Source organism: Podarcis liolepis (assembly GCF_965112155.1).
Source record: "Podarcis liolepis genome assembly, chromosome: 16".
Classification (NCBI taxonomy): Eukaryota; Metazoa; Chordata; class Lepidosauria; order Squamata; family Lacertidae; genus Podarcis; species Podarcis liolepis.
In genome coordinates, this window is record NC_139567.1 from 158,587 (window position 1) to 402,379 (window position 243,793).

Genomic DNA, 243,793 nt, shown 5'->3' on the forward strand with positions numbered 1-243,793 from the left:
TCACACCGTTCTTCGCCAACAACGGGAGGCACCCCAGAACCTTCCCGGGACTGGAAAGAATGGGGGAGGGGGAGCCGCAGACAGCAGATGCGTTCGCGTCGGAGCTGCAGGAAGTCCACGATCAGCTGAGGCGCCACCTGGAGCTGGCCAAGCACGCATACAAGGTACAAGCGGACAAACACAGAAGGGTTGGCGAAGAGCTCCACGTGGGAGACTGGGTCTGGTTAGCAGCCCACGCAGTGCCGGCCAGGTCGTTGGCCAAGAAGAAACTAGGGCATAAACAACTGGGGCCCTACCAAGTCGAAGAGCAGGTCAACCCGGTAGCTTTCAGACTGGCACTTCCGGAGGGTTCCAGAATGCATCCGGTATTCCACAGATCGGTGCTCATTCCCTACAAGGCACCGCACAGGTTCCAGGAACCCGGAACGGCGCCGAGTCCGGTCAGAGACAGAACAGGGCACGCGGGAGTGGCACAGGAGGAGCGCATCAACGAAGTCACGGAGATTTTGGACTCCAGATGGGGGGAAGAGGGGGTAGAATACTTTCTCGCCAAGGAGGGCACGCCGGCCAGTGCGAACAGCTGGGTGCCGGGCTACGCCTTGGACGAACCTCTGCTCAAAGACGAGTTTCATGCCCTCTTCCCACATAGACCTATGCCAGCAGACTTTTTCGACGACTGGCTTTTCACGCCCACGCTTTCGGCCAGCACGTTCCGGGGGTTCGACTCGGACGAGGACCCGACACGAGACGTCCGTTCCCCGGAGGGGTCACCCTCGGGATCTGCATCAGAACCCTCGTATTGGTGGGACGATAGGCCAGAGGAGCAGTTCCGCAGAAAGTGGCTGGAATGCTCAGGACGAGCATCGCCGCCAGGAGGAAGTGAGGGAGAGACGGACATGGACATTTTCGGGGACGACCCTGGTTTCGAGCACGGCGGCACAGAGATGGAAGCGGAGGTGACCGTCGTCAACGAGAGCAGGGAGGAAGAACCGGGAGACTTCAGATGGAGACCCGCCACGGGAAGCGAACGATATCCGACGTTCGTCCCTTTGCAACAGCTGCACCCAGCTCCAGCACCGGAAGGAGGGGAGGGGGAATGGGGGGCTTCGAGGGGGGGATGGATGTCAGGGGTTTAGGAGCAGAGGCACGGGCAAGGGAGGAAACAGAGAGCGAAGGGGAGGAGGCAGAAGAAAAGATGAGTGATGACGACGACCCGAGATCTCCGAGTCTTTCCAGTGAATCAGAGGATTCACAGAAAGGAGCACCAGTGGCCAGGGCAAGGGGGGAGTCTAGGGGGGCACCCCAGGAAGATAGAGCCAGAGGGGACTCAGAGGAGAGCAGTTGGAAATCGGGACCAGCGTCACCGCCAGAGAGCAGGGAAGAGGAGAGGAGCCAGGGGGCAAGCGCTGGCAGCTCACCACAGGAGGGAGGGCACGAGTCAGGAGTGGCCACACCTCCATCGGGGAGCGAAGAAACGGTTAAGCGGAAAGTGGAAGGTTGGGCGCGCGCGCCAATTTCAAATGCAGATGAAGGTGGCGCAGTAAGCAGCCCGGAAAGGGAGCCAGGTCCTAAAGCCCGGCGCAAGGAGACAGGAGGGTCCGGGGGGTCAGCGTCAGAAGAATCCCGGAAGGAAGAGACCCCGGGGGGTAGAGGGACCCAGAGGAGGACAGTCAGGCGGAAAAGGTGGAGCCGGGCTAGGATATTAAGTTGGTGCACACGGGGCGGAGACTCAGACGGAGCCTCGCCGATCTAGCTACTAGACGTAGAGTTGCGCGCAGCAGCGTGAGAATGGAAACTGTAACTCAATAAAGACTTTTACTTAATGATCGCTGGCTAGCGTGATCCTCTGTGAGCTAGGATCTTCAAGCAGCTCTGACAGTTTGTTATCAGCCCAAATCAGCATTGGTGTTTCGGTTCGATCTCAATAGAAAGATAAATGAGCTAGGATTGCATTTCGGTGTTCATTCACCCACAAACTGCAAAGCGAAGTGTCATAAGCATAAACAAAGCAAAACAGATTGTTTTGGGTTCCATCTACATAGAATCTTAGATTTCGCTTATTTCAAAGTCGTGTTCTTTGGAGTTAATGCACATTTACCCAGAAATCGCAAAGTGTATGTAATGAGGCCAAAATAACAAAACACCCTATTTTAGCTTCCATATGCGTAGAAAAAAGACGAATAAGCTTCGATTGGGCTTATTTCAATTCGTATGGTGTATTTTGGGTTTGCACCAGAATCACGCCAACCAAAGCAAACGGTGTTTTGGCTTCCATCTACATAAGAAGAAGATGATAACGCTCTGATTGGGCTTATTTCAAATTGTTGTTTTTGGGGTTAGAATGCACATTCAACACAAAACCGCAGAGTGAAATGTTTGTTATCAGCCCAAATCAAGCATACGTGTTTTCGTTCGATCTCAACAGAAAGAGAACCAATAAGCTTGGATTGCATTTCGGTGTTCATTCACCCACAAACTGCAAAGCGAAGTGTCATAAGCATAAATAAAGCAAAACAGATTGTTTTCGGTTCTATCTACATAGAAAGAAGAATCTTGGATTTCGTTTATTTCAAAGTGTTCTTTGGAGTTAATGCACATTTACCCAGAAATCGCAAAGTGTATGTAATGAGGCCAAAATAACAAAACACCCTATTTCCGCTTCCATATGCGTAGAAAGAAGACAAATAAGCTTCGATTGGGCTTATTTCAATTCGGATGGTGTATTTTGGGTGTGCACCGGAATCACGCCAACCAAAGCAAAAAGGTGTTTTGGCTTCCATCTACATAAAAAGATAACGCTCTGATTGGGCTTATTTCAAATTGTTGTTTTTGTGGTTAAAATGCACATTCAACCCAAAACCGCAAGCATTGGTTTTCGGTTCGATCTCAATAGAAAGATAAATGAGCTTGGATTGCATTTCGGTGTTCATTCACCCACAAACTGCAAAGCGAAGTGTCATAAGCATAAACAAAGCAAAACAGATTGTTTTGGGTTCCATCTACATAGAAATAGAATCTTAGATTTCCCTTATTTCAAAGTCGTGTTCTTTGGAGTTAATGCACATTTAACCAGAAATCGCAAAGTGTATGTAAGGAGGCCAAAATAACAAAACACCCTATTTCCGCTTCCATATGCGTAGAAAGAAGATGAATAAGCTTTGATTGGGCTTATTTCAATTCGCATGGTGTATTTTGGGTGTGCACCAGAATCATGCCAACCAAAGCAAAAAGGTGTTTTGGCTTCCATCTACATAAGAAGAAGATGATAACGCTCTGATTGGGCTTATTTCAAATTGTTATTTTTGGGGTTAAAATGCACATTCAACCGATAACCGCAGAATGAAATGTTTCTTATCAGCCCAAATCAGCATTGATGTTTCGGTTCGATCTCAATAGAAAGATAAATGAGCTTGGATTGCATTTCGGTGTTCATTCACCCACAAACTGCAAAGCGAAGTGTCATAAGCATAAACAAAGCAAAACAGATTGTTTTGGGTTCCATCTACATAGAATCTTAGATTTCGCTTATTTCAAAGTCGTGTTCTTTGGAGTTAATGCACATTTACCCAGAAATCGCAAAGTGTATGTAATGAGGCCAAAATAACAAAACACCCTATTTCAGCTTCCATATGCGTAGAAAGAAGACGAATAAGCTTCGATTGGGCTTATTTCAATTCGCATGGTGTATTTTGGGTGTGCACCAGAATCACGCCAACCAAAGCAAAAAGGTGTTTTGGCTTCCATCTACATAAAAAGAAGATGATAACGCTCTGATTGGGCTTATTTCAAATTGTTGTTTTTGGGGTTAAAATGCACATTCAACCCAAAACCGCAAGCATTGGTGTTTCGGTTCGATCTCAATAGAAAGATAAATGAGCTTGGATTGCATTTCGGTGTTCATTCACCCACAAACTGCAAAGCGAAGTGTCATAAGCATAAAAAAGCAAAACAGATTGTTTTGGGTTCCATCAACATAGAAATAGAATCTTAGATTTTGCTTATTTCAAAGTCGTGTTCTTTGGAGTTAATGCACATTTACCCAGAAATCGCAAAGTGTATGCAATGAGGCCAAAATAACAAAACACCCTATTTCAGCTTCCATATGTGTCAGAGCTGCTCCCCGATCCTAGCTCACAGAGGATCACGCTAGCCAGCGATCATTAAGTAAAAGTCTTTATTGAGTTACAGTTTCCATTCTCAAGCTGCTGCGTGCAACTCTACGTCTTATGCGTTAGATCGGCGAAGCTCCGTCTGAGTCTCCGCCCCTTGTACACCAACTTAATATCCTAGCCCTGCTCCTCCTTTTCCGCCTGACTGTTCTTCTCTGGGTCCCTCTGCCCCCCGGGGTCTCTTCCTTCCGGGATTCTTCTGACGCCGACCCCCCAGACCCTCCTGTCTCCTTGCGCCGGGCTTTAGGACCTGGCTCCCTTTCTGGGCTGCCTACTGTGCCACTTTCCTGTGCATTTGAACTTGGCGCACGCGCCCAACCTTCCACTTTCTGTCTGACCGTTTCTTCGCTCCCCGATGGAGGTGTGGCCACTCCTGACTCGTGCCCTCCCTCCTGTTGTGAGCTGCTAGCGCTTGATCCCTGGCGCCCTTCCTCTTCCCTGCTCTCTGGCGGTGACGCTGGTCCCGATTTCCAACTGCTCCCCTCTGAGTCCCCTATGGCTCTATCTTCCTGGGGTGTCCCCCTAGGCTCCCCCCTTGCCCTGGCCACTGGTCCTCCTTTCTGTGAATCTTCTGATTCACTGGAAAGACTCGGAGATCTCGGGTCGTCGTCATCACTCATCTTTTCTTCTGCCTCCTCCCCCTCGCTCTCTGTTTCCTCCCTTGCCCTTGCCTCTGCTCCTGAACCCCTGACATCCATCCCCCCCTCGAAGTCCCCTCTTCCCCCCTCCCCTCCTTCCGGTGCGGGAGCTGGGTGCTGCCATGTCAGGGGGACGAATGTCGGATACAGTTCGCTTCCCGTGGCGGGCCTCCATCTGAAGTCTTCCGGTTCTTCCTCCCTGCTCTCGTCGACGACGGTCACCTCCGCTTCCATCTCTGTGCCGCCGTGCTCGAAACCCGGGTCGTCCCCGAAAACGTCCATGTCCGTCTCTCCCTCGCTTCCTTCTGGAGACGTTGCTCGTCCTGGACCCTCCAGCCACTTTCTGCGGAACTGCTCCTCTGGTCGATCATCCCACCAATACGAGGGTTCTGAAGCAGATCCCGAGGGTGACCCCTCCGGGGAACGGGCGTCTCGTGTCGGTTCCTCGTCCGAGACGAACCCCCGGAACGTGCTGGCTGAAAGCGTGGGCGTGAAAAGCCAGTCGTCGAAAAAGTCTGCTGGCATTGGCCTATGTGGGAAGAGGGCATGAAACTCTTCTATGAGCAGAGGTTCGTCTAAAGCGTAGCCCGGCACCCAGCTGTTGGCACTGGCCGGCGTGCCCTCCTTGGCGAGAAGGTATTCTACCCCCTCTTCCCCCCATCTGGAGTCCAAAATCTCTGTGACTTCGTTGATGCGCTCCTCCTGTGCCACTCCCGCTTGCCCGGTTCTCTCTCGGAGCGGACTCGGTGCCGTTCCTGGTTCCTGAAACCTGTGAGGTGCCTTGTAGGGAGTGAGCACCGATCTGTGGAACACCGGATGCATCCTGGAACCCTCCGGAAGCGCCAGCCTGAAAGCCACCGGGTTGACCTGCTCTTCGACTTGGTAGGGCCCCAGTTGTTTATGCCCTAGTTTCTTCTTCGCCAACGACCTTGCCGGCACTGCGTGGGCTGCTAACCAGACCCAGTCTCCCACATGGATCTCTTCGCCAACCCTTCTGTGTTTGTCCGCTTGTACCTTGTATGCGTGTTTAGCCAGCTCCAGGTGCCGCCGCAGCTGATTGTGGACCTCCTGCAACTCCGACGCGAACTCATCTGCTGTCTGCGGCTCCCCCTCCCCCATTCTTTCCAGTCCCGGGAAGGTTCTGGGGTGCCTTCCGTTGTTGGCGAAGAACGGCGTGACCCCCGTGGACACGTGCTTCGTGTTGTTGTAGGCGAACTCGGCGAGAGGCAGGTAATCCACCCACGTCGCAGGCTGTTGATTCGCATAACATCTCAGGTACTGCTGCATGATGGCATTGACCCACTCCGCTTGCCCGTTGGTCTGCGGGTGTCTAGCCGACGCCAGGTTGATCTTGACGTTCAGGAAGCCCATCAGCTTCTGCCAGAAGTTCGAGATGAACTGTCGCCCTCGGTCGGACAGAATAGACCGCGGCAGACCGTGAACCTTGAACACGTGGTCTATGAACAGTTTGGCGGTTTGTTCCGCCGTGGCCGCCTTCACACATGGAATGAAATGTGCCATCTTGGAGAACAAGTCCACCACCAGCAGCACAGCCGTCTTGCCCCTTGAGCTGTGCAGATCCGTGACAAAGTCCAGGGCCACTCTCTCCCATGGTTCGACCGGAGTTTGCAGCGGTTCCAACAGTCCGGCCGGCGGTCTGTGCACTGGTTTGGCCCTCTGGCAGGTGTCACACCTCGCCACGTAGTCCGCGACTTCCCCTCTCATTCCGGGCCACCAGAAGTCTCTGGCGACTAATTCCACCGTCTTCTCCTTGCCAAAGTGCCCGGCAGTGGGCGCGTCGTGCAGCTGCTGCAGTACCTTGGCGCGAAGTTCGTCTCCCGGCACGTAGATGGCTCCTTTACGGATGAGCAATCCATCTCGCAGCTGAAACTCGTTGGTCGCTGCCGTGCCCCTGTGTACCTCTGCCATCTTTGCTTGCGCGAAGGAGTCATCCTGCAACGCTCGTCGCACCGCCTCCAGGTCAACTGTTGCCGCAGCGCACGCCCACACTGTCGGTGCGAAGATGTGCATGGCGGCCGCTGGCGTTGCCTCCTCCAGATACTGTGGCTTACGGGAGAGAGCATCCGCCATGATGTTGGTGTCCCCCGGGACATACTCTATTCGGAAGTCGAAGTTCGCAAAGAACTCAGCCCAACGTATCTGCCTCTGGTTCAGGAACTGTGCCGTGCGCCAGTGCTCCAGATTCTTGTGGTCCGTGCAGACCTGCACCGTGTGCTTGGCGCCGATCAGGAAGTGCCTCCACGCTGTGAATGCTGCATGAATGGCCAGCAACTCCCTGTCCCAGATGGTGTAGTTCTGTTCGGACTTGCTGAGCTTCCTGGAGTAAAACGCTCCCGGCCTCCAAACCCCCTGCGGGTCTTTCTGCAGCAGGACTGCTCCCACGGCTCTGTCCGAAGCGTCTGTCTCCACCCTCATCGGCCTGCTGGGGTTGACATGCAGCAGCTGCTCTTCCGACGCGAAGAGACGCTTGAGTGCCTGAAAGGACTGCTCCGCCTGCTCCGTCCAGATGAACTTCTTTTTCTTGGAGCTGAGCGTGTCCGTGATGGCCGCTGTCTGCATAGCAAAGCCTTTGATAAACTTGCGATAGAAGTTCGCGAAGCCGACAAACCGTTGGACCTCCTTCCGGTTGCGTGGGCTTTTCCAATCCAACACTGCTCGAACCTTGGCGCTGTCCATGGCGAGCCCCTTGTCAGACAACTTGTAGCCCAGGAAATCCACCTCCGTCACGTCGAATTGGCACTTCTCCAGCTTGGCGTAAAGCCTATGCTGCTGTAGCCTGCTCAGCACTTCCTTGACGTGTCTGTCATGCTCCTGCTGCGATTCCGAAAAGATCAGGATGTCATCCAAGAAACAGACGCACGTCTTGTAGAGGAGCCCCGCCAACACGTGATGCATGAAAGCTTGAAAAACGTGGGAGCCATTTTGCAATCCAAAAGGCATAACTCTATATTCGTAGGTGCCCAGGGGCGTGAACATGGCTGTCTTCCACTCATCTCCTTCCCGCATGCGAATGAGGTTGTACGCCCCTCGCAGGTCCAACTTGGTGAACACGCTGCCCTTCCGTACCTTTGCGAGGAGGTCGTCGATTCGGGGCATGGGGAAGTCCGATGGCTTGGTCACACTGTTCAAGGTGCGATAGTCCACTACAAGTCTTTTTTGGGGCGTGTCCCGCTTCTTAACAAAGAATACAGGACTGCCCCCCGCTGCCTTGGACTCTCGGATGAAACCACGCTCCAAATTATGATCTATGAACTCTTTGAGTTCCTGCAGTTCGTCCTCAGACATGGAATACAGCTTCCCTTTGGGCAGCGCCGCCCCCGGCAGCAGGTCAATTTTGCAGTCATATGGTCTGTGGGGGGGTAGCCTGTCTGCCTCCTTCTCGCAGAAAACCTCCAAAAATTCTGCGTACTTGTGGGGAACCGCTTGCAGCGTGCCTAGCTGCAGCTGTGACTCCTCTTCCTCTCCTTCCTGCCGGGGCACGATGCAGTGTTCAGCACAAAAGGAAGAGACGAAGGTCAGCTGCCTCTGGTACCAAGCCAGCGTCGGGCTGTGCTTGTCCAGCCAACTCATACCCAATACAATGGGCGTGTCCGATAGTTGAGTGACGTTGAAGCTGATGACTTCCCTGTGATTCCCAAGTCGCATCACCATTGGTGGCGTCTGCTTCACCACTTGCCCCCCTAGCAGCTCCCTGCCATCCACCGTGACAACCTGCAGGGGCAGCGTGGCAGGCAGCAACTGTATAGCGTGCCGGTCGACAAAGTCCTGCCCTATAAAGTCCGCATTGCTTCCTGAGTCAATGGTGATTGGCACGTCCATGGTGATTCCATTGGGCAGCTGGAGCGATGCGGTGAGTCTCACTACTGGTTTGGGCGGGAGGGGGTCCATGGGCTGTAAAATCTCTGGGGACTGCTTCACTGACACGTCTGGCTGGGCCCCAGTGCCTCTTTCTCCAGCCAGACTCCATCGTTTCCCTGCTGTGGTTCACCTTGCTGCGCTGCTGCAGTTACCATTGCTGAGGCTGCAGTGTGCTTGTGGAGCCTCTGGGGACACTCTTTCGCCATATGCTGTGGATCATCGCAGATGTAACACTTCCTGTTCCCTCTAGGAGGCTTCGCTTTCACTTCTGCCGGTGCTAGGGCTCTGGCTGCTGACTGAGCCCTTGCACCTCCAACCTCCATAGGTTCCGCTCCTCCTCCTGGCGGAGGCGTGGATTGCGCACGCGCTGCTTCTCTGGGAAGGAAGGAGTAGCCCCTGGCTGGTTCGCCCCCTCCACGCCCTTTGTCCCTGCTCCACGGACGTTCTTCCAGCCGCACCCCCACCGCCAGCGCCCTCTGAACGATCTCCTGCGTGGTCCGGGGTCTCTCCCCCCTCGCAATTTCATCTTTAACCGCGCTTGCAATCCCTCCCAAAACAGGTCTCTTACTGGAGCCGAATCTCTGTCCCATTCCAGGGCACTGACCAAAGCGAAAAAGCGGGCATGGTACTGCCTTACGCTGGCCCTCCCTTGCTTCAGTCCATGTATCTGCTTCCGAGCAAGATCCACGTCTATGCTTGATAAAAAGCACCCATCCATCGCTTTAATAAAGGCATCCGCATTTTGGAGCGCCGGATCCTTATCTCTCCACAAATTGCGCAGCCATGCTTTAGCATCTCCATGCAAATGGGACATGATGAATCCCACTTTCTCTTGCTCATCTCTAAAGTCTTTGTTCAGCAGTTGCAGTGCACACATTACATCTGCTCTAAAGTTGGGGTACTGTTGCAAATTCCCATCGAAGTGAGAGACCAGACCGCCTGTTCGTCTCCCCAACCCAATCCCCTCCGGTTTGGGTGTCAGTTGCCCTTGCTCTGTAGGCGGCAGCTGCGTCCTCCTCTCTCTTCCTGGATGCAAGAGCCTCGGTATTCAGTCGTGTCACTGCTTCTCTGAGTTCCGCTATCTGCTGTTCGGCCGTCATGTTGTCTGCCGTTCGTGAGCTCGCTAGTAGGCACCCGCTTTCTCTCCTCTCCGTGAGGCCGTAGATGCCCACAATTTAGAGACGGAGCTTACTGTCAGAGCTGCTCCCAGATCCCAGCTCACAGAGGATCACACTAGCCAGCGATCATTAAGTAAAAGTCTTTATTGAGTTACAGTTTCCATTCTCAAGCTGCTGCGTGCAACTCTACGTCTTATGCGTTAGATCGGCGAAGCTCCGTCTGAGTCTCCGCCCCGTGTGCACCAACTTGTGCGCAGCAGCTTGAGAATGGAAACTGTAACTCAATAAAAGACTTTTACAAGTGACCGCTGGCTAGCGTGATCCTCTGTGAGCTAGGATCTGGAAGCAGCTCTGACAGTAAGCTCCGTCTCACGTTGTGGGCATCTACAGCCTCGCGGACAGAGGAGAAGGAGGGTGCCTATGACTCAGCTCACGGACGGCAGACAAGATGACAGCCGAACAGCAGATAGGAGAACTCAGAGAAGCAGTGACATGTCTGAATGCCGAAATACTTGCATCCAGGAAGAGAGAGGAGGACGCAGCTGCCGCCTACAGGGATCTCCAAGTCAGGTTGGAAGTGCTTACGAAGCAAGGGCAACTGACACCCAAACCGGAGGGGATTGGGTTGGGGAGAAGAACAGGCGGTCTAGTCTCTCACTTCGATGGGAATTTACAACAGTACCCCAACTTTAGAGCAGATGTACAGTGTGCACTGCAACTGCTGGACAAAGACTTTAGAGATGAGCAAGAGAAGGTGGGATTTATCATGTCCCATTTGCATGGAGATGCTAAAGCATGGCTGCGCAATTTGTGGAGAGATAAGGATCCAGCGCTCCAAACCGCGGATGCCTTTATTAAAGCGATGGATGGCTGCTTTCTATCTAGCATAGACGCCTTGGAATGGGACAGAGATTCAGCTCCAGTCAGAGATCTTTTTTGGGAAGGCTTGACCCTGTGCCCCCCGGGGTCTCTTCCTTCCCGGATTCTTCTGACGCTGACCCCCCGGACCCTCCTGTCTCCTTGCGCCAGGCTTTAGGACCTGGCTCCCTTTCCGGGCTGCTTACTGCGCCACCTTCCTGTGCATTTGAACTTGGCGCGCGCGCCCAACCTTCCACTTTCCGTCTGACCGTTTCTTCGCTCCCCGATGGAGGTGTGGCCACTCCTGACTCGTGCCCTCCCTCCTGTTGTGAGCTTCCAGCACTTGATCCCTGACGCCCTTCCTCTCCCCTGCTCTCTGTTGGTGACGCTGGTCCCGATTTCCAACTGCTCCCCTCTGAGCCCCCTCTGGCCCTTTCTTCCTGGGGTGTCCCCCTAGGCTCCCCCCTTGCCCTGGCCACTGGTGCTCCTTCCTGTGAATCTTCTGATTCACTGGAAAGACTCGGAGATCTCGGGTCGTCGTCATCACTCATCTTTTCTTCTGCCTCCTCCCCCTCGCTCTCTGTTTCCTCCCTTGCCCTTGCCTCTGCTCCTGAACCCCTGACAGACATGTTTGTTATCAGCCCAAATCAAGCGTAGGTGTTTTGGTTAGATCTCAATAGAAAGGGGATGAATAAACTTGGATTGTTCTTTCAGTGGTCATTCACCCTAACCCTAACCCTAACCCTAACCCTAACCGAAACGCTAAACCTAACCCTAACCCTAACCCTAACCCTAACCCCAACCCGAACCCGAACCCAAACCCTAACCAAAATGCTAACCCTAACCCTAACCCTAACCCCAATTCTAACCCTAAGTTTAACCCTAACCCTAACCCTAACGCTAACGCTAACCCTAACCCCAACCCTAACCTTAACCCTAACCCTAACCCTAACCCTAACCGTAACCGTAACCGTAACCCTAACCCTAACCCTAACCCTAACCACAATCCTAAGCCTAACCCTAACCCTAACCCCAACCCTAACACTAACCCTAACCCTAACCCTAACCGAAACGCTAACCCTAACCCTAACCCTAACCCTAACCCTAACCCCAATCCTAACCCTAACTCTAACCGTAACCCCAATCCTAACCCTAACCCTATCCCTAACACTAACCGTAACACTTACCCTAACCCTAACCCTAACCCTAACCCTAACCCTAACCCTAACCCTAACCCTAAACCTAACGATAACCCTAACCGAAACGCTAACCCTAACCCTAACCCTAACCCTAACCCTAACCCAAACCCTAACCTTAACCCGAACCCCAACCCTAACCGTAACTGTAACCGTAACCGTAACCCTAACCGCAACACTAACCGCAACACTAACTGTAACCCTAACCCTAACCCTAACCCCAATCCTAACCCTAACCCTAACCCTATCCCTAACCCTAACCCTAACCCCAACACGAACCCTAACCCAAACCCTAACCAAAATGCTAACCCTAACCCTAACCCTAACCCCAATTCTAACCCTAAGTTTAACCCTAACCCTAACCCTATCCCTAACCCTAACCCTAACCGAAACGGTAACCCTAACCCTAACCCTAACCATAACCCCAACCCTAACCTTAACCCTAACCCTAACCGTAACCGTAACCCTAACCCTAACCCTAACCACAATCCTAAACCTAACCCTAACCCTAACCCCAACCCTAACACTAACCCTAACCCTAACCAAAACGCTAACCCTAACCCTAACCCTGACCCCAATCCTAACCCTAACTCTAACCGTAACCCCAATCCTAACCCTAACCCTATCCCTAACACTAACCGTAACACTTACCCTAACCCTAACCCTAACCCTTACCCTAACCGAAACGCTAACCCTAACCCTAATCCTAACCCCAATTCTAATGCTAACCCTAACCCTAACCCTAACCCTAAACCTAACGATAACCCTAACCGAAACGCTAACCCTAACCCTAACCCTAACCCTAACCCTAACCCTAACCCTAACCCTAACCCTAACCTTAACCCGAACCCCAACCCTAACCGTAACTGTAACCGTAACCGTAACCCTAACCGCAACACTAACCGCAACACTAACTGTAACCCTAACCCTAACCCTAACCCTAACCCTAACCCTAACCCCAATCCTAACCCTAACCCTAACCCTAACCCTAACCCTAACCCTAACCCTAACCCTAACCCCAATCCCAATCCCAATCCCAATCCCAATCCCAATCCCAATCCTAACCCTAACCCTAACCCTAACCCTAACCCCAATCCTAACCCTAACCCTAGCCCTAGCCCTAACCCTAACCGTAACACTAACCCTTAACCTAACCCTAACCCTAACCCTAGCAAAGCGAAGTGTAATAAGCCTAAACAAAGCCAAACATGTTGTTTTGTGTTCCAGCTACATAGAAAGAAGAATCTTGGAATTCACTTATTTCATGTTAATGCACTTTGACCCAGAAATCGCAGTGAGTGTAATGAGACCAAAATAACGCAACACCGTATTTTCGCTTCCATATGCGTAGAAAGAAGATGAATAAGTTTGATTGGTCTTATTTCAATTCGCATGGTGTTTTTTGGGAATCACCCCCGACCAATGCAAAAAGGTGTTTTGGGTTCCATCTACAAAAAAAGAAGATGATAAAGGGCTGTTTGGGATTATTTCAAATTGGTATTTTTGGGGTTAGAATGCACATTCAGTGAAAAATAGCAGAGTGACATGTTTGTTATCAGCCCAAATCAAGCGTAGGTGTTTTGGTTAGATCTCAATAGAAAGGGGATGAATAAACTTGGATTGTTCTTTCAGTGGTCATTCACCCTAACCCTAACCCAAACCCTAACCGAAACGCTAAACCTAACCCTAACCCAAACCCCAACCCTAACCCTAGCCCTAAACCTAACCCTAACCCTAACCAAAATGCTAACCCTAACCCTAACCCTAACCCCAATTCTAACCCTAAGTGTCAGGGGCTGCCTCAGGTCTCAGCTCACAAAAGACCAACGCCAAGCTCTTCTTATATACAAGGATGTTTATTGCAGTTCATTATTGGTTCCACAACCGAGGCGTGCAGCCCCGCGTCTCTTAGCCCTAGACGTTTGAAGTCCCCTCTGAATCGGTCCCGCCTCTACACCAGCTTAAGAGGCTTGTGCTAGTCCACCTCTTCCTGTCGTTCCTTTTCCGCAGGGTCTTTCTGCCCCCCTGGGTTCCTTCCCTCCTGCTTTCCCCTGACGCGGATTCCTCAGATGCCTGCTCCCCCCTCCTTCGTGCTTTGGGACCAGGCTCCTCCTCCGGGCTCTCTGCATTTCCGCGCGCCTCCACATTTGAACTTGGCGCGCGTTCGCTACCCCTGACCTTCCTCTTGACACTTACACTACTCCCTGTACTACTCTCCGCCCCTTCCGGCAGGACGTCCTGCCCCGATCTCCTTCCCCTGTCTCCTTCCTGCTCTGCTCCGTGTGTCACACTGGGAACTCCACCCTCTTCACTCCGTTCCTGCTGGGAAGCCGGTCCCGATCTCCCACTCCCACTCGGGGTTTCCCTGCTGCTTCCCTGCTCCTGGCAAGTCCCCCCTGTGACCCCCCTTGGCCTGACCAGGGGCGCCCCCTTCTGGGAATCCTCCGATTCACTTGAGAGACTCATGGAAGACCTCAAGTCATTGTCATCCTCTTCCTCACTGTCCTGGGATTCTTCCCCATCATTCTCCATCTCCCCCCTCACCTGTGCCTCTGTCCCTGAACCCCTGACACTAAGTTTAACCCTAACCCTAACCCTAACCCTAACGCTAACCCTAACGCTAACCCTAACCGAAACGGTAACCCTAACCCTAACCCTAACCCTAACCCCAACCCCAACCCTAACCTTAACCCCAACCCTAACCGTAACCCTAACCCTAACCCTAACCCTAACCACAATCCTAAGCCTAACCCTAACCCCAACCCTAACACTAACCCTAACCCTAACCGAAACGCTAACCCTAACCCTAACCCTAACCCTAACCCTAACCCCAATCCTAACCCTAACCCTAACCCTAACCCCAATCCTAACCCTAACCCTATCCCTAACACTAACCGTAACACTTACCCTAACCCTAACCGTAACCCTAACCCTTACCCTAACCGAAACGCTAACCCTAACCCTAATCCTAACCCCAATTCTAACGCTAACCCTAACCCTAACCCTAACCTAAACCTAACCCTAACCCTAACCCTAACCCTAACCCTAACCCTAACCCTAACCCTAACCCTAAACCTAAACCTAAACCTAACGATAACCCTAACCGAAACGCTAACCCTAACCCTAACCCTAACCCTATCCCCAACCCTAACCTTAACCCGAACCCCAACCCTAACCGTAACCGTAACTGTAACCGTAACCCTAACCCTAACCGCAACACTAACCGCAACACTAACTCTAACCCTAACCCTAACCCTAACCCTATCCCTAACCCCAATACTAACCCTAACCCTATCCCTAACCCCAATCCCAATCCCAATCCCAATCCTAACCCGAACCCTGACCCCAATCCTAGCCCTAGCCCTAGCCCTAGCCCTAGCCCTAGCCCTAGCCCTAACACTAACCGTAACCGTAACACTAACCCTTAACCTAACCCTAACCCTAACCCTAACCCTAGCAAAGCGAAGTGTAATAAGCCTAAACAAAGCCAAACATGTTGTTTTGTGTTCCAGCTACATAGAAAGAAGAATCTTGGACTTCACTTATTTCATGTTAATGCACTTTGACCCAGAAATCGCAGTGAGTGTAATGAGACCAAAATAACGCAACACCATATTTTCGCTTCCATATGCGTAGAAAGAAGATGAATAAGTTTGATTGGTCTTATTTCAATTCGCATGGTGTTTTTTGGGAATCACCCCCGACCAATGCAAAAAGGTGTTTTGGGTTCCATCTACAAAAAAAGAAGATGATAAAGGGCTGATTGGGATTATTTCAAATTGGTATTTTTGGGGTTAGAATGCACATTCAGTGAAAAATAGCAGAGTGACATGTTTGTTATCAGCCCAAATCAAGCGTAGGTGTTTTGGTTAGATCTCAATAGAAAGGGGATGAATAAACTTGGATTGTTCTTACGGTGGTCATTCACCCTAACCCTAACCCTAACCCTAACCCTAACCCTAACCGAAACGCTAAACCTAACCCTAATCCTAAGCCAAACCCTAACCCTAACCCTAACCCTAACCCCAACCCCAACCCTAACCCTAACCCCAATACTAACCCTAACACTAACACTAAGCGTAACACTAACTGTAACCCTAACCCTAACCCTAACCGCAATCCTAACCCTAACCCTAACCCTAACCCTAACCCTAACCCTAACCCTAACCCTAACCCTAACCGCTAACCCTAACCCTAACCCTATCCCTATCCCTAGCCCCAGCCCCAATCCCAACCCTAACCCCTAACCCCTAACCCTAACCCCTAATCCTAACCCCTGACCCTAACCCTTGACCCTGACCCTGACCCTGACCTTGACCCTGACCCTAACCCCTAACCCCTAACCCCTAACCCCTAACCCTAACCCTAACCCTAACCCTAACCCTAACCCTAACCCTAACCCTAACTCCTTAACCCTAACCCCTAACACATAACCCCTAACACATAACCCCTAACCCTAACCCCAACCCCTAACCCCAACCCCTAACCCCATACCCTAACCCGAACCCGAACCCGAACCCGAACCCGAACCCTAACCCTAAACCCTAACCCCTAGCCCCTAACCCCTAACCCCTAACCCCTAAACCTTAACCCTAACCCTAACCCTAACCCTCACCCTTAACCCTAACCCCATCCCAACCCCAACCCTAACCCTAACCCCAACCCCAACCCCTAACCCTAACCCAAACCCAAACCAAACCCTAACCCTAACCCTAACCCTAACCCCAACCCCTAACCCTAACCCTCGAACCCGAACCCGAACCCGAACCCTAAACCCTAACCCCTAGCCCCTAGCCCCTAGCCCCTAGCCCCTAACCCCTAACCCCTAACCCCTAAACCCTAAACCTTAACCCTAACCCTAATCCTAACCCTAACCCTGACCAGAGCAGAATACAGTGGCACTATTACTTCCCTTGATCTAGATGATATACTCCTATTGATGCAGCCCAGAATTGCATTGGCTTTTTTAGCTGCCGCGTCACACTGTTGGCTCATGTCAAGTTTGTGGTCAACCAAGACTCCTAGATCCTTTTCACATGTACTGCTCTCAAGCCAGGTGTCACCCATCTTGTATTTGCGCCTCTCATTTTTTTTTGCCCAAGTGCAATACTTTACATTTCTCCCTGTTAAAGTTCATCTTGTTTGTTTTGGCCCAGTTCTCTAATCTGTCAAGGTCGTTTTGAAGTGTGATCCTGTCCTCTGGGGTGTTAGCCACCCCTCCCAGTTTGGTGTCATCTGCAAATTTGATCAGGATGCCCTTGAGTCCATCATCCAAGTCATTGATAAAGATGTTGAATAAGACTGGGCCCAAGACAGAACCCTGTGGCACCCCACTAGTCACTCTTCTCCAGGATGAAGAGGAACCATTGATGAGCACCCTTTGGGTTCGGTCAGTCAGCCAGTTACAAATCCACTGAGTGGTAGCATAGTCAAGACCGCATTTTACCAGCTTCTTTACAAGAATATCATGGGCACCTTGTCGAATGCCTTGCTGAAATCAAGGTAGGCTACATCCACTGCGTTCCCTTCATCTACCAGGCTTGTAATTCTGTCAAAAAATGAGATCAGGTTTACCTAGGGGTTTACTTAACATCTAAGAATGTGAATTTGTATAAGGATAACTATGAAAAATGTTGGTCAGAAATTAAAAAAGATCTAGAAATATGGTCAAATTTGAAATTGTCAATGTTAGGCCGAATTGCAGTAATTAAAATGAATGTATTGCCTAGAATGTTATTTTTGTTTCAGACCTTGCAGATTCTCGACAAGATGGAATGTTTTAAGAGGTGGCACAAAGACATTTCGAAATTTGTCTGGCAGGGCAGAAAGCCCCGAATTAAATTTAAGATATTGACAGATGCTAAAGAAAGAGGGGGTTTTGCCCTGCCGGACCTAAAACTGTATTATGAGGCTGCAGCTTTTTGCTGGCTGAAAGAATGGATGCTCCTCGAGAACACGGACATTTTGGATCTGGAAGGTTTCAATAATGCCTTTGGTTGGCATGCATATCTTTGGTATGACAAAGTCAATAGTGCCTTTAAAAACCACATTGTCAGGAAAGCATTGATTAATGTTTGGATAAGATACAAAGATCTATTGGAAAATAAAACCCCTAGATGGGTGTCACCAGTGGAGGCTAAAGCAGTGAAGAAACTCAATATGGAGGTTGGATGGCCGAAGTATTGGGAAATCTTAGAACAGGATGGAGATAAGTTCAAACTACAAAGTCAGGAGAAATTGAAGCACAAAGTAGAAAATTGGTTCCAATATCGCCAAATAATGGAATTTTTTAAACAGGACAGGAAAATTGGCTTCCAGGTGGAAAAATCAAAATTAGAAACCGAACTGTTAGAACCCAATACTAAGAACTTATCTAGAATGTACAACTTGCTGTTGAAATGGAACACACAGGAAGAAACAGTTAAATCGGCTATGATTAAGTGGGCTCAGGATGTTGGACATAACATTATGTCAGCTGACTGGGAGTGGTTATGGAACACCGGTATTAAATTTACGGCATGCAATGCCTTAAAGGAAAATATTATGAAAATGGTATACAGGTGGTACATGACCCCAGTCAAGCTGGCAAAAATCTATCATTTGCCTGATAATAAATGTTGGAAGTGTAAAGAGACTGAAGGTACCTTTTATCACCTTTGGTGGACATGCCCGAAGATTAAGGCCTTCTGGGAAATGATCTATAATGAAATGAAAAAGGTACTTAAATGTACCTTCCCTAAAAAGCCAGAGGCCTTCCTTTTGGGCATTGTCGGCCAACTGGTGACAAAGAAGGATAGAACTTTCTTTATGTACGCCACAACAGCAGCAAGAATACTTATCGCAAAGTACTGGAAGACACAAGATTTACCCACTCTGGAAGAATGGCAGATGAAAGTGATGGACTATATGACATTGGCCGAGATGACAGGCAGAATCCGTGATCAACGAAAAGAGACGGTGGAAGAAGATTGGAGAAAATTTAAAAGTTACCTTAAGGACCACTATAAACTTAATGAATGTTAAAAATGTTGTGGTTTTCAGAAATAAAGGGGTACAGGGATATAAGGTTAGAATATAAAAAAAAAGGACTAAGATGACAGAGATTTGAAAGCAACAATTGGGAGTTGCTAGTTGAAGTATGGACATTGGGATGCAGAGAGGGGGGGGTATGGGGAAGTCCAAGAAAAGAGGTTTACATGAAAATATGTTTGAAACTATGCGTGTTTGTTTGTCTCTTTTAGTGTTTGTTTGTCTTTTTAAAATTTTGTAAAACCAATAAAAATTTTATAAAAAAAAAACAACAAAAAATGAGATCAGGTTAGTCTGACATGACTTATTTTTCAGAAATCCATGCTGACTATTGGTGATCACAGCATTCCTTTCTAGGTGCTCACAGATTGTTTGCTTAATGATCTGCTCCAGAATCTTCCCTGGTATTGATGTCAGACTGACTGGGCGGTAATTATTTGGGTCCTTTCTTTCCCCCTTTTTGAAAATAGGGACAACATTTGCCCTCCTCCAGTCTGCCGGGACTTCGCCTGCTCTCCAGGAATTCTCAAAGATGACTGCCAGTGTTTCTGAGATCACATCTGCCAGTTCTTTTAATACTCTTGGATGCAGTTCATCTGGCCCTGGAGACTTGAATACATCTAAACTAGCCAAGTATTCTTGTACTATCTCCTTAGTTATTCTGGGCTGTGTTTCCTTTGCTGAATCATTTGCTTCAAATTCTTCAGGTCGGGCATTGTTTTCTTTATCGGAGAAGACTGAGGCAAAGAAGGCATTGAGGAGTTCAGCCCTTTCTGATAATATTTCTTGGAGTTTTATGATAAGATTTCTTGGAGTTTTATGAAGAAGAATCTACAAGGGGTGGGGGTAGTCCAAGGTTTTGCGAATGGTATAGGTGCAGTATACTCTGAGCAAAAGGCAAAGTTGATTGTAAATAATATGGTGACTGAAGAAATTCAGATAGAAAAAGGGACACGACAGGGGTGCCCAATATCCCCATTGCTTTTTATATCAGTTCTGGAGGTTTTGTTAAATATGATTAGAAAAGACCAGCTGGTTAAAGGGGTCCAGGTCGGAGCCAAACAATATAAATTGAAGGCTTTTGCAGATGACTTAGTGCTTACTTTGCAAGAGCCAGACACTAGTACGAAAAGGGTTTTGGAATTAATTCAAAAATTTGGTCAAGTCGCAGGATTTAAGTTAAATAAACAAAAAACTAAAGTGCTGGAGAAAAATCTAACAGTCACGGAAAGGGAGCAGTTTCAGAATGAAACAGGATTAACTGTGGTTAAAAAAGTGAAATATTTGGGGATTAACATGACATCTAAGAATGTGAATTTATTTAAAGACAATTATGAGAAATGTTGGATAGAAGTAAAGAAAGACCTAGAAATATGGTCCAAATTGAAGCTTTCCTTGTTAGGCCGAATTGCTGTCATCAAGATGAATGTTTTGCCTAGATTGTTGTTTTTATTCCAGGCTTTGCAGATTGTGGATAAAATGGACTGTTTCAAGAAGTGGTAGAAAGATATATCTAAATTTGTCTGGCAGGGCAAAAAGCCCAGAATAAAATTTAAGATACTAAAGGATGCAAAAGAAAGAGGGGGGTTTGCCCTGCCGGACTTAAAATTGTATTACGAATCAGCAGCTTTCTGCTGGTTGAAAGATTGGCTACTTCTTGAGAATACAGACATTCTAGATTTGGAAGGATTCAATAATGCGTTTGGTTGGCATGCATATTTATGGTATGACAAGGTAAAAGTTCACAAAGGTTTTAAAAATCATATTGTCAGAAAAGCATTATATAGTGTTTGGATTCATTATAAAGACTTGTTGGAAAACAAAACTCCAAGATGGCTGTCGCCAATGGAAGCTAAGGAGGTGAAAAAACTTAATATGCAATCCAAATGGCCAAAATACTGGGAAATTTTAGAAAAAGAGGGCGAGAAAGTGAAATTACAGAGCTATGAGAAATTGAAGTCTAAAGTTCGAGATTGGCTCCATTATTATCAAATAATGGAGATGTACAAACAAGACAGGAAAATTGGCTTCCAGGTGGAGAGATCCAAACTAGAAACTGAATTGTTAGAACCCAATACTAAAACTTTGTCAAGAATGTATAATTTGTTGCTGAAGTGGAATACACAGGATAAAACTGTTAAATCAGCTATGATTAAATGGGCACAAGACATTGGTTATAATATTATGTTTGCTGACTGGGAACAGTTATGGACCACTGGTATAAAGTTTATGGCATGTAATGCCTTAAGAGAGAATATTATGAAAATGATCTACAGGTGGTACATGACACCAGTCAAGCTTGCAAAAATCTATCATTTTCTGATAATAAATGTTGGAAGTGTAAAGAAACTGAGGGTACATTCTTTCACCTTTGGTGGACTTGCCCAAGGATTAAGGCCTTTTGGGAGATGATTTATAATGAAATGAAAAAGGTATTTAAGTATACCTTTCTTAAGAAACCAGAGGCTTTTCTCCTGGGCGTGGTGGGCCAATTGGTGCCAAGGAAAGACAGAATATTCTTTATGTGCGCCACAACAGCAGCAAGAGTTCTTATAGCAAAGTATTGGAAGACACAAGAACTACCCACACTGGAAGAATGGCAGACGAAGGTGATCGACTACATGGGACTGGCCGAGATGACTGGCAGAATCCGAGACCAAGGAAAAGAGACGGTGGAGGAAGATTGGAAGAAATTTAAAGTTTATCTTAAGAACTTTTATAAATTAAATGAGTGCTAAAATGTCAAGGTCAAAGAAAGTAAGAGGTTACAGCTGTATTGATTAGGTAAAAGACAGGGGGAGAAAAAGGTTAATTAATTAAATTATGAAGTGAGGATTTGCTGAAAGAAATTTGAAAACAGGGATGCAGAAAGGGAAGGTATGGGGAAGTCGGAGAAACAGGGTTTAAGAAAAGAAGGTTTTGAAATTATACTTGTTTATGTGTTTGTTTGTTTTTGTATTGTGTATTGTTTGTGTTGAATATGTGTTAAAAAACCAATAAAAATTATTATAAAAAAAGCCTTTTTTGTTGCTTTTAACCTCTCTAGCAAGCCTGAGTTCATTCTGTGCTTTAGTTTTTCTGACTTTGTGTCTACACGTGCTGGCTATTTGTTTGAATTCCTCTTCGGTGGTTCCCCCCTTTTCCATTTTTTGTACACATCCTTTTTTAATCTTAATTCAGTTAAAAGTTCTTTAGATAGCCACCCTGGCTTCATTAGGCACCTTCCATGTTTCTGTCTCATTGGTATTGCCTGAAGTTGTGCTTTTACTATCTCCCTCTTAACAAACTCCCAGCCATCATGAATTCCCTTTCCTTTTAGTATTACTGTCCATGGGATCTCACCCAGCACTTCCCTAAGTTTTATGAAGTCGGCTTTCTTAAAGTCAAGAAATTGAGTCCTAGTATGCTTGGCTGCTCCTTTCCGCTGTATAGTAAACTTCAGAAGAGCATGATCACTTGCGCCTAATGATCCTTCCACTTCTACCCCACTAACCAGGTCATCAACATTGGTTAGGACCAGATATAAAATGGCTGTTCCTCTTGTTGCTTCTCCCACTTTCTGGACAATGAAGTTGTCTGCAAGGCCAGTGAGGAATCTGTTTGACCTTATGCTCTTGGCTGAGTTTGACATCCAACAAATATCCGGGTAATTGAAGTCCCCCATTACTACTATCTCCCTTCCAATTGCATGCTTGGCCATCTGTTCCAGGAAGGCATCTATGTCCTCCGTTTGGCTTGGGGATCTATAGGTCTATAGTAGGTCCTCCCTGGTAAAATCACTTCAGTCTCAGTCAGCTTTTCAATTACCAATAAAGAAGAGTGTATTTTATTTCAGAGATAAAACAAAACTTTTGCAGCATTCCAAACGGTGTTCCTCTTTACTTTCTTAGTCTTATGTTCCTCTCTCTATCTCTGCTACCTCCCCACACTCAAGGACCAACTGCCCTAACTGTCTCTCTATTACCAACTGCCTTTCCCAACCAGCCAACCCATGGAATCCAACCAACAACTCCCAACGAACTCCTCCCAGAACTAGTTTTATATACCCACTGACTCCATCCCCCTGGGTCCTGTCTGTGCAACCTATTTAACTATTTCCCCTCCAGCACTCTCTCATATATGTTAATGTCACACCGTCCCCCCTTAGCACTACCTATGTAGAAGAGGAGCCCCAATTTGACACTTGATTTGGGGGGGTAAAAACCTCATCTTATACACGAGAAAAGACGGCAAGTTCTTTCTCAGGGGGCTTCTCGCCAGTTGCAATGAGCGGGTGTATGCCATAATTGAACAGGGATCATAGAACTGTAGCGTCTGAAGGGACCTGCGGGGTCACCTAGTCCAACCCCCAGCAATGCAGAACATGGGCAGCCACCTGGAAGTCCCTGCTCCATGTTATACGCCTCCTAACAAGGGGGGGGGGGCTTGCACCCAGACATCAAGGAAACCAGGAGAGACCCCGGCCTTGTATAATAATAATAATAATAATAATAATAATAATAATAATAATAATAATTTATTTATACCCCGCCCATCTGGCTGAGTTTCCCCAGCCACTCTGGGCGGCTCCCAATCAAGTATTAAAAACAATACAGCGGTAAATGTTAAAAACTTCCCCAAACAGGGCTGCCTTTAGATGTCTTTTAAAGATAGGATAGCTACTTATTTCCTTCACATCTGAAGGGAGGGCGTTCCACAGGGTGGGCGGCACTACCGAGAAGGCCCTCTGTCTGGTTCCCTGTAACCTTACTTCTTGCAATGAGGGAACCGCCAGAAGGCCCTCGGTGCTGGATCTCAGTGTCCGGGCTGAACGATGGGGGTGGAGACGCTCCTTCAGGTATACAGGACCGAGGCCGTTTAAGGCTTTCAAGGTCAGCACCAACACTTTGAATTGTGCTCAGAAACATACTGGGAGCCAGTGCAGATCTCTCAGAACCGGTTTCATGTGGTGCCGGCGGCTGCTCCCAGTCATCAGTCTAGCTGCCGCATCCTGGATTAATTGCAGTTTCCGGGTCACATTCAAAGGTAGCCCCACGTAGAGCGCATTGCAGTAGTCCAAGCGGGAGATAACTAGAGCATGCACCACTCTAGTGAGACAGTCCGCAGGCAGGTAGGGTAGACAGCTGCCCTGGACACAGAATTAACCTGTGCCTCCATGGACAGCTGTGAGTCCAAAGTGACTCCCAGGCTGCGCACCTGGTCCTTCAGGGGCGCAGTTACCCCATTCAGGACCAGGGAATTCCCCACACCCGCCAGCCCCCTGTCCCCCCAAAACAGGACTTCTGTCTTGTCAGGATTCAACCTCAATCTGTTAGCCACCATCCATCCTCCAACCGCCTCCAGGCACTCACACAGGACCTTCACCGCCTTCACTGCTTCTGATTTAAAGGAGAGGTAGAGCTGGGTGTCATCTGCATACTGATGAACACCCAGCCCAACCCCCCTGATGATCTCTCCCAGCGTCTTCATATAGATATTAAAAAGCATGGGGGAGAGGACGGAACCCTGAGGTGCCCCACAAGTGAGAGCCCAGGGGTCTGAACACTCATCCCCCACCACTTTCTGGACACGGCCCAGGAGAAATGAGTGGAACCACCGTATAACAGTGCCCCCAGCTCCCAGCCCCTCTAGACGGTCCAGAAGGATGTTATGGTCGATGGTGTCAAAGGCCGCTGAGAGATCCAGCAGAACTAGGAAACAGCTCTCACCTTTGTCCCTAGCCCGCCGGAGATCATCGACCAGTTTGACCAAGGCAATTTCACTCCCATGGTGAGGCCTGAATCCCGATTGGAAGGGATCCAAATGGTCCGCATCCTCCAGGCATGCTTGGAGATGTTCGGCAACCACCCGCTCAATCACCTTGCCCAAGAATGGTAAATTTGAGACTGGGCGATAGTTGGCCAAATTGGCTGGGCCTAAAGATGCTTTTTTAAGAAGCGGTTTAATGACCACCTCTTTCAGTGGGTCTGGGAAGGCTCCCTCACAGAGAGAAGCATTCACCACCCCGCAGAGCCCATCACCCAGCCCTTCCCGGCTCGCTTTTATCAGCCAGGATGGGCAAGGATCAAGGAGACAGGTAGTCGGTTTCACTTGTCCAAGCAGACTGTTCACATCCTCGGAGGTAACAGATTGGAATTGACCCCATGTAACAGGACTAGACAGAACTCTAGCACTCTCCCGCCCTGGCCCTGCTCCCACGGTGGAGTCTACCTCCTTCTGAATCTGAGCGACTTTATCTGCAAAAAAACTTTGCAAAAGCATTGCAGGAGATCTTGGGGTCCCTACCAGGCCCCGGTGGTGCAAGTGGTTCTGATAGATTGCAAACCACCTGAAAAAGTCTCCTGCTGCTGTTTTCTGCAGATGCCGTCACCATTGCCACTTGGTAGGCTCGACGTTGAGCTCTAGCCCATGTCCAGTCTGATTCGGATGAGTTTTCCGCCACCGGCGCTCTAGCCGTCTCAATGATTCGCCCTCAGCTCCAGGGAAAACCACGGGGCTGCCCAGGCTCCATGTAATTGAAGAGGGCGCTTCAGAGCCAGACAGTCAATAGCCCTGGTTAACTCCGCATTCCAACGGGCCACCAGGGAATCAGCCGAGAGGCCATCAACTTGGGATAAAACATCCCCTACCACTCTCTGGAAACCAGTTGGAACCATTAAGTAGCGGGCGCGGACCATCCAAATCGGTCCCACCTCCCTGCAGAGGGGAATTACGTTGCTCATAGCTCAAATCCTGCTTATGAGTTCAGCGTACTATAATCCGAAAAAGGCCTATTTGTCCACAAAACTGCTAATTTTGCTAGTTCTGCATAGTCCATTATCTTACTTATCCCTTCTTTGGAACTTCTTTTTCCTTCCATTTCTGCGCATATAGAATCCTAGCTGCTGTTGTTACATATAGAACCAACTTTAACTAATTATAACGAATAGCAGGTCACCACAACCAAAAACTGCAGTATCTAGCTCACCATTGCAATGATAAACTCTAAAAATATAATTGAGACAAGACATTTTAAGGAAAATTCATCAGAAACTATTCACTTTGGTTAATGTTAGTAGCCGTGGACATGCCATAACATTACAGCACATGACTCCTTCCCCCCCCCCGATAAAAAATTAAAAAATTGTACAGTAGCCCCTTAGAGGTAGGTAGTTGGTCTACCTACCTGAATCTGGGGGGAAACAAGAGAGAAGAACGCAGGAACAAGTGAAAGAAACTTTCTCCCGACAGCCAGAACATGGAAAGGCCTCCCCAAAATTTTTAGTTTGGAATGTATAATTGGCTTTATTGTTTGTATTATGATGTGGCAAGATTTGATTTGATTTGATTTGTTATTAATTGGAATGTTACCCTAAAAACTGTTTGTGAATTCCCCCCCCCCAACCAGGCCTCAAAGCCTCAAGCACTTTTCAAACTGCATTTTTCAAAGTTTTTTTCTCTCTAAGGCTAAAAGCTTTTAGCTCAGCATCTTTCTATGTAACAAAGGTAGAGAACAGTGTCTTTTGCTTCTCAGGATAGCTGACCTTGTCCAAGCACATTTAGCTTGCTGCAAACTGAAAGGGAAAAAGGGGGTTTGGAAAAAAGGATAAAAACCTGCTGTAATTTTTTTTTTTCTGTGGCCTGTTTTGTGAACCCATCACACAGGTGCCTCTGCCCCCCCCCCCCGCCCCCCGGAATGGCAGAATAAAGCTCTTTCTCTGGATTTAACCCCTTGGTGTCGTTTGACTCTTTTCGTCTCTGCCCGGGTGCAACGCTTTCCTACCCATGGTTAAAAAGGCCTGGAAAGGCTACAATAGTGCTGTGACCTCATGTCTGCAGGGGCTTGGGGGCCCTTAGCAATGCTGGTACACAGCGACCTTCAAAAAGAGTGAGTGTGTTTTCTCCCCCCCCCCCCAGTCAGTGTGATATATTTAGTTTTAATTTGGCATTTGTGTTCCCTTTTAATAAGAATAAGAATAAGAATAAAAATGAGAATGAGAATGAGAATGAGAATTTTTTATTTGTATCCTGCCCTCCCCGGCTGAGGCCAGGCTCAGAGCGGCTAATATCATAAAAAAAAAACACAGGAAGGACCTTTTAGGCAGAATTTTGTTCCAAAGCCAGAACCATTCAGCTCTTTCAGGAGCTGGCCAGGGTAAAATGGAGAAATTGGAGACAGAGGCCTGTTCAGAGCTATTTGTGATGGTGTCATTACAACCCATGTAATTCCTTACTAATTAAACGTCTCCCTGATTTCACAAGAGGAATAACCATTCTCTATATAGCTCATGTCTGGGAAAAGGTGGCATTTTCCGAACGTCTTACCATGAGGGTGCAGTAAATGAGAATTAGCACCTAACAGCTTGTTTGGTTCCCTCCCCTGTATGTTTTAGGCTCACACACTCTTTTCCTCTGGGATGCGGTGCAGGCTGTGATTTGGGCTGACTTTCTAGAGAGCCATCACATGAGCGGTGTGAGTTGCTCAACCACATTCTAAATGACACACAGCATTACCAAACCAATAAACAGAATATTCAGTCAATCTTCAGTACCTATAAAAGAACTTCAGGGATAGGACCAGAAGCATTGGCCTCATCCTTGGGATCAGAAGCTGAGGCTCCCACAGATGAGTTGTTGTTTCCAACACAACCAAAGGTATGGCGTTTCACTCCTGCATCTGCTAGAGAACCCCCCCCCCCTTTTCCAACTAACTGAAAGTACAACCTGGGAATATACACAGAAGTCCAAATGATTATTTGGAGGCAGAACAGGTACTGCTCGCAGCTGATGGGGTGCAGCTCTTCCCATGCGCCGGCTTCTTTAGAGCGGATCGGTGTCGTGAAGTGACTGTCTGTTGTCTGCATCCTGTTGTCCATGACTTCCCCTTTCTCCAAGTGGGAGGAAGAAGCCAGGGAGTTGTGGCGTCCTCAGGCACAGAGGTTTTCCAGGTAGCTAGTCCCAGTGTCAACTTCTGCAGGCAGCGCGCCTCCACCCGCACACAAGACAAGCTGCCTGCAGGAGTCGACTCCTGCAAAGTGGCACAGCAATGGGAGATCCTTCCAGCAAGGTTTCAGGGCAGACCTTAAGCCAGACCTAGTCTGTCCTGGGATCCACCCATAATGAGAAGACTAAAACAAAACTATTCACACAAAAGGCAGGCCTTACATCCAGGCTTTTACTGAACGTACATTAAAAGACCTTTTCACAAGAGATATTGAAGATAATAAAACACAGCACCCAGAATTAGGAAGAGATAACCAGTCTGGAATACTAGATCATGTCAGGTCATTTCCCACAAATTTTACAATATTCTTCCGCGGTATCCACTTCCTCCCCCCTTTGATCTACATGAGCTTGCTATTTCCAGGTCTGTCAAATATTTGGTCATCCTTCTCACTCTGAGTAAAAAGACTTCCTCATTTCAATGTTTACAAATAAAAATACAATACCAAATACAGTACTTTGAATCATTCCCAGATTCTGTCAATATCCAGGATAATATTTCTCAATTGCTAAATTTCCAGCAATCAAAACTGGAATATCATATTCCAGTCTTAATAGATTACCTAAAAATGACAATTTCTTATCCAGAGATTCTATTTATTTTTTTAAAATATTTTTTAATTGATTTTTCCATGGATTCTACTTCTAACAATATATCTTTAACAATATTTCATATTTTGACCCTCCTCCCCTGGACTTCTCTCGTACTCACATTTTGTTTTATTTCCCTATTGTTCACCTTGCGTATTTGATGTTTCCCCAAAATTTCCTCAATACATATAGTCTTATTTTTTGTTGTAGACAGTTGTGATTGTTCACTCAAACCCTGCCAATGAGTCCATTTCTTTATGTTGCCTCTTCATATATGTTGTAAATGGTTCCCATTCTCTTTTAAAGTCTTTGTTGTCTTTTTCATGTAATTTTTCTGTTAGTTTTGCCGGTTCTGCATATTCCATAAGTTTCCCTTGCCATTGTTCTTTTGCTGGTATTTCTTCTGTCTTCCAAGTTTGTGCTAATAAAATTCTTGCCGCTGTTGTTGCATACATAAATAATTTCCAATTTTCTTTTTTTACATCTTGGTCTAAAATTCCTAGAAGGAATGCTTAACAAAAGTTTTTTTAAACATTTTTTGAATTCATTATATATCATTCCCCAATAATTCCTAATCTTTTTGCATCTTGCAGGATGGCTTTTTTCTTAAAAAAGAAGAAAAAGAACAAAGTATACCCCTCATATGAGGACGAGGCCCCTGTCCTACTGCCGGCATTGGCGAAGCCTTCAACATCAGCCGCAGAGGGCAGGAAGAAAACGCAGGCTGCACCCCTAGTCTTGCCAGGGCTGGTGCAGCCCCAGACCAGCACTTTTCAGCAGGCAAGCAGGCAAGACAGCAGGCAAGACCCAAGCAGGGAAGACTCAAGACAGCAGCGGCCCTTGTCCCTGCCCAAAAAGAAGAGCCTTGCGGACTCTGGGCCAGCGTTCCCAGGTGAGTAGGCAGAACCAGATCCCTTTTGGGTTCCCCTTAGCCTTAGACTTGGTGTTTACCTCTACGGATGTTGGTGATCTGACACTAACTAAAAGCGAAACAAAAGAAGTGCCATGGTCAGATCACTCCTGGTGCAACTGGACTTCTCCGCGACCTGGACTTTTCACGGACTTCTCCGTGAAACATAGCAGGTGCTGAATTGTATTGATTAAGCTGTGTCAGCATTTGGGTGTAGTATATAAGGAGCAGCACCTAGCTCTCCCATTACCCTGGGGGATGGGTTGGTGGTTGGGTCTGGTTTGTTGTTGGTGTATTTAGTGTATAAGGAGTTTTTGTTTTTGTTATTAAAACCTTGTTTAAGTTATTTTTTAGTCCCTTTTTAACACATGGTCTCCCCAGCAAGCTCTCTGCAGTGCTACTATACTGCAGATAGCTAACACTGGCACCTCTAAGGTGGGCGCTATTGCCATTATAAGAGAATGAGGGAGGTGAGTTCATGCTGAGTCCTGGCACCTCTTTTTCTAGAAAAATAGCACTGGCTGGCACCTTCCCCTGGGATGGCCATGCCATACAGCTTTCATGTAGTTCACACCTGATCTTTCCAACGCTTTGAAATTGCAGCGTTAAGCCTTGGTCACTCACATCAAAGTCCAAATGCTCGGAGACATATTTCAGGAGTGCGTTGGTGGTCTTGACTGCTCTTTGCCGCTCACTGATTTTTGTGGAGTCAATCCAGCCATTTGTGTGCTGCGAGAGAGAAATCATCGTCATCACATGGAAGGACAACCCTTAATCCAGGTTTGCAAATTCACAAAGCTTCATAGAGGGGACAAATTGCAAAAAGGGGTTGTTTTGTAAAGGAGAAAGCTTGCTGCAATTTGTTTATTATTATTATTATTATTAATAATAATAATAATAATACACCACCTTTTTCCCAGACAGGGACTCGAGACAGCTTACAAACAAAACAAGAACAACTAAAGACACAGAAAAAAGAAGCCATTTTAAAAAAAGCATTAGTAGAATTAGATATTAATTGGCTCTTGGGTTGCTTTTGTTTTATTATGCATTTTCTGTTCTGATTTTGTATTTTTATGTTGTGAACCGCCCTGCGACCTGTCATTGGTGTGTTTGTGTGTGTGATAATTACAACAATACAACATACACCTCACCACAGCCATTGCAATGGAATGCAGGAAGCATCCTTAGACCAAGCCCAGCCATTGATCCACAGGTAATGAGGACTGGCAGTTGGCCCTTCGGGCTTTCAGGCAGAGAGCCTTTTCCCAGCCCCACCTGGAGATGCTGAGGACTGAACCGGGGACCTTGGGCATGCAAGACAGATGCTCTGTCCCGAGCCACGGCCCTTCCCCATACGCCATCAGCAGAGGAGATATCTTGTGTGCCTTGCACAAGCATTGCTAGCAGAACAGAGGCCCACTTGACCATCAGCACCCACAACCAGCGAATTGGCCACAGATGCCCCCCGTGCAATCATTTCAAGAGGGTCTGTCCTCCGGCATGGGAGCTGCTGCTTTCCCCTGCTCTGACATCTTGGGGGCACCCTTACCACTAATATCTCCTGCAGCGTCTCCAGAGAGGGGGCCTCCGACAGCAAGCTGGTGAGCATGTTGAGCCAGATGTAGATGGTCTCTTGATAACAGTCCTGGAAGGAGAGAAGCAAAAGCACTTAGAAGCTGAAGACCCCCATGGAAATCCCATATGCTCTGAAGCCTTCTAGTCCAAATTTGTAACAAAGCTTATGCAGGGGTTCAAGCACGGCACACAAAGAGTCATAAACATCAAACGTTTCTTGATGTATGTAAGGTTACAGGTCATGCGATATAAAGATACAGGACTCCACACTGGGCTCAACTTCCTTGGGGTGTTCCAAGGCAGAGGGCCGCCTTGGTGGTGGGGCCCACCCCGTGGAACACCCTCCTATCAGATGTCAGAGAGATACATCATTATACTTCCGTCTGAAGACATCTGAAGGCAGCCCTGCATAGGGAAGTTTTAAATATTTGATGTCTGGCTGTGTTTTAATTTGTTGGAAGCCTCCCAGAGTGGCTAGAGAAACCCAGTCAGATGGGCAGCATATAAACAAACAAGCACACAAATAAAATTAAATGCAGCGTAGGAGGGAGGTATGAGAGTCACAAAATGCAGGCATGCAGGAATCATTCGTGGATGCATTCTAGCCAAAGGTGAAATGCAATAAATATGGAAACATGATTAAAATCAAAAATATACACCCCAAGTCTCTGGCTGTTACATCATTGTGATGGGTCAAGTGTCTCAGGCAGCATTCTTTGCAGCTTACACGGCTCAGACTCTTTGCCCTCAAATCCTTTAACCTGGCAACCCCATTTTCCTCCAGAAGCAGAAGGTCCAGTCACCTGGCTCTGTGTTGCTGGCACGGATCTCCCGGCTTTGACCTTCGTAACCTGCAATGATGGCAATTGGAAGACCTTCCGGGTGGTGTTTTTGATCAGCTGAGCCCGGAGCAGGGGGTGTATGCATGGTCTCAAGGCACTGAGAAGAGAAAGAAGGGGAGAGGAAAGGATCAGCACCCAGCAGTCCATAAACCTGGTGAAGAAATATGTACTGTGTCTGGCCGTACTTACGTCATGCGAATGATGTTTTCCATCACTTGGTGTAGAATGGTGAGCGATGCCATCGGCTCCTCTTTGATAACCTCCTGTGGTGGGGAAACACACAGCATGTCAGGAAACTGGAGGCGCCATCCCTGCCACCACCACACCAAGCCCTGAGGTGTGCTCTCTATCCAGCCCACTTGACAACTTCTTTGCAATTGGCAAGTGGGTCCTCCTAGAGGAGAAGAGTGGGCTTCCTGGATCTGGGAATAAGATCCCTTTTTCTCCTGGGCAGAGCTCTACCGCATAAGAACAGCATAAGATCAGCCTTCTGGACCAGGCCAAGGGCCCATCTAGTCCAGCATCCTCACAGCATTCTCACAGTGGCCAACCAGACGTCTGTGAGAAACCAGGGAGCAGACCATGAGCCCAAGAGCCCTCTCCCCACCTGTGGCTTCCAGCAACTATATTGCTTCCTTCCTTCCTCTGTGGAGGTAGAACATAGTAATCATGGCTGGGAGCCATCAACAGCCCTCTCCTCCTGGGAGAACCTAGCCTCTTTTACTTAGGCGCTGGTGACAGCCTGCTGAGGTTGCCACAATGTAGGGCTGCCTTTCAAGAGGGTTTGGAAACTTGAGCTGGAGCAGAACGTGACCACCCAGAAATGGTTTGGGGCCAGATGGTCAGAACATGCAACCCAGAGCTAGACCCACACAGCTATTTTTAAGAAAAAACGCTCTGAAAAGAAACCCCAGGAGATTCCCCCCCCTTTTTTTCTTTTTCTTTTTACTCACTATGATGCAGAAGGTGAGCTCGTCTTTGTGGGGGAAGGTGACATATCCCACATTCGATTGCACAAGCGCCTTGGTTGTTAGAGTTGCTGCCTTCATAAAGCTCTTCTTCAAAGCCTCGTTCTGAAAGGAGAAGGGATTTTATAAAATTGAGTTTGAATCAAAATCACAAGGAAACATAAAGCCATACTGACCCTAACCCTAATTCTAATCCTTACCCTAACACTAACCCAATCCAAAAATTAACCCTAACCCAGAAATGGTCTTGTTAGATAGTTAAATTCATGTTAAATTGCTGTTTTAGGGTTTCTTTAAAAAAAGTCTGGAAAGAATTAATCCATTTTGCATTACTTTCTATGGGAAAGTGTGCCTTGGTTTGGAACACTTTGGTTTCAGAATGGATTAAGTTTGAGAACCAAGGTACCACTGTAATGCCCCATCTGGTCCTAAGGGTGGAGTCAGTATACACCCCAGTCTACAACCCTTCGGTGGATGAAGCCAAAGACCCTGCCCTAGGGCACAGTCTGAAGGCATGTGGTGCAAGGACCTTGACGGAGCTCAGGAGCCTGGATGGTGACCACGGGGGAAATGGTTGCACACCTCCTGGAGTCGTATGACAGGAGAAAGGCAGGATATACCGTATTTTTTCGTGTATAAGACACCCCCTATTTTGGGGGACTCCAAATTAAGAAAATGGGGGAAGGATTGCCCTGAGTTGCTGAGCTTTTGGGGGGGAGGATTACCCACAGTTGTTCAGCTATTTGGGGGAGGGGATTCCAAAAATTGCTCACCCGCTGGACCTATGCTGCCACTCACACACGTCGCAAAACCCACCTATTGTCTGTCCCTCACCAGCAGAAACCGCCAATTTCCGCAGCGGCAGCCAATCAACACCACCCCTTGCCGCAGCCACCAATAACACGCACAATAGCCACTGACTATCTCCGGCTTGCAGCGGCAACCAAACCCACGTCCCCCCTATGCACTATCTGTGTATAAGATGACCATCATTTTTAAACATCATTTTTTAATAATAATAAAAAACACCTCGTCTTATACACGGAAAAGTATGGTATAGCTGAGAGAACAAACAACAGGAGTCCATGGGATAATCAAAGCCATACCTTCCTGCTGTTCTGGAATTGGAAGAGGAGCTCCTCTGTGATGAGGTCTATAAAAAAGGGGAGCTCATCCTACCGTGCCCCGAATGCCATTTGCCCACAGCAAAGGATGACAGTGATACTGGCATTCATCTCGCTAGTATTCTGGAGGGAAAGGATGGGGAAAGTGAGTTTGGGAACCTTAAGTGCAATTGGAGACAAATCACCATTTAATTGGGACCTTTTAGCAGCTGGGAAAATATTAGTAGTCAGTAAGTTGTTGTGTGAAAGGTGGAGGGCACAAGGAGAAGGGGACAACAGAGGACGAGATGGCTGGACAGTGTTCTCAAAGCTACCAACATGAGTTTGACCAAGCTGCGGGAGGCAGTGGAAGACAGGAGTGCCTGGCGTGCTCTGGTCCAGGGGGTCACGAAGAGTCGGACGTGACTAAACGACTAAGCAACAACAACAAGTTGTTGTGCAGACTTACAAATTTTGAATTTTTTTTCCCTCCAGGAAACTCAAACTGCTGGCAAGCCAGGGCTCCCCCACCCTATATATGTGCATCGGGTTCTTCCTGCCTAAATGTAGAGCCTGACATTTGACCCTATTAAATTTCATTTTGTTAGTTTGGGCCCAGTTCTCCAATCTGTTATCTTGAATCCCGGTTCTGTCTTCTGTGGCATTGGCTACCCTTCCCAGTTTGGTGTCACCTGCATATTTGAGGAGCATCCGCTCAATTCCTTCATCCAAGTCATTTATTTTAAAAAAACGTGGAACAACAACGGGCCCAGGACAGAACCCTGTGACACCCCACTGGTCACTTTTCCCCCAGGATGATGAGGAACCATGAAGGTGTTCTCTTTGGGTTCGGTCAGTCAACCAGGGAGAAAGTGCAGGACAGTGTAGGGTAGACTGACCACTGGTGCTCTTTTCCATGGGAGCTGCTTTTTTAAAATTAAAATGAATCAGGTGGATCTGCTCATCTTCTCCATAGTGAGGGTTGGGAAATTTCCTTGGTCATTTCCCAACTCACAGCAAAAATCCAGGGGTACCACACTCCTGGGTTTCATTTCTCTTGGATGGCAGAGCACAAGAGAGTTCAGGGCTGCGTTCAGATGTAACAATAAACCAGAGGGCATCAACATAGGTTGGCCTCTAGCTCCCATCAGCCTCAGCCAGCATGGCTAGTGGTCAGGAGGGATGGGAGTTGCAGTCTGTAGCATCTGAAGGGCCCCATTTTGGTTACCTCTGTGATAAACTATGGTTTATTATTGTGGGAATGAGCCTTGGACTCATCGGCTCCTGCTCCCTTCTCCTCTAGCACAGTTGCAAAACGGAGACCAGAAGCTTGAGGGAAGTTAACTGAAAGTGGAAGGAAAAGGTTCTGATCTCCTTCCAGCTGGGTTGGAGAAATGGAGAGTCGGGGGCACATGACCCCAAGGCCCCCTCAGGTTATGGAACTGTTAGATCAGCGTGCAGTTACTATGCCTTTGTAATAATTTGCTTAATTGACAAATATATGGAGGTGAACACAGAGAGTGACACTCAACTATGCTTTGCTTCAAGTAGACCTGTTGAAATGAATGGGCCTAACTTAGTCATCTTCATTAAATTCAATGGGTCTACTCTAGAACATAGTTGAATGGGGCCAGCAGGCACTCCCGTATGCAGAAGAACCCTTGCATGAGAGCAACTTGGGCAGCTGCCCTGCCCCGGGATGCAGCTGAAACCTCTTCCCTCTTTCTCTCTGCCTCTCCCAGCCTGCCAACTGCCTTCTCTCTTGTGTTCTGCTCCCTCCCCTCAGTTGGAGAGGTGTCCCCTCTTCCAAACTCTAAGACGTTTTTCATTCAAAGCTTTCTGACAGCAGAACACTCTCCCTTGGGAGGTTGTGGACTCTCCTTCGTTGGAGGTTGGATGGCCATCTCTCAGGGATGCTTGAGCTGAGATTCCTGCATCAGAGGGGATTGGACTAGATGACCCTTGGGAGGGGGTCCCCCATTAGCTTCCACTATTGAAGAAATGCCAACCAACCATCTGACAACCAACCTAAAAACAGGGGTCAGTGTACTTTGGGGGATTACCAATGGTTTCTAACGAATCCGTTTGACTGACTGACTGAGCCAAGGGATCAGATCAGAGCTAGGATCTGGAGCCACAGAGACAGGACTGCTGGAGCCCACTTCAGAAGGATGACTGAGACATACCCACAGAGGAAGTTGTCTGGCTTCCATACTGAGAGGATGAGCAGATCTAATTGCCTTTTTGGAATGGTAAGGATCCCATCCCTTGAAAAAGAGCATATTTGGAAATGGGGCAGGATTTGTTCTTTTCCAACACAGCTCTGTTTTACTAGATCAGAGGAACCCAGAGGCTGCTTCACATGCTTTGGTGTGGATGTAAAGAGCTGCTAAGGATCCAATTTGCCAGGATCTTCGTCTAACCATTGGCCATGCTGTCAGGGGCTGATGGGAGTTCCAATTCAAAACACACGGATGGGGAAGGGGCACCAGGCTGGGGATGGCTGACCTACACTCTTGCTATGCTCCTTCCTCACTTCACACCCTTACCTCAGACGTCTGAGTCTTCCTTGCAATGGCTGCGCGGCCAAAATCCCGCACTGCCATCAGCACCTGTGAAATATGGGTGCTTGAAGCCACACCGATTGCCTCAGAAATTCCCTAGGGAGAATGAGGCACGTCAAACATGTCGTTTTCTTGATTGCAATTAGTGATAATAATAATAATAATAAATTTTATTTATATCCCACCCTCCCCAGCCAAAGCTGGGCTCAGGGCGGCTAACAACAATAAAATAGTACAACATTCTAAAAACATTTCATTATAAAAATTAATTAAAATCAATTAAAATGAAATTGATGGCAACCATTAAGCTAAGCTGATCATGAGGGATGGAGGATAAATGTGATTCTGTAAGCAGATTGCTGCAAAATGTGGGGAACCAAATTTAAGAGTGGAGAAATGAGACACTTAGAGAACCAATTTGAACAGATGCTTTCATCCCGGATGATAATAGGGATGGTTTGAAGAACGATATTTCTGTGGATTCTGATGTGAACTGACCAGACCATACTTCCCAGACTCATGTGCAGCTTGCAATGCAAGGATGCCTTGCATTCTGACATTTTCGAATCTTGTGATACAGTTCTTGGTTTCATTAAACTACATTAAAATGCATCATTTATTCCCTGGAAGTATTTGTAATCCACCCCTCACCCAAAGGCGCCAGAGCAGGAATATGCACCATCTAAACCAGGGTGCTCCAATTTCTCATACCAAGTGGGCCACAAGAGTAGTTCAGCACAGAACCTGTGGGCCACACACTAACTTGTCATGTGGGAGAGGGGAGCAAGGCCAAAATTTGACACACACGCCCTGGCCCGCATGCTGCCTTCCCAAAGGTAGGCAGGTGAGGCGCTGGGTTTTGGGAAGGAGGCACGAGGCTCTGGTGGGACCTAGCACCTTCCCACCTTCTTGCCAAAGGTAGGAAAGAGCTGAGGACTCTAGGACCCTGACAGATCACACCTGCCTCCTTCCCCAAGCCCAGCACCTCCTTACCCAGCTTTGGGAAGGCGGTGCAAGGCCTACAGGTGTGTAGGGGTGCCTCCAAGGTTGCTGAGGGCTGCCAAGAAAGGCATTGAGGGCCACTTGTTGGCTGCTCTGATCTAACCCAAAACTAACCAAATCTGCCCCAGATATGTTGAATGCTGAAAAGCGGTTCCTCCTGTAAGGGGCTTTGAGGGTGTGACTGGGTAGGCATGAAATCCTTGGAGGAACAAAGGTCATGAGCAGAGACCAATCCGGAAATTGGCTGGTGGGGTCTGTGGGGTAATGTCAGGGACTGGCTGGATGAGTAAGAGTGGGGGACCCTGGATTGTGGTGGTGGGACACTGGGGAGCAGCCTGGGGAGGCGCTTGAAGCAGGAGGGTTCAGAAGGAGGAGGCTCTTCCAGGACACGTCTGGAGGTGGAGAGTCTCCGTGTGAGCACAGTCCCAGTCCTGCTGGCTCTCCTCCCCCCTGACATCCCATACATTCACTCACCTCTCTGTCTGCTTCCTCTTCGAGAGGCAACGTCAGGAGTAAGTGCAGGTACTGGTGGACTGTCTCTGCACTCCTGGAATCCCGCAGCTTGAGTCCATAGTATCTATAGAGGGCATTCTAAGGGTTGGGGAAGGTTTGGTCACAGGGAGGAGAACCCACCAGCTACATCAACTGCTTTTGGAAAACCAAAGAATTTCAATTTTACCGTCTGAAAATGTCGGTTAATACTAAATAATAATAATAGATTTGCAAGTACTAGGCAATTGTTTTAATGATTTGTATGCAATTTTACACATCTTCTGAATTCCCAAGTCATGTTACAACTCTTTAAAGGTAAAGGTAAAGGGACCCCTGACAATTAAGTCCAGTCGCAAACGACTCTGGGCTTAAAGCTCATCTCTCTTTAAGGCCGAGGGTGCCGGCATTTGTCCGCTTCCACAGACAGTTTCTCCAGGTCATGTGGCCAGCATGACTAAGCCGCTTCTGGCGAAACCAGAGCAGCACACGGAAATGCCGTTTACCTTCCAGCCGGAGCAGTACTGGCTTCAGCTGGGGAGGGTGGGATATAAATATATTATTATTATTATTATTATTATTATTATTATTATTATTATTATTATTTACTTGCACTGTATGCTTTTGAACTGCTAGGTGGGCAGGAGCTGGGACCGAACAACGGGAGCTCACCCCGTCGCAGGGATTCGAACCGCTGACCTTCCGATCGGCAAGCCCAAGCGGCACAGTGGTTTAACCCACAGCGCCACCCGCGTCCCTATTACAACACTTTAGTACTCCTCATTTGGGGAATTTGAAAGTTGACAAGTTCAGCATGTCCTAATTGCTCTGCCTCCACTGTTGGAGGCAGGAATGCTTCTGAATACCAGTTGCTGGAAACCACAGCAAGGGGAGAGGGCTCTGTGTTCGAATTCTGCTTTCCAGTTTCCCATGGGCATCTGGTTGGCCACTGTGAGATAAGGATGCTGGACTGTGCAGGCTGCTGGTCTAACCCAGCAGCCTCGTCTTTCATTCTCATGACACACTTTTGTCCTAGATACGCTGACCCTAGGCTCTTCCCGCTTTTTAAGAGAACTAATACCTGCACCCGCAGCCTCTTACGGGTTTCCCCACCCTCCCTCCATGACTGAAATTGGGAGAGGGTGTTCTCTTTTGTGGCACCCCACAGCAATGTGATTGGCTGTCACCGGTTTAAAAGGGAAGCCTGTCCAATAGTGGTGGAGTGGTGTAGATGAGTGTGGAGTCTTCTTTTGCCTCAAGGCGCAGGTACTCTGTCTGATGATATGAACTGCTTATGTAGATATTTGTATACATATTTAGCTCACAATAATAAATACTGCACTAAAGAACCTGGGACTCTGAACATTCTGCTAAAAGCGCCGCGAGGAATTCGTGACAGGGTTATGGGCCCAGCACGCTTCCGCTGCGCATGAGTACAGGTGGCAGTTATCTAGCCGTGGGTGCTGGAGGGGAACTGCAGGGATGGAGCAGTCCAGAGCTGGCGTGTTGCTGGAGAAGCTGACCGCCACAAACTACAGGATCTGGTCAGTCCCCATGCAACACTTCCTCAAGCGTGAGGGCCTGTGGAAAGTGGTGGAAGATCCACCGCAGCCCCCTGAGGAGGATGAAAAGGATGAGAAAGCCTTGGCTACGATCATCCTTGGAGTGGACGACAGCCAGCTAATCTATGTAGCTGATAAGGTGACGGCAGGTGAGGCGTGGAATGCGCTCAAGGCTGTCCATGTGCGAGAGACAGCTGGCTCGCTGATAACACTGACCAGGAGAACGTACCGGTGTCGGAAGAATCTTCTTTCTTGTAGTTTGGATCCATTGCTCCATGTCCGCTTCTCTGGAGCAGCAGAAAACAACCTTTCTCCCTCCTCTATATGACATCCTTTTATATATTTGAACATGGCTATCATATCACCCCTTAACCTCCTCTTCTCCAGGCTAAACATGCCCAGCTCCCTTAGCCGTTCCTCATAAGGCATCGTTTCCAGGCCTTTGACCATTTTGGTTGCCACTTTGACCATTTTGAGGTTTTAAATCTTGGATCTCTTCACAGGTATACACATCCCTGACATATAATGCCACTCCTCCTTTCTTGTCTGGTCTGTTTCTCTGAAATAGATTGTATCCTTCCATTATTACATTCCAATCGTGGGACTTATCCCACCAGGTTTCAGTGATGCCTATTATGTCATATTTAGTTTGCTGTACCAAGAGCTCAAGCTCATCTTGTTTATTTCCCATGCTTTGCACATTAGTGTACAGACATTGAAGTCCATTAATCATTCCCCCGTGTCTCTTATTTAAGGATTTTTTCCTCCCACCACTAGGTCTGCGTGCTGTTTGCTCCATTTGGTCTATGACATTTGGATGATCATCTTCATCAATTGATAGACTCCTACCTTCAGGAGCACTGTCTCCCTCCCCCACATTAGTCAGTTTAAATCCCTCCTGATGAGGTTTCTGAGATTTTTGGCAAAAACATTTCTCCCAACCGTTGTGAGGTGCAGCCCATCGCTTGCCAGAAGTCCATCTTCAAGAAACTGCAGTCCGTGATCTAAGAATCCAAACCGTTCCTGTTTACACCATTTGCAAAGCCAGCTGTTCACTTCCACTATTTTCCCCTCTCTCCCTGGGCCACGTCGTTCAACTGGGAGGACAGATGAGATGACAATTTGTGCAATTTGTGCATGGGGCTTTACACAAAGGAAGATGATACATTATGATGAAGTGTTTGCCCCAAGAGCAAAGGCTGAAACAGTAAAATCAGTTTTAGCAATGGCAAGTCTGAGGGGGTTAAAAGTTAATCATTTTGATGTTGCCTCAGCATATCTAAATGCTCCTATTGACGCCGAGGTGTATTTACAGCAAATACCAGGTTATGAGCTGGAAAAAGACAGCATGGCGTTAAAGCTGCAAAGGGCACTATATGGTTTACACCAAAGTGCACGTCTATGGCATGAATGCATAGACACAACTTTGAAAAAGATGGGATTCAAACAAAGCCTGGCTGATTCCTGTTTATATTCAGCAATGGTGCAAGGAAGCGTTTGTTATTTACTTTTGTATGTTGATGATATCTGTCTAATAACAACTGCACAAAAGCAAGTGTCTTGGTTTATAAACAGCCTAGGTAACAAATACTAACTGAAGTATTTGGGAGAGATTCAGAATTACTTAGGAGTAGAGGTTCAGAGAAATGAAGAGGGCGTCTACTCTCTGAGTCAGAAGGAAAAAATCGAAAAGTTACTGAAGACATATGGAATGGAGAGGGCAAATGAGGTTGACACTCCCATAACTAAACAGTACAAAAATGAACCAGAAGGACAAAAATGTGAGAATGCAACTGCGTTTCATTCTTTGTTAGGTTTTCTGTTATATTTAAGTTGCTGGACGAGACCCGACATAACATTGGCAGTGCACATGTTAAGAAAAAGAAGTGCAGACCTGGCTCAGAGAGATTGGGTAGCACTTAAAAGAATCCTAAGGTATCTGAAAGGCACAAAAGATTACAAACTGGTGCTGGATACAGGATATGATCAGCAAGTGTATTCATATACTGATGCCAGCTGGGGAGACAGAGAAAATGGAAAGTCTACCACTGGCTATGCCATATATATTGGAAATGCCCTGGTTCAGTGGAAATCCCAGAAACAAACAATTGTTGCCACAAGTACTTGTGAAGCAGAGTACTCAGCCATAAGCAAATGTGTGTCACAAGTAGAGTGGTTTGCTTGCCTAACAAAAGAGCTTGGAATACCTTCTGAAGTGCCAATCTCTGTGCTCAGTGACAACATGGCTGCACAACAGCTTGCTAACCAACAGAACTTTAAGAGCAAGAGCAAACATATTGCTATAAGATACGGAAATGTGAAAAATGCTTTGGAAAGAAATGTGTTCAAGGTACAGCACTGTAACACAAAATGTAATGTGGCAGATTTGTATACAAAATGTTTGGATGCTCCTAAATTTCGAGACCTAAGAGAATTATTAGGTCTCAAGCCTTTGACTTAAGGAGGAGTGTTGGGATTCACAGGATGCTGTGCAAGTAAGTCTGCAGGCTTCAGTTTGCAACAGGCTGATGTGAAGGAATGGGTTTCCCAAACCCAAAAATGACTGTGAAGTTTGAAAACTGCACCAAAATCCCGATTTTTCCTTAGCTAAAATCCATTAACTTGAGCTCTGAGTTAATGTATAAACAACAACCCGGCTGTGCTGGAAGCTCTCTCCCTTATCAGTCTGTGGTGGCAATGAGTGACCTTGCCAAGTTCCAGTAGAGCAGGGATGATGCGTGTGTGCCTTATCTTATGTGCTGACCACAAAAGACGCACAGACCCAATCTGGGAACAGCACCAGAGCGTGTTCCCGGAGATTATGACCTATTCCTCCCAGATAAGAGTAGGAAGAGGAAGATCCTTTTATGGTCATAACTACAGGAAGGAACACCCTTTTATGGTTAAGAATACCAGAGCAAGAACATATGTGATGTCAACCTGCGTACATAGGCTGATGTGGTTGGAAGGAGGGAGAGGGTGCCTGGAGGATATATATACTGCATGAAACTTGTCATTTCTTTGGACTTGCTGTGGACTTGATCACGCAAGTACCTTCTGCTATCCCGGAGAGCAGAATAAACTCTTTCTTCTTTGAATTAACATCAGTGTCATTTGGCTTCCTTCCTCCTGTCCTGGAGCAACGCAGACCCAATCAGTGAACTCCAATAAGGCTACAGATCCAATACTCTCTGTGGAAGTGCTGGGTCAGAATGATGCAGCAGTAATGTGATTGGCTGTCACCGGTTTAAAAGGGAAGCCTGTCCAATAGTGGTGGAGTGGTGTAGATGAGTGTGGAGTCTTCTTTTGCCTCAAGGTGCAGGTACTCTGTCTGATTAGATGAACTGCTTCTGTAGATATTTGTATATATTTTGAGCTCACAATAATAAATACTGCACTAAAGAACCTGGGACTCTGAGCATTCTGCTAAAAGCGCTGCGAGGAGTTCGCGACAAGGACTTACCTTGTTGTGTCCAGGCTTGGATGTCTTCTGCTGGGAATAAAATGAAGAAAAGTGTCATGTTTCTTGTCTAGAGAACAGTTGCCATCTATCTGCCACTTGTCTTCTCTAAAAAAAACCCCACATGCCTAGAAATAGACGTCTTGCAAAAATCATTTGTAGTAAAATCTATTGCAATCAATTCTTCTTCTTTTTTAAAGTAACACTCCAAAGAAGATTAAATAAATCCTCTGGACTGGGAGACACACCATTCATTTAAAGCACTTTGATTCCTGCCCTGAACAAACAGAATCTAGGCATTGTGTGGCTATTACTATTATTTATTAAATTTCTGTACTGCCCTTTATCCAAAGATCACAGGGCGGTTTACAATATAAAAACTCAAAAATACATACCATAATAACAAACAGACAATAACACTCCCAGTATAATTATTTATTAAATTTTCTGTTGCATAAAGTATTTGCTTGCCTGCTCTGCCAAATGCCCAGGCCTGGCGAATCAACTGCTCTTGAGAGCGAAGAGGAAATATTGGCCATATTTGGCACAATACAGTCGCAAAAACTTTTACTGCACAATATCAGGTTCTGAAATGTTCCCAGATATCAGGAACGATCAGTTGCAAAAGTTAAAGAAAAAAACATGCAACATTTCCTTGGGTCCAAGTCACCCCACCAAATCTAGATCATGGATTGGCTCTTCTTCCGGTCTACAGATCCTGCACTGATCGCCTTCATGGCAGTTCCCCTCAACTTGAACCCTTCTACATGCTCCCACCAGCCCCAGGCAGCATATGGTCCTGAACATTTAGAGGGCACCAGGTTGGGAAATCCTGGTTCACGCTGCGCAACATCAGACCAGGGTGGATAAAAATCAATGACCCGTTTTTAAATTTTTTTATAATGGATTTCTTTGATTTAAATCACATTTTAAAAAAAAATTAAATTGGATTTCTAAAATAAAATGCTTTTGGAGGAAAAATCTTTCGGAATATATTTTTCTATTTAAGTTGCATTATAGTCCAACGGCTATTCACTGGGTTGTAAGAATTTGTTTTAAGTTTTTCATATATGCTAAAATTCAGTCTAAGAATTTTTTTTAAAAAAAATGTTTAACCACATCAGTTAACAAACATGGATATATATGCTATAATGTTATTGTTTTAGTTAAATAAATTGTTTAAATTCTTATTAAGGAAATGATTATTTTTCTCCTTCCAATAAGGTACAGCAGAAAAGTAGTCCAAATATACAGTGGTACCTCAGGTTAAGAACTTAATTCGTTCCGGAGGTCCGTTCTTAACCTGAAACTGTTTTTAACCTGAAGCACCACTGTTAGAGGTATTGGTTGGTTGGTTGGTTGGTTGGTTGGTTGGTTGGTTGGTTGGTTGAGAGCAATCAGGAAATATGGCTCAAGAGTCTGTTTTCAAGCTTTCTTCTTAGTCATAGAATCATAGAATCATAGAGTTGGAAGAGACCACAAGGGCCATCGAGTCCAACCCCCTGCCAAGCAGGAAACACCATCAGAGCACTCCTGACATATGGTTGTCAAGCCTCTGCTTAAAGACCTCCAAAGTGGGAGACTCCACCACACTCCTTGGCAGCAAATTCCACTGTCGAACAGCTCTTACTGTCAGGAAGTTCTTCCTAATGTTTAGGTGGAATCTTCTTTCTTGTAGTTTGGATCCATTGCTCCGTGTCCGCTTGTCTGGAGCAGCAGAAAACAACCTCTCTCCCTCCTCTATGTGACATCCTTTTATATATTTGAACATGGCTATCATATCACCCCTTAACCTCCTCTTCTCCAGGCTAAACATGCCCAGCTCCCTTAACCGTTCCTCATAAGGCATCGTTTCCAGGCCTTTGACCATTTTGGTTGCCCTCCTCTGGACACGTTCCAGTTTGTCAGTGTCCTTCTTGAATTGTGCTGCCCAGAACTGGACACAGTACTCCAGGTGAGGTCGGACCAGAGCAGAATACAGTGGCACTATTACTTCCCTTGATCTAGATGCTATGCTCCTATTGATGCAGCCCAGAATTGCATTGGCTTTTTTAGCTGCCGCGTCACACTGTTGGCTCATGTCAAGTTTGTGGTCAACCAAGACTCCTAGATCCTTTTCACATGTACTGCTCTCAAGCCAGGTGTCACCCATCTTGTATTTGTGCCTCTCATTTTTTTTGCCCAAGTGCAATACTTTACATTTCTCCCTGCTAAAATTCATCTTGTTTGCTTTTGCCCAGTTCTCTAATCTGTCAAGGTCGTTTTGAAGTGTGATCCTGTCCTCTCTGGGGTGTTAGCCACCCCTCCCAGTTTGGTGTCATCTGCAAATTTGATCAGGATGCCCTTGAGTCCATCATCCAAGTCGTTGATAAAGATGTTGAATAAGACCGGGCCCAAGACAGAACCCTGTGGCACCCCACTAGTCACTCTTCTCCAGGATGAAGAGGAACCATTGATGAGCACCCTTTGGGTTCGGTCAGTCAGCCAGTTACAAATCCACTGAGTGGTAGCATAGTCAAGACCGCATTTTACCAGCTTCTTTACAAGAATATCATGGGGCACCTTGTCAAATGCCTTGCTGAAATCAAGGTAGGCTACATCCACTGCGTTCCCTTCATCTACCAGGCTTGTAATTCTGTCAAAAACCGAGATCAGGTTAGTCTGACATGACTTATTTTTCAGAAATCCATGCTGACTGTTGGTGATCACAGCATTCCTTTCTAGGTGCTCACAGACTGTTTGCTTAATGATCTGCTCCAGAATCTTCCCTGGTATTGATGTCAGACTGACTGGGCGGTAATTATTTGGGTCCTCTCTTTTCCCCTTTTTGAAAATAGGGACAACATTTGCCCTCCTCCAGTCTGCCGGGACTTCGCCTGTTCTCCAGGAATTCTCAAAGATGACTGCCAGTGGTTCTGAGATCACATCTGCCAGTTCTTTTAATACTCTTGGATGCAGTTCATCTGGCCCTGGAGACTTGAATACATCTAAACTAGCCAAGTATTCTTGTACTATCTCCTTAGTTATTCTGGGCTGTGTTTCCTTTGCTGAATCATTTGCTCCAAATTCTTCAGGTCGGGCATTGTTTTCTTTATCGGAGAAGACTGAGGCAAAGAAGGCATTGAGGAGTTCAGCCCTTTCTGTGTCCCCTGTTTGCATTTCACCATCTTCTCCTCTGAGTGACCCCACTGTTTCTTTGTTCTTCCTTTTGCTACGGACATACCCATAAAAGCCTTTTTTGTTGCTTTTAACCTCTCTAGCAAGCCTGAGTTCATTCTGTGCTTTAGCTTTTCTGACTTTGTGTCTACACGTGCTGGCTATTTGTTTGAATTCCTCTTTGGTGGTTTTCCCCCTTTTCCATTTTTTGTACACATCCTTTTTTAATCTTAACTCAGTTAAAAGTTCTTTAGATAGCCACCCTGGCTTCTTTAAGCACCTTCCATGTTTCCGTCTCATTGGTATTGCCTGACGTTGTGCTTTTACTATCTCCCTCTTAACAAACTCCCAGCCATCATGAATTCCCTTTCCTTTTAGTATTACTGTCCATGGGATCTCACCCAGCACTTCCCTAAGTTTTATGAAGTCGGCTTTCTTAAAGTCAAGAAATTGAGTCCTAGTATGCTTGGCTGCTCCTTTCCGCTGTATAGTAAACTTCAGAAGAGCATGATCACTTGCGCCTAATGATCCTTCCACTTCTACCCCACTAACCAGGTCATCAACATTGGTTAGGACCAGATATAAAATGGCTGTTCCTCTTGTTGCTTCTCCCACTTTCTGGACAATGAAGTTGTCTGCAAGGCCAGTGAGGAATCTGTTTGACCTTATGCTCTTGGCTGAGTTTGACATCCAACAAATATCCGGGTAATTGAAGTCCCCCATTACTACTATCTATAGTGATCAAAACCTTTTGAATGCAGAGCGCCTCTATTCCGTGTCTTGCTCATTCACGGGCAGAATCAACCTTCCCCAGCAGAGTATTTTCTTGGCGCCCAGTCTGTGCCTCCCCTCTCTGCGCGGAAGCCTACTGCGCAAGGAAGGCTTGGGTCATGGGGGACCCCCCTCCTCCCCGCTTTGCTCAGGCAAGGTGTCCTGGCACCGCCTTGCCTCCTCCGACGCCTGCATCTCCTCTCCTTCCTCCGCTGAGGAACTGCTGCTTCCCACAATCTTTGGGGGCTCTCTGTAATCCACCCAGCTTTTCCCCTCTCACCCCTGAGCCGATGGCAGTTCTTAACCCGAGGTACTATTTCTGGGTTAGCGGAGTCTGTAACCTGAAGCGTATGTAACCTGAAGCGTCTGTACACAGTTAACTTATTATACCCCACAATAATTTCATAATTATCTGTCTATGCATTCCTAACAGTATAACCAAATCAGTAGTAAAAACTACTCTGGAAATTTATTATTCCCAAAATGAAACCTGCATCTGGTTGTAAATATTAAGATTATACAAGCAAGAATGTAAAAATATGTTTTTAATCGATTTGATTTCAATCAAATCCACCCTGCATCACACACACCTGGGGAGGTGGCTGGAGGTGTTGGAGGATGGTGTCCAAAATCTCCCTTTCATCCATCATCTCCAAAGCTTCTCTGACGGTTCTTCTTCCCAGCATTTTCTTACCCACCACCAAGTACTCTAAGTTTTCATCAAAGAGTTCTTCAGAAAGAAAGAGAGAGAGAGAGGTGAGTAAATGAGGCGGATGAGAGGGAAAGGTACCGTATTTTTCCATGTATAACACGCCCCCATGTATAACACGCCCCCTATTTTTGGGCACTCAAAATTTAGAAAACAGGGGCAGATTGCCAAGACGTCAAGCTTTTTTGGGGAGGGGTTGTCCAGAGTTGTTGAGCTGTTTTTAGGGGGGGAGCCATTAATCAACTTGCACAATTGCAGGCATCAACCACCAAGTCACCTATCGTCTGCCAGTCGACAACAGCCCTTTCCACAGCAAAGAAATCATGGCTGGGAATCTCCTCCTGGCGGCTACAACCAAGCACCCGTCTGTGGCGTTCGTACAGAGCACCCGGTTGTCTCACGGATTTTTGACCCGTACACCACTAATCCGCTGCCACCAACCAGGTCCTCCCTGGTAAAATCACTTCAGTCTCAGTCAGCTTTTCAATTACCAATAAAGAAGAGTGTGTTTTATTTCAGAGATAAAACAAAACTTTGGAAGCATTCCAAACGGTGTTCCTATTTACTTTCTTAGTCTTATGTTCCTCTCTCTATCTCTGCTACCTCCCCACACTCAAGGACCAACTGCCCTAACTGTCTCTCTATTACCAACTGCCTTTCCCAACCAGCCAACCCATGGAATCCAACCAACAACTCCCAACGAACTCCTCTCAGAACTCCTCCCAGAACTAGTTTTATATACCCACTGACTCCACCGCCCCCCCTGGGTCCTGTCTGTGCAACCTATTTAACTATTTCCCCTCCAGCACTCTCTCATATATGTTAACGTCACACCGTCCCCCCTCAGCACTACCTATGTAGAAGAGGAGCCCCAATTTGACACTTGATTTGGGGGGTAAAAAACCTCATCTTATACACGAGAAAAGACGGCAAGTTCTTTCTCAGGGGGCTTCTCGCCAGTTGCAATGAGCGGGTGCATGCCATAATTGAACAGGGATCATAGAACTGTAGCGTCTGAAGGGACCTGCGGGCTCACCTAGTCCAACCCCCAGCAATGCAGAACAGGGGGAGCTACCCGGAAGTCCCTACTCCATGTTATACGCCTCTTAACAAGGAGGGGTGGGGTGGGGTGGGACTTGCACCCAGACATCAAGGAAACCAAGAGAGACCCCGGCATTGTATCATAATAATAATAATAATTTATTACTTATACCCCGCCCATCTGGCTGAGTTTCCCCAGCCACTCTGGGCGGCTCCCAATCAAGTATTAAAAACAATACAGCGTTAAATGTTAAAAACTTCCCTAAACAGGGCTGCCTTCAGATGTCTTTTAAAGATAGGGTAGCTACTTATTTCCTTCACATCTGAAGGGAGGGTATTCCACAGGGTGGGCGCCACTACCTAGAAGGCCCTCTGTCTGGTTCCCTGTAACCTTACTTCTTGCAATGAGGGAACCACCAGAAGGCCCTCGGCGCTGGATCTCAGTGTCCAGGCTGAACGATGGGGGTGGAGACGCTCCTTCACGTATACTGGACCAGGGTCGTTTAGGGCTTTAACACTTTGATTTGTGCCCGGAAACGTACTGGGAGCCAATGCAGATCTCTCAGAACCGGTTTCATGTGGTGCCGGCGGCCGCTCCCAGTCACCAGTCTATCTGCCGCATTCTGGATTAATTGCAGTTTCCAGGTCACCGTCAAACGTAGCCCCACATAGAGCGTGTTGCGGTAGTCCAAGCGGGAGATAACTAGAGCATGCACCACTCTGGTGAGACAGTCTGCGGGCAGGGAGGGTCTCAGCCTGCGTACCAGGTGGAGTTGGTAGACAGCTGCCCTGGATACAGAATTAACCTGCGCCTCCATGGACAGTCCAAAGTGACTCCCAGGCTGCGCACCTGGTCCTTCAAGGGCACAGTTACCCCATTCAGGACCAGGGAATCCCCCACACCCGCCAGCCCCCTGTCCCCCCAAAACAGTACTTCACCGCCCTCACTGGTTCTGATTTAAAGGAGAGGTAGAGCTGGGTGTCATCTGCATACTGATGAACACCCAGCCCAAACCCCCTGATGATCTCTCCCAGCGGCTTCATATAGATATTAAAAAGCATGGGGGAGAGGACGGAACCCTGAGGCACCCCACACGTGAGACAGTCCAGAAGGACGGTCCAGAAGGACGGTCCAGAAGGATGTTATGGTCGATGGTGTCAAAGGCTGCTGAGAGATCCAGCAGAACTAGGAAACAGCTCTCACCTTTGTCCCTAGCCCGCCGGAGATCATCGACCAGCACGACCAAGGCAGTTTCAGTCCCATGGTGAGGCCTGAATCCCGATTCGAAGGGATCCAAATGGTCCGCATCCTCCAGGCGTGTTTGGAGTTGTTTGGCAACCACCCGCTCAATCACCTTGCCCAAGAATGGTAAATTTGAGACTGGGCGATAGTTGGCCAAACTGGCTGGGTCAAAAGATGTTTTTTTAAGAAGCGATTTAATGATCGCCTTTTTCAGCGGTTCTGGGAAGGCTCCTTCACAGAGAGAAGCATTCACCACCCCGCAGAGCCCATCACCCAGCCCTTCCTGGCTCGCTTTTATCAGCCAGGATGGGCTCAAGGAGACAGGTGGTTGGTTTCACTTGTCCAAGCAGCCTGTCCACATCCTCGGAGGTAACAGATTGGAATTGATCCCATGTAACAGAACTAGACAGAACTCTAGCACTCTCCTGCCCTGACCCTGCTCCTACGGTGGAGTCTACCTCCTTCTGAATCTGAGCGACTTTATCTGCAAAAAACTTTGCAAAAGCATTGCAGGAGATCTTGGGGTCCCTACCAGGCCCCGGTGGTGCAAGTGGTTCTGATAGATTGCAAACCACCTGAAAAAGTCTCCTGCTGCTGTTTTCTGCAGATGCCGTCGCCATTGCCACTTGGTAAGCTCGACGTTGAGCTCTAGCCCGTGTCCAGTCTGATTCGGAGTGAGTTTTCCGCCACCGGCGCTCTAGCCGTCTCAACAATTGTTTCATCGCCCTCAGCTCCGGGGAAAACCACGGGGCTGTCCAGGCTCCATGCAATCGGAGAGGGCACTTCGGAGCCAGACAGTCAATAGCCCTGGTTAACTCAGCATTCCAACGGGCGACTAGGGAATCAGCCGAGAGGCCATCAACTTGGGATAAAACATCCCCTACCACTCTCTGGAAACCAGTTGGATCCATTAAGTAGCGGGGGCGGACCATCCGAATCGGTCCCACCTCCCTGCAGAGAGGATGGGTCACGGAGAAGTCCAGTTGCACTAGGAGTGATCTGACCATGGCACTTCTTTTGTTTTGCTTTTAGTTAGTGTCAGATCACCAACATCCGTAGAGGTAAACACCAAGTCTAAGGCCAAGGGGAACCCAAGAGGGATCTGGTTCTACCTACTCACCTGGGAACGCTGGCCCAGAGTCCTCAAGGCTCTTCTTTTTTGAGGGCCGCTGCCGGCTTGGGTCTTGCTTGCTGGTCTGGGGCTGTACCAGCCCTGGCAAGACTAGGGGTCTGGCCTCTGCTGCCCTGGCCTCTGCCGCTGATGGTGTAGGCTTTGCCAATGCCGGCAGTAGGGCAGGGGCCTCATCCTCATATGAGGGGTAGATTCTGTTTTTCTTCTTTCGTTTTAGAAAAAAAGCCATCCTGCAAGATGCAAAAAGATTAGGAATTATTGGGAAATGATAGATAATGAATTGAAAAAACTGTTTAAAAATACTTTTGTTAAAACCAGAAGCATTCCTTCTAGGAATTTTAGACCAAGATGTAAAAAAAGGAAATTGGAAATTATTTATGTATACAACAACAGCGGCAAGAATTTTATTAGCACAAACTTGGAAGACAGAAGAAAGAACAATGGCAAGGGAAACTTATGGAATATGCAGAACCGGCAAAACTAACAGAAAAATTACATGAAAAGGACAACAAAGACTTTAAAAGAGAATGGGAACCATTTACAACATATATGAAGAGGCAACATAAAGAAATGGACTCATTGGCAAGGTTTGAGTGAACAATTACAACTAACTGTCTACAACAAATAATAAGACTATATGTATTGAGGAAATTTTGGGGAAACATCAAATACGCAAGGTGAAATTGTCATTTTTAGGTAATCTATTAAGACTGGAATATGATATTCCAGTTTTGATTGCTGGAAATTTAGCAATTGGGAAATATTATCCTGGATATTGACAGAATCAGGGAATGATTCAAAGTATTTGGTATTGTATTTTTATTTGTAAACATTGAAATGAGGAAGTCTTTTTACTCAGAGTGAAAAGGATGACCAAATATTTGACAGACCTGGAAATAGCAAGCTCATGTAGATCAAAGGGGGGAGGAAGTGGATACCGTGGAAGAATATTGTAAAATTTGTGGAGGAAAATGATCTGACATGATCTACTATTCCAGCCTGGTTATCTCTTCCTAATTCTGGGTGCTGTGTTTTATTATCTTCAATATCTCTTGTGAAAAGGTCTTTTAATGTACAGTCAGTAAAAGCCTGGATGTAAGGCCTGCCTTTTGTGTGAATAGTTTTGTTTTAGTTTTCTCATTATGGGTGGATCCCAGGACAGACTAGGTCTGGCTGAAGGTCTGCCCTGAAACCTTTGCTGGAAGGATCTCCCCATGCTGGGCCACTTTGCAGGAGTCAACTTCTGCAGGCGGCTTGTCTTGGGTTGCGGGTTCAGGTGCGCTGCCTGCAGAAGTGGACCCTGGGACTAGCTACCTGGAAAACCTCTGTGCCTGAGGCCTTTTCAGGCTTTGCCCTTGGGTGGGAAGAGCATTGCACCCGGGAGAGGGAAATGGGAGTCAAACAGGCACTCAAGGGATAATTTCAGAGAAAAAGCTTTATTTCTACCATCCGGGATTGGTAGAAGGAGCTAGTGTGATAACTTCACAAACAAGCACAAGTTCACAGCCATTTCCACAGAGCATATATTCCCCTCCAGTTCCCTCCCCCTTATCCCCCTCCTCAGGGGTCCTGCCTCATGAGTTTCCCTGAGCATGAACAGAAAGCTCCTGTCCTGGGACTCTTGGGACTCTTGGCGCCCTTCCCAGGAAAGGGGGATGAGAAGCCAAGGGGGTTGAGAAGCCTTGCGTTCAGCGTGTCCAAGATGTGTTGCAACTGGATGAGATAAGACTCAGTTCCCAGACCTGCTTATTCCTGGCATTGACAGAGCCTATTCATTAGCTTTTTGAAGCCTTCTTGTACTGATAAAAAAACAACCTTTTGCTTATGCAGCAGCATCTTGTGAGAAAGCAGAGAAGAGCAGAGAAAAGCTGTTTTAGACGAGAGAAAGGGGAAATTTGGTTTTGAGGCCTGGGGTGACTTCGGGCCTGGGGGGGGTCACCTGTCCTCACCTCCTTCACTCCCTGGCTTCTCCCCCCCCCCCCCCCCCCGGAGAAAGGGGAAGGCATGAACAACAGACAGTCGCTTCAGGACACCGATCCGCTCTCAAGGAGCCGGCGCATGGGAAGAGCCGCACCCCAACAGCTGTGAGCAGTAGCTGTTCCGCCTCCAAATAATCATTTGGGCTTCTGTGTATATTCCCAGGTTGTACTTTCAGTTAGTTAGAAAAGGGGGGGACGGTTCTCCAGCAGATGCAGGAGTGAAACGCCATCCCTTTTGTTGTGTTGAAAACAACAACTCATCTGTGGGAGCCTCAGCTTCTGATCCTAAGGATGAAGCTAATGCTTCTGGTCCTATCCCTGAAGTTCTTTTATAGGTACTGAAGATTGACTGAATATTCTGTTTATTGGTTTGGTAATGCTGTGTGTCATTTAAAATGTGGTTGAACAACTCACACCACTCATGTAATGGCTCTCTGGGAAGTCAGCCCAAATCACGGCCTGCACTGCATCCCAGAGAAAATCACGGCCTGCACCACATCCCAGAGAAAAAGGTACGTGAGCCTTAAAAACCCTTTTGGATCTCTATCCCAACAGAACAGCTGCATTATTTCTCTGGGAAGGTTTTAGTTTATGTTTTAGGATCCCAGTTGCTCCCCCCCCCCATTCAGGTGACCCACCAAATCAGAAATTATTTAGAGAGATGCCCAAAGTGGCGCGCAAGAAAATACTTAAAGAAATTAAGGCAGGGAGGGTAGCTGGCCCCTTTTCCGTCCCTCCCATAGAGGGTTTGCATCCATTAGGCATCGTCCCCCAAAAGGCACCCGGTAAGTTTCGCATGATTCACAACCTATCCTACCCAAAGGGAGGGTCCGTCAATGATGCGATACCTCAGAAACTTTGCTCTGTGAGGTATGCCTCCTTTGACCAAGCGGTTAAACTTATTCGCAAATTTGGAAAAGGCGCATTGCTGGCGAAATGTGATATAGAGTCTGCTTTCCGACTCCTGCCAGTCCACCTGAAAGATTTCCGGTGGTTGGGTTTTAAATTTGAGGGGGCATACTTTGTAGACAAAGCAATGCCTATGGGGTTGCTCAGTGGCCTGTGCAGCCTTTGAGGCATTTAGTACCTTTTGGGACTGGGCGCTTCGTTTTAGAACAGGCTCTGAGGGTGTGTCGTGCTACTTGGATGACTTTATTCTCGTAGCTGATAGTAGGCATAAGTGCTCGGCCCTTCTCGAAGCCTTCACATCTTTAGCAGGAGAGCTGGGAGTACCTTTGGCTGCAGATAAAATGGAGGGCCCAGCTACAACTATGGTATACCTAGGCATTGAGTTGGACACAGTTGCCCAAACCTCAAAACTTCCTAGTGAAAAATTGGTTGCGCTTAGGGACCTCATTCAGCAACTTCTCCCTGTAAGAAAAGTTACGCTCAGGCAGATTCAGTCGTTGTTAGGCCATTTGAACTTTGCTTGCCGAGTGGTTTCCCCTGGCCGCCCATTTTGCGGCCGCCTCGCGAGGTTGTCAGCAGGCTTGCGGTCACCCCATCACAGGGTTCGCCTATCTAAAGAGGTAAAATCCGATCTGGAAGTCTGGCTGAAGTTCTTGGAAAGGTATAATGGTGAAGAAGCAACCATTGGAACTCAAAGGCAAGTACCAAATGCAAAGGGGTAGCGACAAAGACGTGTCCTTTTAAGCCTCCCTCCTTTTGCTCCACCAAGCCCCCCACAAAAGTTAAAGGTGCCCCACCGCCCTGCGAATGCGGCTAGAAATAAGAACCCCCAGCCAAACCTGATCCATCGGGCAAGCTGTGCGCTTCCAAGAAAAAGGACTAAACGGCGATGGGCTGGCGCTGAACGTGCAAACCGCATTCTGCAAAGCTCCACTGCAGAGAAGCCACCCAGAGAGAAGGGAACACCCGGTCGATGGGGTTTTCCGGCGCGGTTTCAGCCCTGCTGTTCCAGAGCTAAATGGCTCTGGCAGCCGAAGCGGCTGCCTGGAACACGGGCAGGCTTGAGGCAGGCAATCCGATGGGAGGCACAACACCGATGCGCGGGTAATTCCAAGTGAAAATAGATCACAGAAGGCCCAAAGGAATTGAGATACACAGCCTAAAGAAAAGGTAAGCAAGAGACAAAACAACCTTAATACAAACCAAAGCAGGATGGCTGGTGAGGTGAAAAGAGGGCAAGCCCCGGCCGCGCCGGCCCTAAATAGGGCAGGCTACACCCCCCAGCCACCCGATTGGCTGGCTGCGTTGACTAGGTGGCCGGGATTCCCTCGGTCTTGCGGGGGCTGGAACCAGCCCCCGTGCACATGGAGTGGACGTGAAGCCCGCAACCCCAACTCCTCGCCAGGTTCGGAAGTGGCTTTGTTATGTTGAAAACAACAACTCTCATCTGTGGGAGCCTCAGCTTCTGATCCTAAGGATGAGGCTAATGCTTCTGGTCCTATCCCTGAAGTTCTTTTATAGGTACTGAAGATTGACTGGATATTCTGTTTATTGGTTTGGTAATGCTGTATGTAATTTAGAATGCGGTTGAACAACTCACACCGCTCATGTGATGGTGTGATAGACGCACGTTCATAGATCAGCACAGGAAGACCGACCTGAAGCCATTTTGATTCCTAAACTGAGCAAATGTTTTCTCTGCAAGGTCAAACTGGAAAAGCCTCCCCATTGTCTTTTCCTTCACAAATCCTGTCTTAAGGGTATGTCTGTGTTTGAATAGGGTGTGAGCCTGTGACCTGGCCCAGGAACATTACAAAAGACTGGCCAGGCTCCCCAGGCAATCCAATCAAGTAACCTGCCAGACAGGAGATAAACAAGGACAAAAACAACATTAAATTTCTGTTTAGACTGCCTTTTCTGTGATGTAGGTGTGATGTATCTGAGGGGTGGTCTTAGGTTACACCCCTTCTGTGATGTATGTATGATGTTCCAGGGGGTGGTCTTGGTCTACAGGGTGGCAATTTCAAGAGTCCATATAAGGCCTTGCGCACCATTGTTCTGGGTTCCTCGTCTCTCCTGCGGGTGAGGGGAGCACCCTGTTGCAACAGATCAATAAAGATCAAGCTTACTAGCTGCCTTGCTTCTCAATATTCTCTGGTTGGCCTCTGTTATCTTCTCCTACCAATAGGGAACCCATGTAAGGACTCTATATGGGCTCTTGGATACCCCATAAGGGAAAAGGGCAATTTTTATTTACAACAGAGGCTCTCTGGGAAGTCAGCCCAAATCACGGCCTGCACCGCATCCCAGAGGAAAAGGGTGAGTCTAAAACGTACAGGGGAGGGAACCAAGCAAGCTGTTAGGTGCTAATTCTCATTTACTGCACCCTCATGGTAAGACCTTGGGAAAATGCCACCTTTTCCCAGACATGAGCTATATAGAGCATGGTTATTCCTCTTGTGAAATCAGGGAGACGTTTAATTAGTAAGGAATTCCATGGGTTGTAATGACACCATCACAAATAGCTCTGAACAGGCCTCTGTCTCCAATTTCTACATTTTACCCTGGCCAGCCCCTGAAAGAGCTGAATGGTTCTGGCTTTGGAACAAAATTCTGCCTAAAAGGTCCTTCCTGGGTTTTTTTTATGATGTTAGCCGCTCTGAGCCCGGCCTCAGCCGGGGAGGGCAGGATACAAATAAAAAATTCTCATTCTTATTCTTATTCTTATTAAAAGGGAACACAAATGCCAAATTAAAACTAAATATACCACACTGACTTTGGGGAGAAAAAGAAAACACACTCACTCTCTATGGAGGTCGCTGTGTACCAGCGTTGCTAAGGGCCCCCAAGCCCTTGGAGACATGAGGTCACAGCACTATGACAACATGATGGAATGATGATGTCAGTGGAAAGGAGACCTCTTGCTCATCTCTTTTTCTATTTACATTCTATTTGCTGATTTATGATCCGGCAAACCTTCACTGAAGATGAACTAAGAACTTCTTAATGGATTGAATATTTTTAAAATTAATTCTCCATTAGTAACATTCTAATGATAACAAATCTAATCAATTCTTGCCACATCATAATACAAACAATAAAGCCAATTATACATTCCAAACTAAAAATTTTGGGGAGGCCTTTCCATGTTCTCGCTGTCGGGAGAAAGCTTCTTTCACTTGTCCCTGCGTTTTTCTCTCTTGTTTCCCCCCAGATTCAGGTAGGTAGACCAACTACCTACCTCTAAGGGGCTACTGTACAATTTTTTAATTTTTTGGAAAGGATTCTTTTAAATACTTTTTAAGGACTTTTTTTTTTAAAAAAGACTTGATTCTTTTTAAGGGATTTTTGGAAGAGTTTTTAAAATATTTTTTCAAGTTTTTTTTCAAGTTTTTCCCCAATTTCATAATTCTGACCTTCCAGCTGAGTCCAGGGTGTCGTACATTGTCCTGGGCAAAGGTGGTTGGCATTGCAGGGTAAATATTAGGCTCAAGTGGCTTCACGAATTTTGCACACAGTGATCTCTAGTATAAGCCAGGCATGTGTTGCACTGGGACCTATAGCACTGTGTTTAGAGGTCAACTACAGTTCCCATGATTCTTGGGAATCATGTGCTGTAATGTTATGGCATGTCCACAGCCACTAACAACAACCAAAGTGAATAGTTTCTGATGAATTTCCCTTAAAATGTCTTGTCTCAATTATATTTTTAGAGTTTATCATTGCAATGGTGAGCTAGATACTGCAGTTTTTGGTTATGGTGACCTGCTAGTCGTTATAATTAGTTAAAGTTGGTTCTATATGTAACAACAGCAGCTAGGATTCTATATGCGCAGAAATGGAAGGAAAAAGAAGTTCCAAAGAAGGGATAAGTAAGATAATGGACTATGCAGAACTAGCAAAATTAGGAGTTTTGTGGACAAATAGGCCTTTTTCGGATTATAGTATGCTGAACCCGTAAGCAGGATTTGAGCTATGAGCAACGTAAGTAATTGGATTATAATACTGGGGTTATGATTTGACAAAGAGAAGACGGGGTGCAGCAGGAGAGAAACAACAACTCCATGGAAAACAGGGTGGGAAGTCGACGAAAATTAAGAGAAAAGTCAAAATTGTGTTTTGACTGTATATGATTTTTAAAATCTTGAAACAATAAAATATAACTGTAAAAAAAGAAGAAGTTGTAACTACTTTTGAGCTTCTGGGTAGGTAACCTCAGAATGGCTTGTAAATGTACTTTGAAGAAGCCAGCTTTGGCAGAGGCCACTGTGACTTCAATGCCAGCCCATAATAGGCCTTATGGCAGATGGAAGCTGGGCTCTCTTCTAGCACCTCGGAATTCAAAGAGGTCAGCTGAAGCCCTGCTGTTTCCTAGCTCAGGGCGCCATATCACCAAAGTCTACCCCTGGGGGTTTTGGTGGGGGGGGGGGTATTTTGAGTGCTCTCTTGTTGCCACACCTGCTCCTTGCATTTGCTCCTGACCTGAGCACAAGGAGACCCTTTTGTTTCTGGCGGACCACCCCATGCAAGCGTTTCCTCACATGCGCAAGCAGACAAATACCTCTGCGCATGCGAAATGCTTTGCTCTGCCTATTTGTTTCTGAATCCCAGTTGCTGGAAACCTCAGGAGTGGAGAGGGCTCATGCGCTCGGGTGCTGCTTGCTGGTTTCCCACGGCCATCTGGTTGGTCACTGTGAGAACAGGAGGCTGGACTAGATGGGCCATTGGCCTGACCCAGCACAGCCTTTTCTTCTGTTCTTAAGCAACCATCATGAGATATAAGGCCTGATTGAAGTGGAAGAAGGTTGCGCTCCATAGACAGAGGGGCATGGAGCTGAGCATGGCTGCGAGGCAAAAGGCTGGGGCAAGGTTTTGGAAAATGCTCCATTCAGTTCTGCCAAGCTTCACCTGGAAACCCAGATCCCCTCTATCGTAGGGCAGCAGTATTCTGAGGGCATCTTCCATGGGCCATGGGCCTGATCCAGCAGCCTCTTCTTGTGTTCTTAATGTAGAACGGTAGCAGAGGAGGGGAATCAGGGTTTCCAAGTGAAGCTGACCTTCTGATCGGCAAGTCCTAGACTCTGTGGTTTAACCCACAGCGCCACCCGCGTCCCTTTGTAGCAATATAGCAAGTGGGAAAATGAAGAAGGGAGAATCAACAAAAGATCCATGAAATTGTCAATGAATATCAAGCAATATTCATTGGTTAAAATCATGATGCCTGTTTAAGCAAACCAACAAAGCTTTCCAAAGATCTCTGAAGGAAGGGAGGACTGCTCCTTGACAATATCCGCCCTCCCTTCCCCACAGGTGGGCAGGGTTTGTGGCACCGAGCGAGGCTTATCTGGGCGGGGCCACCCACCTGCTTGAGCTGGCCTTTGACCTGCCCTCGGCCAGGGAGGACAATGGACGGCTGGCCGGGGGCGGGCCTAAGGCCAAAAGAAAAGAGGCTGACTCCTGGGCTCAAGCCTCTTTTGCTGTTCTTACGCAAAGCCTTATCTGCTTGCGGTGTTAGTCCCCAGGAATATTCCGGGCACTCGTTCCGTATTGGGGCTGCCACTTCAGTGGCGATACAGGGGTGGGACCCCGCACACATCAAGACACTGGGGCGCTGGCACTCAACAGCCTACAAAAGTCACATTCGTCCCGGCTCCTCCTCCTTATCACTTGCAATTTAATTGTCTTACAGGTTTGCCCACCATGAAGATCTGGGTTATAGGCCACAGCATTGCCCCATATCACTACTCAGTGTGGATTACAAAATTTTTGCAGACATTTTGGCCAAGAGATTGAAAAAAGTGTTGATGGAAGAGATTCATAAAGACCAAGCGGGCTTTCTCCCGGGAAGACACTTGTCTGACAATTTGAGGAATATAATTGATATTTTGGAAAAACTAGAAGTGAACATAAATACTAAAGCAGTTTTGATATTTGTGGACGTGGAGAAAGCTTTTGACAACATTTCTTGGACTTTTATGAAAAAAAACTTACAGGGTATGGGGGTAGGCCAAGGTTTAGAAAATGGTATAAGTGCAATATATTCTGAACAAAAGGCTAAATTAATTGTAAATAATGTGGTGACGGAAGAATTTAAGATAGAAAAAGGGACACAACAAGGTTGCCCAATCTCCCCATTGCTTTTTATATCGGTCCTGGAGGTTCTGCTGAATATGATAAGAAGGGACCAGTCGGTTAAAGGTATACAGGTCGGAGCCAAACAGTACAAATTGAGAGCATTTGCAGATGACTTAGTATTGACGTTACAGGAGCCAGAATCTAGTACCAAAAGGGTTTTAGAACTGATTCAAGAATTTGGTCAAGTTGCAGGATTTAAATTGAATAAGTTAAAGACCAAGGTTTTAGAGAAAAATTTAACACCAATGGAGAGAGAGAGGTTTCAGAATGAGACAGGTTTAACAGTGGTTAAGAAAGTTAAATACCTGGGGATTAACATGACAGCAAAAAATGGGAATTTATTTAAAGATAACTATGAAAAATGCTGGGCTGAAGTGAAAAAAGATTTAGAAATTTGGTCAAATTTGAAGCTTTCACTGCTGGGTCGTATTGCTGCGGTAAAAATGAATGTATTGCCTAGAATGTTGTTTTTGTTTCAAACATTGCAAATTGTGGACAAAATGGACTGTTTCAAGAGGTGGCAGAGAGATATTTTTAGATTTGTCTGGCAGGGCAAGAAGCCTAGAATAAAATTCAAAATATTAACAGATGCAAAGGAAAGAGGTGGATTTGCCCTGCCAGACTTTAAACTTTACTGTGAATCAGCAGCTTTTTGCTGGTTGAAAGAATGGCTGCTTCTTGAAAACACTGACATTTTGGATTTAGAAGGTTTTAACAACGTATTTGGATGGCATGCATATCTGTTGTTAAAGGTTAAAGCACATAAAGCATTTAAAAACCATATTGTCAGGAAAGAATTGTTTAATGTTTGGATAAGATACAAGGACTTATTGGAAAATAAAACCCCAAGGTGGCTGTCACCGATGGAAGCGAAAGCTCAGAAAAAGCTCAATATGGAGGTCAAATGGCCGAAATATTGGGAAATTTTGGAACAGGATGGAGATAGACTGAAATTGCAGAGTTTTGAAAAACTAAAAAACAAAGTGCGAGACTGGCTTCATTATTATCAGATAATGGAGGCATACAATTTGGATAAGAAAATCGGCTTCCAGGTGGAAAAATCAAAATTAGAAACAGAATTGTTAGAACACAAAACTAAGATTTTGTCAAAGATGTATAACTTGCTGTTGAAATGGAATACTTAGGATGAAACGGTGAAATCTGCTATGATTAAATGGGCACAAGATGTTGGATATAACATAATGATGGCTGACTGGGAACAGTTATGGACCACAGGTATGAAGTTTATGGCATGTAATGTCTTAAGAGAGAATATTATGAAAATGATATACAGGTGGTACATGACCCCAGTCAAGCTTGCAAAAATCTACCATTTGCCCGATAATAAATGTTGGAAATGTAAGGAAACTGAAGGTACATTCTTTTTTTTTATAAAATATTTATTAAAGATTTTAAACAATATAACACCATACACATACACAACCAAAAACAATAAAAAACATCATCACCAAAGTGAGAAAATACATACAAAAAAAAGAAAGGACAACAGACAAAAAATCATACTGAAGGTACATTCTTTCACCTATGGTGGACGTGCCCAAGGATTAAGACTTTCTGGGAGATGATTTATAATTTAAATATACCTTCTTGAAGAAACCAGAGGCCTTTCTCCTGGGCATAGTCAGCCAATCAGTGTTAAAGAAGGACAGAACTTTCTTTATGTATGCTACAACAGCAGCAAGAATACTTATTGCAAAGTATTGGAAGACACAAGAACTACCCACTCTGGAAGAATGGCAGATGAAAATGATGGATTACATGGAATTGGCAGAAATGACTGGCAGAATCCGAGACCAGGGAGAAGAGTCGGTGGAAGAAGATTGGAAGAAATTTAAAGACTATTTACAGAAATATTGCAAAATTAATGAAGGTTAGAATGATGTTGAATTGACGTTAAGTGGTTTCTAGCTGTAATGGTATAAAATATGAAAAAATTGGATTTCTAACAGGTAAAAATTTAATGTTATAATATATTAAGATTAAAGATCAGGATAAAATAAGGAGGGAAAGGAATTGCTGAACTAATAAATTGGACTGGAATACAAAAAAGGGAGGTATGAGGAGGTCCAGGAAACAAGCAAATGAAAGATAAATGACAAAAAGATGGAATTGTTTTTAACTGTTTTTTACTTTGTATTCTTTCTTTTTTCTTTTTCATTATGTAATATTGTGAAAACTTTAATAAATATTTATTTTTTAAAAAAGGCCACAGCATTGTCCATTGGGCAGCGGATTATGCACAGTCTCAAAATCGTGGCCATAACCTTAACATCCACCCCAAGGTACGCTTTTGTTGGATGGCCCAGCGGGGCATGCGTTGGCGGAGCTTGATGCCCATGCTGCGTAGTGCCGCAGCGACCCATGGCCCTCCAAGGGTCTTGATTATACATGCGGGGGAGAACGATCTAGTGGAGCAAAAAGGCATTGCCCTTGCCCTTGCTGCAAGGGCAGATTTAAAAAGCCTGCATGCCTTGTACCCATCAATGACCATCGGCTGGTCCAATCTCCTACCCCGTCTTCACTGGTGGGGGGCTTCCAATCCCTCTCGCCTCAATTATGCAGTGAGTAAAATTAGCAGGGCCATGCGCAACACCATGCGTCAAATTGGTGGGTTCTCTATCCCACATCCCACCATCACAGCAGATAGAGTTGACCTATTCCGGGGGGACGGGGTGCACCTGACCCCACTGGGCAATGACTTCTGGCTCCACGACTTGTGACGAGCCCTTGGGGACTGGATAGATTGCGGGGTTTGATTGGTCCTCGGTTGTGGGACTTGGCGGCAAGGCCCCTTAGGGCCTCGAGTGGCGGTTCTAGGCCTTGGCAAGGTAGCCTTTAGTCTAACATCAAGTTGGGGGGGGGGGTGCATTCATGGTTTCTGGGCCCATAGAAGGGCAAAACCGGGAGTCCCTGGCCCTAGAGCGGCAGCATGTAGGTCAAACTCCCCAGACGAGGTCAGTGGAAGGGCATGCTGTGTAAGTTTGCGCTTTGCAGTCCCCTCTCACTGGGCCTCATCTGCCTGCATATCCTCAGCCAGGCGGGCTGAGAGGGTTGCCTGCCAAGACCTGTGCCAAGTTTCCCACTTCTGAAGCTCAATCAAGTTGTGGCCAATTTGAACCCATACTCTGGTCTCTTGTCTTATCATTTGGGAAAAGGGGTAGGCACCACAGACAGGGTTTAGTGCGTGTGCCCGCAAACGTCTAGTAGCAGGGAGTTCCACAGGGCTCGGCTTGTCACACTAAAGGGTACATCCCTAGTGAAGACTAGATGAAACTCAGGGGTGCTGGGAACCACCAGAGATTCTCCGTGAGGGAGGTGGAATCATTTGAGTCCTAGTCGCTGAGGGCTTTTCTTTGCTTCAAAGAGCCTTCTTCCCCTGGGGGTTCCCCAGCTTGGGCCTCCCCCCAATTCTCTGCATCCAGACAGTCCATGACACCCCTGTCCTGAGACCAAGGTTCTGGTCAGCAGAAGCAGGAAGGCCTAGAAGGCCTGGCAAGGCCTGCACAAATCTTTCCAGCCTAACTGTTAGCAGTGAAATGCTGCATCTCTGGGACATGGGACTCCTTCTCCCTGTGATAGGAATTTTGAGGTCTTAGATATATGTTAAATGTTCATAAGTGTACCAACCAAGCACGTACATAGATCAGCACAGGAAGACTGACCTGGAACCATTTTGATTCCCAAACTGTCCCAAACTGACCAAATGTTTTCTCTGCAAGGTCAAAGGAAAATGGAAAAGCCTCCCCATTGTCTTTTCCTTCACAAATCCTGTCTTTAAGGGTATGTCTGTGTTTGAATAGGGTGAGCCTGTGACCAGCCCAGGAACTAAGTATTTATCATTACGAAAGACTGGCGGGCTCCCCAAGCAATCCAATCAAGTAACCTGCCAGACAGGAGATAAACAAGGACAGGAGAAAAACAACATTCAAATTTCTGTTTTAAACATCCCTCGAAATAGTCGCCAGGTGCTCTGTGGGCCTGAGGGTGTCTCAGCCAGGAGAAGTCTGTGGAATTGGGCTGCTGTTGCTGCTGCTGTGTAAACTATGGCAGAGTGGCTCCAGGACCGCAGTTAATCTGTAAGGAGCCACTCTGAGCTCTCTGTGTATGCTCTTTGGCTGTGCTGTTTAGGAGCAAGTTTATTTTCTCAAGTCAAGTCTCACCTTGCTTCCATCAGCTGCCAATCTCCCAGAGGTCCGGGGGAAGACGGAATTGAAGCACGAGTTTCTTAGCCAATCAAAACGACCAAGGATTTGAGGGAAAGCTGCCCTTGATTAGTTGCAACTAGTCTCCAATCTCAAGAGACTGAAGCGATGTATGCACTTCAGGCCAGACCTTGGACCCATTTCGAAAGGCAAGCCCCTCATGACGTAGGAGCAATGAAAACTGCTGCTCTGACATCATTTATGACACAGGATGGAATTCTATAGCGCCGCTTACTTATCTTCAAAGGGTCTTCCATTCTCCAGAGTTGGCCAGTTTTCTCGCTTCCTGGGTGAATGAGACCTAGGTTGCAAGGATTTACTAAAGAGCAGTCACTTACTGTTCTCTTCTTTCAGTGTTGGGGTCTCCCTATTAGCTTTGGGGGTACATTCTGTCCTTTTGGTCTCTTCCGAGCAATCTTAAATCTTACAAGCTTCTTTTTAAGGCATTTATTCTCTTGTTGCCCTGTATCTTCCTTGAGCTATTTTAACTCCCCTTCATTAGCAAGCTCTTGCCTTCCAAGGTAATATCTGCCTCCTATCTCCTGACAAGGTTCCAGCTGCTAGTTTGCTGTTGTTGTTGTTTAGTTGTGTCCGCCTCTTTGTGACCCCCTGGACCAGAGCACACCAGGCACTCCTGTCTTCCACTGCCTCCCTCATGCTGGTAGCTTCCAGAACACTGTCCCACCATCTCGTCCTCTGGCATCAGGGTCTTTTCTAGGGAGTCTTCTCTTCTCAGGAGGTGGCCAAAGTATTGGAGCCTCAACTTCACGATCTGTCCTTAGTCTTCCTAAAATAGTACTCATTATAAGCAGTTTTCCAAGACTTTTCTATATTTATAGATAATATTGGGGTACACAACAGCCTTCTGTTCAGAGAGACTCTCTACTCAGCTTTTAGGGTGTCCATATAAATAGTACTCTTTGAGGACAGTCTCTTATATGGATTTTGATCACCTTTTAAAATCATTAAACTGTACTGTTTTGCTTTCACATTGTACGCATTCCCTGTACAATTTGCCCCTTGGGAGACCAGAGTTCGAATCCCCACTTGGCCATGGGGTGGGGGGGTCAGTCAATGCCTGTCAGCCTGGTCTACCTCACAGGGCTGTTGTGGGGATTGAATGAGAAGGGAGAGAACCACCTTGGGCTCCTTGGAGGAAAAGGTGGGATAAAAATGCAATAAAAAAGTAGCCCTGAAGCATTTTTGTCCATTACCTTGATATCCCACATTTGCTCTGAGGAGCCCAAGATGGGGCACGTCATTAACTTCTCCCACATTTTGTCATCACAACGACCCTGCAGGCAGGTTAGGCTGGGAGGAAATAACTGGCTGCGGAGATTCTCAAGCCTGGAAGGAAGCTAGGCTGATAGCAGAGAGCCACTTTAGGAGGGGGTTCTATCGCAAGACGCCCCACTGCCCCCACAAAACAGGAAAGGGTTGCCAAGGGAAAACCAGAAGGAAAAGTCTGGGGAGGAAAGGAGGTGGGGGGAAAATGTGCACAATATAAAACTGCAATATAAAAAACACAAAATGCATAATAAAAATAAGAAGAAAAACAAGCATCCCCCCACCCAACATATTTAGAAAGATATCAGGTGTCAATCAGCCAAAGGCTGGGTTGAAGAGGAACATTTTCGCCTGACGCCTACAGATAGGTCGCGAAGGTGCCAGGCGAGCCTCCCTGGAGAGAGCCTTCCACAAACAGGGAGCCACTGCAGAAAAGGCCTGTTCTTGTGTAGCCACCCTCCTCTCGGGGAGGAGGCACCCGAAGAAGAGCCTCAGAGGATGAATTTCCCTTGGAAACGCCTTTATCCTTTGTAGAAAGCACCGAGGCCCAGTTCGTCATCCCTAGGCCCCCTTGAAAGGTGGGGTGGTGTGTTCTTCTCATCCTGCGGTCTCTCTTCTCTCTTCCAGTTGTCACCCCACATTCTGAGATCTGGTTTCTAGACCGAGCTCTCTACTGGCATTTCCTCACCACAACCTTCACCGCTTACTGCCGGCTCCTGATCACGCACCTGGGGCTGCTGCATTGCCAGTATGCCTTCACCAGCTACGGCATCAGCCCCCAGGCTAAAGTGAGAGAACGACAGGCGGCCTGTCCCTTTTCCTAGGCTCTGCCTCTCCTGCTCATTCTGTCTTCACAAAAGCCCTGTGAGGGAGGTCAGGCTGAGAGTGAGTGACTGGCCCAAGGTCACCCAGTGAGCTTCATGGCCAGACAGGAATTTGAACCCCGGCCCCCTGGGCCCTAGACTGACATTCTGACCCACTGTTTCTTCCCAGCTGTTGTCTGGACCCAAGTTTGAGAAACACTGCTCTTACCACTATGCCACACCACCTCTACACTGACTGGCTGCTGCTCTCCAGGGCTTCAGGTGGCATGGTGGGGGTCTCTCCCAGCCCCCCTTGCAGATACCAGTGAGGATTTGCCTGCAACATAAATGCTCTTGCCTCTGAACTTGAACACTGACTCTCCAGGATTTGGGCCCTGGATCTGCACACTAGACTTCTGTGGAGGCAGCCGAGAAGAGCATTCGCCTTTTTTGCTGCTGCTGCTGCGTCACAGCGTTAAGCTTCTGGTCTTTGCTCGCCCCCCTCCCCAGCCTAGCCCATTCCCTGCTAGGTTGCATCTGTCCATGGAGGTCCCCCTGCAAGAACTATGCTTCTCAGCCATACTGGTATCCTGTCCTGCATTTACTCAAGTGAAAATCCCACGTTGCCCCCTGCCCCCCCCCATGCTCACTGCCAAGGATTTTGCTGCGCTTGCCTGTGCTTTTGCTGGTTTTGTAAACTGCTTTGAGGTTTTTTGTTCTACAATCAAGCAACACATACTTTTCATGAAATAGTGAAATGGAAACATGGCCACCTGCCCAACCTGAGGAGGTGTGTGCAGATCTCCAAAAACAGATTGGGTTTTCGTTGGAAGGGTACAACACCTGCTTCTGGTGCTCATGAGCAACACTGAGTGAGTGTCAGTTGCAATCAAAGTGTACTTCCTGTCAGTATATGGAAACATTGCAGCTGCAAACAGCTAGCTTGTTGACATCACAAGATGCGGCTAGTTGTGGGAAAGAATTTCCCAGGAAGTTCACAGGCTTCTCAGAGCTCTGTGAAGAGTGTAATTTGAAACCTTCCATTTGCGCATGTACAGGAAGTTTGTCAGACTTGCTAGAAGAACTGAAAGGACGTGTTTTTCTCTAGTGCTGTAGACAGAAATAAAAGAATGTAAATAGACGTTTCTGTCTGTCTCCTTTCCCTGCTAGGGAAGAAGCAGCAGGGTGGGGGTGTGCATTTACCCACGCTTGGGAAAATGTCGCCTATTAAAATCTCCCTGGTCTGTCTGGATGTCAGCCAGAGGAGGTTACCGGTAAACAAGCTCCAAAAACAGGGAGACTTCCGGTTTAGGTCGCGGACGGCGAGGAAGCGCGGAAAGCCACGTAAAGGGCTTTCTGAGCAACACGGAGGCTTGGGGGAGCCGCAAAGGCACTGCGCCCCCCAAAAATCCCAGGGGGGACCCCTGGGGGATAGGCTTCCCGGCAGCGTGGGAGCGGCTTTCCGTCCTTTTGGGTTTTTTTTTCTTTTTCGGAAGGAAGCCCGGATGGGGCCGCGAGCGCAAAATGGGAGAGCACCGACTCCGTGTTGCGATGCCTCTAGCTTCTGCTGAGAAGGGCGACGAACCTCCACTGGATTAAAAATGGATTTCCCAACGTATGGGGATTCAAGACAGCCCTGAAAATTGGTATCTAAGTTGGGTGAGTCCTGGATGTTCTAAGATTTCTGTGAGGAATCTTCCCGGTGGTGAGCAGAAAATGGCGCAGAGGGCGGTATCGCAGGCAGTTTGAGAAGGAAGTTAATACATGCCGACAGGACTGAGTGAATACGGAACGTTGTGGCAAATTCCTGCCAGGCTAGATTAACTTTAGAGACAAAGTGGTATAGAAGATGCCTGTTTGGGGAAGACTTGTTTGGTTCTGCTTCTTGCTCTTCCCGCTGAGTACATTGTTTCCCTGTACGGTGGATACAGTAACAAACATCAGATGAGACCAGCGGCTGGGGAACCTTGACTGAGAACAGAGCGGAGAGGAAATAATATAAAGAGACAGAGGGGAGACTTTATTATAGAAGTTTTGCGAACCTGAAACACGGTGAAATTAGCAACGACAAAGAACGCTACATAAAGCCACGTTAAGGAGACTTATAATTGCCTATAGCCCCCTTTGTCCTGACCTCCCCCCCTTTTTTTCCTTTTCGGTAGTATTGGTTCCATCCTTTTTCTGCTCCCCCCTTCCCTCTTTTCCTCCTGCTCTTCTCTCTCCTACCTTTTCCTTGTTTCTCCTACTTTCCTCCCTCTAATAACCCAATAACTGCAACTGTTAGACCCAGCCTGGTAACTTTTGATGTTGGAAATTTTGGACGATGAAACAGGATTTGGGAAGTAAGGCTGAGTAAGGGACTCTCTTCTTGAGTAGAAAGAGAAGTTGGCTCTCAGAATCAATTAATCTGTAAAGCAGAACTGACTGTCACTTTAACAGACTTAATTAACGTACCCACTTTCCATAATTGGACTACCTCATTACAATTTCATTTTACGAACGTTTTCATTTTACTACCTCATTACATCTTTTACGAACGTCTCTTAATAAGGACTGCGTCTCTCCTTCCTATATGGGATTAGGCCAACAAGTGGCTGAAGTCTAGAGGACCAAATTGAATTGATTAGGTAACACACGAAACAATCTGGAAGTACTTTCTGGAATCCCCCTTACGTACTTTTAAAAGACGGTTTTGGTCCAGTAAACTGCCAAATATGGAAATGGATATTTTTTAAGGTTGAATGTGGGAGATGATATTTCTAATACTCTGATATATAGTGATGGGATTTAATTTTTGACTTAGGCTGGGCGATATTCTCCTATCACTAATATAGTTATCTTTGCTAGGGTGGTCCAGCATAACTGAGTGAGGAGAAGCAGACTGTGAGCCCTTAAGGGGAGAGATCTAGAGGCAGTATATACAGTGTGAAAATAGAAATAAAATGTCAGGGAAAAATGGGAAAAAGGGGGGAGGGACCCCAGCTGAAAGGAGGATATCCAGACAAGAGGAAATTAAAGATTTAGATTTTTTGTGGTTGAAAATTAAGGAGGAGTTTAAACAAAATGAAATTCATATGGAAAGCAAATTAGAAGAAATGCAGGAGATGATTGATAGAAAGATAGAAGGAGCAGTAGGGGAACTTTCCACTAAAATCCAAGAACTATCTGTTAAGTCAAAAGCATTTGAAGAGACGAACAAAAGAATTCAAAAAGAGACGAGAGAACAGAAAAAAGAGACAGAAAAAATGAAAGAAGAGATGAGAGAGGTGAATAAAATACAGGAGCAAATGTGGGATAACATTGCGATGACAGAAATGCGACAGAGACAACTACACCTAAAATTCAGAGGAGTAGAAGAAGAAGTGAAAGAAAATATAAAGGAAAAATGATTAAGGAATTAACAAAATGGTTAGAATTGAAGGAGGAAGAAGTAGCATTTACGATAGAAAATGCCTTTAGAATAAGGGTGAGAGCACATCAAAATAGGACAAAAAGACCCCTTGGGGACTGTCTGGTAGTCTTTAATTCAACTGAGATGAAGAACTTAATATTAAAAACGAGTTACCATAAAAAATTAATAATAGATGGCAGACCAATAATTGTGCTTAAAGAAATACCAGTTAGACTCTTACGTAAAAGGGAAGGATACAGACAAATTGAGATCGCACCTAGGCGCCCTCTGCGACCCCGCAGAAACCGGGCTCCCTGGTTTACCGAGGAGCTTCGGAAAATGAAGCGGGACCTCAGACGGCTAGAGCGAGTATGGCGGGGTGCCCGTGACGGAGCTTCAAGAACATCTTATAGGGTTTTTATGAAAACCTACGAGATGGCAGTGAAGGCTGCTAAGAAGTCCTACTTCTCGGCCTCCATTGCCTCCGCTAGCTCTCGCCCGGCGCAATTATTTAGTATAATTAGGTCTTTAACATCCCTTGAAGGACAGCCAAATTTAAATAACAATTCGACACACAGCTGCGAGGCATTTGCGAGCTTTTTTGCGGAGAAAGTCCTGTTGCTCCGCCATGACCTCCCTGCCAATTTGGATACAATAAAGGAACTGGAGGCCCCTCGACTGTCCTCGGGTCCAGTATTGGACCACTTTGACCGGGTATCCCCAGCCGATGTGGACAGACTCCTCCAAGCTGGAAAGCCCACCACTTGTCCTCTTGACCCGTGCCCGTCCTGGCTGATTAGAGCGTGTCCAGACGAGGTGCGGGCCCCCCTGGGTGATATCATCAATTTGTCCCTTGGCACTGGGATATTCCCAGGGGAACTGAAGGAGGCAGTGGTGCGCCCGCTCTTAAAGAAAACATCATTAGATCCTTTAGATCTATCCAATTACCGCCCGGTTTCGAATCTTCCATTCCTGGGTAAGGTGATTGAGAGAGCGGTTGCTGAACAGCTTGGTAGGTTTCTGGATGAAACATCTGCTCTCGATCCATTCCAGTCCGGCTTCCGCGCTGGTCATGGGACCGAGACGGCTCTGGTCACCCTAACAGATGATCTCCGTAGGCAGCTGGATCGAGGCGGGTCGGGGCTGCTGATTCTTCTAGACCTGTCAGCAGCCTTCGACATGGTCGATCACGAACTTCTGGACCACCGCCTTGCCGACGTGGGGATCCAGGGCACAGTCCTTCAATGGCTGCGCTCGTTTCTCTCTGGTCGGGGACAGAGGGTGGTGCTTGGGGGGGAATTGTCATCGCGCCACTCCTTGGTGTGTGGAGTGCCTCAGGGTGCGATTCTCTCCCCGATGCTTTTTAAAATCTTTATGCGCCCCCTCGCCCAGCTTGTCCGGAGTTTTGGGCTGGGTTGTCATCAGTATGCCGATGACACCCAACTCTATCTGTTGATGGATGGCCATCCTGACTCGGCCCCAGATACACTGACCAGATGTCTGGAAGCTGTGGCTGGATGGTTACGTGGGAGCCGGTTGAAGTTAAATCCTTCGAAGACAGAGGTCCTCTGGCTGGGACGGAGCGATATGGGATTGAGGGGGCAACTCCCATCTCTTGCAGGGGTGCAATTAGTGCCAGCATCGTCCGTTAAGAGTTTGGGTGTAATCTTCGATACCTCCCTCTCTATGGAGGCGCAGATTACAGCTATAACAAAGGCGGCATTTTTTCATCTCCGCCAAGCTAAGCAGTTGGCTCCTTATCTCTCTCGCCCTGACCTAGCCACTGTGATCCACGCGACGGTCACCTCCAGACTGGATTATTGTAACTCGCTCTACGTGGGGCTGCCCTTGAGACTGACCCAGAAACTCCAGCGGGTGCAGAATGCCGCGGCGAGACTCCTTATGGGGTCTTCGCTGCGAGATCTTATCCATCCGGTATTATACCAGCTGCACTGGCTCCCGGTGGAGTACAGGATCAGGTTTAAGGTGCTGGTTTTAACCTTTAAAGCCCTATACGGCCTAGGACCCTCGTACCTACGGGACCGCCTCTCCTGGTATGTCCCACAGATAAATTTACGGTCTGCAAATAAAAACACCCTAAAGATCCCAGGCCACAGAGAGGTTAGGTTGGCCTCAACTAGAGCCAGGGCTTTCTCGGCCGCGGCTCCAATCTGGTGGAACGCTCTGTCACAAGAGACTAGGGCCCTGCAGGACCTGACATCCTTCCGCAGGGCCTGCAAGACAGAGCTGTTCCACCAGGCCTTTTGTCAGGGCGCAGCCTGACCCCCTCCTCTGGCAATCTGCACAAAATTTTGCTTGATGGTTGCCATTAATTTGATTTTAATTTGGTTGCCATTAATTTGATTTTAATTTGATTTAATTAATTTTATAATGAATGTTTTAGAATGTTGGACTATTTTGATTGTTGTTAGCCGCCCTGAGCCCAGCTTCGGCTGGGGAGGGCGGGATATAAATAAAATTTATTATTATTATTATTGTTATTATTATTATTTATTATAGGTGTTTTGAGAAGAAATGGTATACAATATAGATGGGAATTCCCCGAAGGGATTGCTTTCTTCTTTAAGGGAAAGAGATTTAAATTGACAGACCGGCAAGAGGTGGAAAAATTCCTGAGGAGGTATGAGAAAGAGCTTGGCAAGGCTGAGGACAGACCAAGAGATAGAGAGGGGGGTGGGGACGGGGGGAGAGGAGGGGGGAGGAGAGAGAGACGCGGGAAGGAAGGGGGACAGAGAGCGAAGAAGCAGAGGAAGAAGAAGGAGTAGTGGGAGAGGAGGAGGCAGAGGAGGAAGAATATATAAGGAATTGAAAGTCTACAATACAAGTGTCAGGGGTTCAGGAGCAGAGGCACAGGAAAGGGAGGAAACAGAGAGCGAGGGGGAGGAATCCGAAGGTAATATGAGCGACGGCAGCGGGCCGAGATCTCCGAGTCTTTCCAGTGAGTCGGAAGATTCTCAGAAAGGGGCGCCAGTGGTCAGAGCAAGGGGGCGCCTAGGGGAACACCCCAGGAAGAAGGGACCAGAGGGGGTTCAGAGAGCAGCAGTTGGAAATCGGGACCAGCGTCCCCACCAGAGCGCAGCAGGGGGGAGGAGTCACAGGTATCGGGATCGGGTGGCTCTCCGCAAGAGGGAGGACAGGAGTCAGGATTGGCCACACCTCCATCGGGGAGCGAGGGAACGGTCAAGAGGAAGGTTGAAGGCTGCGTGCACGCGCCAAGTTCAAATGCACAGGAAGGCGGCGCAGTAAGCAGCCCGGATAGAGAGCCAGGTCCTAAAGCCCGCCGCAAAGAGGGAGAAGAGTCGGTGGGGTCAGCGTCAGAAGAGTCCAGGAAGGAAGAGACCACGGGGGGTAGAGGGACCCAGAGGAGAAAGGAAAGAAGGAAGAGGTGGAGCAAGGCAAGAGTATTAAGTTGGTGTACAGGGGGCGGAGACTCAGACGGAGCTTCGCCGGTCTAGCTTCTAAGACGTAGAGCTGCGCGCTGCGGCTTTGAAATGGAAACTGTAACTCAATAAAGACTTTTGTACAGTACTGCTGGCTAGCGTGGTCCTCTGTGAGCTGGGACCTGGAAGCGGCTCTGACAGTATGCCTTCCGTTTCACCTTCCTCCTAGAAGCCAAAGGGGTCACCGATGAAGAAGACGCCAAGAAGAGGGCGATATTCTTCAGCGTCTGCGGAGAGGAGACATTTGAAATCACCTGGGCTCTCCTTGCACCTGAAGACGTTGCTACTGTTCCATACAAAACAATAATGGAACAGCTGAAGGGGCACTTTTTGCCGCAGCCCTCAGTGGTGGCTCATCGAAATGCCTTCTACGCAAAGCGGCAAGCTCCTGGGGAAACCATAACTGGGTTTGTGAGCTCTCTCCGCCACCCGGTTCTGCAACTTCTCAGAGCTGGAGAACATGCTTCGTGACCGCCTCGTCGGTGGCCTGAAGGATGAGAAGCTGCAACGACGCCTCTACGCTAAGAAGGACCTAACGTTCAAGGTCGCTCTGGAGGAGGCCCTGGCAACAGAAGCTGCCGAGAGGTCGACGCAAGACCTGCCGCAAGACGGCCGAGCCTGCTGTCCCAACTGAGGGTCCACCACGAAGACCTCACCGACGACTCAGGATCCGACAGGGAGGAGGTGCACCGAGTACAGCAGCGCACTCAAGCAGCCCACATACCACAGCTGCCTCGACGAGAAGGAGGGAACTGCGCAAGCTGCGGGGAAAGTCACGAGAGGAGGACCTGCCGTTTCTGCAACGCAGAGTGCAGGCAGCGCAGAAAATCAGGGCACATCGCCCAGGTGTGTCGAGCTCGGCCCACCCGACGCCAGGCATCAGATGACCAATCCAAGAGCCCCAGGTCCCGGGGCCCAACGCACCAAGGCAACTCGACGGAGCTCACAGACTTCCAGGTATACCAGTTGCCCCACCCCAACGTAGAGAAAATTTATGTAGAGGTACAGATAGAGGGGGGCCCATGCCGCATGGAGCTTGACATGGGTTCAACTCTATCCATAATCTCGGCAAGGACCTTAAGGAAACTGTGTCCTACTGGGGGTCCCAAACTCAGGCCGGCCCCATTCACCCTCCGGGACTTCCAGAAATGTAAGGTCCCCACAATGGGGGTGGGGACCTTCAGGGTGCAATACCGAGGGCGGACGCGGCAACTGGACTTGCTTGTGGTCAAGGGCCCCTACATTAGCTTACTGGGATTGGCATGGTTTGGACCACTGGGGCTAGCCATCACCAGGGTGAACCACACTAGCTTACAAGTGGACGTGGACGCCATATGCAAGGAATTTCCAGGGGTTTTCGATGGGAAATTGGGACAGTATGCTCTACAGCTTGACCCCGCAGTACGACCGGTCAGGCTCAAGGCCCGCTGGGTCCCGTTCGCCCTGAAACCCCGTATAGACGAGGAATTGGACCAGCTCGTGGAGCAAGGAGTGCTGGAGCCGGTGCCTAATGCCCCCTGGGAAACCCCAATCGTCACACCCGTCAAGCCTAATGGTTCGGTCCACATCTGCGCAGACTACAAATGTACCATAAACAAGGCCCTCACGGCCCATGCATACCCAGTGCCAGTGGTCAGCCATGTCCTTGCCACCCTGGCTGGGTCGAAATTTTTTGGCAAGCTGGACTTGGCCCAAGCATATCAACAGCTGCCAGTAGATGAGGCCACAGCAGAGGCACAGACGATTGTGACGCACAGAGGAGTGTTCAGGGTAAAGCGGCTGCAATTCGGTGTCAGTGTGGCACCAGGCATATTCCAGAATCTAATGGACTCTCTCCTTAAAGGGATTCCTGGCGCCACCCCCTTCTTCAATGATGTGTTGATTGCCGGGCCCACACCAGAGGAGTTTGAGGACCGCCTCCGCACCGTTCTGCACCGTTTCCAGACGGCGGGTCTCAAGGTGAAGCGGGAAAAATGTCTACTAGGAGTGCCTCAGGTGGACTTTCTGGGATTTATGGTGGACGCAGAAGGGGTCCACCCGACTGGGGACAAGGTATAGGCCATTTGCGATGCCCCAGCGCCCAAAAGCAAGACTGAACTTCAGGCCTTCTTGGGACTATTGAACTTTTACCATTCCTTCCTTCCCCACAAGGCGGTGGTAGCGGAGCCCCTACACAGACTCCTGGACAAGCGGGCCCCTTGGGTATGGGGCCAGCGCCAGGAGGCTGCATTCCAGGCAATCAAGGACTTGCTTGTCTCAAACTCGGTCTTGGCACACTTCGACGAGAGGCTGCCGGTGGTGCTAGCATACGACGCCTCGCCCTACGGCATTGGCGCTGTCCTGGGACACCAACTCCCGGATGGAAGAGAGGTACCGGTGGCATACTTTTCCCAGACACTCAACGCAACCGAGCGGAACTACTCGCAAATAGACAAGGAGGGTCTGGCAATCGTGAAGGGAGTAAAAAAATTCCATGATTTCTTGTATGAGCGGCCCTTCACCGTGGTGACTGACCACAAGCCATGCTTGGCTTGTTTGCCCCCGAAAAGCAGACCCCCAAGTGCTGTCTCCTCGCGTCCTCAGGTGGTCAATTTTCCTTGCCAGCTACCAGTATGCACTGATTCACCGCCCGGGGAAGGCGATGGGCCATGCGGACGCCCTCAACAGGCTACCACTACCGGAAACAGGCCCCGACCCAGCACCTGCACAAGAGGTTATGAGCCTGGAGCTGCTTCCCGACCACCCCATTCAGGCACAAGAAGTTGCACACTGTCAGGGCTGCCGCCCAGTCCCAGCTCACATAGGACCAAGTCAGCCAGCGTTCAGTTTCAAAGAGTCTTTATTGGATTACAGGTTCCATTTCCAAACTGCAACGTGCAGCCCTACTTCTTCTAGGTCAGAACGACGAAGACCCGTCTGAGTCTCCGCCTCTAGCGCACCAGCTTAATACCCTAGCCTTGCTCCACCTCCTGCGCCCTTCCTTCCGTCTCTGGGTCCTCCTGCCCCCCTGGGTCTCTCCCTTCCTACTCTCTTCTGACGCGGACCCCCCTGACCCTTCCGCCTCCTTGCGGCGGGCTTTGGGACCCGGTTCGCTCTCTGGGCTGCTGACTGCGCCAGCTTCCGTTACATTTGAACTTGGCGCGCGCGCCCAACTCTCCACTTTCCTCTTGATCGTTTCCTCGCTCCCCGAGGTGGGCGTGACTACTCCTGACTCATGCCCTCCCTCCTTCTGAAAGTCTCCGGAGCCCGATATCTGGTCCCCTTTCTCCCCGCTGCTCCCGGCTGGGAACGTGGGTCCCGATCTCCAACTGCTGCTTTCTGATCCCTCTCTGGACCCTTCTTCCTGGGGTGTCCCCCTGCTCTCCCCCCTTGCTTTGGCTGCTGGCGCTCCCTTCTGGGAATCCTCGGACTCGCTAGACAGGCTCGGTGATCTCGGGTCGTCATCCCCACTCATCCTTCCTTCGTATTCCTCCCCCTCGCTCTCTGTCTCCTCCCTTCTCTGCGTCTCTGCTCCTGAACCCCTGACATCCATCCCCCCCTCGAAGCCCCCCCTTCCCCCCTCCCCGCTTTCAAGGGTGGTTGGTGGGTGCTCCGTCATCACGGGAGTGAATGTCGGATACAGTTCGCTCCCCGTTGCTGGCCGCCAACTGAAGACCTCCGAGTCTTCCTCCCCGCGTTCGTCAACGGTGGTCTCCTCCGCCTCCATTTCGGTGCCGCCGTGCTCGGAACCAAGGTCCTCCCTGCGAACGTCCATGTCCGTCTCTGCGTCTGTCGCTGGACCTGGTGTCTCCTGCCACTTCCGGCGCCACTGCTCCTCTGGCCGATCGTCCCACCAATACGAGTTGTCGGACGCCGAACCCTCCGGTGACCCCTCTGGGGAACGTGTGCGCGGTGCGGGTTCCCCTTCCGAGTCGAAGCCATGGAACGTGCTGGAGGAAAGCGTGGGCGTGAACAACCAGTCGTCGAAGAAGCCCGCTGGCATAGGTCTGTGTGGGAAAAGGGCATGAAACTCATCCTTGAGCAGGGGTTCCTCCAAGGCGTAGTCCGGCACCCAGCTATTAGTACTGGCCCGGGTGCCCTCCCTTGCTAGTAGATATTCTACTCCGTCTTCCCCCCATCTGGAGTCCAAAATCTCCGTGACTTCGTTGATGGGGTCCTGCTGTGGCAATCTCCCCACCTCCGTCCGCTCCGGAGACTGACTCGGTGCCGTTCCTGGTTCCTGGAACCTGTGCGGTGCCCTGTAGGGAGTGAGCACTGACCTGTGGAACACCGGATGCATCCTGGAACCCTCTGGTAGCACCAGCCGGAAAGCCACCGGGTTGATCTGCGCTTCGACTCGGTATGGACCGAGTTGCTTGTGCCCTAGCTTCCTCTTGGCTAACGATCGGGTCGGCACCGCGTGGGCTGCCAACCAGACCCAGTCTCCCACTCGGATCTCCTCGCCAACTCGCCTGTGCTTGTCAGCTTGGACCTTGTATGCGTGCTTCGCCAGCTCCAGCTGCCGTCTGAGTTGATCGTGGACCTCTTGCAACTCAGATGCGAAAGCGTCCGCCGTCTGTGGTTCCCCTTCCCCCACTCTGTCCAGTCCCGGGAAGGTTCTGGGATGCCTCCCATTGTTGGCGAAGAACGGCGTCACCCCTGTGGATACGTGTTTCGTGTTGTTGTAGGCGAATTCGGCGAGCGGCAGGTAATCCACCCACGTCGCAGGCTGTTGATTGGCATAGCATCTCAGGTACTGCTGCATGATGGCATTGACCCTCTCCGCTTGCCCGTTGGTCTGCGGGTGCCTTGCCGATGTCAGGTTGATCTTGACGTTCAGGAAGCCCATCAGCTTTTGCCAGAAATTCGAGATGAACTGGCGTCCGCGGTCGGACAGTATAGACCGCGGCAGCCCGTGCACTTTGAACACGTGATCTATGAACAATTTGGCTGTTTGCTCTGCCGTGGCCACCTTCGCACACGGTATGAAATGTGCCATCTTGGTGAACAAGTCCACCACCACTAGTACAGCTGTCTTGCCTCTCGAGCTGGGCAGATCCGTGACAAAGTCCAGGGCCACTCTCTCCCATGGTTCAAACGGCGTTTGCAGCGGTTCCAGCAGTCCCGCCGGTGGTTTGTGCACCGGCTTGGCCCTCTGGCAGGCGTCGCACCTCGCGAAGTAGTCCGCGACTTCCCCCCTCAGTCTGGGCCACCAAAAGTCTCTTGCGACCAATTCCACCGTTTTTTCTGTGCCAAAGTGCCCGGCCGTGGGTGCGTCGTGCAGCTGCTGCAGTACCCGGGCGCGAAGTTCGTCTCCCGGCACGTAGACGGCCCCTTTACGTAAGAGCAAGCCGTCTCGTATCTGGAACTCGTCGCCCTTCGCCGTGCCCTTGTGCACCTCTGCCATCTTCGCCTGCGCGAATGAGTCGTCCGTCAACGCCCGTCGCACCGCATCCAGGTCTACTGTGGCTGAAGCGCACGCCCACGCTGTTGGCGCGAAGATGTGCATGGCCGCCGCTGGCGTCGCCTCTTCGAGGTACTGCGGTTTTCGGGACAGGGCATCCGCCATGATGTTGGTGTCGCCCGGGACGTACTCAATTCGGAAATTGAAGTCAGCAAAGAACTCCGCCCAACGGATCTGCCTCTGGTTCAGGAACCGAGCCGTGCGCCAGTGCTCCAGATTCTTGTGGTCCGTGCAGACCTGCACCGTGTGCTTGGCGCCGATCAGGAAGTGCCTCCACGCCTTGAAAGCTGCATGAATGGCAAGCAGCTCCCTATCCCAGATGGTGTAGTTCTGCTCCGACTTGCTGAGCTTTCTGGAGTAGAACGCCCCCGGCCTCCAGACCCCCTGCGGGTCCTTCTGCAGCAGTACCGCTCCCACTGCTCTATCGGACGCGTCTGTCTCCACCCTCAGCGGTCTGCCGGGGTCGATATGCAGCAGTTGCTCTTCCGACGCGAAGAGACGCTTGAGTGTCTGAAAGGACCGCTCCGCCTGCTCCGTCCAGATGAATTTCTTTTTCTTGGAGCTTAGCGTGTCCGTAATAGCTGCCGTCTGCATCGCGAACCCCTTGATAAACTTGCGATAGAAATTGGCGAATCCGACAAACCTCTGGACCTCTTTCCGGTTGCGCGGGCTCTTCCAATCCAACACCGCACGAACCTTGGCGCTGTCCATGGCTAGCCCCTTGTCCGACAGCTTGTAACCCAAGAAATCCACCTCCGTCGTGTCGAACTGGCACTTCTCCAGTTTGGCGTACAGTCTATGCTGCTGCAGCCTCTTCAGCACCTCCCGAACGTCCTGGTCGTGTGCTTGCTGCGAGTCAGAGAATATCAGGATTTCATCCAGAAAGCAGACGCACTTCTTGTAGAGGAGTCCCGCCAACACGTGATGCATAAAAGCTTGAAAAACGTGGGAGCCATTTTGCAATCCAAAAGGCATAACTCTATATTCGTAGGTGCCCAGAGGCGTGAACATGGCTGTCTTCCACTCATCGCCCTCCCTCATGCGGATGAGATTGTACGCTCCTCGCAGGTCCAACTTGGTGAACACGCGTCCCTTGCGCACCGTCGCCAGCAGGTCGTCAATCCTGGGCATAGGGAAATCGGAGGGCTTGGTCATTCTGTTTAAGAGGCGGTAATCCACGACCAATCTTTTTTGGGGCGTGTCCTTTTTCTTCACGAAGAAAACAGGACTGCCCCCTACTGCGCTGGACTCCCGGATGAAACCGCGCTGCAAATTGTGATCGATGAACTGTTTGAGTTCCTGTAGTTCGTCCTCAGACATGGAATATAGCTTCCCCTTCGGCAGCGTCGCCCCTGGCAGGAGGTCAATCTTGCAGTCATATTGCCTGTGCGGTGGTAGCTTCTCTGCCTCTTTCTCGCAGAAGACCTCCAGAAAGTCCGCGTATTTGTGGGGAACTGCTTGCAACGTTCCCAACTGCAGTTGTGAGTCCTCCTCCTCCCCCTCCTGCCTGGGCAGGATGCAGTGTTCTGCGCAGTAAGAGGAGCCGAAGATCAGCTGTCTCTGGTACCAAGCCAGCGTTGGACTGTGCCTGTCCAGCCAACTCATGCCCAACACAATGGGCGTGTCCGACAGTCGGGTGACATTAAAACTGATGACTTCCCTGTGGTTACCAAGTTGCATCACCATTGGTGGCGTCTGCTTCACCACCTGCCCCCCTAGCAACTCTCTGCCATCCACTGTGACGACTTGCAGGGGCAGAGTGGCAGGCAGCAGCTTTATAGCGTGCTGCTCCACAAAATCCTGTGCTATAAAGTCTGCGTTGCTTCCAGAATCCACAGAAAGCGGCACTTCGATGGTGACTCCATTGGGTAGCTGGAGAGACGCTGTGAGTTGCACTACTGGTTTGGGTGGGAGGGGGTCCGTGGGTTGCAATATCGCTGGGGACTGCTTCACTGATGCGTCTGGCTGGGCCCCAGTGCCTCTGTCTCCAGCCAGACATCGTCGTTTCCCTGCTGAGCTTCGCTGCATTGCGTGGCCACTTTCACCGTTGCGGAGGCTGCAGTGTGCTTGGAGCTCCTCTGGGGACACTCTTTCGCCAAGTGTTGAGGGCTCTCGCATAAGTAACACTTCCTGGTCCCTCTAGGAGGTTTAGTCTTGACTGCTGTCGGTGCAGAGGCTCTGCTAGCTGACTGAGCCCTGGCGCCTCCCACTTCTATAGGTTCCACTCCCCCTCCTGGCGGAGGTGTGGATTGCGCACGCGCTGCTTCCCTTGGAACGAAAGAGAAACTTCTCGCTGCTTCGCGCCCTCCACGTCCTTCATCTCTGCACCATGGACGTTCCTCCAGCCTCACCCCCACAGTCAGCGCCCTTTGGACCACCTCCTGCGTGCTTCGGGGCCTCTCCCCCCTCGCAATTTCATCCTTCACAGCAGAGCTGAGACCCTCCCAGAACAGGTCCCTGACTGGGGGCGAGTCCCGGTCCCATTCCAATGCACTGACCAGCGCAAAAAAGCGGGCGTGGTACTGCCGGACGCTCGCCCTCCCTTGTTTCAGTCCATGAATCTCCCGTCGGGCAAGATCCACATCAATGGTAGACAAAAAACATGCATCCATCGCTTTGATAAAGGCATCTGCACTCTGAAGCGCCGGATCTTTATCCCTCCACAAATTGCGCAGCCACGCTTTCGCATCCCCATGCAAATGGGACAGTATAAACCCCACTTTCTCTTGCTCATCTCTAAAGTCTTTTGCCAGCAGTTGCAGTGCGCACATCACATCTGCTCGAAAGTTGGGGTACTGTTGTAAATTCCCATCGAAGTGAGCCACCAGCCCTCCTGCTCTCCGTGCCAACCCAACCCCCTCCGGTCTGGGTCCTGGCTGCCCATGCTTAACCCATGCTTCAAACCTGGCGTGGAGATCTCGGTAGGCGGCTGCCGCATCCTCCTCCCTTTTCTTGGATGCCAGTACCTCCGCATTCAATTGGGTAACTGCCTGTTGCAGCGCTGAAACTTTCTCTGCTTCCGTCATCTTTGCCAACCGTCGTGAGCTTGCTCCCACACACCGATCCCCTCCTCCAGCTGCTTCTGTCTCCGCTGCGAGGTATCCGGTGTCAGAAGCTTGTGAGACGGGTCTTACTGTCAGGGCTGCCGCCCAGTCCCAGCTCACATAGGACCAAGTCAGCCAGCGTTCAGTTTCAAAGAGTCTTTATTGGATTACAGGTTCCATTTCCAAACTGCAACGTGCAGCCCTACTTCTTCTAGGTCAGAACGACGAAGACCCGTCTGAGTCTCCGCCTCTAGCGCACCAGCTTAATACCCTAGCCTTGCTCCACCTCCTGCGCCCTTCCTTCCGTCTCTGGGTCCTCCTGCCCCCCTGGGTCTCTCCCTTCCTACTCTCTTCTGACGCGGACCCCCCTGACCCTTCCGCCTCCTTGCGGCGGGCTTTGGGACCCGGTTCGCTCTCTGGGCTGCTGACTGCGCCAGCTTCCGTTACATTTGAACTTGGCGCGCGCGCCCAACTCTCCACTTTCCTCTTGATCGTTTCCTCGCTCCCCGAGGTGGGCGTGACTACTCCTGACTCATGCCCTCCCTCCTTCTGAAAGTCTCCGGAGCCCGATATCTGGTCCCCTTTCTCCCCGCTGCTCCCGGCTGGGAACGTGGGTCCCGATCTCCAACTGCTGCTTTCTGATCCCTCTCTGGACCCTTCTTCCTGGGGTGTCCCCCTGCTCTCCCCCCTTGCTTTGGCTGCTGGCGCTCCCTTCTGGGAATCCTCGGACTCGCTAGACAGGCTCGGTGATCTCGGGTCGTCATCCCCACTCATCCTTCCTTCGTATTCCTCCCCCTCGCTCTCTGTCTCCTCCCTTCTCTGCGTCTCTGCTCCTGAACCCCTGACACACACCATTCCAAGAAAGATAGGGTCATCTCCCGGGTCCTGGACTGGGTGTGGAGGGGATGGCCCAGCAGCAGCCCCGGGCCAGAATTCGCCGGCTACACAACCCGCAAACATGAACTGTCGGCCCACAAGGGGGGGTGCCTGTTATGGGGAAGCAGGGTCGCTGTTCCCCAGCCCCTCCGCAAAAGGGTCCTCACACCCCTACACGAGACACACCCAGGGGTAGTAAGAATGAAGGCCCTTGCCAGGAGTTATGTGTGGTGGCCGGGGATCGACGGAGAGATAGAGGCCTGGGTCAAACACTGCCAGGCCTGCCAAGAATCCCGCCCAGATCCCCCAAGGGCCCCAGTCCAGTCCTGGGAGTCCGCCCGAGCACCATGGTCACGCCTACATGTGGACTTCGCTGGCCCCTTTCAGGGGAAAACATTCTTCATAGTGGTGGACTCCTACACCAAATGGCTGGAAGTCACACTAGTACCGTCCACTTCTACATCCGCAGCCATCCGGGTACTACGCAGGCTGTTTGCAACCCACGGGCTCCCTGACACTCTCATCTCAGACAACGGGACTGCATTTACGTCAGGAGAATTCCAAACCTTCACAGCGCAGAACGCCATCCGCCACATCCGTTCGGCGCCATTCCACCCTGCCACCAATGGCCAAGCAGAACGCATGGTGCGGACCACCAAGGGCACCCTTCGCCGCATGACGCAAGGGGATTGGGAGTACCGCCTTGCCACATTCCTCCTAGCACAGCACAGCACCCCCAGCTCAACGACTGGCCGGAGCCCCGCTGAACTACTAATGGGTCGGCGCCTTGCAATCAGATTGGACTGCCTTCACCCCGATAGAGCTCAGGATGAGGTAGTGGTGGGGGAAGGCAGGAACCCCTGGACCTTCGAGGCCCAGGACCCAGTGTACGCAAAGAATTTTGGGGCAAGCCCAGCATGGGTACCCGCCACAGTCACCAGGGTCACTGGCCCCGTGTTGTACGAGGTGCTAACGGATGGGGGGCAATGCTGGCGCCGCCACTGCGACCAGATATGGCGGCGATTCCCAGGAGGAAACCAGGAGGAGGACAGGTCAGAGGAGTCCCAAGGGAACAGTGGGGCAGTGAGGCCCAAAGAGCAGGAGGGGCCAGCTGGAGAGGCAGAATCAGTAAATACAGAGAGGACCCACGAGGCCGAAAGGACACTGGAACCAGAACCACAACTGAGCGAGCCGGTCACGCCAGACCAAACAGCCCCATCACAGCCAGCATCCTTGGAACACGAGCCAGAACCTGAACCCCGGACCAGGGAACACCCCAGGCCGCAACGCACACGTAGGCCACCGGCGTACCTCGAGGACTATGAATGCGACCTCCCGGGCAGGACTGGAACTTAGAGGGGAGGGGTGTCATGTACTGAGTTGAATAGGATCCAAACTGCAGCAGTCTGATTGGTCCTAGAACAATAGGATACAATCTGGAGGAGGCGCGAACGGCAATGGCGGTATCCTTCGCGTTGTGAAGGGGAAGCTCCGCAGAAATGGGTCGTCCGCTACGGCGAAGCGGAGACCCAAGTCGGAAACCCACAGGCAGCGAGAGCCTGTGGTCGTGGGACTCGGCGGGCACCAGAAGCGCCCCCCCAAAACGAAGAAGGGACCCCGTAAGGGGTTCCAGAACGTGGAAGGGCTGGCGCGGTGCTGTGAGTCGATCGCTCTTTCTGTGGAGTGAAGCCACATAGCTGCTGTCGGTGAGCACTGACCTTTTTTCCTGGGAACATCTGATTAGAAAAGCAACAACCCGTGAGTAAGAGGGACTGAAGGAATTGGAGACCAAATTAATTTAGAATTCGGCCAAAGCGGGAGACGCAACCAGGAAGTCCGTCTCCCGGTTCTGCTTATAGATTTAAAGCAAAGACTGTGATCTGTCTGGAGCCTTTGAAGTGGCGCTAAAAGTCATTTATCCGTGCATTTCTTGAACTGTCTGTACCGATACTAGTGGATTTATTTTTTTTGGTTGTGGACTTTGTCTTACCTCTCCCTTTGGATCTACAAATTTATTAAGAAACCCAGGCAGTCGGACTGCCAGATTGATAGAACTGTCAGATTGTGGACTTTGTTACTTTGCTACTCTGAACTGTTACAATTGAGTGTTACCTGAACTGCTTTACTGAAACACTGTTTCTGGCACTTTTTAGAGACATTGTTTTACTCTAAAGATTAACTCTGCTAACCATAAGAGATCTGAAGGTCTTTTGGAAATTTGAGGCTGTTTGGATATTGTTTTAAAAGTTTTAAAAGTTTTGAAGTTTTGGAACAACTTGAGAACTAGTTGTTTCCCTCAAGACACGTTTGAACTCCCCCTAGAGGACTTTGGATTTACAACTGTCTGGGACTTGTTTTTTTTCCCTTTTCTCCTCTCTTGTTGTTTATTCTCTGGGCTTGTGGATTCCCATGGGACCGTATACAGTTTGACCTTGGCACGTAGACAGAACTGGAATGAGCAGCACTGGGAAAACAAGATTGGCCAAAGCTAAAGCTAGACAAACAACTTTAACTTCACAGCTGCGCAGATCATCTGTTCCTGCTATTTTGGTGACACAAGAGGAAGAAACTGAGCAAACTTTGCTGGAAGGTATGGCTACAGAGGGATCCGCTTCAGTATTAGATAAAATCTTTGAAAAATTGGAAAGTTTGGATAAAAAAGCGGATGAGCAATCGGCTAAGATTGACCAAAATACAGCCAGTGTTAATAAATTGACTGAACAAGTTGCTCAGAATGCACAATCAATTGGGAAACTATTTGAAGCCACCACAGAAAATCGTAAATTGGCTGAGGAAGCTAACCAAAAGGCTGAAGCATTAAAGGAGGAGGTAAAACCATTGCATAAGCAGATTGGTGAACAGCAGGCCTATCTGTCTATGATAGAACTACGTAGCAGGGAAAACAATCTGAGATTGAGGTCAATCTTAGAACTTGAACAAGGGGATTTAACGGAGTATCTGACAAAAGAATTTACTAAGTTTTGGCCTTTGGAAGAAGATAAGGACTTTAAAATTGTGAGTGCTTTTAGACTTGGAAAAGTAGCAAGGAAAGACAGGCCCAGAGATTGTTTGATTACTTTGAGATCCAAGGAGGAAAGAGATAAAATACTGAGTGTACATTTCCAAAAGTCACTTGAAATTCAAGACAGGAGAGCAGAAATCTACAAAGATATCCCGAAACAATTATTGGACCTTAGATCTACCTATACAGAGTTAGCAAGACTGCTGAGGAGCAATTCAATTGTCTTTAGGTGGGAATTTCCCCAAGGACTATCTTTCACATTTAGAGGGAAGAAAGTGAAAATCAAAACAGCCAAGGACAAAGAAAAGTTTTTGAGTGATTACGGAGAAGACCTTCAGAAAGGGATTGCAGGATTTCCAGGGTCTGGGCCTGTACCCACACCTTGGGGCCTGAAGACCAGAAGAAAGAGACGCCTCCACCAAAGGAATAACAGATTTGTCCAGGATGTCTCTGCAGCTCTATAGTTGGAATATTAATGGCTGTAACTCCCCGGAAAAAAGGAGAAGGATATTTCATCTATTAAAGAAAGAACAATTGGACATTATTTGCTTGCAGGAAACACATGTGACTAGGCTCCACAGAAAAGTGCTAATCAATAAGAGACTAGGCCAAGAATTTATTTCATCGGATCAAGTCAAGAAAAGAGGAGTGGTGATATATGCAAAGGAGAGCCTATCACCAAAATTTCTTTTTAAAGATGAGCAAGGAAGAATTTTGGCAATTGAAATACAAACACAAGGGGGAAAGTTTTTGATATTGGGAATTTATGCACCGAACGAGGGGAAATCGGAATTTTACAAGAAACTGCATGAGACAATGCTGGGCTATCTGGACTATAGCAACATCATTATGATGGGGGATATGAATGGGGTGGTATCTACAAACATGGATAAGGCACAAAGTCAAAGTGTGACAAAAGATGGCAGACTACCCAAAACTTTTTTTGAACCAACAGACAATATGGACTTGATTGATATCTGGAGGGGAAAAAAACCCCTAGGAAGAGAAGGAACATTCTTTTCTGAAGCCCAACTGACATGGACAAGAATCGACCAAATATGGATAACTAGAGGACTGGCTCCTAAGACCAGAAAAGTGGAAATCTGCCCAAAAACCTGCTCCGACCATAACGCAATAAAGATGGATTTGAGACTAACTCCAACCGGCTCCTTTAGATGGAAGATGAATGACACCTTGTTAAGAGACGAGGAGATTATTCAGAAGGCCCAAAAGACTTTGAAGGACTACTTTGAAATAAATTTGAACACTACAGTGGAAAAAAGAGTAATCTGGGACGCTAGCAAAGCTGTTATGAGGGGGTTTCTGATACAACAGAATACGATAAAGAAAAGAGTACAGAATGAGAAAAAGGATAAGATTTTGGAGAAAATAAAGGAATGCGAGAAAAAGTTAAGATCGAAACCAAAGTCACAGGAGATTCTGAAAGAAATTAAATTTTATCAAGCACAATATTCTAAACTGATAAACCAGGAAGTTGAGTGGAAAATTAAATTGATGAAACAAAGGACATTTGAATCGGCAAACAAATGTGGGAAACTGCTAGCATGGCAGTTGAAAAAAAGACAAAAATTGAACATGGTTACTAACTTAGAGATTGAAGGGAGAAATATTCAGAATCCTGTGGAGATCAGAAAGTGTTTCCAGAGATACTTTAAACAACTTTACACTCAAGGGCCGCAAAAAGAGACTGAGATAGACCAATTTTTAAGAAGAAATGGATTACCAAAATTATCTCAAGAAAATAGGACAATATTGAACTATAAAATAACACAACAAGAAATTGAAGGTGCCATTCAGAATATGCAATTGGGCAAATCTCCAGGGCCAGATGGGCTTACCTCCAAGTATTATAAGACACTGAAAGACTACTTGACACAACCATTAATGGAGGTTTGCAATGAGATTATGGATGGGAAGAAGGCACCGGAATCGTGGAAAGAAGCTTTCATCACTTTGATACCTAAGTCGGAAACTGAAAAGACACAACTTAAGAACTACCATCCCATCTCTCTCCTAAATGTGGATTACAAAATTTTTGCAGATATTTTGGCAAATAGATTTAAAAGAGTGTTAAATGAAGTGATTCATAAAGATCAGGCAGGTTTTCTCCCAGGTAGACAATACAATGACAATACAAGGAACATCATTGACATTCTGGAACTTTTGCAAACGAACATTAATACAAAAGCAGTGCTGATTTTTATAGAAATTTATGAAGAAAAATCTTGAAGGGATGGGAATGGGACGGGGGTTTGAAAATGGTATAGAGGCAATTTATTCAGAACAAAAAGCTAAATTGATAGTTAACAATGTGGTGACAGAAGAGTTCAAGATTGAGAAAGGAACACGACAAGGTTGCCCTATCTCCCTTTGTTATTTATTTCGGTCCTGGAGGTGCTCTTGAATATGATTAGAGGGGAGCGGTTGGTTGAAGGAATCCAGGTCGGAGCTAAACAGTACAAACTTAAAGCTTTTGCAGATAATCTGGTTTTGACACTACAGGAGCCAGAATCTAGTACGAAAAGGGTCTTAGAATTGATTCATGAGTTTGGTCGGGTGGCGGGATTTAAATTAAACAAGCAAAAAACTAAGGTCTTGGAAAAAAAATTGACAACTTTGGAATCAGAAAGGTTTCAGAAAGAGACAGATCTAAATGTGGTCAAAAAGGTGAAATACTTAGGGGTAAATATGACAGCCAAAAATGTGAACTTATTTAAGGACAATTATGAAAAGTGCTGGTCAGAAATTAAAAAGGATTTAGAAAGTTGGTCAAGATTGAAGCTTTCCTTGTTGGGCCGAATTGCTGCTATAAAGATGAATGTACTGCCAAAAATGCTGTTTTTGTTCCAGACCCTACAGATTGTGGATAAGGTGGAGTGTTTCAGGAAGTGGCAGAGAGACATTTCTAAATTTGTCTGGCAGGGCAAAAAGCCCAGAATAAAATTTAAAATATTAACCGATGCTAAGGAAAGAGGGGGGTTTGCCCTGCCAGACTTAAGGCTGTACTATGAATCAGCAGCTTTCTGTTGGCTGAAAGATTGGCTGCTTCTTGAGAACACTGATGTTTTGGATTTGGAAGGGTTTAATAATGCTTTTGGATGGCATGCATATTTGTGGTACGACAAGGTTAAAGCTCACAGAGCTTTCAAGAACCATATTGTCAGGAAGGCAGTGTTTAATGTCTGGATAAAATACAAAGATCTTCTAGAAAATAAGACCCCAAGGTGGTTGTCACCAATGGAAGCTAAGGCTCAGAAAAGACTTAATATGGAGGCCAAATGGCCGAAATATTGGGAAATATTAGAAAAAGATGGAGATACTTGGAGATTGCAGAGTTTTGAGAAACTAAAGCATAAAGTGCGAGACTGGTTACACTATGCTCAGATTAGGGAGGTTTTTAATTTGGATAAAAAAAACAGGTTTCCAGGTGGAAAAATCGAAACTAGAAACAGAACTGTTAGAAGCTAAGACTAAGGTACTTTCAAAAATGTACAACTTGCTGTTAAGATGGAACACTCAAGATGAAACGGTTAAATCAGCTATGATAAAATGGGCACAGGATATTGGGTACAATATTATGTTTGCTGACTGGGAAAGATTATGGACCACCGGTGTGAGGTTCACGACATTTAATGCCCTGAAAGAAAATATTATGAAAATGATTTATAGGTGGTACATGACCCCAGTCAAGCTTGCAAAAATATATCATTTGCCAGACAATAAGTGTTGGAAATGTAGAGAGACTGAAGGAACATTCTTTCACCTTTGGTGGACGTGCCCAAGGGTTAAGGCTTTCTGGGAAATGATCTATAATGAGATGAAAAAGGTATTTAAGTATACCTTCCCTGAGAAACCAGAGGCCTTCCTTTTGGGCATAGTTGGCCAGAGGGTGTTAAAGTAGGACCGAACTTTCTTTATGTATGCAACAACAGCAGCAAGAATACTTATTGCAAAACACTGGAAGACCCAAGATTTGCCCACTCTGGAAGAATGGCAGATGCAACTGATAGACTACATGGAATTGGCAGAAATGACTGGCAGAATCCGAGACCTGGGAGAAGAGACAGTAGAAGAAGACTGGAAAAAGTTTAAGGACTATCTACAAAAATATTGTAAACTGTATGAATGTTAAGAGGATGCAGGACAGAAAACAACATGGCATCAGCACCTTAGTTGAAAGAAATATGAGAATAAGTGATGTGTAAGAACAAAGATGAAATTTGGACTAATATTATGTCTAAACTAAATACTTAAGTATTTGATAAAATTATTTAAAGTTGGAGACATAATAGTTGAAAATTACAAAATAAGAGCTGAAATAAGGTGATAAATTGCTGCTTATAATTTTATAATTGAGAATGCAGGAAAAGGAGATGTGAGGAAGTCCGAAAGGTTATGGAAATATGGTGTTTGGACACATGATTCTGTTGTATTCTTTTTTCTATTCTGTATTAATCTTTTTGCTTTTTTTCTTCTCTCTTTTTGTTTGTTCTATCTTGGTGATGGTATTTTATGTGTTTGGTGATTTACTGTTTAAAACCTTTAATAAATATTTTTTTAAAAAGGACTGGAACTTAGAGGGGAGGGGCCGCCTCTCCTGGTATGCCCCACAGAGGAACTTACGGTCCTCAAATAAAAACATCTTGAAGCTCCCAGGCCACAGAGAGGTTAGGCTGGCCTCAACCAGAGACCGGGCTTTTTCGGCTGCGGCTCCAACCTGGTGGAACGCTCTGTCACAAGCGACAAGGGCCCTGCAGGACTTGACATCTTTCCGCAGGGCCTGCAAGACAGAGCTGTTCCACCAGGCCTTTGGTTAGGGCACAGCCTGACTCCCTCCTTTGGCAATCTTTATAATACTTTAGTTTATGGTTGCCATCAATTTTGATTTTAATTAATTCTTATGATGTTTTTATAATGTTGCACTATTTTAGTGTTGTTAGCCGCCCTGAGCCCGGCTTCGGCTGGGGAGGGCGGGATATAAATAAAATTTTATTATTATTATTATTATTATTATTATTATTATTATTATTATTATTATGTACTGAGTTGAATAGGATCCAAACTGCAGCAGTCTGATTGGTCCTAGAACAATAGGATACAAAATGCAGCAGTCTGATTGGGTCCTAGAACAATGCAGCAGTATGATTGATTGGTTGGCAGGAACCACCCAATCATGCTCCAAAGATAAGTGAACCTGATTGGCTTACAGTAGAATTCCAGAATTAGACAATCATGTGCAGCCCATTGTGTAAATAATGTATATAAAGCAGATACTTTGAGGGGACATTCATTCATTCCTCCTCACCACTATGAGCTGAATAAAGAGCATGAAATCACTTTGCGACTCTGAGTATATTTCACAATCAATTTTTATTGACTGGAAACAGCAATTGCTGCCCTGGGATCATTTCCCTCTCCTAAAATGGCGCTGGCGGCACTTTGTGCCCTCTTCCAACATGGAGGCACTTCCGCTGGCTATTTCCCTCTCCTAAAATGGTGCTGGCGGTGCTTTGTGCCCTCTTCCAACATGGAGGCACTTCCGCTGGCTATTTCCCTCTCCTAATATGGTGCCCGCGGTGATTTCTGCCTAAGGTCCCATCCCTCGCCGCCGGGGCTCGAGCCTACCCACCGAGCGCGGAGCCCTGGCTGGGCTTCCTTTGATCTCCTCCCTGTCCGCGGGGACTCTCTTCAAAAACCTCTTTCCCCTTGCCCTGCCCCAGCCCCAACGAGGTCCAAAGGCAGGCGCCTGCATTGGCCCTTTAAGGCGCAGGGTCTGCCTTGGGACCCCCTGGAGCTGCCAGGTAGGACTGGCTCCAGGGAACCTTGGCTTCCTTTGAGGGTTTTTTTTTTGGGGGGGGGGGTTCAGTCGTCACCTTCTCTCCTCTCCTCTCCTCTCCCCACCCTGCCCCATGCAGCGCAGAGCAATCCTTTTTGTGTTTCACATCTCCCCAGAAGGTGGTACTTTTGTTGTGATACGATCGTATTTCTAGAGCAGATATTCAAAGTACAAATTCTTGAACCTGAGAAGATGAGTAACGTTATTGTGATAGTTGGCTGGAATGTAATGACACATCCCCCTTCCATATGATTTTATGGTTTTTACATAATTTGGGGAAGGTGTTAATCCTTAGGGGCCAATGCATACTGCACATTACTTCACAAATAGCAATAGTAAATGTCTTCGTGTCATGGTCTCTTCCTGGTAAAGGTAAAGGGACCCCTGACCATTAGGTCCAGTCGTGACCGACTCTGGGGTTGCGGCGCTCATCTCGCTTTATTGGCCGAGGGAGCCGGCGTACAGCTTCTGGGTCATGTGGCCAGCATGACTGAGCCGCTTCTGGTGAAACCAGAGCAACTCACGGAAACTCCGTTTACCTTCCCGCAGGAACGGTACCTATTTATCTACTTGCACTTTGACGTGCTTTCGAACTGCTAGGTGGGCAGGAGCCGGGACCGAGCAACGGGAGCTCACCCCGTCGCGGGGATTCAAACTGCCGACCTTCTGATCGGCAAGTCCTAGGCTTTGTGGTTTAACCCACAGCGCCACCCACGTCCCTGGTACAATGTGTAATTTATTACCTTTATTAAGATAGCTCTCTTACCCACCCTTTCTAGGTCCCAAAATAATCTGCCAGGTGGTCATGGCCAATAGGTATTACAGTGGTACCTCGGGTTAATTACTTAATTTGTTCCGGAGGTCCGTTCACCTGAAACTGTTCTTAACCTGAAGCACCACTTTAGCTAATGGGGCCTCCTGCTGCCGCCACACCACCAGAGCACGATTTCTGTTCTTATCCTGAAGCAAAGTTCTTAACCTGAAGCACTATTTCTGGGTTAGTGGAGTCTGTAACCTGAAGCGTAGGTAACCTGAAGCATATGTAACCCGAGGTACCACTGTACCTAGATGCTGCTAATGACCTACTGTGCTAAATTTTACCAAAGACTAAAGAAAAATGCATTTTAAGAATGGTGGGGCTAATTTGGAAGCTCTTTTGCAAATGGAAAGCTTTCCTTTTCCAGACTTTAGAAGTTTTACACACGCACACATTTAAGAAAAGGTATTTGATGAATTAATGGTCAAAAATATGGAGCTTTAAAAGCATTGTTTTTTAAAAAAGTGAACAGCCCATATTAAGGGTGGGGAAAGGGTAAGGCCAGCAATTGAACCAAACTTTAATTTTAAGGTAATTTTTTTAAAATAAATATTTTATTGCAAGTTTTTAACAAAAGAAAATCACCAAACATATAAAACACCATCACCAGTAAATAACAAACAAAGAACACATGAATAAACAAAAACATAAACATAGAATATACAAAAAGGATCACCACCGTTCATACATTGTTTTTTCATAACTATCTAGACTTCCTCACATCTCCCTTTCCTGCGTTCTCCATAAAAAGTTATAAACCGCAATTTATTACCTTATTTCAGTTCTTATTTTCTAATTCTCATATATTATGCCTCATATTTTAAGTGCTTTCATCAAATACTTAACTGCTTAATTTAGACATAGCATTACTTCAAATTTCATCTTTATCATTCCACTTATTCTCATATATTTCTCATCTAAACTGCTGATGCCATGTTATTTCCTTTCGTGCACTTTCTTAACACTCATACAACTTATAATGTTTTTGTAAATAATCTTTAAACTTCTTCCAGTCCTCTTCCGCCGCCTCTTCTCCCAGGTCTCGGATTCTGCCAGTCATCTCGGCCAACTCCATGTAGTCTATCAGTTGCGTCTGCCATTCTTCCAGTGTGGGCAAATCTTGTGTCTTCCAATATTTTGCGATAAGTATTCTTGCTGCTGTTGTTGCATACATAAAAAAAGTTCTGTCCTAATTTTAAGGTCATTTTAGCAGTCATTCAAATTGCAGAACTAGGATTCTGCAACAACAGTTCACACCACAGTTTTGGAATCCATTGTCAGTTCTCAGAATATAGGAAGCTGCCATATCAGAACTATTAGTCCATCCAAATCATAATTGCCAACACTGATTGCAGGCAAAAAACATTCCCAGTCCTACCTAGAGATGCTGGGTATTGAATCTGGGATCTTTTGCTTGCAAACAGTGAGCGAAAACACTTTCCCCTCTTTTTATATTACATGTGCCTTCAGATCCTCACTATGGTAGGTATCTGAATCCTTCCCCCACTCTTAAAATAAGCAACTTATTAATATTGAACAAAGCTATTAAACTGGTTTGCCTGGTACTCTGGATACATTGTTGTTGTTGTTGTTTTGTCGTTTAGTCGTGTCCGACTCTTCGTGACCCCATGGACCAGAGCACACCAGGCACTTCTGTCTTCCACTGCCTCCCGCAGTTTGGTCAGACTCATTTTGGTAGCTTCAAAAACACTGTCCAACCATCTCGTCCTCTATTGTTCCCTTTTCCTTGTGCCCTCAATCTTTCCCAACATTAGGGTCTTTCCAGGGAGTCTTCTCTTCTCATGAGGTGGCCAAAGTATTGGAGCCTCAGCTTCACAGTCTGTCCTTCCAGTGAGCCTGGATACATTATGTGTTAGTTAGGCACATCATTAATTTCTTTAAACATGAAAATATGGTCTCTTTCATTAACATTTACAGAAATTGTAGCCACCTGTGTTAGAACCTCTCTGTAGAAAAAGGAACTTTGGCCAGTGATTGGACAAACTGAATTAATTTTGTGCCATGTTTCTGTCATACAAGAATATGGTATGTAAACGTTGTTTACCGTATTTTTCGCCCTATAGGGCGCACCGGCCCATAGGGCGCACCTAGGTTTTTGGGGGGGGGGGGGAATAAAGGGAAAAAAATATTTCTCCCCCAGGAGCGGGGCTGGGGCAGGGAAAGCCCAAGCTTCCCCCAACCCCAGCCCCCAGAACAGGCTGCTATCCGCAAGCCTTGGGAGCCCGGCGGGAACTCCCACCGGTCTCCCCAGGCTTGCGGATATTTGCCCAAAGCCCTGGGCGTGCTGCTCAGCGCGCCCCAGGCTTCAGAATGCAGGATGCTATCCGCAAGCCTGGGGAGCTCGGCGGGAACTCCCGCCGGGCTCCCCAGGCTTGCGGAGAGCTGCCCGAAGCTCCAAACCCCCAAACCAAAGTAAAATCTGTTGAAATTGCAATTACACTAAATCTGTGTCGGCACATTCTTGGGTGTTAACTGGCTTCACAGCAAGGGTATAAACAAATTACACGATCCCCACTGTAGCATGGAAGGCACCTCTAGTGAAATTATTGTCCCATTGTTTCCAGAAGCTAAACTGTTCCTGGTAACAAGTCTAAAAAGTACTACCTTGTTTACCTTTCCATTTCTTCAAGTCATGCTTGGTCCCAGACAAAAACAAAACTTTATGGTCCAATACTGTGGTGAAATTTATCAATGTGAATTGTTTTCTTCATTTTTTGGGAACAGATATGGTGAAGCAGTGAGGAAAAATAAGTGCCTGCTTACTGCTGACCAAAGGGAATATCAACAAGAATTGAAAAAGAACTACAAGAAGTTGAAAGAGAACCTCAGACCAATGATCGAGAGGAAGATCCCAGAGCTGTATAAACCTATTGTGAAAGTTAACAGTATTTCAAGGTATAAGAATAACCCTTTCCCCCACACGCCCAATAACCATAGCAAAATACAACATAGGACGGGGGTAAGCAATATGGTTCACTCCAGATGATCAGCCTCAGTTATCATGGCCAATGGTCATTTTCTTCTTATTTATTTTAGGGGCTTATTCTAGTTTTAGGAAATATGAAAATCTGCCTCCACAGAACAGTTAAGAGCAGCTTCATGAAAAGGAGCTATCTACTTGCAGTGGATCAAATACTAGAGGATATGCAAATGTTGTTTGGAGTCGAAAGATTTCCCTTCTTTCTGTACTCAACAATCACATCTCCTAAGGGAGGGAATATTGAAACTACTTGCAGAAAAACAGATATTTTATTATAAATTGACATGGATATTTGCACGCACAGAGAATACAGCTTTGTGTTTTCTCTAAATTCTAAAGGCCAGTTCACAATATTGCATTGTCAACACAATGTTCCCTGTATGCATGTACAGTATGTATGTATGTATGTATGTATGTATGTATGTATGTATGTATGAAACTTCATCTGTGGATGTTTGACCATACCAAGCTCAAGGAAATGTTCCTGAATGCAACCCAAAGCCCCTTCTGCACAATCATGAATTTGCATCAATGTTACATATAAGCACATTCACCAAGCAGCAGATATGAACAGTTAACCAAAACAAATCAACCCATTTTTAAAGCACATTTCTATTGCATTTATTGTGATAAGAAACTTACAGACATTTGTATCTAGATTTCAACTTATATAAAATTATTGTTGTTTGAATGGGAATAATCTTATTGCTTGATGGAAAGCACTGCTATGGATCTGGTAATAACTTTTCTCATGGAAGTGGATGCCATTATGCTTTTTAACAAGTAGGATCAATTTGCATGAGGATAAAACAATGCTCTGTAATATTTAAATCTCATTGGATGGAGGCCACACAAATGCAAAATGGAGACCACTCAAGTGAGAACAATAAAACTCCAGTTACTGCAGAAGTTATATTTCTTCCTATGGGCTACAGAGATTCATTCTGGTTAGAATATTTTATTATTGTAATTATAATTGTTATTTAAAAGTAGCACTATATTTCTTCTAATACTTGAAATACAGTGTTTGTTCCTGACTTTTATTTTTGCTTCATGTTGGGTGGGACTCATTTCCCGTCAGTTCAGTATTCACAAGAGGCAAGGTAAAAACTTTGCAAATTTGTATACATATATGTATATGGTGGGGACGTGGGTGGCGCTGTGGTCTAAGCCACGGAGCCTCTTGGGCTTGCTGATCAGAAGGTCGGTAATTCGAATCCCTGTGACAGGGTGAGCTCCCATTGCTCGGTCCTAGCTCCTGCCAACCGAGCAGTTCGAAAGCATGCCAAAAAGTGCAAGTAGATAAATAGGTACCGCTCCGGCAGGAAGGTAAACGGCGTTTCCCTGAGTTGCTCTGGTTTCGCCAGAAGTGACTTAGTCATGCTGGCCACATGACCTGGAAAAACTGTCTGCAGACAAACACCGGCTCCCTCGGCCTATAAAGCGAGATGAGTTCCACAACCCGAGAGTCGTCTGCGACTAGACATAACGGTCAGGGGTCCTTTACCTTTTTTATCTATATGGTACTGTGAAATGGTACTGTGGGAACTTTTAGCAGTTAGCAGTTCTTTTGTTCTTAAATGGCCTAAAATTAATCTATGAAATAAAAAAATCTAAATAAAATACTGTATTAACAGGGGAAAGAACATTTTATTTAGAGTTCAAACATCACTGCTAGAAAAAGTTAGAATTAAAAATTAATCTGCAAAGCATTGTTTAAGTGATCCTGATTGTACATTATGGAGATTACCCAGTGTTAAAAAGATTTATAATTGTTAGGAAGCTGATATTCCTATTAACATCACGTATATTTAATTGCTTCTTTGGAGTTAGTTGTAAAAATTGATTCTTTATTTTTGTGGTGTGTGCACAGGAAGTTTTAAGAAAAGGCAAGGCTTGGAGGGAGGGCATTGAGGGTTCCAGTTCAATTCTAACCCGGGGAACTGAGACTGAATTATCACCATTTGCTTTAATTGCCTAAGACCTGGGGCCCCCGAGACCTCCATTGGTCTTGGGACAATATAAAGTCTGACATGTCACTCTGCTTCTCCTTCCAAAAATAAAATTGTTAAGTAAGTGATGCCAGTGAGACAGCTGGGAAAGGGGGATAAGTACAGGTAAGATCTGAAACAAGAACAGGAATTGGGGAAGTATGGACATCTTTATGGCTGCTATATAACCTAGCCAGCTTAAGTTTAGGTTAGGGTTGCCATATTTAGAAGAGCAAAAAAAAAGGACAATTTGCTAGTGGGGTGGGTGGGTGGAAAAGTGCATGTGCTGGGCTCACCAAGCGCTGGAGTGACATCGGAGGGAAGAACGCAGCAAAATTTGCATGCAAAAGGGGGGGTATATAGAAAGAAAGAAAGCTGCCAGTTTAATAGAATATTTTCTATTCAATATTAATAAGTTGTTTATTTTAAGAGTGGGGGAAGGATTCAGATACCTACCATAGTGAGGATCTGAAGGCACATGTAAAAGAGGGGGAAATGTTGCAGCTCACTACTTCTGCAAGCAAAAGATCCCAGACTCAATCCCCAGCATCTCTTGGTAGGACTGGTAATGATTTTTGCCTGGAAAGCTTCTGCCAGTAAGTGTTCGTAATTTTGATCTAGATGGACTAATGGTTCTGATATGCTTCCTATATTCTAAGAACCAATAATGGATTCCAAAGCTGTGGCATGTGCTGTTGTTGCAGAATCCTAGTTTTGTAATTTCAATGACTGCTAAAAAATACCAGAAAATTAAAGTTTGGTTCAATTGCTGGCCTTCCCCTTTCCCCTTACTTAAGATGGGCTGTTCACTTTTTTAAAAAATAATGCTTTTAAAGCTCTGTATGTTTATCTTTTAAACCATTAATTCATCAAATACCTTTCTTAAATGTTTGTGTGTGTGAAACTTCTAAAGTCTGCAAAAGAGCTTTCAGATTAGCCCCACTATAAGATTATGCTTTGCCAAAACTGGGTGTGCCTACTTGGGACACCTGTTCTTGCTTCTTCATCAATTTTGTTCAGATTTTATTTTTAGGGTCTCAGACCCACCTCTAACGGGGGGAACAAGTGTATTGGAGGAAAGGCTGTAGCCAGGGTTGCCAGCTTGAATAAACTTTGAGGGGCAGGTCAGCCCCCCCCCCACTTTATCATTTATGACATGACATGGTGCATGCACATACTAGCTGTGGAATCTAGACTGTAATGTTTTAATTCATCTCGCCTCTTGTTCAGATCAGATATGAAACAAAAAGCCCTCTCCATGAGAAGACTTGATTAGTCAAACGAAGCAGGGAGAAATCCTTTATTGGGCAATTAAATTCACTTAAAACCAAGAATTGAGAAGAATGGCCTCTGGTTTCATCTATCAATCTTTCAGGATGATGGAGTTATCATGCAAGGAATGTGCAGTTTTCATTCATTTGTTGACTTTAAAATAGTCAGCATTTAAATGAGCATTTCCCCTAATATAGGTAATTTCTGCAAGCAATTTTCCCTAATATAATGCATTTCTGTAAGTTATTTTCACAAACACCTTTGTTTTCAGAAAATACACATTTGTGTATTTTCACAACTTTGTGAAACACATTTTTGTTTGGAGAGTTGCATCTCAAAATTTTGCATCTCAAAATTTAGAGAAGTGTGAATTTTGAAGGATAGTGACATCTCAGTTCACTTTTTGCTGGCACTTATGGGCTCCCTAGCACCACATGGAGCTTGTTCAGAGCCCTGAAAAATAAAGCAAGGGCTTCTTCTGGTTGCTTGGGAGACATCTATTTTGGAGGGGGAGGGCAGACACTGCTTTGTGGTGGGGGGCATAGGAATTTTGCTAGCTTTTTTTGTGGGGTGGGTGAGAAAGTGGTAAACTGTGGCACCCATAATAGTTTCTTAGTTTTCCTGATGTGCTTCCAGGGCCAAAAAAGTTGTGCTTTATTTTAAGTAGGTAAAGTCAAGCCTATGTCTGGTTTAAAAAGAAACAGTTGCATCCAGTGTAGAGCTAAGTAACTCATGCTATCAGTGCAAGGACTTTCGCTTGCACAATGGAAACTCCCCCCTCTTCTCACTTCCCCTTGAATTTATTCTAGAGCACACACACCCCCCAAGCAGATTTGGAGAGGGCAGGGGTGCACATGGGAGCTGGGAATGGGGGGAAGTGCTGTTGCACAAGCGGAAATCCTTGCACTGCCACCTAAAGGTGGGAGCAGGGGAGGGAGAGAGTTTATATTTGTTCAACTGACAGCAGCCAGGGAGCAGATTGAGCAAGCTCCTAGGTCAGTGTTTCCCAACCACTGTTCCGCGGCACACTAGTGTGCCGCGAGATGTTGCCTGGTGTGCCGCGGGAAAAATTAAAAAATTCGAAAGATAGCTTCATATCCGGAGAGGCGGCCTTCAGGCGAGTTTTAATTTTAATTTTCCTTCTCCCACTTAATGCCCCACGCTCGCCCGAGCAGCTTGCAGTCCTCGGTAACCACGGCGACTCGAGGGAGGGGAGGGAACAGGGAAGTCGAGGGCGGCGGCGAGCCGCGATGACGTCAGCCTCGCCCTGGCACGGTGTGAGAGCCCTGGCTAGTGGCGCGAGCTTCGGAATAAGTGGGATCCGCGTGCGCGAGACCGAGATCGCGGGTAAGGAGCTCAGCCCTGGGCAGGAGGAAGCGGGGCCGCGCGTGCGGGCCACATCCCCACAGAGAGCGAGCCTCCCCCGGCCCACCACTCCAGGCAGGTCCACTCGCATGAGGGGGCGGCGATGGCGACGGCCGGCAACTTGCCTGCAATGCCATCCCTCGAGCAGGCGAGGAGCCCGGAGGCTACCAGATGCGAGTCCTCTTTCCCACCCTGCTCGGGAGTCCAGAGCACTTGGTCGCATTCAGGATCTAGAGTGGGGAAGCGGGGCTTGTGTCTGGGCTGGACACATTGGGCTGCCTGTGCCGCTCGACCTGCGGGGAGAAATCAGGGTGGGAGTCACGACCGTGAGGCAGGGCTGCCAAGTGTGGCAGAAGAGGACACGGCCGTCGCACCTGTCCTTAGGTAGGAGCTTCTTCCGTGTCGACCTGCTGCCCTAAAGTCTTGGCTTTTTGGCGGTTGGCACAGAAGGAAGGCAAGGGGGAGGGGGAAAAATTGAAACTTACACTTTCATGCGTCCCTCCCGGCGTGACGCTGCGCGCTGACGTCACGGGGCTGTAATGGTGGTGTGCCTCGAGATTTTTTTCATGAAACAAGTGTGCCTTTGCCCAAAAAAGGTTGGGAAACACTGTCCTAGGTCAATCTGGGGCTGCTGTGATAAGATGTATCCAGTTTCCATTTATATTATAGTAATTATTTCTACCTTTCCACCGATACATATAAATAAGCACAGAAACATTTTGTGCCAATTTGGTTTTTTTGTTGTTTGTTTTTTTGGGTAGTGCTACGTCATTGGCCATCCTAGCTTAACCCCCAACGCAGAAAAAGCGCAAGCTTTTAAAAAGTTATAATTGCTTCTTTTGTCGTGTTCCGGACACTCTTGAGAAAGCTCAGAACCCCGGAGCCACCTGTCCCTCTCTCTTCCAGGAAAGATGGCGGGTTTGGAGAAGTGGATTCACTTGGCTTCGCTTTGGCGTTGCGAGCTGCTGAAACGATGTACTTGGTGACCATGGCAATGTGGTAGGTCCTCAAGTCAGAAAGGGCTGCCACACACATGTTATATGCAGAACAGAGCTTCTCCTTGCCAGAGGATAGCACATGACTCCTCAGTGGGGGAAGGGACTGGATTTCCTCAATGAAGGCCTGATGGTGAGGGGGCATGTACTCCCTCATTCTGTGCAAAAATGTGGCTAGCAAAAGGACACAGAGAAGATGAGTGAGTAGGATTAATAGTTCAACAGTGTGTGTGTTAATAAATAAATATTGTACTGTTATGAGGGTGTTGCTGGACTCCAGCTCCCATCATCTCTGCCCATTGGCCATGCTGCTTAGGCTCATGGGAGTTGGGAGTCCAACAATGTCTGCAGGCTCAACATTTCCCCCATCCCAGTAATAAATAAAGGTCAGGATGATAAAACCATACCTGGTGAACTATACCATTTCAGACCACAGGTGGATAAATTGTGTGTTTGTCTCCTCTCTTTTCTGTGATCCTTTCCTACATTGGTAGCCAAAGTTGGAGCTTCAACTCCCCTAACCATTGGGCTATGTGAGCTAGGGATGATGGGAGTTGTCTACAGCATCTGAAGGGTGCTTATAAGGTGCATATTGACTGTGCATATTGAAAAGGGAAGTCTGGTCACCTATACGTGTGGGTTTCCATGCAACCAGGGTTCCCGATCATGAATGCATTGCCTGCTGCCATGTGTTGGAGGTTGGAGCCGTTGCTTGCTTGGCAGCCCTTCATCCAGCAGTACCGGCTTGTCCCCACAACTGCAGGTGCCTGGGGCCTCATGCAATCACCAGGTTCTGCACAAATGCTGTGGGGGAAACGCTCCACATCTCCATGAACCCTGGCATTTGCTTGCTATGTTATCAAGTGTGAGCGTGCACATGGTGGGGTGATGTAGCATGTACTGTGTCGCCTCTACAGTGGCCTCTCAGTGAATAGGGTTAGGGTTAGAGTTAGGAAGGAACTGGCAGCGGCTGTCCTCTGGGGTCTTCTGGGTTCTGCACCTGCTAGGCATGATTCAGAGTGGGCCCCTTCCCACGCCACTTCAACTGTCAGGTAAGGCTGATTTGATCCCCCTCCTCTTGTTCTCAATCTATATATTCACTCATTCCTTCTTCCCTGGGGCAGGGGTGCACCATTTTGTGGTTCACTTCAGCTGCCAAAATGTATTGGGACAGCCCTGCCACAGACCATCTACACAAACCACATGCAGTGCATGTATGTCTCCAGTTCATCAAAGCAAGAGACTTACTGCTTTCCCTACAATGCTGGATTCCAAGAAGTTCGTCAAAGGTGTGCAGTGTGGTGCTTTGTGCTGCACTCGCCCCAGAGTACACCAGAGGCTTGTCCGAGATACCCTCATAGATCAGCCCTTCTGGCAGGGCAGGATTGTCCTTCCATCTAAAAGGAAGTAAAGGCAGTGAGAGATTGCGTCTCAAGGAGCTGCATGGTAGATCCAATAAGCAGTAGTAATAATACTAGATTGTAATTATAGTAGTAATAATAATAATAAATTTTATTTGTATCCCTCCCTCCCCAGCCGAGGCCGGGCTCAGAGCGGCTAACATCATAAAAACAACACAATATGCATAAAAATAGACATAAATTAATTAAAATACACCTTAACATCTTGTCAGGCCCACAGATCACTGCTTCTGTTCCCCTCAGTAGGGAATCCCCTATCGCCACTACACGCCTCCTCTTAGGTTTGGTCGGAGTTCTTCCGTGAGCTGTCTGTTCCAAGATCGCCTGCACATTCCCTGCGGACTGACTTTGCTGCTCGTCTTCATATACCTGATCGACTGTAATGAGGGAGAGATCCTCAAATGGAGTCTGCTCTTTGTCTTCCATGCTAGGGGAGAGGACCTCAAAGCGATTGTGTATTTCTAAACAATCAGAGCGAACCCTGGGCCTCCTACTTCTTTGAGTCACGTTTCTCCATATATCTGGCTCCTGTGTTGGTGAACTAGCCTTCTCAGGGGAGTCCCCTGTCTCCTCCTTGGTGGAGACGGTGTGCTCTGTTGCTTCCAAGAAGAGCTCCAGCTCTCTAATTCTTTGGAGCGTAGCTACACGTTCCTCCAGTTGCTGGACTTTGTCTTTTAAGAGGGCAATCAACATGCAATTGCTGCAGGTAAAGCTGCCTGCAACCTTTGGCAAGATGGCAAACATTGCGCAGGAACCGCAGGCGACTGCAGCTGTTCCCTCCCCCTCCATCTTGAGAACGTGTCGTTGGGGGTGGCTACAGCGGTCCTCCGTCATAAAAAGCGTGAAGACAGGACAAATAACCCCCCACAAAACCTAGGTCTCCCTCAACAAACGTTTGAGACTAGCTCCCCTAAATCTAAAAGATGGGTCGAACTGTGCGCGCCATAAGGCACGCGCCGCTGCCCTGCAAACTCTGATAAGCTAATCACCTGCCTCAACAGAAACCCTGCCCCCTCTGACCTTTGCACAGGGAGAGTAGCTAATCAGCCACAAAGAAACACACACACACAAGAAAACCCTTTTTGCTCCTTCTTCAACTGCTGCCCTGCAAGCTCTCTTTTGAACTGCTAGATTGGCAGAAACTGGGAGCCTTCTGATCGGCAAGCCCAAGAGGCTCAGTAGTTTAGACCACAGCGCCGCCTGCTCCCCTTTAACTATAGTAGTAATAGTACTGTTAGTAAAATAGTATTCTTTTATCGAAAGTATTTTTTATTAAACTCCACTCTCGACTCTGAGTATATTTCACTTTGTTTATATAACCCATATCACAATAGAGACCATGAGACCAACACATAAAAACTAAACCAAACCAAACCAAGGGTGGCATGGAATGTTACATTTACAATTGGTACAAGTGGAGAGTACCATCATAAGAAATGAGAGACCCAGAGGTGTGGCACACATGGCTTGCAAGATTTACAGAGGTGTGGCACACATGGCTTGCAAGATTTACAGAAATATAAATCTGTAGCTGAAACCATCAGAGGCACAAGGAGTACCAAGAATAAAAGGTTCTTTCTTACATCAAGAATTTTTTTCAACCAATCAGATGTTGCTTTCCCCAAATTTATTGGGAGACTTGTGGAAGAGACAAATGTAGATTTTCTTTTTAATGTAAAAATAGTATAGTAGTAATTAGCAGTATAGTAGGTTTGTTTATATGTATCTAGTCACCAGACCATTACAAAAAAAAGTTTGCCGCTATGAAAGTATAACATGAAGTTACCCGAGATCCAAACAAACCTTTGCCCCTCCAAATGTTGCTGAACTACGACTCCCATCATCCTATTGGCCATGCTTCCTAGGGCTCACAAGAGTTGTAGTTCAGAGATATCCAGAGGGCCAAGGTTTCCCCAACTACAACCTAAACTAAGTTAAATTTCCAGTTTTCACTGGCAGATCGCGACATGCCCCTTTAAAAGGAGGGGGGATGTTCCTCTTTTAACAAAGTTATGTAATGTTAAAATAAAATAGAACGGAAAAAATGAATGCACAAAACCCAGAATAAAACCTCAATGAGTAAAAGCATAAAATAAACTTTGCGTTCTTGGATCTCCCTGACAAGGCACAGCATTCTGTCTCAATGCAAATAGAAAATGTGCAATCTTCTTCAGAGTTGCATCTTCTCCCATAAATGAAATAACAACAGCAATATTAATAATAACATCCACTATATCTGCAAAGGAGCCAGCCTCTAGTTGCAACCCTGATTAGCAGAGTTTCAGAGCATTCTCTGGCTGCAACAGATGTGAATTGCAAAGCTTTCATAACTCTCTGCTTGGTGACACATTGCAGGAAATCTGCTTTAGATAGAAATGAGGATTGGGCTCACTTAGGACTCAAGCTGTATGCAGGCTCATTAGCCATCCTTTGCCACCTGCCCCTGCCAGATGTTAGGTGCGACTCTGGAGATCAGCAAGGCTCAATTTTTAGGCAGTTGTTTTATTAAAATGATCACACACATACACAAGAAAGAAAAATGCAAGCTGAAAAACCCGCTCTTTTTCAACAGCTTGGAAGACCTTGCAGCATTTTGAGAATTTTTGCCAAGCAATGTGGAACTGTCGCTGGGAGACAGTTCTGTTCCTCTTAAAGGCAGAGGGCTGAGGCCCAATGGTAGAGCACTGGCTGAGTGTGCAAAAGGTCATGGGCTCCATTTCCAGCGAGAGTTGGGAATGTCTCCTTTCTGGAACCCTAGAGAGATGTTGCCAGTTAATGTAGATGATACTGAGCACTATTGGGGAAGAGTAAGAATAAAAGAGCATAGGATCCTTACACAAAGTCAGACCATTGGCACACCATGCTCATTATTTATCTACACTGACTGACAGTGGCTCTCTAAGGTTTCAGACAGAAGTCTTTCTTAGCCCTACCTGGGATTGAACCTGGGACCATCTGCAGGCAAAGTAGAAGCTCTATCACTGAGAAACAGTTCTTCCTCAACAGCTTCCTCTGCTTCTCCACCCTTAGCCAACCCCCTTCTTGGCAGCTGCAGCTATCATTGGATGTGTCATTTTCTCCAGCAGAGAAAACTACATAACCCCATAGGATAATGGGGCACTGTCCCAATAATTTCTGTCAGCCCCCACCTGCCTGCTTTCTGAGTTAGTCCAGAGTAGGGGTTGGCAAACTAAGGCCTGGGGGCTGGATGTGGCCCCCCCAGGCTTGTAAATCTGGCCTGCGGACTCTGCCACATGCTCGGTCAGTCCCTGCGTGCTGCAGATGCCTCGCCACACAGGGACTGACTTCTGTGACGCTGGGACGGCTTCTGGGTGGGCGGCGACACTGGCGTGGCTTCGGATTGGCTGTAGGAAGTTCCTGCAGCCAATCCAGAGCCTCGCTGTCTGCACGCTGAGGTAAACCTAGCGCGGCCATGGACGGAGAGGGCGGGCGGCAGGACATACACATACATAAATTAAACTGGATATATGATTGTTTAACATGATTGAGAATCGATCAGCCAGGGACTGAGGACTTTGAGAGTTTAAGATCGGATTGTGGAAAATATGAAAACAACAAGAGGGCAGAAATATAACTATCTGAGATGAGTTCTTCAGAGGTCCAGAATATGGGAAGTCCGTGTGAAATTTAATAATTAACAATTATTGTAATTTGGTTGTTTTTAAATTTAATTTTAATTTTTGAATTGGATTATGATTTGATTTGTTATAAATTGGAGGATCTTAATGGAAAATTAATAAAAATAAATTAATAAATAAATTCAGTGATTTGGATGTTTGGAGTCACTAAGGCCACTGGTATGTAATTTTCCACTCCCCTTTCTAGCAGCGAAGAGGAAGAATCCAGTGGCATTCGCCAGTCTTTTGGGGCCTGTTAAAGACATTCCTTTCAACAAGCCTTTTAGGTTGAGATTTTTTATCCCAGTTAGTATCTGTAATGGATTAGAATTGATTTTATGTATGTGTTGTTGTTTTAATGTTTTTAATGTTTTAGCCGCTTTTATACAATGCATACAATTGTTTTGCATGTGCTTTTATTGCATTTTAAATAATTTCAAGATGCCTTGTGGGAAGCAATTCATAAATGAAATAAAAAGTTATCCTTGATGTTTTCACTGTGGACTCACCTCAACTTATTTTACAGGAAATGATGCATAAATGGAATCAAATGCATAAAGAAATAAGAGCAGCATGTGTGGCTGTTTCTAGAGTGCGGATTTTCTCAAGAGTGTACCCCTGCTTGTCCTCTACTACTTGGAAAACGTTTGGAGAGCAAAAAGTATACATGCTGTACTTACCCAGAAAAGAAGATCCGTATCACACCGTAGAATATTGCAGGATCCACGTAATCTAGGAAGTGAAGCATAAAAACAAAAACAAAACTGGATCAAAAATAAATTTCACATTTCCAAATCTGGTAAAGTCAGTTTATTTATTTATTTTATTAAATTTATATCACACCCTTTCTCCAAAGGAGCCCATGCAGAAAACACATCAATACCAAAACAAGACTAGTGAGATTTCTTGAAACAGTTGAAAACAATATTCTAAAAACTCCAAAAACCGGTTCCTATTCTCAAATTAATAATTTCAGGGGTGCCAGGGGCAGGACTTTCAGCTCTCAAATGCTTGGGTAAACAGGAGTGTTTTAAAATTTCTCCTGAAAGCTAATAATGAGGGAGACTGACACACCTCACTATGGAGGGCATTCCACAAATGAACGGTTCACCAAGAAAGTCATGTGACAGGTCACTGCCAAGCAGGCAACCCTCAGTGGCTGCATTGGGTTTCCCTTGCTGATCATATCCAGTGCTAGTTCTATGCCGGCCAAGAGGGCCAAACATGGAGTCCAGCACTCTTCCGTTTCGCAGCTTGCAAACTGACCGTGCCGATCCAAACGTCCTTCCTCCTCTTTGGCCGGTAGCAGAGCGATCACAGCAGTTAGAAGCAATTGCAGTGTGTGGGTAATAATTCAAAACAGACACAAGGCGTTCCTTATCTTATCTCTAACAGCCTTTATTCCTGGCGTATAACAGCATAAATCAGACCCGGCGAAACCTCGCACATTCTTCCTCTCGCATAGTTTTCGAGACACAGACAGACTGAGACACTCAGAGCAAACCACTCCCATGTGTGTCTGTGACCACGCCTCAGGAATGTGAGACATCATTTCAGAACGTCACTCAGAACTCCTTAACCCTGTAAGTTCTGAATCCCTTAACAAGTTCTACTCAGAGCAAACCCATTACTAACTTAGGTTCATTCATTTCAATGGAACTCCTTTGAGTAGCTGAATCTGCACTTTCTTTTTCACAGGGCAGTAATATTCTCAGGAAGTTGAATTCTGTTGTCAGGATCACATCATGAGACTTTTCCATATTTCTGCACAATCTTTTAGATAGCCAGCCTGTGGTTCTTCAGGGGTCTTTGGACTCCAATTCCCATCAACCCCACCCAACATGGGCAATAATAGTCAGGGATGATGAGAGTTGTGTCCAACAACATCTGGAGGGCATTTGCTACTCCCATTTGCTACTCCCATTTTAGAGTGCATATCACTTTTATGCTATTTTCTCCAGCTTTCTACCTTTTCTGTCCTTGTGCTATGAATGGCTGAGCAATAGTTTGTGAATGAAAGTGGGAAATATCAAGCTTACCATGCATTTTCTTCAACACCCTGGTCATGTCTCTGAGACTGCTTGCCACATCCTGCAGTGCTTCTTCCAGGATTCTATTGTCAGGCTGAAGCATGCCATTAACCACCTGTGGCACTGCCTGTAATAATAATAATAATAATAATAATAATAATAATAATAATAATAATAATATTTTATTGTCACTACACCACCTGTGTGCAGTGAAATTAAATGAGCCCCCTCCCCCCATACAATGTGGGAGGCAGAGAGGGGTTGGATACAGACTTTTCATTCTAGAATCAAAGTGAACTGAGCACTTGTGCTTTCTATGCAATCCACACACAACTGAGATCCATTGCACATTGTTTTGCCCCTGAAAAGTGTTTCTTGAGAAACTAGCTTCATTCCAAAAACAAAAGCTTATTTGCAGTTTGATTCTGCATTGCCCTGCAGTAAGGCCACATTCACACTCATACATTTGAAGCTCTATGACGCCAAAAGTCATGGCTTCTCCCAAAGATTTCTGAGAGCTCAGACCTCTTAAGAGTGCTGAGAGTCATTAGACAACCCAAGCTTAGTACATAACAGTGTAAAACCATTCTGGGAATTCTAATTCTGAAAGGAGTCTCTCCCAGCAGTCTTAACAAACTAAAGATTGCATAATTCTTCGGGGGAAGCCATGACTATATAAAATTGTATAGTATATGGTGTGAATGCAGCCTGTGTCCATTTGAAAACAGATCAAAATAGACAGGGCATTTCTGGCAATGGAGTGTGTGTATCCACAATGATGTTGTGATTGCAATAATAGCTCCCTTATTCACCTAGGACATGTGCAGGCAAAAAAGGCTTGGGTAATCTAATCAGGGGGAGGGTAAACACACCCACCCTTGTGAATGGCACAACTTTCTGCAGTTTCTCATTTTACCACTCTTAAATTGACTTTACATTTTTGCTGCTGTCAGAGTTGCTTCCAGATCCTAGCTCACAGAGGATCACGCTAGCCAGCGATCATTAAATAAAAGTCTTTATTGAGTTACAGTTTCCATTCTCAAGCTGCTGCGTGCAACTCTACGTCTTATGGTTAGATCGGCGAAGCTCCGTCTGAGTCTCCGCCCCTTGTACACCAACTTAATATCCTAGCCCTGCTCCACCTTTTCCGCCTGACTGTTCTCCTCTGGGTCCCTCTGCCCCCTGGGGTCTCTTCCTTCCCGGATTCTTCTGACGCCGACCCCCCGGACCCTCCTGTCTCCTTGCGCCGGGCTTTAGGACCTGGCTCCCTTTCCGGGCTGCCTACTGCGCCACTTTCCTGTGCATTTGAACTTGGCGCGCGCGCCCAACCTTCCACTTTCCGTCTGACCGTTTCTTCGCTCCCCGATGGAGGTGTGGCCACTCCTGACTCGTGCCCTCCCCCCTGTTGTGAGCTGCCAGCGCTTGATCCCTGGCGCCCTTCCTCTTCCCTGCTCTCTGGCGGTGACGCTGGTCCCGATTTCCAACTGCTCCCCTCTGAGTCCCCTCTGGCTCTATCTTCCTGGGGTGTCCCGCTAGGCTCCCCCCTCGCCCTGGCCACTGGTGCTCCTTTCTGTGAATCTTCTGATTCACTGGAAAGACTCGGAGATCTCGGGTCGTCGTCATCACTCATCTTTTCTTCTGCCTCCTCCCCCTCGCTCTCTGTTTCCTCCCTTGCCCTTGCCTCTGCTCCTGAACCCCTGACATCCATCCCCCCCTCGAAGCCCCCTCTTCCCCCCTCCCCTCCTTCCGGTGCGGGAGCTGGGTGCTGCCGTGTCAGGGGGACGAATGTCGGATACAGTTCGCTTCCCGTGGCGGGCCTCCATCTGAAGTCTTCCGGTTCTTCCTCCCTGCTCTCGTCGACGACGGTCACCTCCGCTTCCATCTCTGTGCCGCCGTGCTCGAAACCCGGGTCGTCCCCGAAAACGTCCATGTCCGTCTCTCCCTCGCTTCCTTCTGGAGACGTTGCTCGTCCTGGACCCTCCAGCCACTTTCTGCGGAACTGCTCCTCTGGTCGATCATCCCACCAATACGAGGGTTCTGAGGCAGATCCCGAGGGTGACCCCTCCGGGGAACGGGCGTCTCGTGTCGGTTCCTCGTCCGAGTCGAACCCCCGGAACGTGCTGGCTGAAAGCGTGGGCGTGAAAAGCAAGTCGTCGAAAAAGTCTGCTGGCATTGGCCTATGTGGGAAGAGGGCATGAAACTCTTCTTTGAGCAGAGGTTCGTCTAAAGCGTAGCCCGGCACCCAGCTGTTGGCACTGGCCGGGGTGCCCTCCTTGGCAAGAAGGTATTCTACCCCCTCTTCCCCCCATCTGGAGTCCAAAATCTCCGTGACTTCGTTGATGCGCTCCTCCTGTGCCACTCCCGCTTGCCCGGTTCTCTCTCGGAGCGGACTCGGTGCCGTTCCTGGTTCCTGAAACCTGTGAGGTGCCTTGTAGGGAGTGAGCACCGATCTGTGGAACACCGGATGCATCCTGGAACCCTCCGGAAGCGCCAGCCTGAAAGCCACCGGGTTGACCTGCTCTTCGACTTGGTAGGGCCCCAGTTGTTTATGCCCTAGTTTCTTCTTCGCCAACGACCTGGCCGGCACTGCGTGGGCTGCTAACCAGACCCAGTCTCCCACATGGATCTCTTCGCCAATCCTTCTGTGTTTGTCCGCTTGTACCTTGTATGCGTGTTTAGCCAGCTCCAGGTGCCGCCGCAGCTGATCGTGGACCTCCTGCAACTCCGACGCGAACGCATCTGCTGTCTGCGGCTCCCCCTCCCCCATTCTTTCCAGTCCCGGGAAGGTTCTGGGGTGCCTCCCGTTGTTGGCGAAGAACGGCGTGACCCCCGTGGACACGTGCTTCGTGTTGTTGTAGGCGAACTCGGCGAGAGGCAGGTAATCCACCCACGTCGCAGGCTGTTGATTCGCATAACATCTCAGGTACTGCTGCATGATGGCATTGACCCGCTCCGCTTGCCCGTTGGTCTGCGGGTGTCTAGCCGACGCCAGGTTAATCTTGACGTTCAGGAAGCCCATCAGCTTCTGCCAGAAGTTCGAGATGAACTGTCGCCCTCGGTCGGACAGAATAGACCGCGGCAGACCGTGAACCTTGAACACGTGGTCTATGAACAGTTTGGCGGTTTGCTCCGCCGTGGCCACCTTCGCACACGGAATGAAATGTGCCATCTTGGAGAACAAGTCCACCACCACCAGCACAGCCGTCTTGCCCCTCGAGCTGGGCAGATCCGTGACAAAGTCCAGGGCCACTCTCTCCCATGGTTCGAACAGAGTTTGCAGCAGTTCCAACAGTTCGGCCGGCGGTCTGTGCACTGGTTTGGCCCTCTGGCAGGTGTCACACCTCGCCACGTAGTCCGCGACTTCCCCTCTCATTCCGGGCCACCAGAAGTCTCTGGCGACTAATTCCACCGTCTTCTCCTTGCCAAAGTGCCCGGCAGTGGGCGCGTCGTGCAGCTGCTGCAGTACCTTGGCGCGAAGTTCGTCTCCCGGCACGTAGATGGCCCCTTTACGGATGAGCAATCCATCTCGCAACTGGAACTCGTCGGTCGCTGCCCTGCCCCTGTGCACCTCTGCCATCTTTGCTTGCGCGAAGGAGTCATCCTGCAACGCTCGTCGCACCGCCTCCAGGTCAACTGTTGCCGCAGCGCACGCCCACACTGTCGGTGCGAAGATGTGCATGGCGGCCGCTGGCGTTGCCTCCTCCAGATACTGTGGCTTACGGGAGAGAGCATCCGCCATGATGTTGGTGTCCCCCGGGACATACTCTATTCGGAAGTCGAAGTTCGCAAAGAACTCAGCCCAACGTATCTGCCTCTGGTTCAGGAACTGTGCCGTGCGCCAGTGCTCCAGATTCTTGTGGTCCGTGCAGACCTGCACCGTGTGCTTGGCGCCGATCAGGAAGTGCCTCCACGCTTTGAATGCTGCATGAATGGCCAGTAACTCCCTGTCCCAGATGGTGTAGTTCTGTTCGGACTTGCTGAGCTTCCTGGAGTAAAACGCTCCCGGCCTCCAAACCCCCTGCGGGTCTTTCTGCAGCAGGACTGCTCCCACGGCTCTGTCCGAAGCGTCTGTCTCCACCCTCATCGGCCTGCTGGGGTTGACATGAAGCAGCTGCTCTTCCGACGCGAAGAGACGCTTGAGTGCCTGAAAGGACTGCTCCGCCTGCTCTGTCCAGATGAACTTCTTTTTCTTGGAGCTGAGCGTGTCCGTGATGGCCGCTGTCTGCATAGCAAAGCCTTTGATAAACTTGCGATAGAAGTTCGCGAAGCCGACAAACCGTTGGACCTCCTTCCGGTTGCGTGGGCTTTTCCAATCCAACACTGCTCGAACCTTGGCGCTGTCCATGGCGAGCCCCTTGTCAGACAACTTGTAGCCCAGGAAATCCACCTCCTTCACGTCGAATTGGCACTTCTCCAGCTTGGCGTAAAGCCTATGTTGCTGTAGCCTGCTCAGCACTTCCTTGACGTGTCTGTCATGCTCCTGCTGCGATTCCGAAAAGATCAGGATGTCATCCAAGAAACAGACGCACGTCTTGTAGAGGAGCCCCGCCAACACGTGATGCATGAAAGCTTGAAAAACGTGGGAGCCATTTTGCAATCCAAAAGGCATAACTCTATATTCGTAGGTGCCCAGGGGCGTGAACATGGCTGTCTTCCACTCATCTCCTTCCCGCATGCGAATGAGGTTGTACGCCCCTCGCAGGTCCAACTTGGTGAACTCGCTGCCCTTCCGCACCTTTGCGAGGAGGTCGTCGATTCGGGGCATGGGGAAGTCCGATGGCTTGGTCACACTGTTCAAGGTGCGATAGTCCACTACAAGTCTTTTTTGGGGCGTGTCCCGCTTCTTAACAAAGAATACAGGACTGCCCCCCGCTGCCTTGGTCTCTCGGATGAAACCGCGCTCCAAATTATGATCTATGAACTCTTTGAGTTCCTGCAGTTCGTCCTCAGACATGGAATACAGCTTCCCTTTGGCCAGCGCCGCCCCTGGCAGCAGGTCAATTTTGCAGTCATATGGTCTGTGGGGGGGTAGCCTGTCTGCCTCCTTCTCGCAGAAAACCTCCAAAAATTCTGCGTACTTGTGGGGAACCGCTTGCAGCGTGCCTAGCTGCAGCTGTGACTCCTCTTCCTCTCCTTCCTGCCGGGGCACGATGCAGTGTTCAGCACAAAAGGAAGAGCCGAAGGTCAGCTGCCTCTGGTACCAAGCCAGCGTCGGGCTGTGCTTGTCCAGCCAACTCATACCCAATACAATGGGCGTGTCCGATAGTTGAGTGACGTTGAAGCTGATGACTTCCCTGTGATTCCCAAGTCGCATCACCATTGGTGGCGTCTGCTTCACCACTTGCCCCCCTAGCAGCTCCCTGCCATCCACCGTGACAACCTGCAGGGGCAGCGTGGCAGGCAGCAACTGTATAGCGTGCCGGTCGACAAAGTCCTGCCCTATAAAGTCCGCATTGCTTCCTGAGTCAATGGTGATTGGCACGTCCATGGTGATTCCATTGGGCAGCTGGAGCGATGCGGTGAGTCTCACTACTGGTTTGGGTGGGAGGTCGTCCATGGGCTGTAAAATCTCTGGGGACTGCTTCACTGACACGTCTGGCTGGGCCCCAGTGCCTCTTTCTCCAGCCAGACTCCGTCGTTTCCCTGCTGTAGTTCTCCTTGCTGCGTTGCTGCAGTTACCATTGCTGAGGCTGCAGTGTGCTTGTGGAGCCTCTGGGGACACGCTTTCGCCATATGCTGTGGATCATCGCAGATGTAACACTTCCTGTTCCCTCTAGGAGGCTTCGCTTTCACTGCTGCCGGTGCTAGGGCTCTGGCTGCTGACTGAGCCCTTGCACCTCCAACCTCCATAGGTTCCGCTCCTCCTCCTGGCGGAGGCGTGGATTGCGCACGTGCTGCTTCTCTGGGAAGGAAGGAGTAGCCCCTGGCTGGTTCGCCCCCTCCACGCCCTTCGTCCCTGCTCCACGGACGTTCTTCCAGCCGCACCCCCACCGCCAGCGCCCTCTGAACGATCTCCTGCGTGGTCCGGGGTCTCTCCCCCCTCGCAATTTCATCTTTAACCGCGCTGTGCAATCCCTCCCAAAACAGGTCTCTTACTGGAGCCGAATCTCTGTCCCATTCCAGGGCACTGACGAAAGCGAAAAAGCGGGCATGGTACTGCCTTACGCTGGCCCTCCCTTGCTTCAGTCCATGTATCTGCTTCCGAGCAAGATCCACGTCTATGCTTGATAAAAAGCACCCATCCATCGCTTTAATGAAGGCATCTGCATTTTGGAGCGCCGGATCCTTATCTCTCCACAAATTGCGCAGCCATGCTTTAGCATCTCCATGCAAATGGGACATGATGAATCCCACCTTCTCTTGCTCATCTCTAAAGTCTTTGTTCAGCAGTTGCAGTGCACACATTACATCTGCTCTAAAGTTGGGGTACTGTTGCAAATTCCCATCGAAGTGAGAGACCAGACCGCCTGTTCGTCTCCCCAACCCAATCCCCTCCAGTTTGGGTGTCAGTTGCCCTTGCTTCGTAAGCACTTCCAACCTGACTTGGAGATCCCTGTAGGCGGCAGCTGCGTCCTCCTCTCTCTTCCTGGATGCAAGAGCCTCGGTATTCAGTCGTGTCACTGCTTCTCTGAGTTCCGCTATCTGCTGTTCGGCCGTCATGTTGTCTGCCGTTCGTGAGCTCGCTAGTAGGCACCCGCTTTCTCTCCTCTCCGTGAGGCCGTAGATGCCCACAATTTAGGGACGGAGCTTACTGTCAGAGCTGCTCCCCGATCCTAGCTCACAGAGGATCACGCTAGCCAGCGATCATTAAGTAAAAGTCTTTATTGAGTTACAGTTTCCATTCTCAAGCTGCTGCGTGCAACTCTACGTCTTATGCGTTAGATCGGCGAAGCTCCGTCTGAGTCTCCGCCCCTTGTACACCAACTTAATATCCTAGCCCTGCTCCACCTTTTCCGCCTGACTGTTCTTCTCTGGATCCCTCTGCCCCCCGGGGTCTCTTCCTTCCGGGATTCTTCTGACGCCGACCCCCCGGACCCTCCTGTCTCCTTGCGCCGGGCTTTAGGACCTGGCTCCCTTTCCGGGCTGCCTACTGTGCCACTTTCCTGTGCATTTGAACTTGGCGCGCGCGCCCAACCTTCCACTTTCTGTCTGACCGTTTCTTCGCTCCCCGATGGAGGTGTGGCCACTCCTGACTCGTGCCCTCCCCCCTGTTGTGAGCTGCCAGCGCTTGATCCCTGGCGCCCTTCCTCTTCCCTGCTCTCTGGCGCTGACGCTGGTCCCGATTTCCAACTGCTCCCCTCTGAGTCCCCTCTGGCTCTATCTTCCTGGGGTGTCCCCCTAGGCTCCCCCCTTGCCCTGGCCACTGGTGCTCCTTTCTGTGAATCTTCTGATTCACTGGAAAGACTCGGAGATCTCGGGTCGTCGTCATCACTCATCTTTTCTTCTGCCTCCTCCCCCTCGCTCTCTGTTTCCTCCCTTGCCCTTGCCTCTGCTCCTGAACCCCTGACAGATGTGTACAAAAAATGGAAAAGGGGGGAAACCACCAAAGAGGAATTCAAACAAATAGCCAGCACGTGTAGACACAAAGTCAGAAAATCTAAAGCACAGAATGAACTCAGGCTTGCTAGAGAGGTTAAAAGCAACAAAAAAGGCTTTTATGGGTATGTTCGTAGCAAAAGGAAGAACAAAGAAACAGTGGGGTCACTCAGAGGAGAAGATGGTGAAATGCAAACAGGGGACACAGAAAGGGCTGAACTCCTCAATGCCTTCTTTGCCTCAGCCTTCTCCGATAAAGAAAACAATGCCCGACCTGAAGAATTTGAAGCAAATGATTCAGCAAAGGAAACACAGCCCAGAATAATTAAGGAGATAGTACAAGAATACTTGGCTAGTTTAGATGTATTCAAGTCTCCAGGGCCAGATGAACTGCATCCAAGAGTATTAAAAGAACTGGCAGATGTGATCTCAGAACCACTGGCAGTCATCTTTGAGAATTCCTGGAGAACAGGCGAAGTCCCGGCAGACTGGAGGAGGGCAAATGTTGTCCCTATTTTCAAAAAGGGGAAAAGAGAGGACCCAAATAATTACCGCCCAGTCAGTCTGACATCAATACCAGGGAAGATTCTGGAGCAGATCATTAAGCAAACAGTCTGTGAGCACCTAGAAAGGAATGCTGTGATCACCAATAGTCAGCATGGATTTCTGAAAAATAAGTCATGTCAGACTAACCTGATCTCGGTTTTTGACAGAATTACAAGCCTGGTAGATGAAGGGAACTCAGTGGATATAGCCTACCTTGATTTCAGTAAGGCATTTGACAAGGTGCCCCATAATATTCTTGTAAAGAAGCTGGTAAAATGTGGTCTTGACTATGCTACCACTCAGTGGATTTGTAACTGGCTGACTGACCGAACCCAAAGGGTGCTCATCAATGGTTCCTCTTCATCCTGGAGAAGAGTGACTAGTGGGGTGCCACAGGGTTCTGTCTTGGGCCCGGTCTTATTCAACATCTTTATCAACGACTTGGATGATGGACTCAAGGGCATCCTGATCAAATTTGCAGATGACACCAAACTGGGAGGGGTGGCTAACACCCTAGAGGACAGGATCACACTTCAAAACGACCTTGACAGATTAGAGAACTGGGCAGAAACAAACAAGATGAACTTTAACAGGGAGAAATGTAAAGTATTGCACTTGGGCAAAAAAAAATGAGAGGCACAAATACAAGATGGGTGACACCTGGCTTGAGAGCAGTACATGTGAAAAGGATCTAGGAGTCTTGGTTGACCACAAACTTGACATGAGCCAACAGTGTGACGCGGCAGCTAAAAAAGCCAATGCAATTCTGGGCCTCATCAATAGGAGTATAGCATCTAGATCAAGGGAAGTAATAGTGCCACTGTATTCTGCTCTGGTCCGACCTCACCTGGAGTACTGTGTCCAGTTCTGGGCACCACAATTCAAGAAGGACACTGACAAACTGGAACGTGTCCAGAGGAGGGCAACCAAAATGGTCAAAGGCCTGGAAACGATGCCTTATGAGGAACGGTTAAGGGAGCTGGGCATGTTTAGCCTGGAGAAGAGGAGGTTAAGGGGTGATATGATAGCCATGTTCAAATATATAAAAGGATGTCACATAGAGGAGGGAGAAAGGTTGTTTTCAGCTGCTCCAGAGAAGCGGACACGGAGCAATGGAGCCAAACTACAAGAAAGAAGATTCCACCTAAACATTAGGAAGAACTTCTGGACAGTAAGAGCTGTTCGGCAGTGGAATTTGCTGCCAAGGAGTGTGGTGGAGTCTCCTACTTTGGAGGTCTTTAAGCAGAGGCTTGACAACCATATGTCAGGAGTGCTCTGATGGTGTTTCCTGCTTGGCAGGGGGTTGGACTCGATGGCCCTTGTGGTCTCTTCCAGCTCTATGATTCTATGATTCTATGATTCTATGATCTAAAGAGGTTTTAGAACTTGTCCATTGTGACGTGATAGGCCCTTTTCCACAGAAGACTGAAGGGGGCGCCAGATATACTTTTCTGGTAATAGATGACAAATCACGTTTTAGTTGGCTGTTTTTGTTAAAGCAGAAATCTGAGTGTTTCCCCACATTCAGAGAATGGGTTGCCCAAGCTGAAAAGCTCTTCGCTCGCCCTGTTGTGCAGTTGCAAACAGATAGGGGCGGAGAATTTCTGAACAAACAATTTGGGGCATGGTTGCGACATAAGGGGATCACTCATCGTTTGACTAACCCTTATAGCCCTGCTGAAAATGGTCTGTGTGAAAGACGTGGGGCTGTGATACAGTCAGTAAAGGACTGCCTGCTAGTGGATGCAGGATTGGGTCACAACCATAGGCTGTGGGGCGAGGCTTTTCTGACTGCGAACTTTTTGATTAATAGAACCTGGTCTAGCTCTATAAAAGATATACCATATCGTGTGTTGTTTGGGAAAGAACCAGAGTGGACAATGCTCCATAACTGGGGTTCTTGGGCACATGTAAATATCCCCAAAGCTCAGCGCCAGAAAGGGGGCGCTAGAGCGCAGAAACTGCAGTTTGTGGGATATCAGTCCTATGGCAAAGGGTGGCGTTTCAATTTACGCCCAGGACATGTGGTTCTGTCACAAAGTGCAGACTTTGCTGACCAGGACAGATGGACTGTGATCCATGCCAACCCTGATTGCCTACTGCCCCTGCAAGTAAGAGAAGAGGCTTCTTCTCAGCCATTGGCAACACAGGAGCAGGATGAGGAGGAGGCACAGATTTCCCCAAAAGATGTGGCAATAGATAATACTTCTCTAGAGGAAGAGGAAAAAGAGCCAGAGATAAGGGGGGGGGGAGAAGAAGTAGTTGTGCCTAGATGCTCCCAGCGTTCAAATAAGGGTGTATCTCCTCAGCGTTTGACCCTAGGAGGAGTGAGAGTATGCAATGTGAGTTGTGTGGAACCACAAAGTTATAATGAAGTCTTAGACTTACCCCCTGGGGAACGTGCTTTGTGGGAACAAGCTATGAAAGAAGAAATGGACTCTTTTAAACGTAACAAAGTGTTTGAGGTTATAATGCCGCCACCTGGTGGCAGAGTGGTGTCATATGCAAGTGGGTTTACAAAAGGAAAACCCTTGCATCTGGGGAACCACGTTTTCGAGCCAGATTGGTAGCCAGAGGGTTCACTCAGATTAAAGGGGAGAGTTATGATGAAGTGTTTTCTCCCACTGTAAAGAGTGAAACTTTTCGTTTAATGCTTTCCATTGCTGCTGTAAGACAACTAGCAGTGCACCATTTTGATGTTGATGCTGCATATCTGCATGCAAATTTAGACCATGAAGTGTTAATGAGACAACCCCCTGGGTTTGAAGGGGAGAATGGTGCAGTCTGGCATTTGAAAAAGGCTGTTTACGGTCTCAAACAAAGTGGAAGGTGTTGGAACCAGTGTTTAAATTAAGCCCTTGTAAAACTTGGTTTTAAAAGGAGTGTGGCTGATCCATGCCTGTACACCAAGGGGACAGGCAACAAATATCTAATGCTCTTAGTCTTTGTTGATGATTTGCTTGTGGCAGGGAGTTCCACAGATGAGATCCAGAAGCTCACAAGTCAACTGGAAAAGAGGTTTAAGCTTAAAGCCTTAGGGCCTGTAAGCAATTACTTGGGAGTAGAAGTAAGGCAGGAAGCTGATGGAAGCTTCCTATTGAGCCAGAAAGAGAAAATTCTTCATTTAATAGAGCAGTTTGGCATGGAAAACTGCAAGCCAGTTCAAACTCCCATGACACCAGATTTCCCAAAGACAGTGTGTGATGATGAATTTGATCAGCCTGAGTTGTATCACTCAAAAATAGGATCACTGTTGTATTTAAGCCAGTGGTCAAGGCCAGACATTGCATGTGCTACAAATGTTCTGAGTCAATGTGTATCTAAACCCAGTACTGCTGATTGGTGTGCTTTGAAAGGGCTTATCAGATATCTAAAGGGGACATTAAATGTATGTTTGAAGATCTCTAGTACACAAGATGAAAAACTAGAAGTATTTGTTGATGCGGACTGGGGAAGCTGTGTAGCTACTAGAAAATCTACAAGTGGTGAAACCTAAAGTACGAGATTGGCTCCATTATTATCAAATAATGGAGGTGTATAAACAAGATAGGAAAATTGGCTTCCAGGTGGAGAAATCAAAATTAGAAATTGAACTGTTAGAACCCAATACTAAGAATTTGTCAAGAATGTATAATTTGCTGCTGAAATGGAATACACAAGATGAAATAGTTAAATCAGCTATGATTAAGTGGGCACAGGACATTGGTCATAACATTATGTTTGCTGACTGGGAATGGTTGTGGAACACTGGGATAAAATTTACGGCATGCAATGCCTTAAAGGAAAATATTATGAAAATGATCTATAGGTGGTACATGACCCCAGTCAAGCTAGCAAAGATTTACCATTTGCCTGATAATAAGTGTTGGAAATGCAAAGAAACTGAAGGTACTTTCTACCACCTTTGGTGGACGTGCCCAAAGATTAAGGCCTTCTGGGAGATGATATATAATGAAATGAAAAAAATACTTAAATGTACCTTTCCTAAGAAACCAGAGGCCTTTCTCTTGGGCATCATCGGCCAATTGGTGTTAAAGAAAGATAGAATTTTCTTTATGTACGCTACGACAGCAGCAATAATACTTATCGCAAAGTATTGGAAGACACAAGATCTACCCACCTTGGAAGAATGGCAGATGAAAGTGATGGACTATATGACACTGGCTGAGATGACTGGCAGAATCCGTGATCAGGGGAAAGAGACAACGGAAGAGGATTGGAAAAAATTCAAAACTTATCTTAAGAACTATTATAAAATTGATGAATGCTAGAATGTCGAGGTGTTGAGAAAGAAAAAGGGATTACAGTGACATAAGATTAAGTTGAAGAAAAGACTAGTAGGACATATATTTGAGAAAATTATTTAGAAGATGCTGAAATAATTTTGGAAATTGGAATGAAATTTGGGATGCAATGGGGGAGTCCGAGAAGTGAGGGATATGAAAAAAAGGTTATGAAATTATACATGTGTCAGGGGTTTAGGAGCAGAGGCACGGGCAAGGGAGGAAACAGAGAGCGAAGGGGAGGAGGCAGAAGAAAAGATGAGTGATGACGACGACCCGAGATCTCCTAGTCTTTCCAGTGAATCAGAGGATTCACAGAAAGGAGCACCAGTGGCCAGGGCAAGGGGGGAGTCTAGGGGGGCACCCCAGGAAGATAGAGCCAGAGGGGACTCAGAGGGGAGCAGCTGGAAATCGGGACCAGCGTCACCGCCAGGAAGCAGGGAAGAGGAAAGGAGCCAGGGGGGAAGCGCTGGCAGCTCACCACAGGAGGGAGGGCATGAGTCAGGAGTGGCCACACCTCCATCGGGGAGCGAAGAAACGGTTAAGAGGAAAGTGGAAGGTTGGGCGCGCGCGCCAAGTTCAAATGCAGAGGAAGGCGGCGCAGTAAGCAGCCCCGAAAGGGAACCAGGTCCTAAAGCCCGGCGCAAGGAGGCAGGAGGGTCCGGGTCAGCGTCAGAAGAATCCCGGAAGGAAGAAGCCCCGGGGGGTAGAGGGACCCAGAGGAGGACAGTCAGGCGGAAAAGGTGGAGCAAGGCTAGGATATTAAGTTGGTGCACACGGGGCGGAGACTCAGACGGAGCTTCGCCGATCTAGCTACTAGACGTAGAGTTGCGCGCAGCAGCGTGAGAATGGAAACTGTAATTCAATAAAGACTTTTACTTAATGATCGCTGGCTAGCGTGATCCTCTGTGAGCTAGGATCTTCAAGCAGCTCTGACAGTAAGCTCCGTCTCCCGATTGTGGGCATCTACAGCCTCGAGGAGGGGAGAGAAACAGGTGCCTACTAGCGAGCTCACGAACGGCAGACGACATGACGGCTGAGCAGCAGATAGAGGAACTCAGAAAAGCAGTGGCACAACTGAATGCCGAGGCTCTCGCATCCAGGAAGAGAGAGGAGGAAGCAGCTGCCGCCTGCAGGGATCTCCAGGTCAGGTTAGACGTGCTGACAAAGCAGACACCCCGGCAGGAGGGAATTGGGTTGGCGAGACGGACAGGCGGGCTGGTCTCTCACTTCGATGGGAACCTGCAACAGTATCCCAACTTTAGAGCCGACGTACTGTGCGCACTGCAACTGCTGCATAAAGACTTTAGAGATGAGCAAGAGAGAGTGGGATTCATCATGTCCCATTTGCATGGGGATGCTAGAGCATGGCTACGCAATTTATGGAGAGATAAGGATCCGGCGCTCCAGAATGCAGATGCCTTTATTAAAGCGATGGATGGGTGTTTTTTATCAAGTATTGACGTGGATCTTGCACGGAAGGAGGTGCATGGGCTGAGACAAGGGAGGGCCAGCGTCAGGCAGTATCATGCCCGCTTTTTCGCCTTGGTCAGTGCCCTGGAATGGGACAGAGATTCGGCTCCTGTAAGAGACCTCTTTTGGGAGGGGCTGCACAACTCGATTAAAGATGAGATTGCGAGGGGGGAGAGACCCCGAACCACCCAGGAGGTCGTTCAGAGGGCACTGGCAGTGGGGGTGAGGCTGGAAGGACGTCCGTGGAGCAGGGACGAAGGGCGTGGAGGGCGCGAACCAGCCAGGGGCCCCTCCTTCCTTCCCAGAGAAGCAGCGCGGGCGCAATCCACGCCTCCGCCAGGAGGAGGAGCCGAACCTATGGAGGTTGGAGGTGCAAGGGCTCAGTCAGCAACCAGAGCCCTAGCACCGGCAGCAGTGAAAGCGAAGCCTCCTAGAGGGAACAGGAAGTGTTACGTCTGTGAGGAGCCAGGGCATATGGCAAAAGAGTGTCCCCAGAGGCTCCACAAGCTTACTGCAGCCTCGGCAATGGTGACTGCAGCAACGCAGCAAGGGGGACCACAGCAGGGAAACGACGCAGTCTGGCTGGAGGAAGAGGCCCTGGGGCCCAGCCAGACGTGTTAGTGACGCAGTCCCCAGAGGTTTTACAGCCCGTGAACCCCCTCCCGCCCAAACCAGTGGTGAGGCTCACCGCATCTCTCCAGCTGCCCAATGGAATCACCACTGACGTGCCAATCACTATTGACTCAGGAAGCAATGCGGACTTTATAGGGCAGGACTTTGTCGACCGGCACGCTATACAGTTGCTGCCTGCCACGCTGCCCCTGCAGGTTGTCACGGTGGATGGCAGGGAGTTGCTAGGGGGGCAAGTGGTGAAGCAGACGCCGCCCATGGCGATGCGACTTGGAAATCACAAAGAAATCATCAGCTTCAATGTCACTCAACTATCGGATACGCCCATTGTATTGGGAATGAGTTGGCTGGACAAGCACAGCCCAACGCTGGCTTGGTACCAGAGGCAGCTGATCTTCGGCTCTTCCTTTTGTGCTGAACACTGCATCGTGCCCCGGCAGGAAGGAGAGGAAGAGGAGTCACAGCTGCTGCTAGGCACGCTGCAAGCGATTCCCCACAAGTACGCAGAATTTTTGGAAGTTTTCTGCGAGAAGGAGGCAGACAGGCTACCCCCTCACAGACCATATGACTGCAAGATTGACCTGCTGCCGGGGGTGGCGCTGCCTAAGGGGAAACTGTATTCCATGTCAGAGGATGAGCTGCAGGAACTCAAACAGTTCATAGATCATAATTTGGAGCGCGGTTTCATCCGAGAGTCCAAGGCAGCGGGGGGCAGTCCAGTATTCTTTGTTAAAAAGCGAGACACGCCCCAAAAAAGACTGGTCGTGGACTATCGCATTTTAAACAATGGGACCAAGCCGTCGGACTTCCCCATGCCCCGAATCGACGACCTCCTGGCGACGGTGCGGAAGGGAAAAGTGTTCACCAAGTTAGACCTGCGAGGGGCATACAACCTCATTCGTATGCGGGAGGGAGATGAGTGGAAGACGGCCATGTTCACGCCACTGGGTACCTACGAATACAGAGTTATGCCCTTTGGATTGCAAAATGGCTCCCACGTTTTTCAAGCTTTCATGCATCACGTGTTGGCGGGACTTCTCTACAAGACGTGCGTCTGTTTCTTAGATGACATCCTGATCTTTTCGGAATCGCAGCAGGAGCATGACAGACACGTCAAGGAAGTGCTGACCAGACTAAAGCAACATAGGCTCTACGCCAAGCTGGAGAAGTGCCAATTTGACGTGACGGAGGTGGATTTTCTGGGCTACAAGTTGTCTGACAAGGGCTTCGCTATGCAGACAGCGGCCATCACAGACACGCTTAGCTCCAAGAAAAAGAAGTTCGTTTGGACAGAGGAGGCGGAGCAGTCCTTTCAGGCACTCAAGCGTCTCTTCGCGTCGGAAGAGCAGCTGCTTCACGTCAACCCCAGCAGGCCGATGAGGGTGGAGACAGACGCCTCGGACAGAGCCGTGGGGGCGGTCCTGCTGCAAAAGGACCAGCAGGGGGTGTGGCGACCGGCAGCGTTTTACTCCAGGAAGCTCAGCAAGTCCGAGCAGAACTACACCATCTGGGACAGGGAGTTGCTGGCCATTCATGCAGCGTTTAAAGCGTGGAGGCACTTCCTGATCGGCGCCAAGCACACGGTGCAGGTTTGCACGGACCACAAGAATCTGGAGCACTGGCGCACGGCACAGTTCCTAAACCAGAGGCAGATACGTTGGGCTGAGTTTTTTGCGAACTTCGACTTCCGCATAGAGTATGTCCCGGGGGACACTAACATCATGGCGGACGCCCTCTCCCGTAAGCCACAGTATCTGGAGGACGCAACGCCAGCGGCCGCCATGCACATCTTCGCACCAACAGTATGGGCGTGCGCCGCGGCCACCGTGGACCTGGAGGCGGTGCGACGAGCGTTGCAGGATGACTCCTTCGCGCAAGCAAAGATGGCAGAGGTGCAAAGGGGCACGGCTGCGGCCGACGGTTTCCAGCTACGAGATGGATTGCTCATCCGTAAAGGGGCCATCTACGTGCCGGGAGACGACCTTCGCGCCAAGGTGCTGCAGCAGCTGCACGACGCGCCCACGGCCGGGCACTTTGGCAAGGAGAAGACGGTGGAATTAGTAGCCAGGGATTTCTGGTGGCCTGGAATGAGAGGGGAGGTCGCAGACTACGTGGCGAGGTGTGACACCTGCCAGAGGGCCAAACCAGTGCACAAACCGCCGGCCGGACTGTTGGAACCGCTGCAAACTCCGGTCGAACCTTGGGAAAGGGTGGCCCTGGACTTTGTCACGGATCTGCCCAGCTCGAGGGGCAAGACGGCAGTGCTGGTGGTGGTAGACCTGTTTTCCAAGATGGCGCATTTCATTCCGTGTGCTAAGGTGGCCACGGCGGAGCAAACTGCCAAACTGTTCATAGACCACGTGTTCAAGGTTCACGGTCTGCCACGGTCTATTCTGTCCGACCGGGGGCGGCAGTTCATCTCGAATTTCTGGCAGAAGCTGATGGGCTTCCTGAACGTCAAGATCAACCTGGCGTCGGCGAGACACCCGCAGACCAACGGGCAAGCGGAGCGGGTCAATGCCATCATGCAGCAGTACCTGAGATGTTATGCAAATCAACAGCCTGCGACGTGGGTGGATTACCTGCCGCTTGCCGAGTTCGCCTACAACAACACGAAGCACGTGTCCACGGGGGTCACGCCGTTCTTCGCCAACAACGGGAGGCACCCCAGAACCTTCCCGGGACTGGAAAGAATGGGAGAGGGGGAGCCGCAGACAGCAGATGCGTTCGCGTCGGAGCTGCAGGAAGTCCACGATCAGCTGAGGCGCCACCTGGAGCTGGCCAAGCACGCATACAAGGTACAAGCGGACAAGCACAGAAGGGTTGGCGAAGAGCTCCACGTGGGAGACTGGGTTTGGTTAGCAGCCCACGCAGTGCCGGCCAGGTCGTTGGCCAAGAAGAAACTAGGGCATAAACAACTGGGGCCCTACCAAGTCGAAGAGCAGGTCAACCCGGTAGCGTTCAGACTGGCACTTCCGGAGGGTTCCAGAATGCATCCGGTATTCCACAGATCGGTGCTCACTCCCCACAAGGCACCGCACAGGTTCCAGGAACCCGGAACGGCGCCGAGTCCGGTCAGAGACAGAACAGGGCACGCGGGAGTGGCACAGAAGGAGCGCATCAACGAAGTCACGGAGATTTTGGACTCCAGATGGGGGGAAGAGGGGGTAGAATACTTTCTCGCCAAGGAGGGCACCCCGGCCAGTGCGAACAGCTGGGTGCCGGGCTACTCCTTGGACGAACCTCTCCTCAAAGACGAGTTTCATGCCCTCTTCCCCCATAGACCTATGCCAGCAGACTTTTTCGACGACTGGCTTTTCACGCCCACGCTTTCGGCCAGCACTTTCCGGGGGTTCGACTCGGACGAGGACCCGACACAAGACGTCCGTTCCCCGGAGGGGTCACCCTCGGGATCTGCATCAGAACCCTCGTATTGGTGGGACGATAGACCAGAGGAGCAGTTCCGCAGACGGTGGCTGGAAGGCCCAGGACGAGCAACACCGCCAGGAGGAAGTGAGGGAGAGACGGACATGGACGTTTTCGGGGACGACCCTGGTTTCGAGCACGGCGGCACAGAGATGGAAGCGGAGGTGACCGTTGTCGACGAGAACAGGGAGGAAGACCCGCGAGACTTCAGATGGAGACCCGCCACGGGAAGCGACCGATATCCGACGTTCGTCCCTTTGCAACAGCTGCCCCCAGCTCCAGCACCGGAAGGAGGGGAGGGGGGAATGGGGGGCTTCGAGGGGGGGATGGATGTCAGGGGTTTAGGAGCAGAGGCACGGGCAAGGGAGGAAACAGAGAGCGAAGGGGAGGAGGCAGAAGAAAAGATGAGTGATGACGACGACCCGAGATCTCCTAGTCTTTCCAGTGAATCAGAGGATTCACAGAAAGGAGCACCAGTGGCCAGGGCAAGGGGGGAGTCTAGGGGGGCACCCCAGGAAGATAGAGCCAGAGGGGACTCAGAGGGGAGCAGCTGGAAATCGGGACCAGCGTCACCGCCAGGAAGCAGGGAAGAGGAAAGGAGCCAGGGGGGAAGCGCTGGCAGCTCACCACAGGAGGGAGGGCATGAGTCAGGAGTGGCCACACCTCCATCGGGGAGCGAAGAAACGGTTAAGAGGAAAGTGGAAGGTTGGGCGCGCGCGCCAAGTTCAAATGCAGAGGAAGGCGGCGCAGTAAGCAGCCCCGAAAGGGAACCAGGTCCTAAAGCCCGGCGCAAGGAGGCAGGAGGGTCCGGGTCAGCGTCAGAAGAATCCCGGAAGGAAGAAGCCCCGGGGGGTAGAGGGACCCAGAGGAGGACAGTCAGGCGGAAAAGGTGGAGCAAGGCTAGGATATTAAGTTGGTGCACACGGGGCGGAGACTCAGACGGAGCTTCGCCGATCTAGCTACTAGACGTAGAGTTGCGCGCAGCAGCGTGAGAATGGAAACTGTAATTCAATAAAGACTTTTACTTAATGATCGCTGGCTAGCGTGATCCTCTGTGAGCTAGGATCTTCAAGCAGCTCTGACAACATGTTTGTTTGTCTCTTTTTTTGTGTGTTGTTTAAAAAAATGTTGTAAAACCAATAAAAAATATATAAAAAAAATAGAAAATCTACAAGTGGAATGGTTATGATGTTTGCCAATTCCATAATTGGATGGAGGTCAAAGAAACAAGGATTTGTTGCAACCTCATCCTGTGAGGCAGAATATGGAAGCCTATCGCTAGCATGCAACGAAATCTTGTGGTTTATACAGATACTAAAAGATCTAGATTGTAAAGTAGATTTGCCTATCCAAGTGTATGAAGATAGTCAATCGTGCATTGCATTAGCAGGCTCGGAAATAATGAAATCCGCATCAAAACATATTGCTATCCGTCATGCGAATGTGAGAGATTGTGTACAGAATGGGGTAATCAAACTGGAGTATTGTCAATCACAAGATAATATTGCTGATTTGTTTACCAAGCCTTTGCCAGCAACATGCCATAATGAATTGATGACAAAACTGGGTTTATGTATATAATGCATGTATGTATTGTTTCTGTTGGGGTTTTTCGCATTTAAGAAACAGAAGGGGTGTCACGGCTAAAATGGCCGCTGTTTCTTTAATGCGAATAAAGCTGGGTCAGCATGACTCAGCGGTCTGCACCAAGTTGTATATATAAGAGAGAAATGTTAGGTTGTGCTGTGGCTGGTGTTTGGGTTGGTTGGTGCTGGTGTGTATAGTTATTCAGTCGTGTTTTGCACAAGGACTTTTAAGAATAAAACTCTGCAAGGACTTTTCTTGTGGACTCTTTTGTGCCGACAAGGGTCCGAGGACCAGGCTGAGGAGACAAAGGGAGGTCAGAACCCTTTCCTTTTTTTTTTTTTTTTTTTTTTGCTTTTTACAAACACTGACATGAAAGGCAGAATATCAAGTCCAAACTCTTCTTCCAAACTCTTTATAATAGTGACATTTCCCATAAATATGCTGAGACACAACCGAATAATGTTATAGATTTCAATGGGTTTCATGGAAGGGCCAAGTTTATTCAGCAGTTTAAATGAATGGGGCACGGAAGTGCTTAACTGGTTCTTGAGCAGGGCCAAAACCTGGGGGAAGGAATCTTCAGTCTCTGCTGCAAACAGCAGGCACAACAACATTTTGTATGGAATGCAGAGCCAGTTCTTCTCATAAGCAAGCAAGGGGAACCCCTGAGGTGCTGGATGCACCACTAGAACTGGCAGCATGGTGTGAGTACCAAGGTTGGTTTTGCTCTCTGCATTTTTCCTGAAGTTGTTGAGCTGTGAAAATCATGTCCACTGTCCCCCTAGGCTGAAAACCATTTTGGGATTCAGGAAGGGTCACCTCGGATAATGTTAAGAGACGGTTTGCAAGAATTTTGCCGGCCACAGCTAATAGAGAGATGCCTTGATAGTTTCCGCAATCAGTTCTGTTACCCTTTTTTAAAAAAAGAGATTGATAATTTTGGCATCCCTGAAGTCTGCTGGGATTGTTTCTCTCTCCCAGATTTTTTTTGATGAGCTTGTGAAGTTGTTGTGTAAATTCAATTCCACCCACTTTGAAGATTTCAGCGGGTATCCCATCAGGTCCACTGGCTTTGTTGTTTTTCACTTGGTTAATAGCTGTACACAACTCTCCCAGATTTGGAGATACAGCAAGCTCATCTCTAATTTGTTTTTGAGGGATTTGTGAGAGGACCTCAGCAGCTATGGAGGAGTTGTGATTAAGGAGATGTTGGTAGTGTCCTTTCCAGCACGGTGCAATACAGTGGTGCCTCGCAAGACGAAAAGAATCCGTTCTGTGATTCTCTTCGTCTAGTGGTTTTTTCGTCTTGCGAAGCAAGCCCATTGACAGATTAGCGGATTAGCGCTATTAGCACTATTAGCGGCTGTCAGAGCTGCTTGAAGATCCTAGCTCACAGAGGATCACGCTAGCCAGCGGTCATTAAGTAAAAGTCTTTATTGAATTACAGTTTCCATTCTCACGCTGCTGCGCGCAACTCTACGCCTAGTGGCTAGGTCGGCGAAGCTCCGTCTGAGTCTCCGCCCTGTGTGCACCAACTTAATATCCTAGCCTTGCTCCACCTTTTCCTCCTGACTGTCCTCCTCTGGGTCCCTCTACCCCCCGGGGCTTCTTCCTTCCGGGATTCTTCTGACGCTGACCCAGACCCTCCTGCCTCCTTGCGCCGGGCTTTAGGACCTGGTTCCCTTTCGGGGCTGCTTACTGCGCCGCCTTCCTCTGCATTTGAACTTGGCGCGCGCGCCCAACCTTCCACTTTCCTCTCAACCGTTTCTTCGCTTCCCGATGGAGGTGTGGCCACTCCCGACTCATGTCCTCCCTCCTGTGGAGGTGTGGCCACTCCTGACTCATGTCCTCCCTCCTGTGGTGAGCTGCCAGCGCTTCCCCCCTGGCTCCCTTCCTCTTCCCTGCTTCCTGGCGGTGACGCTGGTCCCGATTTCCAGCTGCTCCCCCCTGAGTCCTCTCTGGCTCTGTCTTCCTGGGGTGCCCCCCTAGACTCCCCCCTTGCCCTCGCCACTGGTGCTCCTTTCTGTGAATCCTCTGATTCACTGGAAAGACTAGGAGATCTCGGGTCGTCGTCATCACTCATCTTTTCTTCTGCCTCCTCCCCTTCACTCTCTGTTTCCTCCCTTGCCCGTGCTTCTGCTCCTAAACCCCTGACATCCATCCCCCCCTCGAAGCCCCCCATTCCCCCCTCCCCTCCTTCCGGTGCTGGAGCTGGGTGCTGCTGTTGCAAAGGGACGAACGTCGGATATCGGTCGCTTCCCGTGTCAGGCCTCCATCTGAAGTCTCCCGGGTCTTCCTCCCTGCTCTCGTCGACGACAGTCACCTCCGCTTCCATCTCTGTGCCGCCGTGCTCGAAACCAGGGTCGTCCCCGAAAACGTCCATGTCCGTCTCTCCCTCACTTCCTCCTGTCGGTGTTGCTCGTCCTGGGCCTTCCAGCCATCGTCTGCGCCACTGCTCCTCTGGTCTATCGTCCCACCAATACGAGGGTTCTGATGCAGATCCCGAGGGTGACCCCTCCGGGGAACGGACGTCTCGTGTCGGTTCCTCGTCCGAGTCGAACCCCCGGAACGTGCTGGCCGAAAGCGTGGGCGTGAAAAGCCAGTCGTCGAAAAAGTCTGCTGGCATAGGTCTATGTGGGAAGAGGGCATGAAACTCGTCTTTGAGGAGAGGTTCGTCCAAGGCGTAGCCCGGCACCCAGCTGTTCGCACTGGCCGGGGTGCCCTCCTTGGCGAGAAAGTATTCTACCCCCTCTTCCCCCCATCTGGAGTCCAAAATCTCAGTGACTTCGTTGATGCGCTCCTTCTGTGCCACTCCTGCGTGCCCTGTTCTGTCTCTGGCCGGACTCGGCGCCGTTCCGGGTTCCTGGAACCTGTGCGGTGCCTTGTAGGGAGTGAGCACCGATCTGTGGAATACCGGATGCATTCTGGAACCCTCCGGAAGTGCCAGTCTGAAAGCTACCGGGTTGACCTGCTCTTCGACTTGGTAGGGCCCCAGTTGTTTATGCCCTAGTTTCTTCTTGGCCAACGACCTGGCCGGCACTGCGTGGGCTGCTAACCAAACCCAGTCTCCCACGTGGAGCTCTTCTCCAACCCTCCTGTGCTTGTCTGCTTGTACCTTGTATGCGTGCTTGGCCAGCTCCAGGTGGCGCCTCAGCTGATCGTGGACTTCCTGCAGCTCCGACGCGAACGCATCTGCTGTCTGCGGCTCCCCCTCCCCCATTCTTTCCAGTCCCGGGAAGGTTCTGGGGTGCCTCCCGTTGTTGGCGAAGAACGGCGTGACCCCCGTGGACACGTGCTTCGTGTTGTTGTAGGCGAACTCGGCAAGCGGCAGGTAATCCACCCACGTCGCAGGCTGTTGATTTGCATAACATCTCAGGTACTGCTGCATGATGGCATTGACCCGCTCCGCTTGCCCGTTGGTCTGCGGGTGTCTCGCCGACGCCAGGTTGATCTTGACGTTCAGGAAGCCCATCAGCTTCTGCCAGAAATTCGAGATGAACTGCCGCCCCCGGTCGGACAGAATAGACCGTGGCAGACCGTGAACCTTGAACACGTGGTCTATGAACAGTTTGGCGGTGTGCTCCGCCGTGGCCACCTTAGCACACGGAATGAAATGCGCCATCTTGGAAAACAGGTCCACCACCACCAGCACTGCCGTCTTGCCCCTTGAGCTGGGCAGATCCGTGACAAAGTCCAGGGCCACCCTTTCCCAAGGTTCGACCGGAGTTTGCAGCGGTTCCAACAGTCCGGCCGGCGGTCTGTGCACTGGTTTGGCCCTCTGGCAGGTGTCACACCTCGCCACGTAGTCTGCGACCTCCCCTCTCATTCCAGGCCACCAGAAATCCCTGGCTACTAATTCCACCGTCTTCTCCTTGCCAAAGTGCCCGGCCGTGGGCGCGTCGTGCAGCTGCTGCAGCACCTTGGCTCGAAGTTCGTCTCCCGGCACGTAGATGGCCCCTTTACGGATGAGCAATCCATCTCTTAGCTGGAAACCGTCGGCCGCTGCCTTGCCCCTTTGCACCTCTGCCATCTTTGCTTGTGCGAAGGAGTCCCCCTGCAACGCTCGTCGCACCGCCTCCAGGTCCACGGTCGCCGCGGCGCACGCCCACACTGTTGGTGCGAAGATGTGCATGGCGGCCGCTGGTGTTGCGTCCTCCAGATACTGTGGCTTACGGGAGAGAGCGTCTGCCATGATGTTGGTGTCCCCCGGGACATACTCTATTCGGAAGTCGAAGTTTGCAAAGAACTCAGCCCAACGTATCTGCCTCTGGTTCAGGAACTGTGCCGTGCGCCAGTGCTCTAGATTCTTGTGGTCCGTGCAAACCTGCACCGTGTGCTTGGCGCCGATCAGAAAGTGCCTCCACGCCTTGAACGCTGCGTGAATGGCCAGCAACTCCCTGTCCCAGATGGTGTAGTTCTGTTCGGACTTGCTGAGCTTCCTGGAGTAAAACGCTCCCGGTCGCCACACCCCCTGCGGGTCTTTCTGCAGCAGGACCGCCCCCACGGCTCTGTCCGAGGCGTCTGTCTCCACCCTCATCGGCTTGCTGGGGTTGACATGAAGCAGCTGCTCTTCCGACGCGAAGAGACGCTTGAGTGCCTGAAAGGACTGCTCCGCCTGCTCTGTCCAAACGAACTTCTTTTTCTTGGAGCTAAGCGTGTCAGTGATGGCCGCTGTCTGCATAGCGAAGCCCTTGATAAACTTGCGATAGAAGTTCGCAAAGCCGACAAACCGTTGGACCTCCTTCCGGTTGCGCGGACTCTTCCAATCCAACACCGCTCGAACCTTGGCGCTGTCCATGGCGAGCCCCTTGTCAGACAGCTTGTAGCCCAGAAAATCCACCTCCGGCACGTCAAATTGGCACTTCTCCAGCTTGGCGTAGAGCCTATGTTGCTTTAGCCTGCTCAGCACTTCCTTGACGTGTCCGTCATGCTCCTGCCGCGACTCCGAAAAGATCAGGATGTCATCTAAGAAACAGACGCACGTCTTGTAGAGAAGTCCTGCCAACACGTGATGCATAAACGCTTGAAAAACGTGGGAGCCATTTTGCAATCCAAAAGGCATAACTCTATATTCGTAGGTCCCCAGTGGCGTGAACATGGCTGTCTTCCACTCATCTCCTTCCCGCATGCGAATGAGGTTGTACGCCCCCCGCAGGTCCAGCTTGGTGAACACTCTGCCCTTCCGTACCTTTGCGAGGAGGTCGTCAATACGGGGCATGGGGAAGTCCGATGGCCTAGTCAGACTGTTCAAAATCCTGTAATCCACTACCAGTCTTTTTTGGGGCGTGTCCCGCTTCTTAACAAAGAATACGGGACTGCCCCCCACTGCCCTGGACTCCCGGATGAAGCCGCGTTGCAAATTATGATCAATGAACGCCTTGAGTTCTTGCAGTTCGTCCTCTGACATGGAATACAGTTTCCCTTTAGGCAGCGCCGCCCCCGGCAGCAGGTCAATTTTGCAGTCATATGGTCTGTGAGGGGGTAGCCTGTCTGCCTCCTTCTCGCAGAAAACTTCCAAAAATTCAGCGTACTTGTGGGGAATCACTTGCAGCGTGCCTAGCAGCAGCTGTGACTCCTCTTCCTCTCCTTCCTGCCTGGGCACGATGCAGTGTTCAGCACAAAAGGAAGAGCCGAAGGTCAGCTGCCTCTGGTACCAAGCCATCGCTGGGCTGTGCTTGTCCAGCCAACTCATGCCCAATACAATGGGCGTGTCAGATAGTTGAGTGACGTTGAAGCTGATGATTTCTCTGTGATTCCCAAGTCGCATCACCATTGGTGGCGTCTGCTTCACCACTTGCCCCCCGAGCAGCTCCCTGCCATCCACCGTGACAACCTGCAGGGGCAGTGTGGCCGGCAGCAACTGCACAGCGTGCCTGTCGACAAAGTCCTGCCCTATAAAGTCCGCATTGCTGCCTGAGTCAATGGTGATTGGTACGTCCATGGTGATTCCATTGGGCAGCTGGAGAGACGCTGTGAGCCTCACTACTGGTTTGGGCGGGAGGGGGTTCACGGGCTGTAAAATCTCTGGGGACTGCGTCACTAACACGTCTGGCTGGGCCCCAGTGCCTCTTCCTCCAGCCAGACAGCCTCGTTTCCCTGCTGTGGTCCTCCTTGCTGTGTTGCTGCAGTCACCATTGCTGAGGCTGCAGTGAACTTGTGGGGCCTCTGGGGACACTCTTTCGCCATATGCCCTGGCTCCTCACAGACGTAACACTTCCTGTTCCCTCTAGGAGGCTTCGCTTTCACTGCTGCCGGTGCTAGGGCTCTGGCTGCTGACTGAGCCCTTGCACCTCCCACCTCCATAGGTTCGGCTCCTCCTCCTGGCGGAGGCGTGGATTGCGCCCGCGCTGCTTCCCTGGGAAAGAAGGAGGGGCCCCCGGCTGGTTCGCGCCCTCCACGCCCTTCGTCCCTGTTCCACGGACGTCCTTCCAGCCTCACCCCCACTGCCAGTGCCCTCTGCACGACCTCCTGGGTGGTTCGGGGTCTCTCCCCCCTCGCTATCTCATCTTTAATCGAGTTGTGCAGCCCCTCCCAAAAGAGGTCTCTTACAGGAGCCGAATCTCTGTCCCATTCCAGGGCACTGACCAAGGCGAAAAAGCGGGCATGATACTGCCTGACGCTGGCCCTCCCTTGTCTCAGCCCATGCACCTCCTTCCGTGCAAGATCCACGTCAATACTTGATAAAAAACACCCATCCATTGCTTTAATAAAGGCATCTGCATTCTGTAGCGCCGGATCCTTATCTCTCCATAAATTGCGTAGCCATGCTCTCGCATCCCCATGCAGATGGGACATGATGAACCCCACTCTCTCTTGTTCATCTCTAAAGTCTTTATGCAGCAGTTGCAGTGCGCACAGTACGTCGGCTCTAAAGTTGGGATACTGTTGCAGGTTCCCATCGAAGTGAGAGACCAGCCCGCCTGTCCGTCTCGCCAACCCAATTCCCTCCTGCCGGGGTGTCTGCTTTGTCAGCACGTCTAACCTGACCTGGAGATCCCTGCAGGCTGCGGCTGCCTCCTCCTCTCTTTTCCTGGATGCGAGAGCCTCGGCGTTCAGTTGTGCCACCGCGTTTCTGAGTTCCTCTATCTGCTGCTCAGCCGTCATGTCGTCTGCCGTTCGTGAGCTCGCTAGTAGGCACCTGTGTCTCTCCCCTCCTCGAGGCTGTAGATGCCCACAAGTTGAGACGGAGCTTACTGTCAGAGCTGCTTGAAGATCCTAGCTCACAGAGGATCACGCTAGCCAGCGGTCATTAAGTAAAAGTCTTTATTGAATTACAGTTTCCATTCTCACGCTGCTGCGCGCAACTCTACGCCTAGTGGCTAGGTCGGCGAAGCTCCGTCTGAGTCTCCGCCCTGTGTGCACCAACTTAATATCCTAGCCTTGCTCCACCTTTTCCTCCTGACTGTCCTCCTCTGGGTCCCTCTACCCCCCGGGGCTTCTTCCTTCCGGGATTCTTCTGACGCTGACCCAGACCCTCCTGCCTCCTTGCGCCGGGCTTTAGGACCTGGTTCCCTTTCGGGGCTGCTTACTGCGCCGCCTTCCTCTGCATTTGAACTTGGCGCGCGCGCCCAACCTTCCACTTTCCTCTCAACCGTTTCTTCGCTTCCCGATGGAGGTGTGGCCACTCCCGACTCATGTCCTCCCTCCTGTGGAGGTGTGGCCACTCCTGACTCATGTCCTCCCTCCTGTGGTGAGCTGCCAGCGCTTCCCCCCTGGCTCCCTTCCTCTTCCCTGCTTCCTGGCGGTGACGCTGGTCCCGATTTCCAGCTGCTCCCCCCTGAGTCCTCTCTGGCTCTGTCTTCCTGGGGTGCCCCCCTAGACTCCCCCCTTGCCCTCGCCACTGGTGCTCCTTTCTGTGAATCCTCTGATTCACTGGAAAGACTAGGAGATCTCGGGTCGTCGTCATCACTCATCTTTTCTTCTGCCTCCTCCCCTTCACTCTCTGTTTCCTCCCTTGCCCGTGCTTCTGCTCCTAAACCCCTGACAGCGGCTTTTAGCGGCTTATCTGCTGATCGGATCAGCTGATAAGCGGCTTAGCAGCTTAGAAAAAGGGGGGAAAGGGAAAAAAACCAGCAGGAACTCGCAAGACATTGTCGTCTTTCGAAGCAAGCACATAGAAGATTTGTTTTGCGAAGCACCTCCAAAATGGAAAACTCTTTCGTCTAGCGAGTTTTCCGTCTTGCGAGGCATTCGTCTTGCGGGGCACCACTGTAGCTTCTTTATCTTTTACAAGTGTGGTACCATTTGCTGAGCGTAGGGGGCATATGCCATGATTTGTGGCTTTAAAGAAACTCTGTGCATCATGAGTGTCGGCTAAGTGCTGGATCTCTTGAGCTTTTTTTTATCCACCAGGTGTTTTTTTAGTTCTCTGGTTCTTAGCATTGGCATAGGTTTTTTTTCTTAGTGCCACAGTTTCTTTCTCTTTGCCAGATCTGAAATGCCTTCCTTTTCTTGTCAATCATGCATTTAATCTCACTGTCATTCTCATCAAACCAGTCCTGGTGTTTCTTGGATTGGTATCTGTCAGAGCTGCTTGAAGATCCTAGCTCACAGAGGATCACGCTAGCCAGCGATCATTAAGTAAAAGTCTTTATTGAGTTACAGTTTCCATTCTCAAGCTGCTGCGTGCAACTCTACGTCTAGTAGCTAGATCGGCGAAGCTCCGTCTGAGTCTCCGCCCCGTGTGCACCAACTTAATATCCTAGCCCGGCTCCACCTTTTCCGCCTGACTGTCCTCCTCTGGGTCCCTCTACCCCCCGGGGTCTCTTCCTTCCGGGATTCTTCTGACGCTGACCCCCCGGACCCTCCTGTCTCCTTGCACCGGGCTTTAGGACCTGGCTCCCTTTCCGGGCTGCTTACTGCGCCGCCTTCCTCTGCATTTGAACTTGGCGCGCGCGCCCAACCTTCCACTTTCCGCTTAACCGTTTCTTCGCTCCCCGATGGAGGTGTGGCCACTCCTGACTCGTGCCCTCCCTCCTGTGGTGAGCTGCCAGCGCTTGCCCCCTGGCTCCCTTCCTCTTCCCTGCTCTCTGGCGGTGACGCTGGTCCCGATTTCCAACTGCTCTCCTCTGAGTCCCCTCTGGCTCTATCTTCCTGGGGTGCCCCCCTAGACTCCCCCCTTGCCCTGGCCACTGGTGCTCCTTTCTGTGAATCCTCTGATTCACTGGAAAGACTCGGAGATCTCGGGTCGTCGTCATCACTCATCTTTTCTTCTGCCTCCTCCCCTTCGCTCTCTGTTTCCTCCCTTGCCCTTGCCTCTGCTCCTAAACCCCTGACAGTATCCAACAGTTTGTTCACAGACTGCAATAATGGATGTTTTTAGCTTGGTCCAGTGTTCCTTGATGTTATCAGGGAATTCTGAAAGCAGATGGTCCTTAAGAGTCGTTTGGAAGCAATCTCGCTTAATGGGAACTTGAAGGGCTTGAGTGTTCATTTTGCGCCTTGGTTTTCTTCCCTGAAGCCTGCGTTGAGGTATAATCTTGATAGCCATCGTGGTGTGTATTAGTTGGTGATCTGTCCAGCAGTTGTCGGCGCTCGTCATAGCTCTGGTAAGGAGCACATCACGTTGATCTTTAGCATGGACAATAACAGTCTAAGAGGTGCCAGTGGTTTGACCGAGGATGCCTCCTTGAAGTTTTAAATTTATTTTTCTGTCAAACGAGTGTTTTGGTAATAACAAGGTTGTGCGTTGCACATATCGACAAAAGTAAGGTTCCATTCTGGTTGCTGTTGCCAACTCCTTCTTTCCCAATAGTCCCAGGCCACAGATCGAAATCTCACCCAACTCTTGCATTAAAATCACCCAGGAGGATAATTTTATCTTCCTTAGGTGTCTCTGATAGGATTGTATCCAGCTGAGAGTAAACATTTTCTTGGGAGGCCACTAGGGGGCGCATTGGAAGATGGCTGACAATAACATCTCTCCAACCCACACGAGGTAATTTGGAGGCTATGATGGGGGTAATTAGCCTCCTTAACCCCCCCAGGATTGGGGGGGCGGCCCTTGCCTGCTGTGCCCTATACCACCCCCGAATTTGTGGGGGTGGGGGCACTAGGCACAAAGCCCTCCCGTGGGATTTCAGCACTCCTGAACGCCGTCCCTGATTCGCACCACTAGATGCAGAACTTCAAAGGAAACAATTTGGATGAAAGGAATGCATATGTTTCAAGAAAGAAGGGGGAGTAAAGACTGTTAACAGAAGAGATCTCTGACAAAACAAGATAAGAATAAAACATGAGAAGATACGCCAAGACAAGGTACGGCAAATGACTGATGGGGGAGGGGAAAAAAACCTCTTCCTTCTTTCCCTATGTGATTAAACAAGAATCCCTTCCCCTTATGAGTCAGAAATGTCGTTTTAAGGACTTAAGCTGTGGATTTAAGGCTATGTGGAGATAAACTTTTGAACCAAAGCACGTTTTAAGAAGAGCGTGGAATGTGTAAGAGCTTGGGAATGATGCAGTTAAAAATGCCGTCGCCATATTGGGAAGTTCTGTCGGAGGTCTTGAGTCTGGGAGGAGAAAGAGAGAAATAGAGCTGTTTATATATTGTGGGTTAAACTCCTCAGTGGGACTTAAGAGCAACAGCTTTACAAGACTATGATGGAAAGAGTGATGTTATCTATGAAGGAGACGATATATGGAAACCATCTCGATTTGAGGATTGGAAGAACGGAAAATTCACACAGGACTATTATTACTATTGGTGTTTATCGGCTTAAGGAAGAGATCATAAAGAAAAAAGAGAAAATATATGAACAAGATGTGATGTGGAAACAGCAAGATAAGATGGGATAGAACTATGAACTTTGTTTGGACTGATTGGGACTGACTGGGACATTAACGCAGCAGCAAGAAGATGATCAGAATCCCCCTTCGGATCTTGAAATATGGGTCCCCCCAACAAAATTTAAAATTCGGCTTTGTAATTCGGAATTTATGTGATATGATTTAATTTGATGTGATTGGCCAGTTAATACAAATTATTTTTTAAAAAAAGAGAGTAAACATTTTCTTTAATGTCTTCATTGGCATCCAGTGTTGGTGCATAAGTAAGTGCTTATAATAGTAGTCTGTTGGTTTTTTTGTGAACTTTATTCGAAGGGTTGAGAGTTGCTCATTAATGCCAGTAGGGACTTCTGACAGGAGCTTCACAAGGTTGTTTTTCATAGCGAAGCCTACCCATGTATTCAATGTTCTTGTTCAGATAGACCTTTCCAGTAGAATGTGTAGCCTCCTTTTTCTTCCTTCAGTTGTCCCTCGCCTGCTCTTTGAGAGTCTTCAAGCGCTGCAATATCGATGTTAAAACGTTGCAGCTCTCTTGCAATGATGGCAGTTCTGCGTTTAGGACGTTCGCTGCCTGTGTTATCTGACAAAGTCCATATATTCCATGTTCCAAAGTTCAATTGTCTTTTACGACCCCTGGGTGGTGACCCCACTGGGCGCGCTAATCCAGTCAGGGAAAAAGGGAGGCAGACTATGTTTAGGGCACCGTTTCCAGCCCCTTCCCCTTTTCGGGGTGAGCAGAGTGGATCCTAAAAAGGGCTGCTCAGTCATGGATACAGCTGTTGAGCTGCTCAACTGCCTCGTTCCGTGAGTCAGAATGACTGAATCTGTATCCACTGCCCATGTGTCGGTTCATGACTAGGGGCTTCCAGATTTCACATCCCTGCCCCCCGTAGACATTTGCTGATCGCCATGGGGGGAGGGTTTGGGGGGTTGGGGTTTTGGAAGAGTCCTGTGCGTGAATTTGTTTTATGTGTGTAGATCAGTGCACGCTGACCAACGCACAGTCTTCACAGTAGGGCTCTGTTCTGATGGCATGAGTAGTCACAACGAACTGGTGGATCCTATCTGCTGCAGCCTTCATCCACCTTCACAGCTGTTTTAACACACTGCTTGTTATCATGTGGAATGATATTTTTTAAACCAGCAACTGGAGAAATAATTTTTTTATTTGACTATATTACTAATGTAATTATCTGGAAGTAATTGGTGCTTGGGGGGGGGAGGTTAGGGGGGGAACTGTATTTGATTGCTTGTATGTTGTTCTTATATTCAACTAATAAAATATTATTTTTTTAAAAAAAGTAATCAAAAAACAATGGGAGGACTCTGGCTTCTGGCGATGAGATATAGCGGCCTCCCAAGAGATCGGACAGCCAGTTGTGCCAGTAATTCAGGGTTAAATGAGGGCAGGGGGGAGCGGAGGCAGGGACGCTGGGTGTTGTCCAAAGTCAGTCTCATCAGCTAGGAGTCTCTGTTTCCTAAAAATTAAAAAGATTTGGCAAAAAAAAAAGGCGTGTTCTAAATGGAAAGAGTTAAAAGAAAAATCTGCTAAACTACACAGTCGCTGGAGGCCAAGTTTCAGACTTCAAAAAGACTCCTATCTTGTCATCTTGGTGAATGAGGTGAGAGGCTGTCGTGTTTTTGTATTCGTTATATCTGCTATTTCATGATTTGGCGAACCTCACCAAGAAAGTATTAATTATCCAAAGCAAACACAGGAGCCATAACATAATTGGACGTATTGGCATCATCACAGTCTTCGGCGGAGAGCCCTGATCAAAATTGGCAGAGTAAGATCAGATATGTTCAGATTAGCTCAGGCTGAGAAGGGAAGATGGTGACGGGAAACTCTGATGTAGAAAGAAAAAGGACATGATCAGAAAAAGTCTCCTTTAAGGGGAGGTGATTGGAGATTTTTTTTTATTGGAATTACAAAAGGAGTGTACTTTACAGAGGATGCATTTGCTTGCATGGAATATTATCATACAGTTTGAAAAGAGAGTGATGGAAAACTCTGGATGCCTGCCAGCTGTCTGAGGGCCCTGGAACGCTGGGTTTTTATGGGGAAACCGAAACAATCTTTGTGTAACTTACGGATTGCAAAGTCAGTCCTACAGTACATTTGAAATATTGGCTGGTTTGGAAAGATCAAAGACAGTGCAAGGTTCCAAATTACCGTATTTTTCGCTCTATAACACGCACCAGACCATAACACACAAATAGTTTTTAGAGGAGGAAAACAAGAAAAAAAAATTTCTAAACGAAACAGTGGATGTATGATTTTTGTAGTTCATGCTGTGGCCACAGGCATGTGATCTGACAGTGAGTTTGGAGTAGCCCAATGCAAAAATCCTGAGGATCCATGTGGATCCATGCTTTGTAACCACGTTTTAAGTGGGGAGGGAAGGAAAAGCACTCAAGAGACAAGGAGCATGCGTGGGGTGGGTGGAGAATGATGCTGCTAATAATGAAGAAGAGGGGTATAAGGGGAGAAGGCTCCTCTCCTCTCCTGCTTTGCTCCTTTAAAGCAAGCAGGCTCTGCTTTTCTTCCTCCTCCCCGCTCATCCCTGGCTTAGCGAGCTGAAAAATTTTGCTGCTATTTAGCGAGCTGAGTGGGGAGGAGAGGGGGACAGACAGCCTGCTTGCTTTAAAGGAACCAACCTCTCCTGCTTTGCTCCTTTAAAGAAGCAGGCTCTCTGTCCCTCTCTCCTCCCCACTCAGCAGCTCTTCTCCCACTTTGCTGTTTCAAAGAGAGCCACGGAGGAGGGAAGGAAGGGGAACCATGGATCCTCTGCTCACGACTGCAGCAGATCCCCCCCCCGCCACCCGTAGGCATTCCCTCCATAACACGCACAGACATTTCCCCTTACTTTCTAGGAGGAAAAAAGTGAGTGTTATGGTGCAAAAAATACGGTAACTTCAACCTCGGATGGAAGCCCAGAGCCTATTAAAACAACACTAAGCAGAAAAAGGAGGTGTAATCGAAGGAGGACTGTGCTTCAAAATATTAAGACTGAGAACAATGTGGGAAAAGCCCCCTGCGTGATTATAGAAATAGGGAATGGTTAAATAAAACAAGATAGTGAGTTATACCAGTGACCGACTGATTGAGAGCGGAGATTGTCAACATCAGGATTGGAAAATTGTGAAGTAACAAAGAAGATAGTGGAAAGATAAAGGATGAACATGGGAAGTCCGATTGAAATTAATTAATTTGGACTCTATAATTGACTGTATTGTTTATTGTTTTTGAATGTGGTAATATTTGGCCTGATTTGTTATTAATAAGAATTTTTTCCCTCTTTATTGGAAAATGAATAAAAATTATTTACAAAAAATAACACTAACAACATAGACTATGAGATTAACCTCACCTAATGGATCAGAATGTGGTCTAAACCTCCCTTTAAATCCATATCAGTGAAAAGAAAAGAACTCATTCTGAATCTTACTTATAGGTGGTACCTAACACCACGTAAACTAACGCTAATAAGCCCAGGAACCTCACCAAAATGCTGGAGAGGATGCACCTCCACAGGCACATACCTCCACATGTGGTGGGAATGCCCTAAAATCCAACCTTTCTGGAGATCAGTCCTGCAAGAGATATGCAAAATAGCTAAACAGGTATTAGAACTCATCCCTGAACTGGCCGTACAAGATCATAATGACCACTTGCATTATATAGAGCTTATAACACACCTACTCTCAGCAGCCAGAAGTATCATAGCCAGACACTGCATAGACCAATGGTATCAAATAGTATGGGAAACAGCCTTACTAGAAAAACTAACCAACAAACTGAAACTGACATGGGGACAAATAGAAGAAGACACCTTCACCCTGGTTTGGTTCCCCTTTATCACATACACAGCCCAACAAGAGAAGAACAAGAATCCGCCAACAGCATTCAAATCAATCTGGCTAACCTGATCCAAAAACACACACACACCTCACACACAAAAACAAATTTCACTACAACCAACCACACTGTAGGCCAACTCTCTCACCACCAAAGGAATACAAGCAAATAGTAAAGAGAACCCACACAAGTGACGCTGCCACAAAACCCCACACATACACTAAGTAGAACAGAAGCATTGCCACCCCACCCCACCCCACTCACCATTCCCCCTCCCCCTTTTCTTCCTAACACTAATGTTTCAACAAATGAAACTGATCTGTAGAAAACGTAACTTGAAAAAAACCAGACATTGCACATGTGTAAACCAAGAAATTTTTAATAAAAATATACAGTGGTACCTCGGGTTACAGATGCTTCAGGTTACAGCCTCCACTAACCCAGAAATAGTACCTCGGGTTAAGAATATTGCTTCAGGATGAGAACAGAAATCACATGGCGGTGCAGTGGCAGCGGGAAGCCCCATTAGCTTAAGTGGTACCTCAGGTTAAGAACATTTTCAGGTTAAGAATGGATCTCTGGAATGAATTAAGTTCTTAACCTGAGGTACCACTGTATTTTTTAAAAAGAGGCAAGTTTGAGGACAGGCAGGTGACTGACACTCCCAAGACTTTTGCAATTAAGAAGGAATATTAGAATCATAGAATCATATTGCTGCATGGGATACATAGAATATTGCTGCATGGGATACCATAAAGGCCCCAGGAAAGATTTTGCAACAGTTTTGTCTTTGTATCGCAATGAAGATTTCTTGGTTTTTTTAAAAAAAAAGCTCATGAAAATTCTTCAGCATTCTGGTGCTAATATCTCCTAAGAAACATACGTTGGCTTGTAATTTTTACTAATGCACACTTTTTGCAAGCAATAATATAATGCATTTTTATAAACATTGTTTGACTGGAGAAGTGCATTACAAAATTCGAAGAAGTGTGCACAAAGAACACCTATGTTTTGGTTTGCATATTATTTCAAAAAGCGTGTATTTGGTAGATTTGTCTTCAAATGCTAACTTAATCAGATTTCTTTTTCATCTCTGCTCATAAGGCACCCCAAGAAAAAGATGCCAAATAATTTGGGACAGACATTACCTTGATCCCAGGTGCGGCAGCTTTCTCAACTAGAAAAGTGACGAGAATGAAGCCCCTGAGGCTTGCTCCACCAGGAAAGCAAATGATGGGTTCCAGATTCCTGTGGGGAAGGCAGAATTGAAAGCCTAGAAAATACAGTACAATTTAAGATATTAAGTGCTAGGGCATGGGAGACTGTTATGAAGGTCAAAGGTAGAGAGAAATGTCTGTCCAAGACACCCCACCTCACATCAGTTGATTGACTGGTGGGTCATCCCTCGGAGCAAGACTGAACTATATTTTGAAAAAAGAAAAAAGAACAAATTCCCACAAATAACCCAGATATGAATTTTAAATAAAAAGACACAGCATTCTATGCAAGAGCTAAAGGACACGTTCTACTGAGGTAAGCAAAACCCCCCCCTGACTCTTCCCTCCCTTCTCCACAGCACCAGATGAGCCCTCGTGGCTGCTTACCTGTGTTTTGCGAGGGGCAGGGGCTGGCAGTGGTGGGACGATGAGTGGCGTGCGAAAGGGCTCCGGAGAGGAGCTGGCAGCAACAAAGCCCAAATTGAGCCTGCTTACAATGGCGGCCGCTCAAGCGCTAACGCTGCTGCTGCTGGCACCAACAAAGCCCAGCCCCCTTTCTCTCAGCTCTAGGCAGGGCAGGGAGAAGCCAGGAGGAGGGTGGGAGGAGGCACCACTGAATGCATGTGCTGGGGCAGCCTGAATGATCAGATCCATGCCGATCCACACGGTGACCGTCCATGGGCCAGATCCAGAAGGCAACTGGACCAGATCCAGCCCCCCGGGCCTTAGTTTGCCTATCCATGATATATGATGTCAGCTGAGGGGCAGGGGGCATGGTTTTGGGGGAACAGCCCCATGGGCCAAAAGGGGGGCCTGTTGGACTAAGTTTGGCCTGTGGGTTGTGAGTTCCCCACCCTGGGACTAGATATTTTTTACTGCAGAGGTCAGTGTAAGCAATGAGAGGATGAGGTGGCAAAAGGGAACATTGCAGCTATGTAATGTTGTAGATTTCTATTTACCTTATTATAAAAATAAACCCTCCACCCAAGGCTAACACCAGAATGCTGGTGGAGAAACAATACTGCACCACAAAATTATATCTGAGCTGTAGTCTGGTGACAGGTTTTACTTACCGTATTTTTCGCCCTATAGGATGCACTTTCCCCCCTCCAAAAATGAAGGGGAAATGTGTGTGCGGCCTATGGGGCGAATACAGGCTTTTGCTGAAACCTGGAGAGCGAGAGGGGTCGGTGCGCACCGACCCCTCTCGCTCTCCAGGCTTCAGGAAGCTATCCGCAAGCCTAGAGAGCCCGCGGGAGTTCCCGCAGGGCTCTCTAGGCTTGTGGATAGCAGCCTGCATCCCAAAGCCCGAGGCACGCTGAAGCAGCACGCCCCGGGCTTTGGGCAGATATCCACAAGCCTGGGGAGATTGGCACAACTTCCCGCCGGGCTCCCTAGGCTTGCAGATAGCAGCCTGTTCTGGGGGCTGGGGTTGGGGGAAGCTCGGGTTGGGGGGGAAATAATTCCCCCCCTTTATTCCCCCCCCAACTAGGTGTGCCCTATGGGCCGGTGCACCCTATGGGGCGAAAAATACGGTACCTAGAAAATTAAATTTGGCTTACTAAATTAAGCAGAGCATAGTGCCCATAAAACAGCCAAACACAAACTGTTTTCTACCAAAATAAAAAATTCCTTCCAGTAGCACCTTAAAGACCAACTAAGTTAGTTCTTGGTATGAGCTTTCGTGTGCATGCACACTTCTTCAGATACACTGAAATAGAAGTTGCCAGATCCTTCTATATAGTGAGAAGGTGGGGAGGGGTGTTACTCAGAAGGATGGTGGGAATGGGAGATAGGCAGATAGCTGGGAGAGCCTGTTGACGACTCTTAACGACTGTAATAGGTCTTACAGGAAAAGGCAAGGGGTGGGAAGGTGAGAAATGGTTTAGTTATGTATAGTGAGATAAGAATCCAATGTCTTTGTTAAGCCCAGGTCTTTTCATGGTTTTAAGTTTGGTAATGAGTTGTAATTCAGCAGCTTCTCTTTCCATTTCTGAAATTCCTTTGTAGTAAAACAGCTACTTTGAGATCTTGTATAGAACTCCTAACCCACAATAATACTACAACCAGACTTAACACAGACACTGGCACCAGAGCCTGCAATAAACCCAGATGCCAACTTTGCTGCCACATACACCCGGACAACACCATTACTGGCCCCAACAACATCACACATACCATCTCGGGACTATTTAATTGCTCATCGTCTAACATTGTGTATGCCATCAAATGCCAACAGTGTCCTTCAGCTCTCTATATTGGACAAACAGGCCAAACTTTACGCCAAAGAATAAACGGACATAAATCTGACATCAAGAATCACAGAACAGAGAAACCAGTAGGAGAACACTTCAATCTCCCAGGGCATTCTATACAAGATCTCAAAGTAGCTGTTTTACTACAAAGGAATTTCAGAAATAGACTGGAAAGAGAAGCTGCTGAATTACAACTCATTACCAAACTTAAAACCATGAAAAGACCTGGGCTTAACAAAGACATTGGATTCTTATCTCACTATACATAACTAAACCATTTCTCACCTTCCCACCCCTTGCCTTTTCCTGTAAGACCTATTACAGTCGTTAAGAGTCGTCAACAGGCTCTCCCAGCTATCTGCCTATCTCCCATTCCCACCATCCTTCTGAGTAACACCCCTCCCCACCTTCTCACTATATAGAAGGATCTGGCAACTTCTATTTCAGTGTATCTGAAGAAGTGTGCATGCACACGAAAGCTCATACCAAGAACTAACTTAGTTGGTCTTTAAGGTGCTACTGGAAGGAATTTTTTATTTTGACTATGGCAGACCAACACGGCTACCTATCTACTACTGTTTTCTACCAGTGTACTGTAATGTTAAAAAACATTGGGTTGGAACCAAAGAGAGCTGGATTCAGATCACAAAACTCACAAGGTTGTTTTAGGGATATGAATGGGAAAAAACCTCAGCCTGAGCACCTTGGGATTAAAATGTAATAAATCTATACAGACACAAATGCAGAAAGAATATTTCTCAGAAGCATTCAGATATAAACTACTGTTGCAGCTGTTTAACTTCAAGCAGTCTGAAGAGTGACCTCAGCAGACTTTGAACGAGAAAGGCAAACATCATTTCCCGAATACTTACTCAATTTCTAGAGGCCTTTTGACAGATTGGGTTATCAACAGCAAACACACATGGAAAGGAAATAGAAAGATCCAAGTCAGTTGCTGAGCAAAGTCCAGTCCAAATAATAGCACTGGGTTTTTTCCTGAAAACCAAAATCTCCCCAAATGCCCTGTCTTGCTTGCAGCAGTGCACAAAAACAAAGCAGAGACTTCCTCTTTTATTACAGACTTCCCAAGATGTATTCAATGCTAGCCCTACTCAGAGTAGACCCACTGAAGTTACCACAGTGCCGATCTTATACATGTCTACTAAAAAATAAGGCCTATTGAGTTGAATGGGCTAACTCTCAGTTAATTAGCAGTAGGATTGCAGATCCAAATGGTTATTTATTATTTGTTATTGAAAACATTTATAGGCCACCTTTCTGAATTTGAATTCTCTTTGGTGGCTTAGGTAAAGGTAAAGAGACCCCTGACTGTTAGGTCCAGTCGCAGACAACTCTGGGATTGTGGAGCTCATCTTGCTTTACTGGCCGAGGGAGCCGGCGTTTGTCCGCACACAGCTTCCGGGTCTTGTGGCCAGCATGACTACGCCACGTCTGGTGAAACCAGAGCTGCACACAGAAATGCCGTTTACCTTCCCGTCGGAGGGGTACCTATTTATCTGCTTGCACTTTGATGTGCTTTCAAACATGATAACAATTCAAACATCTGAACATCTAAAACCAACAGTTTAAAAATGTAAAATAAAAGAAAAATGTCTACCAAAAACACCCCTGTAAATACACCTGAAAAAAATATTTTTTACACAACCCTACCCAACCCAAAATATAAAAGCACAATTCATCAAAATTGAAAGTACTTTTCTCAACATAGGAGTTGAAAATTTTAAAACTGCCATCCCTCCCAAGGTACTGATCAAAGCTTTGCCATCTCAAAATTTGAATCATTATTGGCTGCACATGGTTAGGGTGATCAGCGGGAGAGAGAGAACCCTCCCAACTATTCCCCTGTACCTTGGATAGACCCTGGTCTGCTCTGGAAAGTATTGCCCATATTAAAAAAAAAAAATTGGGGACAATCACTCACACTACGAATACAAAAAACACGACCAATTACTTGTTTCTCTATCATCATCAAACAAGTGTTTGAAGCTAAATTTTGAAGCTAAATTTTTGAAACTTAAGCAATTAGAAGTGTAGTGATGTGACTGCTAATGTGATGATATTTGTTACAGGCTATTTTTATTTGATTAACAAATGCTATCAAATAGATGTCTCAGATCCATGTTTATATGGTACAATGGTACAAATACAATAACTTAATAACATAATATATTGTTCTGTACTCTGTGGCCCTCATTCTGGACACTTTTCAAACTTGAAGACAAAAACAATATAGTCATATAGGAATCTGTGATGTTGTAATGTGTACTTGACAATGTGAAAAAAAATTAAAATCATACTATTTTTCTGTTTTTTAAAAAAGTTGTGCAGTAGATGGAACATCCAACAGTGTAGTTATGCTAAACCTGCACAAATTCCTTCAATGCATCTATCGAAGGTGCAGGAGCCAGCCTGCATCCTCTGTCCATCTGGTCACCCTTCATCTGATGAAGCCATATTAGTTGTGTGTGTCAGTTGACCTAAGGAGTGTAGCTCAGGCTGACGGCACCAACTTTATATCCATTAAGGCCCAGGTGTCCTCCTTCTTATACTTACCCACAAGGATTCCTTTTCTTCCAGTTTACTAAAACAAAATCTGCATGAACCAGGATTGGAGGTAATCCTAACACCCGAGAAATCTCCACGAAGGGGATGGCAAGGTTTTGTGGCAAGACCTGGAAATCAAAATGGCAGCAAGCCAATTCATGCTCCCCCAAAGATGTAGCTGTTTAGTTAAACCTGTTATCATGAGAATGCTGCACTGTTGTGCTGCCCCTCAAGGCTTTTGCACAGTGTTTTTGGCTAAATGTGCCCTTTGCAATGTTATTGGCGCAATCCTGCAACATGCAGCCAGACATACCTGCTCCAAGTGTTGCACCCTCATCACAGTATGATGTGGCAACAGACTCTGGGGCACAGCTGTTGAATTATTCATTGTTTCATTATTATTACTGCCTCCAAGTGACTAGGTTGCTTGTGCAGCTTAGGCTCACTGTAGCATCTTTCAGACTCTATAAACTGAGCTACACAGTTGCTCGCCATCAAGGCTTGTTGGAAGAAGTGGGAGAATAAAAGCTCTTCGCAAATCCACTCTAATATATGAATGATGTCATATTTCAGGGCAGCTAGAACCTTGAACCCAGGAACAGCTGGGAAAAGGACAGTGCCAGCTCCTTGTGGAGACAAACCTGGGCATTTGCCTGGACTCCAAGACCCAACTCTCTAACATCAACCCTATTTTTCACTTTGTACAAAATATCAGAGATCAGGTGGAGCCTCAAAAATTTCCCAGTTTGCATGTCCCACCTGACCACTTCCAGGTAAAAGAGAGTGTGGGTGAGGACACCATGCTCCTTTGAGCTCTTCCCCAGGTCCTGGAGTCACAGAGTTCACTATGAAGAGGGATTCATTGTTAAACCACCTTGGGAACTGGAAAGGGAACAGGGGTCTCTGAACAGTTTTCTCCACCCTTAACAAACTACAGCTCCCATAATTCTTTGGCGAAAACCATAACTGTTTATCATAGCCTTTTAAATACATGATGTGAATTAGTCCTAACGTCCAATCCACAGATGAGTTTGGGATGTATAGAAGATCAAATTCTTCAACATCCCTAAATGGGTATGGACAGTACCTTTGCAGTCCCTTTTTCACCATCCTGCCAAACATAGCCCATTGTGATGTAGCTAAGGACCAAGTGGGCTAGATACAGTTCTCTGTGTCCTTTGAGATACTGGCTGCTTAGCAGAGGCATCTGTTAAGACAGTTACAGGTTACATAAAGCTTTTTAAAAAAAACATATTGTTATGTAGTTGGTGAAACTGCTGCTTCTTTCCATCATAAGTGCCATAAGCCACTAGCTCAGAATTCATGTACACACATTCATCACTTGATGTCTGCAACACTGAGTGGTGTTTTGCATGTGTAAATTACTGTAGTCCTAACTTAGTCCCCAACTACTGACAGAACCTGCTCGTCACTCCTCTTGCACAATTTTCAATAGAATAAAACCACACATTCATCTAAGAATGAATAACAAAGTTGAAAGAGATGAAGCAATACAGTGGTACCTTGCAAGACGAATGCCTCGCAAGACGGAAAACTCGCAAGACGAAAGGGTTTTTTGTTTTTTGAGCTGCTTCGCAAGATGATTTTCCCTATGGGCTTGCTTCGCAAGACGGAAACGTCTTGCAAGTTTGTTTCCTTTTTCTTAACACCGTTAATACAGTTGCGACTTGACTTTGAGGAACAACTCATAGCACGCGGTGTGGTAGCCTTTTTTGAGGTTTTTGAAGACTTTGGTGATTTTTGAAGCTTTTCCAAAACTTTTCCGACACCGTGCTTCGCAAGACGAAAAAAATCGCAAGATGACAAAACTCGCGGAACGAATTAATTTCGTCTTGCAAGGCACCACTGTATTAGAAGGTTGCTTGAAAGTAGATTGACTTGGTGGGGGAAAGAGGACTAGATTCCTGCACCTTTAATAATTGTGTAAAAAGGGTTGCGGCGCTCATCTTGCTTTATTGACCAAGGGAGCTGGCATACAGCTTCTGGGTCATGTGGCCAGCATGACTAAGCCGCTTCTGGAGAACCAGAGCAGCGCACGGAAACGCCGATTACCTTCCCGCCGGAGCAGTACCTATTTATCTACTTTCACTTTGACGTGCTTTTCAACTGCTAGGTTGGCAGGAGCAGGGACTGAGCAATGGGAGCTCACCCTGTCGCAGGGATTCGAACTGCTGACCTTCTGATCAGCAAGTCCTAGGCAAGTCCTGCATCCCTAATAATTGTGTAGAAAAGGTCATTTCAGCAGGTGCAGCTTGTGCAGGAGCAGCTAGACCTGCTGAAATCAGGGGTGTTCTGGCGGGGGGGCAGGCTGCCCTGGGTACCATTCCAAAGGGGGAATGACAAAATGCCCACCCCCGATCGGTGGCACCCGCTGGGGTGCACGCCATACCCCTGGGATGCACACCATGCCCACTGGGACACACGTTGCTCCGGGTACCGGCGCAGGTAGCTTTGCCTCTGGCTGAAATGTCCCCTTCTATACCACTATGAAGAATGCAGGAGATCTGTTCTCATTTTCAGCTGACCACCTGATGCAGCAGCCTTAAATACCTGTATCATGATATTTTAACACCCCATTCCTAAGAGCAGGCTTCCTCAAACTCAGCCCTCCAGATGTTTTTGGCATACAACTCCCATGATCCTTAGCTAGCAGGACCAGTGGTCAGGGATGATGGGAGTTGTAGTCTCAAAACATCTGGAGGGCTGAGTTTGAGGAAGCATGGTCTGCAGGTTGTTTCTCTGCTAATGCACTAGTGACCTCTAGAGGAATTCACTCTGCATTGCAGATATGGAAGCAATTGGTTCTTTTAATTTGCATCAGACTAAGAAGCACACCTGCATCTATACTTCTTTTTTAAAAAACAACAACAAGGATTAGCACACAAATGTCTATGCATTGCTTTGAGGCTAATAATGAAAAGTGACACTTTGACCTAAAACGTAGAAGGAAGAGTGAAGCTAACCAGAGTTTGATTAGCTGGCATGTTCCTCTTGCATTTCATTCATATCCCTACTACTTCCACCAAGGAACTCAAGGTGGCATGTGGTTCCCCTCCTCACTATTTTATCCTCACACCCTCTATGGGATGGGGAATGCAATACCTTGTTCACCTGTGAGCGAAGTTGGTGGTTCTCAATAAGGTGAGGCAGGCTGTGAGCGATCTCCATCCAAGGGCTATAGAAAGGAGGAAGATCTTTCTGATAAGAAGAAGAAGCAATTATCATTAATCAGGAAAACTAGTTCATTGTGGGTTTTGATATAGGCCAGAAAGATGAAAACAGAGCTGTGTATAGGCCAAGAACTTATGCATTGCTAAAAAAACAGGAGGTAGACTCACACAAAATTTGCATATGCTAAATTATGTATGTAGATGCACATTTAGAAATAACTGCTAAAATAGAAATAGAAATAGAAATACAGTTCATCTCCCCCTAGTGACCAGGTCACTTGTGTACCTGCTCAGTCTGCTGTCCAGGTACTCACTCTTGATGGGCAACTTCAAGGCCCTTTGACTCCCTTCTTATGGCTTTTCAATCTTTAAACCAGACTGGGACCAGTCAACAGAAGACCATTCACTGTGAAGTAAAATACATACCTACCCTACCTGCATACTTTGTGACGGGATGCCGACTTCCCCCCACATTGGGGGGGGTGCATCCCGTGATGCGTCCTGCCCCTGCCTAGCATGTGAACACTGGCACGCTGAGCTGGGCTGGCGTCCCACTCCTGCTGCCACGATGCCAGCACTTGTAGGGAAGGGGGAGAGCAGAGTTGGCCTCCTTCTCCCTGAGCAGCAAGGAGCTGTGCTCTGCGCTCAGCCTCCTTCAGCCTGTGCAACATCAGGCGGAGAGGAGGAGGAGCGGGGCCACAGGATTTGGGCTTCCTTGAATTTTTGGGGGGAGCTGAAGCCCCCTCAGCCCACACTACTCAGCACACCTGCTTTTTAACCCTCTAAGGCAAAGACCACCAGCCACCAGACATATGCAAGCACTCCATTGACGACTTTGGGCACATTCACACCATACATTTAAATCATTCTAACACCACTTTAAACAGGTGTGGGTCCCCCAAAGAATTCTGAGAGTTGTAGTTTGTTAAGGGTGCTGAGAATAGTTTGGAGCCCCTTTTCCCTTACCAAAGCTACAATTCTCCACGAAGAATTGATTGTTAAACAAATGTGGAAAGAATACAACAAACAACTCCTTATAGCTCTTTCAAGGTTTCATTAAGTTTGATGGATTGTAGTGTGTGTGTGTGTGTGTGTGTGTGTGTGTGTAGGGAGGGACTGTTGGTCTGAGACAGCATATTCTCTTATGTAAAGTTTCACTTTCTTTCCTTTCATTTTTATGTGTCTGAGGAGTCTTTTTGTTTGTTTTTAAATCCCCTAACACTGGGCTTTCCTCCCCTCTTTTCAGGCACAGTCCACACTCCAAGCATCCTCCTTTTTTGCTCCAGAGCTTTTCCCACAAAAACTCACTCTTTAAAGCTCAATCAGAGCAAATGGCACACTTTAATTTATGTTTGCTCCAACTGAACACTATAGAGAGGGTTTTCATGCGGAAAGCTTCAGGGAGGAAAAAACAAACCCATGCTCACAAACAGAGCTTTTAAGTATGAACAAGTGCCTGAAAGGAGGGGAGGAAAGGTAAGTGTGATAAGCCCTATGTTATGTATTTCTATGTTTTATACTGTAAACAGTCCTGTGATATAAATAAATAAAATAATAATAATGCCTGCTGAAAAAATTTCTATTCCACCTCGCTTGTGAAGAATATATATTTCAACAATAGTACTTTGGTTTCTGCTCTTAACTTTTTATATGGTTTTTATTGTATTGGTTTTATGTATAATTGAGTTGGCCAAACCCCGGCAGTGCTGGAATCATTTGCCTAATGTGGGTCTTGAACCCACGACCCTGAGATTAAGAGTTTCATTACCAACTATATAAAATCCATATAACTATATAAATAGTTAGTAATAAAGTTATATAAATAGTAATATAAATAGTCTACCAACTATATAAATGGTTTTAAATGTTTTAATTGCTTTTAATTTGCAGCACCTTAAATGGTGGTTGTTGTTTTTTTATAATATTATATTATTTCATTATTTTATTTTTGCTTGGGGTGGGATAAGCATTTAGTCAGCACTATTGTGTCTTGCTTTGTTTTGTTTTGTTCTGTTCTGTTTTGTTGTTGTTGTTATTATTCTGTTAAATTATTATATAGTTTGTATTTTGCTTTTTAAGGGGAAGGGTCATGGCTGCCTGGGAGTAGGCCTCAGCCAATAGATTGGGTGGGGCAGGTTCCACAGGGGGGGATGTATTGGGACACCCGATCTCAGTGATCACGGGCAGGAGGAGAAGTTATGCTAAGACCAGACCATGTCATTACCGAGGAGGCAGGTTTAGTCATTGTTTGAGGACTATCCCTGCCTCTAGGTCTGGACCTGACCGGAAGGATACAGTAATCAGTAAGGGAAACCCACATGACCTGAAAGTGTTGCTGTGCAATGCCAGGTCAATGATGAATAAAACCACTGCCATCCATGACCTGATTGTGGATGGAGGATTTGACCTGGCATGTGTGACAGAGACCTGGTTGGATGAAGCAGATGGGCCTGTCCTTGCCGCTGCTTGCCCACCAGGTTTCTCTTACGCACAGCAACCTAGGCCTTGTGGGCAAGGGGGGGGGGGTTGCAGTGATTTTTAGGCAGTCATTAGTCTGCACCAGGCGTCCTATTGGGAAGTCCTAGTTTTCTGAGTGCATGTTCTGGAAGTTGGGCAATAGGGGCAGTACAGGATTCCTACTGGTGTACCGACCTCTCCTCTACACCACGGATTCCCTGCCCGAGCTGCTTCAGGTCGTGTCAGATATGCTCCTGGAGACACCTAGCTTGGTTGTCCTGGGGGATTTTAACATCAATGCCGACACGACCTTACAAGGGGCCGCTCGGGACTTCGTGGAAAGCATGGCCTCCATGGGGCTGTCCCTGAATAAGTTTGGCCCAACTCATAGCCGTGGACATGCCTTAGACTTGGTGTTCACCTGTATGGATTCACCTCTATGGATGTTGGTGATCTGACACTAACTAAAAGCGAAACAAAAGAAGTGCCATGGTCAGATCACTTCCTGGTGCAACTGGACTTCTCCGCAACCCTGCCCCTCTGCAGGGAGGTGGGACCGATTCGGATGGTCCGCCCCCGCCACTTAATGGATCCAATTGGCTTCCAGAGAGTGGTAGGGGATGCTTTATCCCAAGTTGATGGCCTTTCAGCTGATTCCCTGGTGGCACGCTGGAATGCGGAGTTAACCAGGGCTATTGACTGTCTGGCTCCAAAGCGCCCTCTCTGATTGCATGGAGCCCGGACAGCCCCGTGGTTTCCCCCAGAGCTGAGGGTGATGAAACAATCGTTGAGACGGCTAGAGCGCCGGTGGCGGAAAACTCATTCTGAATCAGACAGGACACGGACTAGAGCTCAACGTCAAGCCTACCAAGTGGCAATGGCGACGGCAAAGAGGGCCTTCTTCGCCGCCTCCATTGCATCTGCAGAAAACAGCAGCAGGAGACTTTTTCAGGTGGTTCGCAATCTATCGGAACCACCTGTACCACCGGGGCCTGGTAGGGACCCCAAGATCTCCTGCAATGCTTTTGCAAAGTTTTTTGCAGATAAAGTCGCTCAGATTCAGATTTAGACCTGGCCAATTTGGCCAACTATCGCCCAGTCTCAAATCTGCCATTCTTGGGCAAGGTGATTGAGCGGGTGGTTGCTGAGGAAGCGCCTGGAGGAAACGGACCATTTGGATCCCTTCCAATCGGGATTCAGGCCTCACCATGGGACTGAAACTGCCTTGGTCGCGCTGGTTGATGATCTCCGGCGGGCTAGGGAGAAAGGTGAGAGCTGTTTCCTAGTTCTGCTGGATCTCTCAGCGGCCTTTGACACCATCGACCATAACATCCTTCTGGACCGTCTAGAGGGGCTGGGAGCTGGGGGCACTGTCATACAGTGGTTCCGCTCCTTCCTCCTGGGCCGTGTCCAGAAAGTGGTGGTGGGCGATGAGTGTTCAGACCCCTGGGCTCTCACATGTGGGGTGCCTCAGGGTTCTGTCCTCTCCCCCATGCTTTTTAATGAAGCTGCTGGGAGAGATCATCAGGGGGTTTGGACTGGGTGTTCATCAGTATGCAGATGACACCCAGCTCTACCTCTCCTTTAAATCAGAACCAGTGAAGGCGGTAAAGGTCCTGTGTGAGTGCCTGGAGGCGGCTGGAGGATGGATGGCAGCTAACAGATTGAGGTTGAATCCTGACAAGACAGAAGTACTGTTTTTGGGGGACAGGGAGCAGGTTGGTGTGGGGGATTCCCTGGTCTTGAATGGGGTAACTGTGCCCCTGAAGGACCAGGTGCGCAGCCTGGGAGTCATTTTGGACTCACAGCTGTCCATGGAGGCGCAGGTTAACTCTGTCCAGGGCAGCTGTCTACCAGCTCCACCTGGTACGCAGGCTAAGACCCTACCTGCCCGCGAACTGTCTCGCCAGAGTGGTGCATGCTCTGGTTATCTCACGTTTGGACTACTGCAACGTGCTCTACGTGGGGCTACCTTTGAAGGTGACCCGGAAATTGCAATTAATCCAGAATGCGGCAGCTAGACTGGTGACTGGGAGTGGCCGCCGGGACCACACAGTACGTTTCCAAGCATGATTCAAAGTGTTGGTGCTGACCTTTAAAGCCCTAAACGGCCTTGGAGCGTCTGCACCCCCATCGTTCAGCCCGGACACTGAGAACCAGCGCCGAGGGCCTTCTGGCAGTTCCCCCATTGCGAGAAGTGAGGCTACAGGGAACCAGACAGAGGGCCTTCTCGGTAGTGGCGCCCGCCCTGTGGAATGCCCTCCCATCAGATGTCAAAAAGATAAATAATTACCTGACATTCAGAAGACATCTTAAGGCAGCCCTGTTCAGGGAAGTTTTTAATATGTAACGCTGTACTGTTTTTCACACTGATTGGGAGCCGCCCAGAGTGGCTGGGGAAACTCAGCCAGATGGGCGGGGTATAAATAATAAATTTATTATTATTATTATTATTATTATTATTATTATTATTATTATCCATATAAATCCATATTTTTTATAAATAAATGAAAAATAAAATCTGAGGTTAGGGGAACAGGGTAACCACACATTTACATTCTCTGCTGCATTTTGTTTCCACTGTTAACCCAACTGAGAATGTCAGCATGCTTAGGCTCCTCCTGAAGTGTTGCTTTCTCCCTTAAAAGCCTTGGTCATTTACTCCAGCCAACCTCCCAGCCTGCCTTTTCTCACAATCCTGTGATGAAACATTAGTGATTGAATTTGGCAAAATGCATGTCAATCCCCTGTAGGTCTCTGATCTCTCCCTACCTGCTACACACACACCGCAACCCCCTCCTGCTCCAAGCATCTCATGCAGCCACCATGTTCCTACCAGTGGATTTGGAAGGAGGAAGCCATAATCTTCAGAAATATGGAATCTCCTCAAAATGAATGGCAGCTGCTCTTTCGTGCACTCAGTGTTCACCTCCATCATTAACAGTGTTCAGCCAGAGTCAGGAGCTTGATCTGGAAATGAAGGGCCTTTGCCGCACTGGGTGCTAGATTCAAATAGGCTACGGATTCAAATCGGTATGTGCTGTGCAGGCAAAACCTTTCCTTTGTGACTCTAGGTATCAAACCTTTGGACTGGGTGGAGCATCCTCAGTGACCAATGGTCAGTAAAGCTTAGTAAACAACATTGAAGGTTGCTGATAAGTAGATCTAGATACAGGGGGGGTGGGGGGAGAGGGCTGGCCACCAGTGGCCTGTTATACAGGGGACCATACAGGGAAGTTAGTTTGGTTGGTAAGGAAAATGGCACGGAGTAATGCAGCTTCTTAGCATCTACTGTATGGACTGGTATCCAGTTCAAAACTTAGAATACCAACAATTAGCTTAGGCACCCACTGTAATAAGATGGGATGTAGCTTACTGGCTAGGGTGGTTTTTTTAAAAAATAGATAAATTGCATCTTTCAATTGGTACTAGCCTCAGTTGCTGGTGCTTGTATCACCAGAGGCAACTTCATGTTTAGACTACTGCAATGTGCTCTATGCTCTCCCTTGCAGCTGATCCAAAGCCTGCTGATGGTGCAGAATGCTGTGGGCCAGCTGGTTAGTGGTGCTGCTTACGGGGCACTTTTCACACCCATGCTAATGGATCTGCACTGACTGCCTCTTAGCCATTGAGCAATGTTTAATGTCTTGTTACTTACATACAAAGCTTTCAAGAATTCTAGAACAGATCACCTGAAAGACTGGCCTGGTAAGGGTAGTAAGATCAACAAGTAGAACTGGGTTGGTCTTGCCATGGCCTAATGATTATTGGCTTCTGGTTATATGAAAGTGTCCGCCCCCCCCCCCCCCCGTGGCACCAGTATTCCAGAAGGCTATAATGTGAGAAGCCCCCTCTGTATGGGCATTTCACTGTCTTTTGTAGATGCATCTGCTTACACAGATATTCCCTTGATCTCTTGGCCAGAGCCTCCTGCTTTAATTACTGCGTTGTTCAACGGGTTTGTTTTTATTGTACAATTCAATTATGGATGCTTGTACTTAATTTTTTTTAAGAGCCCAGGGCAGCAAACAAGTGATAAAGCAATAAAACATTCAAAAATAGTATTTAAAACTATTCCAGTATAGATGCAAACTGGGAAAAATATTGCAGTAAAAAGACTTGTTGGAAGAGATGGCACCTAATATTCCGTGGAGGGTATTCCAAAAAGTAGGTGTGTCAACATTAAAGGTGCAATCGCTACACCATGTAGAATGGACCTCTTGATAAGATGGAATCTGCAGGCCATCATCTGTCGAGCACAGCAAGTGGTTGCGAATATAAGGGGTCAGACAAGTTATATAGGGCTTTATACACCAAAACCATCATCTTGAACTTAGCCCTGTAGCTACTTGTCAGCCAGTGTAATTTTTTCAACAGCAGAGTAATGTGTTGGGGAAATCCTGCCCCAGTGAGTGAAAATTTGCACCACCTGCAACTTCTAGGGCAAGCTATCTCAGTCCAGAAACAGCTGTAGCTACTTCACCAGCTGAAGCTGGTAAAAGGCACTCTTGGGCACTGAGGTCATCTGTAACGAAGTAACGAAGATGGAGCCAGGAGCAGCCCCAGACTACGAACCTGCACTTTCAGGGAGTGTGTAACCCCATCCAAAGCAAAAAAATCACCCATTATCCAGAGTTTGTGACTCAGTCACAGCACCTCCATCTTGCTAGGATTCAAAGTCAATTTGGCCACTGTGGAGGCTGGACTATTGGCGTCACCACATGTGGCAGCGGCAGCGGAGAGTGTGGGGCCTGGAGAGCGGTGGCTCCTTCGTCTTCATCTGTCAGGGAATGGTCTGAAGCAGAGGATTGGAAAATGCATTCTGAGGCAGAGCAGCTTCTCTCAGAAAAGGAGCTGGAGGGGGAAGACCCCTCCCCCCATTTCTAGTGGCTCAGAAGCAGAAAGAGACACATACACAAAGCAGATTAGGCAGGAGATTAGACAAGAGAAACAGAAGGGAGGGGATAGATAGGAGAGACGTCATTAGGGAGTGTGGGGGACCCTCCCTCCCCACAAACTAGGAGATCTGATGTATTAGAGCACAAAGGATGCAGAGAGGAGGAGGGACTTCCTGTTGGAACCTAGGATGTTGCGGAAGATGGAAAGGGGAAGAATTAGAGTAGACAACTCTACAATCCCTCCTTGTGGAGGGAGGTGGCTTTTTGCTTGCAACCTGATGCCTGAATAAAAAGGACTATAAAATATAAATTGCTCGTTAATTCTTATCTGTGAAGTACTGAAGGGGGAGGTGGACTCTCCACACACAACACACTCCCTCCTCAGTGGGCAGCAGCAGCACTGCCCCAACTCCCTCTATCTCGGCCGGGACAGGCAGAGTGTAGGTGGAGGTAGAAAAACATGGGGTGGGGGGGCAAGCTGGCAGGCACCTGTGCTGGGAGAGCTCAGGGCTGCTCTTGCACACCCTGACATTGCCCACTAGCCATGGCCCACCACCACTGTTGCTGTGGAGCATGGAGCATGGCCATTGCATGGCAGCAGGGCATACCCTGGGGAAGAGAGGAGAGCATCTGGCCTGGAACGTGGGCAGGTGGGTGCTGAGTCAGCGACCGGGCGAGCTGGCAGTGGCTTCTGGCACCCTCCCTTCTTCCCTCCCACGAAGCCCCGGCGGGAGGGGGGTGCCTCCCTGCAGCTCTGGAAGGCAGCAGGAGCTCAGCCACATGGCCTGTCATGAGGGCACCTGGTTGCACCCCTCTCAGAATTTTGCACCTGGGCCCCCACCCTTCTGCCTCTCATGCTACGCCACTGACTCCCCCAGTTGTTGATCTCCCTGCCTTCCACCCAAACACATACTTCAAACTAATTTTAAGAGAACAAATACACTTTATTGTAGAAACAAACAGAAGCAAGCAGCAGTCACATTCACAGCAGAAAGAACGATTCTAATTAAAATATTTTCATGCATTGTACTTCATGGAGAGAAGAACAGGAACTTCTGTAACCTTTTGGCAAGCCAGGGCTTCTGCTGTCCTTACCTATACACTGTGGTGCAGAGCATAAAAAACAGAGCAGAGAATTACCAGGAATATACATCAAATATACTGCTTCAGTTGCTGTACCTGCTTCTTGTTACTACTGCTGCTATTACTATGTTATAGATTTTTGTGGGGAAGGGCCTAAACCCTAGAAATTAATGAATGGTAGGATTTTGATTATTTGGGATGTTGAGAAATACAAGCTGCAGAGGAATTCCTGAGCTAGCCTATGCCAAGCTAGGTCCATTAAGAAACAATTCAGGGTCATTGAGAGCCATTGAAAAGACAAGAAACCTTCCCACCTTCTCTCCACCTTCCCACCAGAGAAAAGGATTTGGAAGATTGCCAGGGTAACAGGTGTGAGGAGACAGGAAAAGAGAGTTTTTAGCAGGGTGTTCTGGGAATCCATCTTGGGCAGGATGGCAGGAGGTGCAATAGATTCAAGTTACAAGAAAGGAGATTACTACTGAACATCAGGAAGAACTTTCTGATAGCAACAGCTGTTCGACTGTAGAACGGTCTCCCTCAGGAGGTTGTGGACTCTCCTTCCTTGGAGGTTTTTAAGCAGAGGTTGGATAGCCATCTGTCATGGATGCTTTAGATGAGATTCCTGCCTTGCAGGGGGTAGGGTCCCTTCTAACTCTACAATTCTAGAGACCCCCCCCCCCTAAGACCCTCTTGGGGTGTTAATGCTGGGATCTCCTCCATGGTTTTATATAAAGCATATATCATAGAGAACACCACAGTCTGTGCTGCCCCTCATTCTGAGGAAGCTGAACCCTGGATAAAGGCCTGGGATCCCTGGAATCTTGCACCACTCAGAGATTGGGGTGGTGTTCAATGCTATCAAGTACAAGCTCCACCCTAGAACCCCTTTAAAACAGAGACAACAAGAAATTAGAATACACATATAGGGTTATGTATAAGAAATCTACCTTGCAGTCTGTGGCTGATGAACTTGTTGAGATCTAAATTGAAAAGGGGAGGAAAACACACTGTTCAAAAATAATATTTTAGGGTACATGAAGACATCTCCCAAAGCTTTACTGCCCAGTTCTGCAGCCAGGTCACTGTGGGTTGTCATCAGGAAGCCAAGTGTATGCATTTGGCTGTACCACTTCAGAATAAAAAAAATCCTTCCAGTAGCACCTTAGAGACCAACTAAGTTTGTTATTGGTATCTGAAGAAGTATGAATGCACACGAAAGCTCATAGCAATAACATAGTTGGTCTCTAAGGTGCTACTAGAAGGAATTTTTTTATTTTGTTTTGACTACAGCAGACCAACATGGCTACCTACCTGTAACTTGTACGACTTCAGGTTTTATACCAGGGGTGGAAAACCTCAGGCCCAGGGGCTGGATGTGGCCCTGTGGACCACTCCATCTGGCCCTCAGGACTCTCCTCAGGCCACACTCCTCATTGGTTCTGCTTGAGTGCTTTTGTCTGGCTTGATCCTCCCCCTCCCCCCATTGAACAGTGAAAATACATCTTGCTTCCCTGGATGGAAAGAATGCATGTGATGGTGCTTGCCTTTAAACCTCTGATTTTGTGTGTGTCAGGAATGTGTGACCTGATGTACAAAGATAAGAGTCACAGCTGTTGTTCCACCTACTTTCTGCCTGTGGCTCTGCCCTCCACTAGCATTAGACCCCTGGAAACTGGCCCTTGGCTTCAAAATGGCCCCTCACCCCTGCTTTAGGTAATGGTGGGACTGCATGTTTGCTCCCCCATGTGTGTGTGTGGGAGGGGGAGTTTGAACTTTAGGAAAATTGCTTGTTAGGGAAGGCTTGTCTTCTTCCCCTAATCATAGACTAAAGCGCGAGCTCTCTCCCTGCGAGTCTTGAGATAAACTAAAGCACGCACCAGACTGGATGCATTCACCTCACCACACTGTATCTGTCAGGGTGGGGAGTGTCATGACTAAAGTACTGGTCCCCTCCTGCCAATAGGTGGGCAGAAGAGTAAGGAAGGATGTAAGAAACCAGGGTTCAATGGTGTAAAATGTGCTCCTAGGGAATCTCAGAAGCATCACTCAGCTCAGTCTGATACCTGAATCACAACTGGTTTATTTTATATATTCCTTCCCCTCTTCCCAAAAGAGTCCAGGGTGGCTCCAGGGGTAGCAGCATCAGGGAGTTACCATGCAAGCTATCCCTGGAGGAGGGATCAGTTGCATAGTGTGGGGGGAGTGGGGGGAGGACATTGCCCAGGGAACATTTGTCTGAGACGGCGTGACTAGGCGCCCCCACAACAGGCTCCCTCATCAGAGTCTGGCTCCAGCGCATGGGCGTAGCCAAGATTTTTGTTGGGAGGGCAGGTCTTTTGTTACAGGGCGCAGAACCTCAGTTTGCTATGTCTTTTTATTGATTTTTATTGATTTGGAGGGGCCGCTGCCCCCCCCCCGTCTACACCCATGCAACAGTGAATGGAGGAGTCGCAGCTTCCTCACACAATGGCCCAACAAGTCAAGGGGTCAAGCCAGACCTAGGGGCAGAGAGAGGCTAAGGCATGTGAGGCATCTGGCGGCTCGGAAGCTCCAGCAGAGAGAGGAGAGTGGGCGGCAACACTGCTGCTCATGCTCCTGGACTGTGGTGTGCAAGTGCACCCCCTGCACTGCATTGTGGGCCAAGCCACAGGGCTCTCCCTCGTTCTGCCCCCACCGCCCTCAGGGCTGCCCATGCACTTGTCCCACAAAGCATTTGCATTCACTCCACCACTGGTTGGGATGGTGAGAGGCAACATGCTGTGAGCTGGTCTACTGTGCAGTTGCAAGGAGGACAGCTGTTTATTGCCCTGGCAGGAGACTGAGAAACTGTATTTAGAGGAGAAAATAGGTAAGATAATATGCAGTGATAATATGCAGGGAAAATGATTATTAGTGGACCCCACAAAAGGGAGGATAGAAGTCAGAGAATTTGGAGAAGTCTATGTTTTTGGATTGTATTTTTCTTTTTGTGTGAATGAAAAACTAAATTGTAAAACCAATAAAAATTATATATAAAAAAAGAGAAACTGCATTTACAGGTTACAGAAGTGGCATACACCTCTGTAATGGTTTTAGGGGTTGCTCGTGCGTAAGTTGCCGCCACTCCTGACTAGGTTACCTGGTTAACCCTTTCTGACTGAACAGCCTCCAGCATCGTGACTGTCTCAGTCGCTGGCAGAATCCGTCAGTGGGCATTTCTTAAACCTTTTCCAGCATAAAAGTTGTTTGATGCCAAGTCTCCTCCTACTCTCCCTGCGCGGAAGTCTTCTGCGCAGGGAGGGTGTGGGCAGCGGAGTACCCGTACTCTCTCCGCTGGTCTCCTGCGAAGAGATTCCTCTCCGATTCCCCCATCTGCCCCCCTTCTCCACTGGTGTTACGCTGATTTCCTTCCCCAGCAGATGGGCTGCCTCTCTCCCTACTGGGACCTTCTCCTGCATCGCTTTGGAGCCTTCCCTCTGCCTCTAGCTCCGATGGCAGTTCCCTGACAACCTCTGGGAAAAGGAACAACTGTGTGGGGTCGGGAAAAGTTGGGAAGCACATTTGCACCAAATGCACCAATTTGATCATTAGGCAAACAAAGCCGTTACCTTTTTGTATCATAACCTTTTCCTTCCTCTTCTTCCTCTTCCTCCTCTTCCTCCTCCCCTTTCACATTTGAGAAAAAGTCCCTCAATTTTATGATCAAGATGACCGAGCCAATCAGGACAGGCAGGAAAAGGAAAAAGCTAATCAGGAGCCAGTTTCTTGTAGCTGTACCAACGTTGAGAGTTTCGTCTACAGTTGCAGCTAGCAAGGAAAATAAAAAAATAAAATAAGAATGTTATACACTCCCCATTTCTCTGAGCAGTGTGCCAGAGCAGGAGTCAGAGACTTGGATCTGTCTTTCCTGCAAAAGTTGCAGGGGCAGGGGCCAAAGAACTGCGTTCAACTGATGTTAAGTTTTGGACAGACCAACAAACTTAAAATTAAGAACTCACCAGGCCTAGACAGCATCCATCTTAAGAAAGAAAAATGTGAAGCCCTGACAATCAACTGGGATTGGCTGCACTAAAGCAGCCAAGGGGGCTGACAGAAGCACTTTTTCTGCAGAAGATGATTGTTGATGGCCCCTTTCCTGACTCTCTCCACCTGGCCCAGGGCGGGGCCTGACTGGCCTCATAAGGACTGCTGCTGCGGCTGCTGCTCAGCAAGGACTGGGGTATTTTGGGGAAAGTTTTGCTGTTGTTACTGATATTAACTGATATTACTGATATTAACTTTTTGTATCTTTATTTTTATGTGGAAATTGTTCAGTTTGATTATGAAGCTTTTAATGTGCTTTTTTAAAACTACTTTGCTATATTTGTAACTATGTAAATCTTTCATATGGTAAGCCATCTTGAGCATTGTTTTAACTGTGGAAATGCAGCATACAAATAAAATGATGATGATGGTGATAATGATAATGATGAAAAGGAGCCTCTTTGATGGTATGGTACTGAAACCATGTCTTCCAAAGAGGATGCTGAAACCACTGATCAGCTGATCACCAGATTCATCAACCTCCTTTGCACTTGGACTGATGTCAACTGATACCATTATGACATCAGGTGAATGACTGGTGGGTGGTTAAGCCCACTTGTCAGAGTTGGCCCAGGAGGTGGAGAAGATGAAGATCTGGCCAGATCCAGTTTTCCACTCCTGCAACAGACAGGGAAAATCATTTAATGGTCAGCCAAGACAATCAACAGTTGGGTGTTGGAGAGCTTGGGATGGCCTTACTGAGTCATCAACAGACACTCCTCATGATTGTTGTGGGTTAAACCACAGAGCCTAGGACTTGCCAATCAGAAGGTCGGCGGTTTGAATCCTCGCGACGGGGTGAGCTCCCGTTGCTCGGTCCCTGCTGCTGCCAACCTAGCAGGTTGAAAGCACGTCAAAGTGCAAGTATATAAATAGGTACCGCTCCGGCAGGAAGGTAAATGGCGTTTCCGTGTGCTGCTCTGGTTCGCCAAAAGTGGCTTAGTCATGCTGGCCACATGACCTGGAAGCTGTACGCCAGCTCCCTCGGCCAATAAAGCGAGATGAGCGCCGCAACCCCAGAGTCGGTCACGACTGGACCTTTACCTTTACCTTTATCTGCCAAACAATCCTCCACATGATATATTGTTTAAAACTCATTCTGCTTATGGACAAATATGAACTAAAATTAATAAAGTTATTTTTAAAAACAAACCAAGAAACCAACTCACCACTTCGAAATGTGCTGTCAATGCTTCCACCCAAGCCTCCTCTATCTTCCATCGTGCAGTCAGGGGGGGCCCACCCCATATTGCAGTGGCAATTTCCTTTATTATTGCATACCTGGATTGCATGGGAAGGGGAGGAAGGAAGCCACAATAATTTATTTACCAGAGTTCAGACTTCCCAAGATAGCCCTTTCAATGTTTTGGATTACTGCTTCCAACAGCTGCAGTCAACATGGCCATGCAGAATGGAGCTCAATGGAGTTGGAATAAAAACAAAACAAAACAAAACAAAACCAAACAAAACAAATAAAGCTACTTATTCCAGAGGCATAGCCGGGGGGGGGGTAGCCAAGGGTTTTTTTTTTTTTTGCTTTGTGTGAAGCCTCCAGTGGGGCACTATTGAGACTGTGTGTGTACACAAATGTGTGTGGGTGATTTGTGCCAAACTGGGTCTTTGACCCGGGTGAAATAAAGCCTAGCTTTGCCCCCGCTTATTCAAAGATATAGAAAAATACAAACCCATTACAAAGTATCTTTTTATAATATGCTAAAATAAACAGCTACTTAATCTAAAAAAGAACAAAGGAGAAAACAAAAAGAAAAGTAAAACCTAAAGAAAGAGAAAGAGAAATAAAAGATTAAGGAAAATTTTAAAAAGATAAAAGGACTTCCAGCTCTCTGTCCTGCTGCTATATATAGTATTTACTCATTAAGATCAAACTATTCTATTTTCTGTCTTCTGTAAACTAGTATTTACATAAGAAATTTCCAATGTTTTCGCTAATTAAACATGTTAACAACCCATCTGAACCAAGTCATTCTGCATCTTTCCATCTTTGTGCATACAGCAATCTCCAATAATCCCATTGGAGTAATCTTCCATAATCCTTTTCCAGTTGTGTAACTATTTAGCCTTAAAAAAAGAATTCTGACTTTTGTTGTTGTTTAGTCGTTTAGTCGTGTCCGCCTCTTCATGACCCCATGGACCAGAGCACGCCAGGCACTCCTATTTTCCACTACCTCCCGCAGTTTGGTCAGACTCATGTTTGTAGCTTCGAGAACACTGTCCAACCATCTCATCCTCTGTCGTCCCCTTCTCCTTGTGCCCTCCATCTTTCCCAGCATCAGGGTCCTTTCCAGGGAGTTTTCTCTTCTCATGAGGTGGCCAAAGTATTGGAGCCTCAGCTTCAGGATCTGTCCTTCCAGTGAGCACTCAGGGCTGATTTCCTTAAGAATGGATATGTTTGATCTTCTTGCAGTCCATGGGACTTTCAAGAGTCTCCTCCAGCACCATAATTCAAAAGCATCAATTCTTCGGCGATCAGCCTTCTTTATGGTCCAGCTCTCACTTCCATACATCACTACTGGGAAAACCATGGCTTTTTTTAAAGAAAAGATATTTATTAAAATTTTCAAAATATTACAAAATGAAAAAAGAAAAAAAGAAAAAAACCAAGTTAAAAAACAGTTAAAAACAACTCAATCTTTCCATTACTTCTTTTTCATTAGCTTGTTTCCCGGACCTCCTCACGCCTCCCTTTTTTGTATTCCAGTTCAGTTTGTTAGTTCAGCAAATCCTTCCCCTCTTTATTTATCCTAATCTTTAATCTTAAAATATTGTAACATTAAATTTTTACCTATTAGTAATCCATTTTTCATATTCCCTTATAGTGTTACAGCTAAAAACCACTTCATTTCTATCCAGCATCATTCTAACATTCATTAATTTTACAATATTTCTGTAAATAGTCTTTAAACTTTTTCCAATCTTCTTCCACCAACTCTTCTCCCTGGTCTCGGATTCTGCCAGTCATTTCCGCCAATTCCATATAGTCCATCACCTTCATCTGCCATTCTTCCAGAGTGGGTAAATCTTGTGTCTTTCAGTACTTTGCAATACGTATTCTTGCTGCTGTTGTGGCGTACATAAAAAAGTTCTATCCTTCTTTTAACACCAATTGGCCGACTATGCCCAGGAGAAAGGCCTCTGGTTTCTTCAGGAAGGTATATTTAAATACCTTTTTCATTTCATTATAAATCATCTCCCAGAAAGCCTTAATCCTTGGGCACGTCCACCAAAGGTGAAAGAATGTACCTTCAGTTTCTTTACATTTCCAACATTTATTGTCGGGCAAGTGATAAATTTTTGTAAGCTTGACTGGGGTCATGTACCACCTGTATATCATTTTGATAATATTCTCTCTTAAGGATTACATGCCGTGAACTTCATACCTGTGGTCCATAACTGTTCCTAGTCAGCCATCATAATGTTATGTCCAACATCTTTTGCCCATTTAATCATAGCAGATTTCACAGTTTCATCCTGAGTGTTCCATTTCAACAGCAAGTTATACATCCTTGACAAAATCTTTGTTCTGGGTTCTAACAGTTCTGTTTCCAATTTTGATTTTTCCACCTGGAATCCATTTTTTTTGTTGTCTAAATTGTATGCCTCCATTATTTGATAATAATGAAGCCAGTCTCGCACTTTGTTTTTTAATTTTTCAAAACTCTGCAATTTCAATTTGTCTCCCTCTTGTTCCAAAATTTCCCAATATTTCGGCCATTTGGCCACCATATTGAGCTTTTTCTGAGCCTTCGCTTCCATCGGTGACAACCACTTTGGGATTTTATTTTCAAATAAATCCTTATATCTTATCCAGACATTAAACAATGCTTTCCTGACAATGTGATTTTTGAATGCTTTATGTGCTTTGACCTTGTCATACCATAAATACAGTGGTGCCTCGCAAGACGAAAATAATCCGTTCCGCGAGTCTCTTCATCTAGTGGTTTTTTCGTCTTGCGAAGCAACCCTATTAGCGGCTTAGCGCTATTAGCGGTTTAGCGGCTATTAAAGGCTTAGCGGCTAAAAGGCTATTAGCGGCTTAGAAAAAGGGGAGGGAAGCAAAAAAAATCACATAACTTGCAAGACGTTTTCGTCTTGCGAAGCAATCCCATAGGGAAATTCGTCTTGCGAAGCACATCGAAAAACGGAAAACCCTTTCGTCTAGCGGGTTTTTCGTCTTGCGAGGCATTCGTCTTGCGGGGCACCACTGTATGCATGCCATCCAAATACATTGTTAAAACCTTCTAAGTCCAAGATGTCTGTGTTTTCGAGAAACAGCCATTCTTTCAACCAGCAAAAGGCTGCTGATTCATAATTAAGTTTAAGGTCTGGCAGGGCAAATGATCCTGTCTAGGTTTGCCATCGCCTTTCTCCCAAGGAGCAGGCGTCTTTTAATTTCGTGACTGCTGTCACCATCTGCAGTGATCATGGAGCCCAAGAAAGTAAAATCTCTCACTGCCTCTCCTCTTTCACCCTCATTAAAAGGTTCTTTAATTCCTTCTCACTTTCTGCCATCAAGGTTGTGTCATCTGCATATCTGAGGTTCCAGTTACAGATAGGTAGCCGTGTTGGTCTGCCATAGTCAAAATAAAAAAAAATTTCTTCCAGTAGCACCTTAAAGACCAACTGAGTTAGTTCTAGGTATGAGCTTTCGTGTGCATGCACACTTCTTCAGAAGTGTGATATCTGAGGTTGTTGATATTTCTTCCAGCGATCTTAATTCCGGCTTGGGATTCATCCAGCCCAGCCTTTCACATGACGAATTCTGCATATAAGTTAAATAAGCAGGGGGACAATATACAGCCTTGCCGTACTCCTTTCCCAATTTTGAACCAATCAGTTGTTCCATATCCAGTTCTAACTGTAGCTTCTTGTCCCACATAGAGATTTCTCAGGAGACAGATGAGGTGATCAGGCACTCCCATTACTTTAAGAACTTGCCATAGTTTGCTGTGGTTGACACAGTCAAAGGCTTTTACATAGTCAATGAAGCAGAAGTAGATGTCTTTCTGGAACTCTCTAGCTTTCTTCATAATCCAGCGCATGTTTGTAATTTGGTGTCTGGTTCCTCTGCCTCTTCTAAATCCAGCTTGCACTTCTGGGAGTTCTCGGTCCACATACTGCTTAAGCCTGCCTTGTAGAATTTTAAGCATAACCTTGCTAGCGTGTGAAATGAGTGCAATTCTGCAGTAGTTGGAGCATTCTTTGGCACTTCCCTTCTTCAATCCTCTGGCCACTGCTGAGTTTTCCAAATATGCTGGCATATTGAGTGTAGCACCTTAACAGCATCATCTTTTAAAATTTTAAATATTCCAGCTGGAATATCATCACTTCCACTGGCCTTGTTATTAGCAATGCTTTCTAAGGCCCATTTGACTTCACTCTCCAGGATGTCTGGCTCAAGGTCAGCAACCACACTACCTGGGGTATATGAGACATCCATTTCTTTCTGGTATAGTTCCTCTGTGTATTCTTGCCACCTCTTCTTGATGTCTTCTGCTTCTGCTTTGTACGAAACGTTCCTTTCATATCTCCAATTTTCTTGAACAGATCTCTGGTTTTTCCCATTCTATTCTTTTCCTCTATTTCTTTGCATTGCTCGTTTAAGAAGGCCTTCTTGTCTCTCCTTGCTATTTTTTGGAAATCTGCATTCAATTTCCTGTATCTTTCACTATCTCCCTCGCATTTTGCTTGCCTTCTCTCTCCGGCTATTTGTAAGGCCTCGTTGGACAGCCACTTTGCTTTCTTGCATTTCCTTTTCATTGGGATGGTTTCCGTTGCTGCCTCTTGTATAATGTTACGAGCCTCCATCCATAGTTCTTCAGGCACTCTGTCCACCAAATCTAAATCCTTAAACCTGTTCCTCACTTCCACTGTGTATTCATAAGGGATTTGACTTAGATTGTATCTTACCGGCCCAGTGGTTTTTCCTACTTTCTTCAGTTTAAGCTTGAATTTTGCTATAAGAAGATGATCTGAGCCACAGTCAGCTCCAGGTCTTGTTTTTGCTGACTGTATAGAGCTTCTCCATCTTTGGCTGCAGAGAATATAATCAATCTGATTTCGATGCTGCCCATCTGGTGATGTCCATGTGTAGAGTTGTCTCTTGTGTTGTTGGAAAAGCGTGTTTGTGATGACCAGCTTGTTCTCTTGGCAGAACTCTATTAGCCTTTGCCCTGCTTCGTTTTGAACTCCAAGGCCAAACTTGCCAGTTGTTCCTTTTATCTCTTGACTCCCTACTTTAGCATTCCAATCCCCTATAATGAGAAGAACATCCTTCTTTGGTGTCATTTCTATAAGGTCTTGTAAGTCTTCATAGAACTGGTCAATTTCAGTTTCTTCAGCACCAGTAGTTGGTGCATAAACTTGGATTACTGTGATGTTAAAAGGTCTGCCTTGGATTCGTATCAAGATCATTCTATCATTTTTGAGATTGCATCCCAGTACAGCTTTCGCCACTCTTTGTTGACTATGAGGGCCACTCCATTTCTTTTACGGGATTCTTGCCCACAGTAGTAGATGTGATGGTCATCCAAACTGAATTCGCCCATTCCCGTCCATTTTAGTTCACTGATGCCCAGGATGTCAATATTTATTCTTGCCATCTCATTTTTTACCACATCCAACTTACCAAGGTTCATGGTTCTTACATTCCAGGTTCCTATGCAATATTTTTCTTTACAGCATTGGACTGTCCTTTCGCTTCCAGGCTTATCCGCAACTGAGCGTCCTTTCAGCTTTGGCCCAGCCGCTTCATCAGCTCTGAATCTACTTGTAGTTGTCCTCCGCTCTTCCTCAGTAGCATGTTGGATGCCTTCCGACCTGAGGGGCTCATCTTCCAGCGTCATAACTTTTATATGCCTGATGTCTTTGTCCATGGAGTTTTCTTGGCAGGAATACTGGAGTGGCTTGCCGGTTCCTGCTCCAGGTGGATCACGTTTGGTCAAAACTCTCCACTATGACCTCTCCATCTTGTGTGGCCCTGCACGGCATAGCTCATAGCTTCTCTGAGTTCTTCAAGCCCCTTCGCCACGGCAAGGCAGTGATCCATGAAGGACTTTTAACCTTTATTAAAAGCTGAATATTAAGCTTTAAAATCTGCTGTATCAATGGATGTATTTGTATGCAACATTTTTTAGCCTTTTTACATGTCCACCCAGCATGGAAAAAAAGTCCCTTCATGTTCTTGGCATTTCCAGCAAACATTTAAAACATCTTTATACATTCTGAATAGTTTCTTAGTAGTTAAATACCAATGATACATCATTTTATGGAAATTCTCTTTACAATCGTAACACAATGTAAATTTTAAACCCTTAGTCCATATATGTTCCCACTGTTCCATCTGTATATTCTAACAAAAATTTCTTCCCCATTAAATCATGCATTTTTAAAATTAATTTTATTGATACCATTCATATACCATTCACATTAACACACCATACAGAAAAAGAAAATAAATTTCTATCACCGCCAAAGCAAAAAGAAGAGAATACATCAACTAATAACCTTCAAAACATAAAATAAAAGTGGTCTTTTTCTATCGACCAGACTTCCCGTCTATTCCTTATTACAGATTCTGTATTATTTGTTCAAATGTAATATCCTTTGATCCATTCATAGGTTTTACCACATTCTTAATACTGCTGCTGAAATTATTCAAATGCAGCAAATGACCTTAGACTAACTAGACTAATATATTTTTAAAATTTCCCATTTTGAGATAAATACCTGTTTTGGTTTATTTTTTATTTTTTCTGACATGCTATCTAATTTCGCGTATTCAGCCAATTTTTGACCATTCTAATATTGACGGGACTTTATCACTTTTCCGATTTGTCGCAATGAGAACTCTTGTGCTACCGTAGCATATAAGAAGATCTCTTTAGCCTTTTTAGTAATATCTGAATCTGTGATTCCCAAAAGCAAAGCTTCTGGTTTCCTATTGAAAGATATCTTAAAAAAAAAATTTCCAATTCTACGTGGATGTCCTCCCAAAATACCTTGAGTTCTTTACCTGGCTTTTCTTTTCACCTCCAGCAGTTATTTGGGACATTTTTCATAGAATCATAGAGTTGGAATAGACCACAAGGGCCATCGAGTCCAACCCCCTGCCAAGCAGGAAACACCACCAGAGCACTCCTGACATATGGTTGTCAAGCCTCTGCTTAAAGACCTCCAAAGAAGGAGACTCCACCACACTCCTTGGCAGCAAATTCCACTGTCGAACAGCTCTTACTGTTCTTCTTGTACTATCTCCTTAGTTATTCTGGGCTGTGTTTCCTCTGCTGAATCATTTGCTCCAAATTCTTCAGGTCGGGCATTGTCCCCTCTTTGCATTTCACCATCTTCTCCTCTGAGTGACCCCACTGTTTCTTTGTTCTTCCTTTTGCTACGGACATACCCATGAAAGCCTTTTTTGCTGCTTTTAACCTCTCTAGCAAGCCTGAGTTCATTCTGTGCTTTAGCTTTTCTGACTTTGTGTCCAGGGTGGCTATCTAAAGAACTCTTAACTGAGTTAAGATTAAAAAAGGATGTGTACAAAAAATGGAAAAGGGGGGAAACCACCAAAGAGGAATTCAAACAAATAGCCAGCACGTGTAGACACAAAGTCAGAAAAGCTAAAGCACAGAATGAACTCAGGCTTGCTAGAGAGGTTAAAAGCAACAAAAAAGGCTTTTATGGGTATGTTCGTAGCAAAAGGAAGAACAAAGAAACAGTGGGGTCACTCAGAGGAGAAGATGGTGAAATGCAAACAGGGGACACAGAAAGGGCTGAACTCCTCAATGCCTTCTTTGCCTCAGCCTTCTCCGATAAAGAAAACAATGCCCGACCTGAAGAATTTGAAGCAAATGATTCAGCAAAGGAAACACAGCCCAGAATAACTAAGGAGATAGTACAAGAATACTTGGCTAGTTTAGATGTATTCAAGTCTCCAGGGCCAGATGAACTGCATCCAAGAGAATTAAAAGAACTGGCAGATGTGATCTCAGAACCACTGGCAGTCATTTTGAGAATTCCTGGAGAACACGCGAAGTCCCGGCAGACTGGAGGAGGGCAAATGTTGTCCCTATTTCCAAAAAGGGGAAAAGAGAGGACCCAAATAATTATCGCCCAGTTAGTCTGACATCAATACCAGGGAAGATTCTGGCAAACAGTCTGTGAGCACCTAGAAAGGAATGCTGTGATCACCAATAGTCAGCATGGATTTCTGAAAAATAAGTCATGTCAGACTAACCTGATCTCGTTTTTTGACAGAATTACAAGCCTGGTAGATGAAGGGAACGCAGTGGATGTAGCCTACCTTGATTTCAGCAAGGCATTTGACAAGGTGCCCCATGATCAATGGTTCCTCTTCATCCTGGAGAAGAGTGACTAGTGGGGTGCCACAGGGTTCTGTCTTGGGCCCGGTCTTATTCAACATCATTATCAACGACTTGGATGATGGACTCAAGGGCATCCTGATCAAATTTGCAGATGACACCAAACTGGGAGGGGTGGCTAACACCCCAGAGGACAGGATCACACTTCAAAACAACCTTGACAGATTAGAGAACTGGGCCAAAACAAACAAGATGAATTTTAACAGGGAGATATGTAAAGTATTGCACTTGGGCAAAAAAAATGAGAGGCACAAATACAAGATGGGGGACACCTGGCTTGAGAGCAGTACATGTGAAAAAGATCTAGGAGTCTTGGTTGACCACAAACTTGACATGAGCCAACAGTGTGACGCAGCAGCTAAAAAAGCCAATGCAGTTCTGGGCTGCATCAATAGGAGTATAGCATCTAGATCAAGGGAAGTAATAGTGCCACTGTATTCTGCTCTGGTCAGATCTCACCTGGAATACTGTGTCCAGTTCTGGGCACCACAGTTCAAGAAGGACACTGACAAACTGGAACGTGTCCAGAGGAGGGCAACCAAAATGGTGAAAGGCCTGGAAACGATGCCTTATGAGGAACGGCTAAGGGAGCTGGGCATGTTTAGCCTGGAGAAGAGGAGGTTAAGGGGTGATATGATAGCCATGTTCAAATATATAAAAGGATGTCACATAGAGGAGGGAGAAAGGTTGTTTTCTGCTGCTCCAGAGAAACGGACACGGAGCAATGGATCCAAACTACAAGAAAGAAGATTCCACCTAAACATTAGGAAGAACTTCCTGACAGTAAGAGCTGTTCGACAGTGGAATTTGCTGCCAAGGAGTGTGGTGGAGTCTCCTTCTTTGGAGGTCTTTAAGCAGAGGCTTGACAACCATATGTCAGGAGTGCTCTGGTGGTGTTTCCTGCTTGGCAGGGGGTTGGACTCGATGGCCCTTGTGGTCTCTTCCAACTATGATTCTATGATTCTATAAATTGAATAAAAGGAGCTCCTCCTAAGCTGCTCCTTGAAAAACTGCCTTTCCCACATATCCCTGGAGGGGGGATGACTGCTAAACATATTTGCAAAGCAATATGCCACATATCTGATACTATTAGAAAAATAATGTTGCTTTTACTCACTCCTTTCCTGTTGCACTTTTTCACTGGATCACAAGTTGTTTTTAATACAGACCTATCCACACACTTCTGGGTCATGCAAACCTAAAAAATAAAATTGGGACCACTTCAGGCAAAGACGCAGCCAGATGGAATAATAGCCATGAGAGACCTTTGCCCTTTGAGGCTGGACACACATACATACCTAAGTAACTGACAGCGGAGACTGGAGGGGAGACAGATTGCATGCAGAGGGAAAGAGGGGGATTGTACTCCTTTTCCATATACCCCTCCATATCATCTCAATTTTAACAGGTAATATGCATTTATTATTTCTATTTGTATGCTGCTTTCCTACATAAATGTGCCCAAAGTGGCTCAGAACAGAACAGCATAAATGCATAACAATACAGTGGTACCTCGGTTTACAAACTTAATCTGTTCTGGAAGTCCGTTCTTAAACCAAAGTGTGCTTTCCCATAGTAAGTAATGGAAAATGGATTAATCCGTTCCAGACTATGAAAAGCAAGCTCTAAAACAGCAATTTAACATGAATTTTACTATCTAAGAAGACCACTGATCCATAAAATGAAAGCAGTAATCAATGTTCTGTACTATAAATAAGACAGTATTGTAGATGATAAAAATTAAAATAATTATTTTTTCCTTACCTGCACTGATGGTAGCCATAAAACAAAAAACAAGCCACAGTCACTAAAATGAAAAAGTCATGCAAACACAAACGCAAAAAATAGCAAAAACAAAAGCACCAAGTATCACCTCAGAACACTGCAATCAGAAACAGAAGGCTTTAATTACGACGGGGGGGGGGGACTCAGATGAGCAGCGCAAGAGCAGAAGTGGGAGGGGAAAGGCTTAATTACTATGCGGGGGACTCAGATTTGCTGCGCAACAGGAAAAACGGAAGCTCGGGAGCATGTTCGGCTTCCGGGGCAAAGTTTACAAACCGGAACATCTACTTCCGGGTTTGCAGCATTTGGGTTCTGAGTTGTTCGTGAACCGGGCAGTTCATAAACGGAGGTATATCATTACAATAACAGGTCATATCTGCACTATACAGTATGCTACCACTTTAAACAATTATGGCTTCCCCCAAAGAATTCTGGGAGCTGTAGTTTTATTAAGGGTGCTGAGAGTTGTTAAGAGATCTCTACGCCTCCCACTCCAGAGCTATAATTCCCAGAACAATGTAACAGTCAATCCCTCCTTCCAGAAAACTCTGGGAATTGTAACCCCATGAGGGGTACAGGGGTATATCATATAGTGATAGGTTGGGAAGTCTGTACAATGCATGATAAAAAAGTATGTTGTGTAAATAGAAAACTTGAAAATGTGTGTGTGTGTAGCTTTGATGACTTTAAAAGGGATTGAACAAATTCATGGACAGATCTAGCCAGTGGCAACATGGAGAGACAGCACGCCACTGAATATACCAGACCCTTGCTAATGCACATCCCATTGCCTTGCTGCACCACATCCCAGAGCAGTTGTTTGCTCCAGTTCACTTTTGCAGGATAGAGACCCCAACATTCCTGGCAATTTGTCCACACCAACAGAACTGCACTATCCAGACCAGAAATCAAACCTGCTGGGACTGCTTCAGAATCCATGCTTCAGATCCTTACCTTATTATCCCCACAGATGGAGCCATCACGAACCAAGAATGGGTCCTTCACTCCCGGCCCTTTCATGTAGTCCAAAGTGACACATAAGCGATTCTGCACCTTTGCATAAATTATCGCTGCATTTTCGATAGCATAAGGCTTTTTACCTGGATATTCACACACCAGCTTGCCACACTTGAGGTCCCTGCAAAAGAAGCATGGGTGCGTGGGAGGACTCACAGGTGATATCAGATGCCTAGAAGAATGAATCTCCCATAACACAGCTATTGGAGCACCTAAAGTGTTGGTTCATTGCCAGAATTCCTGAAAAAGGGAATTGCATGAGCATAGCTCAAACCAAGCCTTATTAGGAATGGTTGAAGGAGCTGTGTATGTTTAGCCTGGAACTGAGGAGACTGAGAGCAGATATGATAGCCATCTTCAAACATCTCAAGGCTGTCACATGGAAGAGGGAACAAGCTTGTTTTCTCCTGCTCTGGAGGATAAGATTCAAGTTACAAGAGAGGAGATTCCAACGAAACACCAGGGAAAACCTTCTTACAGTGAGAACTGATAAGACAGTGGAACTTTGGGAGTTCCTTTGGGAGGTTGTGAACTTGGAGGTTTTTAAGCAGAGGTTGGATGGCCATCTGTACAGATGCTTTAGCTGAGATTCTTGCATTGCAGGGGGCTAGATTAACCTTGGGACCCTTCCAACTCCACAATTCCATGACCCTACGATTCTATTAGAATTGACCTGGAAATATGCTGCCAATAAGCAGCACACAGGCCAGCAAAGCCATATGGTGATGCTTTGGACTACAATTCCCATCAGCCCAAGCATCACAGGATTGGCTGGAAATGATAGGAGGTGAAATCCAAAACACATGGAGGACACCAGATTCGGAAAGGCTGTGTAACCATTTGGTATGCTGGTTGTTCTAGTCCAGGTGTGGGGTACATTTGGCTCTCCAGATGTTGCTGAACTACAGCACCAATCAGCTCCAGCCTACATGGTTAATGGCCAATGCTGCTGCATTGTACTGCAGCAGCAACTGGAAGGCCAAATTTTTTTCACACCTGTTCTAATCTGCTCCTCATAAAACTGCTGAGGAGAAGGCTATTTTGGTCCTGGACTGGAACACATCAGATTGCCAGTTATGTTGAACAGAACTCAGGCACTATATAACAGTTATAACAGTAGTTTAACCAAATTTGTGGCTTTTGCATGAAAGAGGGAGCCATATTTCTAGTAGTTTTACCACATCTCTTGTTTGCCTGGACAATGGCCTCTGTATTATGCTGTCAAGTGATGCTGATTCAAATGAGTTTTAGCACACATCAGGTGCAGGTGTGTGACAGAATAAATTGTACCCTGTATATCCACCCTGTAAAACTTCCTGCTGCACAAACACTGCTGCTTTGGGCTGTATTCCATAAATGCTCTTAGTGGTAGGAATGTGACCTTATCATCACACAATTTCCATTTTTGTTCAAAACGTACTGCCACTGACAGTTCTCATATCCTTTGGCAGAGGAACCACAATGTCCCATCCTGTCCTTTTGACTGTTGATTTCCTCATAACACTGAGATGATCCACTTTTTGAATCTGCAATATAGATCAGAATTATTATTTATTCATATGAAGCATTTTCATCCTATTCTTTAGCAGCAGTGGCAGCAGCAACAACAAAAGGTTTCCAGAATGGCACAGAAATATCATTGATAAGATTGTTCCTGCTCTCAGGCTTACAATCTAAAAGACAAAAGGAAAAAGGGATTGAGAGGGAAGTGGAGGGGAAGAAAGCTCAGGTACTAGTTCTTAGAACTTACAACATTCTTCTAATGATTACCGTATTTTTCCGTGTATAAGACTAGGTTTTTCCCCTAAAAAAAAAAGTTCAAAAATTACGGGGCATCTTATACTCTGGGCCATCTCCCCCCATTTTTCTTAAATCTGAGTCCCCAAAAATATACATGGGTGCGTCTTATACATGGGGCCGTCTTATAGATGGCAAAATACGGTAGCTAGAATGGAATGATTCAGTGGGGAGGAACCAAACCTGTTGGGTCTTTCAGATAAGCAGACAGAGAGGCCCCACAATCCCATTGCTCTCTTTCCTGAGGCTGCAGATTGGGGACATAATGCTCTGTAATGGCCTGTCAGACACCTCAGAACACTCTTTGCTACCCCTGCCAGTCCCTGAAAAGGGATGCATGAGTAATGTACACAGCAGCTTCAAGGAGACTGCTGCATCTCTTGAAATCTGCCGGATTAAAAATCAAAATCTACTAGTCTGAATACTGGGTGAGGTGTGGGGAATGAAGGACAGAGAAGGAAAGAGAGAAGGGCTGTTCAGAAAGGAGAGATGAGAGAAAGAACTGCTTTCAGTTACCTTTTCCAAATACTTTGCGGCACCACAAATCTGCACTTTGGCATGTTCCTTCCATGCAAATCCCTGTCTCCCCCTCACAATTCTGTCCATCCTGGACATAAAAATTCTCTGTGCACTCAGCAGAGGTACCATTGCAGTATTCCTTCAGATCACAGTATTCATCTTTAGTGCCTCTGCATAATGTGCCTTTTGCTTTCAACTGGCAGGAAGAAAAGAGAAAGGAAAGCTCTGAGTTGCATTTCAGGCCTCTGAGACATTGATCTCTGCAGGCATTTTGGCACATACTTAGACCTCGAACTCTGCTTTGTGTGGATGCTACCTTCTCCTTGATAATGTGTGGTCAAGACTGGGGGGAGGCTCCTGCCATCACATCAGCATTGTTTCCAGCACTCTATGAAGTGGTGCAGGGGTGGTCAGTGAAAGCACACAAAACGTTTCCTTGCAACTTAGAACAGTTCTCAAGAGCATAAGCACAGGTAAAGGAACACATTAAAACAAAAGCATGCAATTTTGTAAAATCCACAAAACAATCCCTAGAAATAGCAGCGAGCAGTTTGAAAGCATGCAGTGCAAGTAGATAAATAGGTACTGCTCCAGCGGGAAAGTAAATGGTGTTTCCGTGTGCTGCTCTGGTTTTGGTGTTCCTTTTTTTTATAAGATATTTATTAAGATTTTCAAAATATTACAAAAGAAAAATAGAAAAAAGAAAAATACAAAATAAAAATAATTAAAAACAACTCAATCTTTCCATTACTTCTTTTTCATTAGCTTGTTTCCCAGACCTCCTCACGCCTCCCTTTTTTGTATTCCAATTCAGTTTGTTGGTTCAGCAAATCCTTCCCCTCTTTATTTATCCTAATCTTAAATCTTAAAATATTGTAACATTAAGTATTTACCTATTAAATCCATTTTTCATATTCCCTTATAGTACTGCAACTAAAAACCACTTAGTTTCTATCCAACATCATTCTAACATTCATTAATTTTACAATATTTCTGTAAATAGTCTTTAAATTTCTTCCAATCTTCTTCCACCGACTCTTCTCCCTGGTCTCGGATTCTGCAAGTCATTTCCGCCAGTTCCATATAGTCAATCACCTTCATCTGCCATTCTTCCAGAGTGGGTAGATCTTGTGTCTTCCAATACTTTGCAATGAGTATTCTTGCTGCTGTTGTAGCATACATAAAAAAAGCTCTATCCTTCTTTGGCACCAATTGGCCGACTATGCCCAGGAGAAAGGCCTCTGGTTTCTTCAAGTAGGTATATTTAAATACTTTTTTCAATTCCTTATAGATCATCTCCCAGAAAGCCTTAATCCTTGGGCACGTCCACCAAAGGTGAAAGAATGTACCTTCAGTTTCTTTACATTTCCAACATTTGTTATCGGGCAAATGATAGATTTTTGCAAGCTTGACTGGGGTCATGTACCACCTGTATACCATTTTCATAATATTCTCTCTTAAGGCATTACATGCCGCAAACTTCATACCTGTGGTCCATAACTGTTCCCAGTCAGCCACCATTATATTATGTCCAACATCTTGTGCCCATTTAATCATAACAGATTTCACCGTTTCATCCTGAGTATTCCATTTCAGCAGCAGGTTGTACATCCTTGACAAAATCTTAGTTTTGGGTTCTAACAGTTCTGTTTCTAATTTTGATTTTTCCACCTGGAAACCAATTTTCTTGTCCAAATTATATGCCTCCATTATCTGATAATAATGAAGCCAATCTCGCACTTTATTTTTTAGTTTCTCAAAACTCTGCAATTTCAGTCTATCTCCCTCTTGTTCCAGAATTTCCCAATATTTTGGCCATTTGGCCTCCATATTGAGCTTTTTCTGTGCTTTAGCTTCCATCGGTGACAGCCACCTTGGGGTTTTGTTTTCCAAGAAATCCTTATATCTTATCCAAACATTAAACAATGCTTTCCTGACAATACGATTCTTAAATGCTTTATGTGCTTTAACCTTATCATACCACAGATATGCATGCCATCCAAATACGTTGTTAAAACCTTCTAAATCCAAAATGTCTGTGTTTTCAAGAAGCAGCCATTCTTTCAACCAGCAAAAAGTTGCTGATTCATAGTGAAGTTTAAAGTCTGGCAGGGCAAATCCACCTCTTTCCTTTGCATCTGTTAGTATTTTAAATTTTATTCTAGGCTTCTTGCCCTGCCAGACAAATCTTGAAATATCTCTCTGCCACTTCTTGAAACAGTCCATTTTATCCACAATTTGTAATGTTTGAAACAAGAACAACATTCTAGGCAATACATTCATTTTTATCGCAGCAATACGACCCAGCAGTGAAAGCTTCAAATTTGACCAAATTTCTAAATCTTTTTTCACTTCAGCCCAGCATTTTTCATAGTTGTCTTTAAATAAATTCCCATTTTTTGCTGTCATGTTAATCCCCAGGTATTTAACTTTCTTAACCACTGTTAAGCCTGTCTCGTTCTGAAACCTCTCTCTCTCAATCGATGTTAAATTTTTCTCTAAAACCTTGGTTTTTAACTTATTCAGTTTAAATCCTGCAACCTGACCAAATTCTTGAATCAGTTCTAAAACCCTTTTGGTACTAGATTCTGGCTCCTGTAACGTCAATACTAAGTCATCTGCAAATGCTCTCAATTTGTACTGTTTAGCTCCGACTTGTATACCTTTAACCAACTGGTCCCTTCTAATCATATTCAGCAGGACCTCCAGGACCGATATAAAAAGCAATGGGGAGATTGGGCAACTTTGTCATGTCCCTTTTTCTATCTTAAATTCTTCCGTCACCACATTATTTACAATTAGTTTAGCCTTTTGTTCTGAATAAATTGCACTTATACCGTTTTCAAAACCTTGACCTACCCCCATCCCCTGTAGGTTCTTCTTCATAAAACTCCAAGAAATGTTGTCAAAAGCTTTCTCCGCGTCCACAAATATCAAAACTGCTTTAGTGTTTATATTCACTTCTAGCTTTTCCAAAATATTAATTATAGTCCTCAAATTGTCAGACAAATGTCTTCCCGGGAGAAAGCCCGCTTGATCTTTATGAATCTCTTCCATCAACACTTTTTTCAATCTCTTGGCCAAAATATCTGCAAAAATTTTGTAATCCACATTAAGTAATGATATGGGGCGGTAGTTCTTAAGCTGAGTCTTTTCAGTCTCTGTTTTCGGTATAAGTGTAATATACGCTTCTTTCCACGACTCTGGTGCCCTTTTCCCTTCCAGTATTTCATTACAGACTTCCTTTAAAGGTTGTACTAACCCCTCTTTCAAGGATCTATAGTATCTAGAAGTCAGCCCATCCGGTCCTGGAGATTTGCCTAGTTGCATATTTTGAATGGCACCTTCTACTTCCTGTTCAGATATTTTATAGTTCAACATTAATTTACTTTCTTGAGAAATTTTTTGTAGTCCATTTATCTTCAGAAATCGATCTATGTCCATTTCTTTCTGTGGCCCTTGTGTGTATAATTGTTTAAAGTACCTCTGGAAACAGTTTCTAATCTCAGCTGGATTATGTATGTTCTTTCCTTCCACTTCTAAACTTGTAATAGTGTTTAATTTTCGTCTTTTTTTCATTTGCCAAGCCAACAATTTCCCACATTTATTAGCTGATTCAAATGTTTTTTGTCTGATTTGTTTAATTTTCCATTCTATTTCCTGATTCATCATTTCCATATATTGTACTTGATATAACTTTATTTCTCTCAAAATCTCCTGCGATTTTGGTTTTGCTCTCAATTTCTTCTCAATTTCTTTTATTTTCTCCAAAATTCTATCTTTCTTCTCATTTTGACTTCTCTTCTTTATTGCATTCTGTTGTATCAGGAACCCTCTCATAACTGCTTTGCTTGCGTCCCAGATTACTCTTTTTTCAACATTAGTGTTCATATTTATCTCAAAATAGTCTCTCAAAGTTTTTTGTGCCTTCTTAATCACATCTTCATCTCTGAATAAGGTGTCAATCATCCTCCTTCTGAAGGAGCCAGTTGATATTAGTTTCATCTCCATCCTTACAGCATTATGGTCAGAGCAAGTTTTTGGACAAATTTCCGCTTTCTTTATCTTTGGTGCCATTCCTCTAGTTACCCATATTTGGTCAATTCTAGTCCATGTCATCTTGGCTTCAGAGAAGAAAGTTCCCTCTCTTCCCAAGGGATTCTTCGTTCTCCAAATGTCAACTAAGTCCAAGTTGTCTGTCATCTCAAAAAATGTTTTCAGTAGTCTACCATCCTTGGTGGCTCTTTGTGCCTTATCCATGTTTGTAGATACCACTCCGTTCATATCCCCCATCAAAATCAAATTGTTATCCAAATAGTCCAGTAAGGTCTCATGCAACTTTTTAAAGAATTCAGATTTCCCCTCATTCGGTGCATAAATTCCTACTATCAAAAATTTCTCTCCTTGAACTTGAATTTCAATTGCCACAAATCTTCCTTGATCATCTTTAAAAATAAATTTCGGTGATAGTCTCTCCTTTGCATAAATCACCACTCCTCTTTTTTTAACTTTGTCAGATGAAATAAACTCTTGTCCCAATCTCTTATTAATCAATACTTTCCTATGTAGCCTTACCACGTGTGTTTCTTGTAAGCAAATCAAGTCCAATTGTTCCTTTTTTAACAAATGAAAAACAATTTTCCTCTTCTGAGGGGAATTAAGGCCATTACAATTCCAGCTTAATAGTTGCAGAGCCATGATGTTATTACTTTACTTTACCTCCAACTGCACCAAGTGTTTGTTCTTGTTCTGTCGGTGGTGTCACTTTCTCTGAACCATGCAATCCAAAAGATAAATTTGCTATATCTAATATTCCTCTTTCCAGTGCTCTTGGCTCTTCTCCAGATTCCACTTCTTTCTGTAAGTCTTCTCTGTGGTCTTTCAAGAATCTATCTTTGTCGTCGACTGATCTTATTTTTATCTTTCTTCCTTTATATTTAAAGGACAGGCCTTGGGGAAATTCCCACCTAAAGATGATTCTGTTGCTTCTCAGCAGGGCAACCAAGTCTCCGTAGTTAGATCTTAAATCCAAAAGATGTTTTGGAATGTCCTTAAATATCTCCACACTTGAGTCATGTATTTCCAAAGTCTTTCGGAAGTGCAGATTCAAGATTTTGTCTCTCTCCTCTTTTGTTCGAAGGGTAATCAAACAGTCTCTCACCTTGTTCTTCTTTCCTCCTCTTCCAAGCCTGAATGCACTCACTATCTTAAATTCTTCCTTTCCCAAATCCTGTTGCCAGAAATCTGCAAATTCCTGCGTAAGAAAGTCAGTCAAGTTATCTTTCTCAAGTTGTGGTGCACTTAATCAGTTACTTTAAAACCAGGAGAAGTCCAGAAACACTGTATCTCTCTTGCAGAGTTAGCTGTCTAAAATACTCTGTTTACTGATAGTGCTTTTCACAGAGCGGCATTCCTTGTCTCAAGGCAGACCATTCCCAGGTTTTAAGCTGTGGATTTTAGCTTCCTTTTCCTCTTTTTTGCAGATAAATGCATTCAAACCTTTCCCCCCTCCTCTCCTGCAAATCGGAGGTGAGATCGCTTTTCTGATGTTAGGATTTATGTCCCTTTTCAAACGTCTTACAAAGTTTCCGCTTACAGTCTCTTTGCTTTGATCTGTTTACAAGAAACGGAAGGCGGACTTCCTGTTTATGCCTCCCCACTTCGGTGCCGAATTAGTTATTTTCTCCATTTAAATCCAATTTTATCCTACTCACGGGTAGTTACTTTTGAAGTCAAATTGTCCCAGGAAAAAGTCAGCGCTCTCTGATAACGGCTGTGCGACTTCACTCCGCGGAAGAAGCCGTCGACTCTCAGCACCGCGCCGCTCACCCCGTTTTGCTCCGGAGCCCAAAAAAGGGTTCCTTCGCAGATTGGGGGGACGCAAAAGGTGCCCGCCGAGTCCCACGTTCACAGGCTTCACCCGCCTGTGATTTTTGAAGGGTCCCCACATCGCCACAGCGGTGCAGACCCGATCCCGCGGAGCTGGTCCCTCGGAGAATCAGAGGGAATCCGCCATTACCGATGGTGCCAACCCGGAAGTCCTGGTTTTGGTGTTCCATTGCACCAGAAGCAGCTTAGTCATGCTGGCCACATGACCCGGAAAAACTGTCTGTGGACAAACACCAGCTCCCTCAGCCAGTAAAGCGAGATGAGCGCCACAACCCCAGAGTCGTTCGTGACTGGACTTAATTGTCAGGGGTCCTTTACCTTTACCTTTATATTTGGCTAATGAAATAGTGTCACACCCCAGCTTCACATTCACATTGAGGAGCTTATCAGACCTAGCAGGGCAGCAGTTGAAGAAGGAGCAAAAAGGGTTTTCTTGTGTGTTTCTTTGTGGCTGATTAGCTGTTTTCCCTGTGCAAAGGTCAGAGGGGGCAGGGTTTCTGTTGAGGCAGGGGATTAGCTGTGGGAGGAGCTTATCAGAGCTAGCAGGGCAGCGGCGCGCGCCTAGTGGCGCACGCAGATTGATCCATCTTTTAGATTTAAGGGAGCTAGTCTCAAACATTTGTTGGGGGAGACCTAGGTGTTTTTCTTGTGGGGGGAGTTATTTGTCCTGTCTTCACGCTTTTTATGATGGAGGACCGCTGTAGCCACCCCCAATGACACGTTCTCAAGATGGAGGGGGAGGGAACAGCTGCAGTCGCCTGCGGTTCCTGCGCAATGTTTGCCATCTTGCCAAAGGTTGCAGGCAGCTTTGCCTGCAGCAATTGCATGTTGATTGCCCTCTTAAAAGACAAAGTCCAGCAACTGGAGGAGCGTGTAGCTACGCTCCAAAGAATTAGAGAGCTGGAGCTCTTCTTGGAAGCAACAGAGCACACCGTCTCCACCAAGGAGGAGACAGGGGACTCCCCTGAGAAGGAGGCTAGTTCACCAACACAGGAGCCAGATATATGGAGAAACGTGACTCAAAGAAGTAGGAGGCCCAGGGTTCGCTCTGATTGTTTAGAAATACACAATCGCTTTGAGGTCCTCTCCCCTAACATGGAAGACGAAGAGCAGACTCCATTTGAGGATCTCTCCCTCATTACAGTCGATCAGGTATATGAAGACGAGCAGCAAAGTCAGTCCTCAGGGAATGTGCAGGCGATCTTGGAACGGACAGCTCATGGAAGAACCCCGACCAAACCTAAGAGGAGGCGTGTAGTGGTGATAGGGGATTCCCTACTGAGGGGAACAGAAGCAGTGATCTGTGGGCCTGACAAGATGTCTCGGGAAGTGTGCTGTCTCCCCGGGGCTAAGATCCAAGATGTAACTGAACGACTGCAAGGAATCATAAAACCCACTGACAAATACCCCTTCCTCTTGGTTCATGTGGGAACCAATGACACTGCAAGCAATAGCCTCCAGAAGATCAAAAGAGACTACGAGGCTCTCGGCAGGAAATTGAAGCAACTAAATGCACAAATTGTCATCTCATCTGTCCTCCCAGTTGAACGACGTGGCCCAGGGAGAGAGGGAAAAATAGTTGAAGTGAACAGCTAGCTTCGCAAATGGTGTAAACAGGAACGGTTTGGATTCTTAGATCACGGACTGCAGTTTCTTGAAGATGGACTTCTGGCAAGCGATGGGCTGCACCTCACAACGGTTGGGAGAAATGTTTTTGCCAAAAATCTCAGAAACCTCATCAGGAGGGCTTTAAACTGACTAATGTGGGGGAGGGAGACAGTGCTCCTGAAGGTAGGAGTCTATCAATTGATGAAGATGATCATCCAAATGTCATAGACCAAATGGAGCAAACAGCACGCAGACCTAGTGGTGGGAGGAAAAAATCCTTAAATAAGAGACACGGGGGAATGATTAATGGACTTCAATGTCTGTACACTAATGCGCAAAGCATGGGAAATAAACAAGATGAGCTTGAGCTCTTGGTACAGAAAACTAAATATGACATAATAGGCATCACTGAAACCTGGTGGGATAAGTCCCACGATTGGAATGTAATAATGGGGGGATGCAATCTATTTCAGAGAAACAGACCAGACAAGAAAGGAGGAGGAGTGGCGTTATATGTCAGGGATGTGTATACCTGTGAAGAAATCCAAGATTTAGAACCTCAAAGCCAAAGTGAGAGCATTTGGGTCAAAATTAAGGGAAAGAAGAATAACAGAGACCTCATTGTGGGAGTTTACTATAGATCCCCAAGCCAAACGGAGGACATAGATGATGCCTTCCTGGAACAGATGGCCAAGCATGCAAAAGGAAGGGAGATAGTAGTAATGGGGGACTTCAATTACCCGGATATTTGTTGGATGTCAAACTCAGCCAAGAGCATAAGGTCAAATAGATTCCTCACTGGCCTTGCAGACAACTTCATTGTCCAGAAAGTGGGAGAAGCAACAAGAGGAACAGCCATTTTAGATCTGGTCCTAACCAATGTAGATGTCCTGGTTAGTGGGGTAGAAGTGGAAGGATCATTAGGCGCGAGTGATCATGCTCTTCTGAAGTTTACTATACAGCGGAAAGGAGCAGCCAAGCATACTAGGACTCAATTTCTTGACTTTAAGAAAGCCGACTTCATAAAACTTAGGGAAGTGCTGGGTGAGATCCCATGGACAGTAATACTAAAAGGAAAGGGAGTTCATGATGGCTGGGAGTTTGTTAAGAGGGAGATAGTAAAAGCACAACGTCAGGCAATACCAATGAGACGGAAACATGGAAGGTGCTTTAGCTTTTCTGACTTTGTGTCCAGGGTGGCTATCTAAAGAACTTTTAACTGAGTTAAGATTAAAAAAGGATGTGTACAAAAAATGGAAAAGGGGGGAAACCACCAAAGAGGAATTCAAACAAATAGCCAGCACGTGTAGACACAAAGTCAGAAAAGCTAAAGCACAGAATGAACTCAGGCTTGCTAGAGAGGTTAAAAGCAACAAAAAAGGCTTTTATGGGTATGTTCGTAGCAAAAGGAAGAACAAAGAAACAGTGGGGTCACTCAGAGGAGAAGATGGTGAAATGCAAACAGGGGACACAGAAAGGGCTGAACTCCTCAATGCCTTCTTTGCCTCAGTTACAGATAGGTAGCCGTGTTGGTCTGCCCTAGTCAAAATAAAAAAATTCCTTCCAGTAGCACCTTAAAGACCAACTAAGTTAGTTCTTGGTATGAGCTTTCGTGTGCATGCACACTTCTTCAGATACACTGAAACAGAAGTTGCCAGATCCTTCTATATAGTGAGAAGGTGGGGAGGGGTATTACTCAGAAGGGTGGTGGGAATGGGTGATTGGCAGATAGCTGAGATGAGCCTGTTGACGACTCTTAACGACTGCAATAGGTCTTACAGGAAAAGGCAAGGGGTGAGAAGGTGAAAAATAGCTAGTCATGTATAATGAGATAAGAATCCAATGTCCAACAGTGAATCCAACAGTGTCCTTCAGCTCTCTATATTGGACAAACAGGCCAAACCTTACGCCAAAGAATAAACGGACATAAATCAGACATCAAGAATCACAAAACAGAGAAACCAGTAGGAGAACACTTCAATCTCCCAGGACATTCTATACAAGATCTCAAAGTAGCTGTTTTACTACAAAGGAGTTTCAGAAATAGACTGGAAAGAGAAGCTGCTGAATTGCAACTCATTACCAAACTTAAAACCATGGAGAGACCTGGTCTCAACAGAGACATTGGATTCCTGGAAGGAATTTCTTTGCCTCAGTCTTCTCCGATAAAGAAAACAATGCCCGACCTGAAGAATTTGGAGCAAATGATTCAGCAAAGGAAACACAGCCCAGAATAACTAAGGAGATAGTACAAGAATACTTGGCTAGTTTAGATGTATTCAAGTCTCCAGGGCCAGATGAACTGCATCCAAGAGTATTAAAAGAACTGGCAGATGTGATCTCAGAACCACTGGCAGTCACCTGATCTCGTTTTTTGACAGAATTACAAGCCTGGTAGATGAAGGGAACGCAGTGGATGTAGCCTACCTTGATTTCAGCAAGGCATTTGACAAGGTGCCCCATTATATTCTTGTAAAGAAGCTGGTAAAATGCGGTCTTGACTATGCTACCACTCAGTGGATTTGTAACTGGCTGACTGACCGAACCCAAAGGGTGCTCATCAATGGTTCCTCTTCATCCTGGAGAAGAGTGACTAGTGGGGTGCCACAGGGTTCTGTCTTAGGCCCGGTGTTATTCAACATCTTTATCAACGACTTGGATGATGGCCTCAAGGGCATCCTGATCAAATTTGCAGATGACACCAAACTGGGAGGGGTGGCTAACACCCCAGAGGACAGGATCACACTTCAAAACGACCTTGACAGATTAGAGAACTGGGCAAAAGCAAACAAGATGAATTTTAGCAGGGAGAAATGTAAAGTATTGCACTTGGGCAAAAAAAATGAGAGGCACAAATACAAGATGGGTGACACCTGGCTTGAGAGCAGTACATGTGAAAAGGATCTAGGAGTCTTGGTTGACCACAAACTTGACATGAGCCAACAGTGTGACGCGGCAGCTAAAAAAGCCAATGCAATTCTGGGCTGCATCAATAGGAGCATATCATCTAGATCAAGGGAAGTAATAGTGCCACTGTATTCTGCTCTGGTCAGACCTCACCTGGAGTACTGTGTCCAGTTCTGGGCACCACAATTCAAGAAGGACACTGACAAACTGGAACGTGTCCAGAGGAGGGCAACCAAAATGGTCAAAGGCCTGGAAACGATGCCTTATGAGGAACGGCTAAGGGAGCTGGGCATGTTTAGCCTGGAAAAGAGGAGGTTAAGGGGTGATATGATAGCCATGTTCAAATATATAAAAGGATGTCACATAGAGGAGGGAGAAAGGTTGTTTTCTGCTGCTCCAGAGAAGCGGACACAGAGCAATGGATCCAAACTACAAGAAAGAAGATTCCACCTAAACATTAGGAAGAACTTCTGGACAGTAAGAGCTGGACAGTAAGAGCTGTTTGACAGTGGAATTTGCTGCCCAGGAGTGTGGTGGAGTCTCCTTCTTTGGAGGTCTTTAAGCAGAGGCTTGACAACCATATGTCAGGAGTGCTCTGATGGTGTTTCCTGTTTGGCAGGGGGTTGGACTCGATGACCCTTGTGGTCTCTTCCAACTCTATGATTCTATGATTCATGTGACCAAGGAGAAGGGAGTCCAGCCTGCTCCCTAATGATGGACTGTTTAAGCCTACTGTTCTTTCAAACATGTTTTGTTCACACCCTTAAAATACGTAACACAGGAGACTTCCGGTCGGTGCCAGCGCTTAATGGCGGTCCTAGCTCCGAGCTCCGGAGAAGGACTGCTTCGCAAGTTCGGGTCTTACCCGCTACGGCAAGCGGGGGACCCCTAAAATCCCAGGCGCTGAAGCCTGAGAACAAGGAGACTCGGTGGGCACCTTTGCGCCCCCCGGTACCGTGAAAGAGCCTTTTTAAAGGCTACGGATCGACATCGGGAGTGAGCGCGGTGCTGAGAGTCGCTACCCAGCCTGCGAAGTGAAGCCGCGTCGCCATAAGCGGAGAGCGCCGATTCCTTCCTGAAAAGAAAATTTGGACTGAATCCCCGTGAGTAAGAGCTGAAAAATAATCGGGACCCTTTAAACTTTAAAAATTGGGCTAAAAACGGGGGAGATTTAAACAAAGGAAGTCTGCCTCCCCCCGACTGCATGAAAGCGAAAGCAACGGAGCTCTAAACCTGCATCCGTTTAAACCCGCTCTTTGATCAGCTAAACCGGACATTTAGACCTTTGATCTCCCCTCTAGCTAGCAGGGCAGAGGGGAGGTGAATTTGATTAATAACTGCATGATCTATTGGAAGTAAAAAACCTCTGCTGTCTCACCCATTTGAAAGCATGAAACGGTCTGCCTTCTTAGCACACTGAACTGACTTTTCCCTGTGAAGTGACACTTTGATACAAAGTTTCCACAGTGCCTGGCTACTGTATAATACAAGAAGAAATAGTATAAATTGGGCAACTGTGGCAATTTGAAGTTACAAGTTCTTAGCAACATTGACTTTGACTGTGTTAATCTCCTTTTTTACATTTTGGACAGTCTCCTTTGTTTTCGTACTTGGAAATTTTGCACTATGGCCATTTTGATTTGCTCCCTCTAGAGGACAAAGTGAAGTCCGGCACGGCCTAAGACAGTGGAATTTTCCAAGGGAGAATAAATCCCGTGGGAATTGACCTTGACATGAGTGGCGCACAAGAAGAGATAGTCACAAGAGCCAAGACCAAGCAACAACAACAACAGCTGCAGCAGCAACAGGTAAAGAAAAGAGGCTCAATCTCAGGCGCAACAGCCGGATCAGCAGGAACAACAGGACAAGACAAAGGAGCAGCTGTCTCTATGGAAGCTGTGACAGACGCCCTGCTCAAGATAAACCAAACTCTGGAGTCTTTGACAAAACAGACTTCAGAGAATACACTAAAATTAACAGAAATTTCAGCAAGATTAAACCAGAATACAGAATCTATAAATAAATTGGTGGAGGAAAATGCCACTACGCGCCAAATTGCGGAAGAGGCCAAAGCCACTGCGGGAGAGACACAGGAGAAATTAGAGCCGATTGCCAAGAAGGTCTATGAGCATGATGCAACCTTGGCCTTGTGGGAGTTACAGAGGAAAGAGAGAAACTTAAAAATAAGACTGATTCCGGAGAATGAAAGAGACAACCTTGCGGAATATTTGACACGGGAGTTTGTGGATTGCTGGGACCTTGAGGAAGACGAATTCAAAATTACGACTGCCTTTAGATTGGGCAAAAAGCAACACAGAAAGACCCCGAGAGACTGTTTGATCACACTTAGATCCAAGGAGGAAAGAGACAAAATACTAGGACTACACTTTGAAAAGGCCTTGCAAATCGGAAATTCAGCTGTACAGATCTTCAAAGACATCCCAAAATACATTCTGGACTTAAGAAACTTCTACAAGGATTTAGCCCTTTTACTAAAGAAAAATTCTATCCGCTTCAGGTGGGAATTCCCACAAGGACTGTCATTTGACTACAAGGCAAACAAGGTGAAAATAAAGACAATTCAAGATAAAGACAAATTTCTGGCAAGATACCAGGAGGACCTACAGAAGGGGACTGTGGACGTACTTGCAGAACAGAGGAGAGCACTGGATATCCTGAATCTCTCGATTGGACAAAAACCACCACCATCAGAAGAAGAGCAACAACTGGGAGCTGTTGGAGGAGCCTCAGAAAAATAGCAAGATGGCCCTGCAATTCCTTAGTTGGAATTGTAATGGGCTCAATGGGCCTTTGAAGAGAAGACAAGTATTTCATATATTGAATAGAGAACAACTGGATTTGATATGCCTACAAGAAACTCACATAACCAGAGCCCACAGGAGATTACTTATAAATAAAAGGCTAGGACAAGAATTTATTTCATCAGACAAAGTTAAGAAGAGAGGAGTTGTAATATATGTGAAGGAGAAATGGGCTCCAAAAATGATATTCAAGGACGAACAAGGGAGATATTTGGCAGTGGAGATACAAATATAAGGAGAAAAATTTCTAGTGGTTGGAATTTATGCACCAAATGAAGGCAAATCTGACTTCTTTAAGAGACTCCATGAAACCCTCATTGACTATCTGGACTACAATATGATAATCATGGGAGACATGAATGGCGTGGTCTCCACTAACATGGACAAGGCACAAAGACTAACAGTTAGCAAGGAAGGGAGACTCCCTAAGACTTTTTTCGAAATGACAGAAAATATGGACTTGATAGACATATGGAGAACAAGGAACCCTCTGGAGAGAGAGGGAACTTTCTTCTCCCAAGCAATGATGACCTGGACCAGAATCGATCAAATCTGGGTTACTAGTGGAATGGCTCCAAAGATCAAGAAAGTGGAAATCTGCCCAAAAACTTGCTCCGACCATAACGCCGTGAAGATGGAGATGAAACTCACAATAACTGGTCAATTTAGATGGAAAATGAATGACACCCTCTTTCGAGATAAGGAGATTCTCACGAAGGCCCAAAAGACCCTAAAAGACTATTTTGAAATAAATTTGAGGACCGACGTGGAGAAAAGAGTGATCTGGGACGCAAGTAAAGCGGTTATGAGAGGATTCTTGATTCAACAAAATTCAATAAAGAGGAAAAAACAAAATGAGAAAAAAGAGAGGATTTTGGAAATGATAAAGGAAGGAGAGAGAAAATTAAGAACAAAACCAAAATCTCAGGACATTTTAAGAGAGATCAAGTTATATCAAACACAATATATGGAATTGATGAACCAAGAGATTGAATGGAAGATAAAGCAAATGAAGCAAAAGACTTTTGAATCAGCAAATAAATGTAGCAAACTTTTGGCATGGCAACTGAAGAAAAGGCAGAAACTAAATACAGTTACAAGCCTAGAGGTGGATGGAAAGAATATATCTAAACCTAATGAAATTAGAAATTGCTTTTTAAGTTATTTTAAAAAACTCTACACTCAAGGCCCGCAAAATGAAGAAGATATAGACAAATTCCTTGGAAAATATGGATTACAAAACATCTCTCATCAAAGTAAGATGGACTTGAACCAGAGAATCTCAGAACAAGAGATAGAGGCTGCCATTCAGAATATGCAACTGGGCAAATCTCCGGGACCAGATGGACTGACTTCCAGATACTACAAATCGCTGAAGGAATGGTTGACTCAACCACTAAGAGAAGTTTGTAATGAGATCCTTGAGGGAAAAAGGGCACCTGAATCGTGGAAAGAGGCATATATTTCACTCATACCAAAGTCAGAGACTGAAAAGACCCAACTCAAGAACTACCGCCCAATATCACTCCTTAATGTGGATTATATAATTTTTGCAGACATTCTGGCAAAAAGATTTAAAAGAGTCTTGATGGAGAAGATTCATAAGGACCAAGCAGGTTTTCTCCCTAAAAGACACCTGGCAGACAATGTAAGGAATGTAATAGACATTCTGGAAAAGCTAGAGGTGAATATAAACACTAAAGCAGTATTGATTTTTGTGGACGCGGAGAAAGCCTTTGACAATATTTCTTGGAGTTTTATGAGGAAGAATCTTCATGGGATGGGGGTAGGCCAGGGTTTTGAGAATGGTATGGCTGCAATATATTCTGAACAAAAAGCTAAACTGATTGTAAACAATGTTGTGACTGAGGAACTTAAGATAGAAAAAGGAACACGACAGGGGTGCCCGATTTCCCCATTACTTTTTATTTCAGTTCTGGAGGTGTTGCTGAACATGATAAGAAATGACCAGCAGGTCAAAGGTGTGCAGGTCGGAGCTAAACATTATAAGTTAAGAGCGTTTGCAGATGACCTAGTATTGACTTTGCAAGAGCCAAACACTAGTACGAAAAAGGTTTTAGAAATAATACAACAGTTTGGCCAGGTAGCTGGATTTAAGTTGAACAAGCAAAAAACCAAAGTTTTAGGGAAAAACTTAACAGATATGGAAAAGGAGAAATTTCAAGAGGAAACAGGTTTGACTGTGGTAAAGAAGGTGAAATATCTAGGGGTTTACTTAACATCTAAGAATGTGAATTTGTATAAGGACAACTATGAAAAATGTTGGTCAGAAATTAAAAAAGATCTAGAAATATGGTCAAATTTGAAATTGTCAATGTTAGGCCGAATTGCAGTAATCAAAATGAATGTATTGCCTAGAATGTTATTTTTGTTTCAGACCTTGCAGATCCTTGACAAGATGGAATGTTTTAAGAGGTGGCACAAAGACATTTCGAAATTTGTCTGGCAGGGCAAAAAGCCCCGAATTAAATTTAAGATATTGACAGATGTTAAAGAAAGAGGGGGTTTTGCCCTGCCGGACCTAAAATTGTACTATGAGGCAGCAGCTTTTTGCTGGCTGAAAGAATGGATGCTCCTCGAGAACACGGACATCTTGGATCTGGAAGGTTTTAATAATGCTTTTGGTTGGCATGCATATCTTTGGTATGATAAAGTTAACAGTGCCTTTAAAAATCACATTGTTAGAAAAGCATTGTTTAATGTTTGGATAAGATATAAAGATCTATTGGAAAACAAAACCCCTAGATGGGTCTCACCAGTGGAGGCTAAAGCAGTGAAGAAACTCAATATGGAGGTCGGATGGCCGAAGTATTGGGAAATTTTAGAACAGGATGGAGATAAGTTCAAACTACAAAGTCAGGAGAAATTGAAGCATAAAGTAGAAAATTGGTTCCAATATCGTCAAATAATGGAATTTTTTAAACAGGACAGGAAAATCGGTTTCCAGGTGGAAAAATCAAAATTAGAAACCGAACTGTTAGAACCCAATACTAAGAATTTATCTAGAATGTACAACTTGCTGTTGAAATGGAACACACAGGATGAAACAGTTAAATCGGCTATGATTAAGTGGGCTCAGGATGTTGGACATAACATTATGTCAGCTGACTGGGAATGGTTATGGAACACCGGTATTAAATTTACGGCATGTAATGCCTTAAAGGAAAACATTATGAAAATGGTATACAGGTGGTACATGACCCCAGTCAAGCTGGCAAAAATCTATCATTTGCCCGATAATAAATGTTGGAAGTGTAAAGAGACTGAAGGTACCTTTTATCACCTTTGGTGGACATGCCCGAAGATTAAGGCCTTCTGGGAAATGATCTACAATGAAATGAAAAAGGTACTTAAATGTACCTTTCCTAAAAAACCAGAGGCCTTTCTCTTGGGCATTGTCGGCCAATTGGTGACAAAGAAAGATAGAACTTTTTTTATGTATGCCACAACAGCAGCAAGAATACTCATCGCAAAGTATTGGAAGACACAAGATTTACCCACTGTGGAAGAATGGCAGATGAAAGTGATGGACTATATGACATTGGCCGAGATGACAGGCAGAATCCGTGACCAACGAAAAGAGACGGTGGAAGAGGAGTGGAAAAAATTTAAAAGCTACCTTAAGGACTACTATAAACTTAATGAATGCTAAAATGTTGTGGTTTCCAGAAGCAAAAGGGTACAGGGATATAAGGTTAGATTATAAAAGAGGACTAAGATGATAGAGATTGGAAAGTAACAATTGGGAGTTGCTAGTTGAATTATGGACATTGGGATGCAGAGAGGGGGGGTATGGGGAAGTCCAAGAAAAGAGGTTTATGAAAATATGTTTGAAATTATACGTGTATGTTTGTCTTTTTTTTTTAGTGTTTGTTTGTTTTTCTTAAAAATGTTGTAAAACCAATAAAAATTTTATAAAAAAATAAAATAAAATACGTAACACAGATTTGTATGAATAACAATACCCACTGAATAGACTGAAATTACATAAAACATGAAATCTGATCTCTTCCATACATCAGTAGTATGACCATCTCGCTGTATTACAACTCCATCAAAGAAACAATCCACCTGGGTGATTACACGTTCTAGCATTATGAAAGAGAAACTCTCTATCCACTGTCTCCATATATTCTGCTTCTTAATCATGGATCCTATTCCTCAGCAAAGGCCCTCTGGAGGCTGCTTGTGGGCTTTATATATCTCATTGGTTTCCTTCAGATTTGTTGAGCTTGCCTCCATATTCAAAATTTGCTCTGCATCCCTCACCATCCTACAACCCTGCTTTGGGGAATAGCTTGAACACAAAAGGTCTCAGGTTCAATCCTCAGTATCTCCAGGTAGGGCTGAGACTGTCCCCTGTCTGAAACCCTGGAGAGTGCCTGCCGGTCACTGAAGACAAGATTGAGCTAAATGGGCCAATAATTACACAAACTTTGCTGTCTTTACAACCCCATTCATTCCAATGCAAAAGAAACAAAACACAAACAGTGGGGAGGAGGTGTAAACAGTTTTGTGAATCGAAAGCAACAGTAACAGTGAACATTGGACTGATTTCCATTCTGGACATGGGAGAAACAAGTGAACATGGATGATTCTGTCAGAATTCTCTGGCATCTCTAAGAGGGCATGGGGCTTGAGGATAGCTTACCCTGCAATACCTCGACCAGCAACAATCACCATGGGCACAGGCTTTCCCTCTTCTCAACAGACAATTTGGCTCACAGCATGGATTGCTTTCACATTCCTGGAAGGGGGCAAATGGGATAGCAGGAGTCAGGAACCTATAGACACATTGCAGTCCACTTTGGGAGAAATGTTGGAAGGGCCAGGTGATCAACTTCATTACTCCACCTCACCCCACTATGCAAACTCAACTCACACAAAGGAAGCATCCCAGCTGCTGGTGACCTGTGACAGGGCCTTATTGGTGGTGGCTCCCCATTTGTGTAACGGCCTCCCTAATGGGGTGTCAATCTGCTTCATCATCAGCTTTTAGGAAAAAAATTAAAATACTCCTGTTTCAATTTGGGCATTTGATGGCTGAAAGACCTGTCCCTGGCAACCCCAAAATTATCAGCAATTATCAGCAGGCATTTTAAGTAAGCTTTCTGTTTTATCCACTGTATGATTTCTAGCAATCTGATTAAGTAGTACAAAAACCGCCGAAATAAATATAAATAACACTGACAGTCCCCAGGCCTTCCTTCTGGCTTGCATAACACCTGAAAAGGGAGGAAGAAGAGAAAGACACACAGCACACAATACTTCCTGGACACGGGGGACTGTGCAAACCACACACACAGCCTTCCCTGGGGTGCGATTTCAAGATCCATCCAGGAAGGGAACATTCCTTTTGCCAATGGGTTCCACGAACACTAGTAGGCAGCAGCAGCTTTCCAGAGGCTTCCAATCCCAGGAAAGGCACAGAGGAGGTAGCTTGAGCCCAACCGGAGTGTTTGGAGTTCCAAGGCAAAGTTCAGATAGACTTTATTATTATTATTATTCAGAAATCACCTTTTACATACATGTCTTGAGGTGGTAACAGACATATAAAAACAGCTAAAATAGTTTTTTGAACAGTACAAAAAACAGTCATACATAGGTTTTAAAGTAATACAAACTGAACACCTAAGGCAGAGACCTTTTCAGGCAACTGGAAAAGTGTGGAAGTTAGGAAGGCCAAGTTGTTTTGTGCAAACTGCCTATCTCACCAGCATTCCCCTTGTGACCTAAAAGTGTACATGGTATTTTGCTGCCCATTCTTAGCATCTGAACTATGTTCTCCCTGGGTTGGGTTTATCTATCGACTGTGTTGCATTGCAGTTGGGTGCTGAACTGCACAGCATTCTATGTCGTGGCTGTCAATGTGTCACTGTGGGACCCGTTATTTTTTTCTCTTCTCCCACTGAAGGGGAACTGTGTCTGCATGGGCGTATTCGGGGGGGGGCTATGCTCATGTGGGTCTAGTCAGTGTCTGGATGGGAAACAGCCCTAGGAACTGTCTTGGTTTTCATGATGAAAGAAAGGCACTGAGTGACAAGTTAACTGTATATAAAAACATTTATTTTTCATGTTTCATTTATTTATTACATTTGTTTTCTCAACCTTCCACCAAAGGATCCCAGCATGGCAAACATGTCAATGCTAAAACAATCCTATTAGAACTTAAAAAAAATAATAATCCTTTAAAACTCTTAAAAGCAATAAGCAATTCTCAAAACTAATCACTTCTAGGCTGCTAAGGACAGATATTTCAGCGATCGAATGTCTAGGTGAACAAGAGGAATGTTTTAAAATTTTTCTTAAAAGTTAATAACGAGGGAGATTGAGGCCCTCACTAAGAGTGCATTCCGCAAACAAGGGAACACCACTGAGAAGGCACAGATGTGGCTTATTTAAGTCACCATTAGCTCGCTCTCCTTTATTTGCTCTTCTTTCTGGCTTCTCTTTCTAACAAACCTTTGCTGTGCCACAGTCACACTGCTCCCCGTCTTCCACCACTTTGTTTCCGCAGTAGGGGGCTCTGTACATGAGATCCATGCGTGGCTTGTTCAAGAGGCACTGTGATGCTCCGGACTCCAGAAAATTCCGGAAATCTTTTATACTGCAGCTGCTGAAGGACTTGATGCCACTGGCCTGCCTGTGGGCAATAGGCAGTAGAGAAAAGCTTCCATAGCACAGAAAACCATGCCAAAGGTGGTATGATGTTGTGGGGAAGACAGACTAAAGACACCCAGATTTATGCGTTTTCTACCTCCAAGCTGATTTGCCCAATGAAGAACCCCTTGAGCTGGTCCAATACATTTTGGCACCTGAGGTGAACCACAAACTGGTGCTCCGCTCCCCGCCAGGGAAGAAAGTGAGAGTGAAGATTTGCATCAGGAATAAGTGTGAATAAATATCTACATCACGACCAGTTGCTCCTGGGGATCCTGCCATCTGAGTCAGTTGCCTCACCTTGCCTCAAGGGTGCCTTATCTATTAAAAAGTTTGTGGAGCGAAATGAACAGTGTCTTTTATTAGAATACCCAGCAGAAAGTGACTTTTAAAACAATGGATATAAGGTTGAAACCATGGGTGAAGCTATAGTCTCTATGTGTCAGTGTAAAACAGTTTCCTTCTTCCTGTGGAATCGTGTGTAAGGAGAATCAGCAAAAAGTGGATTAGACTCAACTGGGAGTTGAAATACTATTTTTCTTTTTGCTTTGTTTCTGGTAATACGTTGCCCTGTTTGGTGGAGGTAACTCCACTTCCCCCATTTCCCAGCGATTGGGGTGAAAATTGGATTAGGCATAGAAGAACTGAAGATAATATTCTGTATATTTCCTGTTTGATAGATTGGATTACTTTTACCGTTTTTACATTTTCCTTATATTTACCAGTATTGTTCAACTGAATCTACCCCCCTTGTGGATTACAATTAACATCCAGGACTTTGGTCAGGAAAACAAAATTGTTTTGAGAACAGGCTTCCTTATCTACTGCAGGCAGACTGAGAAGTTAAAAAGAGCAGTCTGAGACAAAGGCTGACAGAGATGAGGGGGAAGGGGAAGGAGAAGGAGAGAAAGAATAGGGAAGCCACCTAGTAGTTAGAAGGAGCTATTACACAGACCTGACTATATTTTTGGAATACCTCCTCTATACCTAGCTATCTCATCCATTAGATATAGGGAGGGGAGATAGGAGGTGAAGTATTGAGGTTGGAAGAAACGACACAGGACAATAATAATAAAGGATATAAGAATAAAAAAATAAACATGGCAGCAAATAAACCACCGTCTGGAGCAGGAAGCTCAACAACAACACCAATTCTGGACCCATTTCAGTCCAGCTTTTGCCCTGGTTATGGGACCAAAACGGCTTGGGTCGCCCTAACAGATGATCTCCACAGGCAGCTGGATTGAGGTGGGTCAGAACTGCTGATTCTTTTAGACCTGTCAGCAGCCTTCAACATTGTCGATCACGAACTTTTGGACCACCACCTTGGCAACGTGGGAATTCAGGGCACAGTCTGACAATGACTGTGCTCCTTTATCTCAGGTCGGGGACAGAGGGTGGCTCTAGGGAGGGAGTTGTTGCCGCGGCACACCTTGGTGTGTGGAGTCCCACAGGGCGCAATCCTTTCACTGATGCTTTTCAATATCTTTATGCGCCCCCTTGTTGAGATTGTCCAGAGCTTTGAGCTGGGTTGTCATCAATATGCTGATGACACCCAGCTTTATCTGTTGATGGACGGCCGCCATGACTTGGCCCCGGACACACTGACCAGATGCTTGGAAGCTGTGGCTGGATGGCTGCGTGGGAACTGGTTGAAATTAAATCCTTCAAAGACAGAGGTCCTCTGGCTGGGTCGGGACGACATGGAGTTGGGGGGCCAACTCCCATCTCTTGCAGGGGCTCAATCAGTGCCAGTGCCTTCTGTCAAGAGCTTGGGTGTAACCTTCGACACTACTCTTTCCATGGAGGCGCAGGTTGCAGCCACAGCAAAGGTGGCATTGGTCTCAACTAGGGCCAGGGCCTTTTCAGTACTCGGTGGAATGCTGTCACAAAAGACTAGGGCCTTGCGGGAATTGACATCTTTCTGCAGGGCCTGCAAGACAGAGCTGTTCCACCTGGCCTTTGGTTTGGACTCAGTCTGACACTTATGTTTCCCTCCCCTTATGGTTTTGATCTATGGGTTATTATTAAAATGAGGCTGCATTTTAAATTGTATTTTTAACCTGTATTTTAAATTGTATCTTCCCTATTATGTTTTTATTGTAATTTTACTGGTGTTAGCTGCCCTGAGCCCAGCTCTGGCCGGAGAGAGCAGGGTATAAATTTATTACTATTATTATTATTATTATTATTATTATTATTATTATTATTATTATTAACTCAAGGAAGAAGAGGATCTGCTCAGGATACAGATCATAAGACTGAAATTGCAGATTTAATTTTAGATCTGCAGAAGGACATTAGGGAACAAACTAAGCTCTTGAGACGAAAATGGATGGAAAGATGGAGGACATATCTGTACAGATAAAAGAAATGTCAACAAAAACAACAGTTTTGGAAAAATCAGTTCAGGACTTAAAGAAAAAAACCACAAGAGTCTTGAGGATACGTCTTAAAATATAAAGGTAAAAAGTACAGATGCAGAGACCCTGCAGAAGCAGATAAGTTTTGGAGAAGATATCAAAAAGAATGAGGAGGGAAGAGACCTGAAGAAGAATTGAAGGAGTGGTTGGAGGTTGTAGTGGAGGAAATAAAGGTGAAAATAATGTACAAGAAGATTTAATTTGTATTTAATTTTTTGATAAATTAAAAAATTAAAGGAAGATGGAGCTGAAAATTTTAATGTGAAATATAAATGGACTAAATGATAAAAAGAAAAAAAACAGAATATATGTTAAAGAAAAAAAATTGATATGTTTGCAAGAGATGTGGCAAGAAAGAGTGATAGTTGTTCAGGGAAGAGTGATAGTTGTTCAGGTGATGTCCCAAGGAGAAAAAATGGTGATTGTGGGAATCTATGCACCAAATGAGAGAAAATTGGAATTTTATAGAAGAGAAAATGAGTTTATGGACCAAAAAATGATTTTGCTGGGAAATTTGAATAGGGTGGTCTCACCGGATATGGACAGAATAAAAAAGAAAATTATTTCTAAGGAAGGGAGACTACCTGTTACTTTCTTCAAACCAACCAAGGTTGAGAATTTTAATTGACGGATGTTTGGAGATTCAAACATCCATTAGGGAGAGAGTATACACATTTTTTAAAACCCAATTAATCTGCAGGCCACATCGATTCGATTTAGACAGTAAATGACCTCTGTTAAGAACAAATAATAATAAATAATAATAATAATAATTTTTATTTATATCCCGCCCTCCCCAGCCAAAGCCGGGCTCGGGGTGGCTAACAACAATAAAATAGTAAAGGTAAAGGTACCCTGCCCATTCGGGCCAGTCTTGCCAGACTCTAGGGTTGTGCGCTCATCTCACTCTATAGGCCGGGAGCCAGCGCTGTCCGCAGACACTTCCAAGTCACGTGGCCAGCGTGAAAAGCTGCATCTGACGAGCCAGCGCAGCACACGGAACACCGTTTACCTTCCCGCTGGTAAGCGGTCCCTATTTATCTATTTGCACCCGGAGGTGCTTTCGAACTGCTAGGTTGGCAGGCGCTGGGACTGAACGACGGGAGCGCACCCCGCCGCGGGGATTCGAACCGCCGACCTTGCGATCAGCAAGTCCTAGGCGCTGAGGTTTTACCCACAGCGCCACCCACATCCCTACAATAAAATAGTACAACATTCTAAAATCATTTCATTATAAAATTAATTCAAATCAAATTGATGGCAACCATTGGGCTAGAGTTCTGTGAAGATTGCCAAAGGAGGGAGTCAGGCTGTGCCCTGACCAAAGGCCTGGTGGAACAGCTCCTGTCTTGCCGGCCCTGCAGAAAGATGTCAAGTCCCGCAGGGCCCTAGTCTCTTGTGACAGAATGTTTCACCAGATTGGAGCCACAGCTGAAAAAGCCCTGGCTCTAGTTGAGACCAGCCTAACCTCTCTGTGGCCTGGAACCTTCAAGATGTTTTTGTTTGAAGACCGTAAGTTCCTCTGTGGGACATACCAGGAGAGGCGGTCCCATAGTTACGAGGGTCCTAGGCCGTATAGGGGTTTAAAGGTTAAAATCAGCACCTTAAACCTGATCCTGTACTCCACCGGGAGCCAGTGCAGCTGGTATAGCACCAGGTGAATGTGATCTCGCAGCGAGGACCCCGTAAGGAGCCTCGCCGTGGCATTCTGCACCCGCTGGAGTTTCTGGGTCAGTCTCAAGGGCAGCCCCACGTAGAGCGAGTTACAATAATCCAGTCTGGAGGTGACTGTCGCGTGGATCATAGTGGCTAGGTCAGGGCGAGAGAGGTAAGGAGCCAACTGCTTAGCTTGGCGGAGATGAAAAAATGCCGCCTTTGTCAGCTGCCTTCGACATGCAATCTGCGCCTCCATGGAAAGGGAGGTGTCGAAGATTACACCCAAACTCTTAACGAACGGTGCTGGCACTAATTGCACCCCCGCAAGAGATGGGCGTTGCCCCCCCCATCCCATATCGTCCCGTCCCAGCCAAAGGACCTCTGTCCTCGAAGGATTTAACTTCAACCGGCTCCCACGTAACCATCCAGTCACAGCTTCCAAACATGTGATCAGTGTGTCTGGGGCCAAGTCAGGATGGCCATCCATCAACAGATAGAGTTGGGTGTCATCAGCATACTGATGACAACCCAGCCCAAAACTCCGGACAAGCTGGGTGAGGGGGAGCATAAAGTTGTTGAAAAGCATCGGGGAGAGTATCGCACCCTGAGGTACTCCACACACCAAGGAGTAGCGCGATGACAATTACCCCCCCCCAAGCCCCACCCTCTGTCCCCGACCAGAGAGAAACGAGCGCAGCCATTGAAGGACTGTGCCCTGGATCCCCACGTCGGCAAGGCGGTGGTCCAGGAGTTTGTGATCGACCATGTCGAAGGCTGCTGACAAGTCTAGAAGAATCAGCAGCCCCGACCCACCTCGATCCAGCTGCCTGCAGAGATCATCTGTTAGGGCGACCAGAGCCGTCTCGGTCCCATGACCAGCACGGAAGCTGGACTGGAATGGATCCAGAGCCAATGTTTCATCCAGAAACCCACCAAGCTGTTCAGCAACCGCTCTCTCAATCACCTTACCCAGGAATGGAAGATTTGAAACTGGGCGGTAATTTCATAGATCTAAGGAATCTAATGATGTTTTCTTTAAGAGCGGGCGCACCACTGCCTCCTTCAGTTCCCCTTGGAATGTCCCGGTGCCAAGGGACAAATTGATGATATCCCCTAGGGGGGCCCGCACCTCGTCTGGGCATGCTCTAATCAGCCAAGACGGGCACGGGTCAAGAGGACAGGTGGTGGGCTTTCCAGCTTGGAGGAGTCTGTCCACATCAGCTGGGGATATCCGGACCCGAGGACAGTCGAGGGGCTTCCAGTTCTAGGCTGTTATCTCTGCTAGCACCCACCAATCACCCTGACAGATAAGGTTTCGTGGATGTTTATAATTTTTTTTTTAAAATGATGAACTTTGGGTAATCCTTTCTTAGAGGTATAGAAGCTATTTATTCAGACCAACAGGCAAAGTTAATAGTAAATAATGTAGTAACAGAAATATGTAATATAATGAAAGGAACAAGGCAGAGTTGTTCCCTGTCCCCATTATTGTTTATTCTGGTACTGGAGACATTGGTGAGGAACATAAAAGCAGACAAAAATATTAAAGGTATTACCGTGAGGCGCAGATCATACAAACTTAAGGCATTTGCAGATGACCTGGTAATAATGGTAGAAAACCCCTTGGGAAGTATACCAAGGGTATACCAAGGATAAGATTAACCAATTTGGCCAAGTCACAGGTTTCAAATTGAATAAAAATAAAACTAAATTGCTGGTAAAAAATATGACAGAACAGAAGAAAACGAATTGAGAAAGCTAACAGAGTTGGGGATGGAAATTAAGGTGAAATATTTAGGGGTGCGGTTGACAACAAAGAATATAAACATTTTTAAAGATAACTATTTAAAAGTTTGGAATGACATCAAAAGAAATATGGAAATATGGGGAAGAATGAAATTATCATCATGGGGAAGAATCTCAGTAATAAAAATGAATGTATTGCCAAGAATGTTATTTCTATTTCAATCTATACTGAAAGTCAATGGAACAGGACTCTTCAAACAATGGCAATATATCCAAATTTATTTAGCAGGGGAAGAAATTTAGGATTAAGTATAAATTATAAATTATTAACAGATGCTAAAGTAAGAGGTGGATTCGCCCTACTGGATTTAAAATTACGGTATATTGTGAGGTGTCTTGTTTTTGTTGGCTATGAGAATGGATGACATTGAGGAATCCAGATATCTTAGATCTGAAAAGTCATGATAATAGATTTGGGTGGCATGCATATCTTTGGTAGGGAAAAGCTAAAGTTCATAGGAGATTTCTAAACCATATTATTAGAAAATCAATTTATGTTGTTTGGGAAAAATATAATAATTTATTAGAGAACAAAACCCCATGGTGGCAGTCACCATTAGAAGTGTTGTCAGTTTAAAAAAAATATGGAAAAAGAATAGGCAACATTTAGAGAGTTGTTAACTGAGGAGGAAAATCAATTGAAAGTAAAAAAAAGTTTGAAGACATAAGACATCTGTTAACTGATTGGCTCCAATACCATCAATTAAATGACATTTTTAGGTTGAATAAAGGAGTTGATTTTGTTAAAGAATTTTTGAGATTGCAGAAAGAATTGTTGGAAAATAATGAAAAAGTTCTGTCAAAAATGTATACCTTGTTGCTGGAATGGGAAACAAAAGACGAGGAAGTAAAATCTGTAATGGTATACTGGGCAAAAACAGCTTCTGGTCTGTTTTCCGCTCAGAATCGCAGCGCCATCTGAGTTGTCCTCATAAAGGCAACCGGTTTGGGGCTGCTCTGGGCTGTGGGGGAGAGTGTTTTGGGCTCAACACCCCCCCCCAAAAAAATCCCACATAAGAGTGGGACTTTGAGGGGATCCGGCGGAGTGAGATAACAACCTCCCTACAACCTGCAGCTGTCTCCAGCAGCGAGCGGGTTCCCACGGCTTGAGTCCGCTCAAGGAAACATCGTGCTCAGCAGCGAAAGTCTCAAGCCACCCCGAAGATAAACAGATCTTCCAAACAAGGTAACATTACAACAAGAAATTATAAAAGATCTGGGATGCAATTAACAATTTGGATGAAAACAGAAACTAAAAAGAAAGTCAGCTTCTGTTCTCTGAAGGTCAGGCTCTGCATCGGAGATTTGTGAATGAGAAGAGCCTCCGGGAGGAATTTTAACCCTTTCAAACTGCAACTTAGAAATACTTTAAAGATCTCCCTTCTGCTGGAATGTGATTAATTTAACTGAACTTGAATTATTGAACTTTTGAGAAGGGGAAGTGCACAGCTATATTAAGGATAGTTTGAATGTTTGAAAGTAAAAAAATCACCTTGGAATTCCACAATTGGAGCCGAAGCCAAGCAGGAGAACACTCAGCCAAACTTGGGGGTACCCCAAGGGGGGCAGAGTGCCTGGAATAGCTGGAGTTTTAAAAGTGGAACTTTAATCAATTGGTGGAGACCAGGGTGCAGCATTTCTCTTTGATTATCTTTGTTGCTCATTTGGATTATAATGATATTTGGACTATAATGATATTTGGATTATTCTTGCTATTATTCTTTTTTGCTTCTAGTCAGCAAAGACCAAATTGGGATTACAATAAGCACCAAGCTTGACTGGATTACAAGTTTACAATTTTACAAGTCGAGAATAACTTTTCAATACCAGAACTTAAAGATTGACCTGTTGGACATCCCTGTAATAAACAATTTGCTTCATGGGAGAAGTTATGGAATGAGGATTTAAAATTTACAGCCTGCTGTACGTTAAAAGAGAATTATATGAAAATGATGTATTTGACTCCTTCAAGACTAGCAAAAATGTATAAGAACATAGGTTGGAAGCGTAAAGTTAAAGAGGGTACATTTCATCATATGTAATGGACCTGTAAAATAGCTAAAGCCTTCTGGGAAATGATTTATAATGAACTGAAAAAAATGTTTAAAATAACTTTTGTTAAAAAACCGGAGGCCTTTTTACTAGGTATAATAGGAGAAGAATTACCGAAGGATAAGAAAGTACTGTTTATGTATGTGACAACAGCGGAAATAATACTATTTGCCCAGAGACGGAAAGAAGAAAGAGCCCCATCGAAAGAAGAATGGATAATGAAGATGATGGACTATGCAGAGATGGCAAGGCTGACCAGGAAGCTCAGGTACCAAGAAGATAACAAATTTAATAGAGAATGGCATTACTTTATAGAATATATTAAAGAACACTGCAAAAATCTAAAAACGTTAGCAGGATTGACATAGCACTTGTAATTTAAAATAAAGTACAATAATTTGGATAAATGGAATTAGATGCAGTTAAAAAAGGAAGCTACATTTTGGAAGCCAAGGGAGGGGTGGAGGGAAGTTCAGGGAACCCCATAAAGGTACTGATATGGACTATGGTTTAATGTAAACATGTGTGTGTGTGTGTGTAAAAAATTGTTTTTTTTTCTTTTTGAAACTTTGAAAAGAAGAAGGAGGAGAAGGAGAAGGAGAAATACCCCCCACACACACACACACATCCTTATGTGTGGGAAACCAGCGGGACAGGGAGAAAGTTTGGCTAAGGCCCTTCACCCTGCTTTAAGTTTATTTGTCTCAGTTTACCTGAGGTAGGGAATATTTTTCAGCCCAAGGACCACATACCCTTCTGGACAACCTTTCCAGGGGCCATAGGCCACTGGAGGCCAAGACTCGGTGGAGCAACAAATGTGTACTATGCCTTGGTAAGGCAGGGCAAGTTTCTATGCCTATGCCTCTTTTTCCTCTCTCTGGGCAAACAAGAGGCACCTCAGAAATCAAGGGCACATTCCAGACCTGTAAAAACCACATAAGGTACAGAACAAGGCCCCTGAGGGGTGTCGCTTGGGAGAAGGGGTGTGTGGTTGCACCACGATGACCACCTCACCCCACTCTGACCAGTAAGCAGCAGCAACCCACCAGTCAGGAAACTACTGGGCACTCCTGATGAGCTGCTCCCAATTGCTTAGCACCTTTTTTGGGGGGGAGGGGGATCGGCAGGACCCGGGGCTCTCTAGCAGAATGCCTGCCATTAAAACAGGTGGCGGAAGTGTGGGGAGAGCTTGCCTGCTTCGGGACCCTTCTGTGGTGCTCCCCTTCGCCCTCTCAACCTTTCCACCCCACCCTAGGGGAGAATGGCAGCTGTTCACTTCTGAAGGCAGTAATGGTGTACCATCAGGGGACGGTTTCAGTCTCTATTGCCTCTTAGAAGGCTGGGAAGTGGCTAGGATAGATTAGATAGATAGTTTATCTAACAGACAGCTAGATGGACCTTCCCCAATCTTGAGCCCTCCAGAGGTTTTGGACCACAACTCCCACCAGCCAAGACCAGCATGGCTGTCCTATCCTGGGACTAGTGGGAGCTGTAGTCCAAAGCATTGGGAGGGCACCAGGTTGGGGAAGGCTGACTGATAAAATAACCAGGTTTCGGCTTAGCACCATGCTAATGATGAACGAAGCAACAAAGGCTCTTACACAGCATCGGTACTCATTAAGCAAGTGCCTGGGCAGTGGCATTGTCTTGAGTTGTCGAAGAACAGTCCTAGGCTGAATCCCAGCAGCTGTGCCACAATCACAGAGAAGGTCTCCAGCGTGATCCCATTTTCATACTAAGTAAGAGCACATGAACATTAATGGCTGATAGCTATGAATTACTACCATTACTACTACTACTACTACTACTACTACTACTACTACTACATCTTTATTGTGCATGGGGGCTTTAAAGGGAACAAGAGTACAGGCCTTTGCACCAAGGAGCCTGGGTTTAGAACTCTGCTTGGTGCTTTGGGCAAAATCGCTACTCAAAACCTTCTTGTCAACCTCTCCCAGGAGCCTTCAGTTTGCTTGCAAGCTGAGACGTCAGGGACAGGAAGAACACAAAAAATGGCAAAAGCAAGAAGAAAAAACTCTGAGGACCAGAACTGTGTGTGGCCTAACAATTGACCTCGTAGGAAGATGGGGGGTGGGACCTAGGGAGAGGCGTGATAGCATTCACATGCACAAAGATATCCCCTTCACAGGTAAAACCCATGGACCTATCTCAGGCGTATTATTAAGTATTTGGCCTGAGCTTTGGTGAGGTGTTAATAATTTGTTCTTCCCATGCTATTCAAAGTAATTGACCCTCACTTTCCTAACTGCTGGTCTGCTTCTTTTATAAACTGGATTTGCTACACTAAAGCAACACTTCTAGGAGTAATAGACAAATAAAAACCAACAAATCACCAGTTCTGGAAGGTGTTCTCAAAGAACTCAAAAGTGAAATTGCCGCTCTTCTAAAAAAACAACCACACCCATAACTTATCCCTCAGATCAGTCTGTGTACCTGAGGACTGGAAAGTATCCAATGTAACACCCATTTTTAAAAGGGATCCAGGGGGGATCCTAGAAATTACAGGCCAGTTATCTTAATGCCTGTCATGGGAAAACTGGTGAAAAGTTTTGTTAAAGATTAAAAAACCAACAAACTTTACTGAAGCACAGCAGCATGGCTTAAACAAGTCCTTTCTTATAGACCTATTGTGAGTTCTTTGAGAGCGTTAACAAACATACAGATAAAAGTGATCCAGTTGACGCAGTGTACTTGGACTTTCAAAAAGCTTTCAACAAAGTCCTGGCACTTCACCGAAGACTTCTGAGTAAGCTTAACAGTCAAGGAATGAGAGGACATTTCTACTCCCCACCCCCCACCCCATGGTCTCAAGGGTGCTCAGAGTACCCAGCAATTATTTACAGAGCAGAAACATCCACTTCAGCTGTAGTCATGTGTTTAACCTCAGGTCTAGTTTGGCCCAAAGTTTTCAGACATCACAACTTTTAAGAAACCAAGAACGGTTCAGCAAGTGAATGAGCACAGTACATGCAGTCTTACCATGGCAACTGCTGCAGAAGAAGGTCTGTGGCACATCTTTCTTGCAAATGTTGACCCCACAGAATCACCCCTGTTCCTGTAGCTGGGGTGAGGAAGAAAGGAATTATGCTTTTGTTGCAATTAGCACATTAGCAAAAAGCATAAAAGGAACACTTCCTTACATAACAGCTCTTTTGGGGGGAGCAGGGGCAGGCATCTGTGTGCTTTCCTGGGATGCCTCTTCCAACACCACCCAAAAACCCACATGGGACAGCTGCGCATTCCTGCATTGCAGGAGGTTGAACTAGATGATCTTCAGGGATCCTTTCAGCGCTACAATTCTGATTCTATATAGCAGAGGAGGGAAGGAGTGACCTGTCTCTTCTCTGCCAGCCTGCTCACTGTGTGGACCTCATTATCAGAGGGATTGACAAAAGATAGAACAGGATTTCCTGACAGATCTGTAAGCATCGGGCTCTAGAGTAGATCAGCAAGGATTCTGCCTCCCAAATGTTTAGCAACAATGGGGGGGTTTGCCACCTTCTAACAGGCCACTTTCACATCATGCATTTAAAGATACCACTTTAAACAGTCAGTGCTTCCACCAAATAATCGTGGGAGCTGTAGTTTGTTAAGGGTGCTGAGAGTTATTAGGAGATGCCTAATCCCCTCACAGAGCTACATATCCTAGGGTTCCCTGTGACATGAGATTGTTCTCCAGATGGTTCTCCAAATAACTCTCAGCACCCTTAACCAACTACAGTTCCCAGAATTCTTTGGTGGAAGCCATGACTGTTTAAAGTGATGCTTTAATTGTGTGAATGTAGCCTGAGATTGCTGAGATGAAGAAAGCTTGGGTGGCTTATACATTTAAAACTGCTATGTGCTTTGCACACAGAAGGTCCCAGGTTCAGCCCTCAACATCTCCATTTACATGTACCACTCAGGATCCTTCTTCGGAGATTCCCAGAGAGGCACTGGCAACCAGGGGTGTACAATACTGGGCTCAGTGGACATAGCTTCTTACCTGCATCCAGAGCTCAAGGACCACAGCTCAGTGGCAGAGCACCAAAGTTCAATCACTGGAAGCATCTCCAGGTAGCAAGCAGGTGATGGGAAAGAAACCCCTTCTTTGCCTCATGTCCTGGAGAGATGCTGCCCATCAATATAGACAACACTGATCTACATGGACCAGTGCAAGTCCATATAAGACTGCTTCCCAGAAGTCCTTGGATACTTGCTTCTCTCACATGCCTCTTTGCTACCAACCATGTCCCTCCCTCCCCCTTCATGGATCACTGCCTTGCCGTGGCGAAGGGGCTTAAATAACTCAGAGAACTTCCGGGTTGGCGCGATCTGGAAATGGCGGATTCCCTCCGAGCTCCGGAGGGAATCGGCTCAGCGGTGGATGGGTCTTTGCCGTGCCGGCGACACGGGGACCCTTAAAAACCGCGGGCGCGGGAGCCTGCGGACTGAAGACTCGGCGGGTGCCTTAAGCGCCCCCCCTGATTCGCGAAGAGCCTTTTTAAAGGCTACGGAGGGGATACGGGGGACGGCGCGGCACTGAGAGTCGATCGCTACCGCCGCTGAGCGAAGCCGCGAGCCATAACTGGAGAGCGCTGACTTCCTTCCTTGAAATTTGGACTGGAAAAAAAAGAACCCGTGAGTAATCTGGAACTGAACTTTAAAAATTTTTTACCTTCTGAATTTGAGACGACCGGGGGGTGTGCCAAAAGGAAGTCCCCACCCCCCCCCCTTGCAGACGATCCAGAGCAACGATATAAGAGCTAAGCTGGAGTGCCTACCCTGTAAAGGGTGAGTTTTAAAAAGACAGTAACTTCCAAGATTTGGAAAGGCAAATTTGAGCAGGAGAGTGGAGTGTTGGAAGAGTCTTTGTTTTGTGGCAAACAACCCTCCCTCCCGGGCCCGGGAGCGACCTGCTTTGGAGCCTGTATAGAGGAGCAGAATTTGACAGCTGTCAAAGCTGTCAAATGGACTGTTAACAGTGGAAAAATTGCTATTTAAGACCTCTCCGGATTAAAAGGAGTTACAATTGAATTAAAATTGTGGGAAACAAAGAAACAATAACAGGACAGAGGATTGTTGGAGAAAAGTCCATTAAGTAATCAGATTCCCTCTAGGGGGAATTCTGTGGAATTACAATGGCTGTGGGTGGAAAGATACTGAGAGAAATCGAAAGGATGTTTTCACTGGTGGGAACCTTACAGGAGCAGACTATAGTTATGAGTAAACAATTGATGACCTTGAATTTGGAAACAAGTAGTTCTGCTGAATGTAATGAAGACCTGAGTGAGAAAGAACCCACAGCTGAATTCGAAATAATAAACAAAGAAGAGGAGAAGACAAAACATGAAAGAGAACAAGTTATGTGGGAAAATACTAACCAGAAGCCGGCATTTGGAGAACACAAGCAAGGAGACTATTGGATTAAATCCATTTTAAGCCTACGAAAGATACAGAAGACGAAAGAGGAGGCCCTGGAAGTATATGGAATTCAGGAGCTTGAAATAAAGAAGTACAATTGGGGCCTCCACATAGACTTTGATTTTGACTATCACCAAGACTTAGGCCTTGCGGAAATTCCTCAGCAGTTGTTTCTAAATATGGGAAGAGACTATGGACTGATTGGATTGATTGTTAAGGAAATCTTTCGAGACTCGATGACCGACAAAAAGGACTACCAACAAAACCGGCGGAGAGGGACTGAAAGTGATTTGAGAGCTTCGGACGTGCGGAACCCAGGCTAAAAACTGTTATTTTGGACATGTCTTGGGAAAGGACGCAAAGCGGGAATGGGAGGGAGGGAAGCATTTAAATTTAAACAACACTCAAGACCAGGGGGTTTAGTTAATAAGAAAATTATTCAAGGAAAAATGAGAAATCGAGGGAAGAGAATTGGGGTCCAACTTAGGGAAAATTTATTTTTGCTTTTATAAAAGGATTAATATTAAGACGGAAAAGGAAATGCCAACTTGCTGACATAAATTCGGGAATAGGGATGCAAGGGAGGGGGGTGGGGGGAAGTCAAGGACTAGGGTTAGAAAATAAGATTTTCGGGAACTATACATGTTTGTTGTCTTTTATGTTTGTTTTGATGTTATGTGTTTTGTTTTTGTCTATATAAAATGTGAAAACCCAATAAAAATATTTTTTTTAAAAAAAATAAATAACTCAGAGAAGCTATGAACCATGCCAAGCAGGGCGCCCAAGATGAACAGGTCATTGTGGAGAGTTTTGACCAAACGTGATCCACCTGGAGCAGGAACCGGCAAGCCACTCCAGTATCCCTGCCAAGAAAACTCCGTGGACAAAGACAACAGGCATATAAAAGTTATGACGCTGGAAGATGAGCCCCTCAGGTCGGAAGGCATCCAACATGCTACTGGGAAGAGCGGAGGACAAGTACAAGTAGATCCAGAGCTGATGAAGCGGCTGGGCCAAAGCTGAAAGGACTCTCAGTTGCGGATATGCATGGAAGCGAAAGGAAAGTCCAATGCTGTAAAGAAAAATATTGCATAGGAACCTGGAATGTAAGAACCATGAGCCTGGGTAAGTTGGATGTGGTCAAAAATGAGATGGCAAGAATAAATATTGACATCCTGGGCATCAGTGAACTAAAATGGACGGGAATGGGCGAATTCAGTTCGGATGACTATCATATCTACTACTGTGGGCAAGAAACCCGTAAAAGAAATGGAGTGGCCCTCATAGTCAACAAAAGAGTGGCGAAAGCTGTACTGGGATGCAATCTCAAAAATGATAGAATGATCTTGATACGAATCCAAGGCAGACCTTTTAACATCACAGTAATCCAAGTTTATGCACCAACTACTGGTGCTGAAGAAACTGAAATTGACCAATTCTATGAAGACTTACAAGACCTTATAGAAGTGACACCAAAGAAGGATGTTCTTCTCATTATAGGGGATTGGAATGCTAAAGTAGGGAATCAAGAGATAAAAGAAACAACTGGCAAGTTTGGCCTTGGAGATCAAAATGAAGCAGGGCAAAGGCTAATAGAGTTCTGTCAAGAGAACAAGCTGGTCATCACAAACACGCTTTTCCAACAACACAAGAGACGACTCTACACATGGACATCACCAGATGGGCAACATCGAAATCAGATTGATTATATTCTCTGCAGCCAAAGATGGAGAAGCTCTATACAGTCAGCAAAAACAAGACCTGGAGCTGACTGTGGCTCAGATCATCAGCTTCTTATAGCAAAATTCAAGCTTAAACTGAAGAAAGTAGGAAAAACCAATGGGCTGGTAAGATAAAATCTAAACCAAATCCCTTCTGAATACACAGTGGAAGTGAGGAACAGGTTTAAGGATTTAGATTTGCTGGACAGAGTGCCTGAAGAACTATGGGTGGAGGCTCGCAACATTATACAGGAGGCAGCAACTAAAACCATCCCAATGAAAAAGAAATGCAAGAAAACAAAGTTACTGTCCAACGAGGCCTTACAAATAGCGGGGGAGAGAAGGCAAGCAAAATGCGAGGGAGATAGTGAAAGATACAGGAAATTGAATGCAGATTTCCAAAAAATAGCAAGGAGAGACAAGAAGGCCTTCTTAAATGAGCAATGCAAAGAAATAGAGGAAAACAACAGAATGGGAAGAACCAGAGATCTGTTCAAGAAAATCAGAAATATGAAAGGAACATTTCGTACAAAGATTACCATAATAAAGGACAAAAGTGGTAAGGACCTAACAGAAGCAGAAGACATAAAGAAGAGGGGGCAAGAATACACAGAGGAATTATACCAGAAAGATATGGATGGCTCGTACACCCCAGGTAGTGTGGTTGCTGACCTTGAACCAGACATCCTGGAGAGTGAAGTCAAATGGGCCTTAGAAAGCACTGCAAATAACAAGGCCAGGGAAGTGATGGTATTCCAGCTGAACTATTTAAAATTTTAAAAGATGATGCAATTAAGGTGCTACACTCAATATGCCAGCAAGTTTGGAAAACTCATCAGTGACCAGAGGATTGGAGAAGATCAGTCTACATCCCAATCCCAAAGAAGGACAGTGCCAAAGAATGCTCCAACTACCGCACAATTTCACTCATTTCACACGCTAGCAAGGTTATGCTTAAAATTCTACAAGGAAGGCTCAAGCAGTATGTGGACCGAGAACTCCCAGAAGTGCAAGCTGGATTTAGAAGAGGCAGAGGAACCAGACACCAAATTACAAACATGCGCTGGATTATGGAGAAAGCTAGAGAGTTCCAGAAAGACATCTACTTCTGCTTCATTGACTATGCAAAAGCCTTTGACTGTGTCGACCACAGCAAACTATGGCAAGTTCTTAAAGAAATGGGAGTGCCTGATCACCTCATCTGTCTCCTGAGAAATCTCTATGTGGGACAAGAAGCTACAGTTAGAACTGGATATGGAACAACTGATTGGTTCAAAATTGGGAAAGGAGTACGACAAGGCTGTATATTGTCTCCCTGCTTATTTAACTTATATGCAGAATTCATCATGCAAAAGGCTGGGCTGGATGAATCCGAAGCCGGAATTAAGATTGCCGGAAGAAATATCAACAACCTCAGATATGCAGATGACACAACCTTGATGGCAGAAAGTGAGAAGGAATTAAAGAACCCTTTAATGAGGGTGAAAGAGGAGAGCGCAAAATATGGTCTGAAGCTCAGCATCAAAAAAACGAAGATCATGGCCACTGGTCCCATCACCTCCTGGCAAATAGAAGGGGAAGAAATGGAGGCAGTAAGAGATTTTACTTTCTTGGGCTCCATGATCACTGCAGATGGTGACAGCAGTCACAAAATTAAAAGACGCCTGCTTCTTGGGAGAAAAGCAATGACAAACCTAGACAGCATCTTAAAAAGTAGAGACATCACCTTGCCAACAAAGGTCCGTATAGTAAAAGCTATGGTTTTCCCAGTAGTGATGTATGAAAGTGAGAGCTGGACCATAAAGAAGGCTGATCGCCGAAGAATTGATGCTTTTGAACTATGGTGCTGGAGGAGACTCTTGAGAGTCCCATGGACTGCAAGAAGATCAAACCTCTCCATTCTTAAGGAAATCAGCCCTGAGTGCTCACTGGAAAGACAGATCCTGAAGCTGAGGCTCCAATACTTTGGCCACCTCAAGAGAAGACTCCCTGGAAATGACCCTGATGCTGGGAAAGATGGAGGGCACAAGGAGAAGGGGACGACAGAGCATGAGATGGTTGGATGGTGTTCTTGAAGCTACCAGCATGAGTTTGATCAAACTGCGGGAGGCAGTGGAGGACAGAAGTGCCTGGCGTGCTCTGGTCCATGGGGTCACGAAGAGTCGGACACGACTAAACGACTAAACAACAACAACACAATGTCCCTCCCTCACATGCATGGAGCCCCCAACTGTTTGGACTGCTCTTCACAGCCCTCTCCCTCTCTCCTGCCTGCCCAGCACTTTGGCCATGTTGCCCACTCAGGCAACACCAAAGGCTTTAATACAGGCATTCTTTAATAACGGGGGGAACACACTCCTTACACAAACAAGAATGCCACATCGTGGGGTCGTAGAGCAAGGTGGACCAGTTTCCAGTCCACAAACTTTTCCAGTAACTCATTGGCTGTCCCTGTGGTGGAGATTTTATCCCTGTCTTTCCAAAACTCCATAGAGGACAGTATAATCTTCATGTTGAGTTTGTAAAACATCTGAAAATAGGAGCAATATGGTTAAGTTCAATAGAGGCCACAGGCTTTACATGTTCAGACTTCAGTTCCCAGCTGGAGGAATTATTCATCATCATCATCATCATCATCATCATCATCATAATTTATACGCCCATCTGGCTGGGTTTCCCCAGCCACTCTAGGCGGCTTCCAACAAAATATTAAAATACAATAGTCTGTTAAACATTAAAAGCTTCACTAAACTTCCCTAAACCCTAATTTCGTATGGAATTATTTACCGTATATGCTGCTTTTTTGAGTAACATCCACACAATGTTATACAGAACATAGTGTTTTTTTGTTGAGGGGGCTGTGGGGGTTGGACAAGCTTTTGGGGGCAGAGCCAGGAGACATCATGAATCTGGGATGGGTTCATTCATTCATATGATGGGTGACATTTTTTAAAACTGACTTTTCTCAGTTTTATTTTATTTTGTAATAATTTTTTAAAATATCCATACCAAACAATATTACAAAAATAAGATCGATTAAAGTATAAATATATACTGGCACACACCCCTCTACCTTTGAACAGTATTTCAGGATTTGCATGACATTTCTTTAAAGCAAAAGATAGTAAACAAACAGAATAATCTTCCGCTTAACATTAATATTCAATCTGCCATGTTAGATAATACTATTTTTCCTTTACAGCATTCATTGTTTTTAGACCTACAAAACCAAGGCTCCACATTTCATTATCTTAATTTTGAGTAACCTTCTTCCCTTCTTATTTTCCCTTAAAAGACCAAACCATTCTAGATGTAGCAGCAACTGTTCTACCAGATTCTGGACTATTTATAAATATATTTAAATAGATCTGGGCTGTTGTGCCCAGCACAACTTTGACTCAGGCTGTTTGTTGCCATTGACTTACCGTGTTGATAAAGCTGATGAGCTGAGTGATTTTCTTCATCACAACATCTTCATCTGAACCCATATAGTCATACTGGGAAAGAATAAGATTCTCTCATTAGCCATTGCATCAGGCTCACTGAAGATGCTCTAAGCCAGAAGCCATATTTTCAGGGAAGTTTTTAACGTGTGATTTTACTGTATTTTTGGTTTTATGGAAGCCGCCCAGAGTGGCTGGGGAGGCCCAGCCAGATGGGCGGGGTATAAATAATAAATTATTTTTTATTATTATTATTATTATTATTATTATTATTATTATTATTATTATTATTTCTGGACCAGGATACACATTTCAATGTGCTGTGGCTGTCAGGCTCAGGATGGCTGCTGGTGCCACATCTAAAACAGAGCAAGCAAGAGCTGTTTGACAGCGGGACAGGCTAGCTTGGGAGGTGGAAGAATCTCCTTTTCTGGGAGGTTTTTAAACAGAGGTTGGATTCTTTAGCTGTGGTTCCTGCATTACTGTTGGTTGGATTACATGACCTTTGAGGCCCTTTCTATGACGACAAAGGTGAGTAAGATTATGGACTTCTTCATGACCCTTCCCCTCTGCAGGGAGGTGGGATCCAAATGGTTTCCAGAGAGTGGTAGGGGATGTTTTATCCCATGTTGATGGTCTCTCAGCTGATTCCCTGGTGGCCCGCTGGAATGCGGAGTTAACCAGGGCTATTGATTGTCTGGCTTCGAAGTACCCTCTCTGATTACACAGAACCCAGATAGCCCCCTGGTTTTCCCCGGAGCTGAGGGGGATGAAACAATCGCTGAGATGGCTAGAGCGCTGGTGGCAGAAAATTCATTCTGAATCTGACTGGAAACAGGTTAGGGCTCAATGTCGAGCCTACCAAGTGGTGATAGTGACGGCGAAAAGGACCTTCTTTTTTTTAAAAAAAAAAAGATATTTATTGAGAAAAAAATTTGAAAATAAAAAATGAAAAATAAACATACAAAATAATAAGCAGTTAAAAACACACATTAATTTTCAATAACATAACTTCCATACCCTTATTTCCTCCGACCTCCTCATACTTCTCTTCTTTGTATTCCAGTTCAGTTTGTTAGTTCAGCAAATCCTTACCATAAAACTTTTACCCATTTATAATCCTTTTTTCATATCTCCTAAAGCATTACAGCTGGAAACCGCTTAGTTTCTATCCAACATCTTTCTAACATTCATTAATTTTACAATATTTCTTTAAGTAGTCTTTAAATTTCTTCCAGTCTTCTTTCACCGACTCTTCTCCCTGGTCTCGGATTCTGCCAGTCATCTCAGCCAGTTCCATGTAGTCGATCACCTTCATCTGCCATTCTTCCAGAGTGGGTAGATCTTGTGTCTTCCAATACTTAGCGATTAGTATTCTTGCTGCTGTTGTAGCATACATAAAAAAAGTTCTGTCTTTCTTTTGCACCAATTGGCCGACAATGCCCAGGAGAAAGGCCTCTGGTTTCTTCAGGAAGGTATATTTAAATACCTTTTTCAATTCATTATATATCATTTCCCAGAAGGCCTTAATCCTAGGGCACGTCCACCAAAGGTGAAAGAATGTACCTTCAGTTTCCTTACATTTCCAGCATTTATTATTGGGCAAATGATAGATTTTTGCCAGCTTGACTGGGGTCATGTACCACCTGTATATCATTTTCATAATCTCTCTTAAGGCATTACATGCCGTGAACTTCATACCTGTGGTCCATAACTGTTCCCAGTCAGCAAACATAATATTATGTCCAACATCTTGTGCCCATTTAATCATAGCAGATTTCACCGTTTCATCCTGAGTATTCCATTTCAACAGCAAGTTATACATTCTTGACAAATTCTTAGTTTTGGGTTCTAACAGTTCTGTTTCTAATTTTGACTTTTCCACCTGGAAGCCAATTTTCTTATCGAAATTGTATACCTCCATTATCTGATAATAATAGAGCCAGTCTCTCACTTTATCCTTTAATTTTTCAAAACTCTGCAGTTTCAATTTATCTCCTTCTTGCTCCAAAATCTCACAATATGTCGGCCATTTGGCCTCCATGTTGAGCCATTTCAAAGTTTTTGCTTCCATTGGTGACAGCCACCTTGGGGTTTTATTTTCCAATAAATCTTTATATCTTATCCAAACGTTAAACAAAGCTTTCCTGACAATATGATTTTTAAATGCTTTATGTGCTTTGACCTTATCATACCACAGATATGCATGCCATCCAAATACATTGTTAAAACCTTCTAAATCCAAAATGTCTGTGTTTTCAAGAAGTAGCCATTCCTTCAACCAGCAAAAAGCTGCTGATTCATAATAAAGTTTAAAGTCTGGCAGGGCGATTCCACCCCTTTCCTTTACATCTGTCAGTATCTTAAATTTTATTCTGGGCTTCTTGCCCTGCCAGACAAATCTAGAAATATCTCTCTGCCACTTCTTAAAACAATCCATCTTGTCCACAATTTGTAACGTCTGAAATAGAAACAACATTCTCGGCAATACATTCATTTTTATCACAGCAATTCGGCCCAACAATGAAAGCTTCAAATTTGACCGAATTTCTAAATCTTTTTTCACTTCCCTCCAACATTTTTCATAGTTATCTTTAAACAAGTTCCCATTTTTGGCTGTCATATTAATTCCCAGATATTTCACTTTCTTTACCACAGTTAGTCCTGTCTCATTCTGAAACCTATCTCTTTCAATCGGTGTTAAATTTTTCTCTAAGACCTTGGTTTTTGACTTGTTTAGTTTAAAACCTGCCACTTGCCAGGTGGAAAAATTGAAATTAGAAACAGAACTGTTAGAACCTAAGACCAAGGTACTCTCAAAAATGTATAACTTGCTGTTGAAATGGAACACGCAGGAGGAAACTGTCAAATCAGCTATGATAAAATGGGCACAGGACATTGGGCATAATATTATGTTTGCTGACTGGGAAAAGTTATGGACCACTGGAGTGAGGTTCACGGCATGTAATGCCTTGAAAGAAAATATTATGAAAATGATATACAGGTGGTACATGACCCCAGTCAAGCTGGCAAAAATATATCACTTGCCTGATAACAAATGTTGGAAATGTAAGGAAATGTAAGAAACCAGAGGCCTTCCTTCTGGGCATTATGGGCCAAGGGGTGTTAAAGAAGGATAGAACTTTCTTTATGTACGCTACAACAGCAGCAAGAATACTCGTCACAAAGTACCGGAAGACACAGGATTTGCCCACTCTGGAAGAATGGCAGACGCAACTGATAGACTATATGGAACTGGCTGAAATGACTGGCAGAATTCGAGACCTGGGAGAAAAGACGGTGGAAGAGGACTGGAAAAAAATTAAAGACTATTTACAGAAACATTACAAATTGTACGAATGTTAGGAGTATGCACAAATGAGAGTAACATGGCAGCAGTAAATTTAGTGTAAGACATATGAGAATAGGTGATGTATAGGGAAATTGCGAAACCTGAAGAAATATTATGTTCAAACCTAGTAGGTTAATCTATGACCAAAACATTCTAAAGTTGGAATTGAATATTTGAGATTTATAAAATAAGAATGGAAGTAAGGTAACAAATTGCTGCACATAATTACATGATTGAGAACGCAGGGGAGGGAGATATGAGGAAGTTCAAAGATTATTGTCAGGGGTTCAGGAGCAGAGGCAAGGGCAAGGGAGGAAACAGAGAGCGAAGGGGAGGAGGCAGAAGAAAAGATGAGTGATGACGACGACCCGAGATCTCCGAGTCTTTCCAGTGAATCAGAAGATTCACAGAAAGGAGCACCAGTGGCCAGGGCAAGGGGGGAGTCTAGGGGGGCACCCCAGGAAGATAGAGCCAGAGGGGACTCAGAGGAGAGCAGTTGGAAATCGGGACCAGCGTCACCGCCAGAGAGCAGGGAAGAGGAAGGGAGCCAGGGGGCAAGCGCTGGCAGCTCACAACAGGAGGGAGGGCATGAGTCAGGAGTGGCCACACCTCCATCGGGGAGCGAGGAAACGGTCAGACGGAAAGTGGAAAGTTGGGCGCGCGCGCCAAGTTCAAATGCACAGGAAAGTGACGCAGTGGGCAGCCCTGAAAGAGAGCCAGGTCCTAAAGCCCGGCGCAAGGAGACAGGAGGGTCCGGGGGGTCGGCGTCAGAAGAATCCAGGAAGGAAGAGACCCCGGGGGGTAGAGGGACCCAGAGGAGGACAGTCAGGCGGAAAAGGTGGAGCAGGGCTAGGATATTAAGTTGGTGCACAAGGGGCGGAGACTCAGACGGAGCTTCGCCGATCTAGCCACTAGATGTAGAGTTGCACGCAGCAGCTTGAGAATGGAAACTGTAACTCAATAAAGACTTTTACTTAATGATCGCTGGCTAGCGTGATCCTCTGTGAGCTAGGATCTTTAAGCAGCTCTGACAGTAAGCTCCGTCTCATAATTGTGGGCATCTACAGCCTCGAGGAGAGGAGAGAAGCAGGTGCCTACTAGCGAGCTCACGAATGGCAGCCGACATGACGGCTGAGCAGCAGATAGCGGAACTCAGAGAAGCAGTGTCACAACTGAATGCCGAGGCTCTCGCATCCAGGAAGAGAGAGGAGGAGGCAGCTGCCGCCTGCAGGGATCTCCAGGTCAGGTTAGACGTGCTTACAAAGCAAGGGCAACTGACACCCAGACAGGAGGGAATTGGGTTGGCGAGACGAACAGGCGGTCTGGTCTCTCACTTCGATGGGAACCTGCAACAGTATCCCAACTTTAGAGCAGACGTACTGTGCGCACTGCAACTGCTGAATAAAGACTTTAGAGATGAGCAAGAGAAAGTGGGATTCATCATGTCCCATTTGCATGGGGATGCTAAAGCATGGCTGCGCAATTTGTGGAGAGATAAGGATCCGGCGCTCCAAAATGCGGATGCCTTTATTAAAGCGATGGATGGGTGTTTTTTATCAAGCATTGACGTGGATCTTGCCCGGAAGGAGGTGCATGGACTAAGGCAAGGGAGGGCCAGCGTAAGGCAGTACCATGCCCGCTTTTTTGCTTTGGTCAGTGCCCTGGAATGGGACAGAGATTCGGCCCCTGTAAGAGACCTCTTTTGGGAGGGGTTGCACAGCTCGATTAAAGATGAAATTGCGAGGGGGGAGAGACCCCGGACCACGCAGGAGATCGTTCAAAGGGCGCTGGCGGTGGGGGTGCGGCTGGAAGAACGTCCATGGAGCAGGGACGAAGGGCGTGGAGGGCGCGAACCAGCCAGGGGCTCCTCCTTCCTTCCCAGAGAAGCAGCGCGTGCGCAATCCACGCCTCCGCCAGGAGGAGGGGCGGAACCTATGGAGGTTGGAAGTGCAAGGGCTCAGTCAGCAGCCAGAGCCCTAGCACCGGCAACAGTGAAAGCGAAGCCTCCTAGAGGGAACAGGAAGTGTTACATCTGCGAGGATCCAGGGCATATGGCGAAAGAGTGTCCCCGGAGGCTCCACAAGCACACTGCAGCCTCAGCAATGGTGACTGCAGCGACGCAGCAAGGAGAACCACAGCAGGGAAACGACGCAGTCTGGCTGGAGGAAGAGGCGCTGGGGCCCAGCCAGACGTGTTAGTGACGCAGTCCCCAGAGATTTTACAGCCCGTGAACCCCCTCCCGCCCAAACCAGTAGTGAGGCTCACCGCATCGCTCCAGCTGCCCAATGGAATCACCATGGACGTGCCAATCACCATTGACTCAGGAAGCAATGCAGACTTTATAGGGCAGGACTTTGTCGACCGGCACGCTATACAGTTGCTGCCTGCCACGCTGCCCCTGCAGGTTGTCACTGTGGATGGCAGGGAGCTGCTCGGGGGGCAAGTGGTGAAGCAGACGCCACCAATGGTGATGCGACTTGGGAATCACAGGGAAATCATCAGCTTCAACGTCACTCAACTATCGGACACGCCCATTGTATTGGGCATGAGTTGGCTGGACAAGCACAGCCCAACGCTGGCTTGGTACCAGAGGCAACTGACTTTCGGCTCTTCCTTTTGTGCTGAACACTGCATCGTGCCCCGGCAGGAAGGAGAGGAAGAGGAGTCACAGCTGCTGCTAGGCACGCTGCAAGCGATTCCCCACAAGTACGCAGAATTTTTGGAAGTTTTCTGCGAGAAGGAGGCAGACAGGCTACCCCCTCACAGACCATATGACTGCAAGATTGACCTGCTGCCGGGGGCGGCGCTGCCTAAAGGGAAGCTGTATTCCATGTCAGAGGACGAACTGCAAGAACTCAAAGAGTTCATAGATCATAATTTGGAGCGCGGTTTCATCCGGGAGTCCAAGGCAGCGGGGGGCAGTCCTGTATTCTTTGTTAAGAAGCGGGACACGCCCCAAAAAAGACTTGTAGTGGACTATCGCATCTTAAACAGTGTGACCAAGCCATCGGACTTCCCCATGCCCCGAATCGACGACCTCCTAGCAAAGGTGCGGAAGGGCAGCGTGTTCACCAAGTTAGACCTGCGAGGGGTGTACAACCTCATTCGCATGCGGGAAGGAGATGAGTGGAAGACAGCCATGTTCACGCCACTGGGCACCTACGAATATAGAGTTATGCCTTTTGGATTGCAAAATGGCTCCCACGTTTTTCAAGCTTTCATGCATCACGTGTTGGCGGGACTTCTCTACAAGACGTGCGTCTGTTTCTTAGATGACATCCTGATCTTTTCGGAATCGCAGCAGGAGCATGACAGACACGTCAAGGAAGTGCTGAGCAGGCTAAGGCAGCATAGGCTCTACGCCAAGCTGGAGAAGTGCCAATTCGACGTGACTGAGGTGGATTTTCTGGGCTACAAGTTGTCTGACAAGGGGCTCGCCATGGACAGCGCCAAGGTTCGAGTGGTGTTGGATTGGAAAAGCCCACGCAACCGGAAGGAGGTCCAACGGTTTGTCGGCTTTGCGAACTTCTATCGCAAGTTTATCAAAGGCTTCGCTATGCAGACAGCGGCCATCACGGACACGCTTAGCTCCAAGAAAAAGAAGTTCATCTGGACAGAGCAGGCGGAGCAGTCCTTTCAGGCACTCAAGCGTCTCTTCGCGTCGGAAGAGCAGCTGCTGCATGTCGACCCCAGCAGGCCGATGAGGGTGGAGACAGACGCCTCGGACAGAGCCGTGGGGGCAGTCCTGCTGCAGAAAGACCCGCAGGGGGTTTGGCGGCCGGGAGCGTTTTACTCCAGGAAGCTCAGCAAGTCCGAGCAGAACTACACCATCTGGGACAGGGAGTTGCTGGCCATTCATGCAGCGTTCAAAGCGTGGAGGCACTTCCTGATCGGAGCCAAGCACACGGTGCAGGTTTGCATGGACCACAAGAATCTGGAGCACTGGCGCACGGCACAGTTCCTGAACCAGAGGCAGATACGTTGGGCTGAGTTCTTTGCGAACTTCGACTTCCGAATAGAGTATGTCCCGGGGGACACCAACATCATGGCGGACGCTCTCTCCCGTAAGCCACAGTACCTGGAGGACGCAACGCCAGCGGCCGCCATGCACATCTTCGCACCAACAGTGTGGGCGTGCGCCGCGGCAACCGTGGACCTGGAGGCGGTGCGACGAGCGTTGCAGGATGACTCCTTCGCGCAAGCAAAGATGGCAGAGGTGCAAAGGGGCAAGGCAGCGACCGACGGTTTCCAGCTGAGAGATGGATTGCTCATCCGTAAAGGGGCCATCTACGTGCCGGGAGACGAACTTCGCGCCAAGGTGCTGCAGCAGCTGCACGACGCGCCCACTGCCGGGCACTTTGGCAAGGAGAAGACGGTGGAATTAGTAGCCAGGGATTTCTGGTGGCCCGGAATGAGAGGGGAGGTTGCGGACTACGTGGCGAGGTGTGACACCTGCCAGAGGGCCAAGCCAGTGCACAGACCGCCGGCCGGACTGTTGGAACCGCTGCAAACTCCGGTCGAACCATGGGAGAGGGTGGCCCTGGACTTTGTCACGGATCTGCCCAGCTCAAGGGGCAAGACGGCAGTGCTGGTGGTGGTGGATTTGTTTTCCAAGATGGCACATTTCATTCCGTGTGCTAAGGTGGCCACGGCAGAGCAAACCGCCAAACTGTTCATAGACCACGTGTTCAAGGTTCACGGTCTGCCACGGTCGATTCTGTCCGACCGGGGGCGGCAGTTCATCTCGAATTTCTGGCAGAAGCTGATGGGCTTCCTGAACGTCAAGATCAACCTGGCGTCGGCGAGACACCCGCAGACCAACGGGCAAGCGGAGCGGGTCAATGCCATCATGCAGCAGTACCTGAGATGTTATGCAAATCAACAGCCTGCGACGTGGGTGGATTACCTGCCGCTCGCCGAGTTCGCCTACAACAACACGAAGCACGTGTCCACGGGGGTCACGCCGTTCTTCGCCAACAACGGGAGGCACCCCAGAACCTTCCCGGGACTGGAAAGACTGGGGGAGGGGGAGCCGCAGACGGCAGATGCGTTCGCGTCGGAGTTGCAGGAAGTCCACGATCAGCTGCGGCGCCACCTGGAGCTGGCCAAACACGCATACAAGGTACAAGCGGACAAACACAGGAGGGTTGGCGAAGAGATCCACGTGGGAGACTGGGTCTGGTTAGCAGCCCACGCAGTGCCGGCCAGGTCATTGGCCAAGAAGAAACTAGGGCATAAGCAACTGGGGCCCTACCAAGTCGAAGAGCAGGTCAACCCGGTAGCTTTCAGGCTGGCGCTTCCGGAGGGTTCCAGGATGCATCCGGTGTTCCACAGATCGGTGCTCACTCCCTACAAGGCACCGCACAGGTTTCAGGAACCCGGAACGGCACCGAGTCCGTTCAGAGACAGAACCGGGCACGCGGGAGTGGCACAGGAGGAGCGCATCAACGAAGTCACGGAGATTTTGGACTCCAGATGGGGGGAAGAGGGGGTAGAATACTTTCTCGCCAAGGAGGGCACCCCGGCCAGTGCGAACAGCTGGGTGCCGGGCTACGCCTTGGACGAACCTCTGCTCAAAGACAAGTTTCATGCCCTCTTCCCACATAGACCAATGCCAGCAGACTTTTTCGACGACTGGCTTTTCACGCCCACGCTTTCGGCCAGCACGTTCCGGGGGTTCGACTCGGACGAGGACCCGACACGAGACGCCCGTTCCCCGGAGGGGTCACCCTCGGGATCTGCCTCAGAACCCTCGTATTGGTGGGACGATAGACCAGAGGAGCAGTGGCGCAGGAAGTGGCTGGAAGGTCCAGGACGAGCGACGCCGCCAGGAGGAAGTGAGGGAGAGACGGACATGGACGTTTTCGGGGACGACCCTGGTTTCGAGCACGGCGGCACAGAGATGGAAGCGGAGGTGACCGTCGTCGACGAGAGCAGGGAGGAAGACCCGGGAGACTTCAGATGGAGGCCCGCCACGGGAAGCGAACGATATCCGACGTTCGTCCCTTTGACACAGCAGAACCCAGCTCCCGCACCAGAAGGAGGGGAGGGGGGAATGGGGGGCTTCGAGGGGGGGATGGATGTCAGGGGTTCAGGAGCAGAGGCAAGGGCAAGGGAGGAAACAGAGAGCGAAGGGGAGGAGGCAGAAGAAAAGATGAGTGATGACGACGACCCGAGATCTCCGAGTCTTTCCAGTGAATCAGAAGATTCACAGAAAGGAGCACCAGTGGCCAGGGCAAGGGGGGAGTCTAGGGGGGCACCCCAGGAAGATAGAGCCAGAGGGGACTCAGAGGAGAGCAGTTGGAAATCGGGACCAGCGTCACCGCCAGAGAGCAGGGAAGAGGAAGGGAGCCAGGGGGCAAGCGCTGGCAGCTCACAACAGGAGGGAGGGCATGAGTCAGGAGTGGCCACACCTCCATCGGGGAGCGAGGAAACGGTCAGACGGAAAGTGGAAAGTTGGGCGCGCGCGCCAAGTTCAAATGCACAGGAAAGTGACGCAGTGGGCAGCCCTGAAAGAGAGCCAGGTCCTAAAGCCCGGCGCAAGGAGACAGGAGGGTCCGGGGGGTCGGCGTCAGAAGAATCCAGGAAGGAAGAGACCCCGGGGGGTAGAGGGACCCAGAGGAGGACAGTCAGGCGGAAAAGGTGGAGCAGGGCTAGGATATTAAGTTGGTGCACAAGGGGCGGAGACTCAGACGGAGCTTCACCGATCTAGCCACTAGATGTAGAGTTGCACGCAGCAGCTTGAGAATGGAAACTGTAACTCGATAAAGACTTTTACTTAATGATCGCTGGCTAGCGTGATCCTCTGTGAGCTAGGATCTTTAAGCAGCTCTGACAATTATGAAAATATGATTTATGAATATATTTACCTTATTTGTATTTTCTTTTCTTATTCTTACTTTCTCTTATAATTTTACTTTGATCTTTTTTGTTTGTGTTTGATGTTATCTTTGTTGTTTAAAAATTGCAATAAATATTTTATAAAAAAATAAAAAAATAAAACCTGCCACTTGACCAAATTCCTGAATTAATTCTAAAACCCTCTTCGTACTAGATTCTGGCTCCTGTAACGTCAGTACTAAGTCATCTGCAATGCTCTCAGTTTATATTGTTTGGCTCCGACCTGTATACCTTTAACCAACCGGTCCCTTCTAATCATATTTAGCAAAACCTCCAGGACCGATATAAAAAGCAGTGGGGAGATTGGGCACCCCTGTCGTGTCCCTTTTTCTATTCTAAATTCTTCCGTAACCACGTTGTTTACAATTAGTTTAGCCATTTGTTCAGAGTATATTGCACCTATACCATTTTCAAAACCTTGGCCCACCCCCATCCCATGTAGGTTCTTCTTCATAAAACTCCAAGAGATATTGTCAAAAGCTTTCTCTGCATCCACAAATATCAAAACTGCTTTGGTGTTTATATTCACTTCTAGTTTTTCCAAGATATCTATTATATTCCTCACATTATCAGACAAGTGTCTTCCTGGGAAAAAGCCCGCTTGGTCTTTATGAATCTCTTCCATCAATACTTTTTTCAATCTCTTGGCCAAAATGTCAGCAAAAATTTTATAATCCACATTAAGTAACGATATAGGGCGGTAGTTCTTGAGCTGAGTCTTTTCAGTCTCTGTTTTCGGTATAAGTGTAATATACGCATCTTTCCACGATTCTGGTGCCCTTTTCCCTTCCAGTATTTCATTGCAGACTTCTTTCAAAGGTTGCAATAACCACTCTTTCAGAGTTCTATAATATCTAGAAGTCAGCCCATCCGGTCCTGGAGATTTGCCAAATTGCATATTTTGAATGGCACCTTCTACCTCCTGTTCAGATATTTTATGATTCAACATTAACTTGCTTTCTTGAGAGATTTTTTGTAATCCATTTATCTTCAAAAATTGGTCTATGTCCATCTCTTTCTGTGGTTCTTGTGTATATAATTTTTTAATATACCTCTCTCTCAAGGAGGAGTAGTGTGCCAAAGGTTATTGGCATAACACTAAATTATGCTCCATCTGTGCCTCCAAACTTGTGGTGGGAACAGCCCATGAATCTTCCTGTAAACTCTTCGCAATGTGTTAAGATAGTCAATGCAGCTTTAAAGTTCCAAGAAGAGTCAGGAATACAAAACGTGGGATAGAATGGGGTGAGGTGCTTAAATTTATCTGAGCTCAATATTCATTAAAATAGTCTTTAAAAGGAGTAAGAGAAAATAAAAAGATAAAATCAACGGGCTCACATTAGTAGAGTGCTGTCCGCCATCATACCGGAAGCTCCTCCTTTACTTCAGACCTCTTTCCTTCCACTTCTAAGTTTGTAATAGTGTTTAATTTTTGTCTCTTCTTCAATTGCCAAGCCAACAAGTTCCCACATTTGTTAGCTGGTTCAAATGTTTTTTGTCTCATTTGTTTAATTTTCCATTCTATTTCCTGGTTCATTATTTCCATATACTGTACTTGGTATAATTTTATTTCTCTCAAAATCTCCTGGGACTTTGGTTTTACTCTCAATTTCTTCTAATTTTCTCTAAAATTTTATCTTTCTTTTCATTTTGACTTCTCTTCTTTATAGCATTCTGTTGTATCAGGAACCCTCTCATAACCACTTTGCTTGCGTCCCAGATTACTCTTTTTTCAACATTGGTATTCATATTTATTTCAAAATAGTCTCTCAAGGTTTTTTGGGCCTTTTTATACACTTCTTCATCTCTAAATAAGGTGTCATTCATCCTCCATCTAAAGGATCCGGTTGTTGTTTGTTTCATGTCCATCCTTACAGCATTATGGTCGGAACAAGCTTTTGGGCAGATTTCTATTTTCTTAATCTTTGGTGCCATTCCTCTAGTTATCCATATTTGGTCAATTCTAGTCCATGTCATCTTGGCTTCAGAAAAGAAGGTTCCCTCTCTTCCCAGGGGGTTCTTTACTCTCCAGATGTCCACTAAATCTATGTTGTCTGTCATCTCGAAAAATGTTTTCGGTAGTCTACCATCCTTGATAACCACCTGTCTTTGTGCCTTGTCCATATTTGTAGATACTACACCATTCATGTCCCCCAACAAAATCAAATTATAGTCTAGATAGTCCAGTAAAGTCTCATGCAACTTTTTATAAAATTCCGATTTCCCCTCATTAGGTGCATAAATTCCTACAATCAAAAATTTCTCTCCTTGTACTTGAATTTCAATTGCCAGGAATCTTCCTTGGTCATCTTTAAAAATAAATTTTGGTGATAATTTCTCCTTTGTGTAAATCACAACTCCTCTTTTTTTAACTTTATCCGATGAAACAAACTCCTGTCCCAATCTTTTATTAATCAATAACTTCTTGTGTGTCCTTGTTATATGTGTTTCTTGTAAACAAATCAAGTCCAATTGTTCTTTTTTTAATAAGTGAAAAACTCTTTTCCTCTTCCAAGGAGAATTTAGACCATTACAGTTCCAACTTAATAGTTGCAGGGTCATGATGGGGCTACTTAACTTTACCTCCAACTGCTCCAAGTATCTGTTCTTGTTCTGTGGGTGGTGTCACTTTTTCTGGGCCGTGCAATCCAAAAGATAGATTTGATATGTCTAGTATGCCTTTTGGCTCTTCTTCAGCTTCGATTTCTTTCTGTAGATCTTCCTCGTGGTCTTTCAAGAACCTGTCTTTTTCATCCACTGATTTTATCTTTATCTTTCTTCCTTTGTATTTAAAAGACAGGCCTTGAAGAAATTCCCACCTGAAAAGAATTCTATTTCTTTTCAACAGGTCCACTAAGTCTCCGTATTTGGACCTTAAGTCCAACATGTTTTGGAATATCCTTGAATATCACCACACTTGAATCTTCAATTTCCAAAGTCTTTTGATAGTGCAAGTTCAAAATTCTGTCTCTCTCTTCTTTTGTTCGAAAGGTAATCAAACAGTCTCTCGCCTTATTCTTACTTAATCTTCTTCCAAGTCTAAATGCATTCACTATCTTAAATTCTTCCTTCCCTGGATCCAATTGCCAAAAATTTGTAAATTCCTGTGTAAGAAATTCAACCAGTTTGTCTTGCTCCTGTTCCGGTACGGCTCTAATTCTTAAATTTCTTTGTCTGTCTTTCAATTCAATCATAGAGAATGTCACATCATGATCCTCCAATTTCTTGTATACTGGTGGAATCGTCTCTTGGGTAGCGATCGCAATATCTTTTGCCTCTTCGGCTGTCTTTCGAGTTAATGCAGATTCCTGTAGTAGTTTTTCAATGGCCTGTGTATTTGTATTCACTTTCTGCCCCAAGCTATCGATACTTGCAGTATTTATATCAATTTTTCTGTTTGTCTCAGCTGCTTGCTTATTTAAACTTTCCAAAGATTCATTTATTTTAGCAAGTGCCTGTGCCAAAACTTCTTCCAACGACATAGCTTTTGGTTTAACCTGTGGGAGTGTAGTCCCTAATAGTCCAGATGGACCGGATGTTGAAAACCTTCGCTGTGCAGTGTCTGTCCGGAATTGTCTGCCAGATCTAGTAGTAGTAGGTTTTTCCTGCGACTCTATCTTCCCTTTACCATCTGCCATAACAGTCTCATAAAAACTCAAGGTCGCTCCCACAGTACAGCAATTGTTTTGGCATGAGATGGAGTGGAATGGAATTTTCCTCTGAGCCAGTTGTTATTGTAGCAATATCCAGCTGTCCTCTAGGGGGACACAATGTCGGCCCGAACTTGCAACTTTTAGAAACAAAAGTGATCTTTATAAGCCCCCAATTCACTTTAAAAACAACAGTCTCAATGCATTTAAACAGTTACTTTCAGGCAAGAAAGAGTCCAGTTACACTGTATCCCTTTTTGCAGAGTTAGCTGTCAAAACTTTCTGCTATGCAGCCCTTGTCTCAAGGCAGTCCGTTCCAAAGTTTAAACGATAAATTATTACTTCCTTTTCCCTTCTTTTTGCAGGTATATTTAGCTCAGTCTTACCTCCCCCTCCTCTCCTGCAATCCAGAGGGGGAAGCCACTTTCAGATGTTAGAATCATAGAATCATAGAGTTGGAAGAGACCACAAGGGCCATCAAGTCCAACCCCCTGCCAAGCAGCAAACACCATCAGAGCACTCCTGACATATGGTTGTCAAGCCTCTGCTTAAAGACCTCCAAAGTAGGAGACTCCACCACACTCCTTGGCAGCAAATTCCACTGTCAAACAGCTCTTACTGTCAGGAAGTTCTTCCTAATGTTTAGGTGGAATCTTCTTTCTTGTAGTTAAGATTAGCACTTTTTCTAAGCAACTTCTGTATTTCCGCTTTAGAGTCTCTTTGCTTTGATCTATTTACAACTAAGGGAAAGCAGACTTCCTGGTTGTACTTTCCCCGCTCAGTGCCAAATTAAATGTCCTTCTTTAAATCTGATTCAATCCTACTCACGGGTAGTTGTTTTCAAAGTCCAATTATTCCAGGAAAAAGGCAGCGCTCCCCGGCAACAGCTTCGCGGCTTCGCTCCGCGGGAGAAGCAGTTGGCTCACAGCACCACGCCACCCCCACTCCGCTCCGGAGCCCATTGCCAAGCTCCTTTAACAGTTGGGGGTCGCAAATGGTGCCCGCTGAGTCCCAGGTTCACAGGCTTCACCCGCCTGTGATTTTTGAAGGGTCCCCGCTGCGCCGTTGCGGAAAAGACCCGATTTCCGCGGAGCTCCATCCCTCCGAATTAGAGGGAAGCAGCCATTACTGATGGCGCCACCCCGGAGGCGAAAAGGACCTTCTTCACCGCCTCTATTGCATCTGCAGAAAACAGCAGGAGGAGACTCCTTCAGGTGGTTCATAATCTAATGGAACCACTTTCACCATTGAGGCCCGGGAAGGGCCCCAAGATCTCCTACAATGATTTTGCAAAGTTTTTTGCAGATGTCACTCAGATTCAGAAAGAGGTAAACTCCACCTTGGGAGCAGGGCCAGGGCAGGAGAGTGTTAGAGTCCTGTCTAGTCAAATTGCATGATATCAATTCCAATCCATTATCCCCGAGGATGTGGACAGGCTGCTTGGATGCGTGAAACCAACCACCTGTCTCCTTGATCTTTGCCCATCCTGGCTGATAAAAGCAAGCCGGGAAGGGCTGGGCAATGGGCTCCGCGGGGTGGTGAATGCTTTTCTGTAAGGGAGCCTTCCCAGATCCGCTGAAAGAGGTGGTCATTAAACCGCTTCTTAAAAAACCATCTTTAGACCTGGCCAATATGGCCAACTATCGCCCAGTCTCAAATCTTCCATTATTGGGCAAGGTGATTGAGCAGGTGGTTGCTCAATAACTCCAGGCATGGTTGGGGGATGTGGACCATTTGGATCCCTTCCAGTCGAGATTCAGGCCTCATCATGGGACTGAAACTGCCTTGGTCACGCTGGTTGATGATCTCCGGCAGGCTAGGGACAAAGGTGAAAGCTGTTTCCTAGTTCTGCTGGATCTCTCAGCAGCCTTTGAAACCATCAACCATAACATCTTTCTGGACCGCCTAGAGGGGCTAGGAGCTGGGGGCACTGTTATACAGTGGTTCCACTCCTTCCTCCTGGGCTATGTTCAGAAAGTGGTATTGGGGGATGAGTGTTCAGACCCCTGGGCTCTCAGTTGTGGGGTGCCTCAGGGTTCTCCCCCATGCTTTTTAATATCTATATGAAACTGTTGCGAGAGATCATCAGGGGGTTTGGGCTGGGTGTTCATCAGTATGCGGATGATACCCAGCTCTACCTCTCCTTTAAATCAGAACCAGTGAAGGTGGTTAAGGTTCTGTGTGTGCGCCTGGAGGCAGTTGGAGGATGGATGGCGGCTAACAGATGGAGGTTGAATCCTGACAAGACAGAAGTACAGTGGTACCTTGGGTTAAGTACTTAATTCATTCCGGAGGTCCGTTCTTAACCTGAAACTGTTCTTAACCTGAAGCACCACTTTAGCTAATGGGGCCTCCTGCTGCTGCCAAACTGCCAGAGCACAATTTCTGTTCTCATCCTGAAGCAAAGTTCTTAACCTGAAGCACTATTTCTGGGTTAGCAGAGTCTGTAACCTGAAGCGTATGTAACCCAAGGTACCACTGTACTGTTCTTGGGGGACAGGGGGCAGGCGGGTGTGGAGGACTCCCTGGTCCTGAATGGGGCGACTGTGCTTCTGAAGGACCAGATGAGCAGCCTGGGAGTCATTTTGGAAATCCAGACGGATGGGCGGGGTATAAATAGTAGTAGTAGCAGTAGTAGTAATTATTATTATTATTATTAATGTGTGGAGAAAGTGGGCAGAGAGCTTTTCCTCCTACTCTCATTATCCTAGAACTCAAGATGTTTCCCCTCCACTGCCAGACATAGGAGACTGGGAATTGCCCATGTTTTGTCACACTAAAATCCTGCTTGAAAGCTTCCCATGGGCATCTTGTTGGCCACCATGGGAACGGGATGCTGGACCCAATGAGTCTTCTCTTCTTATGTTTGTATATGAAGAAAGAACATACTTCTGAAAACCTTGTAATGAAAGCTTGAAGTGATGTACGTAGTGGGGGGGGGGGCAACAGGGAGTCCTTCAAATAAACCTACCAATCCCTTGGCCACAACTATGTGCATTTCCACATATCTCGTGGTGCTGAAGTTAACCTATTGTAATTCAAGAAAGAACATACCATTACTGCACTCATACTAACATCATGAAAAATTCACAGGTAGAACTCTAAATGCTGCTGAATCAGAATTCAAAATGTAGGTGAAGTATCTGGCAGATTGGGGTTGCATCAAGGCCTGGAGAAATGCGGGGTGGGTTCCCAGGCATTGGTCATACTGGCTAGGGCCAGTAGGAACTGTAGTCCAACATTTGGTGGGGGAGCACAGCTTTCTCATGGCTCACCTAGGAAGACCAATAGCCTGATTCTCTATTCTCAACATGTTCATTCAAAAGAATTATTTGAGAGAAGGCATCACTGTTTAAACTGGTATCATAGTGTTTAAAATGTATGGTGTGAATGTGGCCTAAGACAAGGATGGGGAATGTTTTTCAAACCGAGGCCACATTCCTTTCTATGCAACCTGCCAGAGCCGGACACATAATTAAACCAAGGGCCCATTAAGCAGCCAGGCAACCAGAGCCAACCACACTTGGCCAGCTTTCATAAGGTTTTAGTTGGCTCCACCTCTCTGGAGAGACAACATCTGTTGCTTCAGCAAGGCCCTTTGGAGCTGTTTTTCACTGGACTCTGCTGGCTTCCTTAGATGTGGACAGCATTTTCACCTTTTTATTTCTTGATTTTGGAGTCTCCCTTTAAGGTTGCAATCCTGTGCACACTAATCTCAGTCAAAACAGTGGTACCTACTTCTGATGAAACATGCACAGAATTAGGCTGCAGAGGTGAGCATCACACACAGCTTGCTGGAGACGCTAAGCTATGAAGCTGATGCTCAGAGAGCCAGCAGGGCATCATAACTGTCAGTGTGAAAGCTGAGAAGAAGAAAAGAAGTGTTCTGCCAGAGTATATGCTTTCTAGGAGGTCAGAAAAGGAACAGCTCTATTGACGGGGGCGGCAGCAAGGTTTTGCTCCTGAAAATCAAGCAACAGGCTTGTGGGACCTGCAGTTGCTTTTAGGGTGTTACTTAAGGCCCATATTGCTTTCTCTGTTGACTGTGGGCTCACCTCTATTCTGCATCCACATGTATATGGACAAACATTTACAAGCACTGAAGTCTTGGGGCGGGCGCAGTTCTCATCGAAAGAAAGCTGGCCTTGAAAAGGCTTCTCCCAGGAACTCCTACTGCTTGGGGGGGGGGGAGGGAAGGAGCATGTACATGCATAGGTGCACATATTACTATTTTGTTTTGGATCTATACACACAATTTTATTTAAAGAAAAAAAAGCACTCACTGGTATTCCTGATTCTACCCTTGGCGTTATTCCTGAACTCCATCTAATGGAATAATTCTGTTCAGAAAGTGGACGCTCTGCATCTTCGTATTCAATCTGATAAACAAGATGCTGAAATCCAGAAGCAGATTCAACTGGCTCAATTCCGTAGCTGCTGTTCTCAAACTGCAACAGCCCACTGGTAGGAGGAAATAAAGTGGAAAAGAAGCCCCCCACCCCAAAAAAATGTTGATGGTGCAAACTGTGACTTGGTAGCCAAAAGCTAAATTCCCATTTCAGTCCAATGCAATGCTTCAGCTGGTGGGCAGGGAGTTCAATCTTACTTTCTGCAGGGACTGGCTGTGTGAGCAGCCAATCCAACTGTGTTTCTACATATGACCTACCACATATGGCATCAGTGTGGAGCACATAGGCATGGTTCATGGGGAAAGGTGTTTAGGCCAAACAGTAAGACCTAGTGGGCCAAATCTGGTCCACAGTCTGGGGTTTGCCCATCCCTAATATAGGAGAAGATGACATGGGATGGAAATAATCCCATTTGAAAGAAAACTGAAAAAGACAGCCTTTTCCCTGAGTACTAAACAAAAACCACAGAGCCCAGGGCTTGCCAATCAGAAGGTTGGCAGTTCGAAACCCTGTGACAGGGTGAGCTCCCGTTGTTCAGTCCTAGTTCCTGCCCACCTAGCAGTTCAAAAGCATGTAAAAGTGCAAGTAGATAAATAGGTACCGCTCCGGCAGGAAGGTAAAAGGCGTTTCCGTGTGCTGCTCTGGTTTCGCCAGAAGCAGCTTAGTCATGCTGGCCACATGACCCGGAAGCTGTCCACAGACAAAACGCCAGCTCCCTCGGCCAGTAAAGTGAGATGAGCACCGCAACCCCAAAGTCGTTTGCAACTGGACTTAACGGTCAGGGGTCCCTTTACCTTTACTGACTAGACACCCGACTATTCTGTTGTATCAGGTGTGCATGTTATGGCAATCCATATAAAATGAACAGATCCTCAGTGTGTGTTCAGAGGGACTATTTGGGAAATGTATACTTGAGACTGCATGTAACTGGTGAGTAGAAAATGTTGATATATGTTGTATGTCAGGTATGAAAGGCAGTTCAATTTATACCTTGACTTTTACCTTGTGTGTGTTTGTGAAGAGGCTGATACATCCATGCCTAGTTATACTTTGCCACTCTGGCTTATTAAGCAGGATGTCCAATTTCAGTGGGGTTATCCTTTCTCAAAGCCCTGGAGTGCTCTGCAGGCAGCTGAACTTGGGACTGAGGAACAAAGGGTTCTGTTCAAGAATAACACATAGGTCTCACCTAAGCCCAAGGCAGGTGCTGAGCATCACAATGGAATCAGTATAGCCTTCAATGTAGCCTTGATAGTAGCAATTGCGCTAGAAAGAGTAATCAGAACAATTTACCTACAACCAGGGGGCAACTCAAAAGTGAAATACATACACTGCTATATGAAATCCAATCCTAGAGCACACAATTCAAATGAGAGATTAACAGGCTAAATTTGGGGTTGTTACCTAAAACCAAACTATGCAGTTACTCACCTTTCCTCTTGGGCTGACCAACTGCAGTTTCCCTTCTGGTCACAGTCAGGGTTGATGCTCATGTGGACAGTCCATTGAAAGCTGCTCCAGCAGCACAGAGAGTGGGGTATCTAGGCTTGTTTACAAAAACCCTCAGGTTGAGTTTCCTGGTGCCATGTACCCACAAAGCACTGATTCCCCACTAGCTAAGGTTTCTGGATATGTGCCTGCTCCATCAAGTGGGAAAAGTGTGTGGGGAAAGTGGAATGCAAAAGCAGTGGGTGAGAAAGGGTGAAGTGTCAGAAATATAAAATTTCCAGAAATGTGTATGTGGAAGGGGGTATTTCTAGAGGAAGGGGTAAACTATGAACTATGAAGAACGACTGAAATAAGTGCAATGTTTATTTTTTTTACCACACCTAAATTTATTTTTACTGCTTCAACATTTGGTATATTTGTGGAATTTAAGCACCTCAGTTTTCTACAAGCAAAATTGTGACTAGAACCATTTGTAGTTCACTCCCTTCTGTGGGTCTTGGCTAGAGCTCAGTTTTTACTTGAACTTGCAGATTTTTCCTCGAGTCTTTGGTATAACAAGGCTATTCTAGTATCCCATCTCCTTCAGACCTTTTTATAACACAGCAAAGTAATGCAATAAGCTGCAAGTTTCCCTGTCTGCAGCAGGGGCCCAATACCATAGTCATGTTGAGGATAGAAGACAAAACCTCAGAAAGGAAGGGGTCATGTCAAAAGGAGAGTTGAAGCAGGGCATTTGCGGCTAGTACCCCCAAACTAGACACAGATGCAGCTATCCATTGCTTCTCCGCTGAATATTGCCTAACCATGGGTGCACTGGAACCCGCATATGAATTTGTGCGATGGGCCAATCCTCTGTTGCTGCTGGTGGTGGTGAAACAAGATGCACACGTGGCACCAGCGGCCTAACACCCCCCCACCAGTGCAGGAGCAGGCCAAAGGTGTTGAGCTTTGTTTAGGGCAACCAGCCACCAATTTCAGGTGCCACCCTGCAGCACCTGAAATGACCAACAATACATGGAATTGATGAACCAAGAGATTGAATGGAAGATAAAGCAAATGAAGCAAAAGACCTTTGAATCAGCAAATAAATGTGGTAAACTTTTGGCATGGCAACTGAAGAAAAGGCAGAAACTAAATACAGTTACAAGCCTTGAGGTGGATGGAAAGAATATATCTAAACCCAATGAAATCAGAAATTGCTTTTTAAGTTATTTCAAAAAACTCTACACTCAAGGCCCGCAAAATGAAGAAGATATAGATAAATTCCTTGGAAAATATGGATTACAAAACATCTCTCATCAAAGCAAGATGGACTTGAACCAGAGAATCTCAGAACAAGAGATAGAGGCTGCCATTCAGAATATGCAACTGGGCAAATCTCCGGGACCAGATGGACTGACTTCCAGATACTACAAATCGCTGAAGGAATGGTTGACTCAACCACTAAGAGAAGTTTGTAATGAGATCCTTGAGGGAAAAAGGGCGCCTGAATCGTGGAAAGAGGCATATATTTCACTCATACCAAAGTCAGAGACTGAAAAGACCCAACTCAAGAACTACCGCCCAATATCACTCCTTAATGTGGATTACAAAATTTTTGCAGACATTTTGGCAAAAAGATTTAAAAGAGTTTTGATGGAGAAGATTCATAAGGACCAAGCAGGCTTTCTCCCTAAAAGACACCTGGCAGACAATGTAAGGAATGTAATAGACATTCTGGAAAAGCTAGAGGTGAATATAAACACTAAAGCAGTATTGATTTTTGTGGACGCGGAGAAAGCCTTTGACAATATTTCTTGGAGTTTTATGAGGAAGAATCTTCATGGGATGGGGGTAGGCCGGGGTTTTGAGAATGGTATGGCTGCAATATATTCTGAACAAAAAGCTAAACTGATTGTAAACAATGTTGTGACTGAGGAACTTAAGATAGAAAAAGGAACACGACAGGGGTGCCCGATTTCCCCATTACTTTTTATTTCAGTTCTGGAGGTGTTGCTGAACATGATAAGAAATGACCAGCAGGTTAAAGGTGTGCAGGTCGGAGCTAAACATTATAAGTTAAGAGTGTTCGCAGATGACCTAGTATTGACTTTGCAAGAGCCAAACACTAGTACGAAAAAGGTATTAGAAATAATACAACAGTTTGGCCAGGTAGCTGGATTTAAGTTGAACAAGCAAAAAACCAAAGTTTTAGGGAAAAACCTAACAGATATGGAAAAGGAGAAATTTCAAGAGGAAACAGGTTTGACTGTGGTCAAGAAGGTTAAATACCTAGGGGTTTACTTAACATCTAAGAATCAGAATTTGTACAAGGACAATTATGAAAAATGTTGGTTAGAAATCAAAAAAGATTTAGAAATATGGTCAAATTTGAAACTGTCAATGTTAGGCCGAATTGCAGTAATCAAAATGAATGTATTGCCTAGAATGTTATTTTTGTTTCAGACCTTGCAGATTATTGATAAGATGGAATGTTTTAAGAGGTGGCACAAAGACATTTCGAAATTTGTCTGGCAGGGCAAAAAGCCCCGAATTAAATTTAAAATATTGACAGATGCTAAAGAAAGAGGGGGATTTGCCCTGCCGGACCTGAAACTGTACTATGAGGCAGCAGCTTTTTGCTGGCTCAGAGAATGGATGCTCCTCGAGAACACGGACATCTTGGATCTGGAAGGTTTCAATAACGCTTTTGGTTGGCATGCATATCTTTGGTATGATAAAGCTAACAGTGCCTTTAAAAATCACATTGTCAGAAAAGCATTGTTTAATGTTTGGGTAAGATATAAAGATCTATTGGAAAACAAAACCCCTAGATGGGTCTCACCAGTGGAGGCTAAAGCAGTGAAGAAACTCAATATGGAGGTCGGATGGCCGAAGTATTGGGAAATTTTAGAACAGGATGGAGATAAGTTCAAACTACAAAGTCAGGAGAAATTGAAGCATAAAGTAGAAAATTGGTTCCAATATCGTCAAATAATGGAATTTTTTAAACAGGACAGGAAAATCGGTTTCCAGGTGGAAAAATCAAAATTAGAAACCGAACTGTTAGAACCCAATACTAAGAATTTATCTAGAATGTACAACTTGCTGTTGAAATGGAACACACAGGATGAAACAGTTAAATCGGCTATGATTAAGTGGGCTCAGGATGTTGGACATAACATTATGTCAGCTGACTGGGAATGGTTATGGAACACCGGTATTAAATTTACGGCATGTAATGCCTTAAAGGAAAACATTATGAAAATGGTATACAGGTGGTACATGACCCCAGTCAAGCTGGCAAAAATCTATCATTTGCCCGATAATAAATGTTGGAAGTGTAAAGAGACTGAAGGTACCTTTTATCACCTTTGGTGGACATGCCCGAAGATTAAGGCCTTCTGGGAAACGATCTATAATGAAATGAAAAAGGTACTTAAATGTACCTTTCCTAAAAAACCAGAGGCCTTTCTCTTGGGCATTGTCGGCCAACTGGTGACAAAGAAAGATAGAGCTTTTTTCATGTATGCTACAACAGCAGCAAGAATACTCATCGCAAAGTATTGGAAGACACAAGATTTACCCACTGTGGAAGAATGGCAGATGAAAGTGATGGACTATATGACACTGGCCGAGATGACAGGCAGAATCCGTGACCAACGAAAAGAGACGGTGGAAGAAGAGTGGAAAAAATTTAAAAGGTATCTTAAGGACTACCATAAACTTAATGAATGCTAAAATGTTGTGGTTTCCAGAAGCAAAAGGGTACAGGGATACAAGGTTAGACTATAAAAGAGGACTAAGATGATAAAGACTGGAAAATTACAATTGGAAGTTGCTAGTTGAATTTTGGACATTGGGATGCAGAGAGGGGGGGTATGGGGAAGTCCAAGAAAAGAGGTTTATGAAAATATGTTTGAAACTATACGTGTATGTTTGTCATTTTTAGTGTTTGTCTGTTTTTCTTAAAAACTTTGTAAAACCAATAAAAATTTTATAAAAAAAAAAAAAGAAATGACCAACAACTGCCTTGATCCTCCCCACCCCCAGCTACGCTAATGTGTGGCACACTTGGTGTAAGGATGTCTGTTTTTGTTTGAAAGGATGCGTGCTTTGAATATTCCCTGCCTTCTTAATTATTATCAACATATATACAAATCAGTATATACTAATCAGTTAAAACTACTATAGTTAATCTATTTTTAAAAAAATTGGTTGGCAGGTCTAATGTAGCTCAAACGATAGCCACTCAAAGAGAAACCTGTTTCCTACACCTGAGAGAATCTTACCTGAATGGGAGGAACAAAAGACACTGCTGACCCTCCATGGCTATACGTATAAACTCTGAAATCATTGGTTAAAAAGGATCTAAAAACAAAGCATAAAAAATACATAAAGGTGGCACGGAAAAGAGGGAAGGAGGGACAAATGGTCCAGAAAGTTACAACAGTGCCTGCTGTCATGTCCTGACATGTGACAGTGACTCAGAGCAGTATCCAACTAATGCGTACCATCAGCGCAAGGAGTTCCATGATGTGCACATGGAGCCCGCAAGGCCTTTTTGGGTGTCTCTTGGCAACATTTAAGAAAAAGCATCTTAGCCTCCCAAAGTGCTTCTGCATGGCTGGAACGTGTTGTTGAACTGTTATCACAACCTCTTGCTTGCCTGGATGAAGGTGAGGGGGCGGAGCAGGTGTATGAACCTTTGAATTTTGCATGGCTGGCACGTCTGCCACACAAGGGTGCACCCATTATTTGTTGCTGGACAAGAAAAGCTGCCCTCTAGGGAATGAGGTCCTTGGGCCTTTATAAGGGGAGCCTCTCCCCTTCTGTTACAACATTTTACCTTCTCAGCAATTCCGTGCACCTTTGTGGCAGAGGTACCTTTGTGGGCACATTTTAAATGCAAGAAGGTTTTCCCAGAGGCTACATAGGAGCCAACTCCTAGGGGCCAAGGTCCCACAAGCTGATAGGCATTGTCATTCAAATGGTCTGTGTGTGCTGCATCATGTGATCAATTATTCAGGGCGGGGCTTACCTGCACCCCATATTTTATTCAAATTGGCAGCCTAGGAGGCTATTAAGATTTGCTTCTGAAAGTAAGCTTGTTTTCTTTACAGAGGAGAGCTGAGTGCTTTGTCCCCTCTCTTCCTCAGAAAAGCTTTCCAGGAAATCTTTCTAGACACTACCAGGATTTATTAAACAAGATTGCAATGTCTTATAGAATGGGGGGCAAATCCCAGTTATTTATTCTACTCACTGTTGCTTCAGATGAATGATATATGGCTTTCCATTTATATCAATATCAAAGGTCATCCTTTCCTGCAATAGCCAAAGGGTTAATCTAGTTTTTATTTTGTTTACACATTAAACTCCAGCCTATGCAAAGAATTTGTGCACACTCCCCATGGTACAGATGGTAAAAAGTGGTACAGATGAAGAACAGATTTTAACAAATGGCTTGCTGCCACTGCAAGCCAGAGTCATTTCAATCATGAAGCTCAGTACAGAAATTTAAATTAATAATAGTAATAATGGCTTTAGCTGGAAGTGGGATTAGAACAGTGGTTCCCATGCAGCACTTTACAATGCTACAAATGGGATTCACAGCAAAATGTTGCTGCATATGTCCACCCCTAAGAGGAGTGCTCCTGTTCCTGTCTCTAGGCTACCTGCAAGAGGAAGCTTGTTCACATTAGTGGGGGAACTTTTTCTTGCCCCCCCCCCCCGCTTCCCCAAACATAAGCATTTATCTTTATGGGATGATGTGGGAGTTGGCTTAGTTCTGCACAATGTGGCAGTAAAAAGGACAAGGATGGGGCAAAGTTCTCCAGGAACTCTACACATTTGCGCAGTCTCAGTAAGCCATAGCTTCACTAACTGCCTTGTACAAACCAACTTGTCTGCTGCTGCTCACATTAACATTGTTGGTTTTAAAAGTTAGCATTTTTTTTAAAAAAAAAACTTTTAATTTAGGGCTGCCATACAGCCAGATTTCCCCAGACATTACCAAGATTTCAAAGGCGAAATTGTCATCCAGGGGGAATTTCCAAAAAGTGGTGCTTTGTCCTGGATCTTACGCAGGTCAAATGAAAAATCGAGGTCAACAATTTTGGGGTCAACAACTTTCGGGATGTCCTGGTTTTTACTTTTTGAAATATGGCAACCCTAAAAGTAAACAGCTTTGACAGGGCAGTCTGGAATGAAAGGTCAGGTAGAACACTTTTCATAATCAAACACAATACCGTATTTCCAGTGACGTAAGATGGGATCCTCTGAGGAACAGTCACTTGGAGGAATGTTCGCTGAGACCCTAGACAGAAGAGACCCTTCTATAGCCATTTATCCGTGAATACACTGCACTTAGATAAGCTCTGGGTGGGCACTACAGGGAAATCATTTTGCAAGAATTTTCAGCCCCCTCAACCAATTACCGTTTTCCACCATATATGGCATGGAGCCATGACAACTAAGGTGGCAGATTTGAATGTATGTCCGTCCGTCCGTATGTATGTAACTACACATTTGCAGTGTAGCTGTGACTTTTTCAAGGGCAGGAGTTTAGGGGCCAAGGAAGGCGGCCTTCGTGCCCCTCAGCCGCCCCCGGAGCAGCTTCTTCCTCGGCTGCTGCGCTCGTGCGGGGCCGCAGCTCCCCCGCGCCGAGTCAGGCCTGGCCCGGGGAGCAGAGCAGGAGAGGGGGCAGCAGCGCGGCCGCCCCCCTCTCGTCCCCCGCGGGACGGGCACTGCGCACGGATGGCGCCTGGATACGGAGAGAAACGGCGGCGGCCCTCCGAGGAGCCAGGAAGAAAGGCGGGGCCCCGGGGGCAGCAGGCTCACCCAGCGCAGAAACCAGGCACACGCCGCGCAGCGCCAGCAACAGGCCAAGCAGCGCCATGGCGCCCCTCGCTCGACCCGCAGCCGCCGGCGACCAGTAACGGGCGCCGAGGAACTCGAAGGCGGGGCCGGGAGAAGGGCGCGCTGGCGCCGCCGCGGGCCAACGGCTGCCGGGCGGGGCGGAGACGCGCGAGGGGCCGAGGCGCCGGGGCTGGGAGAGGGGTGGGGCGCGCGCAAAAGGGGCTCGGTTCTCGCCAACGTGCCCCCTTCCTGCTGCTTTTGCGGATTGGGCAAGAACCGCTCATCCTGAGCCGACGTTTGGATCCATCAAAATGTCTATAAGCAAGTTTCAAAAAGCCATGATTTCTAATATAGGAGCGTGGTGCAGTCTCCCAGCTGGTGGAGCATGAGGCTCTTAATCCCAGGGTCGTGGGCTCAAGCCCCACATTGGGCAAGATTC

At 46.6% G+C, this 243,793-nt stretch overlaps 3 protein-coding genes and 2 long non-coding RNA genes across 12 annotated transcripts; 2 read left to right on the plus strand and 3 right to left on the minus strand.

The window, feature by feature from the left end:
• Positions 1-29,542: 29,542 nt before the first annotated feature.
• Positions 29,543-51,296, minus strand: LOC310695906 (uncharacterized protein). Of its 2 annotated transcripts, none has more exons than XM_083480841.1 (8): positions 50,979-51,296; positions 47,456-47,595; positions 42,942-42,968; positions 37,902-38,018; positions 31,980-32,053; positions 31,752-31,887; positions 30,923-31,018; positions 29,543-30,099 (listed from the first exon to the last, which is right to left on the minus strand). In XM_083480841.1, the coding sequence occupies exons 1-8, from the start codon at positions 51,217-51,219 to the stop codon at positions 29,617-29,619; spliced, it is 1,314 nt and encodes a 437-aa protein (XP_083336967.1). In that variant the 5' UTR covers positions 51,220-51,296; the 3' UTR covers positions 29,543-29,616. The 2 variants fall into 2 exon arrangements, with proteins under 2 accessions (XP_083336967.1, XP_083336966.1); XM_083480840.1 differs by having other exon boundaries at positions 42,942-42,971.
• Positions 51,297-59,244: 7,948 nt separating this feature from the next.
• LOC310695850 lies at positions 59,245-67,226 on the plus strand. The gene is made up of 3 exons (XR_014520294.1): positions 59,245-59,597; positions 62,240-62,316; positions 66,151-67,226. It is a non-coding gene; the product is annotated as an uncharacterized lncRNA (long non-coding RNA).
• A 33,272-nt stretch (positions 67,227-100,498) lies between these two features.
• Positions 100,499-156,821, minus strand: LOC310695750 (indoleamine 2,3-dioxygenase 2-like). 5 transcript variants are annotated; one of them, XM_083480657.1, is made up of 10 exons: positions 156,603-156,821; positions 151,251-151,337; positions 149,206-149,325; positions 148,128-148,246; positions 146,426-146,440; positions 143,230-143,329; positions 107,960-108,077; positions 106,601-106,652; positions 102,110-102,258; positions 100,499-101,035 (listed from the first exon to the last, which is right to left on the minus strand). In XM_083480657.1, the coding sequence occupies exons 1-10, from the start codon at positions 156,702-156,704 to the stop codon at positions 100,683-100,685; spliced, it is 1,215 nt and encodes a 404-aa protein (XP_083336783.1). In that variant the 5' UTR covers positions 156,705-156,821; the 3' UTR covers positions 100,499-100,682. The 5 variants fall into 5 exon arrangements, with proteins under 5 accessions (XP_083336783.1, XP_083336782.1, XP_083336785.1 ...); XM_083480656.1 differs by having other exon boundaries at positions 100,500-101,035; positions 151,242-151,337; positions 156,603-156,820; XM_083480659.1 differs by having other exon boundaries at positions 100,500-101,035; positions 151,242-151,314; positions 156,603-156,768.
• LOC310695860 lies at positions 102,183-106,715 on the plus strand. Its single transcript, XR_014520304.1, has 3 exons — positions 102,183-102,248; positions 105,658-105,698; positions 106,447-106,715. It is a non-coding gene; the product is annotated as an uncharacterized lncRNA (long non-coding RNA).
• A 2,766-nt stretch (positions 156,822-159,587) lies between the features above and the next one.
• LOC310695689 (disintegrin and metalloproteinase domain-containing protein 2-like) lies at positions 159,588-243,524 on the minus strand. Of its 3 annotated transcripts, none has more exons than XM_083480507.1 (21): positions 243,337-243,524; positions 242,745-242,812; positions 241,760-241,821; positions 240,789-240,867; positions 236,258-236,334; positions 234,943-235,120; positions 233,631-233,687; positions 216,740-216,811; positions 215,678-215,844; positions 209,170-209,251; positions 207,771-207,904; positions 198,035-198,215; positions 196,224-196,319; positions 178,323-178,521; positions 177,430-177,535; positions 175,947-176,130; positions 174,325-174,405; positions 164,979-165,090; positions 163,335-163,533; positions 160,695-160,727; positions 159,588-159,766 (listed from the first exon to the last, which is right to left on the minus strand). In XM_083480507.1, the coding sequence occupies exons 1-21, from the start codon at positions 243,392-243,394 to the stop codon at positions 159,760-159,762; spliced, it is 2,232 nt and encodes a 743-aa protein (XP_083336633.1). In that variant the 5' UTR covers positions 243,395-243,524; the 3' UTR covers positions 159,588-159,759. The 3 variants fall into 3 exon arrangements, with proteins under 3 accessions (XP_083336633.1, XP_083336632.1, XP_083336634.1); XM_083480506.1 differs by lacking the exon at positions 243,337-243,524 and adding an exon at positions 242,934-243,077; XM_083480508.1 differs by lacking the exons at positions 198,035-198,215; positions 207,771-207,904; positions 243,337-243,524 and adding an exon at positions 242,934-243,077.
• Positions 243,525-243,793: the final 269 nt, after the last annotated feature.

Coding starts and splice junctions, on each gene's coding strand:
- LOC310695689 (XM_083480506.1), bottom strand. CDS start 243,024: ATGTGTAGTTACATACATACGGACGGACGGACATACATTCAAATCTGC. Junction 178,522..196,223: donor GCTGGTCGAGGTATTGCAGG/GTAAGCTATCCT, acceptor TCTTCCTGCCAG/TTGAAAGCAAAAGGCACATT. Junction 165,091..174,324: donor AAAAGTGCAACAGGAAAGGA/GTGAGTAAAAGC, acceptor CATGCAATCCAG/GTATGCAATAATAAAGGAAA.
- LOC310695906 (XM_083480840.1), bottom strand. CDS start 51,219: ATGGCTTTTTTTCTAAAACGAAAGAAGAAAAACAGAATCTACCCCTCA. Junction 32,054..37,901: donor AAGAGGAAGCAGACAGAGAG/GTGAGTGAATGT, acceptor TCCCCACCACAG/GAGGTTATCAAAGAGGAGCC. Junction 30,100..30,922: donor CGCTGCAGGAGATATTAGTG/GTAAGGGTGCCC, acceptor TCTCTCTCGCAG/CACACAAATGGCTGGATTGA.
- LOC310695750 (XM_083480656.1), bottom strand. CDS start 156,704: ATGATGGAGGTGAACACTGAGTGCACGAAAGAGCAGCTGCCATTCATT. Junction 102,259..106,600: donor ATACGGATCTTCTTTTCTGG/GTAAGTACAGCA, acceptor ACTTCCTTTTAG/ATGGAAGGACAATCCTGCCC. Junction 101,036..102,109: donor CCAGCATTGTAGGGAAAGCA/GTAAGTCTCTTG, acceptor TCCTTTTGCTAG/CCACATTTTTGCACAGAATG.